This window comes from Monodelphis domestica, chromosome 4 (genome assembly GCF_027887165.1).
Source record: "Monodelphis domestica isolate mMonDom1 chromosome 4, mMonDom1.pri, whole genome shotgun sequence".
NCBI classification, from domain to species: Eukaryota; Metazoa; Chordata; class Mammalia; order Didelphimorphia; family Didelphidae; genus Monodelphis; species Monodelphis domestica.
In genome coordinates this window covers 94,349,993-94,633,242 of record NC_077230.1, presented here as the reverse complement: position 1 = coordinate 94,633,242, position 283,250 = coordinate 94,349,993, and the positions used below count along the sequence as shown (strand labels likewise).

The window sequence follows — 283,250 nt, the reverse complement described above, 5'->3', positions numbered from 1 at the left end:
CTTGACTCACTGCGCTCTGACGCCTGATTCTATATTCTAGGAAAATGCTCTGACTATATGCATGCATGCATACCTACAGCCCCTAGAACTGAACACCATAATCTAGATGTGGTGTGATCAGTATGCCACAAGACTCTCACCTCTCTCATTCTGGATACTCTCCTCTTTGCATATTATTGCAATAGCCTTTGCTGCCATGTCACAGTATTGACACTGATATTTCAGGATATTAAAACTCCCACAGGTTTTTGTTTGGTTTTTATGAACTGCTATCTAGCAGTATCTTCCCATATCCTGTCCTGGCTCAGTTGGGCTTTTTGAAACTAAGTGGAGGACGTTTGTGTCTATCAAAGTTTGTCTTATTAAAAAATTTTCCCATCGCTTTCATCTGTTGTGATCTATTTGGAACCTGATTTAGCACCCTGCCATCCAATGTGCCACAAACCTCTCCCACTCACCCAACAGCCATTTGCGTCATGCCTGTGTTTGATAAGCATGCATTCTTTATCTCCATTCAGTCATTGACAAAAATGTGGAACAGAACAACACTCGCACAGTGATAACCCATAGCTACTTCTCCCCTCTAGTCTAGCAAAAATGTCTCATATACAAAGGTTCGTGAGATAGTAGCTATCTTTCTCCTAAACCATTTTGGTCATGATAGAAGGAAACATAGAAGACATTAGATTTGCAAAAGTGATGGAACAACAGTGAAAAAAAGTTTGGGAACAGCACGGTGAGTGGATAGTTTATGGCTTTAGTGACATTCTCGATTCTTCTTTGCCTCCTTTCCCCATCAACTATATCTAATCAGCTGCCAGGTCTTATGATACGACCTCTATATCTTTCCCTCTACTTAAAAAGTTACTCTCCTTAATTGGGCCCTCATCATCACTCACCTGGAGTATTACAATATCCTCCAACCAGTCTCCCTGTTTTCTGTTTCTCTCCTCTCCAATGTATTTCCACAGCTACCAAAATAATCTTCCTCCAGCTCTGGTCTGCTCATATTTCTGTCCTATTCAACAATAATTAAAAGCTCCTTAATACCTCAAGGATAAAATGCAAATCCTCAGTTGGGCATTTAAAGCTCTCTTCATTCTGGCTGCCTACCTACCATCCAGACCTAGTTTACAAAACTCCCCTTTAATATACTACATTCCTGAAAAAGTGCCTAATTGCTATTTCCAAATATTGATTACACGTCCCACCCCTGGGCCTGTCTCTCTTACCTAGAATGCTCTCTAGCCTCACATTTTTAGAATGCTCCTCTTCCTTCAAGGTTCTGCCCAAGCAAGGTTCTAATTTAAGATTGCTTTCTTCCAAAGAAAGACTTTAGAACAAAGATTTACAGTAGACTGGATCATAGAGACCATCAAGACCCAGAGAGTTTAAGTCACTTGCTCAAAGTCACACAGTAAATGGCAGACCTGGAAATTAAAACTAGGTCCTCTGACTCTGATACTTCAGATTCTTCTCTTGATATCTGCTTTCCCATCAATTACTGGTGCTCTCATACCTTTCCTAATACCCCATGCCCTTTTAGACTTATTTCCCTAAGTCGGGGCTCATATAGACCTCCCCTCTTCTCTCTGCTAGCTATCATGCCAGAAAAGGTCTGAATTTACATATATGTATATATGTATTTATATGTTACTATCTGATTATGATTTATAATGTGTGCTCCCCACATTTACATGTTAACAAAGGAAAAGCCTTAAACAACCGCACTGAAAGGTTTCTGAAGCTTTGAGATGCTCTTAGCAATTGATTGAATGCTAATTGAATGCTAATTTATGTCTTTAAATTAAATGATGCCCCTTCATATCCTTGGGTCTTCTTTTAAAATGAAAATATCTCAGAAAAAATTACCACATTAGGTCATTAATAACACAGCTGACAACCACTTTGCTAGGAGCCAGTGGCCACAGATTATAGTCCCAATTCTACTACTTTGGGCCTGAGATTACCCCTCTCTAAAAAGTGGTGACTGATCTAGCTCCATCTTATTCTCAATACAACTAAAACAAACAAACAAACAAAAAAACCTCTTGTCAAACTACCAACTTCCTCTCTGCTTCAGCAGATGACACCATCTTCTATTTTATTGAGCTCAAGACTGTGACAGCTGACCCTCTCTACCCATCACCACACCCTCCTCCTTCTCCTCTTCCTCCTCATCTCTCCTTTAATCCATCCTCTCCCCTTTTCTCCTTTCTCAGAGGAAGACAGACTCTACCCCCAATCACCTTTTCCCTGGCTAATCCTGAGAAATATTACAATATTCCACTACCATAATCCCACCAACTCTATCAAAAGGGAGAGAAGTAAATTTTCTCAACTCTAAGCGTTTCCTTCCTTCCTTCCTTCCTCCTTCCTTCCTTCCTTCCTTCCTTCCTTCCTTCCTTCCTTCCTTCCTTCCTTCCTTCCTTCCTTCCTTCCTTCCTTCCTCTCTTTCTTTCTTTCTCTCTCTCTCTCTCTCTCTCTCTCTCTCTCTCTTTCTTTCTTTCTTTCTTTCTTTCTTTCTTTCTTTCTTTCTTTCTTTCTTCTTTCTTTCTTTCTTTCTTTCTTTCTTTCTTCTTCTTTCTTTCTTTCTTTCTCCTCCTCTTCCTTCTTCTTTCTCCTCCTACCTTCTCTCCCCTTCATTTACATTGTTATAATCAGTGTATATTGTTTCCTGGTGCTTCTTAATTCACCTGAATCAATCATACACTTTGAAATACAGTAAATTATTATCCTGTCTGTCTGCTTACCCCCTGTGTGACCTCCATCTCTGAGCCTCAGTTCCATCATCAGTAAAATAAAGGGATTAGATTAGACAATGTCTAAACTCCTCCCAGCTCTAGATAATGGGGTCCTCTAGAGCTTTGATCCTATTAGGCTCCTTCCTTTGCCTTATCCTTGAACAGCAGACACAAAGAATTCCATTAGTCCATCCAAGAATTTTTTTCCAGCTTGGAAGTGGCATGGACTCTGGATTTCCCTTTGTTGCCTCAAATATAGAAGTGCTTCAGCTCAAAATATAAGCAAGAAAATTCTTTCCTTCCTCTCATTTCTTATTAATGCTGAGGAAAGGGTAACCTTGAACATCAAACACTAACAATAAGAAAGACCCCTGAGACAAATATTCCCCTTGGAATTTCCCCCTAGATTTTGAGATGGACATAGAGATTCCCCTCTAGGCTATGCAATGGGCTTTGATACCATCTGGTTGTATCTAAGACATCTACTCACCCCCTAAACTATGAGGATCACCTCTTGTGTCTTCAGGACATCCTGTCAGATAACAAACATCCCCCAACTCTTACCCAACCTCATTCCATTACCAGTCACAGAAGAATCCCCGTTTTTTATAAGAGTATAAAAGACACAGAACATATCCCCTCTAGGAGGCAGCATCCCATCTATGCTCACCTCCCAGCCAAATTTAACATGAATTCCAAATTAATAAATTTCTCTTTTTATTTCTAAGCTAAGTTATAGAATCTTGCAGGGCTCACCTCTAGCCCCCTCCACAGAAGGATATTCCAGAGTTTATAACTTGATAAAAGAGTTTTTGAGAATTTAAGACCATTTCCACATCTTCATGAGGAAGCATGTTAGCATTATAGTTAATTATGTTGCTTATTTTTCACATCTACTGTAATATTTATAGGGAAAATGGGTGGAACAGGGGATATGGAAGGTTTTATAGCAGGGAATGGAAGAGTTGAAGGGAGAGAGGGAATATGGCTGCTGGTGAGGCAAAAGGAGAGAGATACCCCCTGCCGAGAGACTATTTTTGAAAAATGGGGTTCCTGAGAAATGGGCCACTTATGATAGCCTGAGGGGATGTCTTCTCTATAGATTGATGTTGCGGATACCCCAGAGCAGGTAAGCATGGACCCTCCTGAGGGACAAGCCTCCCCCCAGACCAAGGTCACCCAGCAGGGGTCCAATAAGGACCACTTATTGTTGAATGGCTGTCTGAAGGTTCAGCTCCCTCTATGTCCCCTGAAATGTTAGTCCTCTTATCTGACTGTGATATTCAAGTAAAGATAAATTTTAATAACAAGTTTGGATTGGGAAGGCATCAGGGAAGAGGAAATCGAGATTTCCCTAGATGAGGTTTTTGAGTCTCTCTCAGCTTTTGAGCTGAGGCCAGACCTCACAGATTGGTGATGGGTTTCTTTTATTACTGTCTATGCTATATCTGTGCTGGCTTTCTTAATTTCAAGAGATTTAGCAGTAGACAGTGAGAGGAATAAAAGCTCTGACCTTCAGAGCTGGTTGGGCCTGTCTCTTCAGGCTGACACCCCTAAAGACTGGACTTACAGTTCAAACTGCTTCCTTTAAGTCCTTTTGTTGATGACAGGATCACAGGAATCCAGGTAGAGCACACAGTTGGGAAAATCAGGAAAATAGAACCACTTCTATTCAGAGACAGAGAGAAAGCTCCTTCTAGTTCCAGAGCCAGGAAGGAAGTGCTAGTCACAAGACCAACTGCCACTCCCAGTTGCCCCTTCCCCCACCAACTGTCAGTCTTGTCAATATCTTCTCTCTAACATTCCACCTGCTGTTGGTTCCAACTCAGTGGCAGAAAATCCAGAACTTGCTTTAGTTTTCCTTTCCACACTACATATTTTTAGTAACAGAAAATTTCACCCTCTACAGCATTTATATGAAGCAGTTATATGGTATAATGGATAGAACACTAGATTTGTAATCAGGAAGACTCATCTTCATGAGGTCAAATCTGGTCTCAGAGCCTTACTACCCTGGACAAGTCATTTCACTCTGCTTGCCTCAGTTTGCTTATTTGTAAAATAAGATGGAGAAAAAAATAGCATCTCTGCCATGAAAACCCTAAATGAGGACCCAAAGAGTTGAACACAACTGAAATCAATGAACAGCACCATAGCATTTATATATTTTGTTATAAAGCAAATCAAATTATTAACTACAGTTTGTCCTGTACATATCTTGTTTGTACATAATAATTTGAACATTTTCTCCTTCTTTAGACTGTGAACTCCCTGAGGGCAAGAACTATCTTTTGCCTTTCTTGTATCCTCAGTGCTTAGCAATAGAGGCTAGAACATAGTAGGTGCTTAATAAATGCTTATTGGCTATCTAATTCAATAGATCTAATATTAAGTGAGAGTGCAAGAGAAATTTGTGGGATGCTTGGTAATCTCACAATCTCTATGACTAATTAGACCAGAACTCCCTTCCCTGGCCATTACTCTTATGCATACATAAACATATATGTCATATACATATACAAATACATATGTGTGCATGTGCAACCTACTGGCTTTTTCATTGCTTTCCCTTATGAAACCCTACTTTTCATCCTCACTGTGAACTACAGTCCCTTTACTCCTCAATTCTCTCTCAGATGATCTCCTAGGCATTTGCCACATTCTCCTCTTTGTGCTATGTAGACCCCTTGGTGAACCATTCGGTTCTACACTGTTGTCCTCTCTTTACTTCCTAGTCCTCTTATTATTTCATTGATTAAACCCTGCTCAGCTTCAGCTTTCAATTGCTCTCACCATTCATCATTTTCATACTTATATGAGTGATGCTAAATGAAGCTAAAAAAATCACCCAACTTCCAACTATCCACTTAGAGAATATTTCTATATGAAGTAATTTTCCACTTAGCCTCCCAAAAGGGAGGCTGAAAAAGTCTGCTCCCAAGCCAAGGTTACTCCCAGCCCACTCCACTCCCCCAGGCTATTAATTTAGGCTGGGACCTTTTCTCTTCTGATAAGATCTTGAAAGGATTAAAGGCAGGGCTGAGCATCCATGTTGAACTCAGACCCATTTGAAGGTGTGGTAGGCCAGCCACTTGGCTGGGAAAAGAATGTTGGTGTTGTCCTTATTTAGGCATAGATCCACTTCCCCAGTGATGAACTTTTGAGGGAGTAGTTGTGGTCTAAGTCCACTTCCCTTTTTGAAATATCCACCACTAGGGATTGCCAGGGAATGTCCAAGGGATAAACCATCAGGCCAATCAGAAAGAAGACATCCCTCCCTTTAAAAGAGTCAAGGCTCACTCAGGGTATTTTTGCTTAGGAGGCTAGGGGGAAATCCATTCTTTGTTAGCAATAAATAGGAATAAATAATTAGGAATAAATAATTAAACCAAGATCCAAGACTGGTGGCACACGGAGCATGGATTTATAGATGGAACTGGAAAGCACCACTCTGCATCTCCAAGAGACTGATTCCTATTGTTGGTATTATTGGAACACTACTAACCTTTGTGGAAAGCAAAAGAACGACTGATTGGATGATCTCTCCTTCACTCTACTATCTTCAAAAGGGGTACTGGGGAAAGAATGAATCCTTTCTATTACATATCAGATATTTCCAATATTCATGAAGATAAAAGACACTTTTCCAGATTGCTTTGGAAATGAATAGTCACACAGGCTGGTAGGTTAACAATTTAATCTCAATCAGCTCAGCTCCCCTCCCCCCTAAACAATTACTAAAGAAAAGATAATCAGGGGCCTTGGTGACTTGAGAATGGGATAAAATCTCATCTAGGAGAGAATGATCTCACCTAAGGGGAAACCACGCCTTCTCACTCTGAGGATGTCTAAAATGGAGTTACCCCCCCCCCCCCCTGAGACTAGCAGGCAGCAGCATTCCTCTTGTGGCACTGCTTCTGACTCCAGATTTCAATACCATGGAAATTCCCTCTTCCCTAAGGCCTTCTCACCCTGGAACATCCCCTTGCCCCTGTGGACCTTTTGTTCATGGAGGAGTTCCTTCTAAATATTCCATCTTGAAGAAGGGGCGCAGAAATCCTTCATTCCTTGAGGGCAAGAACTCTCTCCTTTTGCTTATATTTGTCTCCCCATCACTTAGTGCATTGCTGGCTCAGAAAGCACTTACTAAAAGCTTGTTGACTGACTGATTGTCAGCCTTCTTCCTATTGAAAATAGGTCCAAAAGGAAATGGAGTGAGAGTCTTGATCACAACCTTAGGCCCTGCTTCAGAAGAAAATGAAGCTTGTGTCCATCTTCTACCACCTACTGAATCCCCATCCTGGAGTAGTTCCAGGGCTTTCTAATCAAGGTTCCTTTTCTGTCTGATCCCCATTCCAGGGACACGATACCCTGTTGCAAACCCAGAGCACCTATCTGGATCTAAGTAATTTCTCAGTGGGTGAGAGAGAAATGCTCTTTTAAGAACACTATTATATAGGCATCTCTTGACATTCTTGCTTTTGCCTCATAGAATCCCTGAAGTCTACAAAGCACATGTCATGTGTCACTTGCTCAGCACAGATTTTTCGGATTCCCCTCTACCCCCTTTTCTCTGGAAGTTATTGCATAACAAATTGTGTTCATTTGTCTGCTTTCATGTTGTATTTCTTCTCCCCACCTTTCCCAAATATAATCCTTGAGGACAAGAACCTTTTTTTTTCTTTTTATATACTTAGAACCTAGCAATGTACCTGGCATATAGTAGATGCTTAATAAATTGAATTGAATCATCCAACTAAGAGAAAAGAACAGTATCTTGGACCATCCAAAAGCCACTTATATTTACAGAATGAGTAGTGCATTTCCATCTGCATATGGGATGGCAGACATTTGTGGAATTTGCTTCAAATGAAATAATGGAATCACCATATCTGGGAAACTGTCCAATTTCTCCATCTTTCTACCTCTGTTCAGAATGCATCCATCCCTGTTTCTCATTCCAAATTGCTAATGTATGGAATCAGAGTTACTCACAGTATTAGACAAAGTCTGAAATGGATCCAGGCTAGCTCTTCTAGGTTCCTTACTTCTGTTTTGGATGGAGGTTAGGGAGGGGATGGAAAAAGAATGAAACAATTAAACACTTTTCTAAAAGCTCTTCATTTCACTTCCTCTTAGAATACTGAAATCTCAGACAGTTTCTGGCAACAAAAGATTTGATTGCATAGAGTGGATGACATCTTAGCAAGTACTAGAGGAATCACTTAACCTCCTTGAAATGGTTTCCTCATCTGCAAAATGGACATAATAATATTTACACTATCTGATTCACAGAATTGTTATGAGGATCTAATAACATAACAAATTCAATGCATGATTTCCATTGATATTACTGTCTCCTGGTAACAGACAATCATCTATTAGTTGCCTGCTATGTTCAAAACATTGTGCTAGGTGCCAGAATTACAAAGACAGGCATGACACAGATGCTAATCTTCCATATTTTGCAATTTCATGAACTAAATTCAGTTAAAAAATAGCTATGATTGGAGGGAAAGTGTGATGAGTGCCAAAAAAAGAGGCAAAACACCATAAAAAATTTGAGTAGTGAGAAATCTTCATATGAGAGATCAAAGAAGTCTTCATGGAAGAGGTGGCTCTTGAATTTTACCCTGAAGAAAAGCTTCAACATATGGAGAAAGAGTGGGAAGTTGCATTCCAGGAATGGAGGAGTGATGTGTGCAATGGCAGGGAAATGGGAGAGTGCAGGATGAGAATAAAAGATAGAGAGTGGTACAGGTTGGATGAGACATAGAGTATATGATTGAGGAGCAGGGACTTGATGTGAGATAAGGCTGCAAAGTTAATCTGGAGAAAAGAGATGCTATTAAAAGAATTTCTCAGGCAGGTAAGTGGTTTGATGAATTTAGAGCCAGGCCTGGAGATAGGAGGTCCTGGGTTCAAATGTGGCCTCATACACTTCCTAGCTCTGTGACCCTAGACAAGTCACTTAACATCAGTTGCCCAGCCCTTACCATTCTTCTACCTTGGAAATAATATACAGTATAAAGACTAAGATGGAAGGTGAGGATTTTTTAAAAAGAGTTTCTGCTTGAGTATATGCTATCCAAGATGGTCTCTAAGGTCCTTTCTAACTCAGAGATCCAAAGATTATGTGAAAGAACATTTAGGCACTGTTATGAAAGTTGGATCATGAAATGGAATAGATTAGAATTGGTAAAAACAGTCAATAGTCTAGACAAGAAGAGATGAGTATCTGAACTAAGGATTTAGCAGAGAGAGCAGAAAGTAAGGAAGAAGTTCAAGAGATACTATAAATATAGAATCAAATAGTTAGCAACTGATTTGTTATACAGGGTAAAGAGGAGAAAATCAAAAGGAAATCCAATGATTCAGAGAAATATAGGAAGACATATTAATTGGTATAGAGAGAAGTAGGAAAACAACAGACACAATGACTATAACAATGCAAATGTAAAAAAATAACATGAAACCACCACATTTGACAAATAAGGAAGAGTTATAAAAATGTTCTTCCCTCTTTTCATTGAAGAGGTGAGAATTTATGGGTATAGAATAGTGCATACATTGTCAGATATAGTCCATATGTTGGCTAGTTGGGGGATATTTAAAAAGAAAAATGTGATAAAGGGAAATCTCACTGAGCTGAAGAGAAAGGGAGATGTATTAAGAAATGAATGTGATATAAAAGCAAAAAGAATCAATAAAACTTTAATTGTATATGGCTTCAGGCTTATGATTTCAGGTGAGTGGGGACAAGGTAATGTTATAAAAAATCAAGAAATGGTGTTATTAAAAACACAGAGAATTTGGAAGGAAGTTGAAGTTTTTCTTTTGGGGAGCATGAAGGGAAATGATGAGTTCACTTTGAACATGTTGATATTGATATGAGATATCAGCAAGACATCCAAGTAAAGCTATCCAGCAAGCAGTTGGAACTGAAGAACTGAATTCTGGGAAGAGGTTTGGAATGGAAATGCAGAATTAAGACATCTTTAGAAGTGCTTGATTGAACTTATGGGAGTGAATGAGATGGTTAAGAGAGACAATGTAAGAAGAGAAGAGATGATAACCATGGGGAGGACCTTAGAGGATACCCAAATTTAAGAGGAGAAAGAAATATGAGAAGTCAACAAAAGAGCCAGAGCATAAGTAAAAAGGGAACCATGAAAGTGTACTGTCATGGAATCCAAGAGAGAAGAGAGTATCAAGATGAAGGTCTACAGAATCAAATACTGAACAGAAGGCAAAGAGGATCAAAGACAATTTTTTTTTTTAAACCCTTATCTTCCATCTTGGAGTCAATACTGTGTATTGGCTCCAAGGCAGAAGAATGGTAAAGGATAGGCAATGGGGGTCAGGTGACTTGCCCAGAGTCACACAGCAGGGAAGTATCTGAGGCCAGATTTGAACCTAGGACCTCCTATCTCTAGGCCTGGCTATCAACCACTGAGCTACCCAGCTGCCCCACAATTTTTTTTAAGCTAGTGAGTTTTATATTAAGGTCATTAGTGACCATGGAGAGAGTTGTTTCATTTAAGTAATAAAAATGGAAGCTAGATTTAAAGAGGTTGAAGAATGAGTAGTTGGGAAGGAAATGGAGATAATGAGTTTCATTACTCTCACAAGAATTTTGATAGAGAAGTAAAGGAAAGAGATAGGGCAATAGTATGATGGGTGTGTCAGGGTCAATGAGAAGAGCATGTGTACTCATATGTGTTTTAATATGGAGAGAATTGAATACATTTAGAAGATGAGAAGATGTCAGTAGAAGATGAAAGGAAAAGAGTGAAAGTACATGAGAGAAAAATGATTAATAGAAGCATAAATACAGGAGCAAAGATGACATACAGGATATAGGTGGAAGGGCTCACTTTAGCAAAGAGAAGGATCACCTCTCCTCAAAAATCATAGGAGGGAAGAGGAAACTGAGGGGCTTACAAGAGTGTAAGAAGAGACCTAAGAGAAAGTTCATCTCATATGTATTCATATTTTTTCCTTAAAGTAAGTGATTCATTGAGAGTGAGGAAGAGAGAATCACGGGATCAAAGATATGGACCTAGCTAGAACCAATGTAGAAGAACCTTTTAAATATGATTAAAAAGTATATTTACCTAAGGGGTAGCTAGATGGCCCAGTGAATAGAGCACCAGGTCTGGGTTCAAATTTGATCTCAGATACTTATTAGCTATGTGACCCTGGACAAATAATTTAACCCCAATTGCCTAGCCCTTATTGTTCTTTTGCCTTGGAACTAATATTTAGTATCAATTTTAAGAAGGTAAGGGTTTATAAAAAAATTTTTAAGTAAATACCTAAAACCAAAAGTTAGATTAAATACAATGAGGAACATTAGAATAATAAATACAGGATTTAAATGAGACTGTCCCCTTTCCCAGCACTATTTAATATAATTCTAGAAATGCTTGTGATAATAGTAAAACAAGAGAAAGAAATTAAAAGTTAAAACAGACATAAAAAGATAGAATGGTTCCAATTTGCTGAAGACATGTTTTTCATGGAAAGTCTTAGAGAATAACCAAAGAAATTAATTGAAACAGTAGCTTTGGTAAAGGAATAGTGTGTAAAAAAACACAAATATTAACATTATTTCTATGTAACAATAATAAAATCCAAAAAAAGTCCAAGAACATGATAGAAAGAGAAGATCCATTCAAAATGACCATGAAAATATACCAGATATCCGAGAGTTAATTTACCAAAGCACATTCCTGGCCTATATAGGTACAATTGCAAAATAGTCTTAAAAGAAACAAAGAATGACAAATAACTGGAAGAATATCCAATGTTTGTGATTGGGCCACACCAATTTAATAAAAACTATGAAACTGCTGGAATTAATTAATAGATTTAGTGCTATACCAGATATGGAATCTCAAGGGAAAAATGGATGAAAAATAAGAATGAATCAAGGATAGCACTTCAATCTTCAAACTATACTAGTTGTGTGACCTTCAATAATCTGTGGAAAGAGTTTGTTGATGGAGTTGTAAATTGGTCTAGCCATTCCAGAAACTAATTAAATTAGAATTAAAAAGTGACTAAAATATTTTCATTTGACTCAGAAATCCCACTTCTACATAAATACCCCTAAAGAGGTCAAAAGATAGAAAGTTCCCATGTGTAACAAAATGTTTATAGCAACATTTTTGTACAAAGATCTATTAAAAAGGTAGATACCATTTATTAAATGAATGACTAAACAAATTATGTTACATTACTGTGCTGAAATGTTACTGTGCCATAAGAAACAATTAATATGAAGATGTCAGAAAGGCCCGAAAAGTCATTTATGAACTGAAGCAAAGTGAAATAAGCAAATCCAGTAAAATAATATACACATTGCCTACAATGCAAATTGAAGGACAAATAATACAAAAATGAAACTGAAATTGAGGTCAATCCTGAAGATGAGGAACCTCACTGTTAATTGTTATGATTAATTTTGCTTAGGTGCTTTTCCCTTTCTCTTTTATTCTTTTTTAATAATAAATCTCTTTTGGGGCAGCTAGATGGCTCAGTGGATTAAGAGTGAGGCTGAGAATCCATGGTCCTGGGTTCAAATCTGATCTCATTTACTTCCTAGTTGTGTGACCCTGGGCAAGTCACTTGACCCCCATTGCCTAGCCCTTAACCCTCTTCTGCCTTGGAACCAATGCTTTGTATAATTTCTAAGTCAGAAGGCAAGGATTTTTTAAAAAAGTAAATCTTTCTACTTTTTAATCAAAATTTTCTGCCCTTTTTGCTTTTACATCACCTACATTTCCTAATATAATCTTCTCCCCCTTTCCTTCCAGAGGACCATGGCTTAAAACAAAGAGTTAAAAAAGAGGGGGAAAACATTCAATAAAACTAGGGAATACATTGAAAAAATACGATATCATGTGCAATGTTCCTCACTCATAGACCCTCACTTTACAAGGAGATAGGAGAGAGGACATTCTTACATTTCTTCTTTTTCATTCTTGGTTGCAAAGGATGACTTTCTGGGTGAGGAAGTGAGGAGGATATATCCAGGAACAAAGGTGATATAAAAACGAAAGCTGGCAATACACTTTTAAGAAGAAATATGTGAACTATAGAAACTTATCTAGCTCAGCTGAAATCTTTACAAGAGTCAGAACAGTCATTTTAAGGAATGTGATAATCAATTAGATTATGGGGTAGCAATGAAGGCCCAGTTGAGATTAGACAGCATCAATTTGTAATAGACACAGTCAGCATGATTTCATCTAACAGAATAGAAGTAGAAGTGGAATAGACAAATGGCAGGATTTGCTCATGGTTGGCAGGGCAGAAATACTCTAAAGTCAAGAGAGTATAGATTCACGAAGAGTTTAATTAATGCAATTATTAATTAATGCAAAATATATAATAATAAAATGTTGCTTCTTGGTCTCTTTTCATTTCCTTGATATGGGGTTCAATGATCAGGAAAGTTTAGACAGCAATGAAAGACACAAATCCTCTGGTTGAAGATCCCCCTTCCAAAAAAATATCCCATAGTCTGGCTCCAAGCAAATGAACTATTGTCCCAGAAAACCCCAGGCACAGGTCAGTGTAACCTAATTCTCCAAACTATATCTTTTGGTCTTCACATGCCAACATAGAGATAAGTCTCCATTCTGTTGAAGTCCAACTTTCATTATAGCACTGAGAATTCCTTTTAGACAAGGCAAGGGAGGAAAGGGAAGGGGAGAGGAGAAGCATTTTTATTTAAATTTCAGTTTATAATTCAGGCCTAGGTTAGATAGATCATTGCCTCAATTTTTCTACTTCATTTTTATATATGAATAAAACCTTAGATCTCCCAAATCTAGGCCAAATTGTGATTAGTCCCATTCATAAACCAACTCAGTCTACTTGCTCTTTTTTTCCATTCTAACCTTTATAGTCTCACTTTGTCTGATTCTGTTTCCAGTGCTTCTTTTCTATCTCCAATTGCTGAGTCTCTTCCAGATGTTCAAAGGTTAGGTAGGCTCAGCTGCTTTGGCATTTCCAGTTCCCTAGCTGCTTATGGTGCTAAATAAGTCAAATGCCCTTGTCTTGTCCAATCAGTAGATCTGTTTCTAAAGCCAGAGTAATAAAGAAAAGGAGAGTATGACCAGATGGCATTGATTCACTAAGCATCTGCAAAGACATAGAATTCATAACTTAGAACAACCTGAGTAATTCTGTGTACCATATTCATTCATATATGTGCTGCATCATTTGAAATGGGAATCAGAATATGTAAATTCCAGTGCCCTATCAACAAGAAATCTCTTTATGATCTTGGGCAACTTCCCTTCTCTAAAATTTAGTTTTCTCACCTATAAAATGAGGTATTTGGTTTAGCTTGTCACTAAGGTCCCTAACTATGATTCTTTGGACATATGATTCTAGAGGCCCCTTTCAGATATAATATTAAATAATAATATTCTTTAGCAATAATAATTCTAGTTAGATAAATGTCTAAAGGAGAAATTAAACAAAATTTCATTTAGATGATCTGAGAATTATTTGCATTGAATAGCTTTATGCCCATGTTCCAAACTTCAGACTGATTCACTTTGAGAACATAAACTCCACTGGAGAATATCAAATGAACTGGATGGTTTGATCCTCTCACCTGATGAAGATGTTGAAAGTTCTTGGTGGGAATTAAGATGAATCCTCAATCACTAATCTAGTCATTACTGAATGTCAAGTCATTTTTTTTAAGTCATGTCCAACTCTTAATGATCCCTCTTGGGATTTTCTTGGGAAAGATACTAGAGTACTTTGCCATTTCCTTCTCCAGTTCATTTTACAAATGAGGAGTTTAGGTGAAAAGGGTTAAATTACTTTGCCCAAGGTCACACAAGGCAATAAATATCTGAGGTCAGATTGGAACTCAGGAAGATGAGTCATCCTGACTTTGGGCCTAGCATTCTATCCATTGTACCACCTAGCATTACTGAGTGAGATCTGGTTAAGTGGTAAATTACTTTTAATGGGTAGGCATTACTAGATCTTCAGCCAGACTTCTGACTCCATGAGAACAATTCTGGTACCATGGAGCTATCCGAAGTACTGAATGTCTTCAGTTTATAAACTCTCACCCTCCCTGAGCCAATCACTTAGAACTCTGTCTTCTTTCTGCCGAGAAACCAACCTTTGATGATGTTGACTATAATTTAAACTTTTTTCCTAACTCACTACTACATAAACAATACTATCCTGTAACTGTTCCTCTTGCTATGAACCTGCCTGATTCCTGTTAACAGGAAGTAGATCCCTAGCCATGCTTCTTACACTAATGGCACAGGTCCCTGGTTTGGTTCTCAGTCCTAGGGTTTATTTTTATTTTTCCTTTAGGCTTAATCTGAATTAGTCATCTCTGAGTGTGCTGCAGCTAAAATTTCCCATAAACTGATTCCTTTATAGAAACATTGGTTTAGAGCTAAAGCAGACTTTTAGAGATCATCTATTCTAATTATCAAAATTATCAATATTGGGTTACCTAAAAAAAATGCAAGAAAGCAGTGAGGGAAATATCCAGCACAGACTTTCTTCTCAAATAATTAGGAAGATGCATTCCAATGATATTCTTATGTTCTTAATTATGGGCAGAAATAATGTAAGTAACATAGAGCTAGAGTGTATGCCTTCCAGGAGTTTGTTATGGTTCCAAATACTAGAATGATAAAGATATATTAAAGTTGTCATATGTAGAGAGCTATTCAATACTATGATAAATATTCTATCTAATTAGTATGAATATTTCTTCAACTGGTAAAGATCACAGATCATGCATGCTTTCTCATCCTGATTGAATCTTATCCATGTCCTTATGTAAATTTCTTTTTGTTCTGAAACTTTTAAGTTATTTTACTCTTTCCATTAAAATGTATTTATTTTCTCTCCCTCCAATGCCCTCCGCCAAAATCCAAAAGGCATAGAGACAAACAATACCCTTGTATTAAAATTATGTAGTCAAATAAAACAAACTTCCACATTGGTTACATGCAAAAGTATATGTCTCATTTTGCATCTCAAATCTATCACTTCTGTGTCAGGAGGTGAGTAGCATACTTCATCATATTTCTGGAATCATGGTTGGTCACCAAATTGCTCAGAATTCTTAAATCTTTCAAAGTTCTTTGTTTTTAAATTTTTCCTGTTAATACATAAATTGTTCTCCTGGTTCTGTTCACTTCATTCTGTATCAGTTGTTATAAATTTCTCAGGATTCTCTGAAAGTATTCTTTGTTATTCCTTTTATGACAATAGTATTCCATTCCATTCCATAAACTTATGTAGAATATCTGCCCAACTCAATGGAAGCATTTCTCTGAGTCTTTTACTATTTTATGGATATGGGTGCAGTACTTGGATTTAGTGTTTGCTATATGATTGGCTTATCTTCATCATACATGTCTTGGATGATTTCTTTTATACTATATCTACATACGAATCATTATGGTTAACATGTTACAGCCTACTTATACCCTATCTGCTCTTTTCCATAGTCTTTTGGTTCTCTTGAATATTAATGTATCTGAGACAAGGATGCTCCATGATTCACAACTATACAGTATCATAGGAGCATATCATAGTAGTATTTAAAAATAGACTTTGACAATAGGCAATAGTTCTTTTAGTTCATTCTCTGTCAGTCATAGTATGAAGTAAAAACAATGAGAAATTAATCAGATCTGTCAAGGTCAAGCAAAAAAAGTTTAAAATTATCAATGAGACTATTTTAAATATATATTTGTGCCTACTAATGTTAATAATGGTCTTATCCCTAAATATCTATATATATGCTTTGAGATATTAGCTAATAAGAATATAAAGCCATCATATCAGCAAAGCATTTAAAAATTAAGCTTTTGCTGGTAAAACCTATGTGTATGTGTTTCATATATATGTATGTATATACATATATATATATAATCTCATCTCAGTCCAATAAAAATATTTGAAAACAAAAATTTTAATTTGTTTAAAGATTTCAGACAGTGAGTTTCAGTGGATTTCAGACTTATTGGTTAAAAATACAAAACTACAATACCTTTTGATTGTTTTATAAGAACAAGTTATGACACCAGGAAAGATATAAATTTAGTAACCATATTTTACAAAAAAAAATTTATCATATAATTGATGGATGGGATCAGAAATGACAACCATGATTTAGAAAGTTCAGCCAACTATCCACTTTTTCCATTTGGATCTACATATCTTTGTGACATTTTTTTCAGGTAAGTCAGACATTAAAACCAAGAATCAAAACAAACTGAACTTAGAACCAAACCTTCAAATTAATTTGATGTGTTAAGCCAATATTAAAAAAAAAGTAAAGAATATTAAATTGCATTTCTCTTACTAAAATATTATTAGTAATAATTTAGAGCAAAAAACTTTATGTGCCATTAATAAAATAAACTATTTGAAATATTTATTTCATTTTATCTCATTCTTTAACATTTCTGTTTTAAGTACATTTTATCTTGCATATTGTAGAGATAATTTTAGGGTTGTGACTTAAAATCTAAATTAATTGGTCACAAGGGGAAAATCCCAAATAAAATACCCAAGTCAGTCTAGAAATTTATAGTAATTTTAATTAATATAGAGGGAAGGATTTAAGGAGAAAGAGGGAAGAGGATATAGGATTTCTTCTGCCTGGTCTGTGCCAGGGGTAGTTCAAGATCTCTACTGCTGGGTCTCTGAAGGAGATTAGAGGCTTCTAAGAGGATACAGTTTGGAAAATAAAGGAGGAAAAACTCATCCAGGAACTCACCACCCAACTGGACAATAGCTTGTAGCCATGCCAAGATGCCAAAAGGCCCAGCACGCTACCACCAGCCAACTCTCTGCCGCCAAAAGGTCCAGGAGAGAGGAAGTGAGCCAAATATATATACCTTTTACTCTTGTGTCCCCTCCTCTAAATGCCCATTCTTTAGTTCTCATCTTCTTTGATTAGATTATATCTTTAGAGTTACTTAACACTTCTTTGTTAAGTTCACCTTTTGTTAGTTACTTGACCTTTTTGTGATTAATTTACCTTTTATAGTTACTTAACACCTTTTTGTATTAAGATCTTAAAATAGACTTAGCTTAAGGTTCTAGCTTCACTATAAAGTAAGAACTAAGTACCTTCATTGTTCAATCAGGAGATTACAACTTTATCTTCACTATAAAATAAGATCTAAGTAGGGTGGAGTAATTTAAAGTTCACAACATATAATAAATTTATATAATATATATTTTATCATGTATAATATGAATGCATGTTTTGTCATGCATAATAATATAATTTATACATAAAAAATATATATATACTCATATATATCTATAAGCTTTTTTTTTTAACTGATCAAGCAGTAGGCAACATGGCTAAAATGAGATTGGTGATGAACAAGAGATGGAATATTGGAAGAGCCACAATCCTGGGGATGATAGGAAGGGATAGGAGTAAATGGACAGTATAGCAACTGAATTCAAAAAGGTGAAAGGTCAGCTATCAGGAGAAAAGTATGAGAGAAGGGGTGATAATGTAGCAGGGTTTTGAGCTTTCCAATAAGAGAGGGAATGGAGTCATACTAGATAGTGACTATTTTCTACCTAGGAGAGATCCCTGGGACACATTACCATTGTTCTAGTTAGCAATGAGAACTAGTAATGATTACTCATGGGCACAACCATTCAACTTGTTCCAAATCCACCAAATTGTCCAACTTACATATCTCCATCCCAACTAAAAGAGCAATATGAAAGGCTTTGTCAAATGCTTAGCTAAAATTTTAGTAAACTTAATTCCCTTGATCCTATTCTAATAAGCTTGCTAAAAAGAAAATGAGTTTAGTTTGACAAAGACTATTTTTGGCGAAATCGTGATGGTTCTTTATGACCACTGCTATCTTTTCTAGATATAACTCAAAGATTTAATAATACATTCCAGAATTTTTCAGGAATTTAAGTCAAGATCACTGACTTACTCATCATCTATTATTTCCTTCTGGCCAGGACATTTTTAGTATATTCATACCACAATATTGTTTCTTTTTCTCCCTTCATTGCTCTTCAACTAAATGGTCTTTGCCATGCTTGTTCACTCTAGTTCACGGATTTTCTCACATCAATAAATCTTCTGTATCCTTTGAACCTTATAGGTTCTTTTTGAATAAAGCATGCCATTCTATAAATATATTTCAGTCTTGCCCTACTAATTCTCAATGACTTGACACAAGTTAGAATTCTATCTGGCCATTTCACTTTGTTTCCCTCAGTTTTCTATTTCTTCTCAGTGATTTTCCTATTCTTTCAAATAATACTTCATTCTCCCTTCAAATCTCATGAATAGAGAAATGTTCCTACAAACATTCCCTCAAAGAATCTCAGAATTTGATGGGATTTCACAGGATGTCTGGTCCAGTGCTTAGCTATCAACAGCCCCTTTTATAACATAACCAATAAATTATCATTTTGTTTTTGCTGGAAGACCTCCAGTAAGAGATAATCCATGACCTGGAAGAACATGCCACTTTTCAAATTCCTTTTCCAGTAGGAAAACTGACCTGAATTTTAGGCACAGATCATTATCCTGAATAAGTGGCAGAAACACAAACACAGAATATTCTCTGCAGGTGACTGGAAAATTTACCTTTTTCTTCATATTTGTTGCAAAAGGAGATCCTTATGTCTCTATTTTATTTGTTGTTAGCCCTTTTGATTAACTCTTATGGTTAATAGGCTTTTACTAACCCAGGGGGTACTGCCACCAGGGGTCTTTGAGGAAGTTTTTATTATTAATCTAATTGTCAAAATCACTATAAAATGATTTATGAATAATAATAGGAGGGCTGAAATTCTGAATGAGCAAAAGCTAGTGATGAATGCTAAGGACAACAAAGGGAGCTTTTATAAAAGCTATGTTGAGAGCAAGAAAAAAGATCAAAGAGGGGATAGATGCTCTGTTCAGAGCAAAAAGTATAATGACAATGTAATAGAGAGAAGCCAAGACTGTTCAACTCTTACTTTGCTTCTGCTTTCTTTACCAAGAAGAACAATCTTTGGACTGAGAGAATAGAGAAAAAAAAATTGGTTTCTATTTCTGACCTTTATGAGAGAAAGTTGCAGGAGGAAAAAAACAGGAAAGGAGAAATGTTCTTAAGCTGAATATAGGGAGGAAGAAATTGTGAATGTGTTTTTTGAAGGTGAAGTTGAATTTGTGAAGAAGGTCAGAGATCTAATTTGGAGGAAGAGAAATTTCAGAGAACTTGAAGATAAGTTGAAAGGGAAGCATTTTAGTTGAAGGGCAAAAGTGTGTGGGGGGGAAGGACTAGAAAGTAAAAACCCAGAGGGAATAAACAACAAGAACATGGCAAAATAAATAAGAAAGTAAGTAAATAATTAGTAAAGTAAATGAATGAAGAACCACATCCAATAAATTGCTAAATCTTGTCATTTTCTATCTCATATTTGTTCCCTTCTATCCCCTGACCCTCACCACCCTATGCTTCTATCATCTCTTATCTGTACTCTTATGGTAGTCTTCTAATTGGTTATTCTATTTCAAGTTCCTCTCCTCTCCAATTCATCTTGCATACCAATATTAAAATTATTTTCCTAAAACACAGTTCTGACTATTTTAATAAACTTATTCAATTAATTCCAATACTTCATTATTCTCTCCATGACCAAATGTAAATTTCTTTATCTGGAATTTAAAACCCTTCACAACCTGGCCCTTTCCTACTTTTCCAGGCTTTTTGCACTTCTCTTTATGTTCCAGGTGTAGTCAAGTCTCTCACTTGGAAAAAAAAAAAGGTGGAAGGTCTCAGAGGTTACCTCTTCCAACTCCAAGTTATCAAAAACCCTGAGGTTCAGCCAAAGCAGTTCCATGTCTTCCAAGGAATGATTAAGTAAATGCCCCCATGTATTTTATTGTCCAACTCTACTGGTTTGCCTACTTTTCCTAAAGCACATATCTATATTTTCACTGGTTGACCCCACAGCTTGGCCTGCTCTGCCTCCTCACTGCTGCATTTTAGAATCCCTGGCTTCCTTCAGGATTCATCTTGCAAGTTACTTGCTGCAAAGAGCCTTTCCTGGTCCCTCACATATGATAGAATTTTGCCCTACTTTGTTACCTTTCATATACTCTCTATATCTTGTATTTACCCAGTTAGTTACATGATGGATCCCCTACTATGGGTGTAGAACCTCTGATCAAACTTTCTCCTTTGCTGTCCCAAGATAGAGACAGAGACCAACTGCCTCTCCCCTGGAATCTCCTCTTCCCTCAAGATTCTAAGCCTTCTCAACCATCCCCCACTGTGGATGGAAATCTTTGCATTTCTTCCAGTCTCTGTCATTCAAAGTCCCTGGATTATTCCTCTATCCCACAGCTATACCCACCCATCCTGGCCAGCTCTCATCCATGCACTACATCCCCAAATTCCCCTCAGTTGGGTCTCCCTAACCTGTAGAGGACCTTCCTCTATTGATGTCAACTTCCTAATTATATTGAAGGAACATTCAGGCTATCCAACAATAATCCTTTCCTCTTGCCCTGAGATCAGACCATCTTCATTCTTGCTTACACATTTCTTTGATTTCAAAGAAATTTAATACATGAGAGAGGGCAAATTGATAGCACCAAAAATTTCCCATAGACTTCCTATTTCCATTGTCTAGATCATCAAGAATCTCCAGAGTAGAGTATGAGAGAAAATAGCTTAATACAAAGGTTAAATAAGTCCAAAAACATGAATATTTATCACCTGGGTAGCTAGCAGAATTATACTTAGAGGGAACAGTGACAAACTGTATAGGATGAAATGTCAAGATATATATATATACACATATGTATGTGTGTGTATGTATGTATGTATGCATAAATATATACATATGTATATAAATAGAGGTAAAAAAGAGATTAATACTAAGAGAAATGGGAAAAGAAACAAAATGGGGTAAATTTATATGTCATAAAGAAGCATATGGTGGGAGTGAGGTAGAACACCAATATACTGGAAGGTTAAAGAGATTGGAGGCAGGAAATATTTAATTCTTATATGCATTGAATTTGACTCAAAGAGGGAAGAACAATCAGATCCATTGGGGAAGAGAATTGATTTGCGCCCTACAGAGTAGAAGGGTGACAAACAGAATGGTGGGAAAGGAAGCCATACAAGAGAAGGAGAGGATGGGGGGAGTAGTTTAAAAAGACCTTAAAGAAAATAAGAGGGGAATAAGAAGTGGAGGGTAGAAAGGGAAGTAAAATAAGGGTGGGAATTAGGGGGACTGATTAAATACAAAACACTGGTGTAGAAGGAAATAGTTAAAGAAGAAAGGGCAGGACTAGGAGTGGAAATCAAAATGTTGGGAAATACACAGCTGGTAATTATAACTCTGAATGTGAATGGAATGAACTCACCCATAAAACGCAAGCAAATAGAGTGAATTAGAGACCAAAATCCTACCATATGTTGTCTACAAGAAACACACATGAGGAAGGTAGACACACATAGGGTAAGGGTAAATGGATGGAGCAAAATCTATTGGGCATCAACTAAAAAGAAGGCAGGAGTCACAGTCATGATATCTGACAAAAACCAAAGTAAAAATGGATCTAGTTAAAAGAGATAGGGAAGGTAATTACATTCTGATAAACGGCAGTGTAGACAATGAGGAAACATCAGTACTCAACATGTATGCACCAAATGGCATAGCATCCAAATTTCTTGAGAAGAAACTAGTGGAGCTCTGCTTCGGGCAAGGTCCAGTCTCACTCACAATTCCAGGGGTTCCCAACAGGTGGCAAATGATCAGTCAAGAAAATAACAAACGGAAAACAGCTATATATTTTATGGCCATGGGCATGCTTTGATAGCTGCTCTGCCATCCCCAGGCTTGGTGCTTATTTTTATACCCATTTTTTTGCCACATAGATACATTACCTAACACACATGTCTAAATAGAGATAATTGGAAAAGCGATACATTAACTTTTAACTAATCACTTGATTAACGTTCTATATTCTTATATTGTGATTATAGATTCTTGACAGAATTAAGGTTTCACACAAGATAAATGATTTTGTCACAGGTGACTTAATTTTCTCATTACCCTGTGAAGATCTTGGTCTTATAAACAGTCAAGGAAATTTACTCACTGCTTTTAATAAAAAGCAATAATCAATCAGAAGGTCTTAAAGACAATTCAACAATCATATCATTGAGGATGAGAGGTACTGGGAACACAATTAAGATTTAATATTTGGTCATTTATGAGGGTTGTAACAGTTAAAATTTAAGGGAGACTGAGGCAGGTAGAAATTAGTTTCTCTCTGCAAGGAGTATTATATTTTTTAGAGGATTATTAAGGATTAAGGATTAAAGAAAATACAGGATAAGGAAAATGTGCCTAGGCCAGAGGCCTAGACAAGACCTCACCTACATTATGGAAAGAGCCACATCTGCTCCAAACGGAAGTCCAAAAAGAGAAAGAGAGCTCAAAAGCCTTTGTAATCAGCTTAAATACCTTCTCGATCTCACCCACCTCAGAATTCCGTGAGATTACAAAGCATTTTGGGGAAGTGGAGCAAGGGTTTGTGGGGATTGAAGTCCAGAGTTCAAATCTCAATTTTACATTCCTCTGTTTGATCCTCTGGGAAGAAGTCCTTCCCCAAAGGATCATTAAAACATAATCAATTTAAAGATTACAATAATTTGAGGATAAGAAAAAAAAACAATAATTGTTGAACGCATTGACAAAAAGCCAGTTAGGGGGCAGTCCCCTTTGGCATGAAAGTATACATACAAATAAATGTTCAATCAACCACACCCAAAGTTCAATTTTGTGCAACTTGTGGTCTGGAGGCATCTTCATTATGTCTTCTCCAACAGTTCAGTTTCTGGGTTCAGAGAGGTAGCATCTTCTTTACCTAAAATTATTCTCAAAAGGAATTTAAACTTTGCAATTTAAATAATGATATATTTTTTTTTACATTCCCCCCCACCCCCCCCCCCCCCCGTTAAGAGAGTGATTGACAAATACAGAATCACTTAGGGACGCATGGCTGAGGTATGAGGTATATGAATCAGTTGGTAAGAGATATTAAAAGATATCAGAAAAATAAAAAAGAAAAGAAAAAAATTCTGGATGAAAATATAGACTATCAAAGTCTTATGTGTAAAAATTCCAAGTAAAAGAAAAATAAATCTATAACAGGTCCTTGAATCAGGGCCCAATCAAAAATGATCTAAGCAATGATGCATTTACCCAGTCAGTAGCCAGGACTACAGAAAGTTGCCACACTATGAGAGGCAAAAAAGGAAGGGACCAGATTATAGAAGCCAAGTAGGAGCCAAGTTTGGGGATACTCGTCTGTGCGTATCTTCAGAGTGAGTGTGGACACAAGGAAAGCCTATGTCTAGCAATGATAAACACAGTAACCTCGAGTCTTCACACTAGGTTCAAGACCTTTGTATTGACCTAGAAGTGCATCAATCCATCCTGGATTGGCGTTTCTTTGGCTCTATGCAATGGCTCTTGTGTGCATCTCTTGTCCTGGAATCAGACAGAATCATTAAGCAAAGTCCCATAATTTTTTTAAATAATTAGTGGCATCGTTTTTATAGTCACAAGCTTTTTGGGCATGTATTAGCAAATGTATCTTAAACTTGTAGCACTGAAAAGTCAAAAAGTTAAAGAAAACCTTAATGCTGGTGACATGTGCTTCAAATATAAAAGGAGAGAAAAAAAACAAATAGTATATTGCACATGCAAGAAAAATATAATAAAAGTCTTTTAAAAATTCAGAAATGTAGCTTATAATCATTGACACTGTGTCAGCTAAGAAAATATAAAATGCTTGCAAGGCTTTCTCACCAAAAATGAGATCCATTTCCTCTTAATATCTGGCCAAGATCACTGTGAGTAGAAGGCAAATGAATTGAACAAGGTTAACAATTTTTTTCATTTTTAAAGAACAGTAGTTCAAATATGTAGTTATCAAAATCCCCAAAATTCTCAATAGCCCAATTAATTACAATAGCAAACAAACACACTTTCATATTTCACATAAGTTGCTGTATGGCATTTTTAAAATCCTATGAATTGATGGATATTTGTCACAATTTTTACAAACATAGCAATCCTTCAACCTTGGTATTAAACATATTTTCAAACAAAGTAAAACTCATGTTGGGTTAAGAACATAATCAAGAAATATCATTCTGGTGGAAGTAAAATAGTGAATAGTGAGCTGAAGAGTATAAATAAAGGGATGCTCCTTTTGGAAGCTTTTTAGGAGTACATGCCCTGAGATTAACTGCCCAACTTCCATTCACATATTTAGAAATGCAGGAAGGTTGGGGTTTACAAAATGTATTTCACTTCAGCTACTAGAATGGGCCTTATCTCGTGGTAGGGACAGGCAAAAATAACCAGAGATTGTTAAAAAAAAATTACAAAAATCATATTTAAAAAACCCTTAAAATCATTTGAGATATTTAGCACATTCAATTTTTCCAAGGTTGTTATACAATTATAACCAGTCCTGAAGTCCATCTATGTGATAATTTACAAAGTCAAAATAGAAAGGCTGCTTTTTTTTCATATGGGCTTAATTACAATAATATTTGTTCAGCACAGTTATAGGGGGGAAACAACAGAATTTCAAAACTCAGTACATTCAAAATAAATTCAATCAACCTTCAGTGTAAGAGAATATTGAATCCAGTAATATATGAACTTAAAATCACAAAGTTATATCTTAAACAGAATAATCAGGAAATTCAATAGAAATAGAGATTTTTTATAAACCATTGGAGTCTGAAATGCCTTAGAATATAGCCTTTAGTCTCTTCAAAGTTCCTTGGGGGTTTATCCATTTAAATGTCTATTGTCAGAAGACTGAGTGGTAAGGGCTAAGCAATGGGGTCTGAGTGATTTGCTCTGGGCCACACAGCTGGGCAGTATCTGAGGCCAGATTTTAACCCTTTATACTCTTTATGTCTGGCTCTCAGTCCGTTGAGCCACCCAGCTGCCCCTACAAAGTTGAATCTTTGGGCTGAGTCTACTCCCTGACAGGCAGGTGAAGTCAATGAAATTACCAGAAGAGTCAAAAGGTATCCTTTTAAACAGCCCATTGCTATTAAGTTTCTGTTTGAAAAGATCTGTTTCTTCTCCTCTCCCTTTCTCTCTCCCCTGCTATGAACCCCCTGTGGTCAATACCCCCATCTACATGGAGGCTTAGCCTAAGGGAAAATTACTTGTTCTCCTTTCCCTCTGGTCTCCCCCCTCTGCCCACATGGCCAATACTGTTACCAGCTGGTCACAATGAGTCCTCAGCAATCTGCTCCAAGGATCTGGGTGATGAGCCGGCTGGGGTCACGCTCGTGAGTCTGGGGCTGGGGTGATGAGCCGTCTGGGTCAGAGGTCAGATGGGTGAGAGACAGACCGCCGGGTGGGTAGGGCCGGGAGCCAGAGCCCAGACAGGTAGGGCTGGGATCTCTGGCACCAGGTGAGAGGCCAAGAGCAGAAGCAGGAGCCAGAGAGGGCTGCAGGCAGGAGCTGATCAAGATGGTTTTCTAAATAGCATCTTGGAGAAATGTGACTTTAAAAAAATCATTATCTAGGCTAAAAAATTTGAGAAGTTCTCATCCCTTCATGGTTGCCATCTGTAACAGTAAAAATTTAAGGGAGACTGAGGCAGGTAGAAATTAGTTTCTCTCTGCAAGGAGTATTATATTTTTTAGAGGATTATTAAGGATTAAGGATTAAAGAAAATACAGGATAAGGAAAACATGTCTAGGCCAGAGGCCTAGACAAGACCTCACCTACATTATGGAAAGAGCCACATCTGCTCCAAACGGAAGTCCAAAAAGAGAAAGAGAGCCCAAAAGCCTTTGTAATCAGCTTAAATACCTTCTCGATCTCTCCCACCTCAGAATTCCATGAGATTACAAAGCATTTTGGGGAAGTGGAGCAAGGACTTGTGGGGATTGAAGTCCAGAGTTCAAATCTCAATTTTACAGGGTTTATGGGGAATTTCTGACTGGCGAGTTGCTGCTTTGTTAAATCGAGTCACTGAGGCATGTTGAAGCTTGGTGTACCTGTATGTTTTGTATGAACCTTTATGATATATTTGTATGCTGGCTTCATGAGAATAAGTTTCTGTTAGTGGGAAAGTTCTGGACTTGGCTTATAGCTACTCTTTTACTGGGAGATATGTACCAAAGTAAAAGTTAACTCATGGTAGTTTTTTGGGATTGGGTTTGAGGGTCTGATCTTTTGGTGATGTTTTGGAGAAATACAGTACAGGTATTTTGCTCTTTCATATTTCCTTCTGAAGTTAGGGAGAACAGTAATCATGTCAATTCCATAGGCAAGGGATGTTAATGAGAGAGGTTATGCAAAGGGGATTGAGTGGACAGTCACATCTTGCCAAGGGCCACACTATGGCCTCCTTAGCTACCATGAGTGACTTTGTCAAAGTGTCATGGCCTGATGGCTCCCAGCAGAGCTCAAGGATGAAATAGATAGAAAAACTGTACTAGAGGGAGATCTGAACCTTCCTCTATCAGAATTAGATAAATCAAACCAAATAATAAATAAGAAAGAAGTAAGCGAAGTAAATGAAATCTTGGAAAAATTAAAGTTAATAGATATTTGGAGAAAAATAAATAGGAACAAAAAGGAATACACCTTCTTTTCAGCAGCACATGGTACATTCACAAAGATTCACCATGTACTAGGGCATAAAAATATTGGAAACAAGTGCAAAAGAGCAGGAAATAATGCAAGCTTTTCAGATCTCCATGCAATAAAAATAATAATTAGTAAGGGTGCATGGAGAGGCAAATAAAAAATTAGTTGGAAATTAAATAATACAATTCTCCAAAATCAGTTAAAGAACCAATCATAGAAACAACTAATAATTTCATTGAAGAAAATGACAATGATGTTACATCCTTTCAGAATCTATGGGATGCAGCCAAAGCAGTACATAAGGGGAAATTTATATCCTTGAATTCATATATTAACAAATTAGGGAGGACAGAAGTCAATTAACTGGGTGTGCAAATTTTAAAACTAGAAAGTGAACTAATTAAAAATCCTCAGAAGAAAAGTAGAGATCCTAAAAATTAAAGGAGAAATTAATAAAATTGAAGGTCAAAGAACTATTGATTTAATAAATAAGACTAGAAGCTGGTACTTTGAAAAAAAACAAAATAGACAGTACTGGTCAATCTAATTTTAAAAAGGAAAGAAGAAAACCAAATTAACAGTGTCCAAGATGAAAAGGGAGACCTCACCTCTACTGAAGTGGAAATTAAGGCAATCATTAAAAACTACTATTCCCAATTACATGGCAATATAGGTAATATGGATGAATATTTATAAAAATATAAATTGCCTAGATTAACAGAAGAAGAAATAGAATACCTAAATAACTCCATATCAGAAAAAAAAATTGAACAAGTCATCAAAGAACTCCCTAAGAAAAAATCCCCAGGACCAGATGGATTCACAAATGAATTCTATCAAACATTCAAAGAACAACGAATGCCAATACAATACAAATTATTTGACATATTAAGCAAAGAAGGAGTTCTACCAAATTCATTTTATGACACAAATATGGTACTGATTCCAAAGCCAGGAAGGTCAAGAACAGAGAAAGAAAACTATAGACCAATCCCCTTAATGAACTTAGATGCAAAAATGTTAAATAGAATACTAGCAAAAAGACTCTAGCAAGTGATCAGAAGTGTTATTCATTATGATCAGGTGGGACTTATACTAGGAATGCAAGGATGGTTCAATATTAGGAAAACCATCCACATAATTTACCATATCAACAAGCAAACCAACAAAAATCACATGATTAACTCACTAGATGCAGAAAAAGCTTTTGACAAAATGCAACACTCATTCCTATTGAAAACACTAGAAAGTATAGGAATAAAAGGGTCTTTCCTAAAAATAACAAACAGTATATATCTAAAACCATTAGCAAACATTATCTGCAATGGGGATAAACTAAAAGCCTTCCCAATAAGATCAGGAGTGAAACAAGGATGCCCATTATCACCTCTATTATTTAACATTGTACTAGAAACACTAGCAGTAGCAATTACAGAAGAAAAAGAAATTGAAAGTATTAAAATAGGCAATGAGGAGACCAAGCTATCACTCTTTGAAGATGACATGATGGTCTACTTAAAGAATCCTAGAGATTCAACCAAAAAGCTAATCAAAATAACCAACGACTTTAGCAAAGTTGCAGTATACAAAATAAACCCACATAAGTCATCAGCATTTCTATATATTTCCAACACAGCTCAGCAGCAAGAACTAGAAAGAGAAATCCCATTCAAAATCACCTTAGACAAAATAAAATACTTAGGAATCCAACTCCCGAAACAAACACAGGAACTATATGAACACAACTACAAAACACTCTCCACACAACTAAAACTAGACTTGAACAATTGGAAGAACATTAATTGCTCATGGGTAGGATGAGTCAATATAATAAAAATGACCATCCTACCCAAACTCATTTATCTATTTAGTGCCATACCCATTGAACTTCCAAAAAAATTTTTTTTACTGATTTAGAAAAAAACAACAAAGTTCATTTGGAAGAACAAAAGATCAACAATATTCAGGGAAACAATGAAAAAAATACAAAGGAAGGGAGCCTTGCAGTCCCAGATCTCAGACTATGTTATAAAGCAGTGGTCATCCAAACAATTTGGTACTGGCTAAGAGACAGAAAGGAGGATCAGTGGAATAGACTTGGGATAAGTGACCTCAGCAGGACAGTATACGACAAACCCAGAGAACCCAGCTTTTGGGACAAAAATACACTATTTCATAAAAACTGCTGGGAAAATTGGAGGACAGTGTGGGAAAGATTAGTTTTAGATCAACACCTCACACCCTATACCAAGATAAATTCAAAATGGTTGAATGACTTGAACATAAAGAAGGAAACTATAAGCAAATTAGGCAAACACAGAATAGTACATGTCAGACCTTTGGGAAGGGAAAGATTTTAAAACCAAGCAAGATTTAGAAAGAGTCACAAAATGCAAAATAAATAATTTGGAATACATCAAATTAAAAAGTTTTTGTACAAACAAAACCAATGTAACTAAAATTAGAAGGAAAGCAACAAATTGGGAAGCAACCTTCTGACAAAGGTTTAATTACTCAAATTTACAAAGAGCTAAATCAATTGTACAAAAAATCAAGCCATTCTCCAAATGATAAATGGGCAAGGGATATGAACAGGCAGTTCTCAGCCAAAGAAATCAAAACTATTAATAAGCACGTGAAAAAGTGCTCTACATCTCTTATAATCAGAGAGATGCAATCAAAACAACTCTGAGGTATCATCTCACACCTAGCAGATTGGCTAACATGACAACTATGGAAAGTAATAAATGCTGGAGGGGATGCGGCAAAGTAGGGACACTAATTCATTGCTGGTGGAGTTGTGAATTGATCCAACCATTCTGGAGGGCAATTTGGATCTATGCCCAAAGGACGATAAAAGACTGTCTGCCCTTTGATCCAGCCATAGCACTGCTGGGTTTGTACCCCAAAGAGATAATAAGGAAAAAGACTTGTACAAGAATATTCATAGCTGCACTCTTTGTGGTGGCCAAAAATTGGAAAATGAGGGGATGCCCTTCAATTGGGGAATGGCTGAACAAATTGTGGTATATGTTGGTGATGGAATACTATTGTGCTAAAAGGAATAATAAAGTGGAGGAATTCCATGGAGTCTGGAACAACCTCCAGGAAGTGATGCAGAGCGAAAGGAGCAGAACCAGGAAATCATTATACACAGAGACTGATACACTGTGGTACAATCGAAGGTAATGAACTTCTCCATTAGTGGCAATGTAATGTCCCTGAACAATCTGCAGGGATCTAAAAAACACTATCCACAAGCAGAGGATAAACTGTGGGAGTAAAAACACTGAGGAAAAGCAACTGCTTGACTACAGGGGTGGAGGGGATATGACTGAGGAGAGACTCTAAATGACACTCTAATGCAAATACCAACAACACGGAAATGGGTTCGAATCAAGAACACATGTGATACCCAGTGGAATCATGGGTTGGCTATGGGAGAGGTGGTGGGAGGTGGGGGGGGGGGAGGAAAAGAAATTGATCTTTGTTTCCAATGAATAATGTTTGGAAATGACCAAATAAAATAATGTTTAAAAAAAAAGAATCCTAGAGAATCAACTAAAAAGCTAGTGGAAATAATTAACAACTTTAGCAAAGTTGTAGAATACAAAATAAACCCACATAAGTTATCAGCATTTCTATATATCTCCAACACATCTCAGCAGCAAATTAGAAAGATAAATTCCATTCATAATCACCTTAGACAATATAAAATACTTGGGAATCTATCTGCCAAGACAAACACAAGAATGATGTGAACACAACTACAAAACACTCTCTACACAATTAAAACTAGATCTAAATAATTGGAAAAACATTAATTGCTTATGGGTAGGACAAACTAACATAATAAAAATGACAATCCAATCCAAAATAATTTACTTATTTAGTGCCATACCCATCAAACTACCAAAAAAATTTTTTACTGAATTAGAAAAAACAATAGCAAAGTTCATTTGGAAGAACAAAAGATCAAGGGAAATAATGAAAAAAAAATGTGAAGGAAGGTGGCCTAGCAGTACCAGATCTCAAACTATATTGTAAAACAGTGATAATCAAAACAATATGGTACTGGATAAGAGACAGAAAGGAAGATCAGTGGAATAGACTTGGGGTAAGTGACCTCAGTAAGATAGTCTATGATAAACCCAAAGAACCCAGCTTTTGGGACAAAAATCCAGTATTTGATAAAAACTGCTGGGAAAATTGGAAGACAGTATGGAAGAGATTGGATTTGGATCAACATCTCACACCCTACTCCAAGATAAACTCAGAATGGATGAATGACTTGAACATAAAGAAGGAAACAATAAATAATTAGGTGAACACAGAATAAATAGTATACTTGTCAGATTTCTGGGAAAGGAAAGATTTTAAGACCAAGCAAGAGTTAGAAAAAATTACAAAATGCAAAATAAATGGAAAATAACTATTTTTGATTACATTAAATTAAAAAATGTTTTGTACAAACAAAACCAATGTGACCAAAATTAGAAGGGAAGCAACAAATTGGGAAAAAATCTTCATAACACAAACCTCTGACAAAGGTCTAATTACTCAATTTTATAAAGAGCTAAATCAATTGTACAAAAAATCAAGCCATTCCCCAATTGATAAATGGACAAGGGACATGAATAGGCAATTTTAAGATAAAGAAATCAAGACTATTAATAACACATGAAAAAGTGTTCTAAATCTCTTATAATCAGAGAAATGCAAATCAAAACAACTCTGAGGTATCACCTCACACCTAGCAGATTGCTAACATGACAGCAAAGGAAAATAATGAATGCTGGAGGGGATGTGGCAAAGTTGAGACATTAATGCATTGCAGGTTGAGTTGTGAATTGATCCAACCATTCTGGTAGGCAACATGGAACTATGCCCAAAGGATGTCTGCCCTTTGATCCAGCCATAGCACTGCTGGGTTTGTACCCCAAAGAGATAATAAGGAAAAAGACTTGCACAAGAATATTCATAGCTGTACTGTTTGTGGTGGCAAAAAAACTGGAAAATGAGGTGATGCCCTTCAGTTGGGGAATAGCTGAACAAATTGTGGTATATGTTGGTGATGGAATACTATTGTGCTCAAAGGAGTAATGAACAGAAGGAATTGCATGTGAACTGGAATTACCTCCAGGAATTGATGCAGAGTGAAAGGAGCACAACCAGGAGAACATTATACACAGAGACTGATACATTGTGGTACAATCAAATGTAATCGACTTCTCCATTAGTGGCAATGCAGAGATCCAGAACAACTTGGAGGGATTCCAAGAAAGAACACCATCCATATTCATAGGAAAAATTGTGGGAGTAGAAACACCGAAGAAAAACAACTGCTTGATTGCATGGGTCGTGGGGAATATGATTGGGAATGTAGACTCTAAATGATCACCCTAGTGCAAACATCAACAACATGGAAATAGGTTTTGATCAAGGACACATGTAAAACCCAGTGGAATTGCATGTCATGTATGGAAAGGGGTGGAGGGTGGGGAGGAAAGAATATGATTCTTGTAACCAAGGGAAAATGTTCTAAATTGACTAATTAAAGAAAATTTTCAAAAAAAAATGGTCTTTATGATATAATGAAGGCTTTCATGCATTTTAAAAAAAAGTATGAAGAGAAGGCAACATTTTTCAGTGGCTTGTATTGAGAATGTTTTATAAATAAATATTTCTGCTCCAGCCAACTAACTTCTCTCTATGTTCCAGGTGTAGCCTAGTTTCTCATCTAGAAGAAAAGGTGGAGGGTTTCAGGGGATTCCTCTTCCCACTCTAGATTATCAAATACACTGAAGTTGGGGCAAAGTAGTTCCTTGTCCTCCAAGGAATGATTAAGTAAAGCAACAGAATCTATCAGATGAGAGATCTTCCAGCAAAGATCAGAGAATGAAAAGAAGAAAAAATAGTGACTAATGCCTTCCTGTTCATCTGAAACAGAAGTAGCTATTTACCAGCCTGATGGTCACAAAAGAAAAGTCTATTGCCTTCCTGGGGCACACTTTCAAAACTTTTTCAGAGAACTTTTCAGAGAACTTTTAAAGATTTGTCAAAAATGATGACTACAAGTCTTTGGCTATTCACAGAGATCCAAATGATATTGCTATAATAGAACCTAGAAACAAAATATTGATAATGATACTTAAGACCACAAAGACATAGGTTGTGCCTTTCTTACTGTTGGACATTGAAGGCAAAGAAATGGAAGGTGGAAAAAGATGTGGGAAGTTAATAGCAGGGGACGAAGATGGTATCTGATACTGGAAAGACAATGATAAGAGATGAATCCAAGATGGGAAAGGGCTTTGGGTCTTGGAACTGATACTCAGGATCAATTCTAAGACAAAAAGTAAAGACTTAAAAAAACTGAACTGGTTTAGATCATTGAATATAAAAGTAGAAGTCCTAGATTGAAGCCCCCTTTTAAAAAAAATCCATACCTTCTGTCTTAGAATCAGTACTATGTTCCAAGGCAGAAGAGTGATAAAGGCCAGGAAATAGGAATTAGATGACTTGCTCAGGGTCATACAACTAGGAAGTATCTGAGTCTGGATTTGAATTCAAGATCTCCTGTCTATAGTCCGGAATTTTAATCTAGTAATCCACCTAACTGCTCTGTCATGTCCGAATTCTAACACGGTGTAGCTATGATAACATAGGCAAATTACCTCGATTTACTCATTTGTAAAATGTGGAGAATAATACTTTGTACCACACACTTCAGAACATTATTAAGAGGAGGAAGCTTTGTAAACCTTAAAGATTAGAAAAGTTGAAAAGAGAATACCAGGATACCTAATATAATTGGTTTTTTACATCAGATGACAGTTATAATTCTTCATCACTCTGAGTAAAATAGTTTCTATTGAAATTTTTAGGTGAGCCCTGAAAAGGTGTTGGGTTTTTTTTAATGTCCCATTGAGTACTATAGCACTCTGTTGGTAGATGCCACAAGGTGATTAGTAGTGTTTCATTGAGGAAATATCAGCAAGGTGACACAATGGATGCAATATTGGGTCTAGATTCTGGAGGACCTGAATTCAAATTCAGTTTTAGACATGTGATAACTGTGTGATCCTGGGCATATCACTTAACCCAGTGGCTTCAGTTTTCTTAACTGTAAAATGGAACATCCCCACTGCCATCTCCCTCCCCATCCATAGAAGGACATTGCAAACCACTCCAGTATCTTTGCCAAGAAAACCCCACTAGGAAATTAAAGAGATGGACATGATTTTTAAATGACTTAACATTAGGGAAATGCTAGCATACCTATTTGACTTCCTTCAGGAAGAGATTTGGAAAAGGTGGGGAAATAATACTCAGCATAGTCACATACTTTTTCATATTAATTGGTTTGGACAATGTAATAATTTTCACTTTATATTTAATTCAATAAACATTAAGCACCTGCTATGTCTATTGCCTCTAACCCAAACCTAATAGTCCAGGTTCATATTGAATCCCCCTCTCAATAATCTCTATGGCTTTCCTAGTTATATTTACCTGGGCAAATCACTTAACCCCATTTGCCTAGCCCTTTCCCTTCTGTCTTAGAATAATTACTGACCGAAAGAAAGGTTTTTTTTTTTAATCTCTATGATTCATATCTTCTATGAGGATTTACAGGATCATAAACCTATAAGGGAATTTAGAGGCTTTCTAATCCAACTTAATCTGGTTAAACAGATCAAGAAACTGAGACCCAAGGAGACTATGATTGATCCAAGGTCACAATAGGTGGTGATAGAGGTGAGGTTTGAACTCACAATCCCTAACTTGAAAACCCATTGCCTTTGTCCACTATACCCTATTGCTTCTCAATTTATCTCTGGGATAACCAAAATTTATTCATTTCTTCATCACCAGGGTTTCTGTTTGGGATTATTAGACCAGGAGACCCAAGAAATTCTTAGGAAAAAATTTTGAGTCTATAAAGGGAAACAGTTCAGAAGATGATGAAAAATGAGTCATCTGAAGAAATCAATGAAGATCTTTAAGGAATTCTCCAACCTTAAGATTTCCTTCCTTCCTTCCTTCCTTCCTTCCTGGCTGAGGTCAGATTTGAACCCAAGTCCTCTGACTCCAGGATTCCACAGTCACCCTCTGTGCTACACAGAGGGTGACTGTGGAATCCTGGATTCAGAGCTGAACAAAAGGAAAGCAGACTAGATTGTAGAATGTTGGTATTAAAAAAAGATGGTCCTTTGCTTCCATGAGTAGCTTGGGGTCATTAAAAAAAGCTTTGCAATCAGCTGATGTTATAATTTCCACCTACTGTTCCTAGTTCTTTCTTTTTGGGGTCAAGCAGAATAAGTCTGTGTGCTTTCACATGGTAGAACTCCAAATATTTAAAGATAATGATTATGTCCCAACTCTAGTTTTCTCTTTTCCAGCCTAAACATCTTTTGTCTCTTCAATAAGCCTTACGGTCTAGTCTTTTCAATCAATTCATAGCTTATACTTCTGGTGTATGGCATTATTTTAAGTCCCCTAATCATTCAAGCTGCTCTAATAGGTTAGCTTTTGCTTTATTTTGATGAGGCCTAGCCTAGGCCTCTACAACACTTTGCAGACATCTCTTCATCATGTCCCCATACTGGTCCCCTCTTCTTTCTCTCTTTCCCAGTTCCAGGATCCCTTTATGTATTCTCGTCTCCAGTAAGAATGTAAGCTCTTTCTCCAACAGATGAATAACATAAGGAAATGAACAGGCAGCTTTGAAAGGATGAATTCAAGTCATTGACAACTATTTTTAAAATGCTCCAAAACACTAATAATTAAAGAAATTAAAATTAAAGCAACTCAGAGCTTCAGACTCCTTCCCATCAGATGGGCAAGTTGACAAATGAATGGATGACAAAATGACAAATGTTGTATGGGCTGCCAGAAGATAGGCACATTGATGAACTGCTGGTGAAGCTGTGGATTGGCTCAACCATTCTGGAAAGCAATATGGATCTATGCCTATAAAAATACTAAAGTGAGCATAACCTTTGATGTAGACAATGTAATTATTGGGGCTACTATACCCTAACTAAATTTTAAAAAGAAGAAAAGTTCTTACAGTATAACAATATTTATAGCAACACTTTTTGTGGTGGCTAAGAATTAAAAAATAAGAGGGTGTCCATCACCTGAGAAATGACTAAACAAAATATGGGATATGAATACATTAGAATACTATTGAATTATAAGAAATGATGAAAGGGAAAGTTTCAGAGAAACCTAGAAAGACATATGAAATGTGAGGTTGGAAGTGAACAGAAATAGAACATGATCACATTACAGAGAAAAATGACTTTGAAAGGCTTTAGAACTCTGATCAATGCAATGAGAAACTACAAATCTAAAGGACCGGAGATGAAATATGACACTCATTTCCTGCCAGAGAGGTGATAAACTTAAAATGTGGATAATAATATATATATATATATATTTTTTTTAACATGGGCAATATGGGAGTTTGTTTTTTTTGACTATACATATTTGTTTCAAGCGTTTTTTATTTCATTTTTGAATTTTTCAATGGGAGTAGGAAATAGGGTGAAAGGATAGTAAGTATATGATAAAGATATAAATACATAAATTTAAAAAGAATGGAAACTCCTTCAATACAAAGACTCTTGATTATTTTTTGTATTTGTTTTTGTATCTCCAATGCTAACATTATGTCTTACATAGTAAATGCTTAATAAATGCTCTTTCTAGGAGGGAGCTAGCTGGCTTAGTGAATTTAGAACCAGGCCTAGAGATGGAAGGTCCCGGGTTCATATCTGGCCTTGATACTTCCTAGCTATATGATCCTGGGTAAGTCACTTAACCCCCATTGCCTAGACCATACCCCTCTTCTGCCCTGGAACCAATACACAATACATTATATATCTGAATTTAATCTGACATAAATAATTGCTATATCATATTATTTAATATATTATTAACATATTAATCTCTAATTACTAATTAATATATTAAATTATATTATATATAATTATTATAATTAATAATTCAAAGATGGAAGGTGAGGCTTTAAAAAAAGTAAATTATCTGTCTAATCCTTTTGTCTGTCTGCCTGCCTCTGTCTATCCTTTCCTCAGTGGCTCAGTGGATAGAGAGCTGGGCCTAAAGATAGGAGAGCATCAGTTCAAATCAGGTCTTGGATATTGCCTGGCTGTTTGACCCTGGTCAAGTGAATTAACCCCAGTTTCCTTGCTTTTTAAAAAATTTTATTTAATTAGATGATTTAGAATATTTTTCCATGGTAACAAGATTCAAGTTCTTTCCCTCCCCTCCCCACATCCCATTCCCATATCTAAGTGCAATTCCACTGGGTTTAACATGTTTCATTGATCAAGATCCATTTCCATATTATTAATATTTGCACTAGGAGGATCTTTTAGAGTCTACTTTCCCAGTAATACCCCACTGACCCTTGTGATCAAGCAGTTGTTTTTCTTCTGTGTTTCTTTTCCCACAGTTCTTCCTCTGGATGTGGATAGTGTTTCTTTCTCATAAGTCCCTCAAAATTGTCCTGGATTATTGCAGTGCTGCTAGTAGAGAAGTCCCTTATATTTGATTGCACCACAGTATATCAGTCTCTGTGTACAATGTTCTCCTGGTTCTGCTCCTTTCACTCTGCATCACTTCCTAGAAGTAATTCCAGTTCACATGTGATTCCTCCAGTTCATTGCTCCTTTGAGCACAGTAGTATTCCATCACCAACATATACCACAATTTGTTCAACTATTCCCCAACTGAAGGGCATCCCCTCATTTTCCAATTTTTTACCACCACAAACAGCGCAGCTATTCTTGTACAAGTCTTTTTCCTTATTATATCTCTTTGGGGTACAAACCCAGCAGTGCTATGGCTGGGACAAAGGGCGGACAGTCTTTTATCACCCTTTGGGCATTGTTCCAAATTGCCCTCCAGAATGGCTGGATCAGTTCACAACTCCACCAGCAATGAATTAGTGTCCCCACTTTGCCGCATCCCCTCCAGCATTCATTACTTTCCTTTGCTGTCATGTTAGCCAATCTTTTAGGTGTGAGGTGAAACCTCAGAGTTGTTTTGATTTGCATCTCTCTGATTATAAGAGATTTAGAACACTCCTTCATGTGCTTATTAAGAGTTTTGATTTCTTTATCTAAAAATTGCTTATTCATGTCCCTTGCCCATTTATCAATTGAGGAATGGCTTGATTTTTTGTACAATTCATTTAGTTTCTTGTAAATTTGAGTAATTAGACCTTTGTCAGAGGTTTTTGTTATAAAGATTGTTTCTCAATTCGTTGCTTCCCTTCTAATTTTGATTGCATTGGTTTTGTTTGTACAAAACATTTTAACGTATTCAAAATTATTTATTTTGCATTTTGTAATTTTTTCTAACTCTTGCTTGGTCTTAAAATCTTTCCTTTCCCAGAAATCTGACAAGTATACTATTCTGTGTTCACCTAATTATTTATTGTTTCCTTCTTTATGCTCAAGTCATTCATCCATTTTGAGTTTATCTTGGAGTAGGGTATGAGATGTTGATCCAAATCCAATCTCTTCCATACTGTCTTCTAATTTTCCCAGCAATTTTTATCAATTAGTGGATTTTTGTCCCAAAAGCTGGGATCTTTGGGTTTGTCATAGACTGTCTTACTGAAGTCACTTACCCCAAGTCTATTCCACTGATCTTCCTTTCTGTCTCTTAGCCAGTACCATATTGTTTTGATGACCACTGTTTTACAATATAGTTTGAGATCTGGTACTGCTAGGCCACCTTCCTTCACATTTTTTTTCATTATTTCTCTTGATCTTTTGTTCTTCCAAATGAACTTTACTATTGTTTTTAATTCAGTAAAAAAGTTTTTTTGGTAGTTTGATGAGTATTGCACCAAATAAGTAAATTAGTTTGGGTTGGATTGTCATTTTTATTATGTTAGTTCGTCCTACCCATGAGCAATTAATATTTTTTCAATTATTTAGATCTAGTTTTAATTGTGTAGAGAGTGTTTTGTAGTTGTGTTCACATCATTCCTGTGTTTGTCTTGGCAGATAGATTCCTAAGTATTTTATACTCTCCATGGTGATTTTAAAGGGAATTTCTCTTTCTAACAATTGCTGCTAGAATGAGTTGGAAGTATATGGAAATGCTGATGATTTATGTGGGTTTATTTTGTATCCTACAACTTTGCTATAGTTGTTGATTATTTCCATTAATTTTTTAGTTGATTCTCTAGGATTCTTTAAGTAGGCCATCATATCATCTGCAAAGAGTGATAGCTTGGTCTCCTCATTGCCTATTTTAATACTTTCAATTTCTTTTTCTTCTGTAATTGCTACTGCTAGTGTTTCTAGTACAATGTTAAATAATAGAGGTGATAATGGGCATCCTTGTTTCACTCCTGATCTTATTGGGAATATTTCTAATTCATCCCCATTGCAGATGATGCTTGCTGATAGTTTTACATATGTACTGTTTATTATTTTTAGAAAAGGCCCATCTATTCCTATGCTTTCTCGTGTTTTCAATAGGAAAGAGTGTTGTATTTTTTCAAAGGCTTTTTCTGCATCTATTGAGATAATCATATGATTTTTGTTGGTTTGCTTGTTGATATGGTAAATTATGTGGATGGTTTTCCTAATATTGAACCATCCTTGCATTCCTAGTATAAATCCCACCTGATCATAATGAATAACACTTCTGATCATTTGCTAGAGTCTTTTTGCTAGTAGTCTATTTAAGATTTTTGCATCTATGTTCATTAAGGAAATTGGTCTATAGTTTTCTTTCTCTGTTCTTGACCTTCCTGCCTTTGGAATCAGTACCATATTTGTGTCGTAAAAGGAATTTGGTAGAACTCCTTCTTTGCTTAATATGTCAAATAGTTTGTATAATATTGGGATTAGTTGTTCTTTGAATGTTTGATAGGATTCACTTGTGAATCCATCAGGCCCTGGGGATTTTTTCTTAGGGAGTTCTTTGATGACTTGTTCAATTTCTTTTTCTGATATGGGGTTATTTAGGTATTCTATTTCTTCTTCTATTAATCTAGGCAGTTTGTATTTTTATAAATATTCATCCATATCACCTAGATTGCCATATTTATTGCCCTATAATTGGGCAAAATTTGCCTTGCTCTTACTGCTCTTCTGCCTTGGAATCAATACTCAGTATTAGTTCTAAGAGAGAAGGTAAGGGTTTAGAAAAAAATGAGTAAGTTGTGTGATTTTTGGTTCCTGGAAAGTTCCCTCCCTTTCCATGCTTACTTCTAAATAGCTCTCCCACCTGGTCGCTGAAATTCTGCTAATACATATTTGTTCCTTTGGGTCAAGGAACGATATGTCTTTTTCTTAAAAATTCAATTCCCCTAGGAGGAAGGTAATCTCTGAAATCATTAATATCTTCAATAGTTCAGTATTCCTACTTCATTGGTGGAGATCTTGATAATTGATCTTTGTGTACAGACCACAAAACACCTGCAACTTTTGGTCCTGTGGAATTCTTATCTCTATTCTTCCATAATTCTTCCTCAGGGTTTCCAATCGATATGCTAGACACCTCCCCTAGGTCTTTTTACATTTAGATGGTACCAACATAGCACTCAGACTATCCATCCATTATCTGAACCAGTACAACATGACCAACATGGCTTCTTTTATAGATCAGTATTTTTCCTCAAAGTTGTTCCTTATGCTGCTTTTTAAAAAGAAATATTGTATTGATGCATCTCTTTCTTTCATTATTGTAACTTCTCAATGATTACTCACTCATACAAGACAGCTCCACTCCATTAAAGCCATCCCTTATAAGGAAAAAATGCAGTTAAATGAGACTAATCAACACATTGGCAATGTCTGAAAAATATGTACCTTCTTCTGTACCTATAGCCAGCCACCTCTGCAAGTCCTCAGGAGTCATGATTGGTCAAGGTATTGATCACAGTTCTAAAATCTTTTAATGATTTTTTTTTGCACCTCATGCTATATTTTCAGCTTTAGTCCCTGGGAGATGAAATCACTGGAAATATGTTGCAGTTTACTTAAATCCACCATGCATCTCTCCATTGTCTTTTTGGGATAAATAAAAATGTCTATTGTCCAGATTATGGTCTATAGTTGAATGATCAGTCCATTGGGTTAGTACCTCAGTACAAATATTTGGGAACAATCTCTGTAGAAGGACAGTTATTTAGAAATGAAACTGAATAATAACAAGAAAGTTAGGTGGGTTGGATTTGGCCTCGCTGGAGTATAGGTACTTAATAAATTCTTATTGAATGAATGAATGAAAATGGGATATGGAAAAGGCAAAGTTATTGACTTTGATTATCATCACTTTCTGAAAAAAGTTAAGCAATATAAAGCAGTTGCCAAAATGAGGAGCCCTACCTAATGAGTCCTGCAATGGCCTAGTTTAACAAACTCATAACCCTCTTTCCAAGTGAAAAGAGGTAGCAGCCAAGGATAATACCAGATAATATTTATAAAATATTCTGGAGGACAACAGAAAATAATTAGTTGCATACCCTCATAAAGCAATGAAAAGTCATGAAAGTGAAATTAGTGTATTTTAGAAAGCTTGATGTGAGACCACATCATCCCTAGAGTACTGATAGATAAAACTAGAGGGAAAATATCAAACAAATAGAAAATGGAAGAAATCTGCCAATGTTTCTATAAGACATTTTTTTCATAAATGACAGCAGTATCATTATGTTTGTACCCCACTATCCCAGTTCCTGGGTGCAACATATAAAGAAGTAGAAATAGTACCTTAGAAAATGAAGTAGAAAAGATTAAAAAGGACAGACCAAGTACACACAGGACAAATTCCTGCCGAAAGTGACAGAACCTTGGCAGAATTGAGGAATTGTTTTATAAGCTATCTCAGGGAAGAGAAGATACCAAAAGATTGGGAATAAAAATCATAGACAATATTATTTCTTCAAAGAGGTGAATGAAAGAACATCAATAACTCCTGACCTATATTTCTACTTTCCCATCTTCATAAAATGTTTATGAGAATGAGGAACATATATCAAGTTTATCCTTGATGAAAATATGAGAAAGGAACAATCAGGCTTTTACAAATGATACCCTGTAGGAGACCACATGTAATAGTCATACAACTGGCAGAAAGTAGAAAATACACAAGGTTCTGCTACTTTTTAATTGTTTGTTAGTTACAATAAAAATTATTCTATACTAGATCAAAATATAGCTTTAAAGGATTTCCTTCAACAAAGAGTCTCTCGTGTGTATATTATGATCATAAAGGACTCCTTAATAAATGTCATTACAGAGATAACTTTGTTCCCTAATTTTTTATTATTATTAACATCAAGAGAGGAATAACACAGGAAGAAGCGTACTCACCAAAAAGTTCTCACCATTGTTGTAACTAATACTTGGCTCAATATCCAAATAGAAGAGCGATTTCATGTGGACAATGAGTTCCTCCAGATGTTCCTGTTTGCAGATGATATGATGCTTCAGAATGTTACAGGGCCTTTCCCTGTGAAACTCATGATTACCCAAAGGATATTAACCTTAAACTAAATGAGTCTAGTGCTTAGCATAGTTTCTGGCACACAGTAGGTGCTTAATGAATGCTTACTGACAAAGCTCACTGAGTGAAAAAAAAAATAACAGAACAGAGATACTATCACAAGCTACTTCCTGACACAAAGACCAATCTTTAAAAAGCAAATAAGCAAACCACATGCTCTATCAGCAATGATATACACTTGCCAATATTGGACCAGCATGATCTTCAAAGAATCAAAATTTCAGGTAACTCAAAGGGTTATAGAAAGCTGCAATGGTGTGTGCAGGTGGGCTGAAGCCTATTTCCAAAGACAGTCTATATGCAAGTGCTATAATGTATATTGTTGGAGAAATATATGATCAGGCAGGGAGGTGGTATGGTCATGTGTGACATAAGAGACAAGTGAACAGTTAAAAGTACTCCATTGTTACCCAAGAGATATGAAGAAAGAAGTCTAGAATAGAGGTTCTTTAACAAAGTATTCATAAGCCTGATTTTTGGAAAAAAAAAATTTTATAGCCTTACCTTCTGTCTTGGAATCAATACTACATATTTGTTCCAAGGCAGAAGAGCAGTAAGGGCTAGACAATGGGAGTCAAGTGACTTGCCCAGGGTCACACAGCTAGGAAGTGTTTGAGGTCAAATTTGAACCTATGACCCCCCCCATTTCCCCCTCACTATTGCTGGCTCTCAATCCACTTAGTCACCCAGCTTCCCCCATTTTTGAAAATATTTTTATAAGTATATCTCCATATAATTGGTTTCCTGGGGAATTCTTAATTTTGCACACTTAAATTTTGCATACTTAAAAGACATCATTCTGAAAAGGGATAGGCTTTGCCAAACTGCCCAAAAGTTCCAAAACACAAAAGAGATTCACAATACCTGAAGACCTATAGCACATTATGGAGATTCTTTTAGAGAGATCTATGGAAGAAAATGAAATTGCACAAGATGAAAAAGCCTGGAATGTTTGAGACCTGCTCTGACAGAGGGAATGCTCACATTGATGATATCACAGGACCACTGAAATACGAAACTGTTTCTTTTGCAATAAGAGGGCTAAGGACACTTGTAGAAGGCACTGTGTAACTTTGAAGAGGCATTAAGTACCAGACACAGACATAGGAAGGAGATGAGTGGCAATGTTATTTCATCAAAGCCAATACCTTACTGGGCACTGTTCTTGAGTCCATATTGGATGTTGCTTGGTACCTCACCTTGAGAAGATGAAAGATTGCTCTCTCAATATTCTTTTTCTAGCTTTGATCTGTGTCTGATATTCTGGAAGGAACTCTGGGAGGGAATAGGCTAAGCACTCTAAATGAGGAGAAAATTCTGCCAGAGGAGTCTCTTTTTCCTTTTGTTAATTTCTTCTGCCCAAACCTGTATTTCTTTGCTGGAGGCTTTCAGTGCTCCCGAGAAAGTAAGGCACCAAAGAAGTGGGTGTGAGGAGGGATGCAAGACACAAGGGGAAGTATCTCCTGGGGAATGATGGTCTATCCTCTCTGGAACTGACAATCCAAAAAGACGCCTTAATCTCCTCTAGAGACCCAGAGAAAGACAAAACACTATCTCATCCCTCTCTAGGCAGGGTTAGGAACATCCTAGTCTGGCAACTCTCAGACCTTGGATTCTGGGATTCAGGAACCCCAACTCAAATTATTTTCTAAAAGATGATAGAATTTTGTGTGAGCCACATCATAGGGTGGTGAAGTTGGGTACTACTGAATTTATACTTTGTAGCACTTACCCCAGACCCATCCCTTACTTTCCATGGTTCTAAGTGACCATATTTGAGATTTAGATTACAATGATCTCTGGTTTGGGGACTCTTGTATAGTATACTCCTAACTAGTGACACGATCTTTCCTCTGCATTGTGTGGAGAAAAGGGTGGAGGCTGGAGATATGTACAGGGAGAAGGAATGACCTCTTCTCCAGTCTCGCTTCATTTTCTCTCCTAGAGGGACTCAGCTGTGATGTGCCTAGGTGTCTAATCCATGTGCTTCTTCTTCCCCTTTAATCTGGAGTAATGCGGTTAGATTTAACATGACATTGTCGGAAATAAAAATCTCTCCCCTAATCTGTTATCCTTTCCTGGGTTCAAAGAAGGGAAGGTGGAAGTGAGGCAGTAAGCGGGTTAAGGATCAGGGGAGGCTGCTCGCTCCGTCGTCCAAGGAGTGTTGCCTCTTCCAGCAGCAGGGGCGGCATTAGTGGCGGCTGGTGAGACAGTGACCCCAGCCATCCTCTGCTCCTTTCAGACGCGTTCGGCAAAGCCTCCCTGCAGCACTGCATTGGCTTGTCGGTCCTGCATGACATCAGAGAGGATGGGAGAGAGCCGACAGGGCGCAGGCGCTGGAAGTGGGGAGGGGAGAAGCTCCAGCCCCCGGCTCGTCGAGATCACACCGCCTCAGCATCCCCATCCCTCCGCTCTGACCGTAGGCGCTCCAAAACCTCGCGCCCTCCCTTCCAGCTCTGCAGCCCGCACGGGCGGCATCCTGAATCGTCCTCCGCATTCTCCTCCACCCCTTCCTTAGCAGCTACTACCTCCTCCTCCTTCTCCTCCTCCTTCCAAAACGCAGCCCGAGTCAGGGGACCAGGGGGAAGCTGCAGAGCCAGGAACGCTTGCAGCCAGCCCTTCCCCCTTCCAGATCGTAGCCTCCCTCGCCTCCTCTTCATCCTCCTCCTTCTCTTCTTCACAGTCCTCCCCTCTCACTCCTTCTCCTTCTTTGGCTCCTTCTCCTCTCCTTCCTTTTCTCGCTCCTGCTCCTTCTCCTCTCCCCACACCCCAGAGCCAACACCATGTCCGCAGGAGGAGATTTTGGGAACCCATTGAGAAAATTCAAACTGGTCTTCCTGGGGGAGCAAAGCGGTGAGTACCTGGTTTATTTACCAGGGTTGGAAGCTAAGTCTGGTGCCACTTTGGATTCTCTCCCACTCCCTTCCATCCCTCAACCTCCCTGCAGTTGTAGTGCACACCTTTCCTTCATCCTTGGGCTCCCCCCCACCCCCGCCCCCACCCTGCACCTTACCCTGGCCCCCCTCTTCCCACACACAAAGGAAATCAAACGCTAAGAGTGGCCCCTGGGCACGAGGGTGGTCATGGAGGTGGGAGCAGACGGAGGAAGGGCAGGGAGGTAGTGGGAGATGGCTTCAGTCGGGAGACTGACTCAGACTGGCGACTGGAAATGGACCCCAGATCTGCTGATCTTTTTGCATAGTGCGGCAGCTCGTGCTGCACTCTGGAATGGGCTCAGCTCCGGGCTGGGGAGGGAGTGGGCTTGGGGCAGCCGGATCGCCTTTTATTCCAACCCTCGGGCTTGGGGTCAGGGGTGCAGCCTGATCGCGTTTGGGATAGGGGAAGGGTGGAGATGGGGAAGGGCGGCGTGTCGGAGACTGAAATGGTTGGTGGTGTGCCCCGACGTGGGAAGGTGGAGAGTGTGCAACTGGCCACCCTTAGCTCCTACGGCTAGCGCCCACAGGATCTCAAGCGTGGCTGCTTCGAGGCACGGAAGAAAGCTGTAGAAACCAGAAGGAAAAGAATGTTAACCCCTATGCCCCCCACCTCCACCCTCCCTCGTCAAAATTGGATTCCGGGAAAGAAGGGGGAAACCGCATGAAACTTGCTGATCATTCTGCCCTCCAGGAAGATGGAAAAGCCTGGGGTTTGAGGAAGTAGCTTCAACATTAATCTCTTGCCTCTCTCATCTCAAACTGGACCTAGAAGGTTCTAGTATTGGCCATCACTTCTTGCCTTGTGTTTCTTTGCTAAAGGTTCAAGGTGGGGATGAAAAGGACATTGATTGTTTCTTACCTCTCAGGCCTTTAAGCACTAGAGGGGCCCTGAGGAAGTCTGGAAGAAGAGAAGATTTTATTGGGGGGGGGGCATCAGGTGGGGAGAGTCAGACTGCTCCCAAGAGATTTGTGCTGCTTTGGCTCTGCAAAGAAAGGAGAGGAGACACACCCTGGTCCTTCCACCAAGTGTGTGAGCATGTCATTCCTCCCTGCCACCTCTCATCATAAATAACAGAGAAGAAAACATCTCTAGGGGAGGGTGCAGGGAGGGAGAGGGAGATGGAGATGGAGATGAAGATGGAGATGGAGATGGAGATGGAGATGGAGATGGAGATGGAGATGGAGATGGAGATGGAGAAGAAGGAGAACAGCCAGTTTCCCAGATCTGACTAGAGATGACCAGCTAAATCTACTGCTTCTCTTGCCTACTCTGCCTCAGGAGGGGCTGCCCCTCTATTTGGCTCTTGGCCTGTAAAAGCCAATTTTCTGTTGCAGAATGACAAGAGCAGTTTCAGTAGTCATAGGCTGGAGAAAGGGAACAAGAGATTGTGTGTGTGTGTGTGTGTGTGTGTGTGTGTGTGTGTGTGTGTGTGTGTGTGTGTGAGAGAGAGAGAGAGAGAGAGAGAGAGAGAAAGAGAGAGTGGATAGAAAGAGTACTGCCCTGAGATTTAAGGGCTCTTGGGCTCTAATCCTGGAACTACTAGCTATGTGACCTTGGGGAACAACCTTCTGGGCCTCTGTTTCCTCATCTGTAATGTCAGCGGTTAAGCTAGGAGATCTCTTAGATTTCCTTCCATCTCTGATTTTCCATGACCCTTTTTGAGGGAAGTTATATGAAGGATGAGTGTTTGGTTTGGTTTATGATTTGGTACTGTTATCTGAGAAAGGAATGTGAAGGACCAGCAGTGTTTGGGAACTGGATCCCAGGATATATCTGCATTTCCATGGAAAAGGCCAGAAGAAGCCTGGCCAAGATTAGGCCAGGGGTGGTCTTTCAGCTCAGAGCATCAATGAACTATGTGAATGGTGTGTCTCACCCCCAGCCTCTACCCAAAGTCCTCATTTTATCCTTAGCATCACTCCTATCAGCATGGATGGAGCCAATCCTCTTCTTCACTGATGTTTGATATTTTGTGCCCGGATAAGGGACAGAGCCCATTGACAGCTCAGAGTGGGTGTGGCAGTCTGCGGCCCTGGGGCTGAGAGACAGCTATCCACCCAGGCTCCTGGATGCATTTAAAACTGAGCACAGGCAGGGGACTGAAACTCCTTTCAAATGGCATCAGGAACAAGACTTGGGTGTTTTTTTCCTTGGGCCCAAGTTGACATTTCTACTGCCGGAGGGATAGGAGCTCCGTGAGTGGAATTTTTCATCTTCCCCCAGACAACATTTTCACTGAGTTGGGCTTTCTTATTCTCTCACTGGAAGTAAATTCTCTCCAGCTTGGGATCTGCTCTGTTCATCTGGGATCTCTGGTCTAGGCTGTCTGAGGAAAGGGAGTTTCCATCTGAATTAGACATTGTATAAGGGAGGCAATGTGTTGTTGGGGGAAGAGTGCTGTATTTGAGGTCAAAGTCTGTAGGTTCAAATCCTAGTCCTCTTACCTTTCTGACCTTGGGCAAGTCACCCTTCCTGCATCTCAGTTTCCTTGTCTGTAAAGTGTAGGGATTAGACTAAGGAGCCTCTGAGGTTCCTTCTAGTCCGTGGCTGTATATTGCAGCATGGCACCAGAAATATCCTAAGGGGAAAGGTATTTGAGCCTGAGTTTGGAAAAAACCTCCATCTCATTTCAGCAACCCAGTGTGGGAGAAAGCTTGGTAAACTCCTTATATCACTGAGTATAGAAGAGTTTACAATGTTAGTCTGGGCAAGGGACTTCAAAGAATATTCATTCACACTCAAATGACTCCCTTATTTTGCAGGTTAAGAAATTTAAGCTCATAAAGGTGAATTGGCCCAGGTCACAAGGTCAAGTTAACAGCCAGGATGAGAGTCCAGATTTCCCAATTCCTGCTCCAGTGGCTCTCTAGCTGGTACCAAGTCCTGGGGCCTTTAGATGACCTTGACTTGGGAAAAGGACAGAGACCAAGAGAGGCAGAAAAGATAAGGAAATCCGTAAGTAAGAGATGGAAGGCTAAAGATAAAGAGAAATTAAGAGAAAACAGAGGCAGAAAAAAAAAGATGAATGAAGAGATAACTTTCAATTAAGAAAACTGTTTTAAAGATTTTAAAAGAATTCTGTGTGTAGGGCATAACCCACTCCCCAGGACAGGGTATGCCCACCAGGTTTTAGGAAAATCAACAAAGTGAGCAAATAGAAAAATTTGAAGGTAATCATTTACATTTCAAAAAGCCCTCCTTCAATAATGGGGTGCCTTTAAACAGTTCCCATAGCCCTTTTACATGTTAATTACTTGGCTGAGAAATGGGGAATGAAGAGGACAGAACATTAAAGACCTCTCAGAAATGTAAACAAAGAAATATACACTGGGGTATGGTGAAAGCACTAAACTGAGATCCCAGGGACCTGGAGCCTAGTTCTATTTCTGCTCTTAAATAGTTTTATGACCTTGGGCGAGTCACCTAGTCTCTCTGAACCTTAATATCCTCATTCGTGTAAATGAAGAGGTTCATTTCAATGATTCAGTTGAGTTCAGAGTAAGCTATTAAATGCCTGCTATGTGCAAAATATTATGCTAGGTATTAGGGTAAACAGAACACTGAAATAGTATCCAACATAAACGGATTTATGTTCTACTGGAGGATACAACAGATTGATAGGTAGATGAATGGATGTATAGATAGATGGATAGATAGATAGATAGATAGATAGATAGACGGATAGATAAATAGATAGATAGATAGATAGATAGATAGATAGATAGATAGATAGATAGATAGATAGACAGACAGATTGATAGGGATAGATAGGAAAAAGATAGATGATAGAAAGATAGATAAATAGATGGCTAGATTGATATAAAGATAGGTAGATAGATAAGACTTATGGATAAATAATGGACAGATCAATAGATGGAAAAATAGGCAGGTAGAGACAGGTAGATAAGATAGACAAACATAGATAGATGATAGATAAGTAAATGCAAAGAATATTCAGTATTACAAAAATAATTTCAATAGAAAAAAATTACAAACACCAGGAAGACCTCATGTAAAAGGGGAGCACTTTAGTAGTGCTTGGAAGGATGCAAGAATTCCCTGAGTTCAAGGTAAAGAGGGTGTGCATTCCAGATATGGGATACCATTTTTTAAAAAATCAGAAGGAATTTCTAAGAACTCTTACAGCTCTTAAATTTTCTATTCTATCCATATTCTAATTCTCCATAATAAAGAGCATGGATGTAGTCTTCTTCTAATATATATAAGAAGAAGCCTGGAATAGATTAGGAAAAGGGCTGTGGCTGTAACAGTCAGTTTTAGGAATACTCAGGTTTGAATCCCCACTCTACCACTTATCATTTATAATAATTTGAGCAAGGAAGCTAGGTGGTTAAGGAGAGAGCACTAACCCTGAAGTTAAGAAGACTTGAGTTCAAATATGACCTCAAACACTTCCTAGTTTTGTGACTAAACAAGTCCCTTAATCTCTGTTTCAGTTTCTTCATATAGAAAATGAGGATAATAATCCCCTTTATAATTTACCTTTCTACTTCCCAGGGTTGTTGATAGGATCAAATGAGGTTTTTATAAAGTGCTTAGCACAGTGCCTAAATATGTATTCACTATTTAGTGAGGAAGATATTTATTGTGCAAACTCTGACCTTGACTTTTTTTGGTTTGGGGTATAATCTGTTGCTTTCTTGGAAACAAGGAATCATTCCATTTATCATAGATAGGTCTCGTTTATGCATTTTGCCTTATTTACAATAGATCAATAAATGTTTGTTGACTTGAATTGATGTTCCTGATTGGTGCTAATGGAAGGAGCCAGAAATCCACAGGTCACAGAATTCTCTATTTTGGCCATTTCTCTTAAATTTCTTTTAAAAGGTTTAGGTTTTGAACCTGGGAAAATGGGAGGAAGAGGAGCAATTTAGGGAATTAGATAATACAATTGGACAATTAGGTCCTGAATGACCAAGTTAATTAGATGTATTGAGTTATTCACAGAGTGCTTAGTAGTGGTTGAAGAGTCAGTCAGCAAGCATTTATTAAGCATCTATTATGTGTTAGGTTCTGACTAAGCACTAGGGAGTCAAAGAAGAGCAGAAATCAATCACTATAGGGCATCTAGGTGGCTCAGTGGATAGAGAGTCAGGCCTGGAGATGGGAGGTCCTAGGTTCAAAAATAGCCTCAGACACTTCCTAGTTGTGTGACCCTGGGCAAGTCACTTAAACCCAGTTGTCTAGCCCTTTCTGTTTTTCTCCCTGGGAACCAATAGTTAATATCGATTCTAAGATAGAAGGTAAGGGCTTTAAAAAAAAATCAATCTATCAGTCTATCATAATTCTTAAGACACAGTCTAATGGGAGTTGTTGTGGTTTGGTTGTTTCAGTTGTGTATGACTCTTTGTGATCTTTGGGATTTTCTTGCCAAAGATAATGGAGTAGTTTGCCATTTCTTTTTCCAATTCATTTTATAGATGAGGAAACTGAGGCAAACAGGGTCAAGTGACTTGTCCAGAGTCACATAGCTAGTGAGGTCAAATTTGAACTCAGGAAGATGAGTGTTCCTGACCCCAGACCTGGCACTCTAAACTGAGCTGCCTAATCTAATGGGGAGACAGAATGCAAACCCTATAGACAAACAAGATGCCAACAGGTCTTCTTTGTTTGTAGTGAGTTAAAAGACAAGTAGACCATAGGAAAGAAGAGTTAGAGGAGAACCCCAAGGAGTTCTTCCTTCATTGATGCTATTCAGAGGGGAATAAGGAATAGCTAATGGCTCATTTTACTCCCTATACATTCAAAGTATCCCTGGCCAGAAGAAGTCCTGAAGTGGTGAGACCAAAATGGCAGCATGAAGGAAGACTTCATTCTATTTGCCCTAGGACTCAGAGTGGTAACAAATGACTCAACTGGTACATTATGGGAGAGGACTAGACAGATAGAGATACAGAGCCAGAGTCTGGAAAGAGCCATGCAGATTATCTGCCAATGGCATGTTGCATTCCTCAAGGAAATCTGCTCTCAAGGACTAAGGAATTGGTTAGCCAATGAACATAAGGAATTCTTTTGATGGGAGAGATCAGATTAGCCATTCACATAGTGTCCACCTCCAGAAGATAATGGTATTAGTCATTGTTTTTAGGAGTTAATATCAAACCATTCATTCAATAAATATTTATTAAATGTCTACTTCCTATATGCAATGAAGGGTGTTAAGCAAACACAAATAATATAGGACCCTGCCTTCAAGGAGCTCATAATATAGCAATTATTGTCATTTGGTAATAAATGTTGTAGGGTAGCATACATCTGCTTCCTCAGATGTTTGGTTTGTCTTTTCTCCTGTTGTTTTTTGTTTTTTTCCCCCTAGACTCCCTTACTAAACAGTATACCTTTTGAGGTCAGTCATAAACTTTTTTGAGGTTCTTAAACATAGTGAATGTACTGATTTGATTTTGGAGAATATTTAGCATTTAGCATCTAATCCTGTCTGCATGGGAGTTACAATTATTATACACTTCTCTCAGAATTCTCAGTTTGCTTCAAATATCAGATACACTCTCGTACATGGATAAGTCTTTTCCCGATTCTTCAGGTGTAAGTGCCTCTCTCTTTCAAATTTATTGTTGTGTATTTCAGTCTGATCCAACTCTTTGTGATCCCATTTTATCCTGTTTAGGGTTTTCTTGGAAAAGATATTGGAGTGGTTTGACACTCCTCCAGAGCATTTTTATAGATGAGGAAGTGAGGCAAATAGTTAAGTGACTTGCCCAGGGTCACCCAGCTAGTAAATATCTAAAACTGCATTTGGACTCATGATGATGAGTCTTTCTGATTCCAAGCCCAGTGTTCTACCCACCCTCTTTCAAATTACCTTATGCTTATTTTGCATCTCTTTTGTACTAATTAATATGTACATTCAGTGTTTCCCCTAATAAAATATAACCTCCTTGAAGTCCAGGAATATTTTATCTTTGTATCTCCGGCACCTCACATGGTATTTGGTACACAGTAGATATCTAATCAATATTGATTGATTGATGAAATGACAACAAATTAAAGGAGACCAATTTGGGGCCAAAAATAACCTCTTCTTTCCTATCTGCTAATTCTTTGTATTGAGACACATTTTTTTCCATTTGAAGACATTTTTTAAAGGCCAACCATTTTAGTATTCATCCTACTCAGTGCCCATTTGATATGAAAGTCCCAGATTTTTTTTTCTCGCTGCCTTAGCTGCTCTCTCTATAAAACAGGGGAAAAGATTTTATTCCTTTGTCATTTTGTTCCATAGAAGCATAAGGAGAGTATATCTGATAACAAATTTAAAGAGGGAAAGGGACTGTATATGATAAGATGGTGTTGTAAAGATGGTGTTGAAGGATAGAAGCATAGGCTTATCTTTGGCCCTGAGAGGTCACTCAGTTAGTCCCTGAGCCTTAAGGAATGGCTACACCTAAACCATACTGATTAGCTTGCAGAATCCCAGAGCAGGAAGAAATGAATCCATTTCTGCCTATAGATGGTGACTTTTAAGGGCTTCCAGAGAAGGAAAGGCCTTCCCTTGAGAACCCGTTACACTATACTTTGGCTTCCTCCATGATTGGGAAGTTCTGCCACGAACACTCAAATTCATGCTCTGTCTATATTTCTGCCTCGTGTATTCAGCCCTTGGCCGAAAAGAAGAGCTGCTCATCTCCAAGGTGTAGCCCTCACCCTTGTGAACTTTTCAAGTCAGGAACTGGGAGTGAAGAGGAACACTTTAATTGACAAATATTTCTTCTTCTTTTTTTTTAACCCTCACCTTCTGTCTTAGAATGCACACAGTATCAGTTGCAAGACAAAAGAGCAACAAGGCAAGTGATTTGCCCAAGGGCAAAGAGTCAGGAAGAGTCTGAGGTTATGTCTGAACCCAGGACCTCCTATCTCCAGTCCTGGCCATCTATACATTGAGCCACCCAGCAGTCCCAGACATGCATTTCTATGAATCTCACTATGTGTGCAGCCCATCTATTCATGTGGATGAGAGGCATCAAATTTGCTGTCAGAACCAGATTAAGAAGTCATTGGGAAATGTTTACCAAAATAGAAATATAACATGACACAGACAATGTTAATTTCTAGTTTTCAAAGTCAATAGGCCTACAGGAATCTGTTTCTCTTTGAGTTTGTCACCATTGGTGGAGATCACAATGTATTCAAAACTTCTCATTCAATGTAATTCTTATCCTTGTCCCATCATCCCATAAATTCTACTTAAAGAATTAATCCTATTGGAATAAGCCTAAAAAGTAGGATTTGAACCAAAATCCTCTGACTCCAGGGGGTAGAGTTCTTTCCATTATGCCACAACCCCTCCCTAGTTTAGAGTGGTCTAGGGAGGGCTCTACAGTTTCAATCCCCTTCCCTGAGGGGAATGAATCTGGAGACTTGGCCAGGAAAATGAGGCTGGCTTAGCTTTGGTTGCTGAGGGCTTCTTGCTGGGAGCTTCCTCATCTCTAGCTGTTTCCAAGCTGTAGTTGGGTGGTCCTGATGCTTTTGGAAGGAGAAGCAGGGAAGGGTTGCAGGGAGTGTGGAGGGAAGTGCACAGAGAAAAAGAATCTTGCATTTTAATTTGTGCATCATGAAAATTAAACTGTACTTGGTATTAGGGGAAATCAAGATAATTGATACTAGAGAACAGACAAAGCAAGAAGAGAAAAACTTTAAAAATGGAGTTTGTCTGTGTAAAAGTAAAACTAATTATAGTCATATGGTGTCTGTTTACATGAATTGCTTACCATTTAAACCAAATTACTGTGCAGCAAAATTACATTTATGTGTATACTTAAATGTCACATAACTTTGCTGTAAGTCAGTTCATGTCTTATAGTTTGTTGCTAATAGAGCCAGGGTTTTGCTCAGGATCTGATTCCTTCCTTCCTTCCTTCCTTCCTTCCTTCCTTCCTTCCTTCCTTCCTTCCTTCCTTCCTTCCTTCCTTCCTTCCTTCCTTCCTTCCTTCCTTCCTCCTTCCTTCCTTCTTTCCTTCCTTCCTTCCTTCCTTCCTTCCTTCCTTCCTTCCTTCCTTCCTTCCTTCCTTCCTTCCTTCCTTCCTTCCTTCCTTCCTTCCCTCCCTTCTCCTCCCTTCTTCCTTCCTTCTTCCCTCCTTCCTTCCTTCCTTTCACTTTGATAATCATATTTCATTATGGTTGAATATAATTGGTTCCGTGTAATGTATTCAGTATAATTGATTTCCTTTGCAATCCTCTGTATTTCATTTTATGCTTTAAAATTATTATTCTAGGAAGAGATGTGTATATTTCACAAGATGGTTCAGCACACACAAAAAGGTTCAGAACCCTTTCACTATAGTGAATCTGCTCTCCTTGAGGACAAGGACTTGTTTTGTACTTTATTGTATCCTCCCAAGCCTCATCCTCTACCCTGACAGATATTAGATAAATAGTGGATGGTTAATAGGTACTGAATGAATGGATGGATGGAGGAACAAAAATTGCTGACTTCTCAAAAGTGAATAAGCATTGGGCAGAATGTTAAAGAATGAAACAGTTAAAGGTAGAACAGCAAAATTCATGATGGTAGGTGCTGACAAATGTCAAAAGTGAAAAGATACACATTATCCTTGCAGGTAGTCTTTTACACAAACAACTTGGGTTAGAAATTCCAAGCATTTCATTAAATAACTCAACTTCTTAGAGTTGGGGGTGGAGCATAGGGTGTGGCATAAGTCTGACCACAGAAAACTTTGCCCTATTCTCCACCTTTCTGGGGATCTGTTTAAATGGGTTATTCAAAGCTAATTCCTCATTTGGGCTTGGTTTTTTAGATTCCATCCCTTTTTATAGAAAGTAGTATTTTACAGAGAGCTAATATGGCCTTCCCTGACATGGCTGCTGAGAGGTGGCCATTTGATTCAGATGAAGAATAACAGCATTTGGGGACTTCAAAGGTCAATAATGCCCCAAGTTTAAGAGAAGTGTTCAAGTGGAGGAAAATCTTCTGATTGGAAAAGGTCAGTCATAGCAATGTCACATTGAGAACTATAAGACATATGAAGTCATGATCTTTCTTTTTCTTTCATTCTTGCTCTTCCTTCCTTCCTTCCTTCCTTCCTTCCTTCCTTCCTTCCTTCCTTCCTTCCTTCCTTCCTTCCTTCCTTCCTTCCTTCCTTCCTTCCGATGCAGGAGGCCCCAGTCAGTGTTCAGGGAAGGCTTTTGGGGATAGTAGAAAGTAATCAAAGACAAGACCCTCTTACTAGGGCTGAAAGAAAGGCTACAAGGGAATTTTTACTCTGTTCCTAGAAGCTTTTGAGACCTGAAATGCCACACAGAAGAGAGGCTTCTGTTTAAAGTAGTAAAGGGAAAGAGAATTTAGATTCATAACTGTTAAGGAGCAGCCATATATCTAATTGCACCTCTGTGTTTGTATTTCTGCTCTTAATATTTCCAGAATGCATTTAGAATTTCCTCAGAATTGTGTATCACCTTTTAAAGTATAATAATTTGTGATTAGTTAATATTGATGTCATCGTGTCTTAATTAAAAGTTCCTTTTATAGAAAAAATGTGTAATTGAGTAGGAGAGAATGTTAATCTATATTTTTCAATTAGCCATGTTGGTAGATGCTTAGCTCTTTGGACCATGAGACTGGGTAATGAACGCACTGCTATCCATCTGGTGGCAGCTTATCCAAATTATAGGCCCAGTACCTAGGAGGAAATAAACAGAAATCCAATCTATAAAGTGAAGCCAAATGCCATCTGTGGAAAGGCAGTGGGTTTGTGGAACCTGAAAATCCTGAGATATAATCATGCTTTTTCCTTGAATGTGATGTTTCTTTAGAAGGAAGGTAGAATTATCATTATTTTTATATTTTGCAAAATCTGGTTTAAGGATATGCCTTTAGTAAGGGCACTAGGTGGCTTAGTAGATGAGAGCCAGGTCTAGAGTTGGGAGGATCTGGGTTCAAATGTGGCCTCTGACACTTCCTAGCTATGTGACCCCTGAACAAGTCACTTAACTCTAATTGCCTAGCCCTTGTTATTCTTCTACCTTAGAACAGATACTTAGTTTTGGTTTTTCAGACAGAAGGTAAGAGGTTGTTTGTTTTTTTTTATTTAATTTTTAAAATTTAAAAATTAAAAAAATATATGTAAGTGGGGCAAAGTTTGGTTTTAAGAACATGAAAGTGGCTAGTTGTTTTTTTTTAATTTATAATTTTAAAAAAAGTATACATCTGAACAACAAACTTGAACATTCCTCATAGATAAAAAAGAGTGTATGTGGAGCCCTAAATCTCTAATAGTCTAGCTTGATTGAAAAAATATGTATAAAATATAAAAATAAATATATATAAAACTATATAATATATCAAATGCATATATAAAAATATTTATAGCGACAGCACTGCCTTATTTGTTTGTCACTTTTGAACTTATTTCTGTCCTTTTTGTGTATTTTTTCAATGTTTCATTGTAACTTTTCCCCGTTATATGACCACTTCGGTTACTCCACTCTGTACCTAAAAGGGATACAGTGAGGTTAGCCCAACGACAGTATTCATTTCCATAAACAGAAGTCCTGATTGAAACAATGTAGGAGGAGGAAACTGTCTCACAAAGGAAAGAATGTCAAAGGGCTGTGGGTAAAAGTAACTGCTCTCATAATGCCAGAGGATCCTGGGAAATGGAAGCTACTTTCACCAGAGGAATTCGACTTTTGGAAAATCTGTTGTTGCTGTTGCTGTTAGGTATGTCCAGTTCTTCATTATCCTTTGGACCATAGCATCCTAATGCTGTCTATGGGATTTTCTAGGAAAGATACTGCAAGAGTCTGTCATCTCCTACTCCTGTAGATTAAGGCAAACAGTTTTAAGTGACTTGCCCAGGGTCATACCACTAGTGAATATCAGAGGCTGGATTTGAACTTGGGTCTTCCTAACTCCAGAGCCAGTGCTCTATCCACTGAACCACTCTATCCATCTGGCTGCCCCTACACACAGTAGTTGGGGCAGCCTAGAGTCTAATTAACTAACATAGAGCAACGGATTGCAAGGGATTGAGATTCATATCAGAATGAATTCAATTTCTAGTATGCAAGGCTGAGTCAGATTTATTTATTTATTGTTTTACCTGCTGGGGTCTGTGAGCTTCTCTGTTTCCTCTAATGGCCCAGGTGTTGTCTCAGCTATCTCAGTAGACAAACTGTCTGCTTTAGCTCCTGGAGTTTACTCCTAGGTGAATTCCTCAGACCCTCACTCAGACCACTCTTTGCTTTCCACATAGTTTTAACCAGCACAGTTATCTGTTTTCCAAAATCATGGACGAGTGAGTTAGAAAAGGTGGGATCCAAGCAGGCACACTGGCATTCTCCTGACAAGGAAGGAGATGGAAAAGCTGGAGAACAGCAAACAGCAACCCAGCAACTCAAAACCAGCCCTAGGCTCTGGGGCTTTTGAGGAGGGGAGATTTGCAGACAAATTCTTTAACCTCTCAGGGCCTCAGTCTCCACACCTAGGAGAGGGTTTGGACTCGGGGATCGGTAGAAGGGTCTCCAGGCTGTCAGCCAGTGATTCAGTAATACTATGTAGTAATACTAATCTAATACCTCCTTAGATTTGCAAGAGTAGCACTGATGGGATAATCAACAATATTAATAATAGCAGGCGATTTTAACAATTTATAATAGTATTACATATAAACCATCATCTGTAATAGATGATATTTGAGGGGGTATATTTGATGGATACTAGATAACTCATGGATCAGGTAGTTATCTTCCTTTTGCCTACCCTCCTCCCTTTGTACCTCCCTCTTCAGAAGCCTTTCAGCCTCCCCTCCCACCTTCTTCAGTCTCCCTCAAGTCACTCAGTGTGAGCTGTGAAGTTTCAATGAAATAGTTCTTTTTGGTAGACATAAAGCATGTAACAAAACAATATTATAATTATATGTAATGTAGAATATATTCTCCATATAGCTTATAATAAAATTATATGTCCTATATTACATATAGAAATAATAAATCTTATAAAATGTATATATTATATAAGAATTAATATATTCTAAAATTGAAATTATAGAATACATAATATATGCTATATTAAAATTATAAATAGTTGTATATAATGTGTAACATAGTCTAAATATATGTGGCCTATAATAGAATTACAAATAATTAAGTTTAAGGTACATAGAGCATGTAATAAATTCTATATCATATGTAATATATTATGTATGCATCTAATATATAATAAAACCATAAGAAAATTATATATAATAAAATATATATAGCTGATAATTAAATTATATGTGTAATATATTTGTATAGGGTATATAATAAAATCATACTTATATAATATACAATATATTCTATATACATATAGCCTATAATATAATTGTGAAGAATTATACATGATTCATATTATATCACATATAGCATAATCATAAATTATATGTAATACGTATAAGAAAATTACAATAAATATATTCTCTCTACATATAGTCTGTAATAAAGTTATAAATAATTACATATGATATATAAGATATTGCCTATAGTATAGAATAATGTATATGCATATATAATGAAAAATGATGTAACTATAATATGGTTAGATATGTTATAGTCTATTACATATGCATATAAAAACATATTTATATTTGATGCATACTATATTACTTATAGTATAGGACTGAATACTATATATGCATATGATATATGATATAATTATAATATAATATAATTCTATGTAGCTCAGCATATTATATATACATATAGCTTATAAAAAAGTATAGATTTATATATGTTTACTATATTATCTATAGCATACAATGGCATAATATTTACATAAAGTATATGATATAATCATGATATAGTTACATGTAAGATATAGTATATCACATACATAAAACCTATAATAAAATTATAAACAATTATATATGAGGTATACTATATTACTTATAGTATATATTAAATTATATATAAGATGTGATATATCATAAAGCATATAATAAAATCATATATATGATATATTATATGGAATTATATTCTATATTAAATTATATGATTATAGATAATAATATGAACTATAAACAAGTCCATCAGAAAAGATTATACTCTGTTAAGGAGGGATGGTGTACTTTGGAAAGATTCCCAGTTCTAAATGGTTAAACTTTTTTTTTAAAGAGATAGATAATAGGTAACATTTGTGTACCACTGTCCTACTTTACATACATTCTATCCTCTGAACCTCAGAACAGATTTATTATTATTTTACAGGTGAGAAAATTGGGACTCAGAGATATAAGAGAGTTGCCAAGGCTAGTTTTGGTGTTTAAATTGTCAGCTATCAAAGGAAACTCCCGTTGTTTTTTTTTTTAATGATTTGGGAGATTTCAAAGAGCTCAGATTTTATTTTTTGGTGGGGGTGAGGAGGTAAGGGAGAACTCTTTCAGTTAAGGACAAAATAATCACAGTATGAAAAAACTGATTTAGGGTAGAAGTTGGAGCTAACAATACTAGGTGATGTGTCCTTTGCTGTTTAAACCAGTGGTGATTAAAAGGGTTCAAACTGATGCCTGACCATGTCCAAGAGAAGCACAAAAACCCTCCTACCTCCACCCAGAGTCCATGGCCCAATTTGTGCTAAGATGGATGGAAATGTTAAACCTGTGGGCAGAGGTTGCTAAAGTGGATGGAGGATAGAGCGAGTGTCCTTGACTTAATTGGGCCAGATCCATTTTCTCCCTCACAGCTCCCAGGGAAACTCTCTTACAGGTCAGGGATATGCAGCTTACAGCAACAGCTGAGGCTTTCTGCAATGGATAGAGTCTGGCCTTCAGAGCTTCTGGGGGTGGGGGACTGAGCGGAGGGGGTTTTGTGGGGGAGGGGGGCAGGAAGGAAGGACAGAAAAGGGAATAAAGGAAAAGAGAGTGTGTTTCCAATAAGAGAGGAGCTTCTGTGTGATCAGGGGTTAAAAAAAAAATCCTTATGATAACAAGTCCTCACTAGATTAAGAAAAGAATTGGGTCCTGCTTTGGGCAGACAGTGGTAGAAATCAACCAAGTTTGGAAAGATCCTGTAGAGTCCTGGGGGGAGGTCTTATTGGGATCCAGTATTTCTGATTCTCTCAAATCTAACTGAATTGAAGAAATAATTGTATTGGGGAAAGAATGGAGTCAGAAGAACTGAGTTCAAATTCTAGGTTTTTTACATGGTGAGTCCCTGGGCCTCATCCAGAAAATGAGAAGTTTTGACTAGAATGATTTCTAAGCTCTCATTCAGCTCTGATCTATGGTCTTATTTTCCTATCAACTACTAGACCATATGATCTGATAACTAGAGATTCTAAGAAAAGGGTTAGAGGGGGAAAGCTAGGTGATTCAGTGAATAGAGTGAGAAGTTCTAGGTTCATGTCTTTCCTCAGACACTTACTGGACAAGCCACTTAACACCCATTGCCTAGCCCTGACCATTCTTCTGCCTTGGAACCAATATACAGTATTGATTCCAAGATGAAAGATAATAATTGAAAAAGAAAAGGGATGGAAGCCCAAGCACCAAGTGAGCATGTTAGATCCCCAAATGATACCTGTTACCCTGATGATCAGGGATGGCGGTTACAAAAACAATACCTTCCATTCCTAGTGCACTTTATAGTATTCAGAATAATCCAATGGGCATTCAGTAGTTCCTGAGAGAAACTCCTTGAGGTCAGCAGGATCTCTGGGGTATTTATCTTACAGGATTGTTGTGGAGCTCAGAAGAGATAATATAAGATGTGTTGCACAAACATTAAAGCAGTATATAAATGTCATGATTGTTGTTATTCCCACTTTAGAGGTTATTAAATTCATAGCTGTGAATTTAAGGGAGGCATCTTGATCAGTGGTTAAGAGCACTCAGCCTGGAATCAGGGAAGAACTTGCTGAGTTCAAATCCAGCTTCAGACACTTCCCAGCTGTATGAACCTGGGCAAGTCCTTTAATCTGATTGTCTGATAAAAGGATTTACTAGATCCACAGGAGGAAATGGCAAATCACAGCAGAATCCTTGCCAAAAAAATCCCATGGACAGCTATGGTTCACGAGGTCATGAAGAGTCTGACATGAATGAGCAATTGAACAACAACAAAATTTATAGCCATAGAAACCAATAAGCCAATAATCTATTGGCTGTTGCTGTCTTCCCCCACCCTCCCCAATTCCCTCTCTGGTAGAATCCCCAGATCCCTTTCAGGCTCAGCTCAAGCATTGCCTTCTACATGAAGTCTTTCTTGAGCCTCCCCACTGCACTAGCCATCTCTAAAAATTATTTTATGTCTATTTTTATGCTCTCTGTGTCTTTGAAACCCTTTCAATGATCCTTCCTGTTATCAAGGATTTTAACCCCCTTCTTGGTCCTCATTATATATGTACTTGTCTCTCAGAGATAACTAGGAGTGTAGTGGATAGAGTGCTGGTCCTGGAGTCAGGAAGACCTGACAGATAAAAATCCAGCCTCAGATACCTACAAGTTGTGTGGCCTTGCGCAAGTCATTCAACCTCTGCTGCCTCACTGTCCTCAAATGTAAACTGGGGATAATAGCATCACCTACTTCCTAGGATCAAATGAGATAATAACAATGCCTGGCACATGGGAGGTACTTAATGTTTGTATCCTTGCTTTCTGCCTTCCTTTTCCAGACATTATAAATTATTTGAGAGCCGAAACTGTTTGACTCTTGTCTTTGTAATCCTGGAGCCTAGTAGTAGTCTGTCTAATATAATAATAATAATATAACTATTAATAAATAGTTAACATTTAGATAGAGCAAAGTACTTTACAAATATTATCTCATTTGCAGCCCTGGGGGGAGTTGCTATTATTATCTCCATTTTGGGGTAGATAGGTGGATCAGTGAATTGAGAGCCAGATCTAGAAAGGGAAGGCCCTAGATTCAAACCTTTACTTCTGACACTTCAGACATTTACTAGTTGTGTTACCCTGGGGAAGTTATTTAATCCCAACTACCTAGTCCTCACCATTTTTTTTTGCCTTGGAACCAATTCTTAGTATTAATTCTAAGATGGAAGGTATGGGTTTAAAAATAATTAAAAAAACTATTATCTCCATTTTACAGATGAGTAAACTGATACAGACACAGGCAAAGTTACTTGTCCAGGGACATAAAGTTTGTAAATGTCTGATGCCAAATTTGAACTCCATTCTTCCTGACTCTAGGTCTAGTGCTCTATTTGCTCTGCCACCTAGTGCTACGCTAGTGCCCCACAGGAGGACAACAAGTACTTGCTTAATATTAGTTGTTGAATTGATTTTTCCCAAAGTTACACAGTAAGAGGCATAATGCAGATTAAATCCAAATCTTCACTGTCTCATTCCTTTATTATAAATATTATATTAAAGTATTTAATAAAGTATTTCTATTAAAATACTGTACAAAGTATTTAAAGCATTTTATAAAATTAAAGTATTATATCAACTTTATTAAGTAAGCATGTGTTGATATGCAAAGGATAAGAGAGGTGGTGAGGGAACCACTTTCAAACTTAGAGCAGGGATTCTTAACCTTTTTTATGTTATAGATCCCCTTAGGTAGAGCCCCTGAACCATATCTCAGAGTTGGGTTTTTCTTTGTTTTTTGAAGCCAGATCTCCCTATCTCCCCTAGGCTGGATATAGAGTAGCCACTCATCGATGGTCCAGTACAGTATTGATAACATGGGCTTAATCTGTTCTGTTTCTCATCTGGGTGGCTTCTGACTCTGGGCAGCCCAATAGTCCTTTGCTCCTATTAGTGCTGACCTCAGTGCCAAAACCCAATTGGCAGCTCAGAACTCCTGAACACAAACAACCCACCAACCTCAGTCTCCCTACAGTAAGAATTATAGATATCTATGGCTATTCCAGGCCAGAATAATGCCTTTAAGTAATTGAAGGAAATGCTAAATTTCAGTCAGTAGTTAGTGAAAATAATTGCACACACACACACACACACACACACATGCACACACATAGAAATAGACAGAAGATAGATAGATAGTTTGATAGGGATATATAGATAAAACAGGTATATAGAGATAAAAAGATATATATATATATGGATAGATGGACAGATTGATAGAAAGACAGACATATAGGCAGGCAGAAATTTAGACAGACAGATAGATAGATGATAGATAGATAAATAGGTGTAGATGGATAGATAAAAAGATATAGATGGATAGATTGATAGATAGACATATAGGTAGGCAGATAGATGATAGATAGATAGATAGATAGATAGATAGATAGATAGATAGATAGATAGATAGATGGATGGATGGATAGAGAGATAGAATGATAGATGGGTAGATAGATAGAAGGATAGATGGATAAGTGGATAGAAAGATAGATGACAGATAGATAGATGGGTAGGATAGATGGATGGTTGGATAGATAGATAGATAGATAGATAGATAGATAGATAGATAGATAGGTATAGGTGGATAGATAAAAAGATAGACATATAGGTAGGCAGATAGATAGATAGATAGATAGATAGATGGATGGATGGATAGATGGATAGAGAGATAGAATGATAGATGGATAGATGGGTAGATAGATAGAAGGATAGATGGATAAGTGGATAGAAAGATAGATGACAGATAGATAGATGGGTAGAATAGATGGATGGTTGGATAGATAGATAGATAGATAGATAGATAGATAGATAGATAGATAGATAGAGATAGGTAGATCAAAAGACATAGGCGGATAGATAAAAAGATAGATACATAAATGGATAGATAGATGGATAGACTGAAAGATAGACAGGTAGGCAGATAGGTAGATAGGCAGATGATAGGTTTTTTCCCCCCATTCAAGTTCATGGAATATGGGGAATCTATACAAGGACCCAGGTTAGGAATCTCTATGTTAGGGATATGTTTTTTGTTATATATTTTAAATATTCCATTTTTCCAATTATAAGCAAAAGATTGTTAACATTCAAAAATTGTTAGCTTCAAATTCCCTCTCACCTTCTAGAGGTATCCTTTGTTGAGAAAAAGGAAATCTCATAATCCTCATTTTTCCAGCCAGGCTAATTTGGTAAGAGAGAAACCAAGAATTGAAACAACTTTTCTGGTGTAGATGAAAAGGTTCTCAGATGTCCTAGGAGAGGACAGATATAATATACTCACCTGGCAAACCCTGAGTCAAATTGAATCCTCTGACATCCTGTATATCAAGCCCTTTTCTGTTTACTTATCTTAGCTCCTAGTGTTATACCCTGTCCTTGAAATAAATACGCATAGTCAAACAAAACAAAAGATGGATCTTCATCTACACCCTGAGTCAATTATACCCTCTGTGGGAAGAGTGGTAGCTTGCTTTATCATTGGTCTTCAGTCATTGTGGTTAGTCATTGCATTGCTCAGATTTCTTAAGTCTTTCAAATTGTTAATTGTTTGTTTTTTATGTTATTGCTCTTGTACAAATTGTTTTCCTGGTTCTGTTCACTAAATTCTGCTATCAGTTCATACAAGTCTTCCCAGGTTTATGTTGTTTTTTTTTTTAATCCTTACCTTCTATCTTAGAATCAATACTATGTTTTGGTTACAAATTAGAAGAGCAGTAAGGACTGGGCAATTGAGGTTAAGTGACTTGTCCAGGGTCACGTAGCTAGGAAGTATTTGTCCAAAGTCAGATTTGAACCCAGGACTTCCCATCTCTAGGTATGGCTCTCAATCCACTCAGTCACCTAATAGCCCTCTTCCAAGGCCTCCTTTTTTTTGGGGGGGGGTTGTTTTTTTTTAATCTATCCCCTTTATCATTTTTTACAGCTCAAAAGCTCTCACATCTATATACCATAACTCATTCATCCATTCCCCAACTAATAAGCACCATCTTTCCCTACCTACCTTTTTTAAAGCTCAATACAATTTCTTCTTTGATGTCCCCAGTTACTAAGGGCCTCACCTCTTACTCCACCCCATCCACAAACAAAGCACTTGGCACATTTTCATGTATCATTTTATATTATATTTATTTGTACATGGGTCATATTCTCCTAAGAGGCAGCTTAGGTGATTCGATGGATAGAGCACTGGTCCCGGAGTCAGGAAGATTCATCTTCCTGAGTTCAAATCTGGCCAAAGACAATTTTATGACCCCAGACAAGTCATTTAAACTGTTTGCTGTAATATCTGGAAAAGGGAATGACAAGCCTCTCCAGTATCTTTGCCAAGAAAACCTCATGGATGATATCGTCCACAGGGTTACAAAGAGTTAGACACAACTGGAGGACTATACAACTAGATCATGAGACTCATGAAGGAGGGTAAGGATTATGGCTTATGTAAGCTCTACATCTTCCCTAGTACCTAGTCATCAAGCACCTAGAAAACACAGCACTCTACACACAGTAGGTATTTAATAAATGTTTGTTGAGTGAATTTGAGCTGAATGGTCCAACAAAGAGCTGCCCATGTCTAATCCCTAGACATTGTTTTCTCTGCCTCCATCCCGATGTCCTTTACTCCTTTAAGGAAATATTTACATATTCTCTTTCTCTCTCTCTCTCTCTCTCTCTCTCTCTCTCTCTCTCTCTCTCTCTCTCTCTCTCTATCTCTCTCTCTCTCTCTCTCTCTCTCTCTCTCTCTCTCTCTCTCCCTCTCCTCTCCCTCTCTCGTTTTCTCTGTTTCTCTCTCCTCTCTTATCATCTGTCGCTTTCACACACACACACACACACACACACACACACACACACACACACACACACACACACCTCTTCCCCTTCCCCCACACCAATTTTTTCCACCCTTGATTCCCAGGAAAGACTGAGGGATGCTTTGGTACCCCGTGACTGTGACACCACACACCTGGGGCCCAGTGCCAAGGTCCCAGTAGCTCTTACTGGTCCCTTCCCTAGCTGACATACTTGCAGCTGGTTGCTAGGAGACAGTGGCAACCCTGTTTTACATGTATAATACATAACTGCCATTAGGTTTTCACTTTCCCAACAAAAAGGGCCCTTGGAAACATTAAAAAAAAAAAGCAAAGCAAACCTGCATGACTAGTGTCAGTCTTCTTCCTCCCTTTACATTGTTCCTGCCTCCCCAAAGGGTCTGTCCCCCCAGACTCAGAGGTGGGTCCATTCACTTGTACAGGAGCCATTCTCAAGTGCACCCCTACTGCTGACCCCATTGGGTCCTTATTAGCACTCGAATTTTGCTATCAAGTTATCTGTTGTGGCCACAGTGGAGAAAGAGAGGAGAAAGTAATTCAAAAGAAGAGTAGACAGTCTCAACGACTCAATGAAGGACTGGAGACTTGAGTAGTATACTAGTGACATGGAAAGAGCACTGGATTGAGAACATGATCTGGTAGAGGTTAGCTGTATGACTGTGAACAAGTCACTTACCTTCCTTGAACTTCATCTGTGAAATGGGCAGGATTCATACTTGCAAAACCTACCTCACAAGCTCATAGATTTTGAACTGAGAGAGATCTTATTCATCATTTAATTAAATGCATTTATTTTATAATTGAGGAAACTGAAATTCAGAGAGGTTATGACTTTCCCAAGGTAGGAGGCAAACAGCAGTCAGATTCTGCCAGGTCCAGGACCAGCATGGTTTCTCTTAAACCCACCTGGCTCCTGTACCTACCTCACAGGGATGGTGTGAGTAAAGCCCTTTTAACAACAGCTGACATCAATAGAGTCCTTTTAGATGAGCAAAGAGTGCTTTGCCTTAATTATCTCCTTTGAGCTTCACAGCAACCCTATGAGGTATGAAGTACAGATATTATTCTTATGTGCTTGATGAAGAAACATTGTCTTGTCCATAACTGGCAAGTACCAGAGGCAGAATGTAAACTTCAGATGTTTCTGGTTCCAACAGGAGCATATTTGCCCACTGAACCACACTACTTCCATTGTTCTTTAGGCATGAGCAATTATTTTTCTCCATCTACTTCTGACTTATTGTGAGGCTCAAGCAAGGGCAGCTTAGCTCTCCAGACATTAATCCAAGGGGCTAGTTAGTCCTTTAATGTGAGCCTTTCCTAGCTTTAACCCATATGATTCTGTGAAGATGATGACAATCATTTCTGTTCCCTCCTCTACAGCCTTGGAGATGGGAGGTGGGGCAGGGGAATCACCAGCCATAAATGATAAGATTTGGCTAGGGAAGCGGCTTAGAAAGAAAACTAAGAATCCTGGGCCATGGTTGGTCAGCTCAGTTGTTTGGAGCAAGGGACAGTATGAGCAGGATGGGCTTTGGGGGATGAGGGGAGAGACCTGAAATGTGTCTCCGGTGCTCTTACAAGCTATTATTCACTCTTGAACAAGGCATTTTTCTGTACCTGTTTTCGCCACTAGACTAGGTAAGATGTAAAGCTTCCTTCAGCTCTGATATTTTGTAATTCTACATATGGGCGGGATTCTAGCATTCTGAGGATGGGGCTGAGAGTGGACTCTAGAACCCACAACTTTAAAAAATATTTTAATGCTTATTTTTAAACCCATACCTTTCATTTTAAGAACAGTAAGGGCTAGACAGTGGCAATTAAGTGACATGCGCAGTCACACAGCTAGGTGTCTGAGGTAATATTTGAACCCAGGACCTCCTATTTCTTGGCTTAGGCTCTGTATTCACTGAGCCATCTCGCTGCCCTCAAATCCCTATCTTCTAAGTACCATGGAGTTCAGAAAAGAGTCAGAGATGATGAGGGGAAAAAAGTGAAAAATTAGGACTTTTTATTAGGTCCTTCCTTCTCTTAAGTAAGGTTGGGAGAAGGTAGTGCTCTTGGATCTTTCTTTCCTTCCTTCCTTCCTTCCTTCCTTCCTTCCTTCCTTCCTTCCTTCCTTCCTTCCTTCCTTCCTTCCTTCCTTCCTTCCCTCCTTTCCTCCTTCCCTCTCTCCTTCCCGCCTTTCCTCCTTCCCTCTTTCCCTCTCTCCCCCTTTTCCCTCTTTCCCTCTTTTTCTCTCTCCCTTCCTTCCTTCCTTCCTTCCTTCCTTCCTTCCTTCCTTCCTTCCTTCCTTCCTTCCTTCCTTCCTTCCTTCCTTCCTTCCTTCCTTCCTTCCTTCCTTCCTTCTTTCCTTCCTTCCTTCCCTCCTTTCCTCCTTCCCTCTTTCCTTCCCGCCTTTCCTCCTTCCCTCTTTCCCTCTCTCCCCCTTTTCCCTCTTTCCCTCTTTTTCTCTCTCCCTTCCTTCCTTCCTTCCTTCCTTCCTTCCTTCCTTCCTTCCTTCCTTCCTTCCTTCCTTCCTTCCTTCCTTCCTTCCTTCCTTCCTTCCTTCCTTCCTTCCTTCCTTCCTTCCTTTCTTTCTTTCTTTCTTTCTTTCTTTCTTTCTTTCTTTCTTTCTCTCTCTCTCTCTCTCTCTCTCTCTGTCTCTCTCTCTCTGTCTCTCTCTCTCTCTCTCTGTCTCTCTCTCTCTCTCTCTCTCTCTTTCTTCCTTTCTGTCCTTCTTTCTTTCCCAAGTTGGAAGTATAGTGGCCATTTACTGGCTAGTCCCAATAATGATCAGCATTAGAACTTTCTGTTCAGTTTCTAACCTGACCTAGTTTGTCCCTCCTTAACCAGCTGGATTTCTCCCCACGCTCAGATTCTAGAGGCTCAACATATTGGTGTCAGACTTAGTGTGGACATCTAATTGACTTTAGCCTCCCATGTAGCTCAGAACTCCCAACCTCAACCTCATCAGCACCATTATTGACCATAACCACTGTTGTCAGCTTCCCCAGACTGAATTCCCATCCTTAGTATCATGTATCCTGAACATGGTACATGTATTTACCAGGCCTTACAACTCACTATCCATTGATTCTGTGTCCTTTTTTATCCCGTCTTTCCTCACTCTCCTTCTTGGGATCCAAGCCCCTGGAAAGCACTAGGATAGACCTGGGCCAGTTGAACAAAAGCTGCTTGTCTTACAAATTGTTCCTAAGACTGCCTTAGGAGCTACCCAAGCACAGCTCATTGGCCCTGTGAGGGACTCGAGGCTCCACAGGGGAGCTAGCATGGTTTTTAATTATACATTAGTGTTCACCACACTTCCATTTCCTGTCAGGGCCTCCATGGCTGGGTCTGTCAGCTTTCTCTCCTTTGTTCTACCTTTCTCTCTTTGGATTTACAATCCGGTTGCTCCTTGGCCCAATCCCTTTCTCTTCCTTTCCCGTTAGCATCCTCCTCCTTCCTGTCCTCTACTGCAGCTATTTCTGCCCCTCAACAGACTAGAGGATTTTATTTCTGTCTCCCTTATACCTGACCTTTCTTCTATCTCATTACTGATGCAGGTGCCTCCTGAGAACATTGTGAGACCATAAGCAAAGCTTATGGAGGTTAAGCAACCCTACAGATTAAGTGAGAAAAATCTCCCAGCTCCAAAGAGATTTTATCACCCTAATAAAAGGACTTTGGTCAGTCCCACCCCTCCCAGGGTCCCATCAGGGGCGCTTCTGGTGAGGGAGGGCATCATCCTGAGCAAACAGCACCTGTAGCAAGGACTTCAGTAGCCGAGAGAATAACCACCTGTTTTAGCTGTTGAAATTAGGTGGTGCAGTAGGCTGAGTCAGAAAGACCTGAATTCAAATTTTATTTCAGACATTCACTAGCTGCTTACCCCTGGACAAGTCATTAACTACTATTTGCCTCAGTTTCTTTATCCATAAAATGAAGATAATAATAGCATCTACCTCCCAGGTTGTTGTGAGGATCAGAAAAGGTAATAATTGTAAAGCCCTTAGCACCGTGCCTGACAAAGGAAGCACTGTATAGCTGTTATTGTTATTATTGTTATTGAAGAGCTGTGAAGAGAGGGAAACTCATTCATCTCTGAAGGGTCTTTTTTTCTTTTTTTTTCCCCAGACTATTTTGGCCTTCATACTTATCAAGACCCAACTAAATTAAAAACAAAATAAAAACCAAAAAGCTATTTAATTTGGGGTAGGGGTGAGGGATGAGTAGGAGGGATGGAACAGAAGGTAAGGAATAATGAAATAAATGTCAGCTTCCATATAATGTTCAAACATTGCGGAACTTATGCAGTTCTTATCTTCTAGCTGAGATAAAAAGTCTTTGAATATCAAAGGCACTTGCTGGCCCAGTTGGGCAGATTGGCCTAGACCTTCCAGGTTCTGGAGATTTCCAAAATTTAATACTTTCCTTTTTAACTCTTGAAACCTTCAGAAATCCATGAGAAAATAGACCTTTCTGTTTAAAGTTAGCTTTGAGGATTAAAAGTGAAAATCAAAACTGTTTTCTTGTTACTAAAGGACTTGAGATGCTGGAGAGACAGTTAGCATTTGAGTACCAAGTTAGAAGAGGTGATAGCTACTGACATCTCCAGGTTTCAGGAAAAGTGTGAAAAGAGGAATTTAGCCTTCCCCTGTGTGTCTGTCACACCCTCTCTGAGGCTCTCTGTGCTGTGGGTGCCTTCCCACTTCTCTTTGTGTCTGACTGCTTTCTCCTTTCCTTCCTCCTTCCTTAAATATTCATCTAAATGCAGACAGTTTCATTTAATCGGGGCAACTAGTTGGCACAGTGGATAGAGTGCTTAGGCTGGAGTCAAGAAGACTTCTCTTCCTTGAGTTTAAATCTAATCTCAAACACTTACTAGCTGTGTGACCCTGGGCAAGTCATTTGAACCTGTTTGCCTCAGTTTGCCTATGTGGAAAATGAGCTGGAAAAGGAAATGGCAAATCATTCCAATATCCTTGCCAAGAAAACCCCAAATGAGGTCATAGAGAGTTGGACATGACTGAAGAACAACAGCAACAAAAATGCAGAGAAGCAGAATAGTTTCCACTCTTTCTGGTGGAAAAATCATTGTACTTGAAGTCAAGAGAATTATGTGCTGAACTCTCCTTCAGATGTCCACTGGTTATATCCCCAATCACTAGTCTCTCTAAGCCTCAGTTTCCTCAGCTGAAAAATGGGGATAATAAAGCCTTTAGGACTTAGTTCACAGGGTATGCTATGAGGATCAAATTAACCAAGCACCATTTTTAAAGGACATGTTATATGTCTGGCATTGTGCCCAGCATTGTGAGTACAAATGTGAAGGTGGGACAGTTCCTGCCCTCAAGGAGCATCCATTCAAATGATGGTGCTTGGGAAGGAATATATATATATGGTGAGATATGTGTGTAGAGGGGGAGGGGAGCCAACATGTTTACAAGTCAACAAAACATGTACAAAATAATAGGGATAGGAATCACTAGATCGGTGATTTTATTGGTTTAGAGAACTTCCAAGAAAGGATATTCCCTTTGCCTTTGCAGGTCGGCACTGTATCTTTGGTTTATAATCCTATGGAGATTGCCTAGAACCCTCCTAGTTTTAAGATCACATAGATAGTATGTGTCCAAAGCGGGACTTGATCCAAGTTTTCTAGCCCTCTTTCTACCACTACACATAATTGTGGTGGAAGACTGGAGTAAAGAGAAAAGGTCTCCTGAAAGATATGCCCCATGAGGTAAGCTTTGAAGAGCTTAGGGGTTCCAGGAGGCAGAGGAGAGGAGGGAAAACATTTCAGACTTGCTACCATCTTCTCTCCCAATGGGGAACATTTATATAAAAGCCTAACAGGAGTGAAGGAGACAGAATTATCAGATCCCAAAATTTATTATAAACCAGCCTTACCAATGACCCATGTCCTTCTTCCTCCTTGATTAAATTCTGCCTGAGTTTAATCCTGGAAGCTGACTCTTCTCCCTTACACACTTAAAAAAAAATGATAGTGTTTCTTTGGCTCATGTTCCTCTCTCTAGAGACATGCCAGAAAAAAGAAAATCTTTAAATAAAGTTTGGTACAAGATATCAAAGGTAGCACATTTTGAAAAAATGCCATATAAATATCACCTGTCAATATCATATAATTCTTGAGCAGCTAGATGACTCAGAAAGCCAGATCTGGAGACAGGAGGTCCTGGGTTCAAATCTAGTCTCAGACATTTCTTATCTGTGTGACCCTGGGCAAATCACTTAACCTCATTGCCTTAGCCCTTTGCACTCTTCTGCCTTGGAACTGATACCTAGTATTGATTCTAAGATGGAAGGTAACAGTTTAAAAAAGAAAAGTATTTGTGTTTGCGCATGTGCACATCTGTATAACTATGCCTTTGTTCTATATTATAGTAAGTTAAGGGAGGAAGGAGGTATAGATAGGGATAATCACATATAATATCTAATACTTGAAGTATTTCTTACCTAGAATTTTCTGGCCTTCATTCTAATTTTTTAAACAAAAAATAAGGAGACATTTTGCATTTTACATAGGCAAATGGGCAGTGTTGAAGGGCACTGTCAAACCTGCCCCATCTCCTCAACCTTTCTCCCTCAGTGGTATGTCTTGGTGTCTGTAATTCTACTGCTAACAATATCATTCCTTTGGATTAAGACATCATTTCTTTTGTTTTATTAAATCCTTAATTTCTCTCTTAGTAGCAACTCTAAGAGAGAAGGGCAAGGGGTAGGTGAACTGGGTTAAATGACTCGTCCTGGGTCAAATGGCTAGGAAGCATCAGAGGTCAAATTTGAATCCAAGTCCTCCAAGTCTCTGTTTTTGCTTCTCCCTCCACTGCGTTTCTATAGCACTTGAAGTTGTACTAAGTACTTACTTAATGAATATTATCTCATTTAGTGCTTGTAATGATTTTAGGAAAGAGTATTGCAATTTTGATGTTCTTGTTATATTTTATATTTATTGTTATAATTTAGACACAAACTCTGGGAGAAGGTTCTGGAAGGAGAGGAGGATCTTGGGACTTTACTGGGTTTAACAGTCACTCCTGATCTGGCTTTCCTCTTAAAGACGACCCGTGCATTTTTCTCTATCTCTTATTACTTATCCTTACAAGAGTGATATTTTTCATCCTCATCTGTAAGATGAGGAGACTGAGTCAAACAGAGGCTAAAGTGACTTGCCTGGAGTCACAAAACTAGTAATAGTCTAAGGCAGGTTTTGAACTCAGGTTTTCTTGATTGCAGCTGCAAAGCTTGATCCACTGCATTCTCAACCTGCCTAACAAAGGGATTTGCTATCTTAAAAGTTACTCCAGCCTCCCAATGCCCCTTGCTTCAGCACTTGAACAATCCTCCAGACTCTTATGGACACAGCTTAATAATGCTTAATAATGGGAGAAGATCTGTTTTCAATTTCTAGTTTCACTACCAATTTATTGTGTGACCCTGGGCAAGTTACTTCAGCACCATATATCTCAGCATCCTCCTCTGTAAGGTTACTTTTTTCTGCCCTCTCCTTCTCCACCTCCTCCTCCTCCTGCTCCTCCTCCTCTTCCTCTTCTCTTTTTCTTTTTTTTTTCTTTTCCTGGGGTCCTGGTCTCAAGAATTCACTCTGTGCGCTGCACACCCTCACTGACTTTCCTAGTCATATTGTTCTAAACCAAACTCTCCCACCGTGGCTATACCTACAAGGCTTATCATCTAGTCAGTGCTGGATCTTCCCTTGTCAGAGAATGGTGCTGTACTGGCCTCTGTGAGTAGAACAGATACCTAATTGTATTCCATCTATAATTAAAGGATATTTTTAATCAACACCCCTGGCTCTCATTGAGGCATTGCCAGATTAATTGCATGAAGGTTCTGCAGAGTTGTTCTTGAGTCTCTGAGTCAGAAAAGGGGTTTGTCCAGCCCTGGTTTTCATTAGCAGAGACTAAAAAGAAGGGAAAAATCCTTTTCTGACTCAGAGACTCTTAGCATCAAGTTGGTCTTTGGGGAAAGAGGTTTTTTTTGTTTGTTTGTTTAAACTTTGTTCTCTTCTGCCCCAAATTTTCTCCTTGCTCTCCCCTGACCCTTTGGAGAAAGGGGGAAAAATGAGTGGTAGTCAATTGCTTCCAACATTCTAAGTCTAAAGATTAAGAGTCAACACTGGAGACAGCTAGGTAGCACAGTGGATAGAGAGGCAGGCTTAGAGAGGGGCAGTCCTGGGTTCAAATGTGGCCTCAGACACTTCCTAGCTCTGTATCCTGGGCAAGGATATCCTCATTGCCTAGCCCTTACCACTCTTCTCTCTTGGCAGCAATATACAATACATTGATTCTGAGATAGAAAGAAAGAGTTTACAAAAGCAAAGTTAGCACTGCAGCGAGAGATTGTCAGCTTAGAAGGAAAAGACCACAAGGTTATTAAAAACTAAAAAGGAACCTCAAGGCAGAGCTCTCCTTGTTTAAAAACTGAATGATTCCCATTGAGGAAGCTCTGGGTGTGGGCCAACTTGTAGGGAGGGGATGGATTAGATCACTTCTCAAGGTCCCTTCTGGGCTTGAATTTAATAGTTCTGTGTCATCTGATGTCAATCATTTAATACTAAGGGAAAAGCCAGATGTAGGGATTGTTAAAATCTCAATTAAATTAAGTTTTTTCATATCAAGGGAAGCATTAATCCATTTGCTGGAGAGAAACAAAAATGGGCCAGGAGATATCCGACACTGCCTCTGTAAGGCTCAATATCAGGACCAGGGACAGAGAGGATGGGCTGGAAGAAAGGAGGAAAGAAGAGCAGGGATGGGAGTGGTGAGAACCCTCCATGTAAGCGATAGATATTCTTGAGACTAGAACCCTATAGAGTGTCAGAGCAAAAAAAGTAAGGGGCCCTGGGATCAAATCCCTGCTCTGCAAATTACTAGCTGTATGACCTTGGGCTACATCTATAAGCTCAGCCAGTGAGTCAATAAGCATTTATTTATTATGCTTGTTACAGACACTGTGCTTAGTGCTGGGGATACAAAGGAGAGTAAAAAACACTCTGACCTTGAGGAACTCACAATCCAATGGGGGAGACAATATGCAAAAGCTAAATATAAATAAGTTATATGTAGGATATACAGGATATATGTATATGTTTATGTATGTGTATATGTAGAGAGATAGGAATGTAGATGTATATGAAGGTTATGCAGTGGATAGAATGTTGGACTTGGAGTCAGGAAGATTCATTTTCCTGAGTTCAAATTTAGCCTCAAACTGTAGGAGCCTGGGCAAGTTACTTAACCCTGCTGGTCTCCATTTCCTCGTCTTTAAAATGAATGGTAAACCATTCCATTATCTTTGCCAAGAGAATTCCAAATGAAAAGTCACACACTATCCAACAACAACAAGAAAAATGTGATAGATAGATATGACAGAAGCTTCATCCCTTGGATTTGACTCTACCATCAGATTTGTGCCCTATTCCTTTTCAGGAAAAGCTCATCAATAGAAAATTCATTATCAAGGAGGTTATATTGGCTTTAGTACTCATATCTCATCATTATCTTCAGGTGCCCTCTGATTGGAGGGCAGAGGGCAGAGGGCAGAGGGAGGAGGAAAAAAATACATCCAATGCCTCTGATTTAAAAGGGCTTAGAAGCCCAGCCAATAGGTCATTTCTTGGCAGTTTCTCTTTTTGGATTCTACTCCATCATCACCATCATGCCTCCAAGTACCTTCTCCCTGCTTCCTCCACCTCTATTTGGCTTCTTTTGATGTGTTGTCTTCTCATAGTAGATGGTAAGCCCCCGGAGGGTAGGGATTATCTTTCTTTTTCCTATTTGTATTCCAAGCACATAATGGATATTGGATAAATGTTTTCTTGTATAGGAAATCAATAAGGGTTTGGATTAGATTATTTCTAAGATACCCTTTAGTTTTAAATCCTGTCATCCTTATTTTAAAGGAATAGTGTCTAGAACCCCAAATGAGAAAATCCAAGGATATTTCAGTTCCCAGTTCCCCATTTCAGAGGATCTATTTTTGAATTGGAAGGTGATCAAAATGGTGACAGAGCTAGAAACTGTGCTATATAAGATCACTTAAAAGAACTAAGGATGTTTTTACCTGAAGAAAGAAGACTTGGTGGAAGTGGGGTGGTGCATCATAATAGCTGTCTCCAAGCATTTAAGGGACTCTTATGTAGAAGAAATACTAGCTTTTTATTCTTTGGCCCCAGAAAGCAGAGCTAGATGCAATCAGTGGAAATTAAAGAAAGGTATATTTTGACTTTATGTGAAGAAAAATTTCCCTGACACTTGCTATTGTTTAGTTGTATCTGACTCTTTGTGACTAGGTTTTATTGGTAAAGATCCTAGAGTGGTTTGCCATTTCCTTTTCCAGCTCATTTGACAGTTGAGGAAATTGAAGTAAACAGTCTTAAATTACTTGCCCAGGATCATCCAGGTGGTAAGTGTCTAAGGCCAGATTTGAACTCAGGTTTCCTGACTCTACTCTACCCACTGTATCACCTAGCTGCTCTGACACCTAAAGAAGTACAAAAGTGAAATAGGTGGTCTTGGAAGGCAGTGGGTTCTCAATTACCAGAAAACCTTAAGCAAGGACTATACTACTTGTGAGGGTAGGGTAGAGGAGATTCTATCTGAGATTCTGGGATTCTGGGGTATCTGGGATCACATTGGTGATGTTCAGAAATTAACACAAAAACATCTAGTTCCTGTCACATAAATAAATCATTTTTTAATCTTTAAAAAATTATGTTCGACTCATTTGCTTTTACTAAGTGGAAAATAAATGACATTTTTACAGAACTAAGAATCTTTTAAAAATTATCTCTGGTATTTATTCCCTACTTAAATTAATAGAAAGAAATGGATCAGGAAGGGAAAGAGAGAAATAAAGACATGGGGAGAACCAGAGGCAGATAATTAATATTGAAAATCCAAAGGGAGAAACAGGGAAGAGGCAGAGTGAAGGAACTGTAGAAAGGCTCAGTGGACTGAGAACCAGGCTTAGAGAGACAAGAGGTCTTGGCTTCAAATCTGGCCTCAGATACTTCCTACCTGGGTGGCCCTGGGCAAGTCACTTAATATCCATTGCTTAGCACTTTCCACTCTTCTACCCTGAAACCAATATACAATATTGATTCTAAGATGAAGGTATGGGTTTTTTTAAAAGGACATACATAATGAGATCCAGGGAGAAAGAACTGATTTTTCAGAGTAACAATTTCATCCTTGATTGTTACTCTTTCAGCCTCTTAGAGTCACATTACCTTTTTTCAGCTCTAGGAATCAGTTAATATATCACTTCATAGTACTTGCCCCATAGGCCAAATGAACTAAATAGATGGAAGACTCTTTAATTTTGATTTATAGTCTAAATAAGAGAATATTGAAAGGATGAGAACTACAAAGTAGTGCATTGGTTAAAAAGAGAGCTAGCTTGTTTGTGACTGCTAATATGTCTTCTGTCTTTTCCCACTGATGTCTCTCTTTAGTTATGGGTGCCCCATTTTGGGGAAGCCATTGATGAGCTGGAGGGTGATCAGAATGATGACAGCATGAGAATGCATGCCCCCTTAATGATGAGGTAAAGAAAGTGAGGGTATTTAACCTGAAGAAGAGACGATGTGGCAGGAAGGCATGGGTGCAGAAGAGTGGGCAGGTGGGAAAGCAATAGAAGGAAAGAGTAAGCAACTAAGTAAGTCATAACAGGGAAGGAAGGGACCCAGTGGTCATTAAAAGGTCAGAACTCTCTCCAATTTGATCCTATGAAGAATGTGGGTCTTTAAAGCTTCAGTTACTTGGTCTTTAGATTTGGAGTGTTCCAAGAGCTTAATGAATCAAAAGAATGACCACCTAGGGATTGGCATCATGGAGAAGGGAGAAAGCATTACAACCTACAGGCTATAGCAATATCAATAGCTGACATTTATATAGTACTTTGTAAAGCACTTTGCATCCATTATCTCATTTATAATCCTAGGACCTCATTATAGCTGTGAATTTCAGCCTCATGCCTCACCAAATCTTCCTGCCATTACCTAGGAGCTAACATTGGAGCTGCTTTTATTTTTTCTGCTTGAGATAAGGGGTGGGGAAGGAAGAGAATGACTAATGGGAGAGTCAAAAAATGAGCCATCATGGGGAGGAGGAGAAGCAAAGGAAGAAGGTAATTTATTAAAAAATGAGCATCCTCCTCCATAATTAGGTGGGGAAGAGCTGGAAATTGGAGGTAGTAGACTTTGGGAGACAGAGACCCAGGTTGGGAGTCAGGACACCTAACTCCAGACTTGAATTTCCAACTTTCTTCTGGATACTGACATGTTGCAGAGAATAGAACCAGAGTTCTAGAATCAGATGAACCTAGATCCAAATCTCATCCCTGACACTTTCTACCTGTTTGTCATTGGTCAATTCACTCAGCCTCCTTGGGATCAATTTCTCTCCCATAAAATGAGGGTGTTAGGCTAGAAGACCGTTACAGCTCTTATTCTAAATTCATCTGACTCTGTTACTTTTTATCTGTGTATTCTATATAAAATAATCTCTCAAGCTTTATTTTCCTTATCTATCAACTGGAGATGATAGTCATACCTCCTTGTCTTCTTCAAAAGGTTTTTTTTGTGAAACTTCCTTACTGTGTGATCCTGGGCAAGTCACTTAACCCCCATTGCTTAACCCTCACCACTCTTCTGTCTTGGAACTAATTTACAGTATTGATTCTAAGATGGAAGCCTAGGGTTTAAAACAAGAAAAGGGTTTTTGTGAATATTCAGTGAATCAATATATATACATGAGGTGGTTCATAACCATATATGCTATTGAAATATAATCTATGGTTATTAGAAGATTGGTTTTATTTTCTTCTTAAATGAAACTTTATGCCTTTCCTATCCCTCAAACAAGTGCTCCTGAAATCCTGTTTAGATAAATCCTGGTATTGCTCCCTATTCTATAGGTAACTTTTTTTTTTCATTCTGTAACCTTCCCCCTGCTGAAAAACTTTGAGTCTTCAGCAAGAATGAAGCATCCTCTCTTAGCCTTATTTTGTAAGTTCCTGACTACAAAGGGAAGACAAAGAAACCATTTTCAGATGGCTCTGTCAGACACATCCTTCTTCACTAATTGGATCTGTAGGAAATGGAAAACAGGGCATCATCACCAGAAAGCTTCTCAGTAAATCCTAATTAAGGAAGGCCATCAGTGCTGGATGCTGAGCTGGAGAGAGGTCCCGTTGGGCTCTCCTCTTGCATATTTATCCAGATGGCCTGGTCTCCAAACTCACACAGGTCATAGCAGGGAATTCTTAGGTTATAAAGAATTTCTAACATCAGAAGCAATTTATCCCTTGAATTCACAGAGGACCCTCTCACCTACAAACACCAGATGGGAATTCTAAAGGAGGGAGGAAGTTTGTCTTCATTTATTTTTTAAAGTCAATCTGGGAAATTAACTCCACAATCAGAACCTGTTACTCTATTTTACAGATGAAGATATTAAGGCCCAAAACTTGCTTGAGGTCATGAAGCAATTTAGGGTTCAAGTAAGAATGGAATATAAGACTCCTGAAAGCCAGTCTAGGGTTCTTTATGTTATTCAACTTTGCCTTTTGGTAGGGCAATGGACCCAGAGGGCCCCCTTCTTTTGAAATCCATGCATGTTTTTGAATGGGAAGAGGTAAATTTATATATATTTCTATTTAACAAATCTGTTCAGAAAAGGAATGTTTCATCAATAGAAAAAGGATTAATAAATTAATCTATAATCTTTCTCCATCTGCCTCTATGAGCTATCTCGCTGAGAATTTCACAGTATGAAAAAAGACAGTAAAATGTCTCATAGACATGACTGAGGAATACAGATCTATTTTCCATTTCATTTTAAAGCTTTTAAGGTTATTTTTAGATAGCTATGTCTTTCTCTTTATATATGCCAAGCAGGACATAGTATCAAGGAAACTAACATTCCCAGAGAAGAGGCCAGCAGGTCTCCTAAGCAAGCAGAACCAGGACTAGGGATAGGCTAGGTAGGCAACTGCCTAAGGCACAAAATGCAAGGAGGTGGAATGAAGAATACTTTAAAATGGTACTTTTTATTAATGTGAATATGTTTAATGCCAGAAAATACTGTTCTCCTTGGCATCTAGGTATTTATTTTGTGATAAATCAAAGTAAAAGCTAGAATTCTCCAAGAGAGCAATTTTTTTTTTCCAGAAGAGGATAGGATCATTTTGACACTTTGCTTAGGGCTCACAAATGTTTGGTCCTAGCTCTGGAGCAAGACCAATAAAATATAAATGAAGAGGAAACAATGTGCCAGAGAATTGAGACCTGGAAAGGACCTTTGGGTTCCCCCTCTCTTAATAGATAAGAAACCCAGGCCAATAGACTTGGCCAAAACCACACAGATAGTAAGCAGTGAAACTGGTATTTGAACCCAGGTGTTCTGACTGCACATTCACTACAATAACACATAGCAACATACAAATTAAATGTAGAATAATTTGGTGTGTACTATACCTGTTTCAGTGGAAAGTCTGCTCACCGAAGAGTAGAGTTGTTTCAAAGTCTTCCTGGAGAAATAAGGAGTAATTGGTTAAGAATATATAACACTCCTGGGTCATCAAAACCAGGCTCATATTTAATGCCCTCCACATTTAAGACCTCTAATCTTATCCAACTTTTCTTAGATTATTTTCCTTCACACATGCTAAATTTCATTCAAACTAGACTACTAGTTGTGTTTCCAAATCAACATCCATTTCCTATCTCTGTATAAGCTTTCCTTCATGCCCAAAGTTGTGCTCCCTTCTCATCTTTGTTTCTACAAATCTTTATCTTCCCTCAAAGCTCAGCTCAGGTGCCCCATCCTCCCTGAAGCTTTCCCTGATCTTTCCAGTCAATACTGTCTCCATTTTAGAATCTATATATCCATGTTCATCCATGCCCATACTCAGCAGAATGTGGACTTCTTGAAGGCAGGGATTGTTTCACTAGTTTTCTAACCCCAGTATCTAACACAACATCTTGTGTACAGTAGATCTTTAATTATGTTTATGAAATAGAAATGAATGGAAAAATATTCCTTCTGTATTTTGATGTGCCCAAGAAGCTTGATCTTCACTATGTAATGATAAGAATGATAATGATAATATTAACAATGGGGCTAGCATTTTATTGTTCTTAAAAATTTGCAAAGCATTTTGCATGTGTTTTTCCTTTATTCTTCACAACAACCCTTGAAGGCAGGTACTGTTATCCCAACTTTACAGATGAGGAAACCAAGACTGTTAAGGGTTATAGTGACTTACCCAGTTACATAACTAGTAAATTTCTGAGGGAAGATTTAAACACAGACCTTTCCTGACTATATGACAACTTAGTACAAAATAAACATCTACATGGTGAGTGGGATTTTATGGAATTAAAAATATGTCCAGTTCTAAAGAGTCACACTAAAAATGCACCTCACTGTTCCCTCCTTTCCAACCATCCCCCTAAAAAAATTGCCCCTGGTTACTTTATTACTTTGCCCTAGTCCTGACTCTGCTCTGGGAAGAGCTGATAGAGTATTATGCAGAGGGTTCATTATTGCTTTTCACAAAGAAAATCTCACCTAATCCCTTAAATTCCACACTCTTTCTTTGGGACTGCCCCCAGCCCTTGAGGTATTCAGAGAAAGAGGGAGATAGGAATAGATCACAAATAGGGAGGAGAAGTGTGGGTTGAATTTTTTATTTCACCTTCCCACGCACCCTGTGTTTCAGAAGGCTGTGTAAAGCATAACCCTAATCAGTGTTTCTTTTTAGGAGGGGAAAAACCCACCACTCTTAAATTAGCTGCTTATTTTTAGATGACTTTAAAAGAATATCACACCAGGAACTGGAAGTTATTCCCTAACTCTTAATTCATTAATTCTCTCCACACTCCTGACAAGCAAATGACTGTTGTTCTCCCATAGGACAGATAGGGACATGAGAGCTCAGAGAGAGGTAACCTACCAGACCCCACAGAAAATCTGAGAGTCATTCTAGCAAAATGGAAAAGAACCCTGATTTCAGAGGCAAAAGACTGGGGTTCTTGGCAAGAAAGGGCTTTGTAATTTTCTATATAGATTGGAGCTACTATTAACTGCTGCTCACAGACAAAATTTAGTGAACAAAAATCACATTAACCCCTTAGCCTTTTATACTGTCCCTGATGAAGCATAAATCCCCTAATGCTTCTTTTTCCTTAATCACATACAAGTCTCTCTGCTTACTGTGAATTGCTGTCCAGGGTTCTGGTGCTGAATCACCACTGCTACAAACCATCACCACCTCACTACCACACATCCCCCAACCCTCCAAAGAATTTATTTACTCATTTTCTCTGAAATGCTAGAATTGAAAGGCAACTTACATTTCTTGCAATCTAAGCTCCTCTTTATAGCTGAGGAGACTGAGATTTAGGTAGTAATATGATGTAGCCAAAGCCTCATAGCTAGCTAATGAATAAGTCAAGACTGGAACCCAAGTCTCAATTCCCAGCCATGTTTCCTGGTTTCTCTTGTTTCACTGCTTTTTCTTCTCACCCAACAATGAATCTGTCTGTTATTTTCTTCTTGTGCTTATGCCTTAGTTATGAGTTGAGTCATACATCCATCAATATGAGCTAACAGAGATCTCTATGAATGCTTGAGTGTGGGTGCTATAGCTGGACAGGATGAGAAGAAAGGAAGGTTGGAAGCTTTTCAATGCCTCCAACTCCATTGGAAGGATGAGATTTTGTATAGGGTCTCTGCACCTTTGTTACCATTAGCAGTAGCCAGTCTTTTTGACTTCAACAATTAGCCTAGTGCCAGCTCTGGACTTCTTCTCAGAGTCTACATTGCTGAAGTGAACAAAGGTGGGGCCAGGTGAACAACTTCACAGAGGTTCCATTTAATGATCATTCTAGTTACATTTTTATAGAGATATTTCGGTCAAGTCATTGTGACATTACATCATCTCAGGAGATGTTTCTTTCCCACAGAATATTGTTTATGAAAATGCAGTAGCAGTAACCTAAAACATTCCAAGAAGCTTCCACACTTAAACATTCCTTTGGGCCTCCAGAAGTCTAGACATTTCTATAGACCATGAGTTCATCCCAGATAGCCACCTGCTATTTATGTTAAACAGGCTCAGCCTTACTTCAGTGACCTTTAGCAGAACATAGAGGCAGCTCAATGAGAATTATTTGTGGTTCCTTTCTCCCTGGCCCATTTTGACCCTAACAGCCTAGCCTGTGAGAACTGTATTTTTGAGCCCTCTGTTCCAAGTAAAGGAAGATAATGGCCATTAAATGCCTCCATACCAATGAGACCCTTTGCAGACCAACTCAGATTGACCAGCTCATCAAAATGCCTGGCTTTATTGTGTGTGATGATGTTGATGGCCTCTAAAGCTCTGCTTTGGCTAAGATGAAATACCAGAGGAATCTTCCATGTGCACATTTTGTGTCAAACATTATAGACCACAGGTAAAACCCGGCAGCCATGGGATGAGTCATCGGCTATCAAAGGCCAGTGGTTCTTCAGAAGTATGAAGGCCTAGGGACAGAAGACTGACTAAAGTGTTTTTGCTGAAAGTGTTTTTGGTTTTGCTGAAAATTCCAGCCCAACCAAAGTATACTCCTCACCATTTTGATCTACAATGGCAAAACAACACACTTCTGCCATTCCCTGTCAGTTTTTTCCCCCAAGATTCTCTTAACTCTTTTCCAAAACTCTTTTCTCTGTGGAAAATTAATATTGAATTGTGATTTTTTTTTGTGAAGTAATTTCCCTTTAAGCCCCATAAGAATAGTTTGATTTTAAGGCTGAAACAGTTTCTTCCCCACACTATGAAACTAGGTTGGGCAATCCCTTTTTTGTTTAGATCTTAACAGGATGACAGAATTTAGGTCAGGGTTAAGTATCCACTTGACCCACTTGAGAGATTAGGTAATAAAATCAGCAAATTCTAGCCACCATTTTGGATTCTAGTAATCCAGCCACATGGCATGAAGAGAAAGGACCTATTGGCATCTTTAAGACCTGCCTCTTCCTGTGATTAAGTAATTAGGGAGGAGTTGGGGGGTCCCTAATTCCACCTTCTTTATGGCTGTTTATTATTCAGAGATGTCTTGATATATTCAGGGGAGGGGTTGAGTGAGGATATCACAAGGGGTGTGCCCCAAAGCTTCCTGGTCTCTCTCTCCTAGCCACACAGACTCTTTGGCCCTGGCTTTCTTTTTTCCTGATCACTCTTTTCATATTGTGCACTAGTTTGGACAGTTTAGATTGTCTTAAACAGTTTATTTATAAAATAATTTAAAAATGAAAAAAATATTACTTCCCAGGAATTTCAATCATTACATCTCTCTGTATCTCTGTTACTAATATTATTAATACATCTGTTTCTGCCTTTCTATATCATTTTCCTCACATCTATTCCATTAACTTGCTCTCTAAAACACAGACATATCCACACATGTAAAAAGTCAAGGGTAATATCATGTAGTGGAGAGAATACTAAACTTGAAAACCAAGATTCAAATTCTACTTTAATCTCTCTGAGCCTCAGCTTCCTCATCTGTAAAATGGGGGATGGTAGTAGTAACTACTTCGTAAAGTTTCTACAGGGATCAAATGATAAAATGTTTATAAAGTACCCTGAAAACCTTAAAGTGCTATCTATATATATGTCAGCTATTGGGATCAGCAAACACACAGTCATGACTGCAGAGCTTCTTTCCCCCATCCTAGTACTCTGAATCATGCCTCAGAATCATATCTAAAAACTCATCCCTCAAGTGCACAATGCACGTAGGGGCTGATGGAATTGTTACTGGGTCAGGAGACCCCAAAGCCAAATGGACATTCTTCAGTCTCAGGGAACATGTGGAACAGGCCACCAGTAAGAATCAGTTCATGAGCCTGGTTGGATTATTGCCCAAAGCGCACTCTGCAGATGGCAGGCAGGGGTCTAACACAACAGGAGCACATCTGTTCCCTCATAAAAGAAGTTGTGCCCAAATCTCTAGGGACTCTACTGAGAAAAAGCAAGCAGCCTTGTATCTTCATTATAGAAAAGGGAAAAAAATACTGAGAAAGGAAGATTCTGAAATTGTATGTGTTCATAGAGTCGCATTCATTTGGACTCTGCCATATTAGACATCTTCATCATTTAGCCAGCAGTATTGCTCCTGTGCTGTTTATGAGAATAGAAATTGCAAGCTAATTAATTATATGCAATAATAATACAAGATGAATAAAGGGGTAGGACTATTCAAATTGCTTGAGTAAACTACTTTCCAGCAGACATGGATTTTAGTCCTTGTTCTACTACTGACTAACTTGGTAACCTTGAGCATATGACTTCAGCTCTATGGATCCCAGTTTCCTCATCTGTAAAATGGATGCAGAGATGAAACAGATGTTCCAAGGTTTTTTCCAGCTCTTAACATTTTGTGAGTCTACCACTCAGTATAATAATATCCATTTGCAGCCAGAAAAAAAGTGCACATTTCAAGATCTTTCTTTTTACTAAAGCAAATCTAGCAGAGTCTCTTCTTGGTAATATTTTGTTATTCAGTCATTCAAGGAACACTTACTTAGCATGTAGGGCATTGTAGTCAAAGAGATACAAAGTTTAAACAAGACACGGACCTTGCCCTTAGTGGGCTTATACTCTACAATGTTTGTGGGCTTCTGGTACATAAAAGTGATCACAAGTGCATTTCCTTATTTGGGGTTGCCCATCTGTATTTAGAAGGCCCCTACCCTTATCTCTGGATTTGTCCTTTTCTTTCTTTTTTCCTTTTTTCTTTTTCACTGAAGAAAAACACCAATTGAAATGTGGTGAAATGGCCAAAAGCTACATGAGAGAAGGGAAACTGATAGGTTGATAACTATATTAACTATATGGCCAGTTCCTGTATTATAAATGTAGTAGAAGTATGTTAAGGTCTTTAAAAAATTACCTTCTTTCTTAGAAACAATACTAAATATTAATTCCGAGGTAGAAGAGCAGAAAGGGCTAGACAATTGGAATTTATTGACTTGCCTATGGCCACATGACTAGGAAGTGTCTGAGGCCAAATTTGAACCCAGGACCTCCCATTTCCAGGCTTGGCTGTCAATCCACTGAGCCACTTAGTTCCCCTGTATATTAAGGTCTTAACTAGAGCCTTGCAATTCTGTCTCATACCTAAAACAATTGTGTCCAGAACTCACAATGGAACTCATAAACGAATTGTGTCCAGAGTGATGGAAGTGATGGCTCTGGTGCCCTTTCTCCTAGTCATACTACATTGGGACTAGCTCTGCATTTAAGGAAGGACATTAACAAGCTAGAGTGTATCCAGAAGAGGAGAACTAAGATTATAAGAGGACACAGAAATCCTACCATAAAAGGACTGACTGAAGAAACTGGGGATGTATATGGAGAAAATAGGGATGTAGTTTGGAGAAAAAGAGAAGAATCAGCTGAACAGAATAGTTGTCTTCAAGGAATTGAAGAGCTACAACATGGAAAAGGGATCATTTGTTTTTCTTGGCTCCAAAGGGCAGGACTAAGACCAGTGAATAAATGCTACCCTGGGGCAGCTTTGGGGGGGGGGGGGCGGATAAAAGAGAAAACTTCCTAACAAGAGCTAGGAAAAAATAGAATTGATGCCCTCAGGAGATAAGGAATTACCCATCCTTGCAAGTCTTAAAGCACCACCTGGATGACCACTTGGAGATTCTTTCATCAGGATACCAGCTTTAGGTGGAAAGTTATTTTTTAGAAAAATATTTTCTTTTCCCAACTACATATAATAACAAATTTCATCATATATTTTCTAAAACTATAAGATCCAAATTGTCTTCCTCTCTCTTCCCTCCCCACTCCCAGAGATGGTAAGCAATTTGATGTGGATTGTACATATATTATCATGTAGAACATACTTCCACATTGGTCATTGTTGTAAGAGAATACTCATATTGTGCAACCAAAATGCCCAAATAAAAACACAAATAAACTAATGTAAAAGACAGTATGCTTTGATCTGCATTCTGACTCCCAACAGTTCTTTCTCTGGAGGTAGATAGCAGTCATGGTTATAGGGTCCTTCAGGAAAATTGATATCGCTAAGAGTAGCTAAATCTTTCATAGTTGATCATTGTACATTATTACTGTTGCTGTGTACAGTGTTCTCCTTGTTCTGCTTATTTTGCTCTGCATCAGTTCATGTAGGTCTTTCCAGCTCTTTCTGAAATCGTCCTGTTCATCATTCCTTATAGCACAATGATATTTCATCACCATCACCATTGTTCAGCTATTCCCCAATTTCCTTGGTTTCCAATTCTTTGCCACCACAAAAAGAACTATAAAAATTGTTGTATAAGTAGGTCTTTTCCCCCTTTTGTGGATCTTTTCGGGATACAGACCTAGTAGTGGTATTACAGGGTCAAAGGATGTGTGCAGTTTTATAGCCCCTTGGCCATAGCTCCAAATTGCTCTCCAGGATGATTGAATCAGTTTACAACTCTAGGTGGGAAGTTGAATTAGATGACCTCTATGGTCTTTTCCAACTCTAAGATAATACATTTCTTAAAGACTATTTTGGTAAGTGGCAACATTTAAAAATACAGATCAATCAATATCAGCCTGTATATGTAGGTGGTTTTATTTTTTTGCCATATTGATTGGCCTAGAAACATTTTTAGCAATATAAAAGCTTGCATGAATGGTATTTTCTTCAGGGACCAACGTCATCCCCTTGCTTCTAGTTATGTTCACCACTTATTTTGCCGACTCTCTTACTTAACTTCTATTTCTAATATACATGTTACTCTTTGACACAAAAACCAAAGCTGAAGAATTGAAAGGAGGGACAGATTTTATTTTATTTTATTTATTTTATGAGGCTATTATAGTATAACATGAAGTGTTAGAAGACCCCTCCAGCTCTAAATCTTTGAATCTATGATAGACCCATTGCTTTTCTTCTTGTTCTGCTTTTGGGAGGTGCATATTAGTTACATCTGTGTACATGTACAACACAATTATTTGTGGAGGACTGGAAAGGCCATGAGAGGAGTAGCCAAGTAGTACAGTGAATAGAGCACCAGGCCTGAAGTTGGGAAGATCTGGATTCAAATCTAGCCTCTGATACTTCCTAATTGTGTGACCCAGGGTAAGTTACTGTGCCACACTTCTGTCTTAGAATTGATACTAAAGACAGAAAGTAAGGGCTTTTTAAAAAAGGAGGAAGGAAGGAAGGAAGGAAGGAAGGAAGGAAGGAAGGAAGGAAGGAAGGAAGGAAGGAAGGAAGGAAGGAAGGAAGGAAGGAAGGAAGGAAGGAAGGAAGGAAGGAAGGAAGGAAGGAAGGAAGGAAGGAGGGAGGGAGGGAGGGAGGGAGAGAGAGCATGAGACAGGAAGGCAGAAGACCTTGGTTCTTGTTTCAGCTCTGCCATCAAATTGATTTGTGACTTTAAACATGTCACTTAATGTTGTCCAAGCCTCCATTTCAAAAAAGGATAGATTACATGATTTATGATGATCTTTCATTCTGTGATTTCATATTATATAATGAAAAGGAAGTAAAAAATTTCACTTTTCCGTAGAAGCTATTTATATTCATTACCCTCTCACCATGATGAAGCCAATAATACTCATATTTCTGCAATATGGAAATGGCAGCATTTTTGTTCATGTTTCTGGGGGAAAAATCATTTTGAAAAAATGCCTTTAATTGAGCAAGAATTTATTTCTTTATTTTAAACTTTTACCTTTGGTCTTAGAATCAATATTCAGTATCATTTCCAAGGCATAAGAGCAGTAAGGTCTAGGCAATGGGGGTTAAGTGACTTGCCCAGGGTCACACAGCTGAGAAGTATCTGAGGTCAGATTTGAACCTAGGACCTCCCATCTCTAGGTCTGGATCTCAATTCACTGAGCTACCCAGCTGCTCCTTAGTATAAATTCTAAGACAGAAGAGTGTCAAGGACTAGGAAATAGGGGTACTTAACTTACCTTAGGTCATACAGCTTCGAAGTATCTGAGGCTAGATTTCAACCCAGGACCTCATGCTTCCAGGCTGGCTTTCTATCCACTGAGCCACTTAGCTACCTCTAAGCAAGCATTTATTAAGTACTTTTTGTAAGGTGAGGCAGAGTAGCAGAGTAGATTGAGAACTGGTTTTAGGAGTCAAGAAGACATGAGTTCAAGATTTGCTTTTGACAGCTTTGTATCACCACAACTCCTTCAATAGTCCATCAATAATCCATGTGCCGAGCCTGGGTTAATGATTTTTGTCATAAATGTATTTGGTTTACTTAACTGATCTCTGTTTTTCTTCTAATCAGGAGCTATTGGCACATGGAAGCAAGATTGAGTCTGGTGAACAAAGAACTGTGTTTACTCCTCTCGTTCCAAGGCTACTTTTGATCTTTGTCTTGCATTTGCCATAGTCACTTGCAATTTCTCTCTCATTTGAGCATGAGCATCCTGAGAGCAGGGATGGTTTTTTGTTTTTTTGGTTTTTTTTGCTTTTCTTCCTATCTCACTGCTTAGTGCAATGCCAGGCACAGAGAAGGAGCTTAATAAAGGTTGTTGACTGAGAGTGGAGAAATCATTTAACCTCTGTGCCCCAAGCATCTCTTTAGGAATGTAAATCTTAGACTGTGGTTCTCTCTGCAGAGGTAAAGGAAATCTCCACATACTGGTATTCCAGTCAAATATGTTTGCATGTTAATACATATATACCCAGATCAAATTTCTTGCCAGTTCAAGGGGTGGTGGAGAAATGGAAGGGAGGGAGACAATTTGGATCTTATAACTTCAGAAAATGTATGTGAAAATTTGTTATTACATGTAATTGATAAAATAAAATATCTTTATATGAAATAAGAATAGTCTAAATGCTACTGCAGTAATCTTGATGAGAGATGATAAGGCCCTGAACTAGGGTGGTGGCAGTGTGAGCAGAGATAAGAGAAAGGAGGTAAGAGATATTAGGGAGATAGAATTAATAAGGCTTAGTGACTAGGGGCAGCTAGGTGGCTCAGTGGTTTGAGAGTCAGGCCTAGAGACAAGAGGTCCTGGGTTCAAATCTAGCCTCAGATGCTTCCTAGCTGTGTGACTCTGGTCAAGTCACTTTACCTCCATTATCTAGCCCTTACCACTCATCTGCCTTAGAACCAATACTTAGTTTGAATTCTAAGACAGAAGGTAAGGGTTTAAAATAAAAACTTGGTGACTGATTGTCTTTGGAGATGGGAAGGTGAGGGAGAGTACAAAGCTGAGGATAATTTTGAGATTGCAAACCTGGATAAATGGAAGGATGGTAGTACCCTCAACATACAGAAGTTTAGAGAGAGAGAGTAACTTTTGGAGGAAAGATAATGAATTATTCTTTAGACATAACGTGCTCAAATGCATATAAAATATCTAGGCAAAGAAGTCCAATATGGCTGTAGTTACTGACTCCTCCTTGTATATACTGTAAGAATAATTGATATCTAAGAGAAACCGAGGGAAAGTGCCCAATCCTTCAATAGCCCATCAATAATCCATATACTGAGCCTGGGCTGATGGTTTTGTCATCAATTTACTGGTTTACTTAGCTGATCTCTGTTTTTCTAATCAGGAGCTATTAGCAGATGGAAGCAAGATTGAGTCTGGTGTCATAAAGAACTGTGTTTTCTCTTTCTCAGGCTAATTTTGGTCTTTTGTCTTTCTACCCTCTTCATTTCTGAATACATGCATCCCTCCTCCTGCCACCCCCAGTGAGCCATTCCTTGTAATGAAGAATTTTCAAAAGAAAGAAAAAAAGAATAGTTCTGCAAAAAATAAATCAATGGACTCACTAATTGTGTCTGGCAGTGCATTCAGTATTATATACCCAGAGTCCAATCTTAGAGAAGAAGATGGAGTCTTCTCTTGAGTCGTTATAATGACACAGCATTCCATTTTTTGTTCTTTTTCCCCTTTATGTCGTTGTGTATATTGTTCTCCTGATACTGCTTAATTCATTTTGCATCAATTCATGTGTATTGTCATGCTTCTTTGAATATTATCATTTCTTCCTACATGCTAATATTCCATTATATTGTTGGATCACTGCATTTTTTTTAGTCATTCCCCAATTGATGGACATCTACTTGATTTCCAATTCTTTGCTACCATAGAAAGTGCTGCTAGGAATATTTTGGTGACTAGAGAATAATTTCTTTTTGTCCTTAACCTTATTAGGACCTAACAATGAGATCTTTGGGCCAAAGGGTTGGTACCCAAGGATAGTTGTTTTCGTTAACACTCTGAAAAGAGTGGGGGTAGTATAAAAATGTATAGAAGATGGGGAGGAAACCTGAATTAGGGAAAAGTCTAAACCAGAGAACATCTTAAAAGGTTTTCAGGGAGGAGGTGGAAAATAATGGGCACAGTGAGTGTGTAGATTCTCTATGGTTTCCCAGTCTCCCATGACCATGGATAAAAGAGCGCAGTGGGCACGTTTCCAAAGTCCCAGTAGCCCAGGGGATAAGCAAAGAAGTGCGTGATGGTGTGTGAAAAGTTCTAAGCAACAGAAATTCTCCCTTTCCTACTCTTGGGGGGCACATTAAGGCTTCTCTTGTGGATACTTGACAATACTAGAAATCTCCCAGGACTGAATCCCACCTGTCTGCTTTCAGTAATGTGAGAAGAGACATAAGGGGCATTCAGACAGTTCCACTGACCTGCCCTTACACCTCCATAGCCCAGTGAGTGACAAATGACATTTCCTAAAGGGACAACACATCTGCCTCTTCCACTGACATGACAGGCTATTTCCTGTGGCTATAGCATCAGAGACCCCCCATTATGTCTCAAAGCCCAACTCTGCCAACCAGGAATATTCTCTTCTTCCTCACTCAGAGAAAATCATAGGATAGGATTGTACATTGGATCTGAAAGGGACCTCAGAGACCCCTTATGTTATAGATGAGGAGATCGAGGCCCCAAGAAGTTGTCATTTGCCCAACATCACACAGATGGTCAGCACCATTGGAAGGATTTGACACTTCTGACTCCAGAGTCAGTTCTCTTTCCATTATACTATATATAGTGCCTCTCATTTCACCTAGCACTTCATACCATTTTTTAAAATGCACTCTTCATGTTCTAACAATTATATTGCTTCTTAGCAAATTAAGCTGTCCAAAAATTGGAACTAGATTTGAAGGCAGAGACTGTTGCTTGTTCATTCTTGTATCTTTGCAACTCCTGGTTCAATGTTTTGCATATAATAGGCACTTAATAATCATCTTAGGTAGCTAGATGGCACAGGGAATAGGTCATCAGACCAGTAGTCAGGAAGACCTGAATTCAAATCTAGATTCAGATAGTTATTAGCTGTGTGACCCTGGACAAGTCACTTAACCCTGTTTGTCAGTTCCCTCATCTATAAAATGATCTGAAGAGGGAAATGGAAAACGATTCCATTGTCTCTGCCAAGGAAACCCTACATAGGGTCACAAAGAGTCAAATCCAACTGAAAAACAACTGAACAAAAGTCATCTCTGAATTTTCCTCCTTTAAGTTAAGTAAGTCATCAAATGTAAATATGTTCTTAGACAGGTAATGTTTTAAGGGGAAAAGTTTGACCTTGTTCTGAGCACTGTAGATAAGAGCCAATCAAAGTGCAGGTTCTTTAAAAGAAGATAGATGGTTCTAAGTACCCAGAGAAGCTACTGAGTCCAGCTTTATCCTGTTTGAAAAAGCTAGGTTCTGGCTACCTCTGTGCAGGTATCCAAGACCAGAGCAGTCCTGGCCAAGGTCCTTTCTTCCCTCAGTTCCACTCTTTCCCAAGAAATTTACATTCTTTAGTTCTCAATTCTATGCTTCATCTGAGATGAGATAGGCCACTTCACAGGTTTGATGTTTCATTCTCCCACATCAAGCTGGGCTGCATCCCTGGCCTAGCTCCAGGGACTCTGAGCAGCAGGTGGATTCTAAACCCCAGCTTTGACCAAATTAATTAAGCTCTCTTTCTTTTACTGCCCTCTCTTTCATGCTGCTTGGGTTCTGGTCCTCCTTTGATCTCTTGTTTGAACATCCTTCTACTCTTGACTCTCAGTTTAGGTCATGTATATGCATATATATATATATATATATATATATATATATATATATTTGTACTCAAATAGAACTTTTTAGCACAAGTCTCATAGAGGTCACCATTATGACTGTTCCAGAGATATATTTCTCCACATTTCTATAACTCTTTCTCTTTCCCTTTCTTTCCTTCTAACCCTCTCTGCCTTTCTTCAATCTCCCTTTCCCATCCCCACCTTTTCTCTTTTCCTCTCACTCTGCTTTCCTACTTCTCCATCTTCTTTCTTTCCTTCCTTCTTTCCTTCCTTCCATTCTTCCTTCCTTCTTTTCTTCCTTCCTTCTTTCCCTTCCTTCCTTCCCTCCCCTTCCTTCCCTTCTTTTCCTTCTTCCTTTTTTCTGTCTCCTGTTTCACACACAAACATGAGTTTACAGAAGGGAAATAGAGAGGAGATTTGTGCTTCCTTTAAGCAGGAATAGTAACACCTTACATTTATAGAGATTATTTTATGGTATATGTATATTTGTGTTTTTAAATACAGTACATAATTTTATTTCCATATCAAACCTATAGGGTAGGCAGGGAAGAGAGGATTTCCCCCTTTTAATAAGTGTGGAGACTGGGCTCAGAGAAATTAAATGGCTTATCTCAGGTCACATAGCTAGAAAATATCAGATGCAGAGCCAAAACCCACATCTCTCTCTCTCTCTCTCTCTCTCTCTCTCTCTCTCTCTCTCTCTCTCTCTCTCTCTCTCTCTCTCTCTCTCTCTCTCTCTCATATTCCATTGTGGACTCAATATAGGGTTCCAATGCAGAAGAATGCTAAGGGCTAGGAAATTGGGGTTAAGTGCTTTGCTCAGCTCTAATTATTGTTATCAAACACACCATTTAGTCACACACACACACACACACACACACACACACACACACACACACACACACAAAGAGCCATATTGTCCAAATCCTGGAGGAGAAGCAAGAGGTGCTCTCTGCCTCCTGTTGACAAGTGGAGTTTTTAAAATCCCATTGGAAGTACATTTAAGAAGATAACAAGATACTTATTTCCATTACCAAGAACTATTTCTGATCTTGCCCCCAGAGGATTATTAGCAAGGACTCCCAAAGTTCCACTCACCTCCTTCCTCTAACTCCTCATCAACAGTGAGATAGAGAAGACCAAGACTGGATAAGTCTTCTGGCCAAGTTCCTCAACCTCATTTTAAAATTTCTGCTTTCCAATAACTTCACTTTTAGTTTATGCCATCTTTCTTTTTTAACCCTTACCTTTGGTCTTAGAATCAGAACTAAGCATTGCTTCCAAGGTAGAAGAGCACTAAGGGCTAGGCAATTGAGGTTAAGTGACTTGCCCAAGGTCATATAGCCATAAAGTGTCTGAGGTCAGATTTGAACCCAGGACTATTTTCAGACCTGGCTCTGTATTCACTGAGCCACCTAGCTATTCCTAGTTCATATCCTCTTAAGATTTCAAATAAAGCATTTCTATAGCATTGCCACCCAATTCTTGATTTCTCTCCATGACAGCATGAGTAAAGGTAAACTGAAGGGGTGGCATTAGCCTGGGAGCTACAAATGGAATGAGAGTGCAGACTAGTAAGATAGTGCCTACCCTCAAAGAGCTAACAATCTGAAAGAGACAATAAATCCAAAATGGATACATTGATGTGTCAGATAATTTTGATTATCTGTCCCAAATTCTCTTCTGGTTAGTCACAGAATTACACAATTGGGAGGGGAACTCTTAGAGACCATTTCATACAACCCTTATACAAAAGGGAACCTCCTCTTAATTATCTTTGACAAATGAGCATCCAACCACAAAACTTCTCTTCCTTTAAGGTTTCAACCAACATAGTAGGTTTATCACAAAGATGCTATTTTATAATAATCAGATATAATTTCCATATCTTTTCTCCAAGCCTGTCAAGTTATCTTTTTTAAACCCTCACTTTCCCACCTTAGATTCAATACTATATATTGGTTCTAAGGCAGAAGAATGGTATGGCCTAGGCAATGGGGGTTAAATGACTTGCCTAAGGTCACACAGCTAGGAAGTGTCTGAGGCCAGATTTGAACCTAGGACCTACCATCTCTAGGCCTGGCTATCAATACACTGAGCTACCCAGCTGTCCCATCCCTGTCAAGTAATCTTTGGAGATAAAGATTCATCCTTGTACTTTCAGCTTCAACCAACCTCATCAGTCCCCCTGGATATTTCACTTTGTTCCAATCATGCTGGCTCATTTCAATTGCCTAACTATGTCATTGCATCCATAGAGGAAGCATTTCATAAACTGGTGGGATGATTAAAATTTTTAAGTAAATTCAACCCAGTCTAGTTCTGGCTTTAAATTCCTTCATCCCAGATGTTAACTCCTACTTTTAGGGTTTAAAATATTCTAGTTAGGTTTTCCTCCATATAACTACAACAGGTGAAATGAACCTTCCTTAAAAGAATATTCTAGTGATGAATTTTGTCTTTATATTTGTTATTTCATGGAAGGAAAACCATCTACCACAAAGTATATATTTGCCTTCTGACAAAATGCAAGATTTAAGCAAAAACAGCTAATATAATGACCACAACCAACAATGATTACAGCATTCTGTCTAATATCTGTCCAATTCTATCCAATTACACTTCCTACTGTTAATTAAGAGGCATCACAAGGCAGCTAGGTAGCACAAAGGCTAGCATACCAGGCTTGGAGTCAAGAGGATCTAGATTCCTATCTAGCCTCAGGTACTTCCTAGATGTGTGTCCTTAGGCAAGTCACTTAACCCTGATTGACTAGCCTTTACCACTCTTCTGTCTTAGAATAGACACTAAAACAGAAGAGAAGAGTTTTTTAAAAAGCAGGAGCAGGCATTGGACATGCTTTTTTTTTTTTATCTTGACTACAAAAAGCTGCTCAACTGCTGTGCCAGAATCTACTTCTGATTCAAATAACTAAGATTTGCATTATGCTTTCCTGTTTCTAAAGTGCTTTCTTCACAATAAACAAATAGCAAAAACAAATAGCACAAATTTCCATTTAAAGGCAGGCAAACTAAAGCTCATGAAGATGAAATGATTTTCTCAAGATCGCACAACTAGTTAGTAGCAGAACTGGGGGTAAAACCCAGGTTTTCCTGTCTCTGAAGCCATTGCATTTCCCATGATATCATTCAATGTCTTCAGACGTTCAGCTCAGCAGTTCCATGGATCCAGGTAGTAGAGTCCAACAGTTAGAGAACTTAGTTTGGTCTTACTGTTGCAGCATTTAATGACCTTGGGTAAACTCAGTGTTACTGCCAGGATGCTAACTTCTCATATTAGATGTGGAGAATTGGGATCCAAGTGGCAGAGAGACAGACAGACAAAAAGACAGAGACAGAGACAGAGAGACAGCAGAGAGAATGAGAGAGAAGAACAGAGAGAGAAGGAGAAAGACCAAGGACAGAGAGAATGAGAGGAAAGAGAGAGCACTCATTTTTCTCCCTTAGTTTTCATAATCAGAGCTTCAGGCAAAACCAGACTTTCTGACTTCCTGCCCCAAATTCTTTCTCAATTTAGATTGTTTTTCATATGTATTTTCCTTAGGGTTGATGGTGGAGAGAGGGTAGCAGGACAGAGAGATTATTTGTAGTAATTTTACAGCAAGAGTGAATGCTAACTCCTCCTCTCAGGTAGCATGGGAAATATACTGTAGGAGTCAGAGGAAATGACTTTGAATTCTAGCTAGTGACCTTAGTCAGATCCTTTGCCTTTCTCTGGGCCTATATTTCCTCATCCATAAAATTAAAGGGTTAGCAGGAAAACAATGTACATGATGACCGCAACAATGGAAATGGCAAGAACAATAAAACCATACTGAATTTTATATAATCCTAGTGACCAATGACCTCAGAGAAGAGATGTGAACCTATGTCCCCTTCTCTTCACCACAGAGATTGGAGACCAAGGATAGGAGATGTTTCATGTGCTCTTGGACCCACCTGATATGGCCATTGGTTTGACTGAACCAGTTTGTGTTTGGGGTCAAGGGTTGAATATTCATTATAAAGAAAGACTCCATGGATAGGGGACAAGAAAAGAGGAATATTCAGAAATGAATGGTATATGAGCATCAGGGAAACTTACAAATGCTCCTTCAGGGAAAAGAACTTGGATTTAGAATTCCATCTTTGCTACAAAAGTTTTGACCAGGGGTAAATTATAAGTAATTTTCTGGGTCTTTCTGGGTCTCAGTTTCCCCATCTGTAAAATAAGATTAGACAATGACCAGAGGATTTCAGAGAACTTGAGATAAAACATGTAATCTATCACCTATTAGAGAGAGAATCTAGCACCTTAGAGTATAGACTGAGATAAGTTTTTTAGACATGGTCATTGTGGGGATCTGTTTTGCTTAACTATACATGTTTGTAATAGGATTTTTATTTTTCTTGTTTTCTCAATTAAGAGGTGAGGTAGAGAGGTGGGAGAGAGAAAAATGCAGATCTAAAAATAAAAGAGGAGGTTGGGTTAGATGCCCTCTGAGGTCTCTTTTATCCTGCCTTCTTTAATGCCCCTCCTATTCTTAAATCTATTATCCTATATGATATAGATGCTCAATTTAATCACAATTATTCTAGGAGGATCTGGACTAACAGATACTTGCTATGTAGAGTGAGAAGTTCAAAACCTTTGCTTACTTGGTTGTCAATCCTACTTTCTTTAACAATAGCACCATGGACAGCTACATGGCTCCCTGGCTAGAGAACCAGATCTGGAGACATGAGATTCTGGGTTCAAATTTAGCCTCAGACACTTCCTAGCTACATGATCCTGGGCAAACCCCCACTACAGAGCTCTTTACTACCCTTCTGCCTTGGAACCAACACACAATATTGATTTTAAGACAGATTTTTTTTTTAAAGAAAAAAGAAGGCTGCACTAACCTCCTGGTTGGAGAGCGACAGATTGGCTATTGGGGAATGATTAATTGCTAGGTATCCTCCTTTCCAATGTGGAGCTGGAAGCTGTTGTGTGTTGCTGAGAACTCCCAATATGTCTTTCTTCAGGACCATTAGGGAAAAGTCAGACTATAGGAAGTCATCTCTGAGAAAGATGGTTTCTCACCTGGTATTTAATATGGGAAGCACCTGTGCCTGAGGCAGCAGCTGCTGGGACTGTGGAGGGGAGAGCTCTCCTGTGCCACCTTCCAGCAGTGAGCCCTGATTGAGCTCACCAGTCAGGGACTGACGGTGGTGTTTATGCCCTTGTGTCTGGGGGGAGAGAGCTCCTGGCCAGGGGCAAGCTGAGCAGCTGGGGCCAGGTGGCTTCTCTTGAAGCAGTTTTGGATCTCAAGGGAGAGGACTGATCAGCCACAGTTTTCTCTGTTCTGACAGCTCCTTTGTAAGATTACAGGAAAGCCCCAGAGACACTCACAAGGCCATCCATCCAGGCCATGCATCCAGGAAATATAGTTCTTTCACAGCCTTCCTAAAATGGGAACCTGCCCCACTTTTAGTGAGACTCCCTCCATCCTCCTCTTTCCATAGGGGGCAGTGTCAGAAAGAAAACTGTCTCTGGCACTGGAAAACCTGAATTCTGTTCCTAGCTCTTCTATGTGCTGTTTATGTGATCTTAGGTAAGTCATTTAACCTCTAAGGGCCTCTGTTCTCTCAAATAGAAAATTAGGGCTTGGCTTAAATGACCTCTAAGGTCTCTTCTTGTTCCCAAAACCAATGAAGCAAATCTTGCAGCTCCCACTGTTCACCTTCATTCCAGTAGCTTAATCAATCTTCCTTATTGAGAAATATTTCTTTGCCTTTTGGGAAGAGGCAATATGGTATAAAGGAAAGAACTTGGACCTGGGCATCAGGTAGCCTTGTAGCTATAATTATTTTTCCCATTTTCTACATTTGAGGAAACCAAAAAAACAAACAAACCAGAGATTCAATGATTTTCCCAAGATCACACATCTAAGTAAATACTTAAGGCCATATTTGAAGTCTAGTCTTCTTCACCCCAGACCCAGTGTTGGCTTCAATTTATGTGACTTTGAATAATCCAATTCAGCTCTTCAGGCCTCAGTTTCCCTAGAGGTAAAATAAAACAGTCAAATTGGTTGGTATCTGAGGTCCCTGAAATACTAAGACTCTGCTCTAAAGATTGAGGATGAGGCCATTGATTACTGTGTAAATATCTTGGGAGGCAAAGACTTTTTGTTGTTGGTATTGGGCCTTTTGAGGGACAGCTAGGTGACAAAGTGGATAGAGGGCCAAGCCTGGAGTCAAGAAGAATCCAACCTCAGATACTTACTAGTTGTGTCACCCTGGGCAAGTCACTTTACCCTGTTTGCCTCAGTTTTCTAAACTACAACATGAGGAAAGAAGGAAATGGTAAGTCACTACAGAATCTTTGCCAAGAAGACCCCAAAAGGGGTGTCAAAGTGTCAGCACAATTGAACTACAACAAAACAACATTCTTTTTTTTTTATCCTTATCACTTGGGATAGTGCCTGGCACCTAATAAGTAGGCACTGAATAGAGGCTTGCTGAATTGAAATTAATTGTATCAGGGCACTTAAATGACACAGTGGATGGAGAGATAGGCATGGAGTTGGGAGGACCTGGGTTTAAATCAGACCTCAGACACTTCATAGTTGTGTGACCCTGGGCAAGTTATTTAACAACCTTTGCCTAGCCCTTATCATTCATCTGCCTTGGAGCTGATTCTTTTATTGATTCTAAGACAGAAGGAAAAGGGTTTATTTATTTATTCTTATATTTTATTTTTATTTTTCAAATATTTCCCATATTTCCATATTTCATTTTCTTTCCCTCCTCTCTTCCCTCCCCACTCCCAACAAAGGATTTATTTTTTACGATTTGTTCTTTAACTAGCCGGTTTTGGAGAATCATATTGTTTAATTTCCAATTAATTTTTTATTTATCTTGCCATTAGGATTTTTTTATTTTTTTTAAACCCTTACCACCTTCCCTCTTGGAGTCTCCAAGGCAGAAGAGTGGCAAGGGCTAGGCAATGGGGGTCAAGTGACTTGCCCAGGGTCACACAGCTAGGAAGTGGCTGATGTCAGATTTGAACCTAGGACCTCCTGTCTCTAGGCCTGCTTCTCAATCCACTGAGCTACCCAGCTGCCCCCAGGATTTATTTTTTTTAAAAAGAAAAGAAGTGAATTGAATCAAAACCAGTTGCTTCAGTAGCAGTACAAGTAATCCTAGAGGAAGTCAGATGTTCTCAGTCATTTGATGGGCACTAGCTGTTGGCCAGAGGGCCTACTGGCCATTGCTGCTATCACTTGCCCAAAATGTCAGTAGAAAGAATGGAAACTCTCCCCCTGGAGCAGTCAGCTGGGGATATCAAAATTGTAGGACAGCTACTAGAAAAAGCATTTTTTCTTGTTTTTCTGGCTTTTCCTTTTTCCTGGGAACTCAAGGGAGGAGTTAAATGGGGTGACCTCCCCAGGTAGCTACTGATAGAGTATGGGGGAGGAAGGGGGAGTGTCAGGGGCTCATGTCAGGAATCAGTAGCTTGTTTAAATTTAGTATTAGGAAAATAGTGAAAAATTGCAGAAAGATTGTAGAAAGACTAAATGGCTATAAAGTAATAGGGCTCCATTATATATAAAGCTATGAATGAGAGAATTAATTGATTAATGAAAAAGTATTTTTTAAACCCTTACCTTCTGTCTTAGAATTGATATTAAGTATTTGTTCCAAGGCAGAAGAGTAATGAGGGCTAGGCAATTGGGGTTAGATGACATACCCAGGAACACACAGCTAGGGGGTATCTGAGACTAGATTTGAACTCAGGACCCCCTAACTCCAGGCCTGTCTCTCTATCTACAAGGCTGCCTGTTGCCCCATGAAAAAGCATTTATTAAATTCTTATACTATACCAAGAATTATGCTAAGTGTTGAGGATATTTATATAGAAAAGAGAAATAGTCTCTAACTTCAAGTCAACAAGACAACAAGCATTTATTATGCTCTTAGTAAGCACACAGTAGGAAGAGCTTACCTTCTAATAGGAAGAGCCAAGGAAGAGTTAAATTATGGAGAGGGAAAGGGGCATAGGGCAGCAAATGACATGTCCTTTCCAGAAGCAATGATGGTATTGATTTAATTACTATCCCCAGGAGGAGTGTCAGAAAGGTTGGAAATGGGGGGGGGGGGGGGAGGGAAGGAGGAATGCACATATAACGAAAGGCTGTGGCAGGAAGATGATGAGGGAAGGTAACTGGGACCAGGTAGATGTGGCAAGTTCTCAGCAGTCAGTCCTGCACCCAGACCAGAAGCCCTAATTTCTGCAGGGAGGGTAGGAACTCTGGCTGACGTTGCAGAAAGATGTATTTGCAAAGTAAAGTCAAACTGGAAATAGCCCATCTAGGGCAACCATAATCAGACCTGACCTTCTAGCCTGCAGTCACATCTAAGCAGAGCCCAATCAATCATCGTTCCAGGTTGGACGCATCTCAGGCCAGGCTGTGGTCACTGGAGGAGAATGAATGTGAGCTAAAGGGTTATATTATGAGCAAAAGAAATAGAAGTTATGGGAATGTTAGCGGAGGGAGAAGCAGAGACTAGACAGGAAAAAAAAAAGCAAAAGCTTTTATATTCCAAAATCAGTAATAGTCATTATGGTAGCCACATTCATTTGCAACAGCTGTGTGAGGAAGGTAATGGTAAGCATTACTAGCCCCATTTTGCAAAAGAATAAATTTAAGTATTAACTGACTTCCAAGGTTCTATATCTAATAAATACAAGGACTAAGACATGAACTCAGATATTCCCACTTCAAGTCTAAAGCTAATGGTTTAATGGAATTTAGAACCCGAAGAATCTTTGAGATCATATATAGTCAAAATTTCTCACTTTTCAGATCTTAAGGGATTGAATGACATGCCAAAGGTTATATAGGCAATAAATAACTGGTAGGAACTTGAACCCTGAGTCAGGAAATCCTGAGTTTAATTCTGGCCTTAGAAACTATCTGTGATTCTGAGCAAGTCACTTAACCTCATTTGCCTCAGTTTCCTTATCTGTAAAATGAGCTGGAGAAGGAAGTGCCAAAGCTCTCTGATATCTTTACCAAGAAACATCCAAATGGGGTCATGAAAAGTTGGATATGACTAAACAACTGAACAACAACAAATTCTATCTCCCATATTTCCAAATGGGCACCATCTCTCTCTCCTATGTAGATACAATTTGGTAGCTAGATATGTTTATTAAGTGGTTATTATGTGCCAGGCACTGAGCTAAGAGCAGGGGATACAAATATAAGCAAACAGAAAACCTGCCCTCAAGGAGCTTCATTCTAATGGGAGAAGACAGCACAGAAAAGAAAATTGAAAGGCTAGAAATAGTTCACACAGGAATAATATCCACAAAAATGAAAACATTAACAAAATACAAAAGGAGAGAATCATTATCCAGGAAGGGATAAGGTGGAAATTTATGAGTAGAGATGAGAGAGATGAGCATGGCTAGCTTGAAGACTGCCTCTATATATTCAAATGAACCCCCCCCAATTATGGAAAGAACTCTTGGGAGTCTATGAACAAATACAGGAAGCATAAAGCACTCAAATAGCCCATTACACTCATTATACATCCCTTCTACTGTGCTCCCCCCAAACCCCATCCAAGATCAAGTCCTTTGAGAGTTTGCTGAGCATATATCTCAAATTCACCTTAGAACTAAAGAATGACAACTCTTTTTTTAAATTCAGTTTCATTTTATTTAGCTCTAAATTTTCTCTTTCCCACTTCCTCCTCTCTTTGAGAAAGCAAGAAAAGCAAAAACCCATTACAAACATGTATAGTCCAGCAAAACAAATCCTTGCATTAAACATGTCCTATATATTTATATATGTAAGTACTATAATATATAAACATATGTATATAAATGAGTATCTCTCCTCTTTGCCTTCTTCCCCTTCTTTCTCTTCCTTTCTTCTCTCTCTTTCCCTTTCTCTGTCTCTTTCTTCCTTCTCCTCTCTCTCTTCTTCCCCTTCATCTTTTCCTCCTCCTTTCTCTCTCTCTTTCTCTTTCTGTCCATCTCACCCATTTACCCCCTCCCTCCCTCTTTTTCTCCCTCTTCCTTTCTCTTACCCCCTTCTCTATCTACCCTTCTTCCCCCTCTATAGAATGTGTATAGGATATAGAAAGATATATAGAATATATAGAAATATAGGATATATAGGAAGAGAATACACACACATACACACACACGCATGCATACATGTGCACTTTGAGTCTATTTACCTCTGTATCTGAACATGGACAGCAGGTTTCATCAAGAGCTCTCTGAATGACCATTCTCTTAAAAAGAGTCTACAGAGGAGCCACTTAAAAAAAAAAAAGCTAGTGTCAGCCAAGCAGGTTGGCCGTGATTGTAAACAATGACCCCCTTAAAAGGCCATCCAGGAGAACTAAACCCTGAGAAGGTCAATGTTCCCTGATTACAGATTTAAGAGAGGTTAGTGGAAGAATTGTCAGCTGCTTAAAGGATTCCGTCTTGTAGACAGGAAGGACCAACCTGCCCTGGGTGATATGGAAAGAAGAGGTGGAAAAGGTGACAAGCATTTATGAAGCAGCTACTATGTGTCAGTTACTGTGCTAAGCATCTCCTCTGATCCTCACAACAACCTTGGAGGTCAGTTCTATTATTGTCCTCATTTTATAGTTGAGGAAACTGAAGCTCACATCCTGGAAGCCATTCTGGACTCCTCCCTCTCTCTCACCCTACCCTCCTCACATCCATGCTGTTGCCATGACCTTTCGATTTCACTTTTGTATCATCTCTCCAGTTCTACCCCTCTCTCCTCTGACCCTGCCATCACTCAGATGCAGGCACTCGTACCCCACGCCTGGACTACTGCAATAACCTGCTGGTGGGTCTGCCTGCCTCAAATCTCTCCCCACTCAGATCCAGCCTCTGTTCAGCCACTAAAATGATTTTCCTAAAGTGTAGGTGTGATTGTGACACACACCCCTACCCAATAAACTCCAAGTTGCTCCCTATTGTCTCTAGGACCAGACACAAAACACTAGTTGGCATTCAAAGCCTAGACTTTCCAGGCTTCTTATACTTTAATCTCAAACACATGCTCTTCTCTCCATTGACCATCTTCCTGGTTGTTCCCTGAACAAGACACTATCTCTTGGCTCTGGGAATTTTCTCTGGCTGTTTCCCATATTTGGAACACTCTTCCTCCTCCACTCTTCCTTGCTTCCTTGAAGTCCCAACTAAAATCTCACCTTCTACAGGCAGCCTTCCCCAACCCCTCTTACTTCTAGTGCTTTCCCTCTGTTAATTATTTCTTATTTATCCTGTATTTGGCTTATTTGCATGTTGTCTCTTTGTCTTAATTTCTAAGCTCCTCAAGGGTAGGTACTGCCTTTCCCCCCTTTTTCTGTTCCCAGGTACTTAGCACAATGCCTGACACATAGTAGGCACTTAAAGGTTTCTTGATGCAGAGGTCAAATGACTTGCCCAGGATCACACAGCAAGTATGTATCTAAAGGTAGATTTAAGCTCCTCTCCTTTTCCTCCTCCTCCTCCTTCTCCTCTTCCTCCTCCTCCTCCTCCTCCTCCTCCTCCTCCTTCTCCTTCTTTTTTTGGCAGCTACTAGAGTGGTTTGCCATTTTCTTCTCCAGAACATTTTAAGATAAGAAATTGAAGTAAATGGATTCAGTGACTTGTCCAGACCTACGAAGTATCTGCGATCAGATTTGAACTCAGGAAGAAGAGTCTTCATGACTTCAGGTCTGGTGCTCTATACATTGTGCCACCTAACTGGCTCCTCTTTGCCGCCTAGCTGCTCTAAGTAGACAGGTACAGAACCACAGAGAATTAAACTGATCCTCTGAGCCCAAAGGAAGTAAGAGTTTAAGCTCTGGTTCTTTTTGGCCTCAATTATTCCAATAAAGGGATGATTATCTCTGAATTGGTTGTGGGACCTGGGCTTATTGAGGCAGAGAAGGGGAGGAATTGTATTAATGATGGTATGATAAGAAGATTTGGGGAGTCTTGGGAAGAACACCTGGCTTTGAGAGCTGCCTTGCACTGGCTACATGGGCTTGGTCAATTCCAACTAATGTTTATTAAGTCTCCCTATGATATTTTGAACAAGGTAGTGCACTCATTGTTTTCCCCATTGGACTGTGAGCTTCTTGAGAACAGGGACTCAGTTTTATCCTTCTGTATATCACCAGCACTTAGCACAGTGCCTGGCTAAAGCTAAATCAGATGCTTAGTAAATGATAGTTGACTGATTTTTAAAATATATGGTCCCTTTCCTCAAGGATTTATATCTAAGTGGGAAGGGGGGCAGGGAAATATGACAAGTATGCTAGTAAGTGTATCATTTCATCTCTGAATAGGCCTCAGTTTCCCCATCTGACAAAATGGTGGGTTGGGCTGGATGAGCTTTCTAAGGTTCTTCCTTATGGGCATGTAGGTGGCATAGTGGATAGAGTGCCAGGCGTGGAGTCAAGAAGACCTGAATTCAAATCCAGAATTACACAAGTTAATAGCTGTGTGACCCTAGGTAAGTCACTTAATTCTGGTGGCCTTAGTTTCTTCATATGTAAAATGAACCGGAGAAAGAAATGGAAAACCACTCTATTAAACCCTAAATGAAGTCAGGAAGAGTTGAACATGACTGAACAATAACAACAAAAGAGGTTCCTTCCAGCTCTGACACTGTGTAAAATAAGCTTCTGACCAGCACTTTGCACACCTTTTCTTCCATCCACCAACACCTTTATCTATCTATCTATTCACTTATTTGTTTATTTATTTTTAGAGTGCTTACCTATCTTAGAATCAGCATTATGTACACTTTCCAAGGCAGAAGAGTGATAAGGGCTAGAAAAGTGGGAGCTAAGTGACTTGCCCAGGGTCAAACAGCTAGGAAGTATTTGATTTGAGACCTAGGATTTCCTGTCTCTAGGAATGGCTCTCAATCCACTGAGCCAACCAGCTACCCCCATCAGTCCCTTTAATCATTGCCTGCTCTTTGAGTTCTGGATTTGGAACCAGAGATATCTGGGTTTCAGTCCTGGCTCCTTCCCTCACTGAGCAATTGTGTCCCCAATTGTAATTCAGTTGATTGCTCTGAGACTCAATTTCCTCATCCATTTAATGGGAATTTCAATAGTTATGACCACCTTATCATAGAGTGGTTTTAAGAATCCAAATTAAATTTTACGCAGGAAGTATTTTATGAAATCCCAATCATAAATGCAGTTTCTTTTTTCTATAAGAGGTCAGCCAGTTGCTTGATTCTGGCTCTAATAGAAATTTTTTCCCCTTTTAGTTCTTTTTTTCCTTTTGGTTCAAGAAACTGCCTTCTTCTTCCCCACCCTTTCTCCCAGCAAATGTTCTGACATGCTTCTCCAAAACTTAGAATCAAGAAACCAATAACACGTTCTTCCTTTCTGAGTGATGATCTGACTAGAGTGGAAGGTACAGGGAGGAACATGGTGAATGAGCAGGTGAAAAAGATGAAAAGGTCTCACCTTGGAACTTAGACTTGATATGCTAGGCAAGGGGGGAACATTTTAGGTTCTTGACCATAGGTGCACTGTCGTGGTGGTTGGATATAACATTCTGCTTGTCTGGGATTGGCACCACCTTTACTTAGTTTGGGGAGGAATGTTGTAGATGGAGGAAATTGCCATTCTAGAAGTCAGTCACCTGCTGTCAGTAGGTTGGGGGAGAGAGGAGCTTAGGAACTTTAATAGAAACCCAATCTCAGGAGGAATTAAACTCAACACTTTTTAAAAGACTGTTTCCTGGTAAAATTGCATCTTGTCAAAGCCCTGGATACCATGGTGAAAGGTGCTGTGTAAACAGGCAGCCATGGAGATAAGAGATTAGACACTTTGAATAATGGGGCTCACCATTGTTAGAAGAATGTGGTGAAAAATTATAGGTGCTATTTCAGCAAGTGAGAATCCAGCCAACTTCCTCTTTGAGTGGGGAAATGGGACTTGAAGGCTCTCCGGGTCACAATATGCTGCGTGCTCCCCGTGAAAACGGGCATTTATTTTTTTATGAATTAGACATTCATTTGGACAGCTCTGTCCAGCCCTTTGTGGATGAAAACAGTACGGGAGTCTCATCAGAGAGCTGGGCCTGAGAAGCTAATCTCTGCCACCGGGAAACTACTTGATTGACAGTGACTTTGTGTGCCCTCTCAGAGACCAAGGCAGACATCTGCCTGGGGGAATACTGGGAGTTCAAATGGCAAGCTAGCTAATTACTAAAAAGACAGGAAATCAACTGACCAAAAAGTGAACAAAAGATAACTATCTGACAGTCTGAATCTGTATGTTTGCATTTTAACTCAGAGATGAGGTTAAAGAAGAAGAAGAAGAAAACCAGCAACCCAAATCCCAGTATGGACCAGAATTGAATAAGCAAGGTGATACTCTTATTACAGAAATTGCTAAGAAAAGCCTGGAAGGATCTGAGGCGAGGAAGAGCCTGCTGAGAATGATTGTAAAGAGGGTTTGTTTTGAGACAGAAGACTAAGACTATTACCCATGTACTTTATGTCACTTGAATTTCAGGGAAGGATGGACAAATGAGCCACTGGGACAAAGCTTGGCAGAGTACAAAAAGTCCTGGCTCCATAGTCAGAGGATTTAGGTTTCTATTTAGGTGGTGTAGTGGGTACAGCACTGGACTTGGATATGGGAAAATCTGGGTTTAAATCCTGCCTCAGATGCTAGTTCTGTGACTTTGGGCAAAATTATAATCTTTGCTTCCTCATCTGCAAAATGGGATAATAACAGCATCTACCTCCCAGGGCTATTTTAAGGTAGCTAGATAGTACAGTGGATATAGTGCTGGACCTGGAATTAGGAACACTCTTTTTTCCAGAGTTAAAATTTTATCTCAGACATGACCCCCTTTTTGCCTCAATTTCCTCATCTTTAAAATGAGCTGGAGAAAGAAATGGCCAACCACTCCAGTGTCTCTGCTAAGAAAATCCCAAATGAGGTCACAAAGAGCCAGATGCAAGTGAAATGACTGAATGACAACAACCCAGGGCTGTTGTAAACATAAAATGAGATACTGTTTGCAAAGTTCCTTGTAAAACTTAAAAACACCACACAAATACTAGCTTTTATTATTAGTGTATCCTACCTCTAATGCTTACTTCCCATTTAACTATAGGCAAGCCATCTAACTTTCCTTCTCCCTGGGCCTCAGTTTCCTTCTCTGTAAAGTGAATAGGTTGGCCTAAATCATCTCAGGTTTCTTCAAACTCTAAATAGATGTTCCTGTGACCTCTAGGAACCCTTCAAGCCTGAGAATTGTTCTACAAAAGAGAGGATGATAATGATGATAATAGCTAGAATTTATATAGCACTTCATAGTTACTTTCTCATTTAATCCTCACAAAGTTGACTTAGGGTGAGTATTATAGGAGCCTAACAAGGTGAGCTCTTGCTGGTCAGAGCAGTGAAGGGACTCTGCCAGTCTCTTGGTTCTTACATTTCCTAAATAACTGAATTCAATACATAGTTATTGAGAGGTAGCTGGGCGGCTCAGTGGATAGAGAGCCAGGTCTGGAGATGAGAGGTCCTGGGTTGAAACCTGGTCTCTGACACATTCTCAGCTATGTGACCCTGGGCAAATCATTTAACCTCAATTGCCTGGCCCTTCCTAGTCTTCTGCGTTGGAACCAATATTTACCATCAATTCTAAGACAGAAGATACGGATTTAAAAAATAGTTATTAATTGTTTACTATGTGCTAGGTATGTCAAGAGATAATTGAGTGACTAATACATGATGCATGTCCTCACAGAGCTTAAAAAGTTGGTAGGAATGATGAGGAACACAAAAGATTATCATACAAAGTTGAATGTGAAGAGTCATGAAAGGCAAAAACAAAATGGAATGAAAGGTCAGAGGAAGGAAGCATCCCACTTCTGAAGGCTGGGAGAAATCTGGGGAGCCTTCCTGAACAAGGTGACACCTGAACTGGGCCCTGAAGGATAGAAAGAATTTCAAAACAAATTCACATAGATTAATTTTGAACTTTATGAACCTTAAAGTGTTATGTAAATGCTGTCAGGTTTTTAGCTTTTAAAAAGGGGCAATGGCAAGAATTCAATTCAGAAGACATTAAGTTCAAACCATGGGATGACACTACCCTGGAAACAAGAATAACACAAAATTGAAATACACAAAGTTTATATAAGACAATAGTGTCAGCCAGTTATATACAATAAAATATGATAATGACCATAGATTTAAGGATAGAAGGAACCTTCAAGATCATTTTTTACAAGTGAGAAAATAGAGGTATAGGGAGGTTGTGTCTTTTTTAATTTTTTTTTATTTTATTTAGTCAATTTAGAATATTATTCCTTGGTTATAAGAATCATATTCTTTCCCTCCCTCCCCTCCCCCTACCACTTCCTGTAGCCCATGCACAATTCCATTGGGTTTTACATGTGTCCTTGACCAGAACCTATTTCCATGTTGTTGATGTTTGCACTAGGATGATCATTAGAGTCTACATCCCCAGTCATATCCCCTCAACCTATGTAATCAAGCAGTTGTTTTTCTTTGGTGTTTCTACTCTCACAGTTTTTCCTCTGCTTGTGGATAGTGTTCTCTCTCATAAATCCCTTTGAGTTGTTCAGGATCACTGCAATGCCACTAATGGAGGAGTCCATTACATTCAATTGAACCACACTGTATCAGTCTTTGTAAAATGTTCTCCTGGTTCTGCTCCTTTCACTCTGCATCAATTTCTGGAGGTCATTCCAATTCCCATGGAATTCCTCCAGTTTATTATTCCTATGAGCACAATAGTATTCTATCACCAATATACCACAATTTGTTCAACTATTCCCCAATTAAAGGGCATCCCCTCATTTTTCAATTTTTTGCCACCACAAAGAGCGCAGCTATGAATATTCTTGTACAAGTGTTTTTCTTTATTATCTCTTTGGGGTACAAACTCAGCAGTGCTATGGCTAGATCAAAGGGCAGACAGTCTTTTAATGCCCTTTGGGCATAGTTCCAAATTGCCCTCCAGAATGATTGGATCAATTCACAACTCTTACCAGCAATGCATTAATGTCCCAACTTTGCCACATCCCCTCCAACATTCATTACTTTCCTTTACTGTCATGTTAGCCAATCTGCTAGGTGTGAGGTGATACCTTAGGGTTGTCTTGATTTGCATCTCTCTGATTATAAGAGATTTAGAACATTTTTTCATGTGCTTATTAATAGTTTTGATTTCTTTAACTGAAAATTGCCTATTCATGTCCCCTGCCCATTTATCAATTGGAGAATGGCTTGATTTTTTTGTACAATTGGTTTAGCTCTTTATAAATTTGAGTAATTAGACCTTTAGTCAGAGGTTTGTGTTATGAAGATTGTTTCCCAATTTGTTACTTCCCTTCTAATTTTGGTTGCATTAGTTTTGTTTGTACAAAACCTTTTTAATTTGATATAATCAAAATTGTTTATTTTACATTTTTTTAATTTTTTTAGCTCTTGCTTGGTTTTAAAAATCTTTACTTTCCCAAAGATCTGACATATATACTATTCTGTGTTCACCTAATTTACTTATAGTTTCCTTCTTTATGTTCAAGTTCAGTTCTTTAATTTAGCTGAAGTTTTCTGACAGGAGAGCTAACATGCAACAGATATGTTCAGTCTGAGCTGCTGTTGATATATTGATCTGCTTTTTCCTGTAAAGATGCTTCTGATAAATTAATTTACATGGAAAAAACCCAGAGGATGTGGACTCATCTTCCACAAGGGCTCATGGACTCACTGAGCCAAATTTTACAAATTTTAAATAAAAATCTAAAAACCATAACATTCAAAGGAAGTAAATTAGTGCATTTTGTGGATGATATTCTCCTTGCATCCCCAAATGCTAAAGTGTGTCTCAGAGATAGCAAGATTCTTTTGTTAGAATTATATAAGCATGGGCATGAAATCTCAAAGGCAAAATTATAGTTGCTTTTGCCTCAAGTGCAATATCTTGGATTTGTGTTATCAGAGGGTTCCAAAAGTATCACACAGAAAAGAATAGCAGACATTCAGAAACTGAGTGCTCCTAACATCAAAAAGAAACTCAGAACTGTTCTTGGAACAACTGGTTTCTATAGGCAGTGGATACCTTGGTATAGTGAATTAACAAAGTGTTTAACAGGAATACAGAACCAGAATCTCTGAAACCAAAACCTGAACATCTGCAAGCCTTAAGTAAACTTAAAGAAACCATTTTATTTGCACCTGATTTGGGTGTCCTGGACTACACAAAACCATTTCAACTATTTGTAAATGAAATAAAAGGTATTGCTTCTGGTGTACTGACACAGACTTTAGGACAAAGTTATCATCCAATTGGATGTTATAGTTGTCAGCTTGATCCAATAGCTGCTGGTATAGTTCCTTGTCTAAGGGGGTGGGGGGGTGTGTGGAGAGCAGCTGCAGCTGTGTTAGTCCAAAAGTCAGCAGACTTAGTTTTGGGATGTCCATTGGCTGTGTATTGTTCACATCAAATAGAAGCACCAATGAGGAAATTTCGTACTCAAGCTTATTCAGATCAACAAATTTCTAAGTATGAAATTATTCTCCTAGTTAGTGAGAACATCCCGTTAAAGAGGTGTAGTATATTAAATCCAGCTACACTTCCTCCTGATTTGCCAAAGAGTGGTGAACCATTACATGAGTGTGTAGAAGTAGTAGATCTACTGGATATGCCTAGGATGGATTTAAAAGACACTCTAATTGAAAATCCAGACTTGGTGTTATTCACTGATGAATCTTCATACTTGTGTAATGGAATTAGATGCACAGATTTTGCAGTGGTCACAGAATTTGAGACACTGTGGTATGGCTTATTACCTAGTAACTTTAGTGCTCAAGGGACAGAGTTGGTCACTTTGAAGCAAGCATGTCTTCTAGTTGAGGGTAAAAGTACAAATATTTATACAGACTCTTGTTATGCATTCTCTGTATGTCATGTTACAGGCAAGATCTGGAAACAACGAGGTTTTATTACTGCATCGGGAAAATCAATTGCTCATTCAGAAATAATAACTGAGTTGTTGGATGCTATCCAAAAACCTAAATGGCTAGCAGTGATCCATTGTAGAAGTCATACTTATGGCAGAGATTCAGTCTTTAAAGGAAACCATAGAGCTGATGTAACTGCTAAATTTGCAGCCCGGAATGCTCCAGTGTATGTAATGAATTTGTCAACTATTGAATCTGATGATCTAGAGAAAGCTTACGAAGATTCAGAAATTCAGAAGAGGAAGGAGAAATTTGGAGCAAGGAAAGAACATGGAATATAGGTTGCAGACACTGAAAAACCATTGTTACCAAAAGACTTGTATACCCAATTGTGTCAAGCCATTCACACAAAAGGTTATTTTGGTACTCAAGCTGTAGTAGACTCTGTAAAGAGGCAATGGGTAGCTCCTGGAATAAGTACTGTAGTAAATAAGATCTGTACAAGTTGTTCTGTTTGCCAAAAATTCAACCAAGGGGCATTCAGACAGAAAGGTTTAGGTGGTAGATCTTTAGCATATTGTCCATTTGAGAGTCTGCAAATTGGTTACATCAGCATGCCAAAAGCTAAAAGATACAAGTTTTGTCTGGTAATTGTGGACAGATTAACTAAGTGGCCTGAAGTGTTTCCATCAAATACAAATACAGCTAGCTTTGTGGTAAAAGTGTTGATTAAGGAAATTATTCCTAGATTTGGAGTATCACTTACCATAGACTGATAAGGGATCTAATTTCACCCAAGATATCCTGAAAAGTCTATGAGAATCTAGGAATAAGACCTAAATATCATGTTCTTTATCACCCACAAAGTTTAGGTCAAGTGGAGCATGTAAATAGGGAACTCAAAGACTATGGTGGGGAAAATCTGTCCTGAAACTCATCTAAAATGGCCAGATATTCTTCCCATAGCTTTGTTTTACCTATGTACATGAACAAGAGCAGATTTGCATGTATCATTCTATGAAATGCTCTTTGGACATGCTCCACTAAAGGCAAAAACTTGTAAGATAGTATATATATATCTCTTAGGAGGAGATTGTCAACTTACTTCATACTTAAGTGCTTTACAACAACATCTTAAGGAACTACATGATATGGGAATATTGATCCAATTTGGTCCATTGGATTATTCTCTACATAATTTCAAACCAGGAGATATGGTATATGTGAAAAATTTGGCTAAAACATCAGCAACCACAAGAAAGTTGGGTAGGTCCGTATACAGTTGTGTTAGTTTCACCTTCAGTAAAAGTTTTAGGTAGAGATTCATGGTATCATTGTTCACATATAAAATTAACACATGGTATTAATAATGAAAATATACACATTATTGAGGAAAAAATGAAGAAGAGATTGTGGAATGTGAGAATCATCAGTCAAATTGAGTTTGCAGTCAGAAAGATCTGTAAGGAGAGGACCATTCCAGTGGAAGAGGACATTTGGGTGGAAGAGGACAATGCAGATCAAGAGGAGAATTCAGAAATTAATGGATATTGTTAAAAGACTGAAAAACTTATAAAGACTGAAAAGACTTTGAGGAAATTTGCAATGAAGAGGATAAAATAATTGATGAACTAATGGATTAAAAATTTTGGGGTAATGTGTTATAACACACAACAACATAACACATAGAGGTCCATCCAGCGGCCTCTCTGAGGATCCAAGGTCTCTCTGCCCAGATGTGGCATCATGGTCAGAATAAGGAGGTGAGACACACTGTTCATTCAACCCACGTATGCAGGCATCACACACAGTGCTCTGCCATAATACCTTGGTTCATTTACTATATAGGTTTTTTGGTACATGCTTCTTTGATACACAATTAATCTTCCACGTATGTGACGTTCTACAATTTGTTTGGATATTATCACTTAAACAACACTCTTGTGATGTTACTACAACAAAGAATTCTGTGATCATTTACTAGGTTTCTATAACACTCTGTGATAGATATGATTAATGTGAATAAAGCCATTTGTAGGTTAGTACCCCTTGACTTGCTGAGAGGTTCATTGTGCTTTTGGTCAGCTTTCACTATCAATTATAATTGCTTGGGAGATGAACAACAAAACATCTTCATGTCTAGGTGTGAGGACTTAAAGAAGACCAGTTTGGGAGTTTGCCTCAGTTTACAAGTTCTGTTTTTCTTGTGTTACTTTGAAGTGCCTAGCAATGCTGCTTGTCTTCTGTTTCAACAAATTCATTGGAGTGTGGTAATAGCAAGAAAAGATTCATTATAGTACTCAAGCCTTTGGCCGGTGTTTATTGTAGGGCCTTGGAGCATGTCTTGTGCTTGAGAAAGGAGGGGTCATGGGCAGTAATCTTTGGGCTTTAATTTTGTAATTGCAATCTTTTGGGGGTAATAACCTAGGGGGCTTAAAGTAGGGTATGTGTGTGTATATATATATATATATATTCTATAAGTATTTGCTCTCATATTATTTCTCCTGTATTGGGGAGAGAATAACAATCATAACAAGTCCATTAGTAGGGAAGATTTGGGGAGAGAAGTCACAGGGGGATCAGTGGGGGACCTTCATTCTGGAGTCTGCTTTGCAGACCTCATTTTCTTAGACCATGACCTTGTCAGCCAGTTGGACTACAATGGCCTCCGGCATTTCCTTCCTTCCTCCCTTCCTTCCTTCCTTCCTTCCTTCCTTCCTTCCTTCCTTCCTCCTTCCTTCCTTCCTTCCTTCCTTCCTTCCTTCCTTCCTTCCTTCCTTCCTTCCTTCCTTCCTTCCTTCTTTCCTTCTTTCCTTCCTTCCTTCCTTCCTTCCTTCCTTCCTTCCTTCCTTCCTTCCTTCCTTCATCTATCTGTCCCTATCATATTGTCTATCTGATCTTTCTGTCTGTTTTTCTATCTGGCTACCTTTATTTCTGTCTCTCTGTCTCTCCTATATTCTTCTATACCTTGACTGCTTATTTGAATAGAGGGGGGTTGCTGGCTTGGTAAATTGGTGCCCCAAATCACAATATTGAGAGGTATCTTCTTGAAAGGCTCACTGACTTTCTACAAATCAAAAGTGGGGAGCCCTTTGAAGCCTTTGGCTGCAGAGAACAAGTCAATGTGTTATTTATCCATTGGCAATAGGCTACTGTACTAGCCCATTTCCTTCCACTGCAATCATCTTTTACAAGTCTGTCAGTTCTAATGCTCTTAAACCGCAGGAGAAATATGTGAAGATTGATAAGAAATCCAATTAATTTTTTCAAGTATCAAACAGAGCTCCAGTTCCCTTTTCGGCATAACCTGTACTGTTACCCCACACCCAAGAAGCTGATGGCTATAACCAAGGATTGATAGGCAAGACTATTTCTATGCTGTCTTTTCAAAAATGAAAATATCTTCATCAGAGAACTTTTCTGTCAGGGATCCTCTCTCCACAGGTGTAATATACACTAAAAAATCAGAAGTGTGGAAGCGATAAGAGTCATTTATCATCATTGTTGTAATCCTCATCATTATCAGGATGGTACAATTATTTGGCAGTAGGTGAGCTGGAGTCAGGGTGTCAGGAGGTGGGATCCTAGAAGCCCTAGTTGGATGCATTTCAGATTTCTTGTCCAAGGAAGCATGAAGGACTGAGCTGGAGTTCATTTTCCATCATATGAATAAGTCACGATCTGAGAGAACCATTTCAGCACTTTCTCTGAAATCCATCATTTTCTCTGTGTGGTTATGGCTCGGGGCATTAAACCTTAGTGCTAGTCTACTCATTACTTTCAATATTAAAAGCCTAAATAAAACTTAGCCAAGAGGTGATGAATGGTCTTGGGTGCAGCAACTTATAAGAGCATTCTGCTAATATTAGAGCAAATACCCTGTATCAGGTTGGCAAACTAAGTAGATTTGCAAAATTGTCCATGTTTATTGCACATTCTATTGCTCTGATGTATTATATAACATTCAAATATTTGATTTAGCTATCAAATTTAGATTTTTAATATTGAAATAATGAGCAGACTGGCCTTCAAATCCCCAAAGAATTTATTAAGTCTGTTAGGGCCCCCAAAAGAGCTTTAAGCTATATTAAGACTTTTGGAACACTATATGTATTTGTGTGTGTATACATAAATATTTATATATAAACATATATATTATATGCACTTTTTAATCATAGCCTCTACTATCATCCCACATACATGCACACACACACATAAATAAGCATATACACAAACACAAACACACATCTGTGTGGTAGATGCTATTATTATCCACATAGTATATATACTTACAAAAAGATAAGGCATATGCTTCCTATGTCATATTGAGAAATTATTAATACCACAAAAATGGGGTATAGTGGACAGTTTCTGAGGTATTGAGCTTGTTCAAACATTTTAGCTGTGTCTAACTCTTCATGACCCCACTTGGGGTTTTCTTGGCAAAGATACTGGAGTGGTTAGCCATTTCCTTCTCATTTTACAAATGAAGAAACTGAGGCAAACAGGGTCACACAACTAAGAAGTGTTGGAGACCAGATTTGTACTAAGGTTCAAATAGTGCTCTATCCACTGAGCCACTCACTAGCTGCCCCCATTGTATGTATTAATGAGAGATTATTTAGTGCTTGCTGCTTCTGACCCTTTCACATCATTTCTTTGGACACCTCTGACAGAGGTGACAAAAAGCCCACTCCTAAATTCTGTATGTTTTAACTGTACCTGCTTTCTGCCATTTTGAGGCATTTTTGATGAAGGAAGCATATGAAAATATATGAGGTAGCATGGGGGAACAAAATGCTGGAGTTGGGAGTCTAGTATGATATCCAAAGTATAATAAATCCTGCCTCAAAATATTACAAGTGTGTGATCTTGGGCAAGTCACTTGCCCTCTTTGTGCCTCAGTTTCCTCATCTGTAAAATGAGTGTTACACTCAATGGCCCCTAAAGTACCTTCCAGTTCTAAATCTATTATCCTGTGATGTTATGTGAGGCCAAAAGGTAGGAAACAGCTCAAAGGTAGAAGTAAGAGCTTCCCATGAAAGGCAATGATTTTAGTAGATCCCAGGCGCACTGGCTGCCCATTCTATTTGATCATTCTTATGTCTATGGATTCATTATGACCACCTAGATTAGATTTATTGATGGTAATTATATTAATTGCTAGAATTTATAGAGTGCTTTAAATTTTGGAAAGCATTTTACAAATATTATCACATTTTACTCTTACAACACTGAGAAATAGGTGCTCTTATTATCCCAGCTTTACAGAGGAGGAAACTGAGGGAGACATTACCTAAGTGACTTGCTCAGGGTAACATAGCTACCAAGGGTCTGAGTTTGGATACAAACTCAGATCTTCCTGACTCTAGATCCAGGGCCAAAAGGGGGAACCACCCCATCTAACATCTACCCTCACTAGCTGGAAGTGGAAAGAATTTGTAGCCAAGCTGTGAATGGGAGTAGAAGGCTGACTAAAACTAGGGTGCTGATTTGGAGGGCACTGTAGAAACCAAGAGCTCAGTACCTCATTAATAAGAATAATTGGGTAAAATAGGGAGCAGTGAGATAGTCTTGGCGGATATTCCTCCATCTCTAAGAGGGGTTAAGACCACTCAGGTGGGTGTGCTGCCCCGGATAGTTTTCTGGACTTACCTGGGGCACAAAAAGATGGCACAGTGATGATTGTGATTACCAGTGCAGAATAATAATGCAGTGTTTAATACTTCCAGCATCTGTGGTTTAATTGATAGGAGGACTCCCTTTTCCAGGACAGATGGCAACCTCACCATGCCTTTATAAATGGAAGTTTCTGTGGCTCAAAAAATAATTATCACTTGCTATTACCTGGCAGTGGTGATTGAGCCTCTGGAAATTGTTCTGCTCTGATTCTGGGACTGAACACAACAGTCAGCATGGGACGGGGAGAAGATGACAGGAACTTAGGAGTCAGAAACCTCCCTTCTGATCCTGTGTCTGGTCTTTCCCTTCTAGCTTTCACTCTATGATCCTATCATATAGTCAGCCCATCACCAGGACCACACTCAAAGCTTTTCTAGGTTGAGAGAAGCTGCCAGGGCTTTGGGGAGTCCAGAGTCATCCCTGCACCACAATGAGGCAGACTAGGACTTTGGACAAGGAAGGTCAAGCCTCAGGCCCAAGTTTTCTAAACTAAGTCTCCAATTCTTTCTACGATGCAACATTTTTTTTCTTCCTGCAGAGCCTGGCTACCTGATAAAATGAATTCTTTACAATGGTATTAATGATCAATAATGGCTTAAGGTATTATTTCTCCAGGGCAAGGGTTCTTAAATTGGGATTCCCAGGAGGTTCTGAATACTGATTTTAGGGGAGTCTGTGAAATTGTATGGGAAAAAAATGACATCTTTATTTTCACTAACCTCTAATTGAAATTTAGCATTCCCTTAAATTATGAATGGAGGTAACAACCTGCAGGAGTAATAGCAGCATCTGTGACATTATCACCAATAGAAATTACAGGTATTTTCAAATCACATCACAGTGTCAGAGATATTTCAAAATATCATTTATGCTCATCCCTACTTTGAAAAGCTATTCGACTCTAACTTGCTTATATTTCAAACATACTGTCTTGTTATTTGACATGATGATAAAGAAGCACATATAGTACTATATCACAAATTTGAATTTAAAAATATTTGGAGCACTGTATTTCAATATAATTGATTTCCTTTCTAATCCTCTGTATTTTCCTTTAAAAAAATAACAGTCTTAGTATCAATTCTTTTTTTTTTAAACCCTTACCTTCCATCTTAGAATCAATACTATGTATTAGTACTAAGGCAGAAGAGTGGTAAGGGGTAGACAGTGGGGGTTAAGTGACTTACCCAGGGTCACATAGATAGGAAGTGTCTGAGGCCAGATTTGAAGCCAGGTCCTCCTGACTCCAGGCCTGGCTTTCTATCCACTGTGCTACCTAGCTGCCACAGAGTGCTTGCTGTATTTCAATATAATTGATTTCCTTTGTAATGTAAATCCTTATGTATTTTTACTAGACTTTCAAAATCAGTATTCTGAGAAGAGATTCATAGACTTTATCAGATGGCTAAAGGGATTCAGCACCCAAGAAAGGTTAAGAACATTTGCTCTGGGGTAACATATTTTCATGCCAACTGGGGCCCTCAAAGTCTTTGCTTGGAAGAGTAACTGATGGTGGAGACCTGCTGATGGGGGAGGCATTTTGGGGTGGGTGAGAATTTTGTGGCTCCTCACAGCATAGTATGGAGGCTACATCCATCATCAACCTGACTTTATACACCCCAGGCCCACCCTGCTTGACAGCTAAGCTTAGTCTAATGTCCTAGGGAAACAACCAGGAGTAAGTGGAGAACCATGAAGCATCCTCTACCAACTCTGGAACAGATCACCCTCTCCTGCTTAGGCTGTGCTCTGGTAGGCCCTTACATCCCATGGCTTACAAAGCACTTCTCCAACAACCCCCTGGGATGGCCAGAGCATCGCCGATTCTTCTTCTCCTTCTCCTCCTCCTCCTCCTTCTCCTCTTCCTCCTCTTCCTCCTCCTCCTCCTCTTCCTCCTCCTCCTCCTCCTCCGTCTTCTTCTGTTGTCTTTACTAACTTCCTTTATTTAGTCATGCAGAACCTAATCTAGTGTCATGGAGCTAAGTATTGATCATTCATTGACATTGGCTTACTGAATCCAGAAAAAAAAAATCGACAGAATTTCTTAACAATTGAGAACTATTGTCAAGTACAGTGATGAATGTCTATCTCTCTACTACTAGAGAGGCTGAGGTTGAAAGCAGATAACATGTCCATACTCTGACATCAGTGTGGTGGTTCTCTAGGAAATTTCTAAAGCAAGTATTATTATTCTTATTTTGCTGATGAAGGAACCAAAACCCAAATAGAAGCAGGGCTGTGTTCAAGCTCACAGAGGTAGTGAGCTGCAGAGAAGGGACTGGAACCTAAATTGATTGACTCTTGTTGACTGCCTCCAAGTCAGTGTTTGTACCATTATACTATGTTTGTCTTTGAAACACAAAAAAGTCAATTTGATACACAGTCCCTGTCTTTGACCCTAACCTAATGACCACCATTCAGCCATAAAAGATTCAAGGGATAGATTAAGGTAGACCTCAATAAAGAGGAGATAGTGGGGAATCATGAGGAAAAGACTGGATGTGGAGACAGAGAAGCTGGCTCAATTGCTAGCATTTCTATTCCTTAAGTAAATCTGTTACCCTCTCTGAGATTCACTTTACTCATCCCTCACATGAAGGGGTTGGGCCTAGATTATCTCTAAGAGAGATTTATCTCTGCCTGGGTTACCAATGAACAAGAAGTTTCACTAGATTTATTAGTGCTTAATTCCACTACTATTATCCAGGATGGATAGGATTTTCCTTCCTTCCTTCCTTCCTTCCTTCCTTCCTTCCTTCCTTCCTTCCTTCCTTCCTTCCTTCCTTCCTTCCTTCCTTCCTTCCTTCCTTCCTTCCTTCCTTCCTTCCTTTCCTTCCTTCCTTCCTTTCCTTCCTTCCTTCCTTCCTTTCTTCCTTCCTTCCTTCCTTCCTTTCTTTCTTTCTTTCTTTCTTTCTTTCTTTCTTTCTTTCTTTCTTTCTTTCTTTTCTTTCTTTCTTTCTCTCTTTCTTTCTTTCTTTCTCTCTTTCTTTCTTTCTTTCTCTCTTTCTTTCTTTCTTTCTCTCTTTCTTTCTTTCTTTCTCTCTCTCTCTCTCTGTCTCTTTCTTTCTTTCCTTTCTTTCTTTCTTTCTCTCTCTCTCTTTCTTTCTTTCTTTCTCTCTCTTTCTTTCTTTCTACACTTATTTCTTCCTTTCACTCTTTTCCCTTTTTCTCTTTCCTCCTTTGTTTCTCTCTTCTCTTCTCTTCCTTCCTTTCCTCCTTCCTTCCTTCTTTCCCTCTTTCCTTCCTTTCTTTGTTTTCTTCCTCTCCCTCCCTTTCTTCCTTTTTTCTTTATCTTTTCCTCTTTCTCTTCCTTCTTTCTGTCCTTTTTTCCTTCCTCTCTCTTTTTCTTTCTTTCTCTTTCCTTTCATTCTCTTTCATTTTTCTCTTTCCTCCTTTGTTACTCTCTTCCTCTTCTCTTCCTTCCTTCCTTCTTCCTCCTCCCTTTTTCTTTCTCTTTCTCCTTTTCTTTCTTCCTTCCTTTCTTCCCTTTTCTTTACTGTTACCCAGGAATTCAAACCTAACTCCACAGTTTTGTTCCAATCCTTTCATCTAAGGTAAGTGATCCATATAATCAGACTCTGATGACTCATATTGAGTAAAATTTCTACTTCACTTTAGTGTGCATAGTCTGGGGTAAAGCTATATAGTTAGTCAAATTAAAGGGATTCAGTTTAGTAACAGAATCCAGCTTCGCATGGTCTAATTCATAATTTTGACTTTGTAGTTCCAGTTGGTTTCATATGTAAGCAAGCTAGGCTAGTCCTTTAGCTCTGACCCTTGAGGATCCCAAAGTATTCTGGTTGTTCTCCAAGCAACCTTCCCAAATTCAAATTAAATCAGCAACAGCCTAGTACCACTGATTGCTTCATGAATTTTGTGAACTGCTTCTCCTGCCTCCAGATCCACCTTTCACATCAATCTCACTCTTCTCTCTTGGTAAGGAGGTATCTTGTTAGGTTGAGAATTAGGAGACTTGAGCCCTAGTCCTGGTTCTGCCACTAAACTACTTGTGTCACTCAAAACAAGTTACTTTACTTCTCTGATCGTTAGTTTCTTCACTTTCAAAAGATGTTCATTGAATTAGATAATGTTTGAAATCCTTTACCAAATCCATAATTGCAAATATTCTCTTCTATTCAATACATCTTTCTCCCTATTATTGGATCATGTAAATTGGAGTCAGAGGCTCATAGGTAGAGCTCTGGAAGGGCTTAGAGCCCATTGAGTCCTATCCTGAAATTTTAGGAGGCACAAAGGGGTTAAGTGACTTGTCATGGTCACATAGCTGGTGTCTGAAGTCAAATTTGAACTCAGGTCTTCCTGACTCCAAGTCCTGCACTCTATCCAATAAGCCACCTAGCTGCCTTAACATCCACATTTTCACATAACCTTATTAGGTCCATTTAAAACATGCATAATTGAGGAGCAAAAGATGTCTAGAGATCGGTGTGTGTGAAAGGGTAGACAGGAAGAAAATTCAAAGAAAATAAAACTAGAGGTGTTTAGTACTCTAAGAAGTCTTATGGACTATCTGTTCCAGTTCCCTTAGTTCACAGAGGAAGAAACGGAGACCCCTAGAAATGAATGAATGACTTGCCCAAGGCCTCAAAGCTATTGAGAAGCAGAAATGGGAATCTTAGCTCTCTCCTGTCCCCTTTCTACCATACAGATAGAAAGTCCTGAAAGAAGGGGAGTGAAAGAAACCCCACACGTGAAGACCATAATGGAAAAGAGAAAGCTATTTCTCTTACTCAGACCTTTCATGCCCTGCTCCTGCAGTACCAGACATGTGACCCAGATTCTGGGCCCTTTGGCTCTGGCATTTACTACATCTACTGTTCCCTTGAGATCAGATTCATCCAAACATGGCTCTATTCCAAATTCAAGGAGTCAGAATTTTAGAGCTAGAAGTCACTTTAGAGACTATGTGAACTTCCTTATTCTTTTTTCTTTTAAAAAATCCTACTTTCCATCTTAGCATCACTACTGGGTATTGGCTCCAAGGCAGAAGAATGGTAAGGGCTAGGCAATGGAGGTTAAGTGACTTGCCCAGGGTCACACAGCTGGGAAGTGTCTGAAGGCAGATTTGAACCTAGGACCTCCCATCTTTAGGTCTGGCTCAATCCACTGAGCCACCCAACTGCCCCCTCAACTCTCTTAGTCTATAGATATAATAATAATAATAATAATAATAATAATAATAATAATATTTTCAAAGTACTTTGCAGACTTTAATATTTTTTGGTCCACACTGCAAACTTGTGTGGGTAGGTGCTCTGATTATCCCCATTTTACAGATGATGGATCTGAACCTAAGACAGGTTAAAGGACTTCTTCAAGGTGACATAGCTAGTGAGCATCTGAAACAAGTTTAAAATTCATGACCTCCTGACTCTAAGCCCAGAGTCTATCCACAATGCCATGCTAAATCTCAGAGGGGAAAACAGACCTGGGGAAGTAAAATTTCTTTCCCAAGGTCATACAGTGATTTTTTTATGTAGATGCTTTTCCTGATTAAAAAGCACTAGCTGCAAGAGTTTTCTGTGTTTCTCTTCCTGAATGAGGCTTGGGTAGGGCTTTTATTTGAGACTTCCTTCCTGGGAATTAGGAGGAAAAGACTGAAAACCTTCCCCGGACATTCATCTTCTCAGCCTGCCTTCCCAGGATCAGCCAGGACTGAGTTCCTTGTCCTTAGTCTCTTTGTATGTTCCTGGAACACAAAGGTTTTGTTTTTTTTTTTTTCATGTTTCAGCAAGAGAAGAAAGCATCTGATTTGGAGATAGTCCCCATAGGAATGGCTGCTGCTACCCTACTGCCAGCCACTGGAGTCCTTCCTCCCAGCCACAACCTCTAGGGCTGGGGCTGAGGCAACTTGTCCCAGCTCCTCTCCCCTGTCCTTCTCATCAGAGCTTCCAGACTTGCCATTCAGTTTCAAGTCCTGGAGTTCAAGGAGACTTCCAAAGATTGTCTTGTTGAATTTAGCCCAACTTTCTGGCCTGTGAAGCTCTTCTGGGGTCTTGACTTTCAGCCACTTTTTTATCTGTCTGTCCTTCCCAACTTTGGGTCATCTGCAAATTCGATGAGCATACTATCCATGCCTTAGTCCAAGTCTTTGATAGAAATATTTTGACAGTATAAGGCCAAGTGCCCATCCTTGGGGAGCTCCATTAAGGAGACCTCTTCCCTTTATCAATTTGGACAATTCATGACTGCTCTTCAACCAGGACTAAACCCACCTGGAAGTGCTCCTGGGTAACCTATATCTCTCCATCTATTTCTCAAGAATAGAATGGAGAGGAGGGCAGCTGGTGGCTTAGTGGATAGGGAACCAGGTCCAGAGACAGGAGGTCCTGGGCTCAAATCTGGTCTCAGACACTTCCTAGCTGTGTGACCCTGGGTAAGTCACTTAATCCCAGTTGTCTAGCCCTTACCTTTCTTCTGCCTTGGAACCAACACTTCTAAGGCAAAAGGTAAGGACTTAAAAAAAAAAGAATAGTTTGGGGAACCTTGTAAATACTTTACAAAATCTTTGTAAACTACATCATTTTCTTGACCTGCCAGTCTAGTTATCCTGTCAAACCAAGAAATAAACTTAATCTAGCATGACTTATCCTTGATGAAGCCATATTGACTCTTTGTGATGCCTAGTTCCTTCTCTAAATGCTCACTAACCATCCCTTGAATATAACATTCTAATTCAATGGTCCATAATTTTCAGACTCTTTTCTTTTTTTGAAAATAGAGATAATTGCCTTCCTCCAATCCTGTGGTACTTCTCCCCTTCTCCACAGTCTTCCAGAGATACCTAAAAATGGTGTTGCATTTACATTTTCCAGTTTGGGTTTTGGGGTTTTGGGGGGTAGCTGGGATGTCATTTATATAAGGAGCCCATTTGTGTTCTTTGAACATCTGCTTATTGTAACTCGGCTCCTAACTCACTTCTATATCACTGTCTCTTGTAGCTCAGACCCTTTACTGGGTTCTCTAGTTCTGCCACTGTCCTCCAAGTGGATTATAGTATTTGTCATTTTTCTCTGGAGACCTGCTCTCTAGCAATTGGCCCTTAAAGAGTTATCACTCTAGAGTCATTATTTTTATCTCAAAAACACAAGGAGCACCCACATTCTTTTGAAACTAAAAAAAGGTAACCTTGATTCCACACCTCCTCTTTCCTCATAAACAGAGGTCCCTCAGAGAGCTATAGAAATGCTCATATCAGGTACCACTCAAATATATTTCTATTTTCAGCTTCATGACTTAATAATGATAATAATAATAATAGCTAACATTTATGTAGTACTTACAATGTTTGGGGCAATATGCTTTACCATCATTTCATCTGATCTTCACATCAATTCAAAACAATATCTGAGAGATCGGTACAATTATTATCCCCATTTTGTAGATAAAGAGATTGAGGCAAAAAGAGGTTAAATGGCTTGTCCAGGGTCACACAGTTGGTACATATCTGCATTTGAACTCAGGTCTTCCTGACTCTAGACCCAGTACTCTATGAACTTTGGTGGCATTTTTTTGACTTATGGCTCCCGGGGTCTCAGTTTCCTTTCCTTAAAAATGAATATATAGTCATCCTCACTATATTATGGTTCACTTATTGTGGTTTCACTGTATCACAGGTTTTAAACAAATATATATCTAATTCTGTACCACAGAGTTTTTGCTATATCTCTGGATTTTGCGGATTAATACTGTACTGTACACAGTGGAAATGCAGTACACCACTACAGCTTGTGCAAGTTTGCCATGAGATTGTACATTGAACACTATTGACTGAAAGGCAACCAACCACAGCACTGTTCTGTATCCTGGGTGCTGATTGACTCAATGTTTATATGAGTGTGGGAAGGGTTAATAAGAATGTGAAAAAGGTTTATAGGAGAGTGGGAAGGGTTTATAAAGCTTTATGTATATATATATATATATGTAATAAAAATAAATATAAGGCTGCTACTTCTCAGATTTCCACCTATCGTGGGAGTCTCTGGAATGTAAGACAGGTGAGGTATCATTGTATTAGATTAAATGATATTTAAAATCCCTTCCAACTCAAATGATTTATGACTTTAGGTGTGACCCCCAATATATCTGGGAAGCCTTCCTTGATCATTTACTCTTTAAAAGGAGAGATGGGGGAAGCTTGGTTAGAGTTAGGGGAAACAGCCTGGGAAAAGGTCAGAGACAGATCTTGTAGGTATTCACAAAGATCATAGAGAGGAGGCACTGGCCAGATTTCATCAGCACCCATGACCTTGTAGTATATGAAGCATTCCTAGACCACAAGTTGAGTGTCCAATCATAATTCTGGTGTTCCTTCCCTCCAGCTAACTTCACCAATTTAGCCCCCAAATCCCTCAATAGAGAATAGTCAATCCAGCTTACTCCAACAGAGGAAGCTCAAAGGGAATTAGCATATTTAATTAAAGTGCCCAATGAATAGCTTTACATCATTTCTTAATTACTATCTTTGCCTTCAAGGAGATGGCTTTAAATGAGGTTGGAATTTTTTTCTTTCTTTTCTTCTTTTTTTTAGTGCAGAGTAAGTACAGAACAGAGGGTGGTACAGAGTAGGTGGGATAGAAAAGGGAATATAGTCTATATTTTGAGAAACTTCATTTAAAGCATTTGGTACTCTACATAAAAATAGAATGGAGGACTTCTAAGTCTCCTAGTATTAGAAGTTTTAGAGAATTTGAATTTGATTTTCAGGTGAATGGAAAAGGAACATTAATGTGTATCATATTTCTTGCTTTTTCAGTAGGTAGGGGTGGGGGATCTAGAAAAGGAGAAAACTTGCAACTGTAAACTTAAAAAAATTTTTAAATAAAAGTAATTACAAAGAAGAAGTAGGAGGAGGAAGAGGAAGAACAAAGAGGAAGAGGAGGAGGAGGAGGAGGAAGAAGAGGAAGAGGAGGATCCCAGAATTGTGATTTGTGTACCAGTTCCTTATCTTGCCCCAAACCAGGTCCTCATACCACTTCTCAGGCATCTAAATGCTGTGCTGCCAGCACTCTGGCCATCATCCTCATCTCTCTCCCCACTGGAACCTTGGACTTTGCCTTTGAGCCTCTAGGCTCTGATAGGTAACCTTTTGTTTTATCTTGTCTGGAACCAGGCTTCCAATTCATTTCCCCCTCTATTTTCATATTCTTTACTCCCCTCCCCTTCCAATTCTACAGTAAGTATTGTCTTCCCTAGTTAGAATATAAACTTGTTGAGGGTAATTACTATCTTGCTTGCTTGTATTGTATCCCCAGGGCTTGTTTAGCACATAGTAGGCATTTAATAATTCTGTCTGTCTATCTGTCTCTGTCTCTCTCCTTCTTTCTGTCTCATTATGTCTAACTTCAGAGGAAGACAGAATAATTGCTATTATTTATATCATGCTCACAAAGACCTTTACAAAAACAATCTCTTTTGATTACCAAGACAACTGTGGAAAGGTTCATAGGCAATACTGGGTTATTATCCCCTTTCACTCAAAAGGAAATTGAAGCTCAGAGAAATGAATTCATTAGCCTATGATCACGCAACTCATAAATACTGGGCTTCAGACCTTCTGTCCCCAACTTTAGTGCTCCTTATATTCCAATCCACCACCTCTTTAATTCAACCCAGCTCTTATTTCTACCATATTAAAAACCTTACGGGCAGCCTCATTTATTTCAGGTCAGGATTTTTAGGATCATAGAATTACAGATGGAAGGAACCTTAGTTATCCAGTTCTATGTGGATGGGATAAGGGGTCTCCTGTGGGGCTTCCCAAGGATGCGTGCTTGGTTTTATGCTGTCTAATATTTCTATCAGTGACTTGGATTAAGGTAGAGATGGCATGTTTATCAAATTTGCAGGTGACCCAGACCTGGGAAGGATAGACGGCATACTGGCTGAAAGTTATCCAATTCAATTCTTTCTTTTTACAAATTTTTATTAATTTTCTTTTTTATTATCAAGGACAAAAATCAACAAACACAAACATTGCTTTATGAAAATATGAAAGAGGAATTGTGAGTGCACTATGAATCTCTATTATGTACAGTTTATTTATTTAGAAGTATATATTAGATTTTACTAGGTAGTTCCAACATTGCCTGGTTTGTCTGTGCTTAACTTCTCTTCTATATATTTTATCTAATTTTTCTATGATGCTTTTTTCGTTCTTCTTTCTTTTGGGGGGGGGGTTGGGGATAGGGCTTGGATATCACTTCCTTTCTTATTCTTCCCTGGAACACTCCCCCCCCCCAAAAAAATGATTAAAGTTCTCAGAACAAATAAACAAAGTCAAGCAAAAAAGATCAACACCTTGGTCATCTGAATACCAATGAATCCTTTTGTACCTCTAAACTATTGGCCTTTTTTAAAGAAGCATTTATTAAGTACCAGCTCTGTACCAGGCACTGAGCAAAGGGTTTTACAAATATTAACTCATATGACCCTTCACAAGGACCCAGGGAAGTAGGTGCAATTATTACTCCATTTTACAGATGGAGAAACTGAGGAAGACAGAGATTAAGTGAATTGCCCAAGGTCATACAGCTACATTTTGTCTGAGGCTAGATCTGAAAGCTGGTGTTCCTGATTTCCAGTTCAGATTCATTGCCTGCCCCATGGAGCTAACAAGTGGTGGCAAAAATGTTTTATTATTACTCTTTGGGAGTCATGCCAATACCCTCGCTTTACAGATAAGAAAACTCATAACCAGAGAGGGTAAAGAACTTAAAGCTAATAAGTGGCAGAGTTGGCATGGTATCATGAATAGAAAACCTCAAAGTCAAGAAGTCCTGGGTTCAAGTTCTATCTCCAACATACCAGCTGTGTGAGTGGGCAATTTACTGCAGCTCTATCAGTTTCCTCATCTGTAAAAGAGGGAGGATAATGGCATCTTCTCACTCTTCTGTCTTGGAATTGATACTAAGATAGAAGGTAAGGGTTTAAAAGGTAAATAGGGTGGCTGGGTAGCACAGTTAACAAAGCATCAGGCCTGGAGTTGGAGGGTCCTGGGTTCGAATCTGGCCTCAGACACTTTCTAATTGTGTGACCCTGGGCAAGACACTTAACCCTGTTTGCTTAGCCCCTGCTGCTCTTCTGTCTTCAAATTGATACTAAGACAGAAAGTAGGGGTTTAAAAAAAATAATGGCACCTACTTCCCAAGATCCTTGTAAGATTTGAATGAGTTGATATTTATAAATCATTTGGCTCCATGCTTGGCACAGAGTAGGTACTTAAATGATTCTTTAAATTAAAAAAAAACAGCAATAGTCCAGAAATACAGAATGAGACATCAGTATTCAATGTATTTATTTATTTTGTTTGACTATGTTTTTTGTTATAAGGGAGGACTTTTATCATCATCATTATTATTTTATAGTGTGTGGCAGGTAAAATTTAGTTTTGCTGCTAGAAGTATTATATTTTAGAGGTTTATTAAAGATTAAGAATTTAAGAAAATACAAGTAAGAAAGCACGTGCCTAGGAGGGCCAAAAGGCCCATTCAATTTCACTTACATCATGAGAGACGCATCTGCTTGGAAGCAGAGTAGGAAGAGCTCAGTAGGCTTTTACAGCCAGTTAAATAGAAATTTTGATCTCGCCCAGGTGGAAATCTCAGTGAGATTAGAGGGCATCCTGGGAACTAGAGCAAGGACTTTTGGGGATTGAAGTCTGGGGTTCAAATCTCCATTTTTACAAGTGGGAGAGTTAGAAGTAGGCATAAGAAGTTAGTGAGACTCCCACTACTACCATTCCCCCCCAAAAAGAAGAAAAGAAATAAAAGAGCATCAATGAAACATTAAACAAAATATATAGAAGAGGCCAGAAAGAAGTTAAATGCAGACAAACCAGGTAATATTGGGATTGTCTAACAAAAATCTAATTAATACTTAAAAAAAAAAACACATCACTTCCCAGCTGTGACCCTGGGCAAGTCACTTGACCCCCATTGCCTAGCCCTTACCACTTTTCTGCTTTGGAGCCAATACACAGTATTGACTCCAATATGGAAGGTAAGGGTTTAAAAAAAAACTGCACATATAAAGATTCATGGTATCACATACAATCCCCTTTTTTCTGTACCTAGCTATGATTGAAAGTTCCTTACTTGCTCTTAATTGTCTTCCCACAACTGGCATAGAGTAAGCACTTAATGTTTTCTCATTTATTCATCAATGTTTTGATGCATAAACAAGGATATATAGGAAATGGGCATGAGCTCTGCTGAAGTCCGAAAAGAAAGAGAAAATGAAAAAGCCAGGAGGAAAGATTGAGCATTTGGTCCTTTTGTGAAATTCCCGAGGTGATAGAGAGGACTGAAGGTGATGAATGCTCCCCTCTCCCTTGCAGAAAGAGCTATCCTTCAGATCCCCCATGCCTGACACATGAAGTTCTCTTTCTCCTCGGTGGGGAGGAGTTGGGAGAGTTGGGTCAGGAAGAAGGTTTCTGTGGTGCAGAAAGCATAGAATTGCTTTCCTGAAATGGACCCTTACTTTGCTCAGAGATGACAGTAAGTGATCCCCAAAGTGCTGTGCTTTCAAGATGAAAGGCAGCCCCTGACTTGGGCAGCCTCTCCTTTCCCTGGTGGCCTTGACGATGGAAGATGAGTGAAGGTACTGGGGCTGGGTGTAGATGCTTCATCCCTCCTGGTGAAGGTGCATTCAGACCCCAGGAAGCCCAGAGGGGGCATAAAAAGCACATTTCAGCCAAAGTAATGGCTTCCTTTTCAATGCATCGATCTGTGTTGTTTGTAGTCATCATGCCTGCGATCAAGCGGCATTGATTAAAGGGAGGCTGGGAAAATGGTTCATATTTACTTTGTTAGTTTCACAATAGAAGCATGGACCCCAAAGGCTAGAAGGGATTTCAAGGAGTCATCCTGCTCATTCCCAGCTTTCAGAGGGAATCATTTTGCTGTCATCCCTGGCCCATTTGTCAAGCTCTTTGGGGAAAAGCTTGTACAGTCTCCCCCTGTAACCCATCCTTTTATTACCAAATATTGCTTAATGTTAAGGAATCTTTTCTTTCCTTTCTCTGATGATCACCACTTACCCACCAGTCTCTCTCTCTCTCTCTGTTTTTCTCTCTCTTTCTCTGTTTTTCTCTCTGTGTTTCTCTCTCTCTTTCTCTATTCTCTCTCTTTCTCAGTTCTCTCTCAGTTCTCTCTTTCTGTCTCTCTATCTCTCTCTGTCTCTCTGTCTCTCTCTGTCTGTCTCTCTCTCTGTCTCTGTCTGTCTCTCTGTCTCTCTGTCTGTCTCTCTGTCTGTCTCTCTGTCTCTGTCTCTGTCTCTGTCTCTGTCTCTGTCTCTCTCTCTCTCTCTCTCTCTCTCCCCCTCCCTCCCTCCCTCCCTCTCTCTATATGTGTGTGTGTGTGCATGCATGCTTGCGTGTGTACACAGAGGAGCTAGGAGGTGCAGTGGATAAAGCACTGGTGGCTCATGATGGCATGGAGGTCACTAGAGTTATAATTAGGGTGAGCTGGTTGGACCTTTACTACAGGGCACTGAATTTCTTTTCTTTCTTTCTTTCTTTCTTTCTTTCTTTCTTTCTTTCTTTCTTTCTTTCTTTCTTTCTTTCTTTCTTTCTTTCTTTCTTTCTTTCTTTCTTTCTTTCTTTCTTTCTTTCTTTCTTTCTTTCTTTCTTTCTTTCTTTCTTTCTTTCTTTCTTTCTTTCTTTCTTTCTTTCTTTCTTTCTTTCTTTCTTTCTTTCTTTCTTTCTTTCTTTCTTTCTTTCTTCTTGCCTTCCATCTTAGAATCAAGCTATGTATTGGTTCTAAGGCAGAAAAGTGGTAAGAGCTAGGCAAAGGGGCAAGTCACTTAACTCCTTTGACCCTCAGTAGCTTCATCTGTAAAGTGGAGGCAAATAATAGCCTCCTGCCTCAATAGTTGGTATGAAGGCTAAATGAAAGGGTATCTGGGTGGCTCAGTAGATAGAGAGCCAAGTGGAGAGACAAGAGGTCCTGGATTCAAATCTGGTCTCAGATACATCCTAGCTGTGTGTGGTTAAGTCACTTAACTCCCACTGTCTACACCTTACCACTCTTCTGTCTTGGAACCACTACTTAATATTGATTCTAAGATGGAAGGTATGGGTTAAAATTTTTTTTTAAATTAAAGAGACTAAATGAGATTAATGTGAAAATGCTTTGTAACCACTAAACACTATACAGATGTAAATCATCATCATTATAATGGCTATTTTTTATTTCTAGATGTGGATTGGGAACTATTTTCTAAATCTTTTGGATATACCCACTTCCATTGGCACTAAAATTCAGCAGTTCTCCCCCACCCATGTCAATCTCTATTGAAAATGGATTTTTTTGTGCCTCTGAAAAGACTTTTTTCTTTCCCCCAAATAAAACACCTGTGTGGTGACCTTGAGATGGTAAGAATGCTAGGATGGTTCTTCTGTTGTGATTAACACTGTAGATGGAGAAGACTGTGATCTGAGTGACAATGATAGGGATGACTATGATTTAGAGAAGCAGAATGCTGGTGACTTTAATAAGTGGCTCTGATGGGGATAACCAGAGATTATTGCTAAGTGGTTGTTTTCACAAATTCAGAGAACTAAACTTTTTAATGGGTGCTTCCACTGTGTGGAAAGCATTTTGTTAGGGGATGAAAAGACAAAACAGCAAACTCAATCCCTACCCTCCATATTTATGTTCTGACCAGGGCACAAGCAACAAAGTAAAGGATTATAAAGGTTCAGAGTGACCGTGTTGTCATTTGTAATACCTGTGCACATATATTTTATGAGTGAGTATCTTTAAGTGCTGTGTGAGAGCCTTCACTCTGGTACCCTAGTTGATGCTGGGATGCTGTAAGAGCCATCAGAACATGGTTGCTTTCACTGGAGATCATTTTAATTTCCGAGGATCCCTAGCACCCCTGCAGGGCATCGGCACATCCCATAATAACCAGACTAATAATTCCTTGTTTTACAGGTGGGAAAGCTGAGACCCAAGAAGGTTAATTGATTTCCTCCAGGTCACATAGTGAGGCCGCAGTGAGCTAGGACTTCAAAGCCAAGTTGCAGGCAGTTTCCTGGGGCTCTGGGGAATAAACACATTGTTTAATTCCAAATAATTAGGTCAGGAAATAAATAGAATAGCCATGGGGGAGGAGGGGAATGGAATGGGCTCTGCTGAGTTTTCTGGTCCTGCTGGGCACACAAGGGATTTTCATTCATTGGCAGGATGCTTGCAGAAAAGTCTTATCTTAAAGGCACCTGAGGAGGATTTGAAGTATATCATTCTATGTCCCTTCCTCTGTGACCTTGTATATGCCAGTGCTCTTCTTTGGGCTCAACCTCCTCATCTGTAAAACTAGAAGAGCACCCTTACAGATACCCTTTCCAGCTCTAAATCTATGATCTTAGATCCCTGTGACATATGGAGAAGTAGCGTTCACTTCTTAGTAGGAGGAAACTGAGAATTCTTTTGCAAAAGAATTTACTTAAGGCTCTGGTAAGGAGAGGGAAATCTGGTCAAGGGCTAAATGGGACAAAAGGGACTAAGAAGAGGAAAGAATGAGGGTGTTCTGGCCTTGTGCTTGTAAGTGGGTCATTAAGTCAGCAAATAAACATTATTAAGCACCTTCCATATGCCTTGTACATAGATCATCCAGCCTGGAGCCATGAAGGCTTGAATTCAAATCTGGCTTTAGACACTTACTAGCCTTGTGACCCTGGAAAAGTCACTTGGTCCTCTTTGCCTCAGTTTTCTCATCTGTAAAATGAACTGGAGAAGGAAATTGCAAGCCATTCTAACATCTTTGCCAAGAAAACCTTAAATGGGACCACAAAGAATATTTGGAAAGACAGAATTCAAATCTAGCTTCAGACACTTACTAGCTCTTTGACCCTGGGCAAGTCACTTCACCCTGTTTGCCTCAGTCTCCTCCTCTGTAAAATGAGCTGGAGAAGGAAATAGCAAACCACCCCAGTATCTTTGCCAAGAAAACTCCAAAGGGGGTCACAAAGAGCCAGACATGACTAAAACAAATGACCAACAACAATTCTTTGATATTATTCTGTTCTTTGATACTTAGTGACATCCTTGAGAAGGGGAACATAAATGACGGGCAAAGTATTTGGTGCAATGCTAACCTACCTAGAAGGTGCTCAATAAATACTTGTTCATTTGATTGACTGATTGATTGATTAATCCTGCTTAGACTACTTGGAATACAAGGAAGAGGGAGCAAAGTATGGTGAAAAGGCCCTCAGAAGACCTGGGTTCAAATCCTAATTCTTCTATATACAGCCTTCGTAATCTTGGCCAAGTCGCCTAATCTTGGCCTTAGTGTCTCCATCTATAAAATGCATCATGGTACAAATGGGTAGGACCTCTGAAGTTAGGGGGTCTTCATGCATATCCTAACTATAACACTTAACTACTTGTATGATCTTGAGTGAGTAACTAGCCTCCTTGAGTCTCAATTTCTTCATCCATAAAACAAGTGGGAATAATTAGATGGCCTCTGAGGTTCTTTCCATCTCTAAATATGTGAGCTTTTGGATAAAAGCTTGACTAAATGATCTCTAACGATTGTTTCAGCTCTACATCTGATCCTGAGGACATTTTTTTCTTGTTTATTGGTCTTCATCCTTCCTGGATCTAAACAACCAGAGCTTGCCAATAAAACTATAAAACAATGAACAGAGAACAAAGAAACCGTAATGATTTGCCTCTCAATTTTTAATAAAACTGTACCTGTCATACTGAACCTATGTTCTAGGGAATATATCAATTTCTCTTTCCTGGGAGCTCTTCTAAGAAATGAGTTTCAGGTTAATAATGATGTCGCCCTTTGTTTAAAAAAAAAAGTCTAAAAAACTCATCATAAGTAACTTGTTTTTCAGTCTTGTTCTACAGTGGTTTGCCATCTCCTCCTCTAGCTCATTTTACAAATTAGGAAACTAAGGCAAACTAAGGTGAAGTGACTTGCCCAGGGTTACCCAGACAGTAAGTGTCTGAGATCAGATTTGAACTCAGGAAGAGGATTCTTGCTGACTCCAGGTCCTGAATTCAGTCCACTGTACCATGTAGCTGCCTCTATAGACTCCTACAAATAAAAGAAATCTTGAGAAATCTTCACATCTAGCCTCCTGACTCCTAGAACAAGAGCAAGCAGCTTTAGGGACTACTCATGATTTCCTGGAAAGGTTTCTTGAACTTCCAAACAAGCCTGACTTTATCTGAATTGTCTAAATACAAATACAAAAATCTTTGCATTCTGCTCACCCATGACTGCAAATTCGTAGGTATCTATCTCTGCTATTCAGAGATTGACCGTTGGTAGTAATAGGAAGTCAAGGGCACATGGAATCATGCTTGTTGGGCCATTACTGCTATAGTTCTCTCAGGACTTCTCACTTACTCACTTCTCATTATATGAGACCCATGTTTCTTCTCTACTAAAACCTTCCTCCATTGCCTCCTCCCAGATGGCCCTGAATTAGAGCATTAGCAGGTCCCACCAAACTCAAAAGGTTTTGTCTGTGGATTCAGCAGTAGTCTGTGTGTTTCTCATCTGAATCCTAGCCCAGCTAAGTTCTAATGGACTCAGCACCAGGATGGCCACCAGATGTTGGATAGTTTAGCTATAACAACTCATAGAAAGCACTGACTTAAGTTTAGAAGGATTTCTGTCTTTGTGAGTGGGAGAGTGGTCCTAGATTCTTGAAATGTATACTTTATATCCCAGAATTTCCTCTCATTGAAGCCAAGTTCAGTGGTTCACTGTCACTTTGGATACAAAGGAGAAAAGAAAGCCATTGGAAAACCCAGAGAGAGTTGGGAAGCAGCCTGGTACAGTGAGAAGAATGCTGGATTTGAATACCAGAAGACTTGGGTTCAGATTCCAGCTCAGCCACCCACTATGTGAATGACCTTGGTCAAGTCACTTTATTTCTCTGATCCTTGGTTTTCTCATCTACAAAATGGTGGATGTTAGACTACACAGTCTCTGATGTCCTGTCTAGCTCTAAATCTATATTTCCTTAAAAGTCAATAACTCAGGGAGGGGGAAGCAGCCTTTGATGCTCCTTTCTTGGGTGATGGTGCCAAAGAAGGATTGGGGGAAACAAGATGAGGGAGTAGACTCTATTTCTTCCCTGGTTCTCCTGTTATGAATCAAATCATCTACCTCTCACTTCCAGAACACCTGGGTCTCCCTTACCTGTCCTCCCCTGTAATTACAGGTTGAGACAAAATTCCTTTTTAGGGAAAAGGTCCCTCTCCCACATCACCACAGCCCTACTCAGGTTTCCCAGAAAGTAATCCATCTGTCTTGGAGCTGCTATCACCATGCAGATCTTGTCATTCTCCTTCTGTAAAATAGCATCCTTAATGATGATATTAATAACATAGCATAATATCATAATCGTGACTCACAGGCATATTGTGAAAGATAATCAATGCCTGAGCAGTACTTTGCAAATACTGATTATGCAAATGCCAAGTAATCATCACACAGAAAGAACTTGGAGGCAGAAAAATTGGATCTTTCTTTATTTTTTTAAACCCTTACCTTCCATTCTAGATCAATACTATGTATCAGTTCCAAGGCAGAAGAGTAGTAAAGGCTAAGCAATGGGATTTAAGTGACTTGCCCAGGGTTGCACAGCTAGGAAGTGTCTGAAGTTAAATTTGAACCCAGGTCCTCTCTTCTCTAGGACTATAGGACATATCCCTTAAAATGCTCCCCAGGCTCTAGTGTGTATGGTAGGATGGGTCAGAAATCTAAAACTTAGAAGGTACATTGATTTTTCTTAGATTTGTAATTTTTTTGTGCTTGGGATAGAATGGAAGCTCCCTGAAGGCAGATTTTTTCACTTCTTTCTTTATTTGTAACCCTACCATTAGCATGGTACATAGTAAACCCTGGGTAAGTGATTGTTGACAGGTTGATTGTTTGAATCACAACATGCCTAGCCTGGCTCAAGAATAAAGCAGGGCACCCTTGAGTGGGTATAACTTTGCTTGGGCATTCAGTACCTAGGACAGCAGGTTCTACCATTGGAAATCCAGGAAGAGAAGAAGAAATAGAGTAACTTCCAATTTTAACTAATGATTCCCAATAAATAACCAGTTGCTAAGCTTAGTTGTTTCTTTCCACTTGAGATACAAGAAACCTGATTACCAAGAGCTAAGATTGGGGATTAAGAGTAGCAGTTCTCAACAACAAACAGTTGTTATGGGGAAGAAGGAAGACTGAGATTAGACTTGAAGCCAGGCTCCCCTAAAATCCTTAGAGTGTCACAATAGAATGTGAGCCTAGAAGGGAGCCTTGGGATCATCTAGTCCATCTCCTTCATTTTATAGAGAAAGAAACTGCGACCCTAGAGAAAGGAAATGATTTGCCCTGGGTCACAAAGGAAGGTTCATTCAGCTCTTATTAAAGTTTAAATGTAGCTGAGGTCAAGTCAAGTGGATTCCAACAGCCTATTAGAGCTGGATGGGACAGGAGAGAGACTGGCTAACCCTAAACCACCTATGTTACAGAGGAGCAAATTGAGGACCAGGATATCAGGCTATCAGAGCAAGGACTACAGTCCTGATCTGTGGGATCCCAGGCCAGTGGGATGCGAGCTAGGTTATTGAAGCCTAGCCTTCTGAGATTTCACAAAGGCTCATCCAAAGGGTACTGTGAGTCTTCCTTTGGCTCTTGATTTCATAACTCAGGTCAGTAGCTGAATGGGGATGGAGAGGATGACATTCAGTCTTTCCTGGTTGAAGTCTGGATCCTAGCTCACCTAAGCCAATCCCAACTTCTTCCAGGGAGAGCAGGGGTCTACACCAGGTAATTGTCACCTTTGGGCACTGAGTTCAGGATGAACCTCCCTTCCTTTGCCTAGAGAATAGAGATCAAATTCCTAAGAGCTACTGTTGCTGTTTTTTCTTCCCCCAGCATCCCTACCCAGTGCCAGAAGGACCTCACCAGCTATAAGTGGAGCCACCACCATGTAGCTCCCAACCAACAATAGTTGGCTCCTACTTACCCTCCCCAAACTGTCACAGGACTCTCAGACAGCCACTGATACTACCAGTCCTTTCTTTTTCAGAGGAGCCCAAGAGCTATCTGTCACTGCCCTTTAAATTCCCCATCCTGGAGCAAAGTTCTTGTTGCCCTACCCTAGTAACAACTCTGACATGCTTTTGAACATCTTGAGCTTATTAAGCTTCAGTATCAATATGAGGCCCTGGGGTTTTTCTGGTCAGAGCAGAGCCTATTATTGGACAAAGAGGACCAAAGTGGTTTTATTTAGTTTTGTGTATTATATATAATCTTCTTTTTGCTGTACGGGCAGCCTATAAAAACCTTCTGAGCTATAAAAATGTTCGTCAGCTCCATTCTCATATAGAAAGGCTATCCACTGTCATCCACAGCCACGTGTACTCTCTTCCTGTGTCGGTAGGTGAAGGTAACAGAATCATTTGTTGTTGGCAAATAATCCCAAAGAGACAGTGAGAAAGAAGTAAAATGAGAAAAAGAGAGCGACAAGGCTTAGCGTGTTTTCTTTAGATCTCTCCGCTGTCTAATAAAATTTTGGGTCTCCTGAAAGAATCCTTTTTATTGCCTTTGCTAAATTTCTTTCATACATACTGTCTTTGTCTCTTTCCACTTGATTGGCACATGCCAACCTAGGTGGCCTTTTCAAGTAGGAGGTATCATATGATGGAAGTACAACTTTGTGTGACTAGAGTAAAATCTCAATGAATATGAATGATTGGGGGGGGGCAATGGAAAATTCAATGAAGTTTTTTCTGAATGTTACCCAGGAAACCCTTTTCATTTCCATACTTATGGTTGAAATTCTTTCAGAAATGTATGAGGTTCCCTTCCCTGCCTTAGTAAGCTTCGTATAACAGAAATCGTTGAATTTCTCATTTGTGACTGAGTTTGTACTTTTGAGCATCAATGACAATCAATTGGAGCCATGGATGCAGTTGCAGGAGGTGTTGGATTAAATATGCACCGCCTCCCAGATATTCTCTGGATGTTGTCGTTGTGGGCGCCAACTCATTTTCTTGATATTTACTTCCTTATCTTAAAATCAGAGAAAAGGTAGAAACAAATCTAATCCAGGTCACTTGGGTTCCTGTTGAGTATCCTAGAATCTATACACACATACGTAAATATTTAAGTAAATACATATGTCAAATAAGCAAACAAATAAATACTACATACATTTATTGAGAATTTTAGTATGGGCATATATATATGTGTGCATATATATGGGTTTATGTATTGGGCATCCTAGTAGATTTGGCATCCTTATGGATATACATATACAGATGTATTTTATATGTATATATAGAAGGATGCCATATGTGTGTGTGTTTGAATATGTGTGTGTGTCTCCTAATAACGAGTTCAATGAATGCTGAGCAGTTAGCTTGAGGATACAACCATATATTGTGATACCAGATTTTAATTCTAATATTTTTAGTAGATGAGATTTTGCAATCTATATTATTATCTGTATTCCCTGATTCTCATTCAATTCAATCATTTCAACAAATATTTGTCATTCCCTTACCATGTGCAATGCACTATGCTAGGAATTTGGAATGGAAAAACAATGAAGTAACATAAATACATGCAATCAAAGAACATATATATAACCTCTGCCTTCCAAGAGTTTGCAGTCCAGTAGGAGGATTCAAGCAAATACCCAAACCCCTCTGAGTTATACTATAACTGCCTAGGAAAAATCCAACCCAAGTGGCATGAGAAATTTGAGAAGAGAGATTTCACTTTTGATTGGGAAGACCAAAGAAGGAGCACCTGAGCTGGGTCTTCATGGAAGCGAAGGACCATAGGATCACAGATTTACAGAGGGAAAGTATTTAACCATCTAGTCCAAACTCTTTACTTTAAAAATAATAAACTGGGAATCCAGAGAAGTTCACACAGCTAACAAATAGCTGAAGTGGATTTTGAGCCCAAGTCTTTTTGATTCCAAGTCTAACCCTCTATTTACTATTTTTGATTCTGTCATATCCCTCCAGCCTGATTTGAATGGAATTTTATCTCTCCTTTACCATCCCTCCTATCCAACATGCTAGAACTTTCTCTTCTTGTTAATTATTTATCCCCAGTCTTGCTAAGGAAAGAACTTCAGAAGATTCTCTTCCTGCCTTAGTATATATCATGTGGGTCAACTGTTGGAAGAAATGAAGGTTACTTTCTTGTTAGGGATATTGGTCCAGAGGACATTGCTGAATGGCTGACTGGAAAAACTCAATCACCTGATCATCAGAGATATCCATATCCATATCATAAAACCCCTGTAAACATCAGGTCTCCTTGACAAAGTAGTTTTATTGGAGGCAGGTAGCTGGCTCTAGACCCCCGAACCAGGAGTCAGGAAAAAACTAAATTCCAGACAATTATTGGCTGGGTAACCCTGAACAAGTCACTTAATCTCTGTTGGCCTCAGTTTCTTCATCTTTAATATAATGAATCCTTTTATCATAGATTTACAGTTGGAAGAGACCTTAGAGGCCATTAAGTCCAATGTCTTCCCTAATCCTATTCTGATTCTCCAAATAAAGAAACCAAGGGCGACTTAGTTGAGGTTATTAGAGATAATGAAAGACAGAAAAGGAATTTCAACTGAGGTCTTCTGATTCCAAATCCAGAACTTTTTCAACTGTATCTTGGTAGCCTTTCCTTTCCTTTCTTGTTTTCTCAAGGTCCTGCACTCTGCTAAACTGTCCTGTTGGAAAGCAATCCCATAAACAGATTCATCTTAAGGTGTTAATGGATGATAATGACTTAATAGCTTACCTCTTTCAGACACATTTGCATTTAAACTGGGGACCCCTGGAGATATAATGCCTTATTCCTTTGGGATAAATCTTTAGTGATAAAATCTCATACTGTGTCAGGCCAGTGAGTGAGATATTCTGGGGTAGAAGAGCTTCACGCTTTTACTTAATGTAGAAATGTCACCCTTGGAAGAAAATATTTGTCATCAAATCTGTGTCCAAGAATTGTCAGGGAAATGTTCTTGGACCACCTCAGTTCCATGCAATGTTTTTATAAACAGACTGCAAATGTTGTTATTGTTTTTCTTTCCCTACTTTTGGTTTTCCCCAGCAGGAGGACTCATTTATGTTGTCTGAGTTACCAATACCTAGTGCTGCCAGCCCATTCACAAAGAAGCCCTGTCTATCCAGCCCTCTTGGACTTGATGGCTTCATGCTTTTGTTGTTGTTGAGTCATTGCAGTCATGTCCGACTTTCTGTGGTCCCAATTTGGGGTTTTCTTGGCAAAGATACTGGAGTGATTTGCCATTTCCTTCTCCAGCTCTTTTTACAGTTGAGGAAATGGAGGTAAACAAGGTTAAATGACTTGCCCAGGATCACATATCTAGGAAGTATCTGAGGCCAGATTTGAATTCAGAAGATGAGTCCAGGCCTGGCACCCACCTGCCTGCCCCCAGCTTCATGCTATTTGTTTTCTGTGCTAGAGCATGCTCTGTGTAGACAAAGCAGCAATCTGATTAATGAGAAGAATAATAGCTAGCATTAAAAGTTTGCAAATAGCTTTACATAAGCCCATTTGAACCTCACAAGAACCCTGTGAGGTAGATATGATTATTATTTCCATTTTATAGATGAAGAAACTGAGGTCCAAAGAAATTAAATGTCACACATCTGGTACGTATCTGAGGCAGCACTCAACTCAGGTCTTCCTGATTCCAACTGTAATACTCTATCCATATTCAAAGTGCATCATAACCTGGTCCCTTTCTTCCTTTCCAGACTTCTTAAATCTTACCGCCTTCCCCCTACTCTGAGATCCAGTGACACTGGCCTCCTACAAAACTCCAGCTCCTTACTCAAAACACCTTCTCCTGCTGGAATGCTCTTCTCTGCCTCCTGTTTCCCCTGGCTTCCTGCAGGTCTCTTACCTTCTGCAAGAAGCCTTTCCCAGTCTCCCTTAAGTTGAGTGAAACTAGCCCCCAATTTATCTTGTACCCATCTTGTTCCTCTATTACACAATAAACTGAGAGCAGGGACTGTGGGTTTTCTCTTTGTATCTTCCACTCTTGGTATCTGGTATGTAGTAGGTGATACATGGTTGTCCTTCTCATTGTTGTCTATCCTTTGCTTTTTTTTTTTAAACCCTTCCCTTCCGCCTTAGAATCAATACTATATATTGGTTCCAAGGCAGAAGAGCAGTAAGGGCTAGGCAATGGGGGTTAAGTGACTTGCCCAGGGTAACACAGCTGGGAAGTGTCTGAGGCCAGATTTGAACCTAGGACCTCTCATCTCTAGGCCTGGCTCTCAATCCTCCGAGCCACCCAGCTACTCCCTGTCCTTTGCTTTTGAAGAGAACCAATGACGTTACTGGTGGTGTCTTGACTTGCCCGTGAATTGGATTCAAGTGAGGCAGAGTTACACAAAGTCATCAGCCTCACTCTCTTGTCCAGCGTCACCTAAATCCAGGGCAATTCTAGTTGATTATTATGTCACTTGGGTACCAGCCCAACCAACCCAGAAACCTGAAAAAACCTTCTTATACATATGAACACCCAATGGAAAGTACCCAAGACTAACCAACTTTGCAGGTACCATCATCCTGAATCTCCCAGTCACCATGGACCTCTCCCTTTAAAAACTCCAATGACTTGCACTGTCTTAATTGCACGTACTAAGAAACACATTCTACTCATCCATGTAATAGGACCAAATAATGGCCAGTCTACAATCACCAAACCATTGGTCCCATCGGCAGCCTTTCTACTTCTATCCATCCCCTAGATGGCACTGAAAATTCTCTTCTTACAACATTGAGATCTTGGGGATTGGCACCACCTCTCAGCCTTGCCTGGTCTGCATTTCTTGGGACTTGTATAACATGGAGAATAAGACTTGGTGTCAGCTGAGACACCTGAGTGTCTTAAGCGTCCCCTTGCAAGGAAGGAAGTATGTTGCTGTGGAAGGAATATTGGCTTTGGTGTTAGAAAACCTGGGTTTTAATCTTGGGTCAGCCATTTATTAGCTCTGTGACCTTGGATGAATCTTAATCTCTTTGAGCCTATTTCCCCTTCTATAAAAGAGAGATAATAATACTTAAACTGTCAGCCTTCCAGCATTGTTGTGAGATGGTGCTTGGTGAACCTTAAGGTGTTATATAAATATAATCTATTTATGATTCACTTCAGAATTACATGAAATGTTTCCACAGGCCATTGCATTATAAGTGAAAAGTAGCAATTTTCATATACGAAGCCTGATGGCATTTTCATGAGCAAAGCATCATCTCTGAAAGGAAATTCATATCCTTGCCTGAAAGCATCTCTGGAGGAAATGCTGGGCAAAATTTTGCATGTGGATATAAAACCTGGGGCATGCCCCTCCCTCACAGAGATGGGGTCTTCAGAAGAGCTACTGTAGATTCAAGCATTCTGTGGGTCCTCATGGCTCAAAGCCATAGCTGATGAGCTCCTTCTGATGAAGTCGTGTTTTTTTTTTCCAGTTAGAAAGTGGATGTATTTAGTAGGTTCAAGCTATTTTGTGGGTCTTGGTGTCCTCAGAAGCATAGCTGATGAGCTCCTCATGAAGTCGCCTTTTTTTCCAGTTAGAAGGGGGAGGGTTTTTAGCTTAAAATAAAAGCATTTAACGATATTTAATGAATGTTATTATAGAATAAGAAAAGTATGAAAGAATCCCCTTCCCCCAAACCTGGGGCAGACTCTCCCACAAAAATATTGGTGGGAAGAGTAAGTATGTACAGGAATGGCACATGAGGGACATATGCGTGTGGAGATGACCCTCAGCTACTGATGCCTTTGGTGATGTCATCATCCTGGTGTTTCCACTAAGCATTAGTGATTAAAACTCCCCATGAGTTCTCCAACTCTGGTGACTAAGGAGTGCCTAATCTCAGCTGGGTGCTCCTTGTGGCCGATGCTGGGCAGGTAGTCGCTGCTGGGCACTGTTCCTGCTACCAGCTTCTAGGCTCCATCTCCATCTGTCAGCCATCTGGGTGTAATGGCTAGAAAACCCATTCCCTGATAAGGATGGGCTGACAGCTCTTCAGTCTTAGCCACCACATTTAGCTAACAAAAAGTCAGACAGAGTCCCCCTGGGCTAAGATTAAGTCTTTTCTATTTAACTCCCCTGTCTGAGGTGGAGATAGCAGCCCTTTGCTATCTCACTTAGGGTTAGAAATTCCCAAGATCCTCTCTGGCTTAGCATGCAAATGAATTTGAGTCAGAACAAAAGGAAAATGATGAGACAAGATCATTGTCTCAAGAACCAAGCCATATTTCTGACTTCATTATATGTATATCTGTCAACCAGAAAAAACGGGTGCTTTATTCCAGCCTGGGGGAAAGAAATCTTCCTTCTCCCTCCATGACAGTGAAAGAGGCCCTTGTTATTGCTTCTGGTTACCTCATGGCATAATCACCATTCTAAGAACATACATTTTTCCCTCAGGAGTGGGCTCAGGGAGATGACCTAATATCCCATTTCCACCCCCACGAAATGTCCCTCCAGGATTCAGCAGGGTTGTAGTGAGACTCTCATCTGATGCTTGCTCTGATCATCTCTGGAGATTTACAATAATCCTCCTCCTGCTGAGTCATCCCAGGCTTGGAGAAATTCAGCACTAACCATTCGGGTCTTGTTGGTCCTTAGCCAGCCTGCACAGCTGAGATAAATCATCATCTAATTCCACCAACCATGGGCTGTGCTTTGATGGGACAATCAATCTCTTGTGGGTTTCCCAAGAGAGATCTTGGTTCCTAGGTATCCATAGTCTCTAAAGCAAACATTGTTCCTCCCTAATTTTTTTTCTTTTCTCAATCAATACTGAAGATTTCTTGTGGGAAAATTTATCTTCCTTAAAGATTCCAGTCTTGGACTAATGAAATAAAGAAAAACAAATTGGGTTCCAAATTATGGTCAATTAAGAGAAAATATTTCAAAATCAATATGGATACATCATACACTGTCCGAAAAATCTTAGTGCAATTTTAAACTTTTACAACTTAAAGCTTTAATAGCTTAAATTGTCACTGGCACTTTTGGAATCCCCGATATATGAAGATAAAATTTTATACATATGTATACATTATTGTTTTATTATACATAAAATTTTGTTAATATCTTATATATAACATAATATAATACACATGATGTTATAAATATGTAATAGATTATAATAAATGGGCTTATCCAAGAGAAACACATTTTCACATTAGCTATGTCCAAAAATCTGTCTCATTCTTTTTTTTTCACCTTCCTCTCTAAGAAGGCAAGCAATATGACATTGGTCATACATACATTATCATATAATAAGTATTTCCCCATTTGTCATGTTGAAATGAGGCATATATTACTTATAGTAGAGAAAAATTCATGGAAGTAATAAAATGAAGAATGGTATGTTTCAGTCTTCATTCAGCTCCATCTGTTCCTTCTGCGGTGGTGGATGTCATTTATCATCATGAATCCCCTCTACTCATATCCATATGAATTTTAAAACCTATTTGTGTTGATTTTTTAGGAATGGTCTGTCTGCTTGTTTTATTTTTCAGTCCATATCTGTGATTTCATCACGTTTAGGGAATGCCAGTATGGAATCTTCCCTCAATGACACAGCCAAGCAACTTTTCTCTAACTTGGGCTATTGGAAAAGTTTCTAAACCACTAAGACATCCAGTGTCTTGTCCATGGCCATATGGGCAGTTAGGTGGCACAGTGGGCAAAGCACTATGCCTGGAGTCAGGGAGATTCATCTTCCTGAGTTCAAATCTGTCCTCAGACACTTACTATGTGACCACGGGCAAGTCACTCGATCCTGTTGGCCTCAGTTTCCTCATCTGTAAAATGAACTGGAGAAGGACATGACAAGGTTTTGGTTTTCTTTCCATTATTTTGTTGCATTTCTTCAGCTATATCAATGCTTCTAGAATTCAGCTTGCAGCAAGAACTGGTATTTCTCTGACTGAAAGCTGTTAAAAAATGCTTTAGCTGAAATGTCTTCTTGTTTTACAGTTGGGAAGACATCTTTGATCACACGGTTCATGTATGACAGCTTCGACAATACATACCAGGTAAGGTCCTTTTCCATTCCAATGAGGTAAGGTATGGGAAGTCCTTAGTGATTGGGAAGCACTATATGAGCACGAACTATTGTTATTCTACATTGTTATTGTTATATTAAAGTATCTTACATCATATCTCATCACATAAGATGTATTATATCATATTTTACCTTATTAAATCATATACTATATAATTTGTTATGTCATGTCATATATTGTTTTATATCATCTCATATTATGTCATTATGATGGTCAGAATAAAAGGAATAAAAATATGTTCAATATCATATTGACATAGTATATTATATGTCATGCTATGCTATATACTGTTATGTTTTGTTTTGCTATATATTTAGGTGACTAGTCCCTTACAATGTAATAGAAACAAAAATTCTAAGTTCTCTTGACTTTTAAGGACTTTTCTCCTTAGATCCCAACACATGTGCTCAATGAAAATGGTGAAATTTCTTAGAGATTTCTAAAACCAAGACATTATTTCTCTTCAATGGTGTAGGTGTCATCCTATTTGCGGACAAGAGTTTAGATGAAATGACCTCTAAAGCTAATAGTTCTCAGAGTGTGCTCTGAGAGCCATTTGGGCTCCAAAAAGATTCTCCCAGTGACCTGTGGGGCTTTTCTTCTGTAAAACAATATTATTTCTTTTATCAAGCAGTGTTCAATTCACTCAAGTGAATTTTCCAGATAAATGAAGCTTACCTTTGGAACACCAAAAGGTGTTTTCCTTTAATTAACTGATTATTCTTTCTAAAACATCTTAAACATTTTAATGATCTCTTAAACAGAAAACACTGAACATATTTTTAAATCCATTCATTCTAATTCTGAACTTAAACAAATATCAATAAAATGTGCATGGGGGGGGGGCATATCTCTTTTCCTTCTCACTTTCCCAACACCCCACATTAGGGGAAAAAAAAGAAAAGAGAAGTTCTTGTAACAAGTATGTCTAGTCAAGTAAAACTAATTCCTGCATTGACTGTTTCTGAATAATGTATGTATTATTTTGTACCTTGATTCCATCACCTCTGTCAAAAGGTAGGTAGCACGCTTTGTCATCAGTCCCATAGAATCATGGTTGGTCAACATTCCCAAGTCTTTCAAAGCCATTTCTCTTTATAATGTTACTATAATTGTATAAATTGTCCTGCTTCTGTTTACTTTATTCTGCATTAGTTCACATAGGTTTTCCCAGATTTCTCTGTAACCATCTGTTTATTTTTTTGTGATACAATAATATTCGATTACTTTTGTATATCATAATTTGTTGAGCAATTCCCCCAATAGTTTTCAGTCCTTTGTTACTACAAAAATAGCTGGTACAAATATTTTTAGACATATTGGTCCATCTTGATCTCCTAAAAATGGTATCAATGGGTTAGAGTATACAGAGTTGAGTGACTTTAAAGCAGAATTCCAAATGACTTTTCAGAATGGCTGAATGAATTCAATAATGCATTTGTGTGCTTGCTTTTCCATAGCCCATCCAACAGATGTCATTTTCCTTTTTTTCTCATCTTTACTAGTATGATGAGTATTAATTGGAACCCCAGAACTGCTTTAAATTTACAGTTCTCCAATTATTAGTGATCTAGAGTCAGCATAATTTACTGGCCTTTTTAAAGATTCAAGATGATTGTTAAGATAATCCCTTATTGCTCTAGGACATATAACAGTTTTATAGCTGCTTTTTAGTTTTTCTGTGTCCTTCCTTAGGCTCTGGTTTCTCCCAAAGTCAATTGCCCATCTATAACAGCTCTACCTATATTCTTGTTGCTGCTCTTAATAAGATACAGTCTAGGAAATCATATACTGCGGTCTATAAAAACTTACATGCTCAATGAAAGTAAAGTTATGAGCAGGGGTCTAAGAAGTGAATTGCTGGGCAGCAATGTGGGGCTCTTAAGGACCTTTTTTCTCTTGATTTTGGGTCCAGAACTATGTTAAGAGTTAATTAAGTGTGTGTTGAATTCCAGGCAAGGGAAACAAAGACATGCAGGTGAAAATTATGACAAGTATTAGAGAATAGCAAATCTTGAAAAGTTTGGACAAAGGTGCTCTTGTTTAGTCATTTTCAGTCATGTCCAATCCCATTTGGGGTTTTCTTGTTAAAGATCCTACATCTTATCTCCCCTGGTACAGTGTAGACTCCTCCAGGGCAAGGATGCTTCATTTTCATCTTTACATCCCTAGAATCCTAGCACATAGTAGGCATTTAAATGCTTATTGTGTGACTAGCTGATGACAGAAAATTGAGAAGCAATGTCCCTTTCAGGGGTTCTTTTTTTTTTTAAACCCTTACCTTCTGTCTTAGAATCAATACTAGCTATTGCTTCCAAGACAGACGAACAGTAAGGGCTGGGCAGTTTGGTGTTAAGTGACACAGCTAGGAAGCATCTTAGGCCAGATTTGAACCCAAGATCCCCAATTTCCAGGCCTTACTCTCTATCCACCTAGCTACTACAGTTATTTTTACCTCTTAATTTTTTAAATGATTTTTAACATTCATTTTAAAAATTTGAGTTCCAATTTTTCTCTCTCTTCCTTCTCCATCCATTGAGAAAGCAAGCAATAAGATACACATTTAAAAGGGAAATCATACAAAACATTTCCATATTAGCCATGTGGCAACAAAAAAAAAAGACAAGAAAAATGAGTAGAGAATGCTTTTATCTTAAAGTAGAACTCATGAGCTTGTTTTAAAAATATTTTAATAACTGTATTTCAGCAGAATTGCTTTCCTTCACAATCCTTAGCATTTAAAAACAGTATTCTGAGAAAGGATCTATAGATTTTACCAGAATGCAAAGGGGTCCATACTACAAAAACGTTTACGAATCCCTGATCTTAGTGTGATTTTTTTCTCTTGGCCACAGGTGGGGTTCCTTCAATAACAGGCTATTAGCCTTCTAATTAGTATGGAAGTCCTCTTCTTCTAATTCTGTACTCACAAACTCTAGTGTTAATGAATTCTCTTGGGCACTAGAGAAAAGGGGGTGCCTCTTTATATATAGGCTTACAGGAAGGCTTTAGAAATAAACAAGCTCACTCTGGGACCAACAAGCAGTATGTAATCCATAATCCCTGCTTCCATATTCTTTCATCCAGCACCAGCTTCTCTATCCTTTGTACTCTCCATCTTTCTTGGCTTGCTGAGTCCCTTTGGCCACATTCCACTCCCATAGGGCTTCTAAGGAAAAATTCAGTGGGAAGTTGAAAAGACTAAGTTAAGACAGAAACATTTTTGCAAGAGTAGAAATTTTTTTAAAATGTGTTGCCCACAAAAACTTTTCATCCGCCCCCACTTTCCCCCCAGGTGTACTTGCCAAAAAAAGAAAAGAAATCATCCTGAATCATGGTTTGTGCCTGGCAGGCAGACAACCATCATGTCTCCAGGCTGTCCAGTTGCATAGTCTCTCTCAGTGGAGAGGCTCTCCAGGGAACAATGGATCCTAGTGGAAAGAGCCCTGGCTTTGGAGTCAGAGGAGCTGGGTTCAAATATTGCTTCTGATGCTAGATCACAGAATTGCATTCTAGATCATAGAGATTCATTCTAGAATTGAAAGGGACCTCAGAAGCCAACTAATCCAACCCCCTCATTTCAAAGATGAGGAAACTTAGGGGCCAGGGAAGTTAAAATAACCTGCTTGGGGTCACATGGGTTTAAGAAGAAAAGGCAGGATTTAAACTCAGGTCCTCTGACTCCAGAACTCCAGTGCTTTTTAGAATACCAATTCTCCTAATTTACTTTAAACTTGAGGTAAATCACTCTATTGCTTTGGGACGAATTTCCATTCTCTGGAACATCATCCAACTGAGGATGCATCTAACATCCTGAGCTTCAGTGAGATCCTGTGACTTCCAGTGAGGTACTGACACAGTGGATAGTGCACAGGACTTATAGAGTTAGAAAAACTTGAGTTCTCCTTAGTCAACTTAGTGTTTGGCCCTGGGGAAATCAATTAAACTTCTCTCAGCATCAGTTTTGCCATCTGTTAAAATGGGGATGGGGCAGGCTCAGGAGATACAGAATGTCAAGTCTGGAGTCATCTTCACCAGCCAAGTCTAGCCTCAGACACTTACTAGCTATGTGTTCCTGGGCAAGTCACTTCACCCTATTTGCCTCTGTTTCCTCATCTGTCAAATGAGCTAGAGAAGGACATGGTGAACCACTCCAGGACCTTTGCCAAGAAAACCCTCAATGGAGTCAGGTTCAAACAAGATGGAAACAGAAACTGAACAACAACAAAAATTGGGAATGATCCTTATACTGCCAGGGAAATTGTAAGAATCCAGTGAATTACTATAGCTAAAGCACTTTGCAGACCATAAGGCAGTAGATAAATGCTTGCTATTATTATTACCCAAGCAAGGATGGTGTATAAGTGGCTAGGTCTCTGTAGCAGGAAGGCTTTCTAGTTCTGGCTTTCTGTTTCATTTATTGTCATGTCCCAGGATGCAGCATTGCTAGGATTCTTCTTGCTTCTGAGCACCTATTAAAAATAATTTGCCTTGCTTTACAGGGTTCATTTTTCTCTTAGCATTCCTGTTCTTGTGCTCTGCAGTGATTTCCTGCAGTCAAGTTCTGTTCAGAGGAGCATTGCTGAAATAAAAAGGCCGATTCTTCCCTCTGTTGCTTATCAGCATGGCAGATAACCAAGCAGAGGCCAGTGGTGTGCACTGGGCCTGGATCAGCAGATCTGAGGTCTTTCTTGTCCTCTTTTTGCCACCAAATAACTGTATGATATCAGGGAAATAACTTCCTTGAGCATCAGTTTCTTCATCTGTAAAAGTGGTGGCTTGGGCAGCAGCCTCTCTCTTCTTTCAGGGATTATGGTCTATGATTATGATTCTGTGTATTTAGTTTGATACTGGGATCTGGAGGAGGAGATCTGGGGTCTTCCTTGACCTGCCTTTGTCACTAAATGTCTTTGTGGAGTTGTAAGTGGAGCAGCCAAGGGCAAATTTCTGAAGGAGATGAAGTTTATCTTAATCTAGCTAACACCTCTCATTTCAATTTCTTTCCTACCTCCTCTCCACAAAACCCTCTGTCTATCTGTCTCTCTCTCTCTCTTTTCCCTTTTTTCCTTTACTACTCTTTCCTTCTTTCTCTTTTCCTCTTTTTTATTTCTCTCCTCTCTCTTTTCCCTTTTCTTCTTTCTCTTCTTTCTGATGTTCTTCTTCCTCTTCTCTTTCCTCTCTCCTCTCTTCCTCTTTCTTTCCCCTATTTTCTCTCTCTTCTCCTCTCCTCTCTTTCTCTTTTCCTCCTCTTCTCTATATTCCTCTCTCTCCCCTCTTTTCTCTTTTATATTTCTCCTCTGTTTCTTTTTCTTCTCTTTCTCTCCCTCTCAACTTTCTTTTCTCTCTTCTCTCTCCTTTCTATTTCTCTTTTCTCTTTCTTTCATTTTTCCCCTCTCTCCTCTCTCTTTCCCTTCTCTTCTCTCTTCCTCTTCTTTCCCTTCTCTTTCTCCTTTCTCTCTCTGTCTTTTTCTCTTCCTTTCTCTCTCTTTCTTTCTGTCTCTCTCTGTCTCTCTCTCTCTCTCTCTCTCTCTCTCTCTCTCTCTCTCTCTCTCTCTCTCTCTCTCTCTCTCTCCCTCCCTCTCTCACACACACACACAAAATGCCCCAGGTGTCCAGTGTCCTCTTATTCATCATCTTCAGCTCTTTTCTACGCTCACTCTCTTTCCCCGTCCAAATGGGCTAGAAAAGATATCATAAATTGATTCACAGCATGACCGATAGATAGAAAATGCTCTGAACAGACACTCTTAGGCCCTCTCCTATATTTCTGACACATGTAATATGCCCCACCCAACACTTGCAAGCGCTTTGAGGTACCAGCCACAGCTCCCAGTTCTTTCCATAGACACTGTGGCAGCTGCTGTGGTTTGTCCCCTTTATAGGTAGTGGCCCAGATTCTCAGACTAGTCTAAGTATAGTTTAACTGTTTTTGAGCCATGTACCCCTTTGGCGATCTGATGAAACTCATGGATACCTTTGCAGAATCACGTTTTTTAAAAAGCACAAAAATAAAATGTGTAGGATAACAAAGGGAATGAATTTTATTAAAAGAGTCGATTGTCTTTTAAACCCATGCCATAGGGACTCTAGGAAGTGATCCCATGGTCCAGGGTTTGGTTATCATTCAGATCATGGCTCAGCCTTCATCCTACCTGCTCCTTTTGGCTGTTCCCTGTTGTTTTTCTATAACATTTGTACACAGGCAGACTTGGCATACCACCCATAACTCAGCCTTATTAGAAATTAATAAATGCAAATAGCATCAATGCACTCAGCAGGCACAATCCTCCTCATATCAGGCATCAATGGCCCAGCAGACCAAAAACCTGGCATTTCAGTCTCTGCTTCTTCCCCATGGCCAACAATGAGCTGGCAAGGACATTTGTTGAGGCAAAACCTCCCCCAGGAGATCCACATTCACACTTTCAGCTGGGAGAATTCCTCCTGAAGCAATGGCAGAGTCTCAGTTGTCCAGGTAAGGCGGTCCTCCAAGGCTCCCTCAAGCATGCCTTTTTCATGGTATCTATGCCCTTATCACACCAGGGAAATATAGGTGGTGGGTTGGAGATTCCCTCCAATTTGCCATAAACTGTGTGAGGATCCCAGGCCTTCCCAGGGACAAGGAGTGGGAAGATGGCAGGCCTCTCGAGGAAGGTACTGTGTGCTCTCCTTAACCCTTCTTACTCAAAATCAATCCTTTTCATCCCCTTGCCCAGCTCCTGCCATCATCACACAGTGGGACTTAATTCTCATTCGTTCTCTTATGCCCAGGGGCTTTGTGGCAGGAGCACAGATATTGCATTGAGAGTTTAAGATCCCAGAGGCATGTTAATGGGAGATGGTCCCTTTTCCCCAAAACTACGGAGCCCTAGTGGGAGAATTTTAGGCGTCATTGGCAAGCCAGTGAAAGAAATCATTTTAGGAGGCAAGAATTTCCTGATGACACTAAAAACATATGGCATATATGTAGGTAGATCCTATGTATATCCTCACCTTATCTGGCATCCCCCAATGGCACCTGCCTGGTTTTGTTCAGCCAACAAAATTCATCAGGATGAACAGAATTAGCTAATTTGGAACAAGACTCGTTTTCTTTTTTTCTTTTCTTTTCAACTTTACTTGCTATCTTAGTAACTGCTCTAAGGCAGAAGGGCAAGAGCTAGGCAATGAGGGTCACACAGCTAAGAAGAGGCAGAGGTCAGATTTGAACCCAGGACCCCCTGACTCCAGGCTTGGCTCTCAGGCCACTGACAAGGGTCATTCTCCAGAAAGGGAAAGAAAATTTGAGTGGTATTACAATATAATACCTAAAGAGGAATACCAATACCCCCATCTCCCCACAAAAACAAAAACAAAACACCACACTGGGATGCGATGTCTGTGTTTCTTGCCTATTTATAGACTTGCCAGATAATCCCCAAAATCTTCATTTTTCACCTGGTTTCTTCTTTACCATGGAAGAGTATAGTGATGAGGCACGATCCTGGGTAGATGAAGTAGGGCATAGATAGTGTGTGACGGGGACAATAGAATGGGTTTCCCAAAGGTCACTGATTAATTTGTGCTGAGCCTTCCATATCCTCCCCCAGACTGTAACCCTTGGAGGATGGCTTGGTGAGATGGACAGCCATGGGGATGGGCACAGTCTGCAGCTTTCTCTTTTCCAGGCTAACTGGACCACCTGGGAATAAAATGGTGACCTTGGCCTTTATCAGCATCATGTTCTAACTGGGCAGAAATAAAAATAGCTGTCCCTGCTCTCCCCTCACTTTGTGTATGTGTCAGGGTGTGAGAGAGAGAGTGGGAAGGGATCCAGGGGCAAGATCCACTAATGTCTCTCTTGTAAGAGACATTTCAGGAGAAAGGTATTCCTGAAGTAATGACTTTATTCTTTCCTTCTTATTTTATGTTTAATTAACTTTACAATGAAGCATTCATTGTAAAAATTGTAAAAAAAAACTAAGCACAAAAAATAAGCTTACAAATATAGGCATTGATGGCCTTTCATATTTAATTTCAAACCTCTTCTGATCCTTCACACACATGCACCAATTTCACCTTAACGACATATTCCCTAGGAGGGGAGCTAAGAAGTTCAGAGAATGGAGAACCAGACCTGGAGACGAGAGGTCCTGGGTTCAAATCTTGAATCAGACACTTCCTAGATTTGTAACCCTAGGCACGTTGCTTAACCCTGTTTGCCTAGTCCTTGCCCTTCTGTCTTAGAGTTGTTAAGACAGAAAATAAGAATTTAAATTCAGAGAGAGACAGACAGACAGACAGATGGGGAGGGGGAGAGAGAGAGAGAGACAGAGACAGACAGAGACAGAGAGAGAGACAGACAGACAGACAGACAGACAGAGAGGGAGGGAGGGAGAGAGAGAAATTCCTTTCTCAACATAAGGTAATTAGACCATGCTACATGGCCATCAGGGATGTCCAAGCCTCTCTGACCTGGAGTTTTCTCTCGGACCTCAGTTTCTCCCACCCCTACCGACGTCCAAAACAATATCATTCTGCTATTTTCAGGTCAAGCCTCCTTTGCAGTTTCTGCTTAATTGCCAACTTTTCTGGGATCCTCTGGGTTATTTTTGGATTCTCACTGGCGTTTCTCACACCTCCCAATTTAGTCTCCTCTCTGCATTCATAATGAAAGCACTGGGCTTTCTCCCCCTGACTTTTTATCAGTAAAGATCTTCCGGGCTTGTCCTACATCCTCCCTCCTCCATGTCTCAGCCCCCTTCAGAGTACAGTGTAATGATCAGCATTGGGTCTAGAGTCAAGGGACCTGGATTTGAACACTGGCTCTGCTATTTACTAGTTGGGACACTGGAAAAGCCACATTATCTTCCCTATCTTTAAAATGAGAGCATTATACTAGGTGATCTCTAAGGCCCTTTTACTGGGCAGCTGACTCTGGGGAAACAAATGTTGGTTTGGAGTCAGGAAGACTCTTCTTGAGTTCAAAGCTGGCCTCAGATACTTACTGTGTGACCCTGCACAAGTCACTTAACCCTGTTTACCTCAGTTTCCTCATCTGTAAAATGAATTGAAGAAAATGGCAAACTGCTTCATCATCTTTGCAAAGAAAATCCCAAATGGGATTACAAAGAACCAGATAGGACTAAAATAGCTAAACAACAATAAAGTCCTTTCCAGCTCATCTTAACAATAATTATAATAACAACAATAAAAATATTAACAATATTAATAACAATAAGAATTTCTGCCAGCATTTATACAATGCTTTAAAGTTTACAAAGTGTTTTACAAATATTATCTCCTTTTGTCTTCACACCAAACCTATGAGGTAAGTGCTATTATTATCCTCATTTTACTGATGAGGAAACAAAAACTGACAGAGGTTAAATGACTTGCCCAGGGTCATACAGCTACTATGATTCTTAGAGGGGATCTGAACTCAGGTCTTCCTGACTCCCAGTGCTCTCTCTACTATGTAATCTATTGCCTTTCATAATCTCTTGAATGTATGACCCGTATCCTTCCTATTCCTTGTCTATAAAGGGCCTTCAAATGCAAATTACGTAGCTCTTTCAAATGATTTTTTTAAAAGCTCAAAGCATCCTATAGTGAGTGAGCATTTATTTGACACCTACTGATTTATTTAGCATTTATTCAGCACAAACCATGTGCTGTGCAATGTGCTCAACACTAAGGATACCCAGAAAGAAAAAAAAATAGTTACTACTCTCAGAGAGCTATTTGGGTTTTTATTTTTCCTTTTATAAAAAAAAAAAACTTACCTTCTATCTTAGAATCAATGCTGTGTATTAGTTCTAAGGCAGAAGCATGGAAAGAGCTAGGCAGTTGGAGTTAAGTGACTTGCCCAGGGTCACACAACTAAGAAGTCTCTGAAGCCAGATTGGAACCCAGGAATCTTTAGGCTTGGCTCTTAATCCACTAAGCTGCAGAGCTGCCCTACTATTTGGATTTTTTTAAGGATCAATGGTAGTAAATATGTTCACTTTTTATTCTCATAGTATTTTCTTTTTTCCCAAAGGCATTAAGTCTGTTTGTCAGACTCTGCCATCTAAGGATTATAGATTTTGAGCTAGAAGGGACCCTAAAGGGTAAATAATTTGCCTAGGGTGACCTAATTATGGGTCAAAGGCAGGAACTGAACTCAGATCTTCCCAACTCTGTGGCCCAGTTCTCTGTCCACTATACCATGCTATCTCTTAATCATAAATTTAGAGCCAGAAGACCCCTCCAGAGTCATCTAGTTCAATCTAATTATGAGGAAATGGGAAGCAGAGAGGTAAGTGGCTTGCCCAAGGTAACACACATAGTGAGTTCCCAAGTAGAGTTTGAGCCAGTGTCTTCTGGACTCCAAGTCCAATCCCCTTTCTACCACTCAGTTCTGCCTTGCATTTGACCATCTAGAGCAACTCTGGGGTTCTCCACTCTAACAATCCCCCTTAATATTTGCCAGCCTAGAAGACCTCTCTTATGTCTCCACTAACCATAGTTCTGTGGCATCTAATGGTTATGGTGAAGTGTGAAGGGGAGGATCATCTTGTCTTTTTGAAAGGTACACTCTTCCTAATCTTGGCCATGGTCTGACACGATAGCTTTCAAACTCAACCTTCCTCCTTAAAAAAAAAAAAAAAAAAGCTTATTGCTGCAAGAAAATGGCTCCTTTTGTGGGCTGATGTTATTGAGGTAGCCACTAGTGTCCATTAAGTATGCTAAGATATAGTTAGCAAACCTTGTAGGACTCAACTTAGGTGATGAGTTACCCAACACAATGGTTTGCTGAAGGATTGACGATAGTAAATATGTTCTTTTTTTAAATTCTCATAGTACTTTCTTTGTTTTCCCAAAGGTATTCAGTCTTTTTGCCAGGCTCCACCATCTAAGGATCATAGATTTCAAACTAGAAGGGACCCTAAAGGGTAAACAATTTGCCCAGAGTGACCTAGTGTGGGTGTTGAATAGAAGTTGCATTGACTCAATGAAGAAATGCTGGACATGGAGTCAGGAAGACCCAAGTTCAAATCCATCTTCACATTGTTAATAGTCATGTGACCTTGGTCAACATCTGTTGACCTCAATTTCCTTACCTGTAAAATAGAGATGATAATAGTGCCATCTTCCAGGGTTGTTGAGATGATCATATTTGTAAAGAGCTTTGTAAGGCGGCTTCAGGCGCTAGAGAAATGGGAAATATTATTATTTGCTCATGGGTTGGTGAACTTGGAGAAAACAACAAAATTTGTGCTTGTATTTTCTTTAGTTTGAGCTTTCTTTGATGTAACAGTTTTAGTACTAAGTACCTTTCCTGTGAGGCAGGTGGTAGAAAAGTGTTGCCTCGGGCTGTTGGCAGATGGTGGCAGTTTGGGAATAGGCAAAATAGGTAATTAAATGAGGATGTCCTTCCCGCTAATCATCCCATCCAAACAGGAGGGGAGAAGGAAGGAGGGTGCAGAAAAGCATTTCAGGATGCTTTGGGGTGTTGTAGTATGTTAAAATGGATTTCAACTTATAAGAAGAATGGTGGACCAATATCCCAGATTTCTCATCCCTCATCTTTGGTATGTGTACGATGCCTTTTATTTTGTTTTTGTTTGGAAATCAAAGTCCTTTGGAGTTGGGAGGACCCGAGTTCAAATATGGCATCAGACATTTCCTAGCTATGTGATCTTGGGCAAGTCACTTAACTCCAATTACTTAGCCTTTGCCACTCTTCTGTCTTAGAATTGATACTAAGACAAAAGGTAAGGTTTTAAAAGTAATAATAAAACAAAATAAAAGTCATTTCTGGATACCTCATTTTTGTTCTACTCAAATTAGAGTTCTCATCCCCATCCTGGAACTGAACAACTGCTCGATTATAGTGACTACATCTGGCATGTGCACAACATTCTGCCCCTATCCTTCCTACCTCTCAGCTGAGAGAAAGGTCATCTTCCCACACTTTACAGATTAAGCCCTGCACAGTGATCTTCCAGAAGTCTGAAAGAACCAGACACCAGGCTTAAAAGAAATAGAATGTACTCAATTCCTTTCTTGTCAGTTTTCATAGACACACTATGTCTGTTGGAAATGAGAGGTGGAGAAGAGAAACCAGGACAATTTAGGCAAGAAATGCCCTCTTTCTTCCCTTTGAAACCACACTGTTCTATTCCTGATTCAAATCTACATTTTCTATCTCTACCCGCACCCCATGTCATTTTCTATTTTTTCCTCCCAACACATTTTAAAAATAAATCAATTCATATATAATTATGATCATTTCAGCTTGTAAGACATTTTCCTCAAAATAATCCCATGATGTAGGTAGTACATGTTTTGTCATGTTCATTTTAGAAATTAGAGGGACGGATAGGTAAGCACAGTGGATGGAAAGCCAGACCTAGAGTTGGGAGGACCTGGTGAGTTCGCATCTAGCCTCAGACACTTCCTGGCTATGTGACCCTGGGAAAGTCACTTAACCTTGATTGCCTAGCCCTTGAGAATTTCTGTCTTAGAATTGAACTAAGACAAAAGGAGAAAGAGAGAGACAGACAGACAGACAGACAGACAGAGACAGAGTCAGAGACAGAGACAGAGAGAGACACACAGAGAGAAAGAGAGAATTTTTACTCTTAAGAGGTCAGATAATTTGCCCATTGATTCAAAGCAAGAGAAAAGGTTGAAATGGGATTTGAACTCAAAGCTGCTAACTGCACTATAACACTATCACTGCTATTTAGTTGTTTCTTCAGATTGCTCGTATCCTACCTCATCTACTCACCTCAAAACATACAACGAGAGTGACCCAAAACTTTATAATTAAGATAATTACATATTCTGTCCTCTGGGGTTGAGCATTATGAGTCTAATCCCTTATCTCTATGACAATTCTTCAAATATTTGAAAACAGCTTTTAAAACCTTTTGAAAATAAGAAAAATTAAGGAAAATTAAAACCCTAAAAAAAAAAAAAGAAAATCCCAACTTCACTATTTTGCTACATAACTCATTATGAGTTTATAGTCAACTAAACCTATAATTTCTAATGATGACCTATTATTAAGATAGGTCTCCCTTGACTCTTTAAAAAAGATAAATGCAAGAGTATACATTTATCTCTTATTAAATTTTATCTTGTTGGGCTCAACCTTCTATTCTACCCTTTTTAGATCTCTTTGAATACTTCTTCTCTTATCCAAAATATTATTCTTCCCATCTTTGAGTCATGTGCCAATTTAATAAGCACATCTTCCATTTCTTCACATAAAACATTGATAAAATATACCAAACAGGATATAGAATGAAGACTCCCGTGGAAGTAGAGCTCAGTCCCCAGATGTCTTGTTGTCATCTGTCATTTTCAATCATGTCTAATTCTTTGTGAGCCCATTTGGTTGTTTTTTTTTTTTTTTTGGTGGCAAAGATACTGAAATGGTTTGCCGTTTCCTTCTTTAGCTCATTTTACATATGAAGAAACTGAGGTAAGCAGAGTTCAGTGACTTATCCAGGGTCACACAGGTAGTAAGTGTCTGAGACCAGATTTGAATTCATGAAGAGGAGTATTCTAATTCTAGGCCCAGCACTCTATTTACTATCTTATAGCTTTCCTGTTGTTCCCACCTTACTAGGTCAATAAATATTGTTATAAATTATTGTTCCCTTTCACTAGTAAACAAGGTGAGAAACTGGAATGAAGAATCCAGATCTAAAACCTGGAGAGAAGTCTTGTATCGGGCTTTGAACTGCCCGTTAAAAAAAAAAAGATCTTTGATCTTTTTGGTTGATCTTTTGTTTTATTTTTAAAAACTGTTTCCATGGTTACATGATTCATGTTTTCTCTCTCCCCTCAAACCTCCCCTCCGAGAGTTAACAAGCAATTCTACTGGATTATACATATATTATCACTCAAACCCATTTCCATATATTCATTCTGTGAAAGAGCAATCCTTTAAAACCAAAACCATACATCACATACCCATATAAATAAGTGATAAATCATACGTTTTCTTCTCTCTTTCTGCTCCCACAGTTCTTCCTCTGGATGTGGATAGCATCTTTCTCATAAGTCTCTCAGAATTGTCCTGGATCATTGCATTGCTACTAGTAGCAAAGTCAATCACATTTGGTTGTCCCACAATGTTACAGTCTCTGTATACAATGTTCTTCTGGTTCTACTTACTTCACTGTGCATCGGTTCATGTAGATTTTCCAGTTCCTATAAAAATCTAGCAATTCATCATTCCTTTATAGCACAATAGTATTCCTTCAGTTTGGTTGATCTTTTATTTCAAGATAACAGATTGAAGCATAAATCAAACTCAAGATATATCTTGATGCCTTTTAATAGGGTGCCAAGAGAGAGGCCAAGAATTCAATCAATCCAAAAATATTTATTTAGTGCCTACTGTGTTCCAAGCCCTATGTAAGGTGTTGGGGATACAGAGACAAAAGTAAAACAGTCTTTATCCTCAAGGAGTTTGTATTCTATCTGAAGAGACCTGCACATGTGCAGCTATAATAATCAAAATAAATACATGATAATTTGGGGGCAGCCAGATGGCACAGTGTATAGAGTGCTGGTCCTGGAAGACTCCTCTTCCTGAGTTCAAATCTGTCCTGAGACATTTACAAGCTGTGTGAATCTGGCCAAGTCATTTAACCCTATTTGCCTCAGTTTCCTTATCTATAAAATGAACTGGAGAAGGAAATGGCAAACCACTCTAGTATCTTTGCCAAGAAAACTCCAAAAGGGGTCAAGGAGAGTCAGACAAGAATGAACAATAGGTAAGAGGTGATGAGGGACTGAACAAGGGTGATGAGAGGAGTTAGCAGGGAATTCCACCCATGTATCCCCATCCATCAAGCCTCAGACACTTACTAGCATGCTGTCTACCTCAGTTTCCTCCTCTCTAAAATGAAGATAATAACATTTACTTCACAGGAACTTTCATGCTTTCATGAGGAACAAATGAGGTAATGTTTATAAATCCCATAGCACAAATGCCTAAAACACAATGGGCAGTTAATAATTTTATTATTACTATTAACAACAAAAATAATAATAATAAATTTAAATTGCTTGTTCTTTTCATTGCTTGTCCTATTGCTCTCTTAATCGTTCAGAAAGGGCATTGTCCTCGGAGAAAAAAGACTGGTTTTCCAGTCCCAGATCAAGAGCAAGTCCCCTCAAGCTCCAGAATTCCAAAAGTCTTTGAGCTTCCATCACTCAACCTCTTGGTCCTTCTATAGCCTTATGAATAAGAATGATGGAGAGCGGTAACCGTATATAGAATGCTTGGCATTTGGTGTGTCTATTTTCCCCATGGTAACCTTTGACTGATGCTCATGACATTTGGCACCCTATTAAAGGGCATCAAGATAAACCTTAAGTTTGATTTATGCTTCAGTCTGCCATCTTGAAATAAACGATCAACCGATAAAGATTCCAAATGCCTTGCCTAGTTTCCAGTGGATTTTAATGAAATTCAACGAGTAGAAGCAGTTCAAAGCCTGACACAAATGCAAGGGGTTTTATTACTAGCCACCAGGAACAGGTGGAGTCAGGGAAAGCAAATGGCATGACTGCCTAAGGTTGGAGAAGGAATCCAATTACCTTGACATCTCCTGTCCCCATGTCAGGTTTCCTTCTGCTCTTTAGCATTGCCTACAGCAAGGACAAAGTGTGGTCTCTGCCTTCTGGTTCAGTGGGAAGTCTTTCCAAGGCTCCTCTCCCCTCCCTCCCCCCTTGCAACTGCTCACTTGCCAATATGAAACCTTATTAAGTTTTGCCAGCCTCATTTGCATGCTAATTTGCATGGATTTGCCCTGGTACTTCCATCTGATGGTCTGTTCAAAAAGCACAAACAGAAACCTTATTGTAATGGGCTTCTTATAGCCAATCTGCTTCCAACCACTTGTCGATGCCTTTGGCTAAGTATCTGCCAGGGTCTGGGCCAGGGCTGGGGGACAATCCAAACACATTGCGATTCGTTTTTTACTTCTGACGGAGAAAGAATTCAAAATCAATATATGCAAATTGCCATGCAAATTCCCAGTGCAGACTTTATCACTGGGGCTTGTTAGGATATGGATGTAAAATTATATTACATTATAATAAATGTATATTACAGAGAAGACTTCGACAAGCACTTTACAAAAAGATTTTCTTTCCTCAGGGGTTTTTATGCTTAATTTAGGCTTTTGCATATAGGCAATATGTCCAATATGTCTCATCATGCAGGTTCTATAGGCATAATGTACATATATGGGCATGTGTGCCGCATAATTTGTTGATGTCGGGCTCAATAGACTGAAATGAAAACCACCTGTGTGTGCTTGGATGTAGGGATAAAACCAATGCCCTTGCTCGAATGCTTTGCATTTTTTCCAAGTTAAAGGTCTGCCACTTTTCATAATTGGCATAACTTCTAAGCATGAAAAGATTAAAAGGAAAAGGAAGCTTGGCTAGGTTTCAACAGTTCTTCTCAAATAGGAATCTGGGGAAGGAAGGAAACAAATATTGATTAAGCATCTAAGTTCGTTTTGCAAATATTATCTCATTTTGTTCTCTGCCTGGACAATCCTGGAAGGTAGCTGCTGTTATTATGCCCATTGAACAGTCAAGAAAACTGAGGCAGAAAAAGGGTAATTAATTTTCCCAGGATCATACAGCTAGTAGGTGTCTGAGACTGGATTTGAACTCATGTTTTTCTGACTCCAGGTCCAATGCTCTATCCACTGTGCTTTTTTCCTGTTGAACTATGAGATCTTAACCTGGGGATCATGAACTTTAAAAAATATATATATTTGGGGGACAGCAAGGTGGCTTAGTGGATTGAAAGCCAAATCTAGAGAAGAAAGGTCTTGGGTTCAAATCTGACCCCAGACACTTCCTACCTATGTGATTCTGGGCAAGTCACTTAACCCCCATTGCCTAGCCCTTACCACTCTTCTGCCTTGGAACCAATACACAGTATTGATTCTAAGATAGAAGGCAAGGGTTTTTAATAATTAGATAGATAGATAGATAGATAGATAGATAGATAGATAGATAGATAATTGTTGCTGGTTATACAATGAATACAATACAGAAGATCTGAGTTCAAAACCTGTTTCAGATACTGTATGACCCCAGGCAAATCATTTTAACCTTTGCCTCAATTTCCTCAACTATAAAATGGGATGATGATAGCACTTTTCTTGCAAACTTGTTCTAAGCCCAAAGGAGATCATATTTGTAAAACTGGCACATAGCAGGCACCATATACATTTTGTTACCTTTCCCTGTGTATTTTATTCTGTGTATTTAAGATCATTATTCTGAGAAGGGTCCAAAGGCTTCACCAGATTGTCAAAAGAGTCCATGATACAAAAAAAAAAAAAAGCTTAAGAATCCCCAGTCAATTCTTTCAGGCCTTCATTCTTTTGCATACATCACCTTTCCATTGGCAAGCCTTTTCCTTCCCATTTCTACCTGATGCAAACCAATCCATCCTTCAAAATCTCTTTTAAATACCACCACTTTGACCAGACCTTCACTCATCCTCCCAACCAGCACGGGCACTCTCCTAACTTTTAGATACCATAGAGCTCATTGCTGTCCTCCTATTCATCTATGAAGGTTCCATTTTGTTTTTAGATTCTTGTTTAATTTTTATTTATTTTTATGAGATATTACTTTAATTATCATAATGGAGAGAGAAAAAATGAAACGGGGGTGGGGAGTGGGGAGTAGAGGGTTGGGAGGGTTAAGGGGTGAGGAGTAAGAGCAGAGAATAGTGCAAGATAAGAAGGGAAAAGGTAGGATGGAGTTCCCCAGGAAACAACACACTGCTACATGGTGACTTTTTTTTTTAATTTGATTTAATTAGTCAATTTAGAACATTATTCCTTAGTTACAAGAATCATATTCTTTCCCTCCCTTCCTCCACCCCTTCCTGCAGCTGATGTGCAATCATGGTGACTTTTTAAAAAATTGAAGCAGTTAATTTATTTTCTTGTTCATCTTTAGTTTCGCTTCTCTATCCATGAGATCAAGAAACAATGTTCTCTTTAATTTGTTTTACATATTTTTTTTAATGCTCCTTCTGTCTTAGTATCACAGAAGAGGCTAGGCCATTGGGGTGAAATGACTTATCCAAGGTCACACACCTAGGTAGTATGTGAGGCTATTTTTGAATCCAGGACCTCCTGGCTCCAGGCATGGTCCCCTATCTCCTGTGCTACCTAGCTTCTGCAACAATATTCTCTTTATCATTGTATCCCCGGCTTCCACACAGTAGACAATCCTTAAATGTTTGCTAAATTAAGCTGAATCCGAAGCACTCTTCCTGTAGCACAATGATAAGATGCTTTTTGTGCTTATGGGTTTAATGGGAGCCAGGGCTGGAGAGATATCTTACTATGTTTTTCCATAGGTCTTTCTTCATCTGCCCCATCCATAACAACAGCAACAACAATAATATGCCCTATATAGCACTTACAGTTTTGCAAATTGCCTTACAAATATTATCTCAGGGTAGCTAGAGACAGTTCAAATGTGGCCTCAGACACTTCCCAGCTGTGTGACCCTGGGCAAGTCACTTGACCGCCATTGCCCAGCCCTTACCACTCTTCTGCCTTGGAGCCAATACACAGTATTGATTCTAAAATAGAAGGTAAGGGTTTAAAATTTATGTATATTTAATATATGTATGTACATATACTCTCATTTATCCATTTATATGTGATCTTGATTCCTTTTTAAATGTCTTCCCTGGTTTATGTAAATGGTTTGCCCTGGGGCCCCTGTTCAAGCAATGACAAGTATACAAGGATCTTTACTACTAGTACTTTCCCTGTCTCAGATTTACCCCTGGCCCTGCTGAGGTCTCTCTATCAGCCCCTTGTCATTTTAAATACTTCAAACCATGTTCTGTCTTCAGAGTAGAAATTAGCCCCTCCTCTCTCTCCCACTTCCAGTACAATGAAACCCTTCAAGACTTAATGGGCTCACATATGCTTTGGGGGAACTCTCCAAGATGTGGCAATTAATTGCTTCAATCTTTAAAATGTCACCTTGTAGCAGTGTGTAGCTTCCTAGGCTTCAACCACCCCATCCCACCTTCTTCCTTAGTTCCTTCCCCACAACCACCTTGCCTAGTACTATTTTCTGTTCCCATTCACTTCCCTCCACCCTTAACGCACCCAACCTTCCTCTCCCCACCCTGATTCCATTTTCTAAGTATTATGAGAATTAAAATAACGATTCACATAAGCATCAATGGTTTTCTAGCCTTCTAATGTTTTGTGGTTGATATTTTTTCCAGCCAACTCAATCTAGCAAGTCTACTCTTCACAATTCTCTCTCTCTCTCTCTCTCTCTCTCTCTCTCTCTCTCTCTCTCTCTCTGTCCCTCTCTGTTTCCTCTCTTTCCTCTCTTCTCTCTCTCTGTCTCTCGCTCTTTCTCTGTCCATCTTTGTCTCTGTCTTCCCCCCCCCTCTCTCCCCCCTCTGTCTCTCTCTGTCTTTCCCTCTTTTCCTCTTTTCTCTCTCTCCCCCCCCTTCCTCTGTCTCTCTCCCTCTTTCTCTTTCTGTCCCTGTCTTTCCCTCTTTTCTCTCTCTATCTCTCTCTCTCCCTCTGTCTCTCTCTTTCTCTGTCCCTCTCTGTTTTGGTCTTTCCCTCTCCTCTCTTCTCTTCTCTTCTCTTCTCTTCTCTTCTCTTCTCTTCTCTTCTCTTCTCTTCTCTTCTCTTCTCTTCTCTTCTCTTCTCTTCTCTTCTTCTCTTCTCTTCTCTTCTCTCTCTCCTTTCTGTACCTCTCTGTCTTTCTGTCTCTGTGTGTGTCTATCTCTGTCTGTCTTTCCCTCTCTGTCTCTCTCTCTGTCTCTCTTCCCCCCTCCCTCTCCTCTCTCTCTCTCTCCCCTTCTCCCTCTCTCTCACCTCTCTCCCTCCCCCTCCTACAATACAAAACAGTGTTTTATTTTTTCTATTTGAATCCCATCTATTTAGCACAGTGCTTTGCATGTAGTAAGTAGTTAATATTTGATATATCACCCATTCATTCATTCTCCTAGGAAAATGGCTTCTTACAAGATATTGCTGCTACCTCTCAGATGGTAATCAGAATCAGCTGCGTCCTCTAATAATCTTTTTTTCTAAACTAAGATATACTCTCAGACCCATAAACTCACCAAATTTTTCCATAACTTCCAGGATCATAACTACCGATGATATGCTCCTTAACTATCTATTGGATATCTGGCAGTGGTGAACATCCCTCATAAATTAAACACCAGTTTTATGGGAATTTTCTCCTGCCAATGATTTTCTCTCTTATAATAAGGAATGGATTCTATCTGCCTTGGTATTTTTCCATGACCTTTATCATTTCCATGCATGGTTTTCCTATTCCTTGCCAGCTTTCATTGGCATTCAGAGGGTTTCATGAGGGTCCCTGGGTTTTTAATTGCTTTCCAGATCAATAGAATCAGGTGAATAAAGTCCAGGACTGGGAACTCAGAAAAGAAGATTCCAGGCTTGCCTTTGCCACCAGCTCTGTGTCACTCAGATTCACAGACTTTTAGCAGAGGAAAGCATCCCAGAGGTTGTTGAATTCAATAGGAAGCAGAATGGCACAGTAGAAAAACTTCCTAGAGCAGCTAGGTGGTTCATTGGATAGAGTCCCAGGCCTGAAGATGGAAGAGTCTGGGTTCAAATCTGACCTCAGACACTATCTAACTGTGTGACCATGGGTAAGTCACTTGACCCAATTGCCTAGCCCATATTATTCTGCCTTGGAACCAATGTTCAGTATTGGCCCCAAGACAGAAGGTAAGGCTTTAAAAATTACTAAACAAAAGCAAAAAGACCATCAGATTTGGAGTTGAAAGATCAACTCTGCTTCTTGCTACCTGTTTATGACCCCAGATAAAATATTTTATTTCTGTGAGCCTCTACGAAATCAGAGGGTTATACTAGATTATCTCTAAGATTTCTTGCAGCTCTAAAATTATGATGATATGTACAAAAGCTAGAATAGTAGTTATCATTTATATAACACTTGAGGATTAGAGGTTTTTATTACCAACAACCTTGTGAAGTTAGTAGCACAAAAATTGTTATCCCCATTTTACAGATGGAAAAACAGAGACTCAGAGAAGCCATACAGAATCACAGAATTAGAAGATTTAAGAAACTATCTCTTTCAACACATATCTGAAAAAAAAAAAAAAACCTCTTTCCACAGCTTATGAGCAGTGAACATTGAGGACTCAAATCCAGGTCTCCCAAGTTCCAGATCAATACTTTTGAGTGAAGTATGAAGTACATTCTTCTCTTCTGTACTTCCCCATCTATACAACTGGGGATGCCATATAACTCCTGCATTATTTCCCAGCCTACTTAGAATCACCATAAGAAACCACTGGTTAGAATCTCCATAGAGTAACACTTTCCTTCTTTTACTTCCCTTATTCTAGTAGTGGCACCATCACTTCAAAATTACACATCCTCTTCACTCTCCTCCCTCCTCCATGCCTCCCTTATTCACCTAGGCCTCAAGTCCAGCTAGTTCTTATTTTGAAATTCTCTTGCATCCATTCCTTTCTTTCCATTTCCATTGTTCCCATCCCAGTGCTGATCTCATCAGCTCTCACATAAGCTATTGAAATGTCCTCCTAACCAGTTGCCAAATCTCTGGTTTCTCAACCATTCCATTTAAATCCATCCTGAACAATTTTTCTCTCCTTCCTTCCTTCCTTCCTTCCTTCCTTCCTTCCTTCCTTCCTTCCTTCCTTCCTTCCTTCCTTCCTTCCTTCCTTCTTTTCTTCCTTCCTCCCTTTCTCTGTCCCTCCTCATCTTTCTTTCTCTTTCTTTCTTTCTTTCTTTCTTTCTTTCTTTCTTTCTTTCTTTCTTTCTTTCTTTCTTTCTTTCTTTCTTTCTTTCTTTCTTTCTTTCTTTCTTTCTTTCTTTCTTTCTTTCTTTCTTTCTTTCTTTCTTTCTTTCTTTCTTTCTTTCTTTCTTTCTTTCTTTCTTTCCTCCCTTACCTTCTGCTTTTGAATCAATAGGAAGTGTCTGAGGTCAGATCTGAACCTAGGACTTCCCATTTCCAGGTCTGGCTCTTTATCCACTGAACCATCTAGCTGCCTCAACAACTTATTTAGATTTATCTTTTTAAATCACATCTTTGATCTACTACTTTATACCAAAATATTCCATGACTCCCCATTGCCTACCAAATAAAATTCAAATGCTTTCTTTTGCCACTCATGGTTTTTCATGGGCTGGTCCTGCATTACCTTTCCAACCTATCTCTCTCTGATTCTAAATGTAACTATACTCTTGTCCCAAACATGCAAAGCCGGATGAAACTGGAGTACTCTTTCTGAACACACCCCATTCTTTCCCGTGTCTGTTCCTTTGATCAGATCTTTCAGTCTGCATTGAATTGCTTCTCTTACATCCCCACCTTTTGAAATCTTATTTGTCCTTTAAGGATCAGCTCAGATGTCATCTCCTCTACAAAACGTTCCCTAATTCTCTCAGGTGGAAATGGTCCCTCTGTCATTTGAACCTTCAGAACATTTCTTTAAACGCTTATATAGAAGATATGACATTTTGCCTGACATGTAAATGTTTGTGCAGAAATTGCAATTGCTCAACTAAATTGTGAAATTCATTAGGAGAGAGATGCTCATCCTTGTGTCTCTCAGCACCTAGCACATATGGACAGGTGCTCAATAAATATTGATTAATTAAAGCAGGTTAAGTGACTTGTTAAGAGTCATATGCCCAGTGTGTGTCAGAGATACACTTTGAACCCAGGTCATCCTGACTCAGGCTGGTTGTCTATCCACACTAGACCATGTTCCTTCTCCTATATGTGTTGTTGTTACTCATTTGTTTCAGTTGTGTCTGACTCTTCATGACCCCATTTGGGATTTTTTTGGTAGAAATGCTGAAATAGTTTGCCGTTTCCTTCTCCAGCTCGTTTTACAGATGAGGAAACTGAGGCCAACAGGGTTGAGTGATTTGCCCAAGGTTGCACAGCTAGTAACTGTCTGAGGTCATTTTGAACTCACGAAGATGGATTTTCTTGACTCCAAGGCCAGTGCTTTATCTGCTGTGCTCCTAGCTGCCCTTCCTAAATGAATGTGTGTAAATGTATCCATCTGAGTTATGTATAATTTCTCAATATATCCATTTGGTTTGGACCTGTTTGTAATTCCTGGTGAGAAAGTTCCCTGTGCCAATATAAATCAGCACCTTCTCTTCGACCTAATGGTCTTAGCTGCCTGAGCCTTTGAGCTTAGACAACTTGCCCAAGATGCCCAGCTGGTATTGGTCAGAGGTGGGACTGGAACCCGAGTCTTCCAGACCCTAGTGCCAGCTCTAAATGCCATGCTGCTACTCAGGTTGAATATATATTATTATCATTATCCTTCCTTCATTGAAGCCTTATCCTGTTGCTGACTTTGGGTTCTCTAAGACCCATAGCCAAACTACAGAGGATCTCACCAAACTGGAGAGACTTTAAGTATGGGTCCAGAAAATGGATGGTATATATCATCCAAGAACCAGCCTAGTTGTATAGAGAGGCTCATCTCCAAAAGGATGACCACCAGGGGAGGAATTTTTGTTTTACTCCAGTAGCTCCTAAAAATGTCAGCTAGATGGTTCAATGGATAGAACACCCAAGCTAGAGTCAGAAAGACTTGATTTCAAATCTGATCTCAGACACTTCCTAGCTGTGTGACTCTGGGCAAGTCACTTAACCTTGTCTGCCTCAGTTTCCTCATCTATAAAATGGGCTGAAGAAGGAAATGAACAAATTATTCCAGTATCTTTGCCAATAAACCCCCAAATGGGGTCAGTAAGAGTCAGGTACATCTGAAAGGCCTGAACAACAAAAGCTCATGAAAACCATGTTCTTCTATGGGAATAAAAATGCAAAAGAAAAGCATATGACTTGTCACTTGTCACTTGTTTATATGGGTATTTGAGTTGGGGTTTTGACTTTTAAAAATTGCTCTATAGCAAAAATGAATAATATAGAAATAGGTCTCAAGTGATAAAACTTGTACAACCCAGTGGAATTGCTTTTCGACTCTGGAGTGAGGAGGAAAAAGGGGAGGGAAAGATAATCATGTAAACATGGAAAAATATTTTTAAAATAAATACATTTTAAAAAAATTTTAAATAAAGCCATAATTGAGCAATAAAAGAAAAACACCCCACCATGTTCTTCTCTGCCATTTAAATCTCTTCACATCTTGGCCAGTTCCCTCTTTCCAGTTTTCTTATACCTTACTCTCCTACACATACTCCAAAATCTATCTTTGCTACTGTCACTCACAGAGGACAATCCTTCCATCTCCTCGCCTGGAATGCTCTCCATCCTCACCGCCACCTGGTGGCTTCCTTCAAGATTCAGCTCAAATCTCACCTTCCATGGAAGGGAGACCTCTTAGTTTCCTTCCTAACCCAATCCTCTCCAGCTACCTTCCTTCTGAGATTATCCTCCACTTTCCTTGTGTGGAACATACATTCCTTTATTAGAATCAGTCACATCTGACTCTTTAGGACCCCATTTGAGTTTTTTTTTTCTTGGCAAAGATACTAGAGTTGCCTCCTTTATTAGAATGTAAGCTCCTTGAAGGCAGGGATTTCCTTTCCTTTTCTTTTTTTCATAACCTCCCCAGAAATCAGCACAGTACTTGACACATAGTAAGTTCTTTCTTTTTTTTTTAACCCATACTTTCTTGTGTATCAATCCTAAGACAGAAAATCTACAAGGACTAGGCAAACAGGACTTCAGTGACTTGCCCAGGGTCACACAGCTAGGAAGTATCTGAGGGCAAATTTAAACCCAGGTCTTCCCTTCTCCTTGCCTGGCTCTTTGTGCACTGTGCCACCCAACTACCCTTGTAAGTGCTTGATAAATGTTTGTTTGCCCACCAATTGATGGCTAAACTGTGAAGATGTTGCAATGTTCAAGGAAGAGCATGCATAGCTGTGGTGTGAAGTCTGTGAGTATACCACAATGCCTCTGACGTTCCCAGTAAAATTGCTGTACCAGGCTGTGTGGACCAGTTTCCAGGCACCAGGTTTTGTCTTTGTGATTCTGGGATGTTGATGATGCTCAATGAATAGGACCCTTTAACTTGTTACCAAGGCCCTGGCTTGTGTCTGGCAGAAACATTCCCATCTCTGGGCCAGCCATAAAGAGCAGGCACATTTTTCCTTTAAAATGAAAATGAACTTCCCCTTAAGACCATCACGCTGACAGATTGCAGGCATATAGCCATGGCATTAACAGACTCCCAAGGCAGACAGGATGTGGGCTCCTTCTCACATTCACTGACACACACTGGCACTTGGACCCAAGAATACCTTGCCCTTCTGGTCTGCAGGGTCTCAGGGACAGCTCCCAAGTTAAAGAATTCCAAACAGGAGAGAAGGAAGCAAAAATAGTTGCTTTGCATTGTAATTCTTTGGGAACAAAGTATTGCATGGACCTGAGTTGGAAGCCTGTAGGAACTTCAGTTAAGCATCTGGGTGGCTCAGTGGACAGAGTGCTGGCTGGAGAATCAGGATTTTTTTTAGACATGTTCCAAAGATTTATTGATAATTATTTTCTTGCAAATATACAGGAAAAAATGCAAAGACACCTCCTAGCTGGGTGAACCTGGGCAAGTCATTTAATCCTGTTTGTCTCAGTTTCCTCATCTGTAAAATGAGATGCAGAGGGAAATGGCAAACTACTCCAGTGTCTTTGCCAAGAAGCCCTCCGAAAGGGGTCCTGAAGAGTCAGACATGACTAAGCAACAGCAACAGGAACTTTAATTAACTTTCGTATTTGGGAGGGAGAGGAAAAGACTTATATTTGTGATTTCATTTATACAGAGTACTTCTAGGGAGGAAACTCCCTCCACTACTAGAGATCAGCATCTGTTTTCAACTTTAGAATCTTAGAGAGTTGTCACAGAAGTGCAATGAGTTGACCAGTCACATGAACACTGTGCATCAAAGAGAACTTGAACCCAGGACTTTGTGACCCTGAGATCAGCTCCTTATCATCCACTATGTTCCAACTGCTTCCCTAATCTTCCAAACAACAACAACAATAATAATATCTCATATTTTAATTTCCAAAACACTTTCTTATCACAGACCCCACATCACCAATAGTAAAAGTCTTGTTAAATAATCCATTTTACAGAAGAGGACATTGAGGCTTAGAGATGAGGTGACTTACCCAAGGCCACATAGCTAATAAGTGGATCAATAGATTTGGAGCCACTAAATTTGAAACTCCAGGACCTGGATTATCTCTGATTTGAATTCACTTTCTACCAGTCTGATTATGGGCAAATCACTGAACCTCTATCTAATTCAATTATGTGGAAAATTTTGTGGACTACGTGTCCCCATTTGATAGAGCCAGGACCCAAAATCCAATTCTTTTGCCCTCTCCCCTTGAAACCAGTGTTCTGTCTGCCATATTGCCATTTATGTATGGTCATTGTTCAGTTACTTTTCAGTCAAGTCCAATTCTTTGCGACCCCATTTGGAATCTTCTTGGCAAAGATATTGGAGTCATTTGCCATTTCCTTCTCCAGCTTATTTTAGAGGTGAGTAAACAGGGGCAAAGAGGATTGAGTGACTTGCCCAGGCTCACCCAGGTAGTAAGTGTCTGAGGCCAGATTTGAACTCAGGAAGATGAGTCCTCCTGATTCTTAGCCAGGTGCTCTATCCAATGTGCCACCTTGCTGCTCTGTGTGTACCACTGTGCATGCTCATACACACAATAAATAATAATAACAATAGCTAGCACTTTAAGGTTTGCAAAGTGCATTGCACAGGTAATCCAATTTGATCTTCAGAACAACTCTGGAAGGTACTATTATCCTCATTTTATAGAAGAGAAACCTGAGGCAAAGAGAGGTTAAGTGACTTTCCCAGGTCAAGTGAGCCAATTAAGTGCCCCCCTTCCCCCAAGCAATATCTGAGATCAGATTTGAACTCAGGTCTCCCGTCTACATAGCCGGTACTCTATGTGATTTTGTACTGAGCTTGCCCACCATTCTGTATGCAATTCAAAACTACATATTTCCTTGGACACAAGAGCATGCTAGTGATGAAAAATGGGAATATTAAAACTAAAGGAATCATCAGATCATAGATATAGAGGTGGAGGGAAATTCAGAGGCTGTCTAGTCCATTCCCTTCCTTTTAAAGAAGAGGAAACAGAGCCCCAGAGAAATGAGGTTGTCAAGGTCACGTGGGTGGCCGAGACACAAAGCTCTTGCAGTTACTCAACCTGGGAAAGAGATGTCTCAGGCTGACCTCTATGTCTTTCAATACACTAATAGACTAAGGGTCATTAGGTACAGACTGACAATAAGTTGTTTTCTTGTTTTCTTTCCAAAGAGCTCAGACCATTCTTCTCTGCTCCCTCAGCTCAATCTGCCTCGGTGGGTGAGTTTTTTCCCCTCTCTCTGGGTGGCAGCCAGCACACAGGCTACAGACCGAGGCAGCTGAATGTTTTCTTGGCATCTGATCTCTAAATGCAGTTGTCTGAGATTGGGCTTAGCCAGACTCTTGGGGGCTGCCCGTTTTGTGAGTACAATCACGGAAAAGAGAGACAAACAAATTGAGGAGTGGAGGGGGGGGGGAGACAGAGACAGAGAGAGAGACAGAGACAGAGAGAGGGGGAGAGAGAGAGACAGAGACAGAGAGAGACAGAGAGAGAGAGGGAAAGAGAGAGAGGGAAAGAGAGAGAGACACAGAGACAGAGAGAGAGAGACAGAGAGAGAGAAAGAGAGAGAGACAGAGAGAGAGGTGAGAGGAGGAAAGAGCAGAGAACAAGGCGCAGGATTTGAGAAAAAGAAAAAAGGCTAAAGTAATAAGAGCATGGAAGAAGTCTGTTGGCCTTCCCAAAGGGCCATTCAATAAGCATGTATCTATCCATCCAGCTATCAATCCATCTATCTGTCTGTCTATCTATAATCTGTCTGTCTGGTTGTCCACCTGTCTATTTCTTTCTCTATCTATCTATCTATCTATCTATCTATCTATATCTGTCTATCTTTCTATCCATCTGTCTGTCTATCTCTCTCTCTATATATATGTATATGAATCTGTCTAGCTATCTGTCTTTCTATCTATATCTATTTGTCTGTCTTTCTATCTCTCTATCTGTCTGTCCTATCTATCTCTCTGCCTATTTGCCCATTAATCTAATCTTATCTCTCTAATCTGTCTGTTTATCTATCTGTGTCTGTCAGCCTATGTATATCTATCTCTTTCTCTTAGCTATCCATCCATATATCCCTGTCTCTATCTATTTCTAGCTGTATATCTCTATCTATCCATACATTGCTCTCTATCTAATCTCTCTCTCCATCCATCCAACTCTGCCTATCTCCATCTGTCTGACCATCTGTATCTGTCTAAATGTATCTATCTATTCATCCATCCATCTCTGTCTATATCTATCTGTCTATATTCATCCATCTATATCTATCTTTCTGGCTATAAATTTATTTTTAAATATAATATTTTATTTTTCTAATTACATATAAATTGACATTCTTTATAAAAATTTTGAGTTCCAAATTGCCTTCTTCCTTCCTCACCGCCATTGAGAAATAAAGCAGTATATCAATTATACATGTGAAGTCATAGAAAATATATTTCCACATTAGCCATTTCATGATGAGAAATGAAGAAAGTTTTAAAAGTCTGCTTCACTCTGTACTCAGAGCTCATCAGTTCCTTCCCTGGAGGTGGAAAGTAGCCTTTTTCATCATGAATCTTTTGGAATTTCTTGACTCACTGGATTGTTTAGAGTAACTAACTCTTTAACAGTTGATTGTCTTTACAATCATTAAGCATTTATTAAGTGTCTACTATATGCCAAGCACTGTGCTAAGGGTTTGGGGATACAAAGAAAAGGAAAAGACATTCCCTGTCCTCAAAGTTCTGACAATCCAATGAGTAAAACAACATGTAAACAGATATGTACAAATAAGCTATATTGCATTGCAGAATAAATAAGAAATAATCAAGAGAGGGAAGGCATTAGAATTAAGAGGGATTGAGAAAGTCTTCTTATAGCAGATGTCATTTTACTTGGGACTTGAAGGGAGTCAGGGAAGCCAAGAATCAGAGATGAGGAAGATGAGTATTCCAGGTATGAAGGACAGCAAGCAAAAATACCCCAAACTGAAAGAAAAGTGTCTTGTAATATTGTAATAATAACTTTGTAATGTAATATTGGGAGTATCCTACTGTGTTAATGTTTTTTGAAAGTCTGAACCTGTGATTTAATCTATGGAGGGAATTCTTCAAATAGAGCCTTTATAGGTTAACAAGTCTCTAACTTGTATTCCTAGAAAAGTCCCCAGGTTAGGGAGAGGTTAAGTGATTTGCCCAGGATCACACAGCTAGTATGTCTCCAAGGCTAAAGTTAAACCCATCTTCTTGACTCTAAGACCAACCTCCCTTATTCTCTCAAAGAACTTTGTCAAATTTGTAAGAATAGCCACTCCCCAATTGATAAATTGTCAAAAGATATGGAGAGACAATTTGGGGATGAAAAATCAGTTAGACATAACTATATGAAAAAATTACTCTAAATTATAATAATTAGAAAAATGCAAATCCAAACAACTCTGAGATATCATTCACATCTATCAGATTGGCTAAAATGTTAAAAAAAATACAGGCAAAATAACAAATGTTAGAAATGATGTGGAAAAATAGGGGACATTAATGCATTAATGGTAGGACTCTGAATTAATTCAACCATTTTGGAAAGCAATCTGAAATTCTGCTCAAGGAGTTATAAAAGAATGTATACCTTTTGGCCAGCAATGCCATTATTAGGTTTATTTCCTGGGGTGATCAGGGAAAAGGAAAAGAACCTATATGTTCTACAATATTTCTAGCAACTCTCTTTGCAGAGACAAAGAACTAAAAATTGAGGAGATGCCTGTTAAATGGGAAATGACTAAACAAATCGTGGCATATGATTGTGATGGAATGTTACTGTGCTGTAAGAAATGATGAATAGGTTAATTTTAAGAAATCGTGGGAAACCTACATGAAATTATGAAGAGTGAGATGAGTAGAACCAAAAGAACATTACATTCAGCCACAGAAATGTTGTTTGAAGAATGACTTCAGTATTTCCACCTCCAGAGAAAGGACTGATAAACAGAAACAAGCAAGAAATAGTTCTGTATATACATATATCTTTTTTGTCAAATGATTCCCTCCTCTATGGCAGGAAGGAGAGGGATGAAGGGAGTTATCTGCAAATTTTAGTGTAACAAACAAATGCATTTTAAGTATATATATTTCTATCTACATATACATACACTATGAACCTGAGATTTCATTGGCATTCCTCTGCCAATGTTCATATGCATTTCTTCCACAATTTATATTCTTAGGGATATGCCCGGGGTATTTGGGGGTAAAGTAACTTTCCTAGGATCATCCAACTAGTATTTGTCTGAGGTCAGATTTGAACTTGAGTTTCCCTGATTGTCAAGCCATGTTGCCTGTGTTGTCATTACGGTGATGTAAAAGGCCATAGCACTCAGTTCTCTGAGGCTTTTTGAGAACAAACTGAGAACAATATGCTGTCTTCATCTCTATTCATCCACTGAGAACCAAAAGAGGGGAGATATCTGAAAGATCTCTAAAGAAAAGATCTAAGACTGGTTAGGGCCAAAAAGGGAACTCTAGCATAGACAGAGCAAGATCTCCTGTTCAAGAAAGCAATGAAATGTCTAGATCTAGAGCCTAGCCATCACTGTGTGGCTAACAAAGAAGGGATGAGACAGAGAACCATGCGTACATTTATGGTTACATTGAATCTCAGTTCTCTCAGATCACTGAATTCTACTGACAACTGAGTGGCTGGGGAGTTGATAAAGCTGTTAGACTGTCATTTCTATGCAATTACTCCCTATGGGGAGATTCTTTGGCTAAAATCCTCCAGTTCCCAGGGAATATGGTCTGCTTTCTATCCCTTCCCAAGGGGGAAAATGTCCTGACTAATAGTTTCCTATTAGAAACCTTATCCTTCATGGAAGCTCTGAGCTGGACCAAAGTACAATTTTCTGCCACACCCTTATCATTAAGTACCACACTATTGCCACCCTGAGATATTTCTGTTGCATAACTAATGACTAGTCTTTCTAATGGGGCAGCTAGGTGGCACAGTGGATAGAGCTTCTGGCATGGAGTTGGGAAGATCTGAATTCAAATTTGGCCCCGGACACTTACTAGCTGTGTGACCCTGGGCAAGTCACATAGTCTTACTTGCCTCAGATTACTTCTCTGTAATAAACTGGAAAAGGAAATGCCAAAATCATTCCAGCATCTTTGCCAAGAAAACCCCAAATAGGGACACAAAGATTTGGACACAACTGAAATGACTGAAGAACAACAAAAACTCTTTTCTTCTTGGCTCAGACACACTGTTAAGTCCACTTGTGTCTTTAGTATCCTTATCTGTAAAATAGAAACAACAATGCCAGCTACCTCTCAAATTTGCTGAGAGGATTAAATCTCTGTAAAGTGCTTTGCAAACCCTAAAGCATCATATATATGCTAGCTATTATTTATCTATTTGTTTACAAGGGGGAAGTAAATTGCATAAAAGTACGATCAATCATAAGTGTATAAAAGAAAGCTCACGTTTTGTTAGCACCCATATTAATCTAGATGTCAAATCTTGCTCAATCCTGCCTTTGGCTTTACTATGAGACATAAGAGCAAGGGAGCTGGCCCCTAGTTGTCTGCCCTGGCTTGAACCCAGAAATAGACTTGACTTCCTCAGAACTCCCCAGTGTTGGGCTTTGGGATCCACTCTTTGAACATCTTGGGCTCCATGGTTCAATTAAGTATGCCTGCCAAACTTGGGTGAGTCAAGTGGTGCTTGACAGATCTCTAAGCTTAGAGTCAGGGAGACTTGAGTTTAAATCCATCCTCAGACTCTTATGGGGTGTGTGACCCTGGGCAAGGCATATCTACCTCAGTTTACTCACCTGTAAATTAGGATAATGAAAGCACTCATCTCTTATGGTTCTTGTGAGTTTAAAATAAAATATTTTGTAGTATATTTAGCACAGTACCTGGCACATAGAAAATATTATATAAAGGTTTATTCCCTCCTCACTTGCCTTTGAACCAATTAGGAGTCATCATTCTACTTGGGTAAGCTTTAGTTTCCACCCATCAAGTCGCATCTGAAAGGACCATAAATTTAGAGCTGGAAGGAATCTCAGAGGCCACCAAGTCTTGGGGAAACCGAGACCCAGAAAGATTTAGTGACCTTTCTGAGGTCACACAGGTGACCTTGTCATATCATGGGTGGACAGCCATTTTCATTAGTTCAGATGGTTCTTTTTCCCATGACACAGTGTTCCTTCCTTTGGATCATATCATTAACTAAGTCGCTAGCCAGTGAATTCATAATTCATGCTTCATAATGTATGGAGTAATAGTTTTCCTATCTTTTATGCTAGTATATCCCAGTTCATCACCTGAAGAAATTTTCATTTAAAAACAAATGAATTTCTCCATATGTGTCTGTGGTAGGATAAATGTGGGAATTCAGATCAATCCAAGAAGAAGAAAAGGAATAGTAGGAAGTATTCTATGGGCTAGGATCAATGAGAAGACTCCACATGCCCCCTGCTGGAGGTGAGTCTGGGCCTCTACCATTGAGGGACAGCAACAAGCTAAACAGATTTTAGGTAAGAATTTGAAAACAGTAGAAACTGGGAGGCAGTGGCCAAGAGATCAGGAAAGGACATTAGTGCCCCCTTCCTTGTCCAGGGCCCAGTGAAGGAAGAGGACCAAAAAAAGAATTTGAAAGAGAGCCTCTTTCATTGGTCGTGAAGGTCACTGGTTCCATTTTTTTTCAAGGTAGTTTCAGAGTAAGATAAATTCAAGTCATTGTAAGTCAGAGCCTTTTAACATAGAATATAGTAGGTGTATGCCTGCATTTTGAAAGCAGAAATAGTAATTCATTTATATAATATTTTACAATTTTTAAAAGGTACCCTACATGTATGTGTGTCATTGGTCCCTTTTTACAGATGAGAAATCCAAGGCTTAATAGATCTCTGAAATCTCTAAACTTCTAGATTTCACATCTATAAAATGGGGTTAGTAACATGATTACTATGTGGCAGAGCCAAGGTCTTCTAAGAGCAAATTCTTTCTGCTCAATCATACTGCCCAACTCAGTGAACAGCTAAGACATTTTAGCTGATGCTGATAATTCTATTATTTATCATGCTATTGGGGGTAGCGAGAGCAAATTCAAGCTCATTAAGAGAGAATTCATCAAGGCAAGAGGAAAGATTGTATTCTTTGACCTAGTGATGCCATTACTAGGTTTATATACCCTAAGGAGATCAAAGACCTAGGAAAAGAACTCATTGGTACAAATAGCTCTTTGGTTTTTGTAGTGGAAAAGCACCAAAAAATTAAGGAGGCATGGCTAAACAAGTTTTGATATTTAAATGGGATGTATTATTGCGCTTTGAGAAATGATGAAAAGGTTATTTCAGAAAAAACCTGGGAAGACATGTTTGAATCGATACAAAGTGAAGTGAGTGAACCAGGAGAACCATTTTCACAATGACAATATGGTAAAGACAAACAACCTTTGAAAGACTTAGGAACTCTGATTACTGCAACATTACCAAGATTCCAGAGGATCGATGTTGAACAAGCTATCTCTCTACTGACAGAGGAGTGGGAGACTCAAGATGCGGAATGAGACATGGACATGGCCAAAGTGGAAATTTGTTTGACCTTGCACATTTATTAATAAGAATTTGTTTGTTTGTTTTTTTCCTTCTCCAGAAGTCAGGTGAGTATTGAGAGAAAACAAACAGAAAACAAATGACTGTTGAAAAAAATTAATATTAAAGCTTGGAATAAGATTCCCCAAAATCAAATGACCCAAAAGGGACTCAGATTGCTCTCCTGTTCTGTGCAACGTGCTTCTTTTTTTTTCTAAACACATTTAGAGTTACCAGACCCTTTTGTCCATCATTGAGTTCTCTATGATCTTTCTTACTTTGCCCCTTTCTTTCCTCTCTTACAGGCAACTATCGGGATTGACTTTTTATCAAAAACTATGTATTTGGAGGACCGTACGGTGAGTGTCAGATTTGAGAACTAGGATAATGTAGAAACATTAGATAGAAATCTGACAAAGCAGAATCCATAGAAGAGGAGGCTGAGTCCATGGTAATGAGACCCAGCCTGGTCACATTGATGTCTAAGACAAAGCAGAGAAAGGAAAAGTGATCTTCAGCACTTCTCTTGCTGCCCTTTTGTGAAGGGGCATAGTGGGTAGATGTCTGCCTGAGACACATCCTTACTGTCAGTGTGGACCCAGGCAAGTCACTGAACTTCTTTATCTGAGTTTCCTTCTAAAATGAGCATAGTAACATCATCTACTCATGGTGAAAAATGTCATCCACCCTCAAAGAAAGAACTGATAGAGCTAAATGCAGACGGAGACATATTTCACTTTATTTCTTCACTTGTCTTTTGTTTGTTGGAGTTCTCTTTCACAAAAGAACTACTATGGAAAAATGTTTCATACACATGTAAAATCTTTATTAGATTACTTGCCATTCCAAGAAGGGGGAAAGAAAGGAGGGAGGGTGAGAATTTGGCTCAAACTTTTTTAGAAAAGGTTTAAAAATGGATTTTTCATGTAATTGGGGAAAAATTAAATATTAATTTTTTTAAATCACTTCTTTTACAAGGTTGTTAGAATCAAAGCAGATAGTACTTGTGAAGCACTTTGCAAACTTTAAGGTGTTATATAAGTGCTAGCTCTAATAGCAGCATTAGTGCCAGTGACTGGGAATATAAGATGGTAGAGTTCCCCCATGTCCAAAGCATGGAACTTCAAGTTGTAATGCCTTTGATAATTCCCTTGCTGGGTCAGCTTTCTTTTTACTGTCCCTTTATAGAAATCAATCAACAGGAATTGATTGAATACCTACAATGTGCTAAGGTGCTCTGGACTTGGCACCAGGGATACAAAAAATCAATACTTACCTATTGTTCTTCTTTCCTCCCTCTCTTTTTTCTCTCTGTCCCCTTGGCAGGTCCGATTGCAACTCTGGGACACCGCTGGCCAGGAGAGATTCCGCAGCCTAATCCCCAGTTACATCCGGGACTCCACTGTGGCAGTGGTGGTATACGACATCACAAGTGAGTGCAGCAATAGGTGGTTTTACCAAGCAGATACATGCCTGCATTCCAGGCAAAATAATAACCCAGCAAAAATGCCACAGCAGCATAGTTGGAGGGGGAAATCTTAAATCTTCTGATCCTCACAGCTAGGTGTGGCAGTGGCTTTTATGTAGTCATTATGGTATTGCATGGCTGTTTCTGCAAGGAATGAGACCCTGGCAGAAGGCGGTGTTAGGGATCACTCAGCAACACCTGGTACATTTGCTGAGCAGCAGGAGTCTAGAGACTGCATTTAAACACCAAGCACACACTGTAATTTATTTCCTACATCTGCCTAGGTTACCTATTGCCCATGATGCATTACTGGGCAGTGGGAGGAGAAGGTGGGGTAAAGGGGAAAAAACCAGTACACTTTTTTCAGGAACATTTTGGTGCCACATATCATGGATGTGTGTATTTTATTTGCATTCTTAACCTAGGGCCCACAAACCTTTTTTTAATGATAACTGGATTTCAATATAATGGATTTCCTTTGTAATTCTATGTACTTTATTTCATGTATTTAAAAATATTATGATGAAAAGAAATTCATAGGATTTGCCAACCTACCAGGTCTGTGACACAAAAAAAAAGGTTGAGAACTCCTAGGTAAATTCTGGGTGGGTCCATTACTTTCTCTTTTTTTTTTTCATACTAATTCCATAAGGTTTTTTCCATTGCCCTAAAAGATTACCAAGACACATTATGTTAAAGATGGTGACAGATAATTTTACAGGTGTTTGTGAAGATGAGAGAGATGCTGAGCATGGACAGGTGCTTTATTTTGCACTGAGGATAATCTGGAAAGAAATTAAGCAAGGACAGAAAGAGAGAGAGTGTAGTATAGAGAAGAAAGGGTTCATTTTTACACAGAGAGTTGGCCTCTCTTGGCTTTAGCTGCTACTGCAATCATGATCATAAGAGCACAGAAAAGCAAGTCAGACCCCATGGGGTGTCAAGGATGGAAGAACATAAACTAGAACTTTCTTCTCTTGTGGGCATGTGCAAGGGTTGGAACAATGCTGCCCATCGGTACTGGTACAGAGGAAACAGCTGCCAACTTCCAAGACCAAGGAAATAGAAGCAAGTTCTTTTTGCAGCATTCAATCAATCAATCAACAAGCATTAAGTGCTTACTGTGTTCTGGGCACAAGCCTAAGCCTGAGAATATAAAGAAAAAAATAAAAACAGTCCCTGCTCCTTAATGAACTTATTAGTTCAAATGTCGGGGGGGGGGGGCACCATATACAGAAATCTACATACAAGTTATATATAGAAAGGCTGAAAAGGGAAGGCCACTAGAAGCTAGAAAGGACCAGGAGAGGCCTTCCTATAGCAGAAAATAGCTGAGATGAATTCTAAAAAAGGCCAGGAATTCTGTGAGGTGGAGGTAAGGAGGAAGGGCATTTCAGGTATGAGGGACTGTCAGTTCAAAGGCTTAGAGATGGGGGGATGGAGTAACATATATGAGGAACTGGATATAGGTCAAAATGGCTGGATCATAAAGTGGGCAGAGGAGAGTCTAATGTGTGATGTATCCAATTAAATGTAGGAGATCATATATGTAGAAAATTGGTTGTATGCCAGAAAAGTATGTACTCACTGAACCTATATAATAAATGAACCTTGTGCCATGGCAGAGCACTGTGTGATGCCTACGCATGTAGGATTGAGCACACAGTGCCTCTCATCCATTATTTGACTTACCACACTACCTAGACAGAAAGACCCTACCCTCTGAGAAACCGCTAGCTCGGCTCTCAAAGATGTCTTGTAAGGGAGCAAAGACAGGAAGGAGGGACCAGAGAGTAAAGATCTTTATGCCAAACAGAGGTGTTTATTTTTACATATATATATACACACACACACGTGTACATATATATTTTATATATACATATATTTATATAATAAGGAACCATTATTGTTTACTGAGCAGGGAGGTGACATAGTCAGATCCATGACTTAGGAAAAATCACTTTGGTGACTATGCAAGTATGGATTGGAGTGGGGAGAGACCTGAGTCAGGGAGTTAAATCATCTCTATGGTAGCATCAATTACTCCATCCTTGCCAACATCAAAGCCCTTACTACCTTGTCCTGGCTTCCCTTTTCTTGAACCTTTGAGCAGGGCTTCACACACCATCTTTTAGTCCTTTTTTCTGCCTGTAGACCACACACACACACACACACACACACACACACACACACATACACACATACACACCTCCAAAGAGTGGCCATCTCTGTCAGTCACTCATGAACACAGAAGTCCATGGACACAGAAACAAAAGAAATAGATCTCTTGGTAAATTTAAATTTGCATAGAAATAAAACAAGACCCACAATACTGAACTTACTATAAAAGCTAATATTCCCAGGCATCATATGGATGATCACATCTGGAACCATGAAGTCACTTGTCTATAAACACAAAGAGAGGATGATTCATTGGCAAATGTTAAATTAAAATAACTTCTTCAGAAAATTAATCATTTCTGACAAAGTGAAATTATTCACTAGAATTTCTGAGAAATATCTCCAATGTCCCTGAAAGAGATTTAATGTTGATGGCATGGTAGATTCACCTGAAGGTAATGTCATTGTTATCACCACATTGTAAAAGAGGTTTAGTCCTCAGGAAGACTCCAAGATATGCTCTTAATAATATTGCTTAATGCTGCTTTCTTTTTTCTGTCTCTCTTTCCATTTGGAAATAGGACATCTCCTTTCTTCTATTACTAGAAAATCTTCATGTGTCAAGTGGACCTTCTCTCTCTGTTTCTGTGCCTTTTCTTTGCTGTTCTCTTCTCCTCCCTTCCTTTCTTCTTTCTGTCTCTCGTACTCATCTCAGTTCTATTCCTATTTTCCACCTCAGATCTCAACTCCTTCCAACAGACCTCCAAGTGGATTGATGATGTCAGGACAGAAAGAGGAAGTGATGTCATCATCATGCTGGTGGGCAACAAGACAGATTTGGCAGATAAGAGGTAAGATAGGGAGGGGGGAAGCTTCAAAAAGTGGAGAAAGTTGAACTAAATTTGAAATCTCAAGAATGGCACCTAAAATGAATCATTGATTCCAATGCTCCTGGTGCCTACGCATGACAAAGTGGGGAGAAGAAAGGCCTGTGGTGGGTAGCAGTTTCTTTTCTGAGTCAAGGCTGCTGCACATTGAGGCATTGAGAATTTCTACTTCCCTAGCGTGGTGAGCAATTGAAGTGTCTTTCTTTACTGAAACTGCAATGGATGTGTTCAGACTTTCACTGGGATGGCAGTAGCCACTAGTACTCCAGATACTAGGTATATTCTTGCCCACATCTCCCAACTTGCAGGGTGACATGTGCCAGGCTATTTATTGTATATCCATTCTCCACTGGTATAAGAACCACTGAAGCTCCCATTTGCCTTAGGCATCATTTTATTTTGGCTCTTAGAAAAATAGGAATTCTGTGATACTCTGTATATATGTACATTGAATTCTCCAAATACTGGATTTTATTTATTGAATCCATTCATTCAATGAATATTTACTCAGCTCCTACCATTTGCAGAGCACTATACTGGCCACTAAAGGAGATCCAAAACTTAGATAAGAGACATTCTAACCCTCACCAGGTTTAGTCTAGTAGCAATTTTAGTCTATAAAAGCCAAAGCTTATATTCTTGGCCCGTCTGTTGCCATGTTGGCTAATCTAATCCCACAGAAAGTTCCCGGTTGGGCTTCTCCAACTTCTGACTAACCTTGTTTGTGGACTCACTTGATGTCTCTGCTTTTGACAGGCCTTCAAAGGAAAAAAGGTTTCTAAGTCTACAAAGTACAAAAATGTGGTCCTCATCCAATCTAGCCCAACTGGAGGGGTTTTGCGGGATATTTTTACTTTGGTTCAAGGCAGAATTGACATGTTCATTACCAATGCTTACTCAAGTGTGAACATAGGATCGTGTGCCATAAACCAGGGGAGAACTGTGTGGAATTAAACTGTGGGATTTCTGCATTCTCTGACAGGAGGTCACAGGTGTGCATTTCCTTAGGGTCTCATAAAGGCAGCAGTTTTGTTCCAAAGTCAGAAAATGAGAATGTTGTAGCAGCAGAGAAAGGACTGTAACAGACAGTGGATTGTTTTTCCTGGGCAAAGCTCAATATCATCATAGACATTCTCCCATAAAGGTGCTAGATCTCACTCCAGTGTGGTGTGCTAATCTGCATACAATTTGAATAAATTTGCCCAGTAAGCACAGAGCTCACCCCCAAAAAACGTCAGTTCTAGTCAATCGTGTCAAATGAAATTTAATCAAATCCAACACCCCAAATCACAGTCCCATCCATCCTTCACTTGGCAAGTTGGGAAATTTGCTGTGAATTTGAAAATGGAAAATGTCCATCATATCCTAGATTAGGGAAGATAAATCTGTGGACACTGAGAAATGCATACAAAGATGGCATCAAGGCACTATCCTAGTGCCAAAACTGCATATGATACCTCAGAGCTAAAGCAAACAGGAAAAAAATGAAAGCTTATCACTCCATCATTCATGGAGCAGCACAATATGGCACCATAAAACAGGTGGCCCAGGAGACTGGGGAGGCTGTCCAAGGTGCTAACAGTGTCCTTTTGGTTTAGTGGAGGAACCCTGATCAGTATCAAGTCTTCTCTGCCTGTTTTGCTACTTCCCACTCCACCAGTCTCCTACCACAGTCACTGGGGGGCATCAGATTCTTCCCCCAAGGTACAGAACTGTGGTGAGCCACTTGTGATTTCCCCTTCTCTGTGGTGTCTGTAGGCAGATAACAATTGAAGAAGGAGAACAGCGCGCCAAAGAACTTAGTGTCATGTTTATTGAAACCAGTGCCAAGACAGGATACAACGTAAAGCAGGTAAGAGATCTATGGCTTCTGATCCAACCTAACCACTTAGAGCATATATACAACCCAGTTAAGGTTTATAGGGCTCATGTCATACATTAGTAGCCAGAAGGGCTGTCAAATGCTGGAAAGAAACTAAAACTCCCACCTGAGGTGTGAATGATCTAATTTGCATGGTTAATCAAAGAAAAGACAATCCCAGGATAGAAGATGTAAGTCTCATGAGATTCTGGCTATTGTCAGACAGCTGTAACATACAGAAAGACATATCTACCCCCTGCAGTGGCATGTCCCCACCAATTGTTCTCTGTGCTTGAAGATGGACCAGTTGACAGAGTTTAAACTCTGAGTGCTGACCTAGTGATTTTTGTTTGCTCTGAGGAATATAGAATTTTCAAATGTCTTTTCCCAGTGTAGGAAGAAGAATTCAGTCAATTCCAATCAATTCAATGAGTATCTTTGCTCAACACTGTGCTGTTCTTTGGGTAGGAAAGAAGAAATATAAGCCACATTCTTTGTCTTTGAGGAGCTGATAAGTAGTTTGGAGAGAGACATAGCAGAACTGTGATTTCATCAGCTTAGGAAACTTGCAAATTGGTAGCACCTTTCACCAGCCTAGATTGAAATCCATTTATGACTTGGTAGATTTTCTCGAGTCACAAAGACATTAGATGATTCATTCAGATTCACATGGCTAGTTATTATCATAAGTGACATTTGAATTCGGGTCTTCCTGACTCCAAGCCTAGCACTCTTGTCTACTGGGCCAAGCTAACACAATGGGGAAACATGTACACATAAGGTAGAGAAGAATGCAAGCATTATATAATTACATGCCTGCAATGAGCAATGAAAACTCTAAATGCCACAGGAAGTAGTTCAAAGAAGATAAGGATCTCTGTGGGCTGAAACAGTTAGGGAGGAAGAGAGAATTTCATGAAAGATTGAACTTTACCTAAACCTTAAAAAATGTAGTAGGATTTGGATAAGGAGTTGACTAGGAAAATGAATTCCAGGCTAGAAGGTGGGTTTTTGAATGGTATAGGGTGAGGATACGAAAGAGAATTGACCTGACCCATCCCTAAAGCAGTACCATGGAAAGTTGCTGAGTATTCCAGGTGTTGTCACATTTCTCTGCAGCCTCTAACCAATTGAGAGATCAAATTCCTGGGCAAAAAGCTTAGGAAGGCTAAGAGAGTCTAAAATGAAATGGCTTTACAGCGTCATCTATAGTGTTGGAAGGATTTTTTTTTAAATGTTGTAAAGTCTAAGGAATTTAATTTGATGTCTAAGGGCCCTTTCAAATCCATATCATCTGATTTTGTGACTATGAGCAGAATCCCATGTCCAATAATGAAGATCTTTTTGAGCATCACTCCCTAGACATTGTACGGGACAGATTTACATCGTCTCTTCATGTACACAATGCCCCTCAAAGTCAGATGTCACAACTCACATAGCTACTACCACTTATGATCAAAGAGGGAAGAAATCCTGCTTTTGAAACAAAGGATATTTACATTGAAAGGTGAATTTACAGCTCTGTGATTTAAGTAGAGAAGGTACAGAGTCATGGGAGTAAAACAGTTGTTCAGGGTCCAGGGCTCTAAAACTTCTGTTTGGAAGCACTATTGACACATTGAAGGAGTGGAGGCATAGGAGTCAGGAGACTCAGTTGCTCTGGATTTTTTTTGTCAAAGAAATTCCTGCTTGGTTATGTATGGGTTGGACTAGATCGTCCCTTGTTGAAGATATTTATCTTCCAACTCTGAGCTTCTAGCTGCTTATCCAGAAAATAGAATTCAATTTTTAGATAGAACTTGGGGCCCATCTTAAGCCCATATTTAACAAACAGCCTTAAGCCTGTAAGATGAAATTGTTCAACCCAACTACACTCCAAAATCTTTTACTGTGTGTTCAGAACTCCTTAACAGCTCTAAAGAGGTTTAAATCAATGTGGTAGGAAAAAGCTTTCTTTGTCACTAAGTGGTCCTGTTTTGTACTTACTGTAATCTATTCCATGGTACATTTACCAAAACTAGTATTCTTGTTAATGCAGTTAGACTCAGCTTCTTTTTGATTCATCAAATCATAGATACAGAGCTAGAAGGGACCTTAGACATCAGCTCCTTTTATGGACAATGAAACTGAAGCCCAGAATAAACAGCTGAGCTAGATTTGTGACCCCAAATCTAGTGCCCCAACTGTGAAAACAATAGAATTACAGAATGTTGAAGCTGAAGTCCTCAGAGATCATTAGTTCCAAACTCTAATTTTACAGAAGAGAAAACTGAGGACCAGAGACATTCATGCCCTTGTTCAAGTTCACACACTGAGTTGCAGAGTCAGGATTTGAAATTGTCCTTTGACTAGAAGATGTCACAGGCTACATCTATAGTCACACATAGCTGTGTGATCCTGGACAAATCACTTATCCTCTGTTAATCCACTGGAAAAGAAAATAGCAAACCACTTCAGAAATTTTCCCAAGAAAACCCCATGGAGGGAGCAGCTGGGTGACTCAGTTGATTAAGAGTCAAGCCTAGAGATGAGAGGTCCTAGGTTCAAATCTGGCCTCAGGCACTTCCTAGCTGTGTGACCCTGGGCAAGTCACGTAACCCCCTTTGCCTAGCCTTTATCATTCTTCTGCCTTAGAACCAATACACAATATTGATTCTAATGTGGAAGGTAAGGGCTTTAAAAAAGAAAAAGAAAAACCCCATAGATAGTCAAATAGGACTGAATGACTGAACAACAGCAACAAAAAAATCTGCTAGTTTTATGACATATAGTAAAGATTTAATTGTTAGGTATTAATAGACTAGATTCATAGAGGTGGGAGTGAACCTGGAGGACTTCTGGTACCACAAAGCTGGGAGGGACCTTGGAGATCCCTTCCACTCTCCCATGATGCTTCCACCCAGGAAATAGACTACAAAATCCTGCTGTGCCAAGACTTCTTGGCATAACTGGCAGTGGTTTACAGTTCATTTAGATAGATGTCTCTAAGGCATTCTATAACAAGTATTCATTTTGTGCCCTTGAGTTTCAAGGAAGTCATTTTAGTACTACAGGTAGGAGAGGAATCAAGAGGGAGGAAATTCTTTTGACTTTTTTCAAAGCAATTTTATTGTCTTCACAAAGCCAGCTAAGCATGTCCCCTAAGTCTTCCCTTTTCCACACTAAATAATAAATTCCCTTAACCAGTCCTCTTCTGCCATTTTGGTTACTTTTTCTCTGGACCCTCTCCAACGTACTAATGTCCTTTATAAAATGTTTTACCCAGAACTAAATAATCAGCATCCCAGATGCAGTCTGGCTGAGTACAGGATGACTTCCTTATTCCTAGAAGCTATGCCTTTCTAAATGAGGCCTAAAATCATATTTTTGGAAGGGTGATCTCTATAACACACCATTGACTCTCATATTGAGCTTATAATCCATTAAAAACCCCAGAACTTTTTCAAACAAGCTATTTCCCAACTATGTTTCTTCCATCTTGTACTTGTGAAATGTGTTTTTTGAACCCAGTTGGAAGACTTTTCACTTGTATCTATTATAATTTCATCTTGTTTAATGTTGATCATAGGGGTGGGGGAAGAGGAGAATGGGTGTTAATGTAAAACGTGTGCATCTCTGGGCTGGCTTTTATGCAAATGCCTTAGCAGGATTCCCAAAGTCAATAATTTCCATTAGTTTCCAACAGTATCTGTTTCTCCTTGAAATAATAAATCATGTTAAGATACAGTTACTCCATTTCTTAAATGGAAAAATGCTATTTAAAATATCAGGTCCTAAAACATCCAGAAGAATCCTCTTAAATGCAGGAGCTGAACCTTGGCATAAGAACTATCCATATTTGCTCCTAACTATGTCTGCAGCTTCCAATTGTTTCTCGAAAATAGACATTGGTTTTCTTTTCTGTAAAATGTAGAGGGAGGAGAATTGGACTAGAGCCAGGATTCTTAATTTTTGGTTCCAGGAACTTGGTATTTTTTGTTTTTGTTTTTTAATTAATATTTTGATAACTGTGTTTCAATATAATTGGTTTCATTGTAATCTAATGTATTTTATTTTTAGCATTTAAAAACATCTCGAGAGGCATTCTTAAGCCTTTTCTGTTTTCATGATCCCCTGTGTCAGTTTGGCAAAGTCTTGGACAAGGAGTCCTCTAAACCTCTCCTGGCTCTACGAATCTAATCTATTAATCTCTAACATTAAACTTTTATTATATCTCATTGCACTAGCAGATTTGTTGTTGTTGTTCAGTCATTTGGTTATGTCCAAATGTTCATGACTCCATGGATCATACTGACCATGGAGTTTACTTGGCAATTTTCTGGAGTGGTTTGCCATTTTTTTCACCAGTGGATTAAGCTAAACAAAGCTTAAGTGACTTGCCCAGGGTGACATAGCTAGTAAGTGTCTGAAGCCAGATTTGAGCTTAGATCTTCTTGACTCTAGGTCCAACAACTCTATCCAACTAGCAGACCAGACAAGTGAAGTAAGAATTGTTTACCATATGAAATGATATTATAAAAAGGGAAGTGTGAGCATTTGGTAACTGGTTACCATTGACTACGAGCTGAGAAAAAGGCTCTTCTCCCCACTAAGGAATCCAAGAGAACTTACATTAGAGGTCATATGCAGCTTTTTGTGGTGGACCATCCATTATGTTAAAAGAAAACCATCTTCTCAAGAAAGCTCCAGAAAGATGAGCCTTAAAAAAGGGGAGGGGGTGAAGTGTCTACACCTTAGAACTTTGCTAGGGACTGAGAATTCAGTAAAAACTAGACCAATCCTAATTAACTCATTAGAGCTAGAAGGGACTTTTAGAGGACCTCTAGCCCAGTCCCCTTAATTCAGTTCAATAAGGATTTAGTCATTAAGTGCCTAATGTGTACAAGACTCAGTCCTAGGGATCAGGAATAGGAAAACTAAGTGAAAAATGGTGTCCACCCACAAAGAGGTTTCAATATTTTATTTTGCTTTATTTTACTTTCCCTCTTAATTCATCAGTAAAGCTATAGAGAAGGCAGCACATTTAGTAGCAAGTGCTAAATATTAAGTTAGAGAACTGGGTTCAAATTCTGGTTTTTGTGACTTTGGGCAAGTCACATAGACTCTCCATGACACTGTTTCTTCATCTATAAAACGAAGGAATCAGAGCAGATGGCCTCTATGGTCCCTTCCCACTCCAAATCTATAGTCCTGTGATCTCATCTGATACTTAGAAATCCTCTTGTGTCCTTTTGACAGTCAAGGACATAAGAGTTCTGAGATATTTTAAGTGACTCAGTGAAGGTCACATAGGTAGTAGGAGGTAAAGCAGGTCTTCTGGCCTACTAGTTCAGGGCTCATTCCCATACATTTCATGATCTAGCAAAACAGACTGGTATTTTTTTTTTCAAATGAGAATTGAATCTCAGGTCAAAGGAGCTGGAATTGAATACCAGCTTTAGGCTCCCTCCCAGTTCTAAATCCTGGGATTTGGGGAAAATCCAAAGCTGAGATCTCATCAAAGAAAGGAATGTTAAAGGTAGAAAATCTCTTCACCAGGGCAGATCAGCAAGTGACCTATAATTCTAACCTAGAAGAAATGGATGGAGGCATTGAAAAGGTTAGTGATTTGACTGTAGTCCCATAGAGAGTTTGGGTCACAGGCAGGATTTGGACAGCAGTCTTCCAGACTCCAAGGCTAGCCCTCTCTCTATTAATTGTACTGCAGTTGTTAAAAATCTGTAAATTAGAGACAATGAAGCCCCAGAAAGATAAGGAAGCTTTTATATTATCATGTGAGTATCAGCGCCTCCTGGTTGTCATTGTTGTTTTAAATCATCAGGTAAGTAAAGATTTTACTGGTATCTACTAGGACTCCTGCTTGCCCTTCCTGACAGAATGCTGGGATTTCAGTAAATTATTTCATGGCATATTGGGATTTAGATATGTACACATACATACATGCATGCATACATGCACACATGCTCAACAGTCGTGCCATGATTACATGACTATAATATGGTTTGGGGATATTCCTGGACACCACTAGATCTTTGTGACAACAGTGCATCTGGCTCAAGTTCAGTACATTAATGTAGATGACAAAATCTCAGCTCCCTCTTTCTGGGACTCATAGTCTCTTTGAGGAGTCTGGCCTTCTGGCAGTGCCTTGCCAAAATTCTTTCTCCTGGCTACAGAGTCAGCCCTTGTATGGACCTCAGCAACCACATCCCTCTGTATTCTCAAGTTTCCCATTTCCATGACGAGCCTCTCGTTGTCCCTGGCTACCGATCTCCCACATTGCTGTGAAAGGCTACAGCTCCCAGAAGGTGGATGGAAAACACCGTGAGAGGCAGGGGAGGGAGGGAGGGAGGGAAAGACAACACTCATTCTAATGCCTTTCGTGTTATGTTTCTCCCCCACCCTCTACCCCCAATTCCTAGCTATTCCGGCGTGTTGCATCAGCTCTCCCTGGAATGGAGAATGTTCAGGAGAAGAGCAAAGAAGGGAGTATCCTTTTCCTGAAACCAGTGAGTTGGTATGCTTGGAAAATGAAAACTAAGAGGGAAAGGGGAGAAAGCGGATACATTGGAGGGAAAACTGCTAGCTTTGTCCTCCTGGGAAGGGACTGGGTTGGAGTCCTACACATTCGAGATTCTGCATATATTAGGAAAATCCCATTTGGGCAAAGATCTTGGTACAATCCACTGCCCCATGGCTCAGCATGGTAATAGTGCCCTACTAATATGAATACCACACATTCTGTACAAAGAATTATCCTGCACAACAATTCATTCTCTAATTCCGGTTCTATGGAATAGTCACTCTGGATGACCAAAGGACTAGATTGTATGTGATTTGTGCTATGAGCAAGAAGGTAGGGAGGTATCTCCTCCAATTCTAATATTATATGAAAATAATCTCCTTTTATCTCTAAGATCCTTACCTTCTGTCTTAGTATCAATTCCAAGTCAGAAAGAGCAGAGCAGTAAGGGCTAGGCAGAGGGGACTTACCCAGGGTCATAAGCTAGAAAGTGTCTGAGACCACATTTGACCCAGGTCCTAATTCCAGGCTGACCCTCTATCCATTGTGCTATCTAGCTACCCCTGAAAACTGTCTCTTTACCCTTTAAATTACTTCATCTGTTCCTCCTCCAGTGACCTCCATTATGTAGATCTACGTAAGTTCCCATGGGGCTCACCAAAATAAATCAGGGCATACAAATAGACATAAATGCCCAGAAACATGGAGGACATGAGTGGGGCGTGTTTGTGTATCCAATTTAACCCAGTCCCATAAGCATCATTTCTCTCTTTCTCATAATAAATTTAAAACTTCTTTTCATTTGTTAATTAGCTACAGAAGGTCTGAGATTAGCTCTGACTTGCCTATAACTCTTGTAGACTAGAATGCAGTTTCTAGCAATGTATTCATTAAAATAAAATCCCTTTGAGAACAAAACAATCCAGACGTATCTAGAATGTGTTTCAGTAGGCTTTCTCTTCTATCAAATAACCCTGTAAATTTCAGATCATATTATTCTATGCAGAGGAATGTAGAATAGTGGACAGTGAATTAGACCGAGTCAGAATGACTTGGGTTCAAATTCAGCCTCCAATCCATATTGACTATGTGACCCAGAGCAAGTCATTTAACCTTCTAAGTACCCCCAAGAAATTATCTTTTTTTTTAATCCTTACCTTCCGTCTTAGAATCAATATTGTGTATTGGTTCCAAGGCAGAAGAGTGGTAAGGGCTAGGCAATGGGGGTCAAGTGACTTGCTCAGACAAGTGTCTGAGACCAAATTTGAACCTAGGACCTCCCATCTCTAGACCTGGCTCTCATCCACTGAGCCACCCAGCTTCCTCCCCCCACCCCCAAGCAATTATCTTAAGAGTTAAGTGGTACATATGTCAAATTGGTTACAATCTCTGGGAGGGAGCAGGAATGGGGGTGAGGAAGAGAATTTGGAACTCAGAATGTTAGAAAACAAATGTTTAAAACAGTTTTTATAAGTAATAGGAAAAAAACTACCAAAAATATAACACAAAACAAATGGATGAGTAGTTGTTGTTGGTTCATTATTTGAAGAAGAAGATTCTTTCACAGGGAGCCCTCATCACTAAAGAATCACAAGTCTGGACAAACATTTAAAAAAATATAATGGCTGGCAATATTGGTTTATCATATAGGAACAAATTTTATCCCAATCATATACCAGCATCCTTGGAAACTTGGCCCCTTGTCAATGACCCATTGTGAACGCGAGCCTAGTAAGAGATCCTGAGTAAGCTATGTGGTTCTTGAAAAATCTGACCACAGAGGAAGAAAGAGCAGATGTTTTCTCTAAGAAAAGAAACTGAGGGAGTAGTTAGGTGGCTCAGTGGACAGAATTCTAGGTCTGAAGACTTGGGTTTAAGACTTGGGACTCTGAAGACTTGGGAAGTCTTGGGTTCAAATTTGGCCTTAGATACTTCCTGGCTATGTGACCCTGGGCAAGTCACTTAACCTCAGTTACCTTGACCTTTCCACTCTTCTGCCTTGAAACTGATATTTGTATTGATTCTAAGACAGAAGGTAAGAGTTTTTAAAGAAAAGAAAAGAAGTCCTTTAATCCATGCTTGGTATCCCCTGCAAAGAGTTTGGTCACTAAGTAGATCACAAAACATTTACCAAATTCTTGATGGCCTTTGTCAAACCATAATACTCCGTGGAAATGCATAGTTAGTCAAATAGATGTAACAAGCCTTCCTTTGTACCTACTTCCCAGGGATAAATTGTTTCTCAGCCAAGCAGTAGAATGCTATTTCCAAGGTCGTATCCAAGTCGAAGAAGAATGGAAAGGAAGCAGGTGCATGTTATCAGGGACTCTTGCTCCCTTTTTATTAACATGGAAAAATCAAAATTAGCTCTCATATAATAATAATAAATCATAGCTAACACTTATTTGGCACTTTAAGTTTACAAAGCTCTTCATAGACATGATTTCATTTGGTCCTCCCAATCATCTTATGAGGTAAGTGCTACTATTATCCCCATTTTGCAGAGCAGCAAACTGAGGCTAAATGGCTTACCCAGTGTCACACTGGGTATGTGTAAGTGTATGAAGCAGGATTCAACCTAAGTTTCTTAATACTATAGTGGATTCTTTAAGGGAATATAGAAACTATTCCTCTAGTGGGCTTTGAAAATTATCATCTGTCCAGAGAATGGACTAGATAGTGGTACTTCCAGCCTCAAAATTAAAGGATTCCATAAGAGAACACACAGGAGAAAGAAGGGGGGGGGGGGAAGAAAAGCAGATGAATTCCTAAGAGGATTAAGGAATCAGAATAATATTGGACCTGGAAAGGATCCTAAGGACTATTTAGGCTAAGAATTCTTATCCTAAGGTCTGTGGAGACATTTTATAGGACCCATGAATTTGGATGAGGGAAAATGACATCTTTATTTTTATTAACCTTTTGATTTCCTCTGTAATCCTAGGTGTTTTATTTTATGCATTAAAAAACATTATTCTCAGAAGGGATCCATAGGTTTCAATAGAACACAAATAAAGGTGAGGAACCCCTGAATTCTGGATTAACTTCATATTTTGTAAATGAGAAAGATGAAGTTCAGAGAGAGCAAATGATTTGCCCAAGGCCACACAGTTCATTTGCGGCAGAAATTAGACTAGTTTTCAAGTCTCCCAACCCCTCTTTCTGGTGGGACATATGATCTTACTAAGATTCCTAACCAGAAGCACTATGGAACATAATTATTGCTAACCTTTATATATAGTTCTTTATAGAATTCCTTTTATCCTCACAATGACTATTAAGGTAGGTATTATTCTTATCTTCGATTTGTAGATGGGAGAAATGAGGCTGGTAGAGGTAGGAGAACTGAAGCTGAGAGAAGTTTAGCAATTCAGCAATGCTGGTGCATATCTGATGCAGGACTTGAACTCAGATCTTCCCCAAAAGCTTAATAAAGAGTGTCTCTTGCTGCAAGGAGCTCCTTCCTATTTGCCTCTTGCTGGAGGAGTCACCCAAGGTGAGGAGTTTGTGTATCAGATGAGGCATAGCAGAATTATCACAGCTTCTTCAGCCTGCCCTGGCAGAGAGTTTTTATATGTTGACTGTTCAGCAGCGGGGATCAATACCATTAGCCCTGGGCTCTTTGATCTCTACCCTAGACTCGAGCTTTTGTGTTTGATGGGAGAGAAAGAGCTTCAGGGAAAGAGAACCTCCCGGGAGAAACTGCCAGCAACTGTCCTGTCTTATCAGGACAGCAAAGATGATAAAATGAACTAAAAGGAATTCTGCATTTTCCCTGGAGGGGAAAAGCCTCCAATGGGAAACAAGAAAAGAGTCTTGTGATCTTACCTCTGATATATGCTACCTGTGAAACCTGGAACAGATCATTAAATTTTCTGAGCCTTAGTTTCCTCATCTGTAAAAGGAAAGGGTTGGACCAGTTGGCCTCTGAAGTCCCTTTCAGCCTTGGATCTATGACCTTATGATTCTGTGTTCAACCCCTTCTAGCCTAAAATATTGGACACCCCAAAATCTCCCTAGGAAAATCAGAGCCCAATCTATTAAAAAGTTGTTTCTCTGGGTGATAATAATAGCTAATATTTAGATAGCATTTCAGAGTTTGAGAATGAGACACATTATCTCCTTTTATCTTTTATACACCCTGAAGGGTAGGTGCTATCATTGTCTCAATTTTATATATGGAGAAACCGAAGCCCAAGGGGATTTGCCTGGGGTCACACAATGGCATATAGAATGGGTAGACTGGCCAACCAATGGAAGCCATTTTGGAACATATGCAGATATCCTCCCACCTCTAATAAATATCTGAAGCAAGATTTCAACTGACACCTTCCTGATTCCAAGCCTAGTACTCTAACCACTGTACCACCTACCCACCATGACATACCATCTAATGATCCTAGTCTCTAACTTCTGCTTCCTAGAGCAGCCCTTGGGCACTCTCCATGGTACTACTTCCCAACTCTGCTGAACTCTATTGGGGTGAGATGAAAAGTCATAAGACATAAGCTTGAATCTTGGACCTATGATTTATTTCCTTCTATGCCTTTAGACAAGTTGCCTCACCTCTCTGAGCTAACTAATAAAATGTAGAGATAAGTATTGGTTATCTTTATGGCCACTTAAAAAAAAAACAAACAACAAACCTTATCTTCCATCTTAGAATCAACATTGCTATTGGTTCCAAGGCAAAAGAGTGGTTGTGGCTGGGCAACAGGGGTTAAGTGACTTGCTCAGGGTCATACAGCTAGGAAGTGTCTGAGGCCACATTTAAACTCAGGACCTCCTGTATCTAGGCTTGGCTCTTTCTGGCCACTTCTAGCTCTAAATACTCTAATTTTATTTTCCCATCTCCTCTATTTCCCTTCTCTTTCCTGTGAAGTCTCTGGCATGAGGAATCACTGTCAATGGCATATAGCATGGATGAACTGGCTAATAGAAGCCATTTTGGAACATATGCAGATTCCTTCCCACCCCAATAGACCAGTCTACCCATTCTACAGATAGCCAATGGCTAAGAAAGCTCAGAAAGGAGATACTGAAGAAAAAATACTTGAGAAGAGGAGTGATATTTCTATTTGGCAGCTGCCTGAGGCACAGTGAAATAATACTTGGTGTATCATAGTCAAAATGCAGCAAAGGGAGTAATAGTCAATGCTTAGTATTGAGAGGTGGCATTATACAGTGGATAGAGGGTTGACTGGGAAATAGGAAAGATCTGGGATCTCTGACACATAAGGCTGTGTGAACACAGGCAAGTTGCTTAAGTTTTCAATAGGGATATGCTAGAAAATGTTTAACAAGTAGCTCTTCAGGGGGAAAATTTATTATGCTTAATTGGCATTTTTTATGATGTTTTCACCATCACTTTCTTAATCTATGAAACAGATCAACAAGGAGTATATCAAGCCCTGATTTGTAGCTTTTGCCAATTTCTGAGATGGAAATGCTGTTAAACCTTAACAACTGGATCTTCCAAATGTTAGATCTGACTCTAGCATTTCCTTGGCCCTAAATAAGTCTTCAAAATAAGAGTTTTGTTTTTTAAAAACTTACTGGACCAGCTATTTAGCACAATAGATAGAGCACCCAGCCTGGAGTCAGGAGGACCTGGCTTCAAATCTGTCTTCAGACACTTCCTAATTTTGTGACCATAAGCAAGTAACAACCATAATTGCCTATCCCTTGCTTCTCTTCTATCTTAGAGTTGATACAGAGACAGAAGGTAAGGATTATACAATAAAATAAAACTGCAGTAATATCTTTTGGTTTTGTATCACCTTATTTTTGCCTTCTTCTATCTGAGAAGCTATCCTCTATAACAAAGGAGGAAATAAGAAGTTAGCAAAATCAGTTGGCTATGCCTCAGAGTTTGATGACATAAACAGTATTCCACAGTCATAGTCCACCCTGCCCCACTACAAATTAAAAAAGGAATAATGGAGTGCTGTTATTTCTATTTATGTTGTTGTAGTCACTGAGCATAGTATTTTCTTGATTTTTATTTACTTCACCCTGCATCAGTTCATTTAAGTCTTTCCAGGCTTCCCCGATTTCTTTATACTTTTCATTTCTTAGAGTATAGTAATAATTCTATTACATTCACATGGATCATAATTTGTTTAGTCATTACCCAATGACATGGTCATTTACTCTAAAGCTATTAAATCACAGATAAGCTGTTGATACACACTGGTGGAAGGAGTTTCCATACTAGGAGTTACCAACCCTGCAAAATCACAAGTATGGTTGTGAAAAAATTTTGTTTCATGTTAAAAGATCCTTGAATTTCACAGGGCACCAGGGCAAAGACCTACCTATATTGTGAAGGGTGCCCTTTAAAGAATGCTAATGGGGGCAGCTAGATGGCTCAGTGGATAGAGAACCAGGCCCAGAGACAGGAGATCATGGGTTCAGATCTGCTCTCAGACACTTCCAAGATATGTGACCCTGGGCAAGTCTCTTAAGCCCTTACTGCTCTTCTGCCATAGAATCAATACATGGTATTGATTCTAAGATTTAAAAGGTAAGGGTTTAACAAAAAAAGAAAGAGTACCAGTCTTACCAAATCATAGATTGTAATTCATCAAAGATATTAACACTACATTTAGGTAAAGGTTAAGGAAGTCATATGGCCATAGCTACAAGACCTCAGAGGCCAGATAGTCCAGCCTTCCACACTTTACAAATGAGAGGACTGAGACCCAAAGATTCTAAGTGATTTGCCCAAAGTCAAACAATAAATTTCATTTATTTACATTATTTCTACTGTACTATGCTTTAAGGAACTAGTTTTATTTAAGTCCTCTCTATATTAAGCCCTCAGAGTTGTTTAATATACTAGAGAACCATTTAGATGTACCTGTCTCCCAAAACAAAAACAAAATCAACAAACAAAAATAGGGAGTGTGATACAGTGGAAAAAAAAAACTTAGAGCCACTAGGACCCAAATTCATAATCCCACCTCTGCCCCTTACAGCCTGTATGACTTTGGACAAGTCATTTAACTGGCCTTAACTTTGGTCTCCTCATCTATAAAAGAAGGGCATGGGACTAGTCAAGTCAAGCCAGTGAGCATTTATGAAGCACCTACTCTGTGCCAGGTATTGTGCTAAGCACTGAAGGTACAGAGAAAAGCAAACAAAAAGAAAAGAATAGAAAAGAAAAGAAAAAAAACAGTCCCTTCCCTCATCAAGGAATTCACAGTCTAGAGGGAAAAAACAACATGCTGACAGCTATGTACAAACAAACTACAAAAAGATATAAATTAGAAATAATCTCTGAGGAAATGCATTAACATTAAGGAGATCTGGGAAAGGTTTCCTGTAGATAGGTAAGATTCTACGTGGGACTTGAAGGAAGCCAGGAGGGAGAGATGAGGACAGGAAGCATACCAGACATGGGAGATTAGCCAGAGAAAATGTCTGGATTCTGGAGATGGAGTGTCTTGTGGAAGACCCAGCAAGGGGGCCAGTGTCATTGGATCGTAAAATTTGTGGAAGGGACTAGATAGACCAAAATATTTCTTCCTGCTCTAGATCTATGATTTTACTATCTATGAGACCTTGGACAAATCCCTTAATCTGGTTAGCCCTCAAGATTCTTATCTGTAAAGTGAGAAATTTGGAACTCTTTCCACTCTAAGTCTTCTGCCACTAGCCATTAAAGGAGAATAAACAACTCATCTTTTGAAAGTATAATTTTGCGCTCCCTGAGGCCGAGTGTCTTATTCTTTTTGAATTCTTGTCTTATTCATTTTGTATCTCCCTCAAGTCTGTCACAAGACTTTACACATTGGATGGTTGAATTAATGCATAAATAAAAGTGCTTAAATATTTTTCAGGACATAAAAATGCTACTTAATGCCTTCCAAGAAGGAATTTTCCTAATGGAATCTAGTGTCCTGAAAGAAGTAAAACCCATTTTCTTAGTCTCCCTGCTCCCTATAGGATCATTCCATACTTTCATAATATGTATCCTATCTTCACTTGCTTCTTTGCTGGCTGGCACTGATGCCTGAGCCTCTGGGAAACTAATCTAGGTCTGCCTGCTGGAGTTAAGAGGGAATGAACTGCCAGTATAGCTGCAGGGATATAGATTTGTAAAGCAACATTTCTTGATTGTCTGGCCTGTGGGGCTCTGAAACATGTGACAACAATAGAATTTACAGAGCATGTTGTTTGCAAACTGTTTTATAAATATTATTCATTTTATCCTCACAATCTTACCTTAGGGGACATGTAGTATTATTATATTCATTATATGGGTGTTATGTGACTTTCCCAGAGGATCAGAGCTCTTAAGAGTCTGAGGTAGGATTTGAACTCAGTCTTCCTGACTTCCCAGTCCAGTGCTCTATCTACTTTGTCTCCTGCTCCCTCTGTTGCTGCCTTTCAGTTGTTCAGTCATGACTCACTCTACATGTCCCTATGGACGGTTGTTCATGGGGATTTCTTGGCAAAGCTATCAAAGTGGTTTTCCATTTCCTTCACCAGTGTGTCCCCATTTTATAGATGAGAAATTGAGGTAAATAGGGGTTATGTGACTTGCCCAGGGTCACACAGCTAGTTGGTGTCTGAGGCTAGATTTGAATTCAGATCTTCCTGACTCCAGGCATGGTGCTCTATCTACTATACCATCTAGCTGCCCTCTGTATCACCGAGCTGACTTTAACTGGCTTCTGAGTTGGATGTGGTCCTTCCTGAAGGAAAGAAAATGGCCTAGTTAACTAGTGGTAGAGAGAGAGAGAGAGAAAGCTTCCTTTCCTCTGCCTCCTTCCCCTAGGCTGGGAACTCTTTAGGGGATCTCTAGCAGTAACATGTATAGCATGATTGGATTGGTCCAAAGAAATCTAATTCAGGAATAAAGTGAAATGGACTCTAAGAATTTTCTTTTTCTTTTTTCTTTCTTTCTTTTTTATTTTTCGAAACTCTTACCTTCTGTCTTGGAATCAATACTGTGTACTGATTCCAAGGAGGAAGAGTGGCAAGGGCTAGACAATGGAGGTTAAGTGACTTGCCCAGGGTCACACAGCTGGGAAGTATCTGAGGCCAGATTTGAAGCCAGGACCTCCCATTTCTAGGCCTGCCTCTCAATCCACTGAGCTACCCAGCTGCCCCCAAGAGTTTTCTTTTTAAATGTTACCAAGAAGTGTGATCTAGGGTAGAAGTAAATTGATGATTCTCTCTTTGATTATACTCTTTAGAGGTAATGGGTATTATGTCGCTGTAGCATGAGCCATAAAATCATAGGTTTAGAACTAGAAGGAATTTTAGAGATCAAGTCCACCTTTCTCATTTTTATAGATGTAGAACCAGGTCCAATGAGGTTGACTTGCTCAAGATCATGTAGCCAATAAATAGCTGCGGTGGGGCTTGAACCTAAGTCTTGGGGTGATGTTGGGGTCTTGAAGGCTCTGCCAATGGAGCTCTAGAAGTTATTCCCAAGCTGGAAAAGCTTTAAGTTTAGCTTCTTCATTGGACTGCATATCTATCTTATTTGGACCAACCTAGTTAAGTGTGAAGAGACCACAGCATTGGCTATGAGGTGATGTTTTCATAAATTACTAAGGCATGGAGGCGATGATGATTTACCTCGGTGAAGGAAGTTCTTACACCAGGATCATAGGTATTAGGACTGGAAGGGACCTTAGTGTTCCCTGTCCAGCCTCCTCATCTTGACATGTGAGAGAATTAGAGCTCAATGAATTAAGTAGTAATAGCTGACATGAACAACCTTTCAAGGTCTGCAGAGTGTTTTCTGTGAATTATATCATTGGAAATTCCCAACAATTCTGTGAGATAGTCTGCTACTATTATTCCCATTTCCAGAAGAGGAAATAAGTTTCAGAGACATTTCATTTCTTACTTGCAGAAGATCTCACAACCAATGAATACATAAGGGAGAATTCAAAGCTAGTCATCCCATCTCCAAGTCCAGTGCCCTATCCACTACCCAGGCTGCCTATGAATTGCCCAAGGACACAGGTAGTAAGTAGGTGAGCTAGAACTGAACCTTAAAATAGACATCTTAACCTCTGTGTTTGAAAAAGACCCAACTTGTCCCCCAAAGGTGTTTTTAAGGGCAGAATTCTTTGGGAAGGCTTGGGTGCAGCCTTACCAGAGAAGAGGATGAAATGATGGATCATTGGAGGGGCTCAACTAAACAATGGAGGCTCTTTTCTATTGACTTAGAATCATGAAGTCCAGAACGTTGTTCCTGAGGCTCTAATATAACAGCCCTAGTGCCCCCTTTCTGGATTGCAATCTCTTTAAGAGCCCCGGACACTGAATCAGTCCAACTTGTGGGCTCTGCCAACCATTAAGGATTCAAGGGGGAAAATGGAAATGCTGATGTGGCATTTCCCCCCAAAGCCAGCTAATGGTTCCCTTCTAATTAAAATAGATTTCTTGAAAAGGAGCCATTGCCTTTTTAATTGAACCTAACCATGATGGCTCTTATTGGACTCGAGAATGCCAAGCGCTTCCAGCAATTCCTTAAGTGAGCTGGAAGCAAATGGCTTCTTCATACAGATAGAAGGGGATTAGGAGGGGAGGGGGGATCAGGATAGGAGACATAGCACATGGTCCAATGCTTACTCTCCATGTGTGGAACCTCAGTCTTTCTGGGCAGAGGAATCCAACAGACCTACAATCATAGATAGGACAACGTTTTTAAATTATGACTCCCCCAGCATCACATTCCTATAGCCAGACCTAGGGCTGGACAGGAAAGGCAGCTGACCAGGATGTGTCACGCAGGGGGTAGTCAGCGGAGGAAACGCTTTTGAATATGACTTTTAGTTCAATTCAGCTAATGTTTTTAAGGTCCTACTGTACCCAGAATAGTCTTGCTCATACTGGAGGGGACACAAAGTTTAGATGGCATCAAGACAGAGCACTGGGCTTAGAACCTGGAAAACCTGGATTGAAATCCTGATTCATTCATTTACTAGCAATCACATAAGCCCTTTGAGCTTCATTTCTTCTCAGGAAAATGAGGAGATTGGCCTAGATGGCCTCTGAGGTCTTTTGAACCCTAAACCTGTAATTTTGCTGGGGACAGGGACATAGGTCTATGATTATAGAAGTCTGAGGCTAGTGGTTCTCTGGAGCCCAAGTGTTCTGAGTTAGAGTTTACTACATTCACAGGATAAACCCTGAGGACTAGGCTCTGTTGCTTAAGTAAGGACAACCTGGTCCAAACAGGAAATGGAACAGGTCAAAGTTCCCATGTTGCTCCATGAAACTGAACTTGTAAATATCGAACTTTCAGCCTAGCTGAGATAGGAGGACAGCCTCTTTAAAAAATAAATAAAAATAAATCTGTGATCCTATGATAAGATATGGTCCTTATTTTTGTGGAGCTTATATAGTTTATTACTTCTAACAAATAAATGCACAGTTTTAATGCCCAAAAATCCTCCTTTCCATGACACATAGGGGCAAATGCTGAGTAGCAGCTAGAGCACCAAGCCTAGAGTCAGGAAGACTCCTCTTCTTTGGTTCAAATCAGGCCCCAGATACTTACTGGCTGGGTGACTTTGGGCAAGTCATTTAACCCTGTTTCCCTCAGTTTCCCATCTGTCAAGTGAGCTGGAGAAGGAAATGGCAAACCACTCTAGTATGTTTTTCAAGAAAATCTCAAAAGTCTGACACAACTAAAAATGACTAAACAATAAAGGGCCAAGCTACTTTGCTGAATTTCAGTTTTCGTATCTGAAAAATAAAATTAGAATCAAGAATCTCCAATGATATTTCTAGTTTTAACAGTCTTTGATTCTGTCGCATGTTACAAGAAAAGATAAGAGTCTCTGTTGGGCAGTATCATATAGGGAATATATATTAAAAACACAGAGTAGAAAAGATATAATCTTCAAAACTGGCACATAAGGCCTCCGATGGCACATGCCCCTTTCATTTCAGTAAGTAGTTTGAGAATATGGCCAACCTCCTACAGGAAAAGGTAACAAGCTAAGTACATTGCAGATATCATCTGACAACACAACGCCCCTGGGACTAAGTGTTATTGTTATCCTACCATTTTAGAGTTGAGGAAACTAAGAGTTAAATGATTTGCAAATGGGTCACTCAGCTGGTAAGTAGCGGAGGCTGGATTTGAACTTGGGTCTTCTAGGCTCAGTGCTCTATCCACTGTGCAACCTGGCTGCCTTACTTCCCAGGCTGTTCTCTCCCTTAGATAACGTAGGTTAAATGGATAAACTTTTTTTCCCTCATTTGTTATCCATCCCCATCAATCATAAACATTATCCTTTAAAAGCTATTCATTTGTAGGAACTTTATGATCCTATTATTTCACATTTCTATAGCATTTTATAGTTCCAGAGTTACCCATGTGAGGGAATCTTCCCATTTTTCCTGGCACTGGTAAGTTCTTAAATACAATACTGATCTAGCACAGGACTCCCGGGCCATAAAAATCTAAGAGGAAACCCAGGGAGGGATAAAAGCAACAAAGATGAAAGTATTAGAAAATAAGTTGTCTTAAAAAACTTTTAGATTTTTAGACGTGAAAGGGACTTTAGAGCTCATCCATTCCCTTCTCCTTCCCCTCATTTTATATGTGAGGAAACAGACCTGGGCAGGAAGGTAGAAAGGGGGCACAGAGAAATGACTTAACCAATGTCACTCAGCTGTTATAAGAGACCTGGGATTAGAACTCAGACCTCTGAGCTCATAGTTCAATGCTCTTTTCACTTCACCATACAATATAAAGGGGGTTGGGGGGGGGCGGTATTCCTGATTGGTGAGTCTGCCTCTGGAAATGCCATACACAGAGTGGAGGAGTCAGGTTTTCACTTAGGAGCAGGCACAGGAATTTTTCCTATCTCCTTATATTGAGATAAAGATGGCAGAGCTAGAACCAAGAGTATTTACAGAAGGCCCAAGTGGAGGAGAATCTTTTCTTTCCTTCCTACTATCAATGTTAGATCTAACAACCTGATGAGTTCTGGAGGGGTCCTGGGTGGAGCCTCCTCCCCCCCCTCCCCAAACTTCTCTATTCCACATCGGAACACATTTCCAGAAACTGGCCATTGCATCATCCTAAAGGCTCCCAGGACAAAGCCGTCAATGGTCAGTGGACGTTTCCTAAGAAATGGAAAAAACTGGGATTCGAGAGAGAAAGCTAAGGGGAGACCCCTCATAACTAGTCTCATGCAGAATGTTGCCTGGAAAGGAGGCTTGTACATTCATTTATTTTCTATGGGGAGGAAACATGAAGAAATTCAGTTTGATTAAAGATTATTGAGTGCCCAGAATTGGCAAAGTTCTACATAGGTACTCGGGATACAAAAATGAAATTTTTATATATATATATACATATGTATATATATAGAGAGAGATACATATGTATATGTATGTGTGTATACATATATGTGTACAGCTTGAAAGTTTTAAAATCTGTAAGTGATTGGGTAACTAGGTGGCTCAGTGAATTGAGAGCCAGATTTGGAGATGGGGAGGTGCTGGGTTCAAATCTGGCCTCAGACACTTCCCAGCTGTGTGACCCTGGGCAAGTCACTAACCCCCATTGCCTAGCCCTTGCCGTTTTCTGCCTTGGAACCAATATACATTTATAGATTTTAAGATGGAAGGTAAAGGCTTTTCAAAAATCTATAGGTGAGGTACGAACATAAATAACACAAGAAAATAATTGAGTAAATAGGAAGGATCATACTAGAGGATGGAAAGATTCAAAAAAGGAGGAATGATCTCTAGCTAGCTAAGGAGAAGGGGGAAGACTTTAAGAAGTCAGACTGAAGGAAGACCACATCCACACTTTCAATAACAACCCTCCCCTTCTTTCATATCGTCTTCCTCTACTAGAATGTTAGCTCCTTGTGGGCAGGGACTATCTTTCTACTTGTATCGCTCTATTCTTAGTACTCAGCACAGTGCCTGGCACATAGTACATGCTTAATAAATGCTTGTTGATTTGACTTCACAGGGGCATAAAGTGTAGGACCTGGAGTTAGGAAAGCCTGAGTTTGAATTCTAAATTGGCCACTTTGTAACTATAACTTTGGGCAATCTCTATGAGCTTCAGTTTCCCTCATCTGTAAAATGGGGATAATAATACCTACCTGCTTTATAGGGTTGTTGTTAAGCTTCAGTCAGATCATATATGATATATATCAGCTCTGAGCCAGGGGAAGCGACATTAAGCAAAGATGGATGAAGCTTAAAATGGTAACAGAAGGAATTTAAATTCATTATCAGCTGAAGGGCAGCCAGAATGGTGAAGGACCTTGAGTCCATACCATATGAGGATTAGATGAAGGAAGTAGGAATGTTCCGACTAGAAAACTTTTTGTAGCTCCCCCACCTCCACTACTCCCACCGTGGATCCAGGGGAAAATGGCAGCCAGCTTTAGGTCTTTGAAGGATATCTACTTTGAAGCCAATTAGAATAAAGCTAATCCTTTGTCATCTGAAAGAAGGATTAGATTTATTCTACTTGGCTCCAGAAAGAAAACAACTAGGAGCAAGTGGCGGTAATTTCCAAGAGGCTAATCTGTAGGCTAGATGTCAGGGGGGAAACTTCAGAGTTGTCCAAAAAGCTAATGGACTGACTGCCTCTAGAAGGAGTGGGGTCCACCTCATTGAAGGTCAGCACAGAATGTGGATGCCCATTTCTCAGATACTTAATAATGGGGACAGAGGTTCTTTTAGGGTCTGGTCTAAGTCATGTCCCTCCCTAAAGTTCTTAGAAGCTCCAATACAGACCTTCTAGATGTTGAGAACTGAGATTCTAGGTCAATGTAGTAGTAAGGATGATGATGATGATGATGATGATGATGATGATGATGATGATGATGATGATGATGATGATGATGATGATGATGATGATGATGATGATGATGATGAGAACTTTTCTATAGCACTTTAAGGTTTCCCAAATCCTTTACATATGTTATCTTATTCAGCCACTACAACCCAGTGAGGTAGGTGGTGGTGGTGTTGCTGTTCAATCCCGTTTGACTCTTCATGACTCCATTTGAGGTTTTCTTGCAAAAATACTGGAGTGGCTGGCCATTTCTTTCTCCAGCTCATTTTTACAGACAAGGAAACTAAGGCAAAAGGGGGTAAGTGTCTTGCCCAAGGTCATACAACCAGTAAGTGTCTTAATCTGAATTCGAACTCAGGTCTTCCTGGTTACAGATCTGGCATTCTATTCATTAAACCACTGAGCTGCCCTAAGAGCTCTTATTTCCCCTATTTAATAAATAAGGGAACTGAGGCAGAGAGAAGAAAAGTTAAATAACTTGCCAGGTCGCATAGCTAGTAAGTTTCTGAGGCAAGATATGAACTTAGTTCTTCAACTCCAACATGACCTACTAAAATGCACCACCTCCCTCCCTTTAGGATACTAAGGAGAGTGGCGACATTTGCTTAATAGCAAATTAGGCACAGGCTAGATTTGATGATACATCTGTGTGGAAACAGAATCACCAGACTAAACAACCCTCAGATGATCCCTTCTGATGTAGGTAGTCTCAGATTCTCTGATAGTTAAGTGGGCACAGAAGAGAGAATAATGAGGGGAAAGAAGTATAATTGCAGGATGGGATAGTGAACAGCTGTTTCATGTTTACAAAGTACTCTCCTCCCACCCCCCAACCCCCAAAAAGACACAGAAGGCAAAAATAAGAGAAGGAAGCAAAGGAATTGAGATGAAGGCTGTTACCAATAGGAGAAAGGATTGGGAGGGCTAGATTTAAAAAATTATTTGGAATATTTAACAAAGGCTGAGTTCAACATTCAGGGCTAAACATCATGGAATCATGGGCTTTAGAACTGGAAGGAATGTTAAACATCTCCATGAGTACAACCTCTTCATCAGAAGCCCCTTTCATTAGCCAGTAGGAAATAGGGGAGGAGGATGAAGGGAAGCAAAGAAGACAAAATATCCTGCCACCTAAGTACTATAAAAGCCTCCAGACTCTTGGGATTAATAGCAGAGACTCAAGTCAAATCAATATCAATTCAGTTTGGGTTCAATTTGAGGAATACTTTTGTCGAACTGTTTTATGCTCCAATAAAAAAAAGTCTCAGAACATATATTAGCTTAGTTCAAGTTCAAATGATCCCACCCAGTGATTTAAGTCTTTGCTTACACTCATAACAAAGTTTAAAAAAATGACTATTTCTTGAGTTCAGCTTATCAGTAAAGTTCATAATTCAACTTGATTTAGTTCCTGATTAATAGAAAAATATTTGCCAGTCCATTATCTCTATTCCCACCAGGAAAAGAAGTTAGGTGCCTTCCCCAGAATAACCCATGCCCCCAAACGTCCCCGAGCCCTTCCTAACCTTAGTGATCTCCAAGTTGTGCTAAAGTTCAAACAAGGAAGCTTAGGAGATCCGTCAAAGGTGCACTGGATCCTGGGCTAACTCCATATCCACCACAGAATCTGGCTATCTCCAATCTCTAGATCTGTGCAGAAGAAGGCTACCTCTGCCATCCCCAGTGGACTTTTTCCTTCAGACTCTGGGACATTTTCAGAAACCAGGCAAGGTTAATATCAGGACAATTTCACAGAATAGGACCACAGAATGTACAGTGGGGAGCTTTGCATACTTTAAAGTGCTATAATATGCTGTCATCATTACATACTGAGAAGACAAGCTCTGTGGTGGACCATTGTGAGGAGTGCTGGGTTAAGAGACATTAAATTAGGGAAGGGTTATTCAAAGGTCTTGTGCACATCTTTCACTCCTGTGAACAGTGAAATAAGCAGGCATTTTGGTTCCATGGCTGGACAACTAGTCTTGACATTTAATTCAATTCAACACATATTCACTGAGTCTATCCTATCCTAGGATGTCAAGACCGAAAAGAAACAGAACAATTCCTGCCCTCAAAGAACATTCTGCTGGAGGGATAAAAGGCTTAAACAGATAGATGATAGATAGATAGATAGATAGTTAAAATTTTTAACATGAGCATTTACACCTCAGAAATTGTCAAATGCTATGAATTGGGACTTAATTTACTGTTTTATGGATTGTCCATACTTAAATTGATAAAGAAAATGCTAATAATGCAGATAAAACTTTAAAGTGTGTCTTAAGCACATTTTTCTTTTTTGTCAAACATTGTTATTAAACATTTACCAGCATACTCCTATGTAGGATTTAAATTAATGTCCAATACTCCAAGTATTATATTTTATAAAGTTTATTAATAATCACTAGAAGTAAAGGAATAAAAAAGGTAATTATCTAACAAGATAAGACCACGTGGCCAAGCTCTCCTTGCCTGTTTTAAAGCCCCACTCCATCAAAGCCCATGACAGGAAGAGAAGAGAGCAAGAGGTGGGGCTACACCAAACTTATATCCTCCCTACATCAGTACTCAACGTGAGCAGGAAAGTGGGGTGCTGGGAATTGTAGTTCAAAGATACAGAAATTAATTACACACCTGATTGACAGGGTGGTAAAATTTCAGTACTATAAAAAACAAGGGGGCAAGGGATTCAAATGTAGAGTTGAACTGTTCCATTGTGGAATCAAGACTATGAAAACAAGAAAGCAAAGTCAGAATGTGTGTAATGGAGGCATCAGAGCACACAAGGCAAAGGATGAGTTTAGGGGTATGAAATTGAGAGATAAAAGAAAGGGTAGAAAATTATGATCACAAAGAGGAATTTCAGCATTCAAGAGGGAGTGCAATTATGGGTGGCAGAGATGTCTGAGGTCTGGTCACCCCTGTGTGTGGCTCAGGTTGAATGACCCTGAGTTTTGGGGGTTGAGAAGGCTGATTAAATAAGAAACCAAAATGGTTAGTGAACATCAGTATCTACAGTGAAGCCCTCTAGTTTAAAGTACAGCCTGAAGTCAATCTTATAATTTCGGGCATTCCAATTTCACTTCAGAGCACTCCAGAGAGAAGAAAGAATCAGTTCTGTTTTGGATATGTTGAGTCTGAGATGTCAAAGGACATGCAGGTAGAGATTCCAACAGGCAACAGGCTCTATGGAAATGAGATGCCATAACATTGAGTATGTAGATTTGGATGTTATCTTCATAGGTGCAGTTACTGAAACTCTTGTCCTTCCATCACCTCCCCGCCAATTTAGATTAGAGCACCAAGGGAAGAGAGTTTGAGAGAGAAGCACCCAGGCCCAGGACAGAGCCTTGGAGGAATACCCACTTTTAGGAGTTAGACAGGGATCCAGCAAACAAACCAGGGAGTAGCAGTCAGAAAAGGGGAAAAATCAGAAAAGTACGGAATTCCCGAAGCAAAGAATAAATACTGTCAAAGAGGAGAGGTGAATAAAACTTTGGCAGAAAGGCTATACTCAGTATAGATTCTTGCACAAAACTTCTCTTCACATGCTTGTACTTGTATTTTTTTCAACCTGCTTGAGTTCCTAGAAAGGAGGCAATTGTCCACTCATCGGTTGGATATCTTATAGTGAGCATACTTTTCTTGTACAGGTTAGGTTAGATCACTGCTGAGGTGCCTTCTAGTCCTTAAAGTCTGTTGTTGTTCAGTCATTTCAGTTGTATTTGACTATCTGTGACTCCATTTGGGGTTTTCTTGGCAAAGCTATTAGAGTTGTTTTCCACTACCTTCTCCAGTCCATTTTGTAGATGAGAAAACTGAGGCAAATAGGGTTAAGTGGCTTACCCAAAGGCACACATCTAGAAGGTGGCTGAGGCTAAATTTGAATTCAGGAATCTAAGTCTTCCTGACTCCAAGCCTGGGACTCTATCCATTGCACCACCTAGCTGACTATGCTTGTATGATATTACCCTTCTTTCATGTGTAAATTATAATATATTTAATTGTCTGCTAGCCTATTAATTGCAAAGAAGGTAAGTGTATATTACATATATATTTGCCAAACAATGAATGATTAGAAACAGCCTTTGGGGAAAGATGGAAATGGATCCATGATTCTCAAGATGCTCAGGGAATTAATTTGGTTCCTTTTTGGTGAGATACAGTCTTCCTTAGCATGGAATCACCCACAGTGATTGACATCAAGTTGGACAAACCACAAGAACCCCCAGCTAGTGAAGGCGGATGTTCCTGCTAATAAAGAGCCCTGGATTGGTCAGCTTCATTTGACACTACCCGCTTGTTGTGTTGCTTCCTATTGGTTAGCTTCCTAAAAGAAAAAAAAAATGTTTATCAAGATGGGAGGATTTTTTTTTTCTCTCTGTCTCTTGTGGGTGGGATGGGATGGGTGAGGGAGGGTGGGTGTTGGGGCTCATGTCACTCTTAACAGCTGTTACTTAAACAACTATTTTTTGGTTTGGTTGTAATATATTGTACTTTATTAAGATTGCCAAAAACTGTTAAAATTAAAAAAATTTAAATCATGTGTATACAACTTTTTGCCAGATGAAAATGTAGTCATTTTTATTTGAAAGAGGTTGGGCCTTTTGTTTTTGTATATTTGTAAACTTATAGAGAAGATTTCCCCTTCTTCCATGCTCTATCCTTCCTACATCACTTGACCTTCCTCTTCCTACCCCAACACTTCCTCTTTCCCATACTCCTGGACCTGCCACTCCCCCTCACACCCATCCTGTCCAGTATAAAAAAAAATAAAAATAAAACCAGGCAACTTGATTAAGCTCTGACCCTGGGCAATCTGACCCAGAACATGTCCCCTGGTATAGCCTCCAAGTGGTTAAAACCAAACATTGACCCTAAAGAAAGCATGCTGCCAAGTACAGCTGTAATTATGTCTTTATTCCTCCTCTGTGGCCATATATGTTTATATACATGTATATCAGCTACTGAAACAGCCCCGGGGCCCTAAGCCCTGAGCTTCAGAGAAAAGCTGCTCTGATGGTCCATGGGAAATCTGGCAGCAGGCCTTGAAGGGATCTCTTGCCTCTCCATTCCATCCCCCTGAAAACCTGTCGGGGGAGTCTGGAGTGTATTTTGCTAAATGGGACATTGGTTGGATTTGAAGAATAAGTGGACACTGGGAGGAAGCAGTTTTCTTGGCAAATGTGGGTGGGACCAATGTAAATTTTACAGGCTGGTGAAAATATCTGTGAGCCTGAACATTTTCCTGACCTAGCTGCCAAACTGATATACATGTATATTGGGGTCCATTATAAGGGATGTGCAGAAAGAAAAGAAAATGCTTGATGTTGAGCAGTGTGTAACACTTGCATTCTCCGTGAGTTCTGGATGACTGGAGAACTCAAGATCAGTGGGATGAAGTGTGATCCAAGCTCACTATTGTGTATCATACAGTATTATTCCATACATGATTTTGGGGTAGGGGAGAGGGGGCGGGGAGGGTATGGTATCTACAGAACTACTATAGGAATAAATGTTTTTAGGCCTTTAGTTGCGAATATTGTTGGGTACAGTTCTACAAAAACATTATTTCTTGATGTTTTTTCATTCCACTAGTGTAGTAGAAACATGAGCTATACGCACACACTGTCATGAATATCAAGGTTACACTGTTGTCACTTTATGGTATGGTTGAGCTCCAGGGTCCTCTGGTGGCCTGTGTAGGGGAGTGGTGCTGGTGACATCCACACCTTTCAAAGAGAGCTGTGCTTGCCATTTTTGATTCACTCCTGAGAAAGACTCAGCCCCTCAAACCATTTCAACCCCTTCGGAAATGTCTTTTATAAGCTAAGTAACATTTCCCTTTGGGCCAGACATGCTAATGAATGTGGGTGGGCCCATGAAGCCAAGGCCAAGGCGAAATGAAAACTCAGCTGGCTGTGTGCAAAACTAGAAATTATGACCCTCAACACAGTCCTGACTTAGAGTATCTTACACTGGAACATGGGAAAATGAGAGGGAAAAAAAATATGGCAACCTTTTAGACCGGCTAATTGTATTTCTCTATGAATCCCTCCACAAGAGGGAGTTCTGAAATGAACTTCTCAGAAACCAATCCAAAATGGCACCCAACAGTTATTGAGTAAGAGAAGAGAACTCTGTTAGTACTCTGTCATTGGTCCTGGAAGGTCTGCCCCCATCGTTTCAGCATTAGGTACTGGTGCATAGGGGCTGATCTTTGAAGGGAAATGTATCTTCAGGTGAGGATGAGGGGAAACAGATTTCCCAAATGAGTTCCTCTCCCCAGAGGAGAAAGATCAATGTGCTCACCAAAATCCAATGTGTCACGTGCTTAATTTTTATATATGTGTGTACATAAGTATATATACATAGTTAGATTGTGTATATGCCACACACACACGTACTTGCACGTATGTATGCGTGCACACACAATGTATATTTTTGTTTCTCCTACTGTTGTCAAGTTGGAACTTGCTTTGTGATGACAGTCTTGGAAAATGAAAAGTGCTGCAACTGTCAGAATAAGAGGTAATTAATATTTGTCAGATAAATTGTGAATTGTCTTGCCATCAATAAACTAATGCATCGATGTGTTCAACTAGAGGAAAAACATAGCACATGAGAATATCTCCACATTATATATAAATATATATAATATGTACATATGTGTGTATGTGGATGTACATGTGTGGCTTTGGCTCCATGCATATACATGCCACACACTTTACAGTGGTGCTTGGTGGAAGATCGCTTAGTTACCTCACAATACCTTAAAGGCGTTCATGTCCCTGGATTATAATGTATGGTCTTTTATTTGCAGTGAAGTACTTGTGACCTCTGTCCCAGACAGATTTGCAGTGATCTCCACTGTGTGTATAATTAATGAATGTATGGATTCTTTTTGCATCATAGAGTAGCATTTTTTCTCTTGTGACATTCCTGTAAAACAAGCCGAGAAAGACACTTCCCTTTGCGTGTGCACAAAACCAGGGGAACAGTAGCCTGTTTCCATCAGTAGCCATAGAGGAACTATGCTTGGTGCACAGTGGAAGATGTAGCTTGTCTTAGTGTTGCCTGCAGCCAGCCATGGTTTTCCAGGTGTGTACACTGCAATTCCCTTTCTTTCCCTTGTGCCCTTCCCTACTTTTTCCTCTCTCTCTCTCTCTCTCTCTCTCTCTCTCCTTCCCTACCTAACCCCAAACTCAAACCTTGCCCTTCAATTAGAATGCTCCTTTAAAGGTTAGGACCTTTATTTCCTCCTGTCTTACTGATTTCCATTCCATGATCTTGTCCCTTCTTCACACCCTCCTCCTTCCATAATTCCTTTCTCATGGACTGTTGTTCCAGCAATCAAACCTCCTTCACAAAAGTGCATTTCTCCTTTTTCTCCCATCCTAACCAGGTAGCATCACCATGCTCTTGCTTGGAGAACCAGAGTGGAACCTTGATTGAGAACACCCTGGGGTTTAATTCTACCTCAGTGATCTCTTGACTTATCTCGGGATCTGGACCTACTTGGTCCAAGAAGAAAGTGGATCTGTTCCCTAGAAGAAAGCCTCAGGAGAAACCCCTCAATATCCCCAGAAAGAATGGTTTACAAATGCTAAATCCAAATAGGATAGAGAAGGGCAAAGTGGATACCTTTTTTTAAAGATGACCTCAGTCAAGTTAGTGATTTTCCCCTCGTTTGGACTGAGGAGAGAGGTTCCAATCTGAACAGGGTCTTCAGTCTTTGGGTTCTAGGATGGCTAAGGTGGACTTCACAAGGAGTCAAGATCAACAATAATTCCAGGATTAAAGGTTTAAAGAAGTGTTTAGGGGACGAAACCACAACCAAAATTATCTAATGGAATATACAAGAGCATAGTTGGGGAACCCTATCAAGGGTAACATAAGAAAGTAAGTCAGTAGTCCAAAACATCAGAACTATAGTCATGTACTCCAACTGGGGTGGGGGAGCACTTGACCACCTCGGTTATCCAGTAAGCTTGTAACTTTTTCTTTGAATGGTTTCACAGCTGTCATTTTCACCCCTAAGCCAGCCACTCTGTTCCCTCCATCGTGTCCCAAGAGTCTTTAATACACATTAAGCAGAAGCTCCTGTCATAAAGCCACGCCAGAGCATAAGACTAGATCTGTGCTGATGCTGACGTGTCACTCCTCACTCAGATGCATTCATTACAAGTCAGACAACAAACTTCAGGTGGGGTGTTTGGTGATCTCTTAAGGTCCCTCCCTGCTGTTCTATGACATACATGGGAACTAGAAAAAAAAATCAGATTCCCCGAGAAGAAAAGAACTCAGAACTCAAAAATCTTTGAATGATATTCTAATTGTTGTTCATCTACACGGGCCTTGAATGAAAGATAGCTGGCTTCTAAATACTGAAGTTAAAGGCATGGCCATAGAGTAATAAGACTTCCTCCCTTCCTCCTTCACATATGAAATTGGTTTCATTGAATCACAGTCAGGCATTTTTGTGTCTTATCCTATGAGAGACAGGCAAAAAGAAGGAGATAATGTAAGGACTGACTGAAACGTTGAAAAGTAGACTAGGGAAAAGGGGGAAAGATTATCAGAAAATCTTGACCATGTTGGTACATAGTATTCTAGAATAGTTCAATGGTAGTCACAGGGTTTGGGGGTTCTAGAATACCTTTCCCCCAAAGAATGAAAACACTTTACTGTCTTATTTAAATGATTCTTGATATATTACCACAAGAAAAGAGGAAATAGAAATTGTAATTTTCCCCATTTCACAGATGGGAAAACTGAGAAAGAAGAGTGAAACGGACCTGCTCAGAGCTGTATGTCAGAAGCAGCTCTGGTCTCAGAAGCCAGGACTCCTCATTCTTCATCCAGTGCCCTATTTATATGTATATAATCGGGGCTATGGATTTCTATACGTAAGATGTGTCTATGTGTATTATATACAGTATACATATTTTAGAGCCTTATGTTTGGGGTAATAGGTGGAAATAAAGTCTTATGGTCATTTCTTCATCCAAATTGATAAATAGGAATCTGATTCTACTCAGTCCATCTGCATAAGTAGGGAGATAATACAAGAGAGATTTAGACTCTACTGCACAGGAGGGAGGCTTTCCAGGACCATTCTGATATCCCTGAAGGTAGTTAGACAGCTTAGATGACCCTCAGCATTGACCAATGATCGAAATGTCTTACTGATGTCAGAATGAAAAGCAGACTGAAGCTTGTAGATGTTTAAGATTTGGACATCTTTTGTTTTATGATAAGTTGTTTCTAGATTCCAACCATCTTGGAGTGTACAAATTCACCTGACTCTGAACCCACTTTAAGCAAATTAACGTAGTTGAGCATAACTCAATAAGTCAGCCCCAGGAGAGGGAGCCAGGGCACCATCACGGTAGTTCTGTATCAGTGTCAAGTCATTGTTTCCATAGCATGGACATTAGTCTATACCTTGATGTGTGAACTGAGGAGCTTTGAGTCATCTTCTTCCTTCACTATCTTCTTGCCTCCTCCCTTCATTTCCTTCCTCCCAATCCTCTCCCGTAACTTGGCTGGCCGTTGGAAACTCTGATGGTGGCATGTCCGTCTCTTACTGGCTCAGGAGGTACAAGTGGCCATATTGACTTTCCATAAAACTGTGTAAAAAAATGAAGACTTAGCATGTTGGTCAATCAAACAATAAACTGTCTTAATTCTCAATATGTCTCTTGTCTAATATTCCTAAGAAGCCTAGACACAGAAAAGTATGGTGGAATTTTTAATTGTGCAGAAGCTGACTTTATTTCCCATTTTCTCCTCACTGTGAAGGAGAAATGACCCCCTTTTGGCTACCAAAGAGCCTTTATTAGCCCTTGTCAGCACTGAGCCCGAGATGTGGGCAGGGGTAGCCTAAAGAACATATTCAAATTATTTTTTTGTTGGGGGCAGCTGGGTGGCTCAGTAGATTGAGAGTCAGGTCTGGAGACAGGAAGTCCTGGATTCAAATGTGGCCTCAGACACTTCCTAGCTATGTGATCCTGGGCAAGTCACTTAACCCCTATTGCCTATCCTTACCACTCTTCTGCCTTAGAACCAATATTGGTTCTAAGACAGAAGGTAAAGAGTTTTTAAAAATTATTTTTTGTTAATAGTAGCTCTAGTTGCGAAGAAAGAGGCTGGTAAAAAACGAAGGTGAAACTTTTGATTTAGACAAAGCCAAAAGGTAAATTGGGTTTAAAGTGTTCCTGCTTTCCCAATCAGGCAACAATGAAGGGATTCAAGCGTCAGGGTTGAGCTGGATTTCCTCTGAGGGATCTTCTAGCTTTGGGGTTCTACTATCTCCTATCACCACGAATATGCCAGAGTTAGCTGCACCTCCCTTCTTCTAGCAGGGGTCCCCAAATTTCACTGTTCCTCAGACCATTGGAGGGCTGGACTATTAAAAAAAACAACTATGAACAAATCTGTATACTGCTGTCTTGGATAGTAGAGGCTGCAGCACTGGTTGTGTTGGGCCTGTCACACCTTGCACAGGCCCATCACTGCCACCACTATACCGGGCAACAGTATACACAGAGCAGAATCCCCTCCCCCAGATCACTGCTCACCATGCTGATGGCTTCCATTGTGCAGCCACATGATCCTTTGTGTGGCACCTCATTCTCATTCAGTTACTCTCAGAGCAAGGCATCATGAAAAGGATTATATCACCGGAAGTAGTACTGTACATGAACGATGCTGCGCTTTGTGGTGCTGCCACATAGAGTGCTCTTCTCACTGACCACCAATGAAAAAGTTGCCCCTTCCAGAAGTGTGGTGGGGACCGGACAAATGGCCTCGGGGCCGCATGTGGCCCAAGAGCCATAGTTTAGGGACCCCTGTTCTAGCTTGTCTATAGAAATCCCATCAGCAGCAAGAATGTAAGATAATAAGAATCGACAAACTACCTGAGAGGTAACATGATAGCAGTAATATTTTGTATTGCTTTAAGATTTTCTAAATGCAATACATATCAGTATTTGTAGATGTATATACACACACATACAAATAATCTCATGTGACCCTTACAACAACTCTGTGTGATGGGTGCTGTCGTTTCCATTTAATGAACAAGGAAACCAAGGTTGATAAAAGTTTAAGTGATGGAATATGTTAAGGTCCTAAAGTGCCTGAGGGAGGATTCAAACTCAGATCTGGTTCCAAATCTGGCACTCTGTCCACTACTCCATGAACATCTTGGGCAAAGCCACCCTATCCCCTCAGCCTGCAAGCTTAGAAATTGGTCCATTCAGTTCTGAGGGACTTGTGAGAAAGAACACTATCCACATCCAGAGGAAGAACTGTGGGAGCAGAAACTGCTTGATCACATGGGTGGATGGGGATATGAATCGGGATGTAGACTCTAAATGATCACCCTACTGCAATTATCAATGGTATGGAAATAGGTCTTGATCAATGACACATATAAAATCTCATTGGCTATGGGGGGAGGGAGGGGGGGGGGGAAAGAACATGAATCATGGAACCATGGAGAAATATTCTTAATTAGTCAATTAAATAACTTTTGAAAAAGAAGAAAAAAAAATAAATTGGTCCATTATCAGCCCAGAACCAGAGGGTGGGATTCATCATGAGAGTAATCCTGGTCGGTGTGGAGAGAGAAGAGGGCGGATAACTGGTAGCATTCTTGAGAGATACAGCCCAGCCCTGGGCCACCCTTCTAGAATATCTACCTCCAGGTTGGGGCTCTTCTGAAGCTATTTTGGACACCAGGATTCACATAAGAAAGTCCTGGGAGAGTGAGCCCCAGGATACCTTGATGTTCTGATCGTCCTTTTTAGATTGGAGCCTTATATGTCTCTTGGGGCTCAGGATTCAATAAGAACAATCTTAAGGCACTCCCCAAGCTTGCATTTTTCTGGTCAGAATCCTCAGACTCCTTTTTTTTTTACCTCCCTCCCTCCTTCCCTCCCTTCATTCTGAGAGATCTTCTCTAACCCCACCACCTCCAGACAACCTGAATGTATAGAGGAGGAATGTGATTACCCAGGCACTGTAAACCTCCCCCACCATGCCAGGGATGCAGCTGGCCAGATGTGATGGGAAGGCATGCCAGGGACCTGGAGTGGCAAGGGTGAGAGAAGGAAAGAGCCTGGAGGCAATTCATCTGGAACCAAAGTGAATCTACAGTTGCTACAAAATCAAATGAATGGCTAGAGTATATCCAATAAATATTAATGAAACATTAACAAAGTACCAACTTTGGCACTGGGGATACAAAACAACCATCTCTGCCCTCCAGGAGTTTGCATTACATTCAATGTAAATCAAGGGAAAATCAGACAAAAATGAAATTATAGCCATCTTCCCTGAATGGGAAATGAATTAAAATAAGTTTTTAAAATGGAATAAAGAGTTTCTAATCTTGGGATTTATTACCCAAGCTCTGGCTTGAAGCCGCTTCCTCTCCTTTAGGATAGGATGGAGGGGACCACATGCCCGAGATGTAAATGATGAAAGGCACACTCTGGGTTGACCCCACATGTGTTCCCTTGACTCCAGTTCACATTGTAACCCCATGACTCATGGTTTCCTGGGAGCCAGTGTGGCCAGTGTTCCTGCCCTTTCTCTCTCTATATCTCAGTAGCAGCGTGACTCCACAATTCTCTCTTCTAATGCCGCACATACTCCAACACAATAATAAAAATAATCACTGATATTTGTCTTGTGCTATTTTAATATTTACAAAGGATATTAGTTTTTCATTTAAAATTTTGAACTTAATGAACACCAAAAAACAAACCAACAACCCATGAACATTTCCATATATCAAGTAGAACACAAAAAGGGGAGCATATATGAAACCACGAATTTCTCTTCAATACAATTTACTTTTTATAAAAACATACATTACAATGGGAAAATATTTTAAATCCATTAAATAAATTAATTAAAAAAATAAAAATATATATACAGTAGGGGCGGCTGGGTTGCTCAGTGGCTAGAGAACCAGATTAGAGATGAGAGGTCCTGGGTTCAAATCTAGCCTCAGAAACTTCTTAGCTGTGTGACCCTGGGCAAGTCACTTAACCCCCATTGCCTAGCCCTGACTACTCTTATGCCTTGGGACCAATACACAGCATTGATTATAAGACAAAAGATAAGGGTTTAAAATGAAGATATTTCAAAATTGTTTTGCTTGTCTGTGCTTCCTTCTGCACTTCTCTGTGCATTCCTTAAAATGCTTCAATGTCCTTCTGATTTTTTCTTTTTTCTTTTTTTGGTTTTCTTTTCTTTGTTTTCTTTGTTTTGCTTGAACCTCCCAACAATCCTGGAAGGTAGGCATTTCTGGCATTATCGTTCCCCTCTTCCAGATCAAAGAACTCAGGCTAAGAAAGGTGGAAAACAGCAAAAACAACACTGGCTCTTGAGTCCAAGGACCAGAGTTGAAATTCCACTTTCCTTATTTAAAAAAAAAAAAACGTGGCAGGATGGGAAAGGCAATGGATGGGGAATGAAAGGACTTGGGTTCCAATCTGGCTCTGCCACTTACTACCTAGGGAACCCTGCACATGCTGTGGATCACATTTTCCCCATCTGAAGAACTTGTTTACCTTTGAGGTGCCTTCTAGTTCTAAATCTAAACCTCTAAGGTCTCTTACAGCTCTAGAGCTATGATGAAGAGGTAACTTAATATAGTAGAGGATGACCTGAGAGTACAGAAGACCCGGGTTCAAGCCTCACCTGTACCATGGGCTGTCTGGTACAAATCACTTAGCCTCTGAATGCCCTGAACCAGTGGAGACAAACTCAAATAGAAAAGGGAGCCATTGCACTCTGTGTAAAGGTTCCTGCAAACCGTATACTAACTTGGGAAATGGCACATTTAATATATTAATTTATGAAATTAATTTGTTAACTATTTCCCAATTACATTCTAATCTGATTCAGACCACACTCAGGAGTGTTGTGAGCCATATGCACCCACGGGGCCTTATGTTCAACACCTTCGGGTAACTCTCTAAGGCTAGATGTTTTAGAGGAAAGGAAGCTCCTACGGTGGTGAAATCATAGGTCCAATTTTTAAAATGCCATGAAAATCCATTTCTATTTTGTGACTTGACCAGGGTCACACAGCCACAAAGTGTCAGAAATGGCTTTCTGATATCACATCCAGTCCAGCCCTCTATCTGTTAGGGCAAGTCAGCTTATTGTTAATCGGTTGTTGTCAGTCATGTCAGACTCTTCAGTGACCCCATTTGGGGTTTTCTTGACAAAGATACTGGAGTGTTTTGCCATTTCCTTCTCCAGCTCATTGTACAGGTGAGGAAACTGAGGCCAGCAGGTTGAAGTGACTGACCCAGAGTCACACAACTAATAAGTGTCTGAGGCCAGATTTGAACTCAGGAAGTGTAGTCTTCCTGACTCTAGGCTTGGTGCTCTATCCACTGTACCACCTAGCTGCTCAGGACTTGCTCTATGTACCACGGAAGGGAGGATTTTTTGGTATTAAAACTGTGCATTTATTTATTAGAAGTAAAAAACTACAAACTCCACAAAAATAAGACACTTTCTGGCTGAGTGACCCTGAGCAAGTCACTCAAGAAGATGAGTGCTCCTGACTCCAGGCCTGGCGCTCTATCCAAGTCAGCTTGGCATGGCTGCTGTCCCAACAAGAGATGATGGGTGCAATGGATCCATTCTAATCCATTGGAATCCAAATGGAATCCATTCCAAGATGAATCTGCAAATTCAACTTAACAATCTTAATTATATAATTATATTTATATATAAGTTTGAAAATGAGCAGTTAGCCCATTTAAAAACAGAACAGAACTGAGTCCATTTGGAGGAAACAAATGAGAAGATACTCATAGGGCCCTTAATCACAAGAAGAAATGAGATTCTATGGGGGCAGCTGGGCGACTCAGTGGGTTGAGAGCCAGGCCTAGAGATTGGTTCTAAGACAGGTAGGGTTTAAAAAAAATCAAGGGGGCAGCTAGGTGGCTCAATAGATGGAGAGTCAGGCCCAGAGACAGGAGTTCCTAGGTTCAAATCTGACCCCAGTCACTTCCTAGCTGTGTGACCCTGGGCAAGTCACTTAACCCCCATTGCCTAGCCCTTACTGCTCTTCTGCCTTGGAACCAATACCTAGTATTGATTCTAAGATCGAAGGTAAGAGGTTAAAAGAAATGAGATTCTAACTCTCTAGCAGCTCAATCTTTGCATGACATTGTTTTTACTTTCTGATGAAAGGAAGCATGCAAATTTGCAGATTCAAACTAGGTTTGGAGCTAAATTCAATCAGGAATTGATTGTGAGAGGATCCTGGTGCTATTCCAGAAGTTCTGCAAGAAATCCGGAGTTCTGTTTCAGCGGGTAGTTCTGTGATGTCTGCCTATAGGCAGAAAGGCTAACATTAAATTGTCTCTCAGAATGTATTTTTTTTTCTTCTTACTGACTGATTCCAGAAAGCATTTCTGTGTAGGGCTGAGAAAATATGGTCCCGCCAGCTCCGTAGCCTTTTGTTGATTTCACTTAAAGCAGGGATAGAATGTGGAGAATAAAAACAAGCAGATGGTTCTCGGGGCCTTTCCATTTTCTCTCTCAAGTTTTAAGCAAGCTTTGGACAAGCATCAGATCCCCATTCAGTTCCCAATTGAGACCTCTAAGGTACCCATAGAATCGAGCTGACATTCTGAGCTCGATTCTAATGAGAATCATACAAGGGAGGCTACAGCTGCTTTTTTTGCTACAGAAGTTCACGTCCTGGGATTGTATTCTCGCCCCAGAAGGCCGACTTCCTTTAGCATGGCCATGGGCAGGAGGGGAATCTATAAGGAGAGGCAGTATTTTTTTTCCCCAGAAACAACTCTAAATCTTCTGAAGTTCTTGTTTAAGTGATGGGTCAAAGTCCCAAAGCTTCATGCCACCGTATGTGGAACAGATGACCTTGCACTGTATTTTTTTAAACCCTTACCTTCCATCGTGGAGTCAATACTGAGTATTGGTTCCAAGGCAGAAGAGTGGTCAGGGCTAAGCAATGGGGTTAAGTGACTTGCCCAGGGTCACACAGCTGGGAAGTGTCTGAGGCCAGATTTGAACCCAGGCCCCCCCCCCATCTCTAGGCCTGGCTCCCTATCTACTGAGCTACCCAGCTGCCCTCTAACCTTGCTCTTTAATATTTGGGGAGCAGATGCTATCAGCCAATAGCCCATTCTATAAAGGAATCTCATCTTTGGGTCAGCTGGGTGGCTCAGTAGATTGAGAGCCAGTCCTGGAGTTGGGATGTCCTGAGTTCAAATCTGCCCTCAGACTCATCCTAGCTGTGTGACCCTGGACAAGTCACTTGACCCCCATTGCCTAACCCATACCACTCTTCTGCCTTGGAACAAGTACACAGCATTGACTTCAAGCTAGAAGGTAAGGGTTTGGTTTTTTTTTTTTAAAGGAACCTCATTAATCCTTCCCCCATCCCACAGACGTATATCTTTTGTAAATATGGAATCCACTTCTTGTTGGGAAAAGATCATTGTTTTAAATGCCTAACCAAACTTTGTCCCACAGAGACACCTGGTGGTCACACACCCCCATCAGAATGAGTTGACTAAAGATTACATCATAAAAGAACTAAATGGTTTTACTTATTTAATGCAGTTGAGCAATTAAGTGTTGGTGTACCCTTGCCCAATAATTGATGCTGAGCTGGTGATATGACAACAACTAGTCACCAAATCTGATTTCTCTTTAAATCTATTCCTAGTAAAATATCATTAGAGGATGCCATCCGTATAAAGGATGATATTCATATTCCTGCTTCTGGGAAAGCAAGTAACTAATTCTTCTAACAAAAGCATCACGTTATTTAATTTTTTTTCTGATCTGAAATTTAATGACATGGGAAACTCCCAGTGAGGAAACTCCTTCTACCAATGGAGATACGTGTTGTTATCGCATTATTGATTTGTCTAGTCACATACTTCGTGACCCCACAGGACCAAACCGTCCACTTGGCAAAGATCCTGCAGTGGTTTGCCATTTCCTTCTCCAGTGAATGACGGCAAACAGGGTCACAAGGCTAATGAGTATCTGAGGCCACATTTGAACTCAGGTCTTCCTGACTCCAGACCCCACATGCTATCCCCTGAACCACCTTGGCTGCCTCAGGAGGTAAGTAACTATGACACAAGTTATTGTCTTACAATTGCCTAATAAAGAAGGTGTTAAGAGACTTTCTCAGATTCGTAAAACTGGAATGTTTTTCAGAGGCAGAACTTGAACTCGCATCTTCCTGAATTTGAGGCCAGATCTCTATCGATTACACCATGCTGCCTCTCAAAACTGGCTAGATACAAATAAAAAAGTAGAGTTTCTAAAACAGTCTGACTTAATGCCATTGGAAACCAAAATGTAGCATCTAGCACAAAATCATTACGGTTTTAGCAATGGCTTTTGAGAAGAGTGCTGGAAAAAAGTTCACAGCATGAAATCTGCGTTTAAATCATGTGCTTAGGTTCATGCAGAGGTCCTCTTGAGTTTAGCCTTTTTTATTTATTTATTTTTTAAACCTTTACCTTCCATCTTGGAATCAGTACTGTGTATTGGTCCTAAGACAGAAGAGAGGTAAGGGCTAGGAAATGGGGGTTAAGTGACTTGTCCAGGGTCACACACCTGGGAAGTGTCTGAGGCCACATTTGAACCCAGGACCTCCCATCTCTGGGTCTGGCTCTCAATTCACTGAGCCACCCAGCTTCCCCCCTCTTTTTTTTAAATGAGATGGGGCAGTTAGTCATTGGGTACCTAGTACTGGAGATTCAAAAAGAGGCAAAACCCAGTCCCTGTCCTCAAGGACCTCAGGGTCCAATATGCACACAATCAGATACAAAGGAGCTGTGAGAGATAAACTGGAGATAATGAACAGAGGGAAGGCACTAGAAGTAAGGAGGATGTTGTGTGTAAGATGTCATTTCTTTAAAGAAATAATATTGGATCATTAAAAGCATTCCAGAAATGAAAGAAGCCTTTTTGTTCCCCCAGGAGTAGAGGATGTGTGTCTCCGCTTTGAATTGTGAAGAGAACCCCGATTCCATTTCCTTTGAGAAAGTGCCATGTTTACAAGACTTCTTCGTTCCTGGGCTCGTCTCTAAAAAAATCCTATGAATGTATCTGCATGTATGTTTGCACTGGATTTGTTTTCACTTCTTTTTGCAAAATTCTGATAAATGTTAAAGAGCACTAAAAAAAAAAGGCTTCTTGTAGAAGATGGGATTTTAGCTGAGACTTGAAGAAAGCCAGTGAAACCAGGAGGCAGAGATAAGGAAGAACATTCCAAGCATGGAAGACGGCCAGCAAAAGTGCTGAGAGAGATGGAATATCTTTTTGGAGGAACAGCAAGGAAGCCGGTGTCCTGGATTGCAGAGGATGTGTCGGAGTGTGAAGTGTTAGAAGACTGGAAAGCTAGGAAGGAGCCAGGCTATGAAGGGATTCAAACACCAAACAGGCTTTTATTTTGGATGGGGAGCCCCTGGAGTTTAGGGAGTGGGAGGTGGGGGAAGGAGGCAGGATCGGATCTGTGTTTGGGGAAGATTATTTTGACAGGTAAGCAGAAGATGGACAGGAGGTGAGAGACTGGTAACAGCCAACCAGCAGGTTATGAGGGTCTGAACCAGGGCAGTGTCAGCGTGTCCACTGTGTCAGAAGGGGCCTATGTGAGAGATGTTACAAGGGTAAAGTCAGTGGCATTGTGGGGGCCACATATTAGATGGGGGATGGGGGAGGTGGCAGAGGGAAGGAGGAATCCAGGAAGACCCTTGATGACTGGGAGAATGGTGGTATCCTTAACAGTTATAGGGAAGCTGGGAAGACAGGGGGGCCTGGGAGAAAAGAGAGTGAGTTCAGTTCTGGACATGTTAAGCTGAAAATGTCCTCAGCACATACAATGTAAGGTATCCAAGAGACGCTAGAGATGAGCTGATGTTAGGGCCGGATGGGTAGATTGGAGAATCATCAGCATAGATGATCATCGAATCCATGGAAATTGATGAGATAGCCAAACGAAAAAGTATAGAGGGAGAAGAGAAGAGGAGCCAGGCCAGAGACACCCCCACACCCCCGGCAAAGAAGGAGGAGCAGGACAGAGTGAGCGGTGCCACAAGCACCCAGAAAGAAGAGAGCATCCTGGAGAGGGCGAATGAATGACTGTCAAAGGCTGCAGAGTCAGGAATGAGGAGAGAGAGAATTTGATGATGAAGAGATTATCAGTAACCTTGAAGAGAGCGCTTGTGATTGAATGACGAGATTAGGAGCCGGACTATAGAGGCTGAGAGAGAAAATGAGAGGCAAGAAGTGGGGGTACCTGTTGTAGACGGCTTTCTCCAGGAGGAGGCAACAGAAAGGCGGGGAGACATGGGATGGCAGCTAGTGAAGGTGGCTGGATCAGGGAAGACATGGGCATGTTTGTAGGCAGAAGGCGAGCAAGCAGTGGACAGGAAGACTCTGGAGGTAAGAGATGGTGGGAATGATAAAGGAGCAGTGTATTGGAGAAGACAGGATGGAGCGGGATCTCTTGTGAATGTAGAGCGGTATGTCTTGGCAAGGAGAAGGGTCATCCCGTTATGAGACAAAAATGAAGGAGACCATGGTGGCAGAAAACACTTGGGAGATATGAGATGGGGGGGGGGGGGGGAGAGAAGAGGGAGCTAACCTCCATTGTTTTCAGTAAAATAGGAGGCCACGATTTTAACAAAGAACAATAATAACGATTGCCCAGTCAGTCAAACTCAGTCTTTGAACTTACTAAAGAAAAATCCAACATACCTCTTTGAAGCCAACAAATTCATCTGTCTCTGTTTCAAAAAAATGGGCTAACTAATCCTTGGTCCTTACTCAGAAAAAAACAAATGCAATTAATATATGTGAATCATGTTTAGTCATTTTTCAGTTGTGTCTGACTCTTCATGAGCCCATTTGGAATTTTCTTGGCAATTAATACTGGAGTAATTTGCCATTTCCTTTCCTGGCTCATTTTACCAACAAGAACACTGAGGCAAATAGGGTTAAGTGACTTGCCCAGGGTCACATAGCTAGTATGCATCTGAGGTTGGATTTGAATCCACGAAAATGAGTCTCTTGACTCCAGGCCCAGTGTTCTATCCATATTGCCGCCCAGCACCTACTATGTGCTAGGCACTGTGCCAAGAACTTTACAACCATTATCTCATTTAATCCTCATAGCAATCCAGATAGTTACATACTATTATTACCCCCATTTTACAGATAGAGAAACTGAAGCAAACATGTTAACACAGCTGGTAAATGTCTGAGGCAGTATTTGAACTCAGGTCTTCCTGACTCTAGGTCCCGCGTTCTATCTACTGTACTGCCTAGAGCTTCATATAGCTTTGTTCTGAGGAGAGATTCTGTAGACTTTAAAGGACCAAGATCTTGTCCTGGGGACTTCATGTTATCTGATTAATCAAATTCTTAAGCATACGGAACAAGTATGCTTAAGTTTTTTGTATGTGTCATCGACCCCTCTGGCAATCTGTTAAGATCTATGGACTTCTCAGAATAATGTTTTTTTAATTAACTTCTTTAGTCAATTTAGAACATTATTCCTTGGTTACAATAATCACATTATTTCCCTCCCCTCACCCTACCGGCAGCTGACACGCAATTTCATTTGGTTTTACATGTGTCCTTGATCAGAACCTATTTCCATATTGTTGGTGTTTGCATTAGGATGTTCATTTAGGGTCTTCATCCCCAGCCATATCCCCTTGACCCATGTTCAGAATAATGTTTTTAAATAATTGAAAAAGATGCTAACTTTTAGCTAGTATTAGTGAAAATAAAGATTTTCCCCATATTTTTCATCCATTTTTCCCATCCAAGTTCATAAACCTCTGAAATGTACTCAGAGACCCCCTTGGGCATCTATGGACCCCTGGTTAAGAACCCCTGATATTCCCCCAGATTATATTTCTTTTGCATCTATTCACTTATGTACACACACACAAAAACATACGCTCCCTCGGGGTAGAAATGTATTTCATTCTTATCTCCAGCATATATAATATTAGGCACTTGTTGACTGATTGATTGGGAGATTTCTGCAATCTATAGAAGACGGAGCGTCTCTAGGGCATAGAGCATACTAGCATACACAGAAAGTAGCTCTCCCAGTCAAGAGGAATATGTGTGCTCCTGCTGTGTCTCCCAAGTGCCCCGAGATTTCCAATGATTTTTCCTCCCTGATAGCTGAGGCCAGTGCCTCCCAGACCTAGCAGAGGCAGGTCGTAGAAGGAAGGACTGGCCCTAGCAAACCTCTGGGTGGTTTCTGCTGATTTCTGTTACAGAAAGAATCCGCCGCCACAAAAGGTGAGTGCTCAGTGCACTTCTGTACCAGTGGGCTTCTTTGAAAAGGAAGCGTGGAACTTGCAAGGCAATATGATGATCGCCATTCAGAATGTAAAACGAGTTCCCCAGATTCCAGGAAAAATAGATGCTGCCCTAGAAAAGAGAGGAAGCTGCCAGGTTGGTAGAGGATTCCATGAGAAGGAAGCAGAGCCCCACAGGAAGAAGGGAACTAGAGAGAAGGCCATTTGCAGAGGGCATCCCCTGGGGAAAAGGAAAAATGGAAGGAAGAAAAGGCTTATTCAAAACTTAGAAAGACATAAAATTAATAATAAGCCTTCAATAATTAAAGTACTGAACCCAGAGCTGGATTTCTTTTAATCTCTCTTCATTAAGAATGATAAATATCAAAGCCCAGTGCAGTGCTTGCACAGGTATAAAAGGCAAATTTCCCAATATGACCAGCTTTAATTTCCTTTAATAGCCTGCTAAAAACCATGGGTTATTTGTTCACTTTTTTAAAAATGCTCACTTTCCATCTTAGAATCAATACTGTTCCAAGGCAGAAGGGCTAGGCAATGGGTTTAAGTAACTTGCCCAGGTCACACAACTAGGAGGCGTCCACTGTAGAGTGGCAGCTTCCACATCCTGTGGGTCAGAGTTGGCATATTTGGAGTCTGGTAGCTTAGCATCTCCCTTTCCAAACTCGGGTGGAGATATGTGTTGGGGTTTATTGCCATAGGGAAGGAGGAGCATGTACCAGCTTGGAGGTGTCTTCTGGTTTCACGTTCCTCCGTTGTCCACCTTGTCATCATTTATCACCACGGGAGAAGTCTTGCTGCCCTTCTAGAGTGGGAACGTGGCGAGGGGTGGGCAGGGTGTGTTACTTCGGAGGACCAACATAGGTAATTATTTCTAAGAACACAAAGCTGTTGCCTAGTATAGAATGTTACCATTCCAGCACACAGAATGGATAACTGAACAATCTACAGTTCATGCTTGATTAATGCTGAAACTAGCGGTTTTGCAGTTGATGTTTAACTGGTGCTAACTTGTGAGAAATGCAAGATTTCAGAGTCTGAGGCTCCCATTCCTGTTTCTGCCCCTCGCTGCCCACTGCCAGCCCACAACAAGCCCATGCTGTTGTTCGTTCTCTTTGAAAATGAAGGATGAACAAAAAGGACAGGCTTTAGTTAGAGTCTTTCCTCTACGTGTGTCCAAGCTGACATTCTTAAGTTCTTCTACTCATTGGAATCTCTCTAAAACTTTCCCTTTGCCAACCAGGAGAGAAAAATGGGTTTTATTTCCTCCCTTCATTCTCTTCTTCACCTAGTCCCCAATTCTTCTCTTGCTACAGTAAAAACGGTTATAGGGAAAGGTGTTAGGGAAAGGCTTCAGGGAAGGGAAATAGAAGATAACATAATAAAATCTACAACAGGGGTATATTTAATTAAATAAGGATAAAGGGAATTGGAAGGGAATTTAGGGGAGCACTACTACTGTCAACCCACCCAGGTATTAAATATAAATAAACCTTAACTCAAGCTAAACTACAAGGCGTTAGTAATGTCCACAGGGCCAGAACCTCACGAACTCCAGATGTTTGGGTCAAACAGCAGAGTCAAGATGTAGCGTCCTCACAAGGTCCAAAAAGGGAGAAGGTTCTCCATTCACAATGTCCACCAATGTGAAGGGGAACACTCCCTCAACCTTGCTTGATACACCAGCGTCCTTGGCAGCTCCTCAGTTGGTTCTTCAGGGAGACCACGAGGCGCCCCTTCCAGTCTGACTAGCTTGAGAGAAAAAGACTTTTTTCCACTGCCTTAGAATCCTGACCCAGCCAAGCTCTGAGGAATCTTGATCTTGCACCATCCCAGGCTGCCAGCCTGCATTGCTATGCCCTGCTAGAAATCCTTTCCAACACTCTCTACGTCTTTAGCTAATATTCCCAGAATACTTTAGATTCCCTGAAGGTCTTGGCCTCTTCCCTATGGGCTTGCTCTCCTTTCTTGGGGCTTTTTTCTCCTTCACTTAATTCTCTTTTTTCAAAACATTTTCTTCAAGTCTGAACTTGTCCCCCAAGACTTGATGTACTTACCTGTGGTCTTGCTATTCTATGAGGATTTGTTCTTATTCTCAAGGGATTTTGTCTACTGGGTTTTTTTAAATCCTCAGAAGTGAGCTTTCGTGTTTTTCTGAAAACACTTTGTATGTCTATATATCTCTGGAGTCCCTAGGACTAAGTAGGTGGAAGGAAAGAGAGCATCATACACAAAACATCAAGGACCCTCTAGTGTCATACATGCCTTTGGTTAGGCCCATCATCTTTACAGGGCTACCTTAGGAGATAAAGTTCTCCCCCTCTCTGGAGGTCTTCCAGGGGAGTCTGGATGACCATCTGGACTTGTACAGGGGATTCTGATCTTGGAGATTCCTTTCAATTTTGAGATTCTTGCATTCTCTGTGGGTTGATGCTACCAGGAAGGCTTAGATTAAATGGCCTTGAGATTCCTTCCAACTCTGAGATTCTGTGACTACATGATAACTCATATCACTTGCTATGTTATCCTGGGCAATTCAATAACAATTATCTTAGTGAGTCTGTAATATTCTTATTAAATAGAGGCTAAAATCAGTTGTTTCTTCCCATTTGGAAACCAAGAAGCCTGCTTAGGGGCAAAAACTCTCCAATGCTAGAGCTAGAAGGGACCTTAGAGATGATCTGATCTAGGGTTCCTCACCTATGGCCCACAGGCCCTACCCCCAAGGGTCAATGGATAGATGTCAGGGGATTTACGAACCTGGATAGAAAAAAGAACGACATCTTGATTTCCACTGATAGCTAACTGAAAGTGGGTATTCCCTTTCCTTATTGAAAAACATGATTCTGAGAAGGGGTTCATTGGCTCCATCAGATCTAGGTCCCATCCAAAGAGATCCATGATATAACAACAGTTAAACGTCTGCAATAATAATTAAGCTAACATTTAGATAAATGTTATAAATGGGATTATTACTATGTGCCAATCACTGTGGTAGGCACTTATTACAATTATTATATCTCTTTTAATCCTCACAACAACCTTGAAAGGCTGGTGCTATTATTATCGCCATTATATACTTACAGCTTGTAAGCTATTTATTATCATTTTTGTATTAAATGCTATTATTACTGCCATTTTATCCTTACAGGTAGTAAGTAAATGGCTGAGGCTGAATTAGAATTCAGTTCTTCCTGAATCTGTGCTCAGTACTCTATCCTCCTAGCTGTGAGTTGATCCAATTCCTTCATTTTATAGAAGAGGAAAATGAGGGTCCTTTCCAAAGGGAAAAATGGCTTGTAAAGGGCCACAAAGGAAAGCTCTTTCAACTCTTCCTAAAAGTGAAGCTGAGCAGTCAAATGAAACCTCAATCTCAGATTCATGGAAAGTAATAGCTGGAAAGGAACTTGGAGACTACTTTGTCCTAGAGTCAGAGCCAAGATGGCGGCTTAGTAGCAGCAAAAGCTGAAACCACTCTGAGAATCCTTCCAAAAAATTTAACTTAATTTTTTTTAACTAACAAATATTTTTCCCTCACTTCTATTCTCCTCCTCTTTTGGAAAAAGATAAAAAAAAACCCAAAACCTTAGGGGCAGCTAAGTGGCTCAGTGGATAAAGGTTGAGGCTGTGAGTTGGGAAGACCTGGGTTCAAATCTGACTTCAGACACTTCCTGGATTGTGACCCTAGAAAAGTCACTTAACTCCAATTCCTAGCTCATGCTCTTCTGTCTTGGAATTGTTATTAAGACAGAAAGTAAGGATTCCAAAAAAAAAGGGGGGGGTTTAATCCTTACAGATATGTATAATCAAGCAAGGCAAATTCCTACATTGGCTCTACCCAAGATGTAGGTTTTATTCTATGCCCTGATTCCATCACCCAATCTGTCAAGAGATGAGTAACTTGCTTCATTACCCCACTTTACAAAGGAGAAAAAAGAGAGGTGGCATTAGGGTCTCTCATTAGCGAAGGGAAGAGAACCCATTTCTCCTGAGTCCCAGTTGAGGGCCCTTTCGGGGAGGTTGTTGAAACTGGGCCTGCCCCAGTTTCCCAGATAGACAGAATACCAGCCCTTCTGGGTTAGGTTAGCAGTCCTTGGTCTCATAGCTCAGGACAAGCAGCCGATCAGGGAGAGGAGAACTTTTGGTTCTTCCTGGCATCGCCTGGCCCCAGAGCTCCCACTACTCTCTCTGCTTACTGAGAAAGTTTAGATAAAGCCTGTTATCCCAGACTGCCAAGATCTCTTTGGATCCCTATTTTGTCATTCAAATGTTTATCTGTTTTGCTTAGATTTGTGCCATTCACGAATTTCATAAGGATACCATCTGTGTTTTTTGTTTAAGTCATTGATAAAAAATGTTGCACACCACCATTTCCCTTGGCACCACACTAGGATTTTCTCTCTAGATTTAAACATCAATCCATTAATCATCATGGATTCAACCAATTAGGAATACACTTAAGAGGATCCATGATATAACAAAGGTTAAAAATCTATAACAAGGTGGCTCAGTGGATTGAGAACCAGGCCCAGAGACAGGAGGTCCTAGGTTCTAATCTTAATTCAGACACTTTATAGCTGTGTGACCCTGGGCAAGTCACTTAACCCCCATTGTCTAGCTCTTACCATTCTTCTGCCCTGGAACCAATATACAGTATTAATTCTAAGATGGAAGGTAAGGATTTTTTAAAAAATTCTCTAACAATAATAGCTAACATTGATATAGTGTTTACTATGTGCCTGTCACTGTGCTAGGTGCTTTTGGCTTAAGTTCTTGATAAAAATGAACCCAACCATTTCCCTGAAATTGGAGCAGTGTGGGAGCCTGCTCCAACTAGCTCCCAAGAACCAGTTATTAAATTTCCAGTCTCGGCATTTCTACCTAGAAAACTGGCAAACACTAAAACTTTGGCCTTGATTTATTGTTCTATTGATTTCTAGACTGAAGAAAATGATGGGGAAAACACTAATAATGCAGATTAAACTAAAAAGCCAATTGTTAAACATTTACAAGCCCATCGTTGAATCTACCTAATTGTATCATTATCTAGTTCAAATCTTTCCATTATGTGAACATGGATAGAATGGGAGAGTTTGTCAATGATCTTGCCAAAATTGATAACAACTCCCTGTGCTGGGAGCCATCAGGCCATGAAGTCTTGACATGGTCACTCGTGGGAGCCAGGAGGCCACAGGGTGGCTTCTTGGCAGGATGGAATCACCCACTCAGCCCCCTCTCTGTGACTTCTCTTACCAACACCCCCTACTAATGGAATTGATATGATTATTGCTCTCCCCTTAATCTCAGAAAGAATACAAGAGCAAATACTTGCACATTATTCCCCCAGAACACCACTAAAAGATCAAACTCAAAAGACTATCATGTGTTAACTTCTTTAACTCCTAACAAAGCTGTGCTTGGAAATCCCCTACTCCCATGCACAGAAACTAATTCTCATAACCCAGCACATCAATTAATATAGAGAAAGGCTGGCACAAAATGCTTAGTACCCCATGCTTCAGTGACTTGATTTAGCAACCAAAACTCCCCAATGAAATTCTGAAAATGATCAGTTTAATATTAGAACTAGTTATGCCTCTATTATTCCTTTGATCCTTTTACTTGGCCACAGTATTCTTGACTGTCTCTAGAACTTCTGATTATCTATTTTTATTAAAAGTAACATATGATTTTCTTTGATTATCTGTAAGCTCAAGCACCTCATAGGTTAATGAGAAAATTAAGCCACCTGTGATGAAATCATTTATCTTGTACAAAACCTTTGTGTATCCAGTCAGAATCAATAGCTACAATATAAGTGTATAGAATGTTAATCAAACGATTTGTTAAAAGTTAATGTATCACTGATCCAATTATCTTTATTTGAACACATATGTTGAATAAGGTAGCTGTGTGCCAAGAAAATGGGTATAAAAATAAAAGCTAAACCTGAGCATGACAAAGCAGCAATTTCATACAGAGCCTGGCCCCAGGCAGATACACACATATGGCTGTCTTCCATCATTAATTTCCGCCTAGCCATTCCACCTGCGGAGGACCTCCTGGAGCTGTGGGCTCAGCTGGATCCAAGACCCCAGCAGTCTTGTGCCGAGAACAGGGACATGCCTAGTTAGGTAAGCCCCACCACCACCCCAAAACAAAAAGTCTCTCTCCAAATTTGGGCTGCTAGGATCCCACCCAAAGGGGTGCAACCCTGCGCCACCCCCCCCCCCATCAGAAGCATAGGGAAAGGGGTGGGCAATTCAGAACTTGCAAGTTAAAAAGGACACCATGGGGCACAGTGAATCTAAAGAAAGAAAGCTATTCACTGGAATAATTAAACACTTTTCAGAAAAGGGGAGCAAAAGTAAGAAAAGCAAGCAAGCCACAACTGGCTAAGTTCTTGAATCTTATTCAAATCTACAGTTCCCTGATGAAGGAACAGTAGATTTAAACATAGGAGAAAAAAATAGCCTTGATTTACAATCTTAGAACAATCCTGATTGGGGCTTTCCCATTCGGGTTACGCAGCCACCACCAACCCCTCTACCTTAGGAAGGGAGGAGTAAATGGATAGGAATGAGGGGTCCCCCTCCTCCTTCACCTCCATGACCCCCAGATTCTCGGTTCTAGCAGAGAGGAGTCCATCTTTCAACCCCTTGTCACCTGCCTCTTCAAATGTTTACTCTTAAGACTCCTGGAGCCAAAAAACTTTTCTTCACTTCTCACAGCTTTTAAAGAGACAGTACCTTGGAAAAAAGTAAGATGGATTTGTTTTTTATTCCTTCTTCCATTTTTTTTCTTCCTCAAGATCGTGAGCAAACACCTTAATTTTTTAAAGCATGCTTCCCGTAGTCTGTGTTTGTTTTGTGTGTCTTCACGTGTGTCCGTGTTACAGGTCTTGTTTGCTGTATTTTTCTAATTGGGCATCCACAAATTATGATCAGAGTCCTCCCGAAAGGAGGTAATTAGTTTTGGCCTCTAATCTTGATAGGACTGTTCCATAAATCTCTCTCTTTTTTTTTTTGGAAAGGGCCCATCTTGGAAGAGAGGGGAAAGATTGATTTGGAACACAAAGGGAAATTTTATCCCATAATTTGGCTATTCTCTCAGATTTAATATTAAAGATCTATATATGTAACCTTGGAAAATTGCTAATTGGTCTGAAAATGTACTATGACAGTGTAATCATATGGTGATAATTGTGCAACAGTTAAAGGTGACATGTTAGTTAAATTTAATTCTGCTCAATGCCTATGGTCAGAGACCTGTTTATTATTACTAGGACTGATAAGAGGTAATGACTTCAGTAAGTTTCAGAACTACTGAATGTAATTAATAGCCAGCTTGACACCAATAGAAAAGTTTTCATGATCAAAAGGCAAAAAACCCCATACTGAATGCTTGGTAAAACATAAGATATTTACGTGTAAAATTCAGGTAGGCAGTGGGTTTAGGGTATTGTGGAGAACTTTGTCTAAGATTTGAATGTTGGATTTTAAAATGAGATGACCTTAAAAATAGCAACAAGTGATTACATGCTAGCACTGGGACTTTAGAAGTCTGGATTCAGTGACCAGTATATGTGGAGTTACATAGCTATTAAGAATTTGGTATATGGCTAAATTGGAACTTTTAAACAATGTTATACTTGATCAGGAAAATATGTGCTATGAATAAGAAGAAATTTATATCCATTAAAATATAATTTGTTATAATGTCATAAAGGTTGTACACAAAATTGGTATGAATTTGTGCTGTGAAGAAAATTAATTTTTATGCAAACTGTTTATAATGCAATTAGCAAGAGAAATTTGACCAATCCAGAAATCATATAAGATTTGTTATTAGGTTATTAAATATTAAGGAAACGTTGTTAAGGGACTTTAATCAAAGTCGATTTGGAAGTTGTTAAGTTTTAATTAATATTCATTGGGAGTGATTTATTATTTGGGTTCTCAATACATACAATTTTTTTAAAGGGTTGTAACTAAGGCGTTAAAAAGGATTGAAAAGAAAGAAAAGATTTTTTTTCCTCAGACTCAAAGGGCAGCCAAGCGTTGAGGAAAAAACCTCTGGAATCTTTCCAAAAGTAATTTAACCCCTTCCTCAGGCACAGGAAGGTGAACAAAAGTGCTTGCAATTATTTTACATTTATATTACGAGATTAATACAGCCAAATATTTTATACAGGTAAAAGTTTTCAGTTACCTTATCTAAACTTTAGAGATATAATATGAAAGACCCAAGATGTTAGTTGACAGCTGGAATAAATTTTGATCTGGTAATAAGATGTATTACAAGAGTAACAGGAATCTTAAGAGTTTATTTAAGTATGTCCAAATACGATCATTTCTATACATTACTATTAACTAAAAAGATGAGCTTTTTTAGAAATAGGCAGGAAAAAAAAAGGTTTTTTAGTTAAAGCTGCACAATATGGCTATGGGAATGAATTTGCAAAACTACCAAATCCAAACTATAAATTCAGAATTCTATAAGAAGTTCAGATTAAAAAACATGCTTCCTTTTTAGTCACAACAATTAATATGCTAAAGTTAATTAAACTCAATTAGTAATTCAATGATTTATGAATAATTGGATTAACTGTTTAGGAGGCTAATGTGAATATATTAGAATTGAAAGACATGGTTCAAGTGGTTAGGACACATTTTTGAGGAAAAAAAATTTAGATTGCCTTTTTTATACATCAGTGTGTCAGTCTTTCCTATAAATGCTTCTGTGTGAACCACAATGCATTCATGACATAAGTTTAGGATTGCATTTGGAAAAGTTAAGTATATTAACCCCTCAAAGGAAATTGTTTCGCATCGCTAGAATACAATCTTGATGATTCCTTCTGAGTCCTTGCCTCCTCTCCTTTCGTTCTCCTCACAGCTAGAATTGAGTAATCGTACATTAAGCGGACAAGCCCAGATCTATTGATCTATTATTTTTTAAGGTAAGGAGGACTTGTGATTTAATTGATGTAGGGAACTTCCACTGTGTAAAATCCCTCCATTAATGCAGATCAGTGACTTGTCTGTAGCTTTTTAGAGTTTCTCAGATTGAAAAGATAAAGTGACTCGTCCAGAGTCATGCAGCTGTTTGTTGTCATAAGAAGGTCTAGTCTATTTTAGACTTAAAAAAAAAAAAAGTAAGTTTCCTTCAGACACTTGCAATCTATTAGACATTTATATATGAAGATACGCTTTGGATCTGTAATTTATTTGGGGGCTCAGAGTTCCTAAGAACACGTCCATTCCCCACATGACTAACTCTCCTGGAAATGTGATTTTAGAGTTTTGTACAACACTGGGAAACGGTGAGGTCCCATAAGTCAGTGAATGTGAAGACTGGAACCCACATTATATTGACTCCAAAACTGACTGTCTTTCCACTGTGCCATGTTGCTGCCTCTCAAGAACCAAGAGAAAGCAACGAGGGCAGTAAATGGCAAACCACTCCAGCATCCTTGCCAAGAAAACTCCATGGACAGAATGGTCCACAGGCTCCCAAAGAACCAAACCACCAAAAAATCCAACAAATGAGGCAGTTCAGCAGCCCAGCAGATAGAGGGTTGGACTGAAAGTCAGGAAGCTCCGAGTTCAGATCCAGACCCAGATACTAGATATGTAGCCCTGGGTAAATCACATAATCTCTGAAATGGGGATAAAGATGGCACCTTCCTCACAGGTTGTTGTGAAGATAAATTAAGATATCTCTCAAGCACTCTGAAGATCTAGGAAGGTGGCAAAAAGGAAGCCCCACCCCCACCCCCGCCTCTGGGCAGCGCGCATGCGCAATCATGGAAACAGGGCTCTTGGGAGTCCGGAAGCCCAGGCTGCCGCTGTCGCTCTGCTCCGTGCTTGAGTGGGTGACCTTGGAGGGCATTTCTCAGCCTTAGAGGAAGCTTCTTGATAGGACCTTTTGGTTCACACCTCCAAGTGCTCTGGGAAGGGGAGCTATTGATACACAAGTTTATAGGAAAGCGAAGCCCGTCTGGCGACTCGGTGACAGAGTCACCTGGCCACTGAACAAGGAGCACGTGGGGGGAGGAGGGCTGGCAAGGACCACAAGAGAAACAGCCCCCTCCATTTTAGGGCCGGGACTCTCTCTTGCTGGTATTTTTGTTCTTGTGTTTGTGTTGTTGCTGTATCTTTTGTACCATTCGTGTGTGGTGTATGTATGCACCTATACACACATATTTCCACTTATACATACACCTATATACACACATACACACATACATGTATAAACATGCACATATTGACAATGCACACACGCATATCACAATACAACATGCATGCATGTGGTGTGTATACATATATGGACACATGTAACATGCATGCACACATAGAAACAAATGTACATATATGAAACATATAATTGGTTCAGTGTATCTGAGCTCAGACACTTCCTAGCTGTGTGGCTCTGGGCAAGTCACTTGAACTCCATTGCCTACCCCTTACCAATCTTTTGCCTTCTGACAATAGGCATCTAAATGGATTAAAAAAAAAAGAGAGAGAGACTGGAGGTTATATTTTTAAGGCTTTTCGGACTCCAATGTTTTATTAAAAAATCTCTGTATTTTATTGCATTTTGCTGATTGTTTTGTTTAAGATTTAATTTTGTTGGTTTTAAGTTCATATATTAATGCATTCAACACTATTCTGTTACACTGTTCTTTATAAAAAGTACTGGGTTTTAACTACTGTTATATTCTGTTGGTTTTCCCCTATAACTACACTGAACAAATGTTATTGAATAAGCCCATATAAAAACAGCTTTTTTCTATTTTTGACTTTGTAAATTGTCACCTAAAGGATGGATGGACTTCATAAAAACTGGTTACAATTGTATAACAACCTTTGGAAAATTTAATGAGCTAAATATCTCAAATTGATTTTAAGGGGTCTTTTAGACATGATTTTTAGATTTTTTTCCAACAACTCTGGTCATTTTGCCTGCCCCTAACAGGAGGTAAGGTCCATTTTAGTAGCTGAAGTGAAATACAAATTTAATCCCCACCTCCCACATTTATAAAAATGTGAATGGATGGGACATCACAGTCTCATACCAAAAGAGCTGGGAAGTTAATCCCAGGGCATTGTACCCCTCTGACTCCCCAAAGTGGAACATCTCATTTATATCTCTTCAGCTCACTTTACCCAACATCAACAGTACAGAGGTTTGAGTTTTTCCTAGACTCCTCTGCCACATTTTTTAATGATATCTAGATTTCTTGATGATGTTCTAGACCCAAATAAGTTATACTTTGTTTAAAAAATGTTTGCCAAGGTTGAAACATTGCTACACCTAAAAAACTTGTGACAAGTATCCATTTTCTTTAAATGTCATACAACTGACTCATGTAAAAAATGATAGTGTGTTTGTTTGCTATTTTAATTAACTGGACTATTGAGAATTCAGGGGATATTGATACCTATGTATTTGTATTACTGTTCTTTATTTAAAAAAAAAAGTTACCTTGTAAAATTCATTTGCTCATACCCACAGTGGATCATGGCCAGGTATGAAGAGAAAATGGATCTCATTTTTGGTGAGAAACCTTTGTATTCTATATTTTCTTAGCTGGCACAGTGTGTCAATGACTATAAGCTACATTTTTGAATTTTAAAACTCTTTTATTATATTTTTCTTGCATGTGCAATATACTATTTCAGTCTTTTATTTTTTCTCTTCTTTTTATATTTGAAGCACATGTCACCAGTATTAAGATTTTTAACTTTTTTGATTTTGCAGTCATATAAGTTTAAAATATATTTGCTATAATGTCAATGCATGCCCCCAAAAGCTTGAGACTGTAAAAACGATGCCACTAACTGTTTAAAAGAAAAAAACATTATGGGACTTTGCTTAATGATTCTGATTCCAGGACAAGATAATACACAAAGAGCCATTGCACAGGGCCAAAGGAGCACAAAGCTAAACCTGAATCATGCCAAAAGATCACAGAGGTCAAAAAAGAAGAAACCAATTCAGGTAGGATTGATGCACTTCTAAGACAATACAAAGGACTTGAACCTAGTGTGAGAATCGAGGTTGATGCTTAACATACGTTAAGACGTAGGCCTTCCTCGTATCCACACTCTTTGTGAAAATAGACGAGTATCTCAAATTTGGCACCTATAATGTAGTCCCTTTTCTGTCTTTCATAGTGTGGCAACTTTCTGTAGTCCTGGCTACTGACTGGGTAAGTGCTTACTTGCTTATATCATTTTAATTGGGTCCTGATTCAAGGACCTGTTATAGATTTATTTTTCCTTTACTCGGAATTTTTACACATAAGACTTTGATAGTCTTTATTTCATCCAGAAATTGTTTTTTATTTGGATTTTTTTTTACTTTTTTTTATTTCTCTTACCAATTGATTCATATACCTCATAACTCAGCCATGCATCCCTAAGTGATCCCTGTGTTTTTCAATCACCCTCTTCAGAGGGGGAATGCAAAATTATTGTTTTAAATTGCAGTTTAAATTCCTTGAGAGAGAAATTTTAGGTTAAGAAATATGCTACCTCTCCGAAATCAGAAACTGAACTGTTTGGAGAAGACACCATGAAGATGCCTCCACAGACCACAAGCTGCACGAGAAGGATCAAGAATGAACTTTGGGTGTGGTTGATTGAACATTTAATATGTATGTATACTTTCGTGCCAAAGGGGACTGCTCCCTAACTGGCTTTTTGTCAATGTGCTTAGCAATCGTTGGTTTTGTTCTCTTTTCCTCTTATCCTCAAATTATTGTAATTTCGAAGTTGGTATGTTTACAAGACCCATCAGAGAGACTAGTCTTCCTCAAGCCTGGGGGGGAGGTAAAATGGAGATTTGAACCCTAGACTTCAATCCCCATAAGTCCTTGGTATTCCCCAAAATTCCCTATAATCTCACCTGAGTCTCCACCTGGACGAGATCACAATGAGTATTTAAACTGGCTGTAACACCTACCTCGGACTCTTCCTCTACTCGGCCATTGCAATATGTAGTAAGCTGTGAATGAGCTAATCAGCCCTAGGCACGTGGTTTTCTTATTTTGTATTTTCTTATTCCTTGATTTCTAATCATCCTTAATAAACCTCATAAAATATATTTCTATTACTAGAGACTAATTTAATTTTTACAAACTATAGCTGGTGTTTATACAGCATAAGATTTGTAGATATTTTATACATGTTATCTCATTTGATCCTCTCCACAAGCCAACCGTCTTTCATTCCATCATGAAGTGCAGCGTGGCAGTCCTAGATCCAAGTTCAAATGTGGCCTCAGATACTTACGAGCTATGTGACCCTGGGAAAGTCACTTGCCTTCTCTTGGACTTGATTTCCTCTACAGTAAAATGGAGATAACAGATTATGCCTGTTTCTCTTGGCTCTCACGAGAGTTTTCATCTTATCTAAGCGAGGACTAAGTGCCCCAGATATTTCCCAGCAACCTCATGGTCCCTCTTTCCATTTCAACCCCCCTCAAGGGTCTTCCGTCATTGAAAATGCCTCCCTTAACAAAGGCCTTAAAAGCTTTTCTGTATCCCTTTTAGCATGGTGTCTGGCACATACAAAGCACTCAGTAAATGTTTTCCCTCTCTCTCTCAATATCAGAGGGGTTAACTTTAGAGATAAGAACATGTCTTTCTCTAGGGTTCAAGCAACTCTATATTGATGATTTTAGGACCTTCATAAAATCAACATCTGATTTGACATAGCATCAACTGAGAGTAAAGCAGGAAGGACTGGGGGCTTGAGACAAAATAGTAGCCCAACCCTGGAATCCTGCTAAGCTCTGTCCCTCTTTTCATTACTAACATGGGTGTGGTGTCTTGCTAATTAGATGGATCATCTGCATCTGTAAAAACGACTGCTTATGGAACACTGGAGGTGGGGACTGACTGGACAGTTCTGTGAGGGCCCTACTTCCCAGTGGTGAGAAACACTTCAGTTGAGGGGCTTATGATGGCTGTCAAATGGAGGCAGTATTTGCCGAGAGGCTGAGGGTCTGGTTTCCTTCGGAGGCTCTGTGGGCTGTCTTTGACGCTTCATTTTCTTCTGGCAGTTCTCTGCAGCCCAGGAGTAAGGGAAGAAAAAGTCGATGTAGCGGTGGATCCAGCTAGGGCTAGGGGCTGGCACAAAGGCTACAGCAGTATAATGGGGCAGGTAAAGGGTGGTGGTGAGGACACTTTTGATGTGCTGGCCATACAGTAAAAGGGGCTATGAAGGAAGTCACGTAGCCACAAGGTTGCTAAATGGATGTGTAGGAAGGCTTCAATACTAAGTAATGTATTCAATAGTATCCTACCTTGACTGTGGATGGAAGTAAACATTCAAAATGGGGTGAGGATTATATTGAGGCATCTGTTCCATTTGTCTGGAACTTTTTCCTTAATGGGATGTGGATTTAGTCTGGAGAAAAGTGAAGACAAGCAGTTCAATCATGTTCCCTGATTGCAAGGAACCATCTGTTCTCTGTCTTCATTGCGGACAGAACGAGAGAAAATTTGTCTAAATTGAAAGAAGTAATATTCACGTTTTATATAAAACTGAATGCTAGCAACCATGGTTGGGAAAACTGGAGAGAATGTGACATCTATTCTAAAGAATACTATTCACTGTGAACATAATCTTCACAAAAACACTAGCCCTGGATACTCTATACTGGCCTTAAGTTCTCCTGTGGAAACCGCATCACTGTTTAAACCAAATTAAAGTGAAACAAAAGGGCACAAACTAGCACGTGTCAGTAACAAAGCCACAGTGGGTGAGGTCTGTGAGATTCTGAACCCCATGATTATCTAAAAAGAATTTATATAGAGTTCAATGGCTATGAAATGAAATCACAGACACCAAAGATTTCCCCCATCCATTAACCAATCAGATATCAAAGTCATAAAAATGGAAGATGGCTAACAGACTGTCAGGCCCTTCGCAGAGGGGCTGATGGAGGAAGGCAAAAAGTCACAGGGACCCTTTGAAAAGAAACTTGAAGAGGAGGAGCTAGAGTGTGGTCCATAGTACTAAGCCATTTGCAATCTGCCAAGTGTTATCCAGACCAGTTGGAACCCTCCATTCTAGTAACAGGCGGCAGCTATGAAGAGAGCTAACAAAAGCAGGCCTCAACCATGGCTATCTCCCCAATGTCTGTTCCCTGTTTCATTAATAGTAAAGGAATGAATCTGCACAGAGCCCATGAAGCAATTCCTCTGTACTCTCGAAAGGATGCTTTTATGTGGTCTTCTGCAGGGGGGCAAGGCAGTTAGTTGTGCAAGAAACTTGGGTCCCAATGGTGGGAAACATTTCAGTCGAAGGTTCCAAAGTCCATGAAAACGAAAATGACATTTTGATTTCAGCTACACAGACATTGAAACACCAAAGAAGAAACATTTGAATTTTTTGCTTTTATTTTATGAAAAATTCTTTCAAGGGTCCCAAGGACCAAACACCATAGCTATATAGGCTGCTCCAAAACATGTAAGTCAAAGATACAACATATTTTAACAGCACACTAAGAGTCCAATTGTTTGATCCTATGTAGATAATTCTGTAACTCATTTAATTAATATATTTTTTGAATCCTCCTCTGGAAAAAATATGAAGAGTTTTTACTACTATTTATAAAATGCTTTCAAAATCTTGGCATGTAAAGTCCTAAAACCAAACAATACATTCCTAAATGGCAGTATATACTCACTGTAGATTTTCTTTCTTTTCACTGTAAATTGGTCTATGCCATAAGTAAAAACCAGTATCTCTCCACTGATTTAGATAGCCTTTGTTGTGATATTTTATTGCTTCCACTGTGGGGTGAAATACTGGCTTAACACATAATTAAAAAAAAAACAACAAGAAATAGAATGAAACTAAATGGGAAATTCTATAAGGAAGAAAATTGTTTGAGAAAATATGCCACTTAACAGGTTTTTTCAAACCATTACTTCAATATGTGTACCAAGCAGCTGCTATGTTCAGGGCTCCATGCTAGGTAACAGTGACTTTTTTTCCTTACTACATACTCAAACATTAAACAAAGAAGTTAAAGTGGTATTTTTGACTGTGTTTAATTTCTTTTCCCTTCCCCCCCCCCGCCACTTCTGTTCCCCTAAGTAAAGGCAGTCCACAAGACTAAATATAAGTAGCTGAGAGACTTTCAAATTAGAACCCTTCAAATCAGAAAATCAGAAAAAGGTTTTGTTCCTTCCTAATAATAATGCTGTCTTTCATATACAAAGCTGGCACTACTGGCCCACCAGTAAGGTGCCATCTACTGGCTACTAAGTGGAAACTATTATTACTCCAAATTGAGCCATTTTTCAGTATTGGGAATGAGGTGGCAACAACAGCATAGTCTCTCATTCATTACCTTGGGGAACTCAAGGCATATATGAGGCAGGGGCAGGAGGCAGTCTGTAACTGTGACACCTAAAGAAAGTCATAGGGGAATCAGAGTGACCTTGGCCTTGTCATGCTCTTACTACATGATCTCTGCCTGCTCTAAGTCATGCTGGACATATTATTTGCCAAAATTGTATTATTTGTAAAGCCACACATTTAAGAAGTCAAGAATTTCATGACAAAAACACAAATATTCTTTAACACTGCTGAGTTTGCACACAAAAGCCTTGCAGAGAATCCTTCTGCAACTTGTTCCTCACTTAGTTTTACAGAGTGAAGGAAGCAGAGTAAGATATAATCAAGTATTCCATGAAAGTGGCCCTGAGTCATTTAGTCACAACGAATTAAGCTAGTCCAGGAATCATACTGTCTTAAGTTAGGAAAAACTGTGAACCACAAACATACAGTTGAGACTGATTAAGCAAAACCAAAAGCAACAACACAGGGTAAAAAGCAAGAAAAATCTGCAACTAATTAGGCTTCATGAATGGCTAGAGTTGATTCCAGAGTAGAGCTACCAGAAAATCCCAAATCAGAAAAGATGAAAACTTCTTGAAATAAAAATGCTTACGGTAACAAACCTTCCTACTTGGAGCCTGCTGGAGATAGCAAAGTCATTTATCTTTCCTGAGGACAAGATAAACTTTAGACTCACGGTTACAGATCCAAAGCAGAAATGAAAAACATTGTACTGGCAATGGGATGATAAAGTAAAGCTGAATTGTTTGAACAAAGAAGCTAGAAGGTCTTTCAGAAACCCCAAGCTGGTTACAGTACATTTATCCTTAATATCCTTGCAATAATTTCTTTCCAAAATGAGAGCACTTCCAATCATATTTTTCACCCCATACCAGCTCACTGCTAACCCAGCCCTTTGCATGTGTCATCAGGGTCAGATATGTTTTGCCCCTCTTCCCCATTTTCAGGCTATCCGGGCCAGCCACTTCTCAAAGTCCTGGATGTCAGCCGAGCCGTCATCCCCCGAGGCTCCCTTGGCACTGCACTCCAAAAATTCCACTTTCATTGGCAATTGAGAGAATTCAAATTCTTTGCCCTTCTTTCCAAGTTGAGCGATAACAGCACCTGAGCTCTCCAGTGTGCTGGGGGCAGCAGTGCGGGTTACTCGCAAGGTATTACTGTCAGACCAAGGAAAGACACAAATTAGAAAATGTAGCAAGGTCCACTGAAGACACAAATATAGATCTTATGAAGAATCTATTACAGGTTATTCTATTTGTCTTCCCCCTCCCCCCCAAAGAACCTTCATGCTTCTCTCTCACCTCACATGATTACTATGAGGTAAGGGGGGTGAATATTATTGTGCCCATTTTACAAATGAGGAAATTGAGGCACAAAAAGATGAAATTGCTTGTCCATATTTGCAATTCTAATCTTGCCCTTTCCACTAAATCACACCTGCTTCTCAAATTTTCTAAGAACCCTCTTTAACAACCTTTTTCTTTTACAAAGATTAAAATTTTAGAAATTCTTGAAGTATCATGAATATACTAGCTAACACCTTAGGCAAAACTGAAATCCCTTTTAACTCTAATTCTAACTCTAATTCTATGGTCCTAAGAGTCTTCATTTCTACTATTTCTTCAACCAGATTATTTTCAATTAGATTAGAAAAGTCCCAATTTAAAGTCATCTTAGTGCCATCTACTGGCCATTAAGTGGAGATGATTATTACTCCAAAATATTCATCTGAAGTGGTACAGTTGGTATTAAAAAGCTTGTCATTCTTTTTCCTCACATGATTTGCTTATGATCAAAGAACCGGCACACAGATCTACAAAAATATTTTATGAACAAATGAGTGAAAATGACAAATGCTAGAGAGGATGTGGAAAAACGGGGACACATAATATATTTTTGGCAGGACGGTGAAATGATCTAACCATTTTAGAGAACAATCTGCAATTGTGCCCAAGGGGTTACAAAACAGTGTATACCCTTTGATATTGCTATTAGATCTGTTTCCCGAGGTGATCAAGAAAAAAGGAAAAGAACTTATATGTTCTAAAATATTTACAGCAGCTCTCTTTGTGATGGCAAAGAAATGGAAATCAAGAAAATGCCCATCAATTGAAGAATAACTGAAAAAAGTAGAGGTATATGTTTGGACTACAACTTTGACCTAAGAAATGATGAATAGCTTAATTTAAAAAAAAAAATCATGGAAAGACCTACATGAAATTATGAAGAGTGAAATGAGTAGAACCAAAAGAACATCATACATAGTAAAAGAAATATTTGAAAAATAATTGTGAATGCACACCTCAAAAAAAGAATAAAAAAAACATGCATAATATAGTTATACATATATTTTGTTCTTTTGTCAAACAAATGATACCTTCTCTAGTGTGGGGAGAGGAGTAAAGGGCATACCTGGGAACTTTAATGTAATTAACAAATACATTTTTTTAAAAATGAATGAATGAATGAAAAGCACTTAATACTATGTGCCAGGTGGTCAGTCAAGGAGCATTTAGTAAGCCTCTACTATGTGCCAGGCACTGTGCTAAGTGCTAGGAATACAGAAAAGGCAAAAAGATGGTCTTGGTCTTCAAAGATAACAATTTAAAGGGGAAGATAGTATGCAAACCACTATCTACCAAGAATCTATATTGTGGATAAATTAGAAATAGTCAAGAGGGAATATGCCAGAATTACGGGAGACTAGAAGAGGGCCTATAGAAGGTACAATTTTATTAGGAATTTGAAGGAAGCCAATGGGCACAGATGAAGAGAGAGAACATTCTAGGCACACAGATAGGGAGTGAAACTGTCTGGAGTTGGGAGATGAAATACTTTGCTTGAGACAGCTAGGAGGCTGGTGTTCCTGGACTGCGGAGTATGTTAGGGCTAGGCGTAGGGAGAGGGAGATGGTATAAGGTATAAGAAGGCTTGAAAAGATGGGGGGAAGGAACAGGCTATGAAGAGTTTTGGTGTTTTATATCTGATGTTGGGCATGACAAAGGTCACTGGAGTTTACAGAGTATGGAGGTAACACGGTCAGATCTGACCTTTACTGCGGAAGGCCACTTTGATAGCTGAATGGAGGATGGTCTGGAATGGGGAAAAGTCTCGTGGCCAGGGATCACCGGTCTAAAAATGCTAGGGACACAAATATGAAAACAAGACAGGGTTTAAAACCAGAGGAAACAATACCTAGTCAGGGAATGGTGAGCTCTTGATCTGATTGTTGTTCCCAGAGCAAGAAGTGGGAAAGGGTTGGAGAGAGGCAGCAGGGGAAGGTATAGCTGGATACAGGGTGGAAAGGCAGTTAGCGAGACAGAGGATGGATGGATGGGGTGTCAAGAATGGTCTGTCTGGACCTACCTGAGTAGAGCAAGACTGTGAATTTGCTCTGATTCACTCACCCATGAGGACAGGACATCTCCAGAGAAAGAGTTCCAAAACTCAATGGATCAACTCTCCTGGGATATATGGTCTCTAGAGACTTAGTCCAGTGGGGTTAGTGAAACCTAATCAATTATTTCTGTATTTATCCTTAAAAGTGTTTTACTTTAAAACCCAAGGGAAATAGGACAGAATTTCCTGACCTGGAGGCTGAAAGCAGTAAGATAGGAATATTGTAATATTGTAAAAGATTTGGTTTAATGAGAGGGAATGCAGAGTATCCAGCACAGGGAGTTCTCTTGGGTACTGATGTTCACTGTCACCAGAGGCATCATCTTTGTCTCAAAGTTTAAGAAAGGTTAAGGAACATTTTACTCAGTTTTGGGGGATAAGATTGGGGGGAACTTGGCTCCCTTCACCCCCTCACTCTCATAGTGTAATCTCCAAAAGTAAGGAGAAGATAATAGAAGTTACAAAGTGTTAATATGTCAAACTAAGTGCAAGAATACATCTATGCCCTCTTATCACAAAGAGTAAAAGTCTACAACTGACAGAATCTAAATAGCAACTGATCAGGGACAGATTAGTCAAAGATGGGCCATGTTCTCGGCAGCCTTTAAAAAGCTAAGCCTGACAGCCAGAGGATAAGACAAGAAGCCATCAGAAGCAGGGAGCAGCTGTGTGGAGTATAACCACCATCCTGTACCAGAGTAGCAGGGGGAGGGAAGGGGGCTATCTTTCTGTACTCCAAGGCCATGGCATCTGCCACTCACCTAAAGGAGAAACACCACAACCAGTGGGGAAAGAGAAAGAGAAGGACAGAGGAAGAGAGGGAGATGGAAGGAGGAGGAAGAGGGGGAAAGAGAGAGTGAATGAGTGAGTGTTGGGGTGGGACAGGAAGCAGCTTTAAAAGGCATGACTTTTGACAGCAAGAAAGCCAATTATGGATTGAAGCACACTAGGGGTAGGGTGTGGTGGAGAGGAAACCATTAGCTACAGCTTTAATGTACCTTTAACCTGATGTTAGCAGCTACCCTCTTGGGAACCCAACCAATGAGTATGACTGCCAAATTGAGGAAATAGCCCTTAGTGGGTTATAGAATTTGCAAAAACATCTTCAGACTAGTACATTTTATAGATATACCTACATAACTGGATTATAATTGGGTATATTAATTACTCATTTAATCAATTAAATCTTTAAAGTCCTACTCTGATGCCTCCCTGTGGCCCAGAAGAGACCCTGTGTTCTTGAAGTTATTCCAGTAGAGTGATTAAGGCTTTAAGTAAAGATATGCTGACTCTACCTCAAAATCCAGCCTAGATAAGTACAATTTCAACACTAGGAAAGTGGGTACCTGGCGATGACTTTGTTGATTCATGATACCTCATAGGACTTCATGTGAAATTATAATCTAAGTCATTAAGAAAGAGTACCCAGACTAATATAAATAAAAGTATCAGAATTGATAAAGAACCTCCTTTATTTTTTTTAGCACATAATGTTGAATCAACTTTCATGTTAATTTATATAATAAAAAAGTTAAGTTGGGGTTCAAGACTAAATGCAGTAAAGTACAGTGAAATGAGTTCTGAATTTGGAATCAAAGATCTCAGTTCAACTCCTGGCTCCTATATTTACTAGCTGTGTAACTATGGAAAAGTCACTTAACCTGAAGCTCAATTTCCATATTGGTGAAATGGGGATAATAATACTGGAAACACCTACAGGTTCAATTGGTAGCTCTATTTCTGTATATATAGTATAGTTGTATAGTTTTAAAAATAAAAGCTAATATTTTCCATAATTATTTCCGGTCAGATCAAAACATCCAACTGAATGGTCACATATACTACTCAGCACTTAACATCAGGAAATCCCCTCCAGCAATGTTCCTCCTAGGCTCTAAGTGTTCTGACATCTAAGCAAAAAGCTTAGTGACATCAGCTAAGCCACCTCCTTTCCAAGCCTTAATTTCTCCATTTGTAAAATGAGGATAACCAATGTGCTACCTCCTTCACAGAACTGATTTAGGGAAAAAAAGCACTGTGTTCATCTTGAAATCTTACACACACCACACACACACACTTATGTATATATATATATATATATATATATATATATATATATATACGTGTTTACTTACACACATATTTATGTATTATATATGTGTGATATTTAATATTTCACACACACACCTAATTTTTTAAAAGCCCTTACAATTTCTGACCCCCAATTTTAAAATGACATGGAAATAACTGAAACTTTAGATCCATACTCACAGTTCTTTTTCCAGCTGCTGCTGAATTAACTTGGCAGATTTTGCCATTGTGAGATCTAGAAAGATAAAGATGTTAGCACCAGTTTAAACCAGGAATATTAGTAAGCCCTTCTACACAGAGGTACTGTTCATGATTTGACTAGCCTTTTACAGGTTTTTTTTTTCTTTTTAAAAAAGGATAACCTTTATCTTTCTTCTATCTTCCCCACAGAACATCTCTATGTGCCTCCACAAATTATTTCAAATCAATTTTCCATACTAGACAAAAATTAGGACAAAATTTTAAATTTAAAGTGAAAATAATTTAGCAACTTGGAAACATCTTATTAAAATAAAAATGATCTAAAGGCATTTTCCTTTGTTAGTCCATAATTAAGATCACTGAGGCAGAACATGACCACAAAATGAGATAGTCACACTTGAATTTATTCTTGGATATTCAGAGTTGCTATCTCTTCTAATATTCAATGTTCCTCCTAATCATAACATTTAATAGGCTTTTGTGTCACTCAGAATAAATTGTCAAAATGTATGAGATAAGAATGATTATGCCAAAATGGTATCACACCCAGAGACTTTTAGAGTTTTAAAGACTTAGAGACTTTTAAAATTGAGAGAATTTTACCAACATGATTACCTTGCTTATTGCAGGCTATCAATAATGAAGGTGCGTTCTTCAATACCATGCTGTCAATAAGGACCTGATAAAGAAACTCAGCTACATCTTTCACCTCCCGCTGGAATGTAGCACTATCCACAACAAACACAATTGCTCTGAATAAAATGAAAAACAACAAAGTGAATAGTAGCAATGAATTATAACCTCTGAACTAATTTTTGATGACTTCTAAGCCTATCTCCAGTTTTATATGTCTTCCAGGCTTCTAATCCAGGCCTATATTCTGGGCACTAACCAGAGATACAAGTGAATGTTGCAGGTGGAGAAAAATCAGAATCAGGTTTAACACTTCTGTCAGTACATTTGCAGGTGCTAATTCACAATCGTCTTTTTCAATTGGAGATGCTTATAGTTCACAGGTAAATTCAAAAGCAACACGAGATCTTCCACAGGAAATTTTCTCTATTCCACTCAACTCTTATAGATGATTTCATACCGTTAAAGTATAACTTTTTTTCTTCTTTTGCGGGGGTAGACATGAAAGGGAGAAAAGTCACATTCTTTTTAATTGAAAAAGTTTTAAAAATATTTTTTAAAAAGACTACAAGAGCTCAAACTTTTGATAGATGGAAGAATAGGTAGTAATTATGAATCTCCTCAACTTCTGTTAATAGTACCAATATTCTCCAAGTTGAAAACTCAAGTTTAAAAACTCAATCATCTTTTGGTCTTCACTCTGTCTCCCTCTAGTGTTCAAGTCCTATCAATTCTTCCTTTACGATCTCAAATGTATCTGCCTTTTATTTTCCATTTATACAGTTCAGGCCTATATTACCCTTTACCTGGACTTTTATATTGGTTTCCTAACTAGTCTTCCGGCCTTCAGTCTTAGCACACTTTTCCCCTGGTCTGTTCAGCACAAACCACAAAGTTCGGCTTTTCAAAGGTCTCCTTGGATCAAATTTCTCCTTCTACTCATGTTCAAAGGTTCACCACTGCCTACCACACAGTCACAAAATCATAGAATTAGAGCTTGAAAGAACACAGAAAATATTTTTTGGCTAACCCTTTCCTTTTATAAATGAGAAAAAAGAGAGGCAGAGAAGTTACCTATTTGTCCAAGGTCACACAGGTGGCAAAACTGAGATTCAAACTTGGGTCCTCTGACTCCAAGTCTGGTTTTCTTTTTATTTCCCACAGTACTATAAACACTATCTGTTAGGTATGTGATGCTGTGCCATGTGAGGGATGGTCTCCTTTTGAAAACTTTCAGTTTATAAAGAGAGTTAAGCTAACATTTGATAGCAACAGAAAAAAGAATAAGGAATTAGATGTTCTTGGAGTTCAGAATAAGGAGAAATCATTTCTGGTTGGGAAAATCAGAAAAATATTTTTGGAAGTGGTGGCATGTTTTGAAAGGTGGAGTTTTAAAGAATGGATAGTTTCCTTAGGTTGAGATGGGAGAGTGCATCGCTGTGCACATCCCTGAAGTAAGGCAGTGTTAGGTGCACTCAGGAAATAGCAGAGTAGCTAAGCTTAATGGAAGGATGTAGGAGAGTAATGGAAAATAATGTTTGAAAGTCTGAGGCCAGGCAGTGGAGAACCTTGAATGCCAGCTAAAGAAACTCTAGAGCAGTGTGACACAGTGGAAAGGACACTAAATTTGGAAGAGATTTATTAAAAAAAAAATTGAGAAAAGCACAGGAACATGTCTGTGAACTGATGCAAAATGAAGTAGACAAAACTGAGATAATCTATAATAAGGACTACAAAATCAGCGGAAATAGCAACAAAATGGAGCTGACCACTGTGAAAATGATCACACTTAGCTCAGGAGAGAAGCAGAAATGGACCTCAGCTCTGTTCTTTGCAGAGGTGAGGAATTAGGGGTGTGGGACATTGTATACACTGTCAGCATAGGATAGTGCCTGGGGCTAGTGTTGTTGAATGGCATTTTTTCCTCCCTTACTCTCTGTTATAAGGGGTGGCTCTCTGGGTAGGGGAAAGGAGAGTGTTATTTATGGAAATGAAGGTAATGTAAAATTAAAAGACATCAATAAAAATGTTGTAAGAAATACTTTTTAGAAAGAACCAAGATGGGGGCAGCTGGGTAGCTCAGTGGATTGAGAGCCAGGCCTAGAGATGGGAGGTCCTAGGTTCAAATCTGGCCTCAGACACGTCCCAGCTGTGTGACCCTGGGCAAGTCACTTGACCCTCATTGCCTAGCCCTTACCACTCTTCTGCCTTGGAGCCAATACACGGTATTGACTCCAAGATGGAAGGTATGGGTTTAAAAAAAAAAAAAAGAAAGAACCAAGAGGATTCTTCTATAAAACGAAGAACCTAGACTAGATAATCTCTAAGACCTAATCAAGCTCTTAAGTATTGTATGATTCTAGTTCTGGGGTGCATAAAGTACAATGAAAAAGGAAGCTTCCTCAGTTTTGGAAAAGAGACTCGAGAAAAAGAAAAAAGGGTGGGGATTGGTTTGTGAAAGAGATTTCTTTAGCTTGGGACTAACAGCAGATCATCTAAATGGACATACACAGTAGAAGAATAAGACTGTCATTTGTTAAGGTAGGTCTGAAAAAAGGGAAAAAAAGACAGGACCAAATAAAAAATTTGAAAAAACAAAGATTTATTTTACATATAACTATGAGTTACAATGGTGAGAATGGATATGGTATGATACCCTGAAAACAAGTCAGGAAAAAAATGACAAAAAGAATAACAGAAACACCAAAACAAGAACCAACCATCACATTTGATCATTTCAAATTATGGCTAATGCCAAATCAGCCTTTCTCAATAAGCAAGGGATAATCTCCAACTAATTCACTTAAATCGTTTCAACCACCTATTCTGTGCAAGGGACTTGTGCTAGGATGTAGAGCCAGAAAGACAAAACTAAACAGTTCTTGGCTTCTTAGTTTTCTTATTTCATATTATTCAACCATTTCTCCAGGTGATGGACCCTACTTCCATCTCTAGTTCTTGACCACTAGTTTTGTATATGTGATTCCTTTTCCTCTTTTATCTTTCTGAGGCATAGTTAAGGCATCAGAACAGAATGATTTAGGCTTAACTTAACTTAAAGATAGTATTGGACCTGAAGAGACCCTGAGATCTTTCTGAGAACTAAGATTCTACTTCAAAAATTTTTAAAAAACGTTGGTTCTTCATTGAGATATTTTCATGGAGTAAATGTAGCATTTAAATAACAAATACTAAATATAGCAGCATCCAAAATGTCTTCCATGAAAATCACATAAGTCCTGTCAATTTTTGTAATTTCTTTATGTGTCAATATTATTTCTCTACTACTTACCTGGCTGAAGCCTTAAACCGTTCTAAGAATTGAAGCCTCAAGCTCTCATGGCCAGGGAGATCAATCAAAGTCAAACTATTACCCTAGGAATTGACAATAACAACATAAAATTAATGTATCAAAAAAGATATTATTATAGAAATTCCATATTTGGAAAAAAGCAAATTTATTTGCTAAAAGGCAATAAGGACAAGATACCAATATGCTATTTTAGAAATAACTTATTTTCACAAATTACAATAATTATTTTAAGTATTTAAATTATAATATGTGGAAAAAAAGACTAAACAAAGTATGGATTCAATCAAGACATATTTAATAAGTAGCCTGTGGATAATTTTAAAAGACCATGTTCTCTCTTCAAGAAACTTACAATCTTTTGAGAAGAGATGAAAATAAAATACATTTAAGTAAGAGAAAATAACTAAATGTTTATTGTTTGGCATAAGTGCTGAAGAAGTTCTGAAGGAAGAGAGATCAGGAAGGATTATGTCAAGAAAGGCTCTACATGGGTCCTAAGATAGCTCTGGGAAGGCTCTAGATGGAGGGGATGGGGGGAATGGGTAGACACTACAGGAGAGGAATAGTAATGGCATTTCATTTGAGAGAACTTGTTTACATTTCAATATACTCAAGTATTTACAAAAGAAAAAAAAGATATGATTTCCAGACCCAGGCTACAAAGACAAAGGGAAAAGAAATAAAGAAATATCTACAAAATTAATCATTAAATAATATTCCAATGTAAGTCTTGAAGCACTGGTCCAACCATTTTGTATATTAATTTGGAATTGTGAGAGGAAATGACTAAAGCGTCCATCCCTTTTTAAGCAGCACACTCATTATTAGATATTTGCCAAGGAAACGAAGGTCCACTAGAGACCAAAATATTCAAGCAGCACTTTCTCTGGAAAACAAAAACACACAAAAAAGAAGAGTGCCCATCAATTAGGGACTGAGTGAAAAATGATAGGATATGAATGCAATGGGCTATTATCATATAGTAACAGAAAATATAAAGAATTCAGTTAAACATGAGATTTGTATGAACTGATGCACAGTGAAATAGGCAAAACCAAAAGAACTATATATAGTTTAAATGAAAAGATTGCTATCAAGAAGCTAAAGAAACCAAAAAGTCAATGAAGGTCAAAGAGACCAAAGAAATGGAAGACTAGTAGGGAAGAATGTAATATTCACTAATAGATGTAGTCACTGTATGGGATGGTTTTGCATAATTGTTTTTCTTTGTCACAAAGGAGGGTTCAAACTGAAAAGGAAGAAGGATTCCCTCCCCTACAGAAATGACTGTGATCTAAAGACAAAAAAAAATGAATAAAATATCTTGTATTTTAAAATTAAGAATGGCTTTTGAATAAGTCAGCTTCTATAGATAACCACTATGTAAAATCGTTTTTATGGGAAAATGTGTTCGAAGTTATAAACAACTGACTTTTAAGTGAAACCCATTTGTAAGCTCAGATCCTCCAGTATGCTCAACAAATAATAACATAGGTTATTATAGACTCTGATGAATCCTTACCCTATCATTGTTGACTCGGTACATAGCAGAGCTATCAGTAATAGATGTTTGGGTGTTTCTGTAAAGTCCTGTTAATAGCTGTAAAACAAGACAGGAGATCAATTAAATTAATTCAATGTAATTCTTAATTACTAAACAAGCATTAAATTCTTTTGGCCTAGCAAACTAAAACAAAAATGAAGTATTGAAATTATTCTTTTTAAATTGTAAGTCTTGCTAGAATCATCAGAATAAGACATTCTTGACTTCCATACCTCCAAAACAACTTGACACAAAACTTCCTTATTTAGTTTATGAGAGAAACAAAATTACATTTAAAAAAAAAATAAGTATTAGATCTGAATGTATTGATGTTTCACAAATGCTATTTTTATGATAAACCAAATGGTGGCTGGACTTCTTCAATGAAAAAGCTAGCAATTTCTACTTCAAGAGGAAAGCAAAAGAAAGAAAACGAAATGATTTTACCCCAGTTCTGTAATTAGCTCTTTTCAAAGTAAGTCCAACATTCCAGAAGACCAAAGAGAAAAGCCATCTTAAAAACAGGCTCAGCAACTTTCACTGAAGGGTTTGCCATCACTATAGTTTTTAACATTAACATTATAGCTTCTAACATGGTTAAAGGAAGAATTTATGACCAAAAAAGATATAGAGAATATAGTGAAAAAATGAAATAGATAATTTTGATTACATCAAATTTCTGTTCCAACAAAGGAGGCCTAGCCATTAACAGATTTCAAACTATACTATAAGGCAGTAATCATCAAAACAACTTGGTACTGCCTATGAAACAGAGTAGTTGAATAGATAAGGAAACCAATACCCAGTAGTTAATGACCATAGTAACCTAGTGTTCGATAAACCCAAAGATGCAAGTTATTGAGGGAAGAATTCACTATCTGACAAAAACTACTGGGAAAATTGAAAAACAATATGGCAGAAGCCATAGACCAACATCTCACATCATACACCAAGATCAAGTCAAAATGGATATTTGATCTAGAAATAAAGGGTGATACCAAAAACAAATTAGGAGAATATAGAAAAGTTCACCTGTCAGACTTACAAATAAGGGAAGAATTTAACACCAAACAAGATGTAGAGAACATAGTGGAAAAAAAAAAGATAATTTTGATTACATCAAACAAAAAAGGTTTTGCACAAACAAAACCATTACAAACAAGATTAGAAAGGAAACAAAAATTGGGAGGAAAATTTTATAGCACATGTTTCTGACAAAGGCCTCATTTCTCAAATATGTAGAAATGAGTCAAATTTATAAGAACACAAATGCTGCTTCTGTCATAGCATGGGGAATATGGAAATAGATATTGCATGAAAGCACCAGTATAATTGGTATAACAGACCATCTACCACCTTGGGGAAGGAAGGGTTGGGGAGGAGAAAAAGAGTCTAATCACATGTCAGAAAACAATTGTAGATGTGGGAGTCAAGATGGCAGCTTAGAAGCAGCAAAAATTCAAACCTCCATAAACCCTTCCTCACTAATCAAAAATATAATGCTTCCAGGGGACTGAAAACCAAATCTAACAAGACAGAGGTATGGAACCCTCCCCCTGGACTCAACTTAAAAGGTACATACCCCCAAAAGCCTAAACTCTAGAACACAAGGGTTTAAGGGGAAGTAAGAAGGAAGGTCCCAGGACCCCTCCCCCACCTATAGCACTGAGTCTCCAGCAGTGGCTGAAATCTCTCAGTGGGTAAGGGCGCTAGTCTGGAGGGAGATCGGTGCTGGGAAAGCTGTGCCAGGTTCAGGACTTAGAAGATAGGCAGTGCAGAAGCAGCTGGAGGAGAGGCAACTAGTTGAAGCCAAGAGGGTCCATCTTGCCCCCTCCCTTCTGGAGGTTTTGGCCTCAGGTCACAGCCAGCTTTGCAGATCAATTCCACCCTGGCTCAATCTCATCAATAAGAGCAGATAAGAAGCCTTCAGAGGGCAGAGAAGCTTAAGCTCCAACATTCGTCCCCCACAGACTGATCTGAGAGCCTCACTGACTGAGCTCTAAGGGGTAAAGGTTGCAACAAACTACAGGCAACAACCTTAAACATAGGGCAAGAAGCTCAGCTTCTTCTCAGCTTCTCCTGTCAAATGGGGAAGATCAGACTACCTGATCAAACAGTAGAACAGAGAAGAAGTCTCTTCAGGATAGAACAGCCCAAACTCACAGATTCAGCACAAAATGAGAGGAGCAATATTACAGGCAACTACAGGGGGGAAAGAAGGGGAAAATATGAGTAAACAACAGAAATAGAAAAAAGAAATTACAATTGACAGCTTCTATCCAGGCAATGAAGAAAGAGCAAATGAAACAGAGAAGGATCAAGGAAAACCAAGCAAAAACAAAGAAACTCCAGTGATTGGACACAGGCTTTGGAAGAACTCAAAATACAATTCAAAAAATAATTGAGAGGCTGAAGAGAACTGGGAAAAGAACTTAAAAAGCAAAATAAGTCATCTGGAAACAGAAAATAGTGTCTTGAAAGACAAAATTAATCAGCTTGAAAATGAGGCAAAGGAGATGAAAGATGAGGCAAAGAAAATGGAAGATATCCTCCAAAGAAAATCAAACCAGAAGGAGAAGGATGACCAAAGAGCCAGGGATGAAATTCAGTCTTTAAAAACTAGAATACAACAACTAGAAGAAAACGACTTCACAAGGAAGCAGGAAACTATAAAACAAATTCAAAGAATGAAAAAATTGAGGAAAATATGAAACACCTCATCCATAAAACAGAAGATTTAGAAAAACCAAGAAAACTCCCCCGACATTCTGGAGCAAGAGGGAAAAGGGGAGATTGAAAGAATCCACAGATCACCTCCTGTACTTAATCCCCAACTGACAACACCCAGGAATGTTATTGCCAAATTCAAGAACTACCAGACCAAGGAAAAAATATTACAAGCTGCTAAGAAGTCATTCAGATACCATGGAACTATAGTTAGGATAACACAGGATCTGGCTGCATCTACACTGAAGGACCAAATGGCATGGAATGGTATTCCAGAAAGCAAGGGAACTAGGGCTATAACCAAGAATCAACTCCTCAGCAAAACTGACTATATTCTTGCAGGGGAAAGTATGGTCATTTAATAAAATAGAAGACTTCCAAAGAAAAGACCAGACTTAAACAGAAAATTTGATGCCCAAACACAGAACTCAAGAGAATCACCAAAAGGTAACTAAGAAAGGGGAAAAAATCAAAACAAAAAAAAATTTTAAGGCACCCAATAAGTTAAAATGATATGTATCCCAACAAGAAAAGAGGATAATGGTAACTCTTAAAAAAATTGTTATTATTACCTAGGTAGCTAGAAGAATTATACTTAAGAGGAAACAGTGACAAATTGTATAGGATGAAATGCCAAGACATTAATATGTATATACATATATGTATGCATAAATATATGTGTGTATATATATGTAAATATATACACACATACAACTAGAGTTTAAAAAGAGTTTAATACTAAAAGAAATGGGAAAAGAAACAAAATGGGGTAAATTTATATATCATAATAAAGAAGTGCATGACGGGAGTAGGGGAGAGCACCAATACAATAAAAGAGTAAAGAGATTGGAGATAGGAAATACTTAATTCTTATGAGCATTGAAATTGACTCAATGAGGGAAGATCAATCAAATCCATTGGGGGCAGAGAATTGATTTGTGCCCTATAGAGAAGTAGAAGGGTAACAAATGGATTGGTGGGGTGGGAAGCAATACAAGGGAGGGAAAAGGTGGAGGGGTAGTTTAAAAAGAACGTAAAGAAAATAAGAGAGGAAGAAGAAGGGGGGAGTAGAAAGGGAAGTAAAATAGGGGTGGGAATTAGGGGGACTGATTAAAAATAAAACACTGGTATAGAAGGAAATAGTTAAAGAAGAAAGAGCAGGGCTAAGAGTAGAAATCAAAATGTTGGTTAATACACAGCTGGTAATCATAACTCTAAATGCGAATAGAATGAACTCACTGATAAAACGCAAACAAATAGCAGAGTGGATTAGAAACCAAAATCCTACCATATGTTGCCTACAAGAAACACACACGAGAAAGGTAGATACACATAGGGTAAAGGTAAGCAGATGGAGAAAAATCTATTGTACATCAACTGAGAAAAAGGCAGGAGTCTCAATCATGATATCTGACAAAGCTAAAATAAAAATACATCTAGTCAAAAGAGATAGGGAAGGTAATTACATCCTGATAAAAGGCAGTATAGACAATGAGGAAATATCAGTACTCAACATGTTTGCACCAAATGGCATAGCATCCAAATTTCTAAAGGAGAAACTAGCGGAGCTCAAGGATGAAATAGATAGGAAAAACTATACTAGTAGGAGACCTGAATGTTCCTCTATCAGAACTAGAGAAATCAAACAAAAAAATAAATTAAAAAGAGGTAAGAGAAGTGAATGAAATCTTAGAAAAATTAGACTGAGTAGATATGTAGAGAAAAATAAATAGGGACAAAAAGGAATGCACCTTCTTTTAAGCAGCACGTAAAAACATTGCAAACAAGTGCAAAAGAGCAAAAATAATGAATGCAACCTTTTCAGATCATAATGCAATGAAAATAATAATTAGTAAGGTACATGGAAAGGCAAATAAAAACTAATTGAAAATTAAATAATATGACTCTCTAAAATTGGTTAAAGAACAAATCATAGAAACAATTAATAATTTCATTGAAGAAAATGACAATGATGAGACATCCTTTCAAAACCTATGGGATATAGCCAAAGCAGTACTCGGGGGCAAATTTATATCCTTGAGTTCATATATTAACAAATTAGGGAGGGTACAGGTCAATGAATTGGGCATGCAAAGTGAACAAATTAAAAATCCTCAGATGAAAACTAAATTAGAGATCCTAAAAATTAAAGGAGAAATTAATAAAATTGAAAGTCAAAGAACTATTGATCTAATAAATAAGACTAGAAGCTGGTACTTTGAAAAAAACAAATAAAATAGACAAAGTACTGGTCAATCTAATTTAAAAAAGGAAAGAAGAAAACCAAATTAACAGTTTCCAAGATGAAAAGGGAGACCTCACCTGTAACGAAGAGTTTTAAAATTAATTGTGGTTGGGCTGATAATTATAATAGGTAGTCACCAGGGATTTAATTTCTAAATTCCAAAATGAATTACTAAGGTAAATGGAATTTATGGTAGTTTATTTATAATATTTACAATAGAAGGAAGATATTAAGGAATGAGAGAGACAGAAAACCCTGGCTTCTTCTGATACCAGTTAGAATCTCTAAGCCCCAGCCAGGGGAAGAGAGTCTCAAGAAGATGGGCCTTACCTGAAGGCTTCATACCTCCAGAAAGGCAGGGTCACTAAGCTTTTCACTCACCAACAGTGACAGTCTAAAAGAGGTCTGGGTGTTTGCCTTCTGGTCACTCCTCAAGGGTCTGTCTTCTAGTCACTCCTCCAAGTCAGTGCCAGAATCTCCGAACAACTTTCCGAATGTCTGAGTCCTAATGAAATGATTGATCTCCTTCTGCCTTTTGGTCCTCTTTTTAAAGATCTTTTCCTCTTGTGTCACCTCCCCTAAATTTTCACGTCTACCAATCACAGCAGATGCTTTTCTCCAGGACTGCCCATTCTTTAGTTCTCAACTATTCTGGTTAAATTACATCTTTTGGGGTTACTTAACACCTCTTTTGGTAAGTTCACCTTTTGTAGTTACTTAACACCTTTTTGTAGTTAAAATCTAAAAATAGATTGTAGCTTACAATTCTAGCTTCACTATAAAGGAATAGCTAAGTACCTTCATTGTTGCAATCAGGAGATAGCTAAATACAATCTTCAGAAGAGGAAATTAAGACAATCATTAAAAACTATTATGCCCACTTATATGGCATTAAAAATGGCAATCTAGGTGATATGGATGAATATTTACAAAAATGTAAAATGCCTAGATTAACAGAGGAAGAAACAGAATACCTAAATAGCCCCATATCAGAAGAAGAAATTGAACAAGCCATCAAAGAACTTCCTGAGAAAAAATCCCCAGGACCAGATGGATTCAAAAATGAATTCTATCAAACATTCAAGTAACAACTAATCCCATTATTATACAAATTATTTGACAGAATAAGCAAAGAAAGAGTTCTACCAAATTCCTTTTATGATACAAATATGATACTGATTCCAAAGCCAGGCAGGTCAAAAACAGAGAAAGAAAACTACATACCAATCCCCTTAATGAATACAGATGCAAAAATCTTCAACAGACTACTAGCAAAAAGACTCCAGCAAATGATCACAAGGGTTATTCATTATGACCAGGTGCGATTTATACTAGGAATGCAAGGATGGTTCAATATATTAGGAAAACCATCCACATAATTTACCATATCAACAAGCAAACCAACAAAAATCACATGATTATCTCAATAGATGCAGAAAAAGCCTTTGATAAAATATAACACATTGCTATTGAAAACACTAGAAAGCATAGGAATAGAAGGGACTTTCCTAAAAATAATAAAGAGTATATATCTAAAACCATCAGCAAATATCATCTGCAATGGGGATAAACTAGAAGCCCTCCCAATAAGATCAGGAGTGAAACAAGGATGTCCATTATCACCTCTATTATTTAACATTGTACTAGAAACACTAGCAGTAGCAATTAGAGGAAAAAAAAGAAATTGAAGGTATTAAAATAGGCAAAGAGGAGACCAAGCTATCACTCTTTGCAGATGATATGGTCTACTTAAAGAATCCTAGAGAATCAACTGAAAAGCTAGTCGAAATAATCAACAACTTTAACAAACAACGTTGCAGGATACAAAATAAACCCACATAAGTCATCAGCATTTCTACATATTTCCAACACATCTCAGCAAGAAGAATTAGAAAGAAAAATCACATTTTAAATCACCCTAGACAATATAAAATACTAAGGAATCTATCTGCCAAGATAAACACAGGAACTATATGAATACAACTACAAAACACAATTAAAAATAGATCTAAATAATTGGAAAAAACATTAATTGCTCATGGGTAGGACAGGCTAACATAATAAAAATGACAATCCTACCCAAGCTAATTTACTTATTTGGTGCCAGACCCATCAAACTACCAAAAAACTTCTTTACTGAATTAGAAAAAAACATAATAAAGTTCATTTGGAAGAATAAAAGATCAAGGCTATCCAGGGAAATAATGAAAAAAAAATGTGAAGGAAGGTGGCCTTGCAGAACCAGATCTCAAATTATATACTATAAAACAGTGGTCATCAAAACAATATGATACTGACTAAGAGACAGAAAGGAGGATCAGTGGAATAGACTTAGGGTAAGTGATCTCAGCAAGACAGTCTACGATAAGCCCAAAGATTACAGCTTTTGGGACAAAAATCCACTCTTTGTTAAAAACTGCTGGGAAAATTAGAAGACAGTATGGGAGAGATTGGGTTTGGATCAACATCTCACACCCTACACCAAGATAAACTCAGAATGGGTGAATGACTTGAATATAAAGAAGGAAACTATAAGTAAATTAGATGAACACAGAATAGTATACATTTGATCTCTGGGAAAGGAAAGATTTTAAGAGCAAGCAAGAGTGAGAAAAAAAATCACAAAATGTAAAATAAATAATTTTTATTACATTAAATTAAAAAGTTTGTGTACAAATCAGAAGGGAAGCAACAAATTGGGGAAAAAATTTTCATAACAAAAAATCAAGCCATTCCCCAATTGATAAATAGGCAAGGGACATGAGGCAATTTTCAGAGAAAGAAATCAAAACTATTAATAAGTACATGAAAAACATGTTCTAAATCTCTTATAATTAGAGAAATGCAAATCAAAACAACTCTGAGGTATCACCTCACACCTAGCAGATTGGCCAACATGACAACAAAGGAAAGTAATGAATGTTGGAGGGAATGTGGCAAAGTTGGAGCTTTAATGCATTGCTGGTGGATCTGTGAATCGATCCAACCATTCTGGAGGGCAATTTGGAACTATGCCAAAAGGGCTCTAAAAGACTGCCCTTTGATCTAGCACTGCTGGATTTGTACCCCAAAAAGATAATAAAGAAAAAGACTTGTACAAGAATATTTATATCTGGGCTCTTTGTAGTGGCAAAAAATTGGAAAATGAGGGGATGCCCTTCAATTGGGGAATAGTTGAACAAATTGTGGTATATGTTGGTAATGGAATACTATTGTGCTCAAAGGAATAATAAACTGGAGGAATTTCATGTGAACTAGAATGACCTCCAGGAACTGATACAGAGTGAGAGGAGCAGAACCAGGAGAACATTATACACAGAGACTGATGGACTTCTCAGTGATTCTGAACAACTTGAAGGAATTTACAAGAAAGAACACTATACACATTCAGAGGAAAAACCGTGGGAGCAGAAACACAGAAGAAAAACAACTGTTTGGTTACATGGGTCATGGGGATATGACTGGGGATGTAGAGTCTAAATGATCATCTTAATTAAAACACCAACAACATGGAAATAGGTTCTGATCAAGGACACATGTAATACCCAGTGGAATTGCACCTCTGCTATGGGAAGGTGGGAGGATGGGAGGGAGGGAAAGAATATCATTCTTATAACTGTAAACCTTAAAATTTCTTAGACTTATGAATGTTGGAAATTTCACCATTGGGAAATTTCATACTTGAAAAAATTTCCTATTGATAGTAAGAACTCTATTGGAATGTGAAAACCCTTGGCATGGGAGGGTCCTTCTCCTCCCTACTTAAGACTACTTTAGGACAGAAACCTTTTGCTAAACAATGGAAAGGGCTTTGACCTATGCTTAAGCATAGAACAGGAAGTTCTTTGAGTCATGATTGATTTTAGAATTGATACAATAGAGATACTTGGAATGACAGAACCAGGTCTTAGAACTTACAATCTCCACCCTACTCAGTCTAACAGGATTTAGGAAGGGCTGCAGCATAGATCAAGATTTAATTATTTGAGAATATGACCTACAACAGACATGTGCAAAGGAAACAGACCTCTGGGCGGTCCTGGGTTAAGCTAGAGCCACCATTGGCACAGGGGAGACATCGACAGTGATTGGTAGATGTGAGAACTGAGGGGAGGGGACTTAGATGGTTTCCTTAAAGATAGCGGGGTCTGAGGAGAGAAGGGAGAGGTTTGGCTCTGAGTGAGGTGGCTCTGAAGGAGGACTGAGGACGTTGCTCTGTTGGAGGACCAGGAGAGAAGGCTGGCTCTGAAGGAGGAGAATTCTCTGGAAACATTTCTTGAAAGGAGGCTCTCTTGAAGGTGGAGACTGAGGTTGGCATGAGAAGCCTTACCTAGAGAGATCTTGGGTGAGTGATAAAACCAACTGACTGATTTATCTCTTAGGACTGAGGTCTAGGCCTTATTGGCTTGAGGCCCTTCATTCTTATTCCTTTCTTACTTTCTCTCTTTTTCTATTGATTAATCAGTGTATTATAAATTAAAGTTCTCTATAAAACCCAGTTAGCTTGGGCATACTCATAAATTGGGAATATATTCCCTGGCGACCATCTTATATTATATAAAACCAAGATACAGTAGAAAACATATTTCAGCGGTCATAATTGATATATATATTTCCCTTGCTCCCAAACATTTTAATTATCACACAACCAAGGAATAATGTTCTAAATGGACTAATTAAATAAAAATTTCAAAAAAAAATTTGTAAAAAGTTGTTTCTGCGTGTAATTGGAAAAAAAAAAGAAAGTAAAAACCAAAACAAAACAAAAGAAATATTTATGCTCCTTCTGCTTCTTTAGCAAAAGGAAATGCTAAGCATATTTTCTAATGGACAATAAGTTAAATATGGTTGTGATAACTACATGAAAAATTGAAGTGGTCAAAAGTTGTCATTTTCCTTCTTTCCAAGACCTCTTTTTCCTACCTAAGAGGGTAGGAAGTATTCCAGATTTATCAGAATTTACATATTTTCACAAAGTATCCAAGGGTTCAAAGGAATATTGCATATCTCTCATATTTCAATCACATTCCTCTATTACATGATAGTAAAAGTATTTACCCTAACAAAAAGGAGTGTTTTCCCAGAGTCACAAAGTCCAACCAGAAGTACTGCCCTTCGACTGCTCTTTCTGCTTCGAATGAATTTCCAGCATACTGTAAAAATGAAGAGTAAATAGTTAAGATATTGTTATTATGTAATTTCAGAGATGAGGAATACATTAGAGACCCCTAATCCAAATGTCTCATTTTATAAAAAAGAAGAGTCAGGAGTAGAAGTCTCCTTATCTATTCATTTCACTATAGTAGTAGGGCCATTAAGTTAGAAAAACCCAAGTTTGAATCTTGCCTCAGACACAGATATACTATGTGCAAGTCACTGTACTTATATCTTAGTCTCCTCATCTATAAAATAGGGATAACAGGGCAGCTAGGTAGCTCAGTGGATTGAGAGCCTGGCCCAGAGACAGGAGGTCCTGGATTCTAATCTAACCTCAGACTCTTCCTAGCTGTGTGACCCCAGGCAAGTCACTTAACCCCCATTGCCTAGCTCTTCCCACTCTTCTGCCTTGGAGCCAATATATAATATTGACTCCAAGACAGAAGGTAAGGGTTTAAAAAAAAATAGAGATAACAATGCACCAAAGATGAGAATTGAATGAGTTGACATCTATTATGTGCTTTTTGCAAATATTAAAGCAGTATATAAATGATATTATTATTACTCTTATTAATAGTGCTCACCAGGAGGAAAAGGTTTTTGGAACAGTAGGGGAATATATAGTAATAATATTTTAATCAATTATATTTACTGTGAAACCAGTATGGAACAACACCTCACAGAAAAGTAAAGGTAAAATATAAATCAAATAAATGTAATTTGGGAGTGGGGAAACACCATTAGCTCAGAGATCAGGAAAGAGCTCAGTAGAAGGCACTTAAGCTGAGCTTTGATGGGAGCTCAGGGTTCAAAGAGGTAGTACATTCCAGGCCCTGCAATAGTACAAGCATGGGAAATGGGCTGTATACAAGGAATAAGTAAGTCAGTGGGTAAGAACAGAGTAAATGAAGGGGCTTAGTGTGTAACAAGCAAAGAAAAGTGGTTGTAAACAGATAATGAATAGTTTTTAAATGTCAGCAGAGTCTGTATTTGGCCCTAATGGTAACAGGAAGCTACTAGAACAAGGTTCTTAACCTGGGTCTATGAAATTGTTTTCAGAAATATTTTTAAAATTGTGTTTCGATGTAATTGGTTTGATTTGTAATTCTATGTATTTTACTTTATGTATTTAAAAACATGATTCTGAGAAGGGTCATGTCATAAAAGAGGTTCAGAACTGTAAAACTGAAATTAACTCCACCCTACTTATTCTTTAGATTTTTAGACACTAGGAATGTATACACCCCCACTTAAGGATTAAGTGTGGAGGGGGGAAGGTCTATGACCCACGTGTGCTAGCAAGTGACAAATCAGAAACAACTGACTGCCCCATGGGCAGTCCAAAAGCCAAGGAAAAGGAGTCCCAAGATGATAGGTCTCTCCAGAGGCTAGTGCCTCCAGAAAAGCCAAGGAAAAGGGAGTCAGCCTTTTTCATTTACCACGTGTCAGTCCAAATAGAAGCAGTCTGAGATCTCAACCTGAGCATCTCCAAGGTCAAGTTCAAAGGTAAAAACAACCACACAGGCAATGGCCACCAAATTTAAAGGCAGTTCTTTGCATCACTTCCTGTGCCTTCCTTCCACCTTTACGTGTACCAATAGACCTTCCCCCCTCCACACTTAATCCTTAAGTGGGGGTGTATACATTCCTGGTGGCTAAAAATCTAAAGAGTAAGTAGGGTGGAGTTAATCTCATTTTCACAGAACCCAAACACTAAAAGGGGAGCCAAAACGGGCAGGCCTGTGCTTTAGTAATATTAATGTGCCAAATGTGTGATGGATGGCTTGGATGGGGGAGATGAGGTAGGGAGCACAGTTAGGTTATTGCAATAGGCCAGACGAGATGGGATAAAAGACTGAACTAGGGTAATTATGGTGTTGTGGAAAGAAAAATGAGTAAGACTGAGCAACTGACTGGGTACAGGAGGTGAGGGAGAAGAGAACTACAAGTTTTTTAATGTGAGTGACTAGAGTGATGGTGGTGCTCTCAACAATAAAAGGTTAAATTAGGGAGAAGGGTGGGTTTTGGGGGAAAGATAACGAGTTCTGTTTTAGGTATGTTTTGTTTGAGACATTTAGTTCAAGATGTCCCACAGGATCAAACCAAGGTCTCCTGTTTGAAGACCAGTGTTTTTCACTGTGACATGGATGTAGGGATTAATGGTCCAAGGGGGGCAAGTGAAGCTAAAGGTAACTCCTAGATTTTGAGCATGGGTAACTAAAAGAAACGCAGTACCACTCACAGAAATAGGGAAGACAGGGGAAGGAGCAATTTGAGGGAAAAGGTGAATTCAGTTTCAGACATGCTGAATCCATGTTATCAGTGGAATGTTCAGGAAATACCCAGGCTTAGGGCTCAAGTAAAGAAAAAGATACTGAAAATATTTGAATAGATGTCATAGCACAGTACTGTGGGAAGAACACTGACTGGAATCAAAGGACCTGGGTTCAAATCTCATCTTTGACACTTCCTAACTATGTGACCTTGAGCAAAACCACTCAACCTTCCTGGGTCTCAGGACCAAATTCTGCAGAGAAGGCATGGAGGCCAAAAGCAGAAAACAGTGCTGGAGGACTTCTGGACAAGATGGTCATCTGAATGGAGGCAGGCAACTAAGTAACCACATACCTGCTGCAACAAAGATCTAAAATCATTAATAGGCTGAATAATAATCCAGTAAGAAACTACAGCAAAGAACAGCACAAAAAGACAAACAGAAGTCTATAGATAATAGGAAAGAAGCTCCATCTAGCAAAGCCAGTGCTAGCTAGCATAAGTAAACAAGCTAGAATAACTTTTGTGTTAGAAGTTAGATTCCCAGCCTTCCTAGATACAGACCAGTGAATCTAAGGGGCTGTAAGGCCATATTCTGAGGTCACAAGAATAGATGACTCTCCCAAGAAAGTCCTAGGGTAGCCAAAAACATACAATGAAGTGAAGCCACTAGGAGTGGCAGTGACCAGTTCAGATGATCAGTGTTCATACCTGAACACCACAAGTTAGGGCTGCCAAAGTCCCAAAACTCTGTCCTAAGATTCCTGAAAGATCCAGGGGAACCTAATATCAGGAGAAAGAGGACAACATGGATGATCCAGAGCAAAACTAAACAGAGCTAACAACCACATTCAAAAGCACAGGAGGAAATGGAAATATATCCTGACACAAAGGTTCAATTAAGAACTAAGGCTGAAGAGATGAAGAAACACAAGAAGAAACTAATCACTTTTAAGAATTATAATTGATCTGGAAATTCCCCCAAAATCCAACCTACAGGCCTAACTCCTTAACAACAGCAAGCAATTACTCAAAGGAAAAATGGATTTTTGAAAAGAACTATATGACTTCCTAGAAGAAATGAAGCAAAAATCAAAAAAGTGAAATAAAAGCCCTAGAGAAAAGAATTAGAAAAAAGAATAAAGAGCTGAAAAGTGAAATTAGTAAACCCTACCCAAATAATGGATTTCCTCAAAACAAGACCAAAAGGAGATTAATGATTCCTTAAGAGTAAGAAATAGTAAAACAAAATTTAAAAAAAAATTTGAAATTAAGAAAATGTGAGGTATTTGATAATAATTTGAGGTCAGAGAAATAATTTTAAGAATTACTAGACTCCCTGAAAATCTGATCTGAAATAAAAGCCTCAATACTATATTTAAATACATCATAATGAAATTTGTCCAGATCTATTAGAACCAGAAAGCAAAATGAAAAACAAAATCCACCATCACCTCCTAAAAGGAACTCTGAAATGAAAAATGTAAGAACATCACAGCCAAAACTAGAGCTTCCATGCCAAAAAAGAAAAATTCTGCAGGCAGTCAGGAAGAGAATTCAAGTAACAAAGAACCATACTCAAATCACATGGGATATGACAATTTCTACTATACATAAGAGGTCTTGGAATATGATATTCCAAAAGGCAATAGAGACTTATAAACAATAATAATTTAACTTAAAAAGCTGGGTATAATTTAGAGAGGAAAAAAATGGAGATTTAATAAAAGAAAGGACTCAAGTATTTGTGATGAAAAGACCAGAGGTGAATAGACATCATAGCACAGTATTGTGGGAAGAGTGCACTGACTATATAATCAAAGGACCTAGGTTCAAATCTCACCTTTGATACTTTTTACCTGTGTGACTTTGAGCAATCGCTCAATCTTCAGAGTAGGAGCTTTGAAATACATATATGATTTAAGAAAAGTCTAGGAAGGTAAATTTAATTCAAAGAACTGGAAGAGGCTGGATGATGATGATGATGATGATGATGAAGGACTAACATTATAATGAAGATACAAATGTTCCTTCAGAAGCTTCATCTCTCTTCAAAGTGAATTATCAAAATTAAGGAAAAGCAGAGGTCCTGGAGGTAGATTGATTGTGGTCTGAAGATTTTGAGAAGGAACAGAAAAGGGAGGGCAAAAGGAATATAGAAGGCACATAAAAGGGAGGAAGAAAGGGATAGAAGTTATTGTGATTAATAAAAATAAGAAAAAAGAGAACAATCACAAACATTTTCAAAAGCAGAAGCAAATCAGAAAATGGACAATTCTGAAATAGATTTAACTTGTTATATACTTTTTTAAAAAAAGCAGCATGGGATAGATTCACTCATTTATATATAATCCTCTTTTTGTCTTATCTTTTGTATATAGAAATGCTCTTTTTTAAAAATATTTATAATGTTCTTTTTTTAGCATTTATAATGTTCAGAAGGAAAAAACTTTTAAATTCTGAACCAAACAAAAACCTACATATGTATACATGTGCATAGATAAATGTGTTCTATTTATATATATATTTATAAATACATGTATAAAGAAATAGAAAACAGTGCTGGATCTGGATGGAGTCCAATAAATCCTAGGTTTGAATCCTACCTCTGACAGTCAAGTCATTTTATTAGAAAAATCAGGTATGCCAATAGACAAAATAATTGCCTTTATCCTTCAGGGCATTTTAAAATTCTGCTTCTGAGTCTTAGTTTCTTTATGTTATGCCATTAGCTGTGGATGTCCCAAGCCTCCATCCTAGGCCCTCTTCTCTTTCTATACTCTCTGATTTGATGATATAATCAGCTTCTATGGGATCAATTATCATTTTATGCAGATGATTCCTAACAATTTATCTGGCTCTAGTCTCCCTGCAGAGTTCCAGATGTACCTGGCCATTTCAAATGAAATATCTTGGAGACATCTCAAACTCAACATAACCAAAACAGCATTTATTTTCTCCCCCTCAAATATACATCCCTTTCCCAGAATTTCCTATTAATGTCAAGGACACCACCATCTTTCTAGACACCCAGGCACAAAACTTGTCTTGCTCTCAAATCCTCACTCTTATTCCCCTTACACCCACCACACATATTTCTGCCTTCATATATCTATCCAAATCCTCTTCCTTTAATTTATACAACTACCACCCTAGTTCAGGCCCTCAACTTCTTGCTGGACTATGGAAATGGTCTTCTAATTGGTCTCCCTGCCACAAATGTATCTGCTCCACTTCAACTATCCTCTCTATAGCTGTCAAGTTGATCTAAAGGATTAATGTCTGGCCATATTATTCAATAAACTTGTGAGGATACCTATTACCTATATAGTCAAATTGAATTTCCTCTGTTTAGCATTCAAAACTCTTCCTAACTTGGTCTTTTCAGTCCTTTAATACCTTATTCCTCTCTATACACCCTACAGGCAGAAGGGGAAGAGGCAAGATTGTCTTCAGGAAACTACAAGGACACTTTAGTACTGCCATACCACTATTTAAAATTCTGTAATACCAATATTCTACTAGTTTTGTCCTATTTGTATCAGGTCATTATGCAGAAGATTCTTAAGAACTGATAAAAAAAATATCATACAGGGAGCAGGTAGGAGGGCTTAGTGGATTTTGAGCCAGGTCTAGAGATGGGAGGTGTTGGGTTCAAAAATAGCCTGACACTTCCTAGCTGTGTGATCCTGGACAAGTAACTTAAATTAACCCCCAATGTCCAGCTCATACCAATCCCCCTCCTTGGAACCGATACACAGCATTCTAAGACGTAGGTATGAGTTTAAAGAAAGAAAGAAAGAAAGAAAGAAAGAAAGAAAAAAGCCTATCATACAAAGGGCAATGGAGAGTTCTGCACGTGGAAGGTGTGATATGCAGGGCTGTGGAGAGGAACGTGGCAGGTGTGAGCAGGCTTCCAAAACTAATAAATGAGCATTTTCAAAGAGGACGCAACGATGGCAGCTGGGTAATGTGTGCTCGATAAAGATAGGTTGGTTGTGTAGCAAACCGGGTGGCCAGAGAACAACCGGGGAAGAGCCCATTGGTACTCTCTTGGCATCAGGGTGGGATGGGGAAGGCAGGACAGGGCTCTGGCAACGTGGACAGGGGGTGGCAACCGAGGGATCGAAATCTGCATTAAGGAAGGTACCATCTCACAGCAGGGGTTTATAGATAACTTGGAGTATCCACATCCACCTCTCTCCCCGTGGGGAAAGTGGGCAGAGGGAGGGGAAGGATCAGAAAGGCACTGACTAACGACAGGGGACTGGCCTGGTTGACCCCTTGTGTTGGAGTAGAGGTACAGGAGTTACTGGGTTTCTTTGGAAATAACAGATATGGGGATGGACCACGCGGATGCGAGAACACCCAGAGAGGAATCCCGGGGTCGCCATCTGGTTGCGCCCCGCCCCCCCCAAACTCCCACCTCGAGCTCCCAAACCCCATAACTATACGAATGGCCCCTCCCAGCCGCTGTGGCTGCTCCTCACCCAGCGTCAGTAGCACGACGAGCACCGCCACCAACACAGAGAGCATCGCTGGGTGTCCTTGCTGCAGCTCCTGTCGAAGAGAATCCAGATACGGTTGGAAGGCGCCCCCTCCTTCCCCCATCTGCCCAGCTTCCGCCAAGACCATAATTGAGGACTTGCGGCCCCTATAGAAAGACGTGGCCCTCGAATCGCTACGCAGTTGCGGGAGAGCAGAGCATCCTGGGAACCGTAGTCTTCCGGGCCTGCTAGCCCAAGCTGCTTGAGACCCAGGTGGATTTCCTGAGAGAAGCCTTCTGGGAGTTGTAGTTTTATTTTCCTCCGCCCCTGATCTACCTCCACTAGCATCTGACTTGGGCCCCAAGCTTCTTTTGAAGTCAAGGGGACATCTAGACTAGATATGAAATATGACCCGTGTTGCCAAAATCTGTAGTATTACAATGGTTCCCAAATATCCTACCATCGGTCCCCCAAGTAATTTTTCACACCCCACTTAAAAATCGAACCCTTAAATCTCAAAGCTTTCAATGACGCTCTCAAAAAATGCAGGGTCTTCAGGTCTCTTATCTTGGCAACTTAGAGTTCCTATGCAAATATTAAATTATCAGCCCAAATAAGCGCTTATGTTAAACGCTGATCCCTGGGTAACTCTGGTTTGAGTTTTCTACAATACAAAAGATAAGGTCCCTGTCCACGAGGCTATCATACTTTTCCAAGTTGAAACCTTAGAAGTAAGTTAAAAAAGTAAAGTACTTTGCAGATCTTAAAGCTCTACATAAAAGCAACTGACGATGATGATGATGCCAAAGACACATATGTAAAGAAACTGTGATCCTGTGACAAGCAGACCCTGGAACAGTTAAACAAGCACATTTTTTTGGAGAAAGGATTTAAAAAAAAAATCAATTTCAAGCCCAGTTTTCTAATTAACTAACTGGAAGAAAGAAACCAGCAGGTTATCAAGAGAAGGGGATAGGTATCCATAGATCCATAGAGATTCTTTCTTTTTTTAAAATAGCACCGACGTTCTCAAGGTTTTTTCCATTTTCATACATGTATGCATGTTGTGCCAATAACCACCAGCTTTATAATCTTACCTCCTATGTAATGCCCAGTGGATTTACAGGTCGGCTATGGGGGGTGGGGGGGATGGGGGGGAGGAAAAGAAAATGATCTATGTCTTTAATGAATAATGCTTGGAAATGATCAAATAAAATATAATTTAAAAAATAATAATAATCTTACCTCCTCAGGATACATATCACCCATATTTCACCACTGAAAATAATGTGATACACTTGCCCATAGATTCTGAGACTATCACTCTGTAAATCACTGTCATCTCTTCTAGGTCCAACCACACTTTCAAAAGTCAATTCTTTGTAACTGCTTATACCATAACCTTTTCCTTTGATCCCTTTTCAGGTCTAACTCCAAGATGCTCCAGGATGTCCTAAGGGTCACTTTCTTTCTTTTTCTCTACGCCACAAGTTTCTAGAATTTTTCAAAACATAATTTCCCAAATTATTTTCTCTAACGTGGCATCAGAGAGCCCCTGGGAACAGTGAATGTCCTGGAAAGTTTCTGACTCTTAAGATTATCTGCCTGGTCCCAGAAAGGAAAACCAAGTCAGGTTATGTAATGATTAATAAAGTTGAAATTTTGTTTAAAAGAGGTACATATATTTTTATAAATACTAAAGTACTTACATTTAAAAGATTATCCTTAATTTTATTTCCCCTATCCTCTGTCCTATTCGTTCTTTTAGGTTGTGTCCAGGCATGATTTAATTAACATAACAATTCCAAGTGAAGAAACTTCTCCAACTTGTAATTTTTGAGAATTGCCTAGGAAATTAAGAGGTTTAAGTGCCTTGTCCAGGGTAATGTGGCCAAACTGTCAAAAAGACTTGAATTTCTTCTTGAATCTCTCTACTAAAGCTATATACCTCTCCACTAATTCACAGAGTTGAGAAAATGGCTTAAAGTTAACATTTAGCTGGGCCAGTACGATATTTCATCTTTTAGCTATTTGTACCTATGGACAACATAACCCTTTGGGATCCTGCCTGTGGAGTTTTCTTAACTGTGCAGTCATGCCAACCTTTCTGCTGATTTCAAGCCTTTGATGTCTCCTTGCCCCCACCCCTCATCAATATGTCTACTTAAACTTGGAACTTTTGACAAAAATGGTCAGATCCCAAATAGAAGACTTGTGGGTTAGGATTTTGTTACAGTTCTCAAGTCATCTTCTATAATTCAAGACAACCTGTTAAAAATGTTGCAGGACATAGCACTACTGGGTCTGTACCCCAAAGAGATAATGGACACAAAGACTTGTACAAAAATATTCATAGCTGCGTTCTTTGTGGTGGCCCAAAACTGGAAAACGAAGGGATGCCCATCAATTGGGGAATGGCTGAACAAATTGTGGTATATGTTGGTGATGGAATACTATTGTGCTCAAAGGAATAATAAAGTGGAGAAGTTCCATGGAGACTGGAACAACCTCCAGGAAGTGATGCAGAGCGAGAGGAGCAGAACCAGGAGAACATTGTACACAGAGACTAATACACTGTGGTATAATCGAACGTAATGGACTTCTCCATTAGGGGCGGTGTAATGTCCCTGAACAACTTTCAGGGATCCAGGAGAAAAAAAAACACCATTCATAAGCAAAGGATAAACTATGGGAGTGGAAACACCGAGAAAAAGCAACTGCCTGAATACAGAGGTTGAGGGGACATGACAGAGGATAGACTTTAAATGAACACTCTAATGCAAATACTATCAACAAAGCAATGGGTTCAAATCAAGAAAACATCTAATGCCCAGTGGACTTACGCGTCGGCTATGGGGGGTGGGGGGGAGGAAAAGAAAATGATCTATGTCTTTAACGAATAATGCTTGGAAATGATCAAATAAAATATATTTTAAAAAAAAAATGTTGCAGGAATTGGATTACTTAAGGCAGATGAACTTTGATTGCCCTTCCAATTCTGAGATTCTATGAATCAAAAGGATTTCATCAGACTACATCTCTGAGCTTAACAACTTTGGCCTCTTCTGTATTCTTATCATGGCCATTAACAAAATTTGAGGATATGAGGTATATTGCTCTTTGAACCCCCGTGATTCTCCCATTATCTCTTACTGTTATCAGAAGCCACAATGGTCATCCCTCTTTGAATTCCATTCTTCTATTGCTACAGTTATTTCCAATGAAGATAACATAGATGACATGGAATAGAAGATCAATGGCATAGTGGCCCTTGGACTAAGGAAGCCCTAGAGTCAAAGGCTTTCCCATATACTATGTGATCATGAGCAAATTTCTTAACCTCTAGACAACACAGGCTACATATATATGAACTCTGATCAATGCAATGATGAAGAATGTTATCCATCTCCTGACAGTGGTGGACTAATTATGATGTATTTTTGGACAAAAAATACAAAAAAGAAAATTCTTGGGGTTTTGAAGTAGAAGTAACTTCAGAGGTCATTTAGTTGGCTTAATTTTACAAACAAATAAACAGAGGTGCCTACAGGGTTGAGTGTCTTTGTTCAAGGTCACAGGAAACAGACAATGAAAGGAGACACTGACTGCAGGGCCCCTGACTACAAATCTAAGACTCTTACACACTGCTTCTTCCTAAATAGGTCTGCAAAATTCTGTCACATGCCCAACTCACCTACCAATTGGCAAATAAGTGCAAAGATATACTTTATTACAGATAAAGCTGGTGAAAATATGTTTTACAAACTAATGAATATTCAGAATTGGTCAAGACTTTAGTTTTTGTTCTAGTGGAAAATGTTTAAGACTGGATATTGGGATATGTGCTATATAGTTCTCACTGTACCACTACTATCCTTGGGTAAGTTCCATATCTTATTACCTGAAATTTGGAGCTCCAGAGCTGGAACTTCAGAAGATATCTCAAGTCTTTATTTTAAAGTTAAGGAAATTTTAAATCCCAGTGAGGTTAAGTGGTTCAAATGATTTGCCATGGTCAATAATATTCTTTTTCTCCTTTTCCCTGAGCTAAAAACATGAAAACAACACAAAGAAAGAGGAACTAGGAGACAGCTAGAGAAAGGAACAGAGATTTTCCTATTCCCCTTTCAATATTCAATACACACACACAAAAGGTACTAGCAGAATTTTAATCACTTTATTAATAGCTGGGGTTTACTCATCATCATCAGGCAAAATAATCTTCTTGGGGTCAAAATAGTTGGACTCCATAAGAGGAAGACCTTGGGTCTCCCTTATCTTCACCAATATCTCTGCCTCCCTCCGGGCCCATTCCTTCATCCTGTGAAGGAGGACAAAGAGAAAAGAGGAAAGGGAGAGTGAAGACTAAAAGAAGTCATTGTCTGTACTACTACTAGATGGCAAGGGCAGATATGATCAGCTTAAAAAAAAAAAAACATAGGAGAGACAGACTGAGCCATACTAAAGCTCCAGAAGTCTTAACTTGAAGGAACCATGAACCAGAGGCTAGGGCAGATTCAATCCTTCCCCCTCTTCCTTTGCCCAAGCAGCAGATGGTTCCCCATTCTATACTCACTTGTGGTCAGGGAGATATGCCACAAAGGTAGAGCCTAGGACAATGGCGACAGAGACTCCCAAGAAGAACACTATTCTCATGTTCCAAAGGTCTATGAAAGGGTCATCATCAAAACCGTGGGCATCTGGATTCTGCATTTTGGGGATAGATTAAAGGTTAGAAGGCACATATTAACCATTTAGTCCATTTCTCTAAGAACAGAGCTGCATCAATTGTCAGAGTGCATTTTTAAACAAATCACTTTGTTTTCTAGTTGCCCCCGACTCTTCCTTACCCCATTTCGGTTTTTCTTGGCAGATACCTGGAATGGTTTGCCATTTCCTTCTCCAGCTCATTTTACATTTAAAACGGACAAAAGAGGTTAAGTGATTTCCCCAGGGTCACAGTGTCTCTGAGGCCAGATTTGAAGAGGGATGAGTCTTCCTGACTCCAGTACACCATTCTATTCACCTTTATCCACAGCGCCACCAAGCGCACCTTAATCATAATACAACGAATATACAGAGGATGAAAAATTTTATAGCAAAATTACATCTGCTCATAATTATTGGATTTAAAATACATTTGCAGATAGACGTGATATGGTAGCAAAATCACAGAATTTGTTTTTAAAATAATTGTAGCCCTTGACACGCCTAGTCCTTGTAATATAAAAAATTAAGAGGGGAGGGGGAGGAAAGTCTCGGGAAGGACAGGTGGGAGAACAACAGCCGTAGGCAAAAGTGGGAGGTGGAGAATGGGTAGTAAGACAAGGGCCCCTCAGGCCCAGACCCCTTTTTGTCCCACCCCCTCGGTTCCTTCCGGCTTCCCGGACCCGCCCCCTCACCTTCTCGTAAAGGTTGACATCTTCGTGTTCGGGGTCTTCTTGCCAAGCGACCTCCGGTGCCTTGGGCCGCTTCTTCACCTCAGGCGGGGTAACCACAGCTCCGGTCGTGGCGGAGCGCCAGCGAAGCGCATTGGCGACCGGAACCCTCCGGGCTGCCCCGAGCAACCTCCGAGAGCAAACACCTAACAACCCCCCCACTGCCAGTGCAGCCGCCATGGCTCCCGAGCCTGCGGGCTGCGGCCAGACCGGAAACAGCACACTGCGCAGGCGCCCTGCTTGTACGCGACCCTGGTGCTTCCGTCTCACTGGAGCCTACGGTCCTTGCTCACCGCTAAAGGATTTGACCGAGTGTTTGATGGACGTCGTCAGCTAGCACGTGGTGGGAGGTGGGGTCGAACAGAAATAATGACCTGTTTCTACTAATCGCTGTGAGAATGACTTGCCCTTGTTGAGCGGAGCGCACTTAGCGGGCTTGAGTCTATGAACTGGTGCCTCAGAGACAGAGAAGGCTGGGCTCCGGATTTATATTATTACCCAGAGGTCTCCAGAGTATCCCGGGCCCTGGATTGCCCAGCTGGTTGCAAGTGGCGTGGGTGGCTGCCTTTAGTGGGGGCTTTAGCTGTAGCCTCCTTCCAATCGGGCATTCACTCTGAGCACCCCGTGATCAGTGCCTCATCGCTCCTACCCACCAACAGCAGCAGGTGGCAGCTAATAGCTAGGAGAAGCAATTGCCTTCTGAGTACCAACCACTGTGCCAAATGCTGTAAAGAATGAAATGATCCCTGCCCTCAGGGAGGCAAGTATGTATACCCATATACATGTGTATATATGTGTGTATTGACATACATATACACATACTTTATTTGGGTATGTATATATACATACATATATGTGTATATGTATACACACACATATATATAAATACTTGTATATATACACATATATACACACTTGTTCAGTTGTTTTTCAGACTGCCTGACTTCATGATCCCATTTGGGGTTTTCTTGGCAAAGATACCCAAGTGGTTCGCTATGTCCTTCTCCCCATCATTTTCCAAATGAGGAAACAGACAAATAGGGTTAAGAAGCTTGTTCAGGATCCCACAGCTGGAAAATGAGTCTTTGTAACTCCAGGCTTGGGGCTATATGTACATCATATGTACATAGGTATGTTTGTAGTCACTGAAACAAATTATTTCTGACGATGGAGTGTGCATGTGTGGCAGGGTTCCTTCACATACTTAGAGAAGACATTTCCCAATGGGTATGAGACCTGTCAGTTACCCTCAACCTGGGTTAGCCTGCCTGCTGAGATGGATTTATGGGGATGTGGTCAAGCTATAGCTTCTTAGAGCCACAAGTGAGAATAGGATGAAAGGTGGACAAGCAATCCTGAAAAGGGCTTGGCAAGCTCTCTCACTGGAAGTGCTACTCTTCCTCAAACACCCCATTTGCCATTTGTGGAGTACCCAGAGCTTGGTCAGACATCAAAAATGCCAAGGTCATCCACTTCATCCCAGGCCATATCCAGTTATCCTGACTTTTGTCTTGTCATTGGACTTGAAGGACTCTAGAGGAGAGAGTGAGACTGCCTCTCATAAATCTAATTCACTGGAAAATCAAGGCAGCATTCCATGATGTCATAGGTCTTCCCAAAAAACAATACAAACAACAGAACAGTATGTAGGTATACTTGTATATGTATTTCTTTGTATATATGTGCCTATATATATAGACATGTCTATGTATATACACATTTACATATAGCAGCTAGGTGGTTCAGTGGATAGATAGAGCACTGGGCCTGGAATCAGAAAGACCTGAATTAAAATCTGGTCTCTGACACTTGATAGCTGTGTAATGCAGGGTAAGTTGCTTAACTCTGTTTGCCTGAACCCACTGGAAAAGAACATGGCAAACCACTCCAGTATCTTTACCAAGAAAACTCCATACACAGTATGCATTTGCTGTGATCCATAGGGTCACGAAGAGTTGGTGTATATGTGTATGTGTATATATATAAATATATGTATGTGTATGAGTAAAAATAATATATATATGAATAAATACAAATGTATAGGATGTCCCCAAAGTCTTAGTACAGTTTTAAACACTAAGACTTTGAAGACACCCTATATACAAATAATTATATATGAGATAGGAAGAAGTACTAGAAACTCCAACAAGAAAGCATTTAACAAATGTCAACTATATGCCTATGTTAAATTCTAGGGATGGAAATGCAAAGACTGAGAATCCCTACTCTCAAAGAACTTATATTCCAATGGGGAAACCACAAATACATATATTAAAATATGCAGTATTAATATAGATTGAATGAATACAAAAATATATGCAAATAGTTAAATACAAACTAAAATTTGGGAGGGAAGACACCATAAATTGGGGAAATCAAGAAAGGTTTCACATAGAAGATGGTGCTTGAGCTGCATCAAGGGGAGAGGAATTAAAACACGGAAGAGGGAGTACAGTTTAGATATGAAGAACAACCAGTCCAAAGGTTTAGAGATGAGAGATAATGTACAATGAGTATATAGGATAAGTTAGGGCTTGGTGGGCAGGTTTTTAAAAAACTAAACAGAAGGATTTATATTTTTTCTTAGAGTCAATAAGGGACTAGGAGTTTATTGAGTTAGAAGAATGACTTGGTCAAATATATACTTAAGGAAAATCATGTTCATAGCAGTGTGGAGGATAAACACAAGTGTGTGTGAGGTGTCTGTGTGGGGGAGGGAAGAATGAAGCAGAGAGAGTAGGAGGCAAGTGCAATTTAGATGTGATGAGGGCCTAAATTAAGGTGAGAGTTAAGTAAGTGGAGGTAAAAAAATTAGTGTTGTGGTAGCAGAAATGCAAAACTAGCAACTGATTGAATAGGTGGAGTGAAGGAAAAAATCAAGATTAACACCAATGTTACAAAGCTATGAGCTGGGAAAAATGGTGGTGCCTTTGAAAGAAAGAGGGAAATCAGAACAGTGGACCTGTGGAATGTTTTTCCACCCATGTTTCCTGGATACTATCTTTTATGGCTCTTCACATATGCCATTTACCATTCATAATATTATGAAGCCTATTTTGTTTTTCTCCATTGTCCTTCAGATAACCTAGAATTTTGATTCCCTAGAGATGACAGAATTCCATGATTCACAGTCATAGGACTTTACCAGGATAATTCTGATATTATAAAAAATAAAGGATTTTGTTTCAGGGAGAAGTTTTTTGAGGAGAGGGAGGGAGGTCAGCAAAAATATTCCATAATTTCCCAAATTCAGTCCAACCTTTCTTCCTTTTAATTTCTGTTTACATTAGTTAACATCATTGATGTTCATTGGGAGGCTAATGTCTAGCTGGTTTATACAATGGGACAGTTTTTGAAAGAAAGATAACTTAATTCTTAGATATTTCCATCTGAATTCCTATTCCTGTATAATAACTCTATGAAGGATGAAATGGCATCATTTCTTCATCTATTGTAATATTCTTGGTCCCTTTTAAAATGACTCTGGGACATAGTTTTCAATTTTTCTTCTAACAAATGGAGATGATATGAAGAGCTATTTGGGGGCATTCTGACTGTTTCAAATATTTATTCAATGACATCTTAATATATTTAGAGTGTGATAGCCAAAATTCAAAAGCAAGATCCTGACTGTCAAATAAAATTAAAATATATTCTCTATAGTTTCAGGATCAAGTCAGCCTTATTATATTCCAATTCTTGGGGTTAAGGAACAATATTCTAAAAGCCAAAAAGTAGGGATGTTATTCCATGAAATATTATCCCTTTGTGCATGACTATATCTGAGTAGTGGTGATGGTAATGTGAAGGAGCTGTCCTCAAATCCAAGAAGTCCTCTGACTCATGTTGGCAGTGAGATCTTGGGAAAAGTCATTTGAATTCTCAGTGCTCTAGAAAAGTGATTTCAAATTCAGGTGGAAATGGATCCTTGTAGGCTATATATTGACATTAAATATCAAAAAT

At 39.2% G+C, this 283,250-nt stretch overlaps 3 protein-coding genes and 1 long non-coding RNA gene across 5 annotated transcripts; 1 reads left to right on the top strand and 3 right to left on the bottom strand.

The window, feature by feature from the left end:
- The first annotated feature begins 45,265 nt into the window (after window positions 1–45,265).
- RAB6B (RAB6B, member RAS oncogene family) lies at window positions 45,266–217,719 on the top strand. Of its 2 annotated transcripts, XM_001364609.4 has the most exons (8): window positions 45,266–45,878; window positions 146,476–146,534; window positions 180,657–180,710; window positions 181,678–181,783; window positions 184,680–184,791; window positions 186,586–186,679; window positions 193,111–193,177; window positions 212,217–217,719. In XM_001364609.4, exons 1-8 carry the CDS (start codon window positions 45,809–45,811, stop codon window positions 212,279–212,281), a joined length of 627 nt encoding a protein of 208 aa, XP_001364646.1. In that variant the 5' UTR covers window positions 45,266–45,808; the 3' UTR covers window positions 212,282–217,719. The 2 variants fall into 2 exon arrangements, with proteins under 2 accessions (XP_001364646.1, XP_056649607.1); XM_056793629.1 differs by lacking the exon at window positions 212,217–217,719 and having other exon boundaries at window positions 193,111–200,471.
- Window positions 217,720–229,030: 11,311 nt separating this feature from the next.
- Window positions 229,031–230,279, bottom strand: LOC130453666 (uncharacterized). Its single transcript, XR_008911142.1, has 2 exons — window positions 230,114–230,279; window positions 229,031–229,617 (listed from the first exon to the last, which is right to left on the bottom strand). It is a non-coding gene; the product is annotated as an uncharacterized LOC130453666 (long non-coding RNA).
- A 14,508-nt stretch (window positions 230,280–244,787) lies between these two features.
- Window positions 244,788–274,082, bottom strand: SRPRB (SRP receptor subunit beta). The gene is made up of 7 exons (XM_003341205.4): window positions 273,853–274,082; window positions 266,990–267,084; window positions 256,939–257,016; window positions 255,396–255,478; window positions 252,086–252,222; window positions 251,450–251,504; window positions 244,788–246,936 (listed from the first exon to the last, which is right to left on the bottom strand). The coding sequence occupies exons 1-7, from the start codon at window positions 273,995–273,997 to the stop codon at window positions 246,723–246,725; spliced, it is 807 nt and encodes a 268-aa protein (XP_003341253.1). The 5' UTR covers window positions 273,998–274,082; the 3' UTR covers window positions 244,788–246,722.
- A 3,922-nt stretch (window positions 274,083–278,004) lies between these two features.
- Window positions 278,005–279,897, bottom strand: NDUFB11 (NADH:ubiquinone oxidoreductase subunit B11). Its single transcript, XM_003341194.4, has 3 exons — window positions 279,252–279,897; window positions 278,426–278,556; window positions 278,005–278,170 (listed from the first exon to the last, which is right to left on the bottom strand). Exons 1-3 carry the CDS (start codon window positions 279,465–279,467, stop codon window positions 278,044–278,046), a joined length of 474 nt encoding a protein of 157 aa, XP_003341242.1. The 5' UTR covers window positions 279,468–279,897; the 3' UTR covers window positions 278,005–278,043.
- Between the last annotated feature and the right edge of the window lie 3,353 nt (window positions 279,898–283,250).

Coding starts and splice junctions, on each gene's coding strand:
- SRPRB (XM_003341205.4), bottom strand. CDS start 273,997: ATGGTCTTGGCGGAAGCTGGGCAGATGGGGGAAGGAGGGGGCGCCTTC. Junction 267,085..273,852: donor CGTCGTGCTACTGACGCTGG/GTGAGGAGCAGC, acceptor TCATTTTTACAG/TATGCTGGAAATTCATTCGA. Junction 252,223..255,395: donor CGGTTTAAGGCTTCAGCCAG/GTAAGTAGTAGA, acceptor CATTTTATTCAG/AGCAATTGTGTTTGTTGTGG.
- RAB6B (XM_056793629.1), top strand. CDS start 45,809: ATGTCCGCAGGAGGAGATTTTGGGAACCCATTGAGAAAATTCAAACTG. Junction 180,711..181,677: donor TGTATTTGGAGGACCGTACG/GTGAGTGTCAGA, acceptor TCCCCTTGGCAG/GTCCGATTGCAACTCTGGGA. Junction 184,792..186,585: donor ACAGATTTGGCAGATAAGAG/GTAAGATAGGGA, acceptor TGGTGTCTGTAG/GCAGATAACAATTGAAGAAG.
- NDUFB11 (XM_003341194.4), bottom strand. CDS start 279,467: ATGGCGGCTGCACTGGCAGTGGGGGGGTTGTTAGGTGTTTGCTCTCGG. Junction 278,557..279,251: donor ATGTCAACCTTTACGAGAAG/GTGAGGGGGCGG, acceptor CCCAAAATGCAG/AATCCAGATGCCCACGGTTT. Junction 278,171..278,425: donor GCATATCTCCCTGACCACAA/GTGAGTATAGAA, acceptor CCTCCTTCACAG/GATGAAGGAATGGGCCCGGA.